The 219,678-nt window shown below is 42.5% G+C and overlaps 4 protein-coding genes and 1 long non-coding RNA gene across 15 annotated transcripts; 1 reads left to right on the top strand and 4 right to left on the bottom strand.

The window, feature by feature from the left end:
• Positions 1-1,145: 1,145 nt before the first annotated feature.
• Positions 1,146-51,130, bottom strand: PARP4 (poly(ADP-ribose) polymerase family member 4). Its single transcript, XM_083436037.1, has 38 exons — positions 50,382-51,130; positions 47,299-47,438; positions 46,697-46,925; positions 44,700-44,793; positions 44,047-44,119; positions 43,764-43,871; positions 42,714-42,863; positions 42,107-42,244; positions 41,409-41,579; positions 40,084-40,235; positions 39,163-39,300; positions 38,156-38,254; positions 36,900-37,092; positions 36,068-36,212; positions 35,318-35,442; positions 33,092-33,223; positions 32,881-32,967; positions 31,547-31,711; positions 31,252-31,298; positions 27,819-27,900; positions 26,511-26,648; positions 24,790-24,988; positions 24,043-24,113; positions 22,313-22,500; positions 20,675-20,774; positions 19,329-19,499; positions 17,870-17,950; positions 16,762-16,842; positions 15,726-15,821; positions 13,467-13,598; positions 13,231-13,296; positions 12,025-12,135; positions 10,375-10,584; positions 7,565-8,305; positions 7,143-7,247; positions 6,037-6,139; positions 4,432-4,561; positions 1,146-2,135 (listed from the first exon to the last, which is right to left on the bottom strand). The coding sequence occupies exons 2-38, from the start codon at positions 47,428-47,430 to the stop codon at positions 1,961-1,963; spliced, it is 5,358 nt and encodes a 1,785-aa protein (XP_083292163.1). The 5' UTR covers positions 47,431-47,438; positions 50,382-51,130; the 3' UTR covers positions 1,146-1,960.
• Positions 51,131-51,505: 375 nt separating this feature from the next.
• Positions 51,506-53,897, bottom strand: LOC310675447 (disintegrin and metalloproteinase domain-containing protein 20-like). The gene has a single exon (XM_083435927.1). The coding sequence runs from the start codon at positions 53,766-53,768 to the stop codon at positions 51,585-51,587; it is 2,184 nt and encodes a 727-aa protein (XP_083292053.1). The 5' UTR covers positions 53,769-53,897; the 3' UTR covers positions 51,506-51,584.
• Positions 53,898-58,001: 4,104 nt separating this feature from the next.
• On the top strand, positions 58,002-76,297 carry CPAP (centrosome assembly and centriole elongation protein). 3 transcript variants are annotated; one of them, XM_083436100.1, is made up of 17 exons: positions 58,002-59,496; positions 60,860-61,359; positions 61,852-61,975; positions 62,961-63,245; positions 65,180-65,318; positions 66,168-66,273; positions 66,492-68,067; positions 68,508-68,640; positions 70,302-70,467; positions 70,672-70,902; positions 71,914-72,013; positions 72,316-72,416; positions 73,061-73,165; positions 74,431-74,571; positions 74,656-74,740; positions 75,026-75,146; positions 75,988-76,297. In XM_083436100.1, the coding sequence occupies exons 2-17, from the start codon at positions 60,937-60,939 to the stop codon at positions 76,178-76,180; spliced, it is 4,029 nt and encodes a 1,342-aa protein (XP_083292226.1). In that variant the 5' UTR covers positions 58,002-59,496; positions 60,860-60,936; the 3' UTR covers positions 76,181-76,297. The 3 variants fall into 3 exon arrangements, with proteins under 3 accessions (XP_083292226.1, XP_083292227.1, XP_083292228.1); XM_083436101.1 differs by having other exon boundaries at positions 58,002-59,507; XM_083436102.1 differs by having other exon boundaries at positions 59,480-59,604.
• Positions 76,298-76,505: 208 nt separating this feature from the next.
• On the bottom strand, positions 76,506-123,811 carry RNF17 (ring finger protein 17). 4 transcript variants are annotated; one of them, XM_083436050.1, is made up of 36 exons: positions 123,698-123,811; positions 114,754-114,809; positions 114,270-114,325; positions 112,592-112,682; positions 111,634-111,714; positions 109,075-109,175; positions 107,674-107,845; positions 106,121-106,197; positions 105,048-105,122; positions 103,459-103,733; positions 102,857-103,012; positions 102,405-102,594; positions 101,076-101,247; positions 100,134-100,324; positions 98,526-98,664; positions 97,490-97,649; positions 96,571-96,686; positions 95,951-96,071; positions 95,090-95,210; positions 94,386-94,610; positions 92,412-92,562; positions 91,967-92,085; positions 91,208-91,298; positions 89,457-89,566; positions 88,492-88,796; positions 86,458-86,621; positions 85,188-85,307; positions 84,165-84,245; positions 82,598-82,726; positions 81,629-81,685; positions 80,987-81,103; positions 80,483-80,627; positions 79,076-79,211; positions 78,701-78,887; positions 78,146-78,244; positions 76,506-76,671 (listed from the first exon to the last, which is right to left on the bottom strand). In XM_083436050.1, the coding sequence occupies exons 4-35, from the start codon at positions 112,592-112,594 to the stop codon at positions 78,152-78,154; spliced, it is 4,380 nt and encodes a 1,459-aa protein (XP_083292176.1). In that variant the 5' UTR covers positions 112,595-112,682; positions 114,270-114,325; positions 114,754-114,809; positions 123,698-123,811; the 3' UTR covers positions 76,506-76,671; positions 78,146-78,151. The 4 variants fall into 4 exon arrangements, with proteins under 4 accessions (XP_083292176.1, XP_083292174.1, XP_083292177.1 ...); XM_083436048.1 differs by lacking the exon at positions 123,698-123,811 and adding an exon at positions 116,791-117,062; XM_083436051.1 differs by lacking the exon at positions 123,698-123,811 and adding an exon at positions 116,791-116,933 and having other exon boundaries at positions 111,634-112,257.
• Positions 123,812-167,467: 43,656 nt separating this feature from the next.
• LOC310675841 lies at positions 167,468-193,042 on the bottom strand. Of its 6 annotated transcripts, XR_014510221.1 has the most exons (7): positions 192,489-192,791; positions 191,821-191,898; positions 183,938-184,022; positions 182,894-183,066; positions 169,588-169,734; positions 168,705-168,763; positions 167,468-167,827 (listed from the first exon to the last, which is right to left on the bottom strand). It is a non-coding gene; the product is annotated as an uncharacterized lncRNA (long non-coding RNA). The 6 variants fall into 6 exon arrangements; XR_014510219.1 differs by lacking the exons at positions 167,468-167,827; positions 168,705-168,763; positions 169,588-169,734; positions 192,489-192,791 and adding exons at positions 177,264-177,468; positions 192,856-193,042; XR_014510220.1 differs by lacking the exons at positions 167,468-167,827; positions 168,705-168,763; positions 169,588-169,734 and adding an exon at positions 177,264-177,468 and having other exon boundaries at positions 192,730-192,796.
• Positions 193,043-219,678: the final 26,636 nt, after the last annotated feature.

Raw genomic sequence — 219,678 nt, 5'->3', positions numbered from 1 at the left:
TAAATGAATAAAATATTGTGGGGGCCCAGCTAAGCCCCGCCCCGTATAATCGATCGTATTATGCTGTGCTACACACACTATTTGAATGGGAATGCCCATCAACTTTGTGGGGGCCTGATCCCCTCAAATATTTTATTGTTGGGGGTACACGACACCTAGGTGGTGGCTCCTATGCGTCTGCATGTAATGTAGTTAAGTCGATACAGCGTGAGACCCTAAATCTCAGGGTTGTGGGTTCTAGACGCACGTAGGGCAAAAAAGGTTCCTGCATTGTAGGGGGCTGGACTAGATAACCCTCGGGGACTCTCTACAATTATATATATGAGGCTTTTGAATGAAACCAAACCCAAGTGGATGTCCCCCGAGGGAGCAGTGCTGTAGCAGAATGACATCCGGTGGGATGGAGGAATCAGTGTAGGAGTCTTAAGGTGGGAGTGAAGTTGAAAAACGAACCTCCAGAGAAACAGGGCGAACCCAGTGTTTGTTAAAACAATCTTGGTGCCTTATATGGCATTTATATTTGTTTTTGCTCTGGTTTAGTATTAGGCTCACCCCCCCTTCATTGTACTAATATGTGTTTGTGGAGAAGTAGTATTTATAAAGTAATTGGGACCAGTAGGGGAGGCTTTTAATACAATTAAACATGGCATCCAGCCATGTCTTAGTGGGATAGGCCTTGGAGGCAGTGGTATCACTATGAATTAAAAGCAGCAAGGAAAGGAGTCTAGTTCAAATGAAGGTTATCACCGATATTTCTTCATATATTTCCTAAAGAATGATGCAAACCTGACCACCAAACCATGTTAATTTGCAGCTAAGTGTTGAATCTAATGATGCCCATCCACAAACATCCTCTTCTGCCCGCATATTTATTTAATCTTTTATTCTTACACAAGAAGGTCTTCATTGGACTGTACTGCATTTTGCACAATTAACCTATAAAGAAAGTGTCTATACTTCATAGGGTCTTATTTATGGCTAACACACATGACCGTTTCTGAAGTGTGGGACTATAGGAACATATGCACTGGACCATTTCCCTTTTCCCCATTCCAGCGTTGCTTTTCCTAGCTGAATCTTCACAAAAACAAAGTAGCAAATAAATTCCCATGATTTTCAGGTAGAAAAGAAGGCTGGATAGTTACTGAGCAGCTTAGCGTAGTTTATTTTCATCAGGTGCAATTATATTTGAAAAATTATCAGAATGGTTATTCACACAGAAAAAATATTTGTAGCTGGGTAGATGTATTGATTTAGTTCAGAAAATAACAGTTGGACTAATGTGTCTATAAAGATTACTTATTAATTTTTAAAGAGACAGTGTTTACAAATCCAAACTAAATGCAAACTATCCCAATACATTCTTTCATCCACTCTGATAGCACTTTCTTTATCAGCTTATGGCTGGAGGAACCTTTTTCTGCTTTATACTTATCTACTATGTGGCATTCATTCTTTTGCCAGCATTAACTACCAGAGGCAATAAGATTCGGGAACATTTTCATTGAATCTGTTACACTGATGGAAACCTGTTTAAAAAAATAAATACTACGCAGTCAATCTCCAAACAGTTTCCATTCCCACAAACTTGTTTAAGCTTCTGCCCCACTAGTTGCTTGTCAATCTTTATATTTCACTTCCCCATAACTACCAGGTTCATCAGCTAAACATTTGACATGAATAGTACTGAGCCTCCTGGTCAGAATATCTCCTAAAACACAAAACAATCATTTTGTAAAACAAAATGAACCCCAACCCAAAATGAACACTGAGAAAACAGGTCATAATATTTACTGTATACTATTTTTTTGGTGTTTTATATTCTTGGTTACAATCTGGAGTATCAAAGTTCCATGATCAAATACATAGATAGAAAACCAAAAACTTAATCAGATAAAATCAACATATTATGATTAGAGACAAGCAAATAGATGATGATGCCATATTTCTGTTAGTCTGACTAGATATGAGGTGGGGAAACAACAGTGATGCCAATCGCAATCTCTTCAATATGCAGCAGCTTCTTCGTGGCAAAATCCCAGTCTTTCCCCAGATCAAGACGCTGGCAAATTGCTGGAAATTCTCGTTCAGTTCTCCTTGCCCACTCAACTGCTTTCTTTACAGGTTCAAATGCCCTGTGAACAGCGGAGAAAGGAATGAATGAAATGATCCTGTCGAAATGAAACAGCAACTTGACCATAGCGTCAAGAGGGAAAAGACTTGTTCTGCTGCCCATAGAGGACAGGACTCTATCTCATGGGCCCTGTGACTACAATTGCATAGATTCTGGCTCCACATTAGGAAAAACCTATTAAGAGACCAGTCTGAAAATGGAACCAATTGCCTAGTTGGCAGATTTTCCTTGGCAGAGGTTTTCAATTAGAGGTTGGATGCTCTAGCTCTGGATTCTTCACATCAAGGAGGGGGTTGAACTAGATGGCCTAGAAGACTCCCACCAACTTTACCAATTCTTCCTTCATTAAAACAAAGAGGGCATCTGAAATCAACATTGTACAGATTTGTACGCATGAAGGGCCATGGGCTCGGTGGTAGCAAAACACATGCCTTGCATGCAAAAGATCCCAGGTTTGATGCCTCACATCTCCAAATACAGCTGGAAAAGATTTCTGACAAACTCTGAAAAGCTCCTTCTCAATCAGCTTAGAAAATACTGAGCTAGATGGACCAATGATCTGATCTGTGTAAGGCAGCTACTGACATTCCTAAGCCTCTTTTATTCCAGTGAAACAAAAGAAAAAAAATCCTTCCAGTAGCACCTTAGAGACCAACTAAGTTTGTTATTGGTATGGGCTTTCGTGTGCACGCACACTTCTTCAGATACACACTACGCACGAAAGCTCATACCAATAACAAACTTAGTTGGTCTCTAAGGTGCTACTGGAAGGAATTTTTTCTTTTGTTTCGACTACGGCTACCTACCTGTAACTTATCCCAGTGAGATTTATGTGGATGTTTTCAATGGATTGCGAGTACCCTTACATATCTATACCACAAACTAATTACAACAAACTGTAATTCAGGAAAACCTAAGGAAAAAAAACTTGCTACAGCCCCCCCAACGATACAGGGGATGGGTATCTGTTGGGGGTTGGTGTCATTCATTCTCAGAAAGCAAGAACATTCTGTGTTGCTGTTATCTGTGAGAAGCTAGTTTCCAGAAGCTGCTAGCTTGGACAGCTACAAGGTCAAAGAAGAAGGTAATCTGGGCATGTGCAGCTTCTGGGGAGTGACGGTGAGAACTCTTTTAAGGAGTCTGATCTTAGCCATCAAACTGACTGGATGTAATGAGACCTCTGCCTGGAGAGGCAGAAGCAATGAACTCTTTGTAAATAGGGTTTGTAACGTTCATGCTTTTTATGATTGCCAGCAAAACTACTTTTCTGACTGAAGCTGGAAATCTGTGATTTATTTGCATCTTCTCTCTCTGAGCTCAGCCTGGGTATCCTTCACACTGGAAAGCTACGTTTCTCTGCTAATTGGGCCAGCTATGTGGGAAGCGCCGCTGGTCCCATTTTGAAGTTTTTACAATGGTGTCAACCCAGGTAGAAGGTTTATCTCTAAAGTTTGCATTTGAAATGGATTTAGTTACAGACTAGGTGGTTACAACCTCTTGATGAACTTAGGTAAAGGTAAAGGGGCCCCTGACCATTAGGTCCAGTCATGACCGACTCTGGGGTTGCGGCGCTCATCTCGCTCTATAGGCCAGCATGACTAAGCCGCTTCTGGCGAACCAGAGCAGCGCACGGAAACGCCGTTTACCTTCCCACCGGAGTGGTACCTATTTATCTACTTGCACTTTGACATGCTTTCGAACTGCTAGGTTGGCAGGAGCAGGGACCGAGCAACGGGAGCTCACCCTGCCGCGGGGATTCAAACCGCCCACCTTCTGATCGACAAGTCCTAGGCTCTGTGGTTTAACCACAGTGCCACCCGTGTCCCCTTGATGAACTTAGCCTTCTCCTAATGTTGGACATGGTAAGTCCTCTTTTCCAAAGCTTAAAGTTTCATATTAAACAATTTATTATTATTTGAAATTCAAGTTACTGTTTAAGCTGCACTCAGGTGTCACCCGCTTTGAGTCTCATATCCTGAAACATCCCCCTGAATATGTGTTTTACAACCAGAGGAGGGCAAATGGCAAATGGAGCACCAATCTGCCTGCCCTCAGCCAGTCGCCACCTTTCCTGCTTTACTTAAAGGCAGTCAGAGTCAATAGTACAGGATACATTTCTGGTCTCCCTGACTTCCACCTACAAGTCTCAATGGTCCCCAGCCCCCCGTGTTTACAACCTCAGTTTGCTTTGACTCAAGGAAGTCCTAGTACTACGGATTAATGCCTACAACTGATTTAAACGCTTTAGCTTTTAGAGAAGAGTTGCCTGAAATGTTAAGTCTGCTTACAAAACGTACCACGATGGGGGAGAGTCATTCAGTGTTGTTAAAGATCTGAAGACGAGGCCTTCCAGTTGCTTGAAACGTATAACCTGTAGCACCAGAAGTGTAGCAATCAACCGCAACAGCTTCTCTTTTCCTTTGGGGCCTGGATGAATAGAAACAAGCAGTAGCATTTAACTGTCTATGTTTCATATTGAAGGATTAATTCTTAAAAGTACTCCTAACTAAAGTGTCAGTGCTGTTGTCAAGCAGACTGGTGGTACCCTGAATATCTAAAACTTGAGTATCAAAAGATTTTCCCCCTAAGAATGCATGGATTCCCTCTGCCAGTTTGCATTTCTTAGTACAGAAAGTATTGATCTGATGTGTAGAGATATTTCCTATTCTAATTAATTCAAGAGGGTTCTGGAAGCTTCCCTGTATGAAAGAAACAAGCAGAAAATTCATGATATTTGGGTTATTCCTTCAGAGCAGCTGAGTACAGCTGGCGTAAACTGGTTCTGTTATCTCTTTCAGTCAAGGTCATGCTGACTATAATAACAAGGCCAGAAGGAGCCTGTGTTTCTCTCTCTATCTCTCTTCCTTCTGGTGTGGCGTTCTGTACATAATATGCTTAGTGTGGAGGTTTAGTCTTATTATAAGTCATTGTAAGTTTAAGTTAAGTCTGCTGCAACTGGATTTCTTATGGACAGTGCCAATCCTAATCCTGAATGTATTGGATTTGTGACCATTATGCTCATTTGCCTTCAGTAGCAGTAAAGTTCTGCTGGATGAAATATAATTGCCTCTGGTCTATTTTTGGGGAATCACGCAACAGGTTTAAGTTTTTACTCTGCAAACTATACATTGGGAGTTCTGCTCTGGATCATCTTGAGTAGAATTCCATGACACCCTCACTCCCAAATCCATTCCATTGAGCTTTTATTATACAGTGGTGCCCCGCAAGACGAATGCCTCGCAAGATGGAAAACCCGCAAGACGAAAGGGTTTTCTGTTTGCAGACGTGTTTCGCAGGACGAATTTCCCTATGGGTTTGCTTCGCAAGACGAAAAATGACGAAAAAATTTGAATTTTTTTTTTTGCTCCAAAACCCCTTATTTTGAATCGCTAAGCTGCTAAAAGCATTTTAGCAGCAAAACCGCTAATCCCCCACCCCTTAAAAAGCCGTTTTTAGCCCTTAAATCGCCAATAGCGCTAATAGCGCTACTCCGTCAATGGGCTTGCTTCGCTGTAAATAGTACTTGTGAAAACCAGAATATCTAATTATATTAAAAAATAATTTGATTCCCACTGGATCATTTACTGTTGTTGAGTGGCAGGCCCACAGTTTGCTCATCTTGCCCTGCTGCAGAAGCGGAACTAAGTCTGTATACAGCCATAAAGCAAACAACAGCAATAACCTTTTTCTTTTTTGTTCATGAGAACTTTTGTAGGACAGTTGTGAGTGTGCCAGCATGCCACAAAAACCGCTCTGGGTAGCTGTATAAATACTATGCCTAGGTTCCACTGAAAACAATAGGCTTTAAGTTAGTCATTACCGACTTTTCACAATGCTTTCAGTGGGAATAAGCATTTCAGAAGTTCGAGCACACTGTATAAAGGAAGTAAAATGGGATTTACCAAGTGAATTAATTCCCTTTTTTGCAAGTGAAACGTTGACAAAATAATCCACATCGAAATCCAGAAGAGTCCCAAGCTCAGGGATCAGCTGCCAAAAACCATCCTGGAAAACACATTCATAGAAAATAAAATGGGGGAAGAGGAGAATTGTTGTGTGAAAGCTATTCTTTTCTTTTTTTTAAGGAAAATAAACACATGTAATGAATGGCTCTATAAAAAAAAAGAAAGCAGGCAGCCTCTTCAACACAGGTGAGGCACAAATGGGCAAAAAAGGTAAGGTTTCTCATGTAACAGAAGTGGAAAATTTGTCTTCTGGATAGGGCTGCCTTTCCCTGGGGGTAATCTGTTTAAGGCTGCACGCCAAGAGTGGGCAGGGCCAGAACCAGAAATGGGGTGGGATGCCCCTTTTCTGTTTTTGCTTTCTCCCTGTTTTTGCCTTTCTTTCCATCTGCATGAAATTAGGCCAAATATTGTGTGCAGCCCTCAGGGTTTAGGTTGCCCACCTCAGTCATTAACATACAAAGAGACCCAAAGTTTCCTCCCTGGCTATACTTTGTGTTTTCTGTGAGATCTTACTCTGAATTTCTTTCTGTTATTCTATGCTATGTTTAATTTTCATTTTAATGTCTAATTTGCTTGACGCCCGAAGAACCTGTGTATTGAGGAATCTAGGATATGCAAATACATAAATAAAATTCTGCTTCATTTAGGAATTTCTATACCACCCCATCAATGGTATCCTCTCTGGGCAGCTCACAAATGTAAATCAATAAAATATAAAGATAATCATAAAGCTGCAACAACAAACTCTATTTGTCAAAATGTCCCTTCCCCACAGTATCAGAGGGATAGGCCCTCTGTTTCTGCAAAATAATGGTAGAGTCATGGGCGTAACCAGGATTTTTTGGGGGGGGCAGGACTTTTGTTAGGGGGGCAGAACCGACGTGATTGGTCAGTTAGTTAAGTACTTCTATTGTTTTACTTTATCTGGGGGGGCAACTGCCCCCTTTGCTCCTCCTGGCTACACCCAAGGGTAAGCTCCATTTGTCTGTTTCCCCCCCCCCTCTTTTCTTGCAACAGCTAGAGGAAAAAAAGAAGGTACATACCTGATTCTGGAGTTTAAAGAGTTGAGGCCAGGATACAACCCTTAGTGGCTTCTGTGCAGGAAATGATTGACCCTTTTTCATTTTGTGCATCTCCAGGAGAGTATCCTTTAAAGAGAGAGACAGACAACAGTGTAGAGTGAAAAATATCCCCCAGAGCTAGTCCTCAAGGGATGTGAAGAATCACAACCTAACCCAGCACATCTAAAAGCCCTGCTCTCTAAGGCTAGGTGCTCCATCAAAAATAGTAGTATAGGCTAGAGAAGCAATAAGAACAGATAAGCATACACACACACACACAATCACCCAACCTTCACCAGAATGTCCCAGGGTGGATTACAATTAACATACAGTTTTAAAAATAGTTAAAGACATCTTACCCCCTGCAAGCTATAGTGCATCTTGTGAGAAGCCTAAGAGGTTACCTTTGAGCGCTGCATTTCTGGCACTCTGCGAAGAGGGCTGACCGAATCCTGTGCACTTCCTTGCGCAAATGCTTTTCCATGTCCTAGAGAAAGCTTAAGAGGAGCAAACACTCTTTTAGGTGGAAGCGCTGGAAGTGGAAACGGATCCTTCTGTTGAAGCATATCAAATTTCCTCAAGCTAAAGCTTTGGGGGATTGCCTGTGAATCAAACGGACCAGTTGCGGGTGATCCAAAAGTAGAACCAAACGGACCAGTTGCAGGTGATCCAAAAATAGAACCAAACGGACCAGTTGCAGGTGATCCCGAAGCAAGCATGTTGAGGCTGCCTCTAGGCAGAGGAGGTGGTGGAGCAGCAGTGGTGCTTATCGGAGCTTGGGGAATTGCCTGTGAACCAAAACTGGGACAGGAAGTAGAACCAAACAGACCAGCTGCAGATGACCCAAAAGCCAACGTGTTGGGGATGCCTCCAGTCAGAGGCGGCAGTGGTGAAGCAGTGCTTATCGGAGCTTGGGGGACTGCTTGTGAACCAAACTGAGCAGCTGCAGGTAATCCAAAAGCAGGTGAGCCAAAAGCAGAACCATACAGACCAGTTGCAGGTGATCCAAACTTGTGGATGTCCCCATATCGAGGACTAGGAGGCGGTGGAGGAAGGGCGCTTATCGGAGCACTATTTTGGATTCCAAAACCGAAGCCTAAGGAGCTACCCTCAAGCTTGCTGCCAGCAACAGGAGGAGAAGGCACCTATGGGGTAAAAGTTGTTATTTTAGACTCAGATTTGGTTCACACACATTCTGCTTTTCCTACATTAACTTCCACAGCCTTGAAAAATCTGCTTCTGAAACCCTTCACACAAACTCTTGTAATGTTAAGGTATGCCTCCCACCAAGTTGTACAACTGATTAAAAAAAATCCCTGGAATGTCTGCCTTGGGAGAACTTCCTCAAAGGACCTTTTTGAATTGTTGAGAGATTGCTGTCTAATGGGATTGCATGGCAGTAGGGGTGTCTAACCAGTGGCTACGAGATATCAGTAGACTCCCACCACCCAGCATGGTAAACAGTCAAAAATGATGGGACTTGTAGCACAGCAACATCTGGAGGGCCATGTACAAGCCACCCTTGCCTTGGAGTATTCCCCGATCATAACTTGGGATTTAACAGAAGAATGTTAGCATTTCCTAGTGGTTCAGCATCTTTACAAGAGTGAATTGTGAGAAGATAGTTTCTTAATCCTTCTTGAATGTTTGGGGTGGGAAAAGCAACCATTGCTTGGAAAAGGGGCACACCCAACAGAGTATGTGTGTGTGTGTTTATGCATAACGGAAAGCTTTGCAAGGGGAAGAAGCAGAGTTAGCTGTGATCTGAAGGCAATTGGTGGTATCTCTCTCTGGGGACTGGATGTGAAGGGGTAGATCAGCTGCATGGCAGGACAGCATATACCAGTTGCCTCCACTTGTGCGCTCCACTTCTATATTTGTAAACAATCCAAATATTACAAAAATGCTGTAGGTATCCAAATAGCACGGCTGCCCCTGGAATTTCTCGCTGCTTGGGAAAGCGGTGTGCATTCCACATATGATCAGACTAGGAGGCTTTCAGAATTACCCACAAATCAGAGCTGGCATTGGGACGAGATACGTCAGCTAACGGCAATGCAGCTGCCGAACAGTGAGGGGAGAGAAATCGGGAGGCTCTGTTCGTTAAGTTTACTAGAGAAGAAATGTCATCTGCTAATTCAGACATGATGTCAGGTATGGAAGTATCACTCAACTATGAAGAAAAATCCATTCATTTAGACTCAAATATGGTTCACACACGTTATAAGGGATGCGGGTGGCACTCTGGTCTAAACCACTGAGCCTCTTGGGCTTGCTGATCAGAAGGTTGGCGGTTTGAATCTGCACAACGGGGTGAGCTCCTGTTGCTCTGTCCCAGCTCCTGCCTACCTAGCAGTTCGAAAGCGCGCGAGTGAGCATAGATAAATAGGTACCGCTGCAGCGGGAAGGTAAACGCCGTTTCCGTGCGCTCTAGCTTCCGTCATGGCACTCCATTCTGCCAGAAGCAGTTTAGTCATGCTGGCCACATGACCCAGAAAGCTGTCTGTGGACAAACGCTGACTCTCTCAGCCTGAAAGCGAGATTAGCACCGCAACCCCATAGTCGCCTTTGACTAGACTTAACTGTCCAGTGGTCCTTTAGCTTTAACTAATGACACATGTTATGTTTTCCCTAAATTATCATTCAAAACCCTTGAATATCTGTTTTTGAATCCCCTCAGTAGATGTGCCTCCCACTGAGTCATACAAGTGGTCAAAAAGTTCCTCAGAATTTTTGTCTGAAGAGAACTTCCTTAGAGAAATTTTAGAAACGCACACCAAATAATGTTAATATTTCTTGGAAGTTCAGCACAGCCAGTGGATGTGTCTTTTCTGAGAGCGCATTGTGAGGAAACAGTTTCTTGATCACCTTGGAATGTTTGAGATGGAGAAGCTATGAACGCCCAGAAACAACTTTGTGTGTGTGTGTGTGTGTGTGTGTGTGTGCGCGCGCGCGCATAAAGGAAAAAGGGAAGCAGTTTTTGGTATCTTTCTCTGGGGACTGGATGTGAAGGAGTGGATTGGCTGTGTGGCAGGCATACACATGCTGGCTGCCTCTGCTTTGGCTCTACTATATGTGTAAACAAACCAAGTATTACAAAAGTATTCTAAATGCCCAGTGCTCTCTTCCTCCAAAAAATGACACCTGTGTGTAGTAGTACTGACCCAGGGGAAGTGGTATGCTCTTAGAATATGCTAGGAGCTTTGGGGATTACCTTCAAGTCAGAACTGAAAAGACAACTGCTCATGCCACCTGTAAATTCCTCCAGCAGTGACATACTCAAATTCTCTGCCTCAGTAAGTGGAACTGCTTTCTTAGGTTGCTTCTTAAGAAATGACATCCGCAGTGGAGGAGCAGCTGACACATCTCTGCTCTCATCTTGAAATGCTTCAGGCACGTGGTCAGCCATGGAAAGCACAGACTTCTGCGGAGTAAAATTTATTCTTTTAGTCTCACAGCTGGGAAAACACACATTGTTTTTATATATCATTATTCACAATGCTTATAGAATCCCCCCCCCCCCAATTTTACGTTATAATGTATTCATGCATATGTTCTTCAGTGTAAATTACCGTATTTTTTGCTCTATAAGACTCACTTTTCCCCTCCTAAAAAGTAAGGGGAAATGTGCGTGCGTCTTATGGAGCAAATGCAGGCTGCACAGCTATCCCAGAAGCCAGAACAGCAAGAGGGATTGCTGCTTTCACTGCGCAGAGATCCCTCCTGTTCTGGCTTCTGAGATTCAGAATATTTTGTTTGTTTGTTTTCCTCCTCCAAAAACTAGGTGCGTCTTGTGGTCTGGTGCGTCTTATAGAGCGAAAAATACGGTACTTGCTGTTTGGTGACAAGCAACTAATAGGTTTAACAACAAGAACAGTAATCTATGATCTGTCGGAAAGAAACCTCCTTAAGAGGATTTATTCTGGAAATATAAACTATAGGCATCAAGCATTACAAATCATTTTTACTTAAAGGGGAAAAAAACTATACTAGATCTGTAGTCAACCTAAACTGTAAATAATATAATCTGGGACTAAGCACTGAGTACTTTTATTGCTTTAATGCTAGTGCCACAGGAAGTTACTGATTCGTTAATTGATCCCATTCAGCAAAGTTACTTCTAAGTAAACATGAATGGATCACAACAATGGAGGACGGCATTGTCGGATAATTAAGCTCTATACCAGAGCTTCCCAAACTTGGATCTCCAGCTGTTTTGGGACTACCTAGCAAGACTCAGTAGTCAGGGATTATGGGAACCGTAGTCTAAAAACAGCTGGAGACCTGAGTTTGAGAAACTCTGTTCTATACTGTGCTGTGTAGAGCTACCATTTTAATTCAAGCTGACTTAGTGAAAACCTTACTTCTGGGCTAGCATGGATAAAATCTGTGTCCCCCCCCAGAAATAACTACATCCTCACATGTATTTGTCTCCGCTGATACAGATAGGCTTCTTAGGAAACAGAGGCAGCTCCTATGTTCCAAATAGTTGTGTGTAGAACTTATGATTAACTGAAGCTTGCGAGTGTTTTCATGACACAGGTTTAACTGAAAAGTTTCATCTTGGAAAAAATGCTTTCTAGAAGTGAATCAATGAGGCCTTTGAGTTATGTTAGATTAGTTCTTAATCTTGTCTAATGAATACCAAGATTGTATCAATTATTACACTTATTAAAAGGGATTTTAATACTGAGTTCAATGGGACTCAAAGATCAGAATGTATAAGACTCCATCCTTAAATTTGTGCAATGAATTTAAAAAAAATCTCAAAGTGTGCAACAGCTCTAATTAAAATGGCTGACCAATAAACTGCTTCATGTTTTTTCTTGTATTTTTTGCACCAATGTACCTCAAGTTCCCTTACCATTTTTCTCCTTTTCTTTTTCATTTTCTTCACAAATTCTATTTCTTCCTTCTCAATAGCCACTTCTTCATAAACTCCAAGATCTTCTGCTAAATGAAAGTCAAGCATCGGCTATATATGGGTGGTGAGAGGTGGGGAGGTAGAATAGAAGAAAGCATAATTAGTAATGATTATTGTACTAGTAATAATAAGACATGTCAGGAGTATAGTTGGGATCAAGACTGTGATACACAGAGAAGGTTTTTTTTTAAAAAAAATACTCCCCCCCCCGCCCCGTACCATATCCCTGACGAAAAAAATGCCCTCAAATGTCAGTACAGTGGTACCTTGGTTCTCAAGCATAATCTATTCTGGGAGTCCATTCGACTCCCGAAACCGTTCAAAAACCACGGCATGGCTTCTGATTGGCTGCAGGAGTTTCCTGCAGTCAAGCGGAAGCCACGTCAGACATTTGGCTTCCGAAAAACGTTTGCAATCCGGAACACTTACTTCCGGGTTTGCAGGAGCCTATTTGTTCGGGAGCCAAGCCGTTTGACAACCAAGGTACCACTGTAAAAGTTTTCTTCCTCGAGCAAACAGCAATTTCTTGGGAGTGGGGCACAATTCCTCCCACAGTGTGTCCCCTTCCCCACCTTTGAAAAGGGTTGTGGGGGATGAAGAGCTCTTAGAATTTGAAATGCAGAACGGTGTCTTCAACCCAGCCAATGTAGTGCAACCTATATATTTTGGATCATAACTTTCCTCATCCCTGACCACTGGCCATGCTGACTGGGGCGGATGGGAGTTGAGAGTTCAAAACATCTGGAGGGCACCACATTGGCTACCACTGTTTTAATTTCACTAAATTACATTCCAATGTCTCAGTGTTCAAGACATTTGCAAAGGAAGATAAACAAAGGCAGAATAGGCAAATTAAACGGAATACTTCAGTTCGCTAAGTTAGTAAGCGGGAACTGACCCATCAGAAGCGCCTTCCCCACTGAAGTATAGCTCTTGTTTTCGTCTAATGAAATGTCAAGGTTGTATCGAAGTATAATTACACTTATTAATATGGATTTTAATACTGAGTTCAATGCAATTCACAGGTCAGGACATGTAAGAGTCCAACCTTAACCTCATACAATTAAGCAAAGGCAACAACCTTAATTAAAATGGCTGGCCAACATACAGTGCAGTTTCAAGTATTTTATCTTTTTGTCAACATACTTCACGGTCTATTACCTCCTCCTCAAAGCCTATTCCGTCCTCCTCAACGATGGAGGCTCTTGATGACTGGAACAAACACACACACACATATATATAGAGGTGGTGGGGAATGAGATAAAATAGGGAAGAAAGCAAGATTAGTAATAATGAAAAGTGCATTTTACCATGCCAAGGACCACAGACCACTTCATGAGATGCATAAAGTGGAATGCATGAAGGGAGAAGAGGATACATACAAAACTTAGGGACTTGCAAGGAGCCGTCTGTCCTTTTGACTGATATTCCATGTAGGGTAAGATGTCTACATCCATATTGGCTACAAGTTCCAAAACATCCAGAGTATCAGCAGTCTGGTCTTCATTTGTATCCTGAATATGGGAGTGGGGGGGGGGGGATGAATAAAAAGCACCACAAAACTAAGTATTAAAAAGCAAGGTTATAAATTACGTAAAATAATGTGCATGCTTCAAGATACAAAAATGAACACTGGAATTAATCTGAACTGGGATGGTGAAGTCCGAAGAAAAACATAGAAGCTTTAAGCCAGAGGTGGGGAACCTGTATACCTGAAGGAGCGTCTCCATTCCCATCGTTCAGCCTGGACATTGAGGTCCAACACTGAGGGCCTTCTGGCAGTTCCCTCACTGTGAGAAGTGAAGTTACAGGGAACCAGGCAGAGGGCCTTCTTGGTAGCGGTGCCTGCCCTGTGGAATGCCCTCCCACCAGATGTCAAGGAAATAAACAACTATCTGACTTTTAGAAGACATCTGAAGGCAGCCCTGTTTAGGGAAGTTTTAAATGTTTGATTCTATTTTAAATATTCTCTTGGTAGCTGTCCAGAGTGGCTGGGGAAACCCAGCCAGATGGGTGGGGTATAAATACGTTGTTGTTGTTGTTGAACTACCATACCTAACCATTGGCTATGCTGGATGAGCCTGGTGGAAGTTGGAGTCTAACAACATCTAGAGGGCCGCAGGTTAGCCACCCCTGCTTTAAGCAGATTCAGCATGTTCTCCATCATGTGCCGTTCTGCTTGGCTGTAGGAAGCCCCCTCAGGCAATGTTTTCTTCAGTTTGCATTGGTCCATGCGTAACCCAGAGTGGAGCTCCTTTCAGGTGAAGGATGCCTCCTCACCCCACAGATGATGCGACATGCAAGTTTGGTGTTTCACACTCAGGCATAAATGATGTGAGCAGTCCCTCTGTGCAATGGGATGGAGCAGCCAGTTTATTATGTTACATCATCATTTATTTATACCCTGCCCATCTGGCTGGGTTTCCCCAGCCACTCTGGGCGGTTCCCAACAGAATACTACAAACATGATAAAGCATCAAATATTAAAAACTTCCCTAAACAGGGCTGCCTTCAGGGCTGCCCACCACACCTTTGACGCACCATATGTTGCTGAACTATGGTCCCCATCAGCCACAGCAAGCATGGCCAATGGCAAGGGATTATGGGAGTTGTACTTTAACAATATCTGGAGGGCCTAAGGTTTCCCACACCTGTGTTACATCACCTGGCCTGCCCCAATTTTGCAATGTGTCCAAGCCATGAGATTAACAGTTATGCTACTTTGAACAATTGTTCAATGGCGAAATAATCATCTCAGTCAACAAGTAAAACTGGGTAACCAAGTACACTCCCCTGCTTGTTCTCCAGAATGGAGACCAGTTGAAAAGGCAATGCATTTTACAGCTGTTCTGAGGAAAACAATGCCAAGGGAGAGAGAGAAGGGTGAGCAGAGAAGCAGAAGGAAGAATAGAACAAAGATAAAGCTGTTTTGAAAAAAAGGGAAGAAAATAAGTGAAGGTGAAAAACAAGTGAAATAGCATCTTTAGATTCCAGGGAGAAAAATAGTATTTAGACTAGACACGAAGGTTTTCAAGAGATGAGATAAAAGAAAAGCACTGATTCTGGGGAAGGCTTGAAGGGGATCTGGGTGGAGTCTCCTGAGCAGGAGTATAAAAGGATTCATGGATTACATGACCCAAGTGGTAAAAGGATACAACCCATCTTTGGGTGCTTCTTCTTCCCAGCATCTTCTATACTTCTGGTGCTCGGTAATAATAAATTCAGTCATTAATATTAAGTCAATAAGAGAACTTGCCGATCAGAAGGTCGGCGGTTCAAATCCCTGTGACGGGGTGAGCTCCTGTTGCTTGGTCCCAGTTCCTGCCAACCTAGCAGTTCGAAAGCATGCCAGTGCAAGTAGATAAATAGGGACCGCTCTGGCGGGAAGGTAAATGGCATTTCCGTGCGCTGCTCTGGTTCGCCAGAAGTGGCTTAGTCATGCTGGCCACATGACCCAGAAGCCATACGCCAGCTCCCTCAGCCAATAAAGCGAGATGAGTGCTGCAACCCCAGAGTCGTCGGCGACTGGACCTAACAGTCAGGGTCCCTTTACCTTTAAGAGAACTGATGAAGTATGAACGGTGGGCCCAAGGATTAAGTGACAGCTCATGTGTACAAAGTACCTCAGTGAACACACGTACCCTTTTCTCAATTGCCACAAAACTTGTAAACTGGGTCACAATGGAGTTCTTCAGACTGAGCTCAATGATTTGGGACTTCAACAGCTGCTTCTTCATCTAAATAGGTAAGACACAGGCAGATTGTTATTTCAAAACAACACAGAGAGCTCTAATCAGCAGGTGAAGTATAGGGCTGAAAACAGTGAAGAGATGCTTCTTTAAATGGTGAACCAAATAAGCATTGGCAAACCACTCCCACAATAATAAGGTCAGTATGGCTATATTGTGGCTGTTGAAAAGAAAAGCTGACTACAAAAGCTGTGAGGTTTTATATTTGAGAGCATCTGTCTTGCTCCACATACAATGACCCCTAGTCCCCTCCCTGCCAGAAAGGGATTCCTTCCCTCCCCAAAGTGTAACTGAAAACAAAGCCGCATACTAATGCATTTATTCTTGCCCAGGGGCCGAAACAGGAACAGGGATTTCAGGTCCTGGGCAGAGCAATCCTATAACCACATGACACCGGGACCCCACATATCGTTGGAACTTCATATATGCCCATCTGAATCCATAGCACTGTACTGCTTTGACACATCATGGCTATGGATGTAAAAAGGCAGCAACTTCCATTCCAGCCAGTATCCACCACAATCAGTGCTGTTTCTGTTCCACTGCAGTTCCGTTTCCGTCAAATACTACGCTATTTGTCTTGCTATCCATTATTTAACGCAAGTTATGTAGGTTACAGAAAGCACGCAACTATTTTTATCAACTTGCACAATAATCTTTTCAAAGTAAATCTTATATTCTTTAGAACTGATATTTTTGTAATGTGCAGGTTTGTGTAGGTTTCATCAATTACAGTGCAATTCTATACACGCCTCTTCAGAAATAAGCCACGCTGCGTTCAATGGGATACGTATAATGTATATGATTGCGGCCCTAACCTCCTACAATTCATCAAAAGTCATATCTAAATGAGCAGCAGCTGTAACTAAAATGGCTGGCCAATAAATTGTTCCATGTTTTTCATGTTACTTTTTTTTTGGCAAGGTACCTCATGTTCTGTTTCATCTTCATCAAGAATCCCTTGTTCATAATCTCGAATGAAGGCTCTTGCAGCAAGTTTGTGCAGCATCTATACAGATTGGGCAGTGGGGAAGGAGGTGGGGCGGGGGGGGGGGAGAGAGAACCAAGAATTAGTAGCAGTAACAAAATACAGTATGTATATACAAAAAAACAAGTTTTTAAAATAATTATTACAATTTAAGCAACATTTAGGCTCCAATCCCATATGCACTTACCAGGTACTTAGACCCACTGACCTAAAAGGAAGTTATGAGTAGACATTTATAGGATTACTACGCCCAGTCAGGATCAATACCATGATACATTGGGAAGGGTTTTATTTTTTTAAGGAAAAAAACCCTTTTCCTCCTGTGCCAAAATTGCCCACAGGGGTCAATTGCAGTTTCCCTCCTAGAGCAAACGGCAGCTTTTGGGGGAGGGGCACAATTTATCCAACATTTCAGAGGGGAGACCTGATTCGATGACTTTGATTGGACAAACACACCTGTTTCTGCCACCTGCAATAATAATATTTATCTATCTAGATAGATAGGGACGCGGGTGGCGCTGTGGGTTAAACCACAGAGCCTAGGACTTGCCGATCAGAAGGTCGGCGGTTTGAATCCCCGGGGCGGGGTGCGCTCCCGTTGCTCAGTCCCTGCTCCTGCCAACCTAGCAGTTCGAAAGCACGTCAAAGTGCAAGTAGATAAATAGGTACCGCTCCGGCGGGAAGGTAAATGGCGTTTCCGTGCGCTGCTCTGGCTCGTCAGAAGCGGCTTAGTCATGCTGGCCACATGACCCGGAAGCTGTACGCCGGCTCCCTCAGCCAATAAAGCGAGATGAGCGTCGCAACCCCAGAGTCGGTCACGACTGGACCTAATGGTCAGGGGTCCCTTTACCTTTTTATCTATCTAGATGGCAGGATAGGGGTGTGTGAGAAGGAAGGCGGGTTGCACAACAGCAGCAGCCACGCATGGGAGTGAGGAGGGATAAACACTGAGAGGGGGAAAGTGGTGGTTTAAAACAACAGCTTCAAAATCCCTTATTCCGACTTATTTTAGACCCTGGTGTAGCTTATGAGAGAAGCATGAGCTCACCGTGCCCGTTGTCTTCTGCAGCTCAGTTGTGGACACCACAGTCTGCAGCTCTTTGTCGTCTATTAGCGCATTTAAAGTGGCCTGAAAGAAAGAAGAACAAGCAGAAATATTCCTTTTATTTTAATTAAATATGCTGAATATTCACTATTAAGGGTAACAGAATGTGCTGTGTTACTTTTGCATGCGAGTACGGTGACATAAATACAGCGTGCAGCATGATTGTTTAGTATCTCATAAAATGAATTACTGTTGTAGGTCTTAAGGACCACCTGACCCCTTATACCCTCCCCTATCACTGAGCCCCATGGCTCCAAAAGCCAGGCAGTCAGTGTTGCAGGTCCAAGACTATGCAACTCCCTCCTAGCCGAGATTAGACAGGCACCCTCAGGCACTAACACTTTCCTGTTTCCACAGGTGCTTTAAACTAATGTTTGGGTTTCTGCTTGGTTTTAGGATGGCCATTCATAGTTTTATTCTTCATACGGTTTCTTTTTAAGCACACCACCTAGAAATACTAATGATTCAGCGGCATATAGTGTGTGTTGGCATCCGCCTGCCTTGGGAGACAATGGAGGAGAAGTGCCTTTGGAGGTGGAGCCAAACTGTTGGAAGGTTACAGAGCCTGCTGTGGCTGTAGACACCGATAGGGGAGAGACATGTTTTGTTGCATCTGGGGAAGATGAAGGAGATGTTATTTCTGTCTGCAGTGATACAGAAAACATGTCTGCTCTCATCAGACTCCAGCAGACGACTCAACAAGCACTTCCTGTGCAGCTCATATTACACTCTGAGCTAATTCCGGTGCTGTCTGTTTCCCACAGACACTCCCAACATCACATGACTTTTCCAAGCAATCAGCTTGCAGCATCATTGCTTCAATATCGTAACAGGAGATGCCTTAAATAGCTAAATAATACATGCTGCATATAATATATAAATGGTGGTTGCTAAAATGGGCATATTTGTCCAGCTGTGAATTTAAGACTTAATCTTACAGGGGGGAAAGGGGAGTGTCCTTTTTAGATGATAACGTATCACTTGCATTAGCATGTGATGGATGGCCTTTGAGGTCTCTTCCAACTCTACAATTCCACTCTAAAATATGGCTGGGCCGCTCAGCTGTGTTTGAGGTGCCTCCTGTTCGTGCCAAGTGGACAACTGCCCCAAAGTTGTGCCTTACAGTGCAACTGCATTTGTCATGCTTACTACTGCTATAGTATTGTTTTGCCTGCTCCACAAATCTTAGCAAAGTCATTTTCACTTCAGCAGAAAGGGACTGTTCTGGATCTACCCTTCAGCTTGTTTGTCGTTCTTGCGTTTCTCCACTCTCACTTAAACTTTCCATGTGTGCCATTAGTTGGAAAAAAAATTCCAAAGCACTTGCATGGAGCTAAAAGCATTTACCAGTTGCTTGTACTACACAAGGTGGTGAGATTAGGTTGGCGACAAGCTTATTTACCTGAGTGCAGTGAGAGATGAATCCATAGATCAGAAGTCGGTCGTGATTGAAGAGAGACTGTATCTGAGCAGGTGCGTACATTAGCTCAGGTGCATCAAAATCAAACTGCTGCCATTTGATGGAAACGGCATTGCACCCCAAAGAAGACATTCTTGATGTTTGACTCTTCATCTGGATGCAGAGAAGGAAACAGAAAATTATTATTTGTTGCTTTCGTACAGGGTAAAAAAAAAGGACACAAGAATTATACAGCTACACAGTTTTTTTGTACGACACTTCATCAGGCAGACAGGGTGCAGGGATATGTTCACCTGAAATGCATGGCCTTTTGGCTTCCCTGTGCCCGAACCCCCCCCCCCCAACCTCCCCAAAATAAAAAAACCTATTCATGAAGCTGCCATCTGTGCATGTCCACTCATCTGCATATGTGCAATGGCTGCCTCAAATGTCCACACCATTCTTAAGTACAAAATGAACGCAGCTTTCGTTTTCCAGCCAGATTGAAGCTGGGTTGAGAAAGAATGCATTAAACAGCGGAATTTGTCAATAAACAACAGGCTTGTGGATTGTTTCTAATGTCATGTGAATGGGGGTCCAAAAATTAGCAGTGGGATGCGGAATAAGTAGCAATGTGAAGATACTTGTCACTGGAATACAGATGCACCCCATCCGGTTTCTCTGCGGGGGTAGAAATCTAAGCAAACTTTCCCTGTATAAATTGTCCTCTCAGAATAAAAAAGAAATGAGCACGGTATTTCTAGACTGGTTCACAGACAGCAGTGAATGTTGAAGCATTTGATATACTACAGACACAGGGACATTGGCCTCTTCTCTGAGCATGAAGAGCCTCAACAAGATTTCATATATTTTCCACATAAGCCACAGGTTCCCTCATCTCAACATCGCAGTAAAACAAAAAAATGAAAGCCTCCCCCAAATATTCCCACAGAGCATACGTGCCAGGTCCCAGAGGCCCTGGGTGCCATGGCTCCCACAACATTTTAAGTGAGGGGGCCGGGAACATGCAAAGTTTGGCGCAGCCGCATGCAAACACACCCCAGCGTGCGAGCTACATCATCACGCCGCTCCAGCGTGCACCCACTACATCACTGCACCCAGCTAGGGATGCGTGATGATGTAGTACACGTGTGGCAGGGGCGTGATGGTGTAGTGCACACACCACATGGCATGCATGCCCCCCCCCATAAGGGCACATGGCCCTGGGCACCCGAGGCAGAGGGGGGCAAGACAGCGCCACTGCCACAGAGGAAGCTTACGAAAGCAATCTCACAAAAGGAGCTGGCCCCTCTGTGACTACAGAAAAAAGGATATTAAAATGTACTTGCCTTTCTCTCCCAGTTATATTTGGATTTTGCATCAAAGTATTCAAAGGCTCCAGCTCCATACTGGGCTAAAGATCTCAGCATGTGACGATTTGCTGCGGGGCTAATGCAATTTGTAAAGGTTTAAGTTAATGGCCAGTTTGAATGAGATGTGGAATTTAAAAGGGTGGGGAAACTGCAGGAAAATATCAACCTGAACAAACAACACTGAATATTTTGCTTAGTATATCCTGGACATTCGAAGCAACTAACTCCCTGCTTGCACTGGGTTGCGTTCTGGGTCACTGCATGCATTGGCGGAGCAAGTGCAAACCTGCCCTGTACTGCCCCCTTCCAGGGCCAGAAACATTGTGCACATCAGCCATTGCACATGCCTTAGTCCCACTCAAAATGGTTGTTCCCTCTACTTCAATTGAACTACATACCTTAAATAATAAACCTTTGTCCTGCTTCTACCTGTAGCAGAAAGCTGGGCAAAGCTAGCCAAGAGATTTGGGAGGGCACATAGCTCAGCAGCTGAGGACATACTTTGCGTGTATAAGGAACAAGTATGAAGAGCACAGGTTCAGTCAAGCTAAGCTACCGTTGCTGCTCCTGGCTCGTAGTGCTTTGTCACTGCTAGCTGTGCTCCATGCCCCCACTCCCTGCCTTGCTCTGAGAAGAAGAGTTTGGATTTGATATCCCGCTTTATCACTACCTGAAGGAGTCTCAAAGTGGCTAACATTCTCCTGTCCCTTCCTCCCCCACAACAAACACTCTGTGAGGCTGAGAGACTTTAAAGAAGTGTGACTAGGCCAAGGTCACCCAGCAGCTGCATGTGGAGGAGTGGAGACGCAAACCCGGTTCACCAGATTATGAGTCTACAGCTCTTAACCACTACACCACATTGGCTCCCTCCAGAGAAACGGAGGGGTCCTTTCTCAGAAAGAGGCAAGTCTGGGAGGAGTGGCCCAGGAGGGAGCCTGTACCTCCATCACCCTTCCAGAGTAGTTGGACATGTTTTAAAATTATTAATGAAAATCCCTTTAAACCCAAGTTGTATTTAAAATACTCTAAGGCCTAAGATGCAAATTCACCACCCTCCAGCCCCTGCCAATAGCCTCATTTTGCCTAATGAGTAGGCCAGCTCTGTCTCCACTCAAAAGGATCTCAAGGAAAACGGATGGTCAGAATGAACAATACTGAGCTAGATAAACCAAGGCTTTGACTTAGGATATGAAAGCTTCATATTTTAGCTTCTAAGGGGGGTGGGTTTCCAAATAGTGCACTTGCACGCCCTCAGGTACAACCTGGTTTCTCCCCACAAGTTTACACTGCCAAGTGCTGCGGTGACAAACCATATTATCAATTTGCTTACATTATTGTCCCTTTATCTTAACATTGATACAAAATGCAATTATGACCCCAGATAATTATCCTTTACAAAAGAGAGCTCAAGGACACACATTTTAAAAAAATATGTGCAAACATTATAATAAAAAAAAATCAGATACCTGACTACTGGGCTGAGTGCTACTGATGCCCCAAGTCTGCCAACCAAAGCAAATGACTCACTCTACCATCCTAAAAGCCTGGCATATTAAATACACTTTGTAATTTTCCCAGAGCACAAAACAAAGCGTTCAGTCAATTTGGACCTACCCCACTCCGCATGTGAATATTCTAGTGTGGTGTGTATTTTTCTTCAAAATCTGCAAGGTCGTGCCTTCGTTCTGAATATGCCCATCAGATATAAGAAGAATGTTGCGCCTGCTTTTAGAAGGGTACAGCAAACTCAGGTAATGCAAAACCTTCCATATGTCGGAATTTCCCATTGAAGCTGTGGCAGACTAAGAAGGAGGAAGGTAACAAGAAAGGGCAATTTTAAAAAAGGTATTTATTTTCTAGTTGCGAAATTGTACACATATAAATCATAAAACATGACATGACTAACGAAAAGAATGGGGCACTAGGGGAGGGTCGCAACAACAACAAAAAATTCCTTCCAGTAGCACCTTAGAGACCAACTAAGTTTGTTATTGGTATGAGCTTTCGTGTGCATGCACACTTCTTCAGATACACTGGAACAGAAGTCACCAGACCCTTATATATAGTGAGAGGGTGGGGAGGGGTATTACTCAGAAAGGTGGTGGGAATGGGTGATTGGCTGATAGGTGTGGTAAACCTGTTGACGACTGTTAATGACTGCAAGGGGTGAGATGGCTAAAAACAGCTTTATGGTGTATAATGAGATAAGAATCCAATGTCTCTATTCAGACCAGGTCTCTCCATGGTTTTAAGTTTGGTAATAAGTTGCAATTCAGCAACTTCTCTTTCCAGTCTATTTCTGAAATTCTTTTGTAATACAGCTACTTTGAGATCTTGTATACAATGTCCTGGGAGATTGAAGGGTTCTCCTACTGGTTTCTCTGTCTTGTGATTCCTGATATCAGATTTATGTCCATTTATCCTTTGGGGAGGGTAAAACACTAAACATTTTATTATAAAGTACATAATAAGGAGATGGTTACAGTAAACCAGCAAAATGAGTTCACCAGTAAGTCAACTTGGAAAACACAAAGTGATATGCATGAGCTAATGAGTAGTGCCTGCTTATCTATGCCATATTGCAATATATGTTGTGGGTATTTCTTGTCCATGTTTTTGTATGTATATATACAGAAAGGGTCATTTTAGACCCTTGTTTTTAACCAACTAGTGATCAGGTGTTGACAAGGGCAGTCAATTGCTCCACTCAAGTTTTATCCATCCAATAGGTTAACATTCTGTACCAGATATTGTGTGTGGCTGCAGTATTAGTTCAAGGTTCCATTTCACTTGTGGGAAACCACGCTGTAATTTGGGTGCAAATAAATTTTCTCAGTGTTGAAAGACATGAGCACACTGTTATTCACTGAAGACACAATCAGATGAAGCTGCTTTGCACCATCATGCCACCTGTCTACTGAGACTTGTAGCAGCAGAGAAATAAGGGAACTTCATAACCCGGCTGAAGCCAAGCCTAGCTGGAATGGGTCAGTATTGGGGTGAGAAACTGCCTGGGAACCCGGTGGATTTTTAAAAGCTTCATGTGTGTATTTTTTTAATGTGCTTTTATTCAACATAATCCATAAAAGGGTGTTACTGAAATGTGGGGAATGAAGGAATATGAAACTAACGGATAAGAGCCAACAACGGAGATCTTGTTACATGAGGGAAAGCACTTTATTATTATATTTGGCAGACCACAAAAGACTTAAGTGCACAGATGGATGGATGGAAGGAAGGAAGGAAGGAATAATTTATACCCCACCCATCTGGCTGGGTTTCCCCAGCCACTCTGGGCAGCTCCTAACAAAATATTAAAAACATGCTAAAACATATGCACTTACTGTAATAAAGTTTTTCAGAGCTGCAAGATCCGCCGCGTGGGATTTAGGACTGAAAGGAAATTCTGCAAAACCTGTACAGGAAAACCAGAACAACACAGAACTTCATTAATAAAGGAAGTTCTGTATTTTTACAGTGGAACCCTATGCAAATCTATGCCAAAGTACATCTCACTGGGTTAAACGAAGCTTACTCCCAGGTTAAGCGGTGTATAGCAAAGAAATAGCATGCTGGCAGAGAAATCCAACATCAACATCCCTTTTTGTCAGGCTGTGGGGGTGTGCCCTGTGCAGAGGTGTCCTTCCACTAAGCTCTGCTGGCTGAGTTGGCTTCCTGCCAGGCACTGACCTTCTGCTAGCCAAAAATGCAAGGAGGCAGCTTGCTGGGCTATTTCTGCTGACGGGCCAGTGGAAAGCCCTGATATGAAAAATTATCAGGAAAGGAAGAAAAGAGGGATGAGCTGCCCCAGGATTCCTGTCATTGGATCTGATCTGGACCTCAGCAGAGAGTGGGATTGCACCCTTAAGGTGCTAAATAAAACAATAGGCCACTTAGGGATGCTGCCCGATGAAAGAAATAATATGCATTTTAGACAACAGCATCAATCCAAATTGCAAATGTCTGCATAAAGCCAACAGATCAGCCCTGAGCCTTAGGGTGTTCCAAAGATCACACACTGCATGGAGAGTGAAATATACAAAGAGAGAGAAAGAGAGAAACATGTCATAGTTCAAGAGCTCTTTTCTTACTTGTGCCGAATTTGATAACGCTTATATTTCTCGTAGTAAAAGTACACAACTCTAGAGCATAGAGGGCAATCTGCTTGGCTTGCTGGAATGTCGAACCTCCCATGGAATTGGAGCAATCGAGGCAGATCACGGTTTCCCCGCTGGTGCTTAGAGGGTCAAGTGCCGATTCGAACTCCGGTTGAAACACAAGCATGCAGGCCTAAAAGGACGAAGATGGGCAACAGCGACGAAGCCTTAGTTCACCAGGGGTGTCAGGCAAATGTCCACAATGCCAAAACAAGAGAGAAAGGAACAGCCAGAAGTTGGAAAGGCCAGCAAACCTGTGTATTTGCTGGAATCCAGAAACCGACAAAGGACCTGCCAGTCTTCTTTGAGTGCCACAAATACCATCATTTATATATATAAAAAAGTAAACTAGCCAGATGCATGCAAGATGCTTCTTTAGTGGACCCAAGAGGGAGTACTGCGCTGCTACAGGTTAAGCACACCTGGGGGAGAAAGCCATAACTGGCTGTTGCGCCAAGCAGAGGGCTTGAACCAATAGTGGCTGCAACGCCAGGTGGGACCCTATACGAGGATGGCAGCAGGGTCAGCCCCTGTGGGCTGGGCCGCAGCACGTGGGCCCCAACAGGGCTGTGGGTTTGAGCCCCATGCTGGGAAAAAGATTCCTGCATTGTAGGGGGGGTTGGACTAGATGACCCTCGTGGTCCCTTCCATCTCTACAATTCTATGATCTGCTTGGCTGTGCAGGGCCTGGTCTTTGTTTATAACATGCAGGGTTAGAAGCAGGCATGGAGAGGAAATCTAACTGTAGAGTGGGTTTTCTGGATCCCTGTGTATGACTAGAGGGATTCGTCCTGTCTTTTGTGTGTGTCTGTCTGTTCTCTTGCTGCATATCTCAGAGGCGCTGCGTAGGTGAAAAGCACTCACTTTGTGCCTTCTCTGTTCGACCCTGGTATGGTACCATGGTACGGAAAGTACCCTCTCTAAGCTGATGTCATGACCCTGTAATCTAACTATAAACTTCCCTTGTTTATTACCACAGACTAGAAGAATGTTAAGTGCACTCTTATAATCCCTGCGTAAGACATCCCTATCTATCAGAGATTGTCATGTTCTTGTGCTCTCTCTCTCTCTCTCTCTATCTATTGATGCGTATGTATGTATGTAACCCTACACACTGTATGTAATATGTGCGACGCTTAAACGTAGCCCACGTGTATCCAATCAGCACCGAGCATATATGGTGCAATAGAGACAATATACAATAAAAGGGACGCTCTTAGCCTCAAGCTTTTGAGACGCCTCCCACATGCACACCTTCGACTCGTCTGCCAGTTATTTCCAACCCAGCATCTAACCCTCCCTACCCCCCTTAAATCTATTGCGATCTTGAGAAAAAGCCCTTTTCTAAAGCTGGTCTTTATATTGAGAGAAAATTCCCAACTGGGCCCTGTTAATTATCAGCTCCCCTCTTTTGCTAATGCTGCTTGCTTTTAAAGGAAATCGGCACATTAAATGAAAACTTAACATCACGTCTAGTTTGTTCTATAAGAACAGATGCTGATTTCTTTCATGCTGCTCCAATGGTGTTTTTTTTAGTTATTATTTTCACAGCTGCTGCATTTTTATTGTTTTCTTTCAATGTACTATAAGTAAACTGCCCCTGGAAGATTCATTCAATAGAAAATATCTTAAAGAAAGAATAAAACGAGAATTACCTCAGTCTCATTGCCCGGGTGCTTTTCTACCCACATTCTGGGCAAATGAACATCACCGATAAGGATTTCCATTGCAAAGCCACTGGTGTCCAAGAAACTGTTGTCAACAGTCCGAACCACAGCTTTACAGTCAGTTTTCTGAAAGTGGGAAGGGAGAGGAGAGAGAAGGGGGGTGGGACTCTGTTGTTGCAAAAAGGCCTGAATAATTTGCATCATAATCTTTTGAGAGGTCCCCTCCCAATTTAGCTTCCCCACAAAAAATATGATGTACAGTGGTACCTTGGTTTACAACCATAATCTCTTCCAAATGTCCATTTGGAAACCAAAACAGGTTGTAACCCAAGGTGCACTGTGGCGACCACATCCCCGGACGTTTAACGGTCTATTGATCCCTGTGCCACCACTGTGATCACTTCCCGGCTGCCACCAACCAGTTACTCTCTGGTAAAACACTGAGTCCAGTCAATTGTTAAAAGTGAACCAAAAAAAAACAAGTTTATTTTACAAACATTAACAAGTTTATGGTTTTTCAGATAATATTCCTGTCAGTATCTTAACTTTAGTTTCTTTACCGGCCTATACCGTCCTAATACCTTCTGACTGATTATCTCAACTGTTTGACTGACTCCTCTTAACAAATTTTCTCACTCTCTCACACCAGACTAGCCCAACCCACAGACTTATCTTCCCTCTCTCGTCTAACTCCAGACTGTCTTCTCTAACTCTGTGCTTAAACTTTATACACAGTTAACTCTGCCCCTTGGGTTCCCATTGGTTAGTCATTTTACAATTAGTTAACCCTTTCCCTATGAACCCAGTATGATGTCACACACATAGGAGGGCAAACGCCACACGCACTTCCACCAATGGGGCCTCCAAATTTTTTTTGTTCGTAATCCAAAAAAAATTGGGTTGTAATCCAAAAAAAGGTTGCAAACCGGGACACGCACTTCCGGGTTTGACTTGTTTGTAATCCAAAACATGTGCAAACTAAGACGTATGCAAACCAAGGTACCACTGTACTTGTGATGCTTTGGAGTGTGGGGTGGGGGTTGGCAGGGGTTGTCTAATTCATGATTCCTTTGTAAAGCACCTTACAGCTGCACATCTAGAAAGGCACGGTATAATTATCTATCTGCCTCTCTCTATCTCTCTCTATCCACATTTCCACGTTGCAAGCTTGACTTCTGCACAAATATAGATTGTTCCTTTTAAAACAGGAGGTGCAATTCGGCTCACTTATTCCCCCCCCCCCAATTACGAACTGCCCTGTCTTGAGAAACAGATGTACCAGGGAGATCTGCTTACCTTTATTTCAAGCTGATGTGTCCAGCTGCTAATGTGTTTAATTTCAAAGGGCATTTCAACTGACATTTCCAAAGAGAACCCACTGAGATAGAGAAACCATATGTTATATAATAGGTTAGGATTGGTGTGTGATACACATACACACCCCATAAGGAACGACATAGCATGTTTTCTTTCATATTCACTAGATTTCACTGTAATCAAAGTGCTAATTAATCAAAGTCCCACCTAGCAGAAGAACAGCTTTGTAGATGATACATAAAATATGCTATTTCACTATGACTTGGATCCTAAGGTATATTAATGGAAGGTAAAGGATGTTTATGGAAGGTAAGATTCCTGTCCACTCCTCCTTGCTGCAAATCTCCAGGAAAACCATCTCTAGAGGGTCCGGGACCCTTCTGCACAGCAGGGGAAAGGGCAATGGAGGCAGCTGGGAGAGGAGGGGGAATAACACCAAATGAGGGTCCAAGCCTAAAATAAGCTCTGCCACAGTGGGGAGCAGAAACAGGCAGTCCATTTTGGACAGTCGCCCTTCAACTTGCAGAGGGAGGCAGGGTCAGAGGGCATAGCTAACATGTTGTTGTTGTTGTTTAGTCGTTCAGTCGTGTCCGACTCTTCGTGACCCCATGGACCAGAGCACGCCAGGCACTTCTGTCTTCCACTGCCACCCGCAGTTTGGTCAGATTCATGTTTGTAGCTTCGAGAACGCTGTCTAACCATCTCATCCTCTGTCGTCCCCTTCTCCTTGTGCCCTCCATCTTTCCCAACATCAGGGTCTTTTCCAGAGAGTCTTTTCTTCTCATGAGGTGGCCACAGTATTGGAGCCTCAGCTTCAGGATCTGTCCTTCCAGTGAGCACTCAGGGCTGATTTCCTTCAGAATGGATAGGTTTGATCTTCTTGCAGTCCATGGGACTCTCAAGAGTCTCCTCCAGCACCATAATTCAAAAGCGTCAATTCTTCGGCGATCAGCCTTCTTTATGGTCCAGCTCTCACTTCCATACATCACTACTGGGAAAACCATAGCTTTTACTATACGGACCTTTGTTGGCAAGGTGATGTCTCTACTTTTTAGAATGCTATCTAGGTTTGCCATTGCTTTCCTCCCAAGAAGCAGGCGTCTCTTAATTTCGTGGCTGCTGTCACCATCTGCAGTGATCATGGAACCCAAGAAAGTAAAATCTCTCACTGCTTCCATTTCCTCCCCTTCTATTTGCCAGGAGGTGATGGAACCAGTGGCCATGATCTTCGTTTTTTTGATGTTGAGCTTCAGACCATATTTTGCGCTCTCCTCTTTCACCCTCAATAAAAGGTTTTTTAATTCCTCCTCACTTTCTGCCATCAAGGTTGTGTCATCTGCATATCTGAGGTTGTTGATATTTCTTCCAGCAATCTTAATTCCGGCTAGGGATTCATCCAGCCCAGCCTTTCGCATGATGAATTCTGCATATAAGTTAAATAAGCAGGGAGACAAAATACAGCCTTGTCGTACTCCTTTCCCAATTTTGAACCAGTCAGTTGTTCCATATCCAGTTCTAACTGTAGCTTCTTGTCCCACATAGAGATTTCTCAGGAGACAGATGAGGTGATCAGGCACTCCCATTTCTTTAAGAACTTGCCATAGTTTGCTGTGATCGACACAGTCAAAGGCTTTTGCATAGTCAATGAAGCAGAAGTAGATGTCTTTCTGGAACTCTCTAGCTTTCTCCATAATCCAGCGCATGTTTGCAATTTGGTCTCTGGTTCCCCTGCCTCTTCTAAATCCAGCTTGCACTTCTGGGAGTTCTCGGTCCACATACTGCTTGAGCCTTCCTTGAAGAATTTTAAGCATAACCTTGATAGCGTGTGAAATGAGTGCAATTGTGCGGTAGTTGGAGCATTCTTTAGCACTGCCCTTCTTTGGGATTGGGATGTAGACTGACCTTCTCCAATCTTCTGGCCACTGCTGAGTTTTCCAAACTTGCTGGCATATTGAGTGTAGCACCTTAACAGCATCATCTTTTAAAATTTTTAATAGTTCAGCTGGAATGCCATCACTTCCACTGGCCTTGTTATTTGCAATGCTTTCTAAGGCCCATTTGACTTCACTCTCCAGGATGTCTGGCTCAAGGTCAGCAACCACACTACCTGGGGTGTACGAGACATCCATATCTTTCTGGTATAATTCCTCTGTGTATTCTTGCCAACATAGCTAACATACTTGTCCCCAAAGCTCCTCCTCACATGTTATATTCCCTGTCTGAAGAGGTCTTTTTACCCCATTTAAAGTATGGCTACCAGATGTCCCCGTTTCCTGGGGACAGTCCCCAGATTTACAAATCTGTTTCCGGACAAAATCTGTCCCTGGAGTGTCCCCAGATTTCATTTAATTCTCCCCGGATTTATATTTTAAGTGTTGTAGGTTTATTAGTAGGGAATGAATGTTGGTTCAACGGCACAAGACACACCATATGGGGACTTCCCGTGAGGCAAAATGGCAGGTGCCACAGCAGCCAGCAGCTCCTGAAGCCAGCCAGAGCCAACTGCGCTACCAGGCTGGCTCCGGGCTGCTGAGACTGCCACTGCTGCCACCAAGGGGGAACCAGGGACACCCGGCGTGTCAACCCAAATCAAGCTGGGAGTGAGAGTGCCTGGTCACTCAGCCGACTGCCCAGTGGCACTCTGAGGCAAGGAGAACCCCGGAGCCAATGCAGAGAGGAGGAGGAGAGGAGAAGAAGGAAGCAAGAGAAAGAGGAAGGAGAAAAAAGAGGGGAGCCCCAACCTTGCCATGCCGCTGCTGCTGAGGAGGAGAGGTAGGAGAGCATTGGGAGGGCAAGGACACATAGCCGAGCCCAGACCCAACCCAAGCCTACTCCACAGCAGCTAGCGCTCCAAGAGAGCAGGCCAGGGCCCAGAGGAAGGCCGTGCGACACAGGAGACCACAGAAGAGAAGATATTACTTCTTTTTAAAATAATAATAACTTTTTAAAATAACTTCTTTTTCTCTTTCAAAAAAAAAAGTGTCCCCGGATTCTTTGGAAAAAATCTGGTAACCTTAATTTAAAGATAAATTGATGAAATTGCTTAGAAAGCACAGAGCAGCTGTCTTTTCATGGCTATAAAAACCATAGAATTGTAGAGTTGGAAAAGACCTCAAGGGTCATCTAGTCCAACCCCCTGCAATGCACAAATCTCAACTAGAGCATCCGTGACAGATGGCCACCCAACCTCTGCTTAAAAACTTTCAAGGAAGGGGTGCCCCCAACCTCCCGAGGGAGGCCGTTCCACTGTTGAATAGCTCTTACTGTCAGAAAGTGATGAAGAATAAATGCAAGTGAGGAAAAATAAATGCTTCATTCTGCAATATTGTTTTTTAAAGGGAAAAAAACCCCATGCATTTATTTAAAATACAGACAACTTTTAAAGGACACATTACAATTTTAGTCTACTTACCCGGGTTTTGTTCCAACTTGCCTAATGGAAACTTTCCTTACTGAGTCCTAGTTAACAAACAAAAACAATGAGGTCTGTATGGGTGCAATCAGGGCTTTTTCTGGCTGAAACCCACCATTAGGTGGGTGCCATAGCCTTTATATAAGGGTGGCATTCATGGCAAGTTCCAGCACCTCTCTTTCCAGAAAAACAGCACTGGGTGCAATTAAATATGAAATGGTGGAGAACGGCAACAATTGCGTTTGCACCATTATAATGCAGGTATTCCTTCCTTCTGATGGAAAGAGGCCCTCACCTGTGTGTTCTCATTCAGCGCTTTGTCTTGTTGCCAAGGCGCCACAGCAGCCGGCAAGTGGAAGGCAAGGCATTCGTTCTCATAACTGAGCTCCGTGATGTAGGTGATTTTGATGAGGACTTTGGTTGAAGGAGGCAAGTTTCCCACAGAAACGGTGAAGATGTCCTACAGAAGGATATTTGAAATGTCCACAGAAGCAAATCGCCATTTACAAAACAACGACATGGCCTGCTTTCTTTTATAGCATACTGAAAACGTCCCAGAGGTGACTAGTCTGTAGCCCTGGAGGTGTTGCTGGGACCCCAGCAACTGGGGAGATAGAGTCTCCCTCATGTCACACAGGGCTAATGGAAGAGGGAAAGGTAGTGTGGTTGGCAATAACCACAAATAATTGCTGGCTAGAAGGGCTTGACCACACTTCTGCTTGTTCCATGCCTAGAAAGCATGGGACTGAGTGGTTTCCCCCTTGCTCTGCTCCTTTTCCAATCTGGAGAAAACCCAAATAGCTGTTTGCTCCTCAACTAGGCCTTTGGCTGATTGAGATCCAATCCCCTTTCACATGTGTTGTGAGAGGGGAGATCGTTGGTTCGTTTTTGTTCTCATTGTTATGATGTATTTTGTATTTTTTTATACATGCAGTGGTACCTGGGGTTAAGTACTTAATTCGTTCCGGAGGTTCATTCTTAACCTGAAGCACCACTTTAGCTAATGGGGCCTCCAGCTGCTGCCACACAATTTCTGTTCTCATCCTGAGGTAAAGTTCTTAACCCGAGGTACTATTTCTAGGTTAGTGGAGTCTAACCTGAAGCGTCTGTAACCTGAAGCGTCTGTAACCCGAGGTACCACTGTATTGTATTCTTATGTCATGAGCTGTCCTGCTATCTATGAATGAAGGGCGGTATACAAATTTTTAATAATAATAACAAGAAGAAGAAGAAGTAGTTTTCCCTGGGGGAAAGCAGCAGTGGAAGAGGAGGTGTGGCTAATAATAAATAATAATAAACTTTTATTTGTATCCCGTCCTCCCCGGCCAAAACCGGGCTCAGGAAGCCAACATCAAATATATAACATTGGTATAAAATCAAACAATAATTAAATTACATCCTAAAATCAAGCCAGGATCAAATAATAAACTAAGCCCTAAGTGGAGAAAAAAAACAGAGTTTGCTATGGTGGCCGTCTCCTCCACCTTCACCTGCTGATTGACATTTTTCATATGCAGGGTACAGCTTTCAAGCCAGAGCACTTTGCTTGGTTTCATCAGTAAAACAAATGAAGGCCAGTGTATGCTGATCTCTTATAAAGGCATAAGTAGTTTTTGTTACTACACCTACCGGTGCATCTTGATCCATCAAGTAAGCTCCATGTCCTTGACTGATGGCTTCTCTGTATTCTCTGTGTGCCTTCTCCTTTTCCTTAACCTGTTGAAATTATATAATAAATCATCCTGATTTTTTTAAAAATAGGTTCTTTCGAAAAGTCACATTTACTGCAGTCCCACCGCCGCATATTTTGTCTCTTCCTCCCGTCCCTGAATCATCTTACCTTTCCTATTATATGCTTCCCTTTAATGAAAGCCTCAAATCCACATACAGCGGCTGTGTCGTCCAAAGGAAATACATATTTTGCTTCAATGGGGCTGTCTGATTGATTTTCATAGACCTGGAACACCACAACCTGAAAGAAATACATGCATGTATTGCAGATAGATATGAGGTAAACACCAGGCCATGCATTCCAATAAAAACATTTTTTATGGAAGCACTTTCCTTCCCAAGATTAACATTTTAAATAACACCCTCTGGGAAACATTTCAGGTGCTGCTGCTGCTTCTTCTTCTTCTTCTTCTTCTTCTTCTTCTTCTTCTTCTTCTTCTTCTGCGATCACTCGTAGCTGAGTAAGATTGTCTTCCAAGAACACAGTTTTAACAGTGAGTCTCTAAGTAACTATGGAGGCCAATTCTGGATCCACACATCCTTCCACAGTGGGGACATAGGTTTCTGGGTGGGAGTTGATCATGGTGAGGGTTTGCCAAACATGCCTTCCTCTTAGCATGTTTCTCCCTTTCGGCCCGAGTTTGAGTGTTTTCAAAGTCCATGACACCTTTGGTAAAGACTGTTCTCCAATTGGAGTGCTCACAGACCAGTGTTTCCCAATTGTCGGTGTTTATATTACATTTTTAAAGATTTGCCTTGAGAGAATCTTTAAACCTCTTTTGTTGACCACCAGCATTACAGTTTCCATTTTTGAGTTCAGAATAGTTACTTTGGAGGATGATAATCAGACATCCAAACGACATGACCAGTCAAACGAAGTTGATGTTGAAGAAACATTGCTTTGATACTGGTGATCTTTGCTTCTTCCAGTACACTGGCATTAGTTCACCTGTCTTCCCAAGTGATATGTTAATTTTTTTGGAGACACCATTTGATGGAATCTTTCAAGGAGCTGGAGATGGCATTTATAAGTGGTCCACGTTTCACAAGCATACAGTAAGGTTGGGAGTACAATAGCTTTGTAAACAAGCGTTTTGGTTTCCCTGCAAATGTCCCTCAAACACTCTGTGCTTCAATCGGAAGAAAGCTGACTCGCAGAGCTCAGGCGATGCTGGATTTCAACATCAATGTCAGCCCTTGTGAAAAGATAACTGCCCAGGTAGGAGAAGTGATTGACACTTTCCACTTTTCTGAGTTCCAGGTATGCAGCACATACCCAGGTTTGGTTCCCTTTAGGAGGAGGCCATTGGGAGATATGTTTTACAATACAGTAAATGTATTTATTGATGTTTTACAATACAGTATTTGTATTTATTTACAAATATGCAAGTTGAGCACACATAGAGGCAACACTTAAAACACTCCAACAGTAAGCAATATCCACTGCTTCTGCATCAGAGAAATATTTAATACCCAAAGAGCTCAAACGTGGTTCTGCTGTCTTTCTCAGCCATTCTCCAAACTCAAAATGTTGTCTGCTTCCTTTGCAGATGTAAAAAGTGAAAAGGTAAAGGACCCATGGATGGTTAAGTCCAGTCAAATTTGACTATGGGGTATGGTACTCATCTCACTATTCAGGCCAAGGGAGCTGGTGTTTGTCCACAGACAGCTTTCTGGGTCATGTGGCCAACATGACTAAACTGCTTCTGGTGCAATAGAACTCCGTGATGGAAGCCAGAGTGCACGGAAACACCATTTAAATGTGCTATACCTTTAAAGCACATTCAACATACATTATTTCCAAAGAATTATGGGCACTGTAGCTCACCCCTCATAGAGTTACAGTTCCCAGCAACCCTTAATGAACTACACTACCCAGAATTCTTTGAGAGAAAGAATGTGTTTCAAATGTGCTTTAAAGGTATAGTGTGTACACAGCCTTAATGGCAGCATCCTAGTCAGTACTGGGGGTTTCATTATTTCTTTGCCATTCAGAAGGCCCACTACTTATTGATTCCCACCAGATTTTTAGTTGCTTCAGCACCTTAGGAAGGGTGTGTAGGAAGAGACACATAAACAAAGAAACAAATAAATGTATTTGTGTTGCCCCTACTGTCCCCTGAAAAAAAAATCAAAGTTTTAATTTAAAAATCGAGAGTCTGCTGATATAACACACCTAACTCACTGAATATTTAAAGGCAACGTTAATCAGGGCTAGGATTTGTCTACAGATCTGTTTTACACTTTGTAAAAATAAATAAATAAACATAAAATAAAAACCCACAAGGAAATATTTAACATCCCTAGAAAAGAAATATGAATGCCTTGGCATTACCTCTGCTACGAAGTCTACTATTCGTCCCTTGACATGAAGACCTTTGAGAGGAATTGGGTTTCCAGATCTGTCCAGAAGACCAGCAGTCACATTATCCAGCAGATTTTTACTTGGCATTTGATAATCTAAAGAAATATTAAGAGGCAGGGTGGGGTGGGGGAGAGAGATGATTTATTGAAGGCAAACCCCCTTTATTGTAAAGGTTCAGAGTAATTTTCAGCATTAAAAGTGTAAAAAAAATGAAAACAAAGAACTCTCTGTAAGCAACTATCTTGCCTGGCCTTGATGGCAAATGTTAGTTCTGCTACCTAAATGCAAGGAAAGAAGTAACACAGAAACTAAATATGTTCATAGACATCTATATTCATGTAATAAAAATGGAGAAAGAGTGAAAGAAAATAAAAGCATTAACAATTCCTGCTAGATCAGACCAAAAGCCCATAGGATAAGCAATCCTATGGCTTGGGTGTTTACACAAAAACTGGGGCACAACTTTTGTGTCCGGATTTTCACTTTTTTAAATATGGCACAGAGAAAAGAAAATTAGAGCATAGGTAGGATCTGTATGGGAATAAAAGATGCGATCTTATGAAGGGAACAGGAGTCACCTTGGCCTCCTCATTCTTTCATGGGTTTTCCTTGGCATAATCTTTATAGCTCCACACCAAGGAAATGGGTTCGGCTTCAATTTCAAACTCCAATTGCAGAATACACCAAAGAAACAGACAATTTTAGGTAGGAATTCCTCACCTTCGGGCTGTGGCTGATGCTCTAGGGAAGGCGGCACATCCTGAATTTCAGGATGGAACTCCTTCACTTTGTCACCGGCGAGGGAAAACTTAACCACATATTTTATTTTGACCTGACTAGCTCTGTACACCACAAATTCGTCATCCTTATGAAAACAAAAGAAAACAAGAAGTAAACGTTAAGAGCTTTACAAGAGCAACTGATGCATTAGTGAGCGAAGCCGATACGTCGCCTCCTCACTTAGGAAGCTTTTGAAAGCAGGCAGCGGCAAAAGGTCAATTTAGCTAAAGAAAGTTCCACAGCAGCCACTTACAAGTCACCGAGGAACATACAAAAAAGGCAACAGACTTAGGTGGTAAGATGGATCGTGTGCAAGACACAGAGCTGAGGCCTAGGGTTGTATCCAACTGCATTCTGCTCAAAATACACCCATCAAAATTAATGGCTCTCAGGTGGTTGTGTCCATTTATTTCAGTGGGTCTACTCTGAGTAGGGATTATATTGAATACAACCCCTTGGGCTGGAGGGTTTATGTCAGGGGTGTTTAGAAACTGGTGTGCCTTAGTTGTGATTTTGATTTTCCTCTTCCCTCCCAGTCCTTCTTCCCTTTTGTGTCGTGTTTTTTTTCCTCTTTTTCTTTTAGATAGTTGGTACACACTGTCTCGTTTTGATTGCATGTAAGCTGCTCAGGGAGCCTTTTTGGCTGAAGAGCAGGGTACAAGTGCTCTAAATCAATAAACAATCAACATTTTCAGAGGCCTAGCTTATCAAGGCGTATTATGCCTTTAAAAGACAACAGCGGGCAACACCACAACATAGCTCGAACCGGTACCTTGAAGTCTCTTCCCTTTCTCAGTTTCCCCTTTTTCCTGGCAAGTCCATGCACGCTGTCGTAGCCTGCCGGTGCTGCAGTTAACGAACTGTCCATGTGACCTGTTTCAAAACACTTTCCAAGGGCTACATCGCAAATCAGCAGTAACCGGGTTCCATCTGTTCTGTTTGGCCAAGAGTAATTGATGCATGCGCTGTTAAACAAAGAAGAAGAAGCTGGTTGGTTATACTCAGACAAATATTTTAAGTACCATATTTGCCATAGCTTGGGTTTAACGAACAGAAAAAGGGCATGTGGGGTTTGCGGCTCTTGCCACATCAGCCCAAAGCTGTATACACACCATCCATTTAAAGCACATAACTTTCACCAAAGAGTCCTGGGAACCTCACAGAGCTAGAATTCCCAGCACTTTCGACGAACTACAGTCCCCAGGATTCTTTGTGGAAGATGCATGCTTTAAATGGACTTTAAGTGTATGATGTGTATGTAGCCTATGTTTATTATGGTCCAGACCCTACAACAAACCCAAATGCCAACTCATCTGAAGGACTTTATAGTGCTAGTCACAACATCAAGGGTTCACTCATCAACACACCTTCCAGTGTGGTACATATGCCATTCTGCATTCCACATAAGGCAAAATAATGGATTTAATGTCACTGGTCTCACGCTGCCCCTCACAGAGCTGCAATTCCCAGCACCCTTAGCAAACTACAGTTCCCAGGAATCTCTAGGGGAAATCATGTGCTTTCAATGTTTGCTATGTATGCAGCCCAAGTCCGATACTCCACTCTGGTTCTCAAAACGGATTTCTCTGTGGGGAAAGCACGTGAAGCGGCACTTAAGTTTACTCAGAAGCAAAAGGTCCAGAGGGAGACATCGTGAGGACGGGCCTTTTCTGGGACGGCTCCCTATTTGTGGAATGGTCTCCTCAGGGAAATTCACCTGGCGCCTTCATTACATATCTTAAGAGAAATGAAAATGTTTCTCTTCAACAAGGGCCATTGGCTGATTAATATTCTATGCCCTTTTAAATGTGTTTGTTATTGGTTTGTGCTTGTTTTGTTATGTATTCTGTATCCTCATTTTGTATTTTTATGTTGTGAACTGCCCTGTGATCCTCGGGTGAAGGGCGGTATTCAAATTTAATTAATTAATAGTAACAACAACAACAACAGGAGCAGCACACATAACACTCCCCACCAGGCAAGGCATGATAAGATCTCAACTGTTATTACTGCCAAAGAACTGCAGACCTTATGGAGTCGCTGAAATAGATGCCGCTGCCCAAGTGCCCACAATCCGTTCTTTCTACGCCATGCTCTTCAACGACAATCTTTGGCAAGAGCAGTCCCCTAGAAAAGCATAAGATTTACACAATAAAGGTGGATAATCTTTCTTTTTCGCTCGAGGGACGCATTCCCTCATAGGCCGCAAGGCAGTGGCAGGAAGGCCGGAGGCAAAAGACGACAGAGCTCTTGTATGTATTAGAGCCATGCAAAAACCGGGAGGTTTCTAAGCACATACCCAAATTTCTCCATCCTCTGTCCGGGCAAGCAAGAGGCATTGCCACAGTGCAAGGACACAATCTGGCAAGGCAAAAGCAGGAGGGTGCAGAGAAGGGATGGTGAGGAGTTTGGCTCAGTGAGGAGGGATGCGGCCTGGAGAAAGTTCCAAGGGCTAGAGAGACAGAGAACTGGAAAGCTGCACTCAGCCCCTAGGCCTCAGGTTTCCCACCTCTGAGGTAAAGCACCTTGACATACTGACACACAGTTTTTCTATACTAATAATATGTGTATCAATATTGGGAAAGGGAAGGGGGAAGGGATAAACAGACACAAAGGAGCCCAGGTTGTGTGGAGTCTAGTTATCTCCCTCATTCTTCACCATCAATGGATGAGGACTGTAGAGAGATGAGCTGCCCCACTCCACCAAACTTTCCCACTTACAGCTTGCAGACACACATTGCCTGCACAGGGGTGTCAGTAAACCACACTTCCCTCTTTGGACATTAATGGGAAGCTTTTGGGTTTGCTTCACGGCCTGCAAAAACAGAAGAGGAAGCAGTAACAAGGGTGTGCGTGTGGGTGCATGCGATTTGTGCATATCCTGACGTTAAGGTAGAACTGGACTGTCCAAATGCGGCCATTGTTATTGAAAGATAACCGAGCCTTTGGCCGAATGACTCTGTTGCCTTCTCGCCTCTCATGCGCAGCAGAAAACCACCTGCAAAGCTGAGACAGACCATGACGCAAGTCGTTACCGGGAGAGGATTCCAACGAAGTTGTGAACAGCCGAAGCATGGTATAAAGACTGGACATTGCCAAGGTGGCTCTCGAAAGCTGCTACTTCCGTCATTCTGCCTACTCTATAGATCTCCAAAACTTCTACGGGATGTTCACTGCAAGAAAATTTAAAACAAATAGAATGTTCACAAAATGCATTCCCCCCCCCCCAGTTTATGCCCCCACATTTATTCTGGCCACAGAGTCACTAAATGAGATTGAGCATTTTGCCACATACATTGAATATGCCCGAGGTTCTCCTTAGAGGAACATGTGATTTATACATGTTACATTTTTCATGTCTCACAAGATTTCGTAGAGCAATAGTTCTCACCCAGAATGTTTGTGTGTTTCTGTCTGTATTTGTTTCCAGTAGTCCAATGATCTTCACAGTGGTCTGGTTCACACAAACAGTAATCCACGGTTTATTAGTCAAAGCTTGATTTGTTTGAATGCACTAATCCAGTTTGTTAATGGTTTAATGAATGATGGTTTGTTTTAACTATGGTTTGGCTGATTAACTATGTTTTAGGGGGGCACCAAGACATTTGTCACGCAACCAAGGCATAAGATACTAGCCATCGCTTGTTTGCATGTCTGTGAGATGACTCACAGTTTGTTGTAAACCATGTCTTAGAGTTCTATACAAATTTAGTGAAGTTTAGTGTGAACAGACCTTTTCTCTGACGTTAAACGCAGAGGCCTTTGAAGCCAGGCTCTTAGAGTAAGTGTGTTTTCCTATTAACATGGGTTTTTATAAATGTTTTGAATCTACCACCTATGTCAGTGTTTAAGAAAAGATTCTTTGAGGTCCTTCAAAATCATATTACGGCATTAAAAAATGATTACTGAATCTGGGTAGTACAACCCAGAAATTACACATCACAACTGAAACTCACCCAGTATACTGGTCCATCTTTTCTTCAATATCCTGAAACTCTTCTCCAAAGACAGGACATATCCTGCATCTCAGAGCTCGGTACTTGGAAAGGGACGGTGGGTTAGGAATTGACATGTTTGTTTCATGAACGTTCAGCATGTCCCTGATTAGCTATAAAAAAATAATATAGCAACATTCAGTGTTTGTTTTTCCAAAACAAAGCTTTTATTTGTTTATTATAATTTACATTCTGCTCATTGTCTGTAGGCCCAAGAGCAGCTTACCTCAGAGGAAATATATGCAACAAATAATATTTTTTAAATCTGTTAAGACCAGGGATTGGGCGCCTCTGACCCTCAGGGCTAATGAACTCAAGTCAAAACTTGGAGGCAACTTATAGACACCACCAATCAGCAATACCTGCAAAGCCCTTCCCCAAAGTGCTGAGCAAGACAACACTTTGAAAGGGGCTTCAGAAGATCCCTGTGGGCAAAAGAAGCCACCTGTCAAACTTATCCACTTCTGCATTTGGGGGTGGAAAAAAACAAATCATCAACTGAACAACCAAACACCCACAAAACAGTCAGCAAGCTTCATAGGACTCTTCTTCAACTGAGAAAATCCCCAGTGACAACACGGAGCAAATTTCAGAAATGTAAATTTCATAATTAAAATAGAAATTTTCATTTTGTGACACATAAAATTGAATATATGGGATGGGATCATGGAACTCATGTGGCAAGGTTTTTTTTGCTGCAAATTTGTACTAGGCTTCCCCCAAATGATGCTTGGGCACCAAATATAGTGCCAGAACTGTTTCTGTGTGATGTAAACACGTTTTCATAAGCTGCCCAGAGTGGCTGGGGAAATCCAGTCAGATGGGCAGGGTGTAAAAAAAAAAATTATTATTACAAGCCAACAGGACCCTCCAAGAAATGCTCAAAGGAGCACCAGACAAACACCATTATGATGACATAAATGTTTTCCCTCTTGGCAAATACTTTCAAATCTGTGTTCTGGACCAAAGCCCACAGGAATTCTGGAGCATAAGAACTCTCTATTGTTCAAAGAGGATAGAATCATATTTTCTGCTCATTTGAGGGGTGAAATTTATTCCATCAGGCTTTTAAAATAAATTTTATAGTTTTACCACATTTTTAATTTTGCTGAGTCATCCGTGCACCTCTTAGAGACAACTGTAATTAAGCAGTACATACATTTTTGAAATAATGCAATTAAACAAACCTCTGGAAGGCTACAGGTTCCCCACCTGAGCACAACACACTCAAACTCTGGTTATACATAGGATACACTGAAAGCAAAGGTCAGATTCAACAACGTTACCTGACAGAGACTGTGCTTGGTAGATAACAACTTTCTGGTTACGTCATAATCCACAATTTTGTGAGGTATGATTTTATAAAACTCTGACATTATCTCCATTTTCTCTTTCGGAGATTCCAATTCATCCAGTGCCTTCCTTGCTCGGAGCAAAATACCTTCTGCTCTGCTCACCTTTTAAGAAAATGTGGTATAAAAATGTGTTATTTTCTTTCTTGCCTCCTTTTTTTTTTAAAGACTCAGACAAATGTGAAGAGAGACAGACAAGGAGGGCTAAGGGTGCATATACATCCCATATATTTAAAGCACATTCCTGCCTGCCTCAAAGAATCCTGGGAATTGTAGTTTATTAAGGGTACTGAGAACTGTAGCTTGGTGGGGGTTACACTACAGTTTGCAGGATTGGGGGGGGGGGGGCACAGCTACAAGGGATTCCACCACAAGAGAATGACTTCCACATAGCAGGACATGCACTTACGGAGGCTGTAGCCAGAACAGAAAGGAAAGAGAGAGAGAGAGGTGCGTCCCTTGCCTTCATAGAAATAAACCATTAACACGTTTAATGACAAACCTATCACAGCAACACTGGCTGTCACAATCCAGAAACAGAAAGCGCATTTGCTTGGCATTGTATTTCTGTTGGCATTCAAGGGAATTAAAGGCTCTGAGTGAGCCAATGTCTGCAAGTGGGATTGCCTTACATCGTTGAGGCTGAGTTCGGTTACTGGTTTAGCCAGCAGCGGAGTCAGGTGTCCAAGTGCTTCAATCCAGATCAGTTCCACAAACTTGCTGACTGTTTCAGGCAAAGAGCTGGAATTCGTTGCTTCTGCTATAAGCACCTGCAAACATACCAATGCGATCAGGCCACCCAGAAGTGCTTAATGGTAAATAGCGGTTTAAAAACAGAGCTAACAGAGAACATGTCGTGAATTTCAGTAACTGACATTTCTCTTCAGAACGGCATTAATATTTTTAAAAATAGGAACAGAAGCAGCCAAGCCTATGATTCTATGAATTAATGTCCCAGTTCATATGCCACATTAAACCTTAACTATCAATAACTTTTGGTTTAAAATGAATGATTGCCATACTGATGCATGCTGCTCTTAAGGGCCTGTTTGGCTCCTTCCCCTCATGTGATTTTGCCACATCAGGGGGGGAAGCAAATCAGAATCTGACTTTGTGTTGTTGTTGTTCTTCTTCTTATATATTTATTTATACTCTGCCTTTTTCCATGATGGGACTCAAGGCGACTTACAGAACTGCTAAAAACACAGAAAACTGAATCCTGAAAAAAATTACACTAACCTCTTGCAGCTTTTCTGAAGCTAGATATTCCACTTCATGGGGAAAATCTTCTTTGAACTGGTAATTCTCATTTTTCAGTTTTGCAGTACAAATCTCATAGACTATTCTAGCCTCTTCAGAAGTCCTTGCTCGTATAAATCGTTTCTTGAACTGAGAACAAAAGAGTGTCCCAATTCAACTATTATTATTTTTTAAGGAGAGGGGGGAAGAGAATCACAAAAAGAGAGACATTTCTCATAAATTATCCTGGCACTGAGACAAACTTAAATTCTAGTTTTCCTTGTGCTGTGAGGCACCCAGCTGTGGGTTTGAGAAGACACACACCTGCTCCAAATGTGATTGCAAGCAGCAAACCCTGGGAATTGTTCTGCTACAGTTCTTAGGTCACAGAGTAGAAAAGGCGGCCCAATCGGCTGCTAGACAGGCTTATGCTTGTGACTGGAAAGGTCCCTCATGTGAAATCCTGGAGACCCATTGCCAGTCAGTGTGGGCAATACAGTGTTGGACAGGCCAATGATCTGACTTGGTGTAAGGTCACATTTCCTAGCACAATTCAAAGCGTTGGCACTGAATGACCTCGGCCCTATATACCTGAAGGAGCGCCTCCATCCTCATCATTCAACCAGGACACAGAGATCTGGCAGTTCCCTTCTAGCAGTTCTCTCACTGTGAGAAGTGAACCTACAGGGAATCAGTTCAGAGGGGGCCTTCTCAGTAGTAGCACCCACCCTGTGGAACACCCTCCCATCAGTTGTCAAGGAGATGAGTAACTATATAACCTTTAGAAGACATCTGAAGGCAGCCCTGTACAGGGAAGCTTTTTAATGTGCAATGTTTTATTAGTGCTTTTATATACTTTGGAAGCCACCCAGAGTAAAATAAAATTAACATTTATTATTATTATTACTTAAAACAAAAGAGGGGGGGGGGAGAAAATCCAGAAAATTAAGCAAGAGCATAACACAACGTACGAAACCTCTCTCCTTCAAGAGCATTCACAACATCAAAGAAACAAACTAATGCATGATCATAACAACCACCCCAACTTACCTCTTTCCCATCCAACTGACTGTAGCATGTGCTTATGCAGAAAGGATAATCACAGTGCTGCTGAGAGCACTGAAGTTCAACCACCACATACCTGCCAGGTGCCGTAACCTGGGGCGGGGAAAAAGGTGTTTAAGTGCATTTCTCTTTGGTAGGCATTATCAGACTCATTTATTCGATTCAGTTTTTAACCTGACTGAACTAACCAAAGCAGCATAGCTTCACAAAATAATTAAAAAGTCAAACAAAAGCCATTTAACACCATCAGCAATATTGAAGTTCTTACCTGTTCAAGGACATCATACTTTGCAACCACAAAGCCTTCAGGGAAATAAGGAACATTTTCATCATTATTTGATCTGGAACCAATAAAAAAAACAGCAACACCAGACTCTTTATTACTGAATGCAAATGAGGCTGCAGTCCATCCCACCAGGATTCCCTTCTGAGTAAACTGTAAGCCTACAATATTAAAGTCAGCCACCTAATGGAAACATATAAGACTTCTGAACTCTTTCAAAAGTCAGTGGTGAAGGCTTGCATAGGAACAAGAGTGTGATTGAGTTTTATTTTGCTTAAAAGTGCTAACAAACAAAGGCAGGTTTCTTTTTGCATTTTGCTTGCTTATTTAAATATGCCAAGGGTTCCATATGAAAAGTACGGTCTCTTAATACTGGGTAGTGTCATGGTTAAAGTGTTTAACTAGGACCAGGATTAAAATCCCAACTCAGCCATGAAGCTCAGGAGGTGATCTTGGGCCAGTCACAAACCTGTTTGATCCTGCCAATTCTAATAACAGAGCAGCTGTAGGGAACCTTGGATGTTCTCCCTCCAAAGCATTTGCTCTACCCCTGAGTGCTGAATCCCTCTCCAAAGGGAGAGAACGTCTGTTCTTCTTTAAGTGAGAAAAATAGAAGCCAGAGAAGCCAAGAAAATTACCTCAGTTCACCCACATTGCTGTTGTCATGGGCCTTGCTGCTGTTCCATTCATTCTTCCCAGGAGTCCTCTTTTCTAGGTGGTCATCTCCGTAAACTATTTATTAAGACAGTAGTTATTTCCCTTATCCCACCAGCTGCTTTTTCAATTAGCATTCATGTATATGAACCACAACTAATAAATCTCAAAAATCAAGAAAGATAGTAAGAATTTGAAAGGCAGTTTTCGGTGAGGGATGATTTTGCTTCGCTTCAGCCCACCAAACCACCCTGTAGACAGCAAGCTGCTTGGTTTGTTCCCAGGCACCAACCCACAGCTCGGATCCCATCTAATTTTAGGGTTTAACCAGATGTGGGCTGCCATTTTCCCTCAACCACTGTCAATACACATTATCTTCCTGCAACAGTAGACAGATCCTGCCATTTGCAGTAAACCTACTCTCTCCCTTCTGCCCTCCAACAAGACACAACAGCTGTCCATGCCACTTCACAAACAAAGGAAAAGATTAGACCACTTTCTTATTTCCTTGGCTTTTCATCTGTATTGTGTTTGAGCCTATTGTCACTAGAGATACAGTGGTGCCTTCGCAAGATGAAAAGAATCCATTCCGCGGGTCTTTTCGTCTTGCGGTTTTTTCGTCTTGCGAAGCAAGCCCATTGACGGAGTAGCGCTATTAGCGCTATTGGCTAAAAAAGGGCTAAAAACGGCTTTTTAACGTTTGGGAGATTAGCGGTTTTGCTGCTAAAATGCTTTTAGCAGCTTAGCGATTCAAAATAAGGGGTTTTGGAGCGGGAAAAAAATTCAAATTTTTTCGTCATTTTTCGTCTTGCGAAGCGCCTCTGCAAACGGAAAACCCTTTCGTCTTGCGGGTTTTCTGTCTTGCGAGGCATTCGTCTTGCGGGGCACCACTGTATTAAATATTTATTTTATTAAATTTCTATACTGTCCTTCATCCAGGAATGACAGGGCGGTTTAAAATACAAGCGGTGGCCATTTTGCGTGTGTCCAATTGATGTGTGGCTGCTGATGCCTGGGTCCTTTTGGACCCAGAAGATGGCAGAACAGGGGCAGAAGTGGGGTAGGGCAGAACAGGGGTCGGCCAGACTGGAGGTGGAAGAGGGCAGGGTGGAGCAGGCTTATGCGCACTCCACTGCGCATGGGGACCAGAAACAGAACCCTGCGCAAAATGGTCACCGCCTGTATAAAAACACAAAAATACATAATGTAATAACAAAGAGAAGCATTATCCACACACACACAGTTCAACAGGCCATATATTACAGAATTAGCTAAAGGCCTGGGAGGAGAGGAATGTTTCTGCCTGGTGCCTAGTTGTTATCAGGGTACTCTTAGGAACAAGGAAAACAGCCTGACATCAAGGTACTTCCCTATTCCATCAAGCTCAGTGTTGCTTATACTGAATGACTCTCTAGGATTACTATTATTATCTATTGAATATATATACTGCCCTATACCCGGAGGTCTCAGGGTGGTTCACGGAATAAAATCAAGATATAAAACCACAAAATACCCAATAAAAATAAAAACAACAACCCAATAGCCCCCCCCCAAAAAAACACATTTTGAAAGGGCATATGATTTAAATCAAATCTACTAAAGGCCTGGTTAAGAAGGAACATTTTTGCCTGGTGCCTAAAGGTGCATAATGAAGGTGCCAGGTGAACTTCCCTGGGGAGAGCATTCCACAGACAGGGAGCCACTGCAGAGAAGGCCCGTTCTCATGTTGCCACCCTCCAATCATTCTAGCCTTACCTGGAAATGCCAGTGATGGAACTTGAGACCTTTTACACATAAAACATGCACTCTTACACTGAGCTATGGCCCCTGCCCAGCTTCAGCTTTCTATTTACTAGTACAGAAATTCTGCAACCCAAAATCCTTTTTTTTTTTTTTTTTTTTTGCAATGTGAATAAGTTGAGCAAACAGAAACCAATTTACACAATCTTATTCTAGTTTAATAGACTTCAAAATGCTCTACCTCCAGAGGAGTGTTCCGACAGCAACTCGTCTTCTGAGGAGGACTCTAGTCCATGAGAATTTCCCCTCCATGACTGCTGGGCTTCGTAGTCATCAGCCTGTAAAAGTCTTCTTTCTTTAACTGAGTTCCATACGAAATCAGCACCTACAATGGGCAGCTGATATTTCTTGACGGCTTTCAGATGAATGGAGCTGAGTGCATTAGCGTCGTCAGTGACTATGTGAGTACACTAAAATGTAATGAGGGGTTCAGTTTAGAAAATGAACTGTTCATACTAAGGAACATATTGTGGGTCTACACACAAAAAGAATCTTGCGGCAACAGTCACTACACTATCTACCAAGGCCATTACTCGGTGTCATACCAAACCCAAGTAATAGAGACATCCTCAGAATCCCCTCCCTGGCCCCCCGTTGAGGCACATATCCTCCGAAGGCCACATATAAGCAAAATATATAAGATCCCATCAATAATGATCATCAATAATAGCATCAATAATGATCAATAAGATCCCTTCAATAACGCAGTAGCAGCCAGAGCATAAAGTGCTACATTGCTTTACACCTCTGTTTACAACAAAGAACTAACCATTTAAAACTTACCTCATGATTTAAAACAAATTTAATCTGCCCACCGTTTTCTTTAATGCAGCCATTCAGTCTGCTCTTTTCCAGAACGGATAATTTTTTCACTTTCACGAAGAATACGCAGTTTGCAAAAATTTTCACTGTCATCCTGCAAACTAATAATAAGAATTTATTATTTACACCCTGCCCATCTGACTGGGTTTCCCTAGCCACTCTGGGCGGCTCCCAACCAAATACTAAAAACACAGTACAGCGTTAAACATTAAAAACTTCCCTAAACAGGGCTGCCTTCAGATGTCTTTTAAAAGTAAGATAGTTGCTTATTGCCTTGACATCAGATGGGAGGGTATTCCACAGGGCAAGTGCCACTACCGAGAAGGCCCTCTGCCTGGTTCCCTGTAACCTCACCTCACGCAGTGAGGGAACTGCCAGAAGGTCCTCAGTGCTGGACTTCAGTGTCCCTTAATCTTTATTTAGGTAAAGGAGGTATGGTTTTCAAGTTACCGAACAACACCCACAACACCCATTCATGACGAACCTGTCATTTCCTCTTAATCTGTTTCTAGGTCCCTATCCTCCATGACATCTTTATCATAGAAATTCTATATGGGAAACATTCAAACCTGACATTAATTAAAGCTTTTTACTAGTCCACATTAGTCTCCTGCTCTCCAAAGCATAATCTGATAATGGCCTGGTTTGCACAGGGAAAAGTCAACCCTTCCCGGGGACCCTACTCAAAGGAAAGAAAAGAGGAGATACTCCTTTCCCCCACTCCGCTTTTCTCATAATGTAAAAATCTGAAGATTTGAGTTCAGACCCTACAACAAACCCAGCTGTCAACTCTGTGCCCTAATCACAGAACCTAAATGCGTCAGCCACAACATCAAGGTCTTGTTCACCTGCTGGCAGTGGCGTAGCGTGGGGGGTGCAGGGGGGGCCGGCCGCACCGGGCGCAACATCGGGGGGGGGGGCGCTCTCGCACTCGCAGCTCTCTGCCCCTACCTGGCTCACTCACTCTCTCTCGCTGCAGTGCTGGCTGTGCGAATCTGATCCGAGCTGCTGGGTCGCCGCCCACTGTGGAGGGGAGGGTGCCAGGCGTGCAGTGCGGAGAGAGAGCGAGGGACTATCTGGGGGAGGGACAGTGCAGCGGGGGGGGGGCGCAAATTACTTGCCTTGCCCCGGGTTAGGGGGCGCAAATTACTTGCCTTGCCCCGGGGGCTGACAACCCACGCTACGCCACCGGTTTACAGGCTATTTTATAATGGAGTATAAAGTGCAGCTTTTCCCCAAGTACCTAGGCAGACAATTGGGCTGTAAGTAAAGTCCAAAATGGCCTATAATGAGATTGTCCCTAGATAATCTATCCTCATGTAGCTCAAAGAAATACCTTGGATCTCAATGTGTGAGCACCAACCTTTATTTGTAGAAAAAGATTATTTATTTTCTATCCTGCCCTTCCTCCTAAAGCAGCAAACGAAACAGCAGAACAATACAAACATTAAATTTAGAACAAATTTCCTTGGCGCTAATTAGCTCCCAAAGTTTCTAGAAATAGCCCTGAACAAACTTATGCTGCAGTCTGCTCCCATAAGACTTAAACATTTCTGGTGTAAAACTGTCTATACGTCATTTACTGTACTTTAAATCAGGGATGGGAAACCTTTGGGCAGCTGAACTTCAGCTCCCATCAGCCCCAGCAAGCAGAGCTAATAACCAGGAATGACGGGGGTTGTAGTTTAGCAAGCCCACAGGCCAGCTACAACCGCATCACACCCACGTTTTTGAAATACATCTTACAAAGGAAGCAACATAAAGAGATGCATTTCTAAGCAGAAAGCAACACTCTGTCAATTTCTGAATTTTAATTTGTTTTGCACTATTCTATTGTGGTTTTCAGTTTTTGTATGTTTTAAATTATGGTTGCACTTTTTTGTGCTGATTTTATTCTTGTAAACTGCTTTGAGGGTGTTGGGATATTTATATATACACAGTATATGAAAATGTAAAGGGACCCCTGACCATAAGGTCCAGTCATGACCGACTCTGGGGTTGCGGCGCTCATCTCGCTTTATTGGCCGAGGGAGCCAGTGTATAGCTTCCGGGTCATGTGGCCAGCATGACTAAGCCGCTTCTGGCAAACCAGAGCAGCGCACGGAAATGCTGTTTACCTTCCCGCCGGAGCGATACCTATTTATCTACTTGCACTTTGACGTGCTTTCAAACTGCTAGGTTGGCAGGAGCAGGGGCCGAGCAACGGGAGCTCACCCCGTCGCGGGGATTCGAACCACCGACCTTCTGATTGGCAAGTCCTAGGCTCTGTGGTTTAACCCACAGCGCCACCTGCGTCTGTGTGTGTGTGTGTGTTGTTGTTGTTGTTGTTTAGTCGTTAAGTCGTTTCCGACTCTTCGTGACCCCATGGACCAGAGCACGCCAGGCACTCCTGTCTTCCACTGCCTCCCGCAGTTTGGTCAGTGTGTGTGTGTATATGCAGTATAATTTTTTTTAATGAAATACAGCTTACAGTAAAATTTTGGAGGAATAAGTTCTGCTGCAAAGTTAGGTATGGTGGGAGTTCTAGTTCAGCTACATGGTGAGCATGGGCGGGGGGGGGCAGCTGCCCCCACTAAAAGTAGAAATTGTAGAAAGATTTTGACAGGGTTTTCTGAGCACTCGGGAGTCAAAAGGAAGTGATTTAAAACAACTGCTGTTGAGTGAGACTTTGCTAGACAGAATCTGCTAGACAGAGCCAGAGAGAGGATGATGACAGATGGGTGCTCAGCCCCTCCTAACCATAAATCCTGGCTACGCCCACGATCGGGAAGTCGGCAGGTTCCCTATCGCTGTGCTACCGCCTGACCCAAAGAGAAACGAAACAGAAGAAAATGCAACCCCGAGAGGGAAAACAGGACCCGTTCACAAAGCTGCCAGCGCCCTTATCCCTGTGCCTTTAATACAACTGCGGGACAAGGAGCAAAATCTCCGTGGGTGGGGCTTTTTTTCCTTTCCCCTTCCCTGCCCCCCCCCGCCGGCCTGCAGCGAAAGCTCAATCGGTGCCTGATGCCATGCAACAACCAGTAAATAAAAGGCACAAGAACCTTGCCGGGCAGGAAAGTTGGCAACCCTTCCTCCTCTGTCAGACGGCACCGTTAACTGATCTGCTCCGCCTGGAAATCAGAAACGAGGACGAGGCAGGAAATCCGAAGAGCACCTTGCCTGCTAGCTGCCCGTCGCCCCAGCCCTGGCAGCAGCTCGCTTCCTGGTTCCGACAAGGCTCACGCCCCCGAGGTTGCGCCGGATACCAGGAGGGGCCGCTGCAACCTCGCTGCCGGAGGGGGAAAGCCGGCCTCCAATCAGGAGTCAGCACTGGACCGCATCAGCGAAGCAAAAGCAATGGAAGGGCCAGGATCTGAACTTGGATTAATGTTTTCATCGCTGCTGGGTCATCATGATAGCAGCAGCTGGAGCTTAAGGCTGTGTGGCGGGAGCCTCGGGCAGCTGACCAGGGCTGCACTGAAAGAGCTAATCACTTTGGGACAATCTGCTAAGGCAGAGATCAGAAGGCTCCCAACTGCCTCTTATTTAAGTGCTTAAGAAAAGCATGCAATTTTGCAAACTGGACATTATCAGCTTTATTGCCGGGCATTTGATTTACACCCGAATAAACAAGCCTTTAGGGCAGAATATCTGGACTTTTAAAGTTACGTGAGCGCTGTGTTTTTAGTATTTGCACAATCGGTGCTTAAACTCTGTTGTTTGTGATCGTTAAATATAATGGTAGGCTGCTTCATTTCAACATTAACATTTTGTGCTGTCACTGCTATCGCTTTCACTTTTGCAATGTTGTTTGCTGGACTAGTGTGAATTTACTATACAGTACAGTATATATCAGAGTCGTCCGCGACTGGACCTACCTTTACTAGCATAATAACTGTGAAAATTAGAGGATTTGGGTAAGATCCTATCCCTGTACAACTGAAGCATTTTAAAAAATACAATGGCTTAAATTGGTTTCTATAAGTATGGAGTCCTCCTGTTTAATTTGTGGATTTCATTCAGAGTGCATAGTCAATCATTTTACAGATTTTCTCCTGCCCCCACTCTAGGATAGAAAAAAAGAATTCTGTTAAAGCACAGAGACAGACCTAACATACAGCAAACGTTTTTTGTTTGTGGATGAATCAGTTATTTATGTATGATACAGACTGAATTAACAAGCAGGTTTTCTCAAAAAAGCAACACCTTTATTCAAAGCTTATGAATTCCACTATATGTTATATAACACTCTCAGATACAACACTCTACAAGCTTTTGTGATCTCTTGAGGTTTCTCCTCCAGCGCTGATTCTGGCACTTACTCTTCGAAGGTGGTTTCTCAGCACAACCCTGTAATACAAAGCCATACTAACACCAAGAGTTGCAACAGAAACAAATAATACGCTTCCTATAAAAGTTCCCATAACGATACCACTCCAGTCTTTCGAAGTTGGTCCACTTTCAATGCTGCCACCATAACCTTCCTTTAGGCAGTCAGGAGGGGCCCAGCCATAATTGCAATGGCAGTGCTTATGGTTGTTGCATATTCCCCTGTTATTGCACATTGAGACATTACAATCGTACTTCAAGAGGGACACGTTCTTGCATTCTGCATCAATACACATCATACCCATGCCACAAGGAGTCCCGTCTTGCACTGCTCCAATATCACCTCTACCCAGTCCTTTGTGGTAGTCTGTACTCCAGCACTTAGTATCACCAACAAATGTTTGAATTAGGGTGCTGTGTTCTGCCAAAGAAGGTAATCCATGAATATTATCACAATGGATTCGGCCACACAGAGTATTAGCAGCATTACATTTAATATATCTACGACGCCTAAAACCACAGTTTCCAAAGCGATCACCTTGAGCATTCAGTATTTTGTAACAACTCTCTTCAGCAACTGTTGCATCCTTGCCAAAGATGGCTTTGCACTGCGCATTGTGAGTAGTACAATGACCATGATAGCAATAGGCACCATCATTGCATGGGGCACCATCTTGCACATAAACATCCTCAGGACACTGCTCTGAATCCCCACTGCAGTACTCTGCAAGATCACAGACACTGATATTCCCTCTGCAAGTGTATCCGGCTGCACGGTACTGACACCTGACACAGCACTGTCCAGAAGCACAATTGGCACCTGGACGCAACATGCAATTAGGCTGGCAGCAGGGATCCGATTCACACTGAGTATTGGTACCACAATCACATTGCTCTCCTTTTTCCACTACTTTGTTCCCACAGATTTCAAACTTGTATATTTGATCAGGGTCTGGAGGAATTAACAAGCAACCCTTGTTCCTGTTTTCGTAATACTCTGCATAACTGCAATTGCTAAACTTATCAGTCTTTACCGCAGTCTCATGCATAATGCATCTACGCCTATCACACTTACAACCTCTTGTATCATGTGACAAACCAATAGAATGGCCTAATTCATGGGCAAATGTTACAGAGATTAAGTTCAAATCTGAAGACATTGATGTTTGGACAACTGATCCCCAACTAGAAGTACAAATAGTGTTTACATACGCCAATCCAACTTGATGTCCAAAATTCTTGTGCACAAGTAAGTGAGCAACATCATTCTTTAAACGTTTAAGTAACGTGTCCCGTCTCCATGTATTAAAAGCATAAAGTGTGCCCCCCATTTTGTCTCTAATTGTTATTTGGTCATTTTCTGACCATATCTCTAGCCCCACAAGAGAGATCCGAAGACCAAGTGGCTCGTAGAATTCATTTGCAGTATGGATGACGTAGAAAATAGTCAAAGCAGTTTCAGTTTTGTTATTATTAAACTTAGCATATTGATTATGTGACACCACAACTGCCACCTTTGCGTATCTGATGTGTGGCCACCAGCGTCCGGCCGGAGCACTTTGTACTACAACACGCTCTGCCTCCCGGATCATGGCCTCTTGATGACTTTGCTCTTTCTCCGTCAACCCGCACCTCATGCGCGTGACACTTTCGTCTACACTCAGCTGATACACCACATGTTGAAAGGTAGCAGATGCCTGAGCAGGGTGAATTTCAAACGTCTTGTTTTCTAATTGGAACACGCCTTTGAGTCCTCCTGAGCAAGTGGTGATGGTGGCTGAAGAGTTAGGATTGCCCTGTATGAAGCCACTGTAGAAACAATCGTCCCTGATGAAAGGATAGTCAACCTGGAGGTTCCCCTCATTGTACGTGAAGATGGGAAAGTGTTTAGGAACAATGCCCTTCTTCTGCCTGAGACGCACCACCTGGCTCTTCCCCTCAATCTGCAGCAGGTAGCTGACATCCTGGATTTCCTCTTGTCCATATCGGATGCTCAGTTGCCTTGGGATGGTCACCTCATAAGAGGCATACCTAAAGCCCTGTGGTGGTGTCTGGCCACTAGTCTCAGCCAGGAGATTATTTAAAAGCATCACAAGTAGCCATGCCATAGTACCAGTCATCTTCCCAGAAAGATGGAGCAGGAACCATGAAGCATCAAATCTGGCACCTCATCTCAGAAAGGGAAGCCCTTTGTCAGGTTAGCAGATAGATGGGAGGGAGCCTTTATGCCATTTAAAAGAGGCAGAGGATTCCGAACATAGCAACAGTAAATAGATTCCCCTGTGGAATGTGGGTGGGGCTTGGAATATAAAAATGGAATAGAATGGCATAGGAAGGAAAAGGCTTCTGGGAGGGGGCTGGCTGACAGGGCAGCAGGAAGAAAAGTTAGAAAGAGTCTAATAGCACCTTATAGACTTAACAGTTTTTGCTTTGCCATATGATTTTGAGGACTTAGAAAGACCACCAGATGGATGATGATTATGATCAGTTGTCAGGGTCATTTCAGTAATGCTCATATGCTACTGTGAAAAGGACACTTTGCATACATTTAAGCACTAATTGAATTATCACATACTAGCAATGGAATAGAAAAAAGTACATATGCCTTAAATTAAAGTACATACCTTAATTTTTTCATACTTTTCACCATGTGTACAAAATAGTGTTGAATACTATTGTCCTTGGGTCTGCTCAGCCCTGACTGCAAAGTCTGCTCTAAAATAAAGTCTTGAACCCTGCAGCACTCCTAAGGTACAACCTTCAGGAGTGATTTCCCCATTCTGGCTAGAGAGCTACTGGCCTACACCGTCATCTTGCTGCCAGTCAAGCTGCACACCTTTTCTGTGTAGCAGGGGCAACCTCTGACTCCTCTCTGTCTGACTCTCAGTCTCAGATCCTTCTCCTGATTCCCCCCTGATTGCTCAAATCCTCTGCCTCTAGTCTAGCACATTGCAGCTCATCGCTTCTGCAGACTGCTCTGCAGTGTCCTACACCACAATCCAGGATCTAATCCATGGTGGGCAGCTCCCACCACTCTTCCTCATCCAGTCCTTCCCTGACATTGTGCCATTTTGAACCAAGATGGCAGACCAAATTAACCCTAATTATTAAATAGTAGCTCCCCTCCCAAAAGAATTTATTTAGGGCTAGGTCAAATGCTCTTCAGGTCAAGCTGGAATACTGGGCTGGTATGGATGGATGCATGCATGCACAGCCAGCCCACAATTTCACAAATTGCACTATACATTATTTTCTTTTTTTGTCCATTGACTTCCCGGGCAATGCTGGGCACTCCCCGCTAGTACCTAATGTTTGCTAGAGCTTATTCTAAATTAAGTGCACACCTTACAAACATGCTAGGAACGGTTAGGACATTTTCCACTCATTTATTTACTTTGGCAATGAATGAAGAGAAACAGGATTCTGAGTGGGCAAAGGGTGAAGACTAGGGGACTGTTTCTAGGCACAATCTGGTTTGTTGCACTAGTAACCTCAGATATTATGATCCAGTATGTGGGGACCCCTATATAAAGGCACGGGGGGATGTTGTTGCCTTACCATCTCTCTGTGCCCTCCTGCTGTGGAAGCTTGTGCCATTAATCCAAATCTTTAAATGTGCCACAACACCCATTCTGTTTTTAGTTAATTCACATTCCTGAAGGTTGCCTAGAAAAATTATGATTGATGATCAAGCCTAGTTGCTAGTGCACACCCTCCTCTCAACAACTACAGCTTGGTGGAGATGTGGTCTCTATTTATTTAATAAGGGAGGGGTATTGAATAGCACAGTAGTGGGAACCAGCTGAAGGTGGGCATCTAGAAAAGATCCCAAACATTACACAATCACCACAGAATAAAACGGGGAAGGGGGGGGAAGGGTCGATGGAAATTTATTTTAAGGTTTCATGATAGCGTTACTACCACTGTCTCCGCTTGCTGGATACATCACCTTGTCGTGATGAGTGGGCTTGCATGTTCCTATGACCCCTATGAACGAAGCTGTCGGGAAATATGGTACTCACAGCTGGGTCACCCAAGGGGGTAAGGTCAAAGGGAAGGAGCTAGACAAAGAATGATCCAAGAAGTCCTCAACGGCAGAACAGGCAGATGATAACTAGTGGTATGTTACAACAGCTGTGAAGGCGGATGAAGGCTGCAGCAGATGGGAATCTACCAGTTTGTCGTGACTACTTTGTGCCATCGGAACAGAGCCCTACTGCGAAGATTGTGCTTTGCAGAAGCTTACGAAAAACTAGGTCTATCACTCAACATCCAAAAAAAGAAAGTGCTGCACCAACAAGTACAAAATAACCCCTCTGCAGCGCCACAACTCCAACTCAATGGTGTAACGTTGGAAAATGTTGATCACACAAGCAAATTAAAAAGAGAAAAGAACAGAATACAATTAACAAAATTATTGTGAATGGTGAAGAGACAGCCAGTCCGAAAGAAATTAGAAAAGGATTCTTGGACTTTTATAGGCAACTATATAGAAATAAGGGAAGGAATAATATGAAGAAAATAGAAAGATTCTTAAAAGACAAAAAGGTGCAGAAGATCCCGACAGAACAAAAAGACCAGCTGAATACCCCAATAGAAGTTGAAGAGATCGAAGAGGTTATAAAAGAACTGAAGAGGGGAAAGGCCCTGGGACCAGATGGATTTACATCAGGATATTACAAAGAAATGAGAAATGTTTTGATGATACCATTGAAAGAAGTTATGAATAATATCCTAAAAGCAAGAGACATCCCAGAAACGTGGAAAGAAGCATTTATTACATTGATTCCAAAACTGTTGGTTTGCAAGCCCCCTCCACAGAGGCTGGCCCCTCTCACTGTCCTCGGAGCTTGCTTACCGGTAACCTCCTCTGGCTGATATCTTGGACAGACCAGGGAGATTTTGATAGGCGACATTTTCCCAAGCGTGGGTAAAATGCACAACCCCTCCCTCCTGCTTCCGCAGGGGAAAGAAAAGTAGTCAGAAATCTATTTACATGATGTTTATTTCTGACATTACAGCACTAGAGAAAAACACGTCCTTTCAGTTCAGTTCTTCCAGCATGTCTGACAAACTTCCTGAACATGCGCAGTCGGAAGGTTTCAAATTACACTCTTCACAAAGACTTATCCAGCCTGTGAACGTCCGGGGAAATTCTTCTTTCCCACAGATAGGCGCATCATGTGATGTCCACAATCTGGGTGTCTGCAGCTGTGATGTTTCCATATACTGACAAAAACAAGACTCGGATCTAACTCAAGTTAAAAATTATAGGCCTATTTCATTGTTGAATACGGATTACAAAATATTTGCGGGGATTCTAGCGAAGAGAATGAAAAAGATATTGACAAGAATTATCCATAAAGACCAAGCAGGGTTCCTGCCAGGCAGACTAATGAAAGATAATGTAAGGAATATAATTAATATTTTGGAATATCTGACTGCCAGGAATGAGAAACAAGCGATATTAATGTTTGTGGATGCTGAAAAGGCCTTTGATAATATAGTATGGGATTTTATGCTGATAAATTTGGAGTATATGGAGGTGGGGAAAGAGTTTTTCAATGGAATCAAGGCAATATATACAGAGCAGAGAGCTAAACTGATAGTTAATAATGTAGTTACGGAAGATATAAAAATATCTAAAGGAACAAGACAGGGTTGTCCGCTCTTGCCATTGTTATTTATAACGGTCCTAGAGGTCTTTTTAAGTGCGATCAGACAAAATAGATCAATTAAAGGGGTGACAGTAGGTCAGAATGAATACATAGTTAAAGCCTTTGCCGATGATCTGGTTATAACGATGGAAGAACCATTGGAAAGTGTTAAAGAAGTATTGGAGGAGATTGAACAATTTGGAAATGTGGCCGGGTTTAGATTGAATAAAAAAAAAACTAAAATAATGGTCAAAAATATGGAGCATAATACGATAGAAATAATGCAACAACAGACAGAGATAGAGGTGGTGAAGAAAGTAAAAAAATTGGGAATTTGGCTAACTCCTAAAAACATTGACCTGTTCCAAAATAATTATGTACAGGTTTGGAAGGGAATAGGGAATGACCTGGAGGTGTGGGGTAGAATGAAACTGTCTTTTTGGGGCAGACTCTCTACGATAAAGATGAGCGTGCTTCCAAAGATGCTATTTCTATTTCAGACTATTCCCATTATTAAGGGGGTAGGGATTTTTAAGGACTGGCAAAGAGTGATTTCAAGATGTATTTGGCAGGGTAAGAAGCCAAGAATAAAATTTAAACTATTAACAGATGTGAAAGAAAGAGGAGGCTTCGCCCTGCCAGATATGAAATTATACTACGAAGCAGCATGCTTATGTTGGTTAAAGGAATGGAAAGTTTGTAGAATATCTGAAAAATGTATGTGATGTGCAAACAACGCTAGTGGGGTTTCAAGAAGCACTGTAAAAGTTTAAGATGTATTGTTAAAAAGAAATAGAAAGGGGAGGGAAGACAAATGGCAATACAAGGAAGGGAATGCGTATTAAAGAGTAATTACGGATGATTACCAGAGAAGCTGAAGAAAGTTCAAAAAGATTAATTTGTTAAAACTTGGATAAAATTGTATAATTGTGTTGGAAAATGAATAAAAATTTATATATATATAAAAAGGAAAATGTCGATCACTTCTCCGACCTAGGCAGTTATTTTTCCACAAGGGCCAACATTGATGCAGAAATCCAGCATTGCTGGAGCTCTGCGAGTGCTGATTTCTCCCCATTGAAGTGCAGAGTGTTTGAGGACTGGGACATTCGCAGGGAAACCAAGATGCTTGTTTACAAAGCTATTGTACTACTGCCAACCATATTGTATGCTTGTGAAACATGGACCACTTATAAACGCCATCTCCAACTCCTCGAAAGATTCCATCAACGGTGTCTCCGAAAAATTTTACACATCACTTGGGAAGACAGGCGAACTAATATCAGTGTACTGGAAGAAGCAAAGATCACAATGATTCTTCAACATCAACTTTGTTGGACTGGTCATGTTGTGTGGATGCCTGATGATCGTCTTCCAAAGCAACTACTCTATTCAGAACTTAAAAATGGAAAACGTAATGCTGGTGGTCAACAAAAGAGGTTTAAAGACGGTATTAAGGCAAATCTAAATAAATGTTGTATAAACACTGACAACTGGGAAACACTGGCTTACGAGTGCTCCAGTTGGAGAACAGCCTTTACCAAAGGTGTCATGGACTTTAAAGACACTCGAACTCAGGCCGCAAGGGAGAAGCATGCCAACAGGAAGCCATGCTTGGCAAATCCACACGTGATCAACTCCCGCCTGGAAACCAATGTCCCCACTGTGGAAGGACACGTGGATCCAGAATTGGCCTCCACAGTCACTTACGGACTCATTCTTAAAATCGTGTTTATGGAAGACAATCGGCTACGAGTTATCACCAAAGAAGAAGACTACCACTGTCATTAGCTTTACTATTTGGGGTTTTTAATGGATTGTGATCTTAACCCTTGGCGTATCTTAGTTTTGACATTTTATTTATCCTGATTATGTCTGTTTTTCTTCTTTAATAAATGCCTTTAGCTGGAACCGAGGGGGCCCCGACACCGATGCGCTACTCCTCGCCTCCTCAGAGACAGAGGCCCCACCCTTTAACTGCCGCCGGTTTGGAAAGACGAGCGCAGTATTTACTAACGACGCCTATTGTAACGTCCTTTTTTTTGCAATGCTTCATGGGAAATGCAGTCGATAGCGGGCCGACTTTTCCTCAAAAGCGAGGATTGCGGCCGCCAGGAACTGCAACTCCCAACAAGCCCCGCGGCCGGCATTGTCCAGCCTGTGGCGCTGGGAGCAGGGAGGATGGCGGCAGGTTTGTAAAAGGTCTGGCGGGTGTATTCGCTGCGGAGTAGCAGCCCGATAGGAGGGCGGGGAGGTTGGCACTCGTGGAAGTTTAGGTTTCTTCTTACGCCGCTGTGAGGTAATTTGGGGTCTCCCCAAATATCTGCGGAAATCGTCTTACTAGATTAGTCGGTCTCCAGAGGCCGCTTTCTTTTCTTAATTTTGTCTTCTGTGTATGTCTGTCCGTTGTGTTTTATTCTCCTCTTTCCCTACACTCTGTATTTATGGGTTGTTGCCTTTTAATATGAGAGAGCACAGGAAGTGTTGCCGTTTGTGACCCTGGCTGAGGCTCAGCCCAGTTGTGGCTTTTATATATATATAAAATACACTTCCCACACACCCCTCTTTGCGATAACGAAAGCTGAGGTGGCTTTCAATTAAAAATCACAAATGGCAATAAAATTAGAAGCAATACCAGCTATGAGTCCTGACCTGATTCTTAAAACTTTTTGTTTCCTGTTTAGTTTAATAATAATTTTATTATTTATCCCCTCCCCTCCCCCAAAAATCTGGCTAGGTTTCCCCAGCTGCTCTGAGTGGCTTCCGGCAGAATATAAAAACATAATAAAACGTTAAAAACATCAGATGTCTTCTAAAAGTTGTGCACTTCTTAATCTCCTTGACATCTGAAGAGAGGATGTTACTGCCGAGGCCTCTGCCTGGTGCCCTGTAACTTCGTTTCTCACATTGAGGGAAGCAGCAGACCTTCAGAGGAGGACCTCCGTGTCCTGGCTAATTGATGAGGGGTAGAGATGCTCCTTCAGGTATACTAGGCCGAGGCCATTTAGGGTTTTAAAGGTCAGCACCAACACTTTGAATTGTGCTTGGAAATGTACTGGGAGCCAGTGAAGAGCCTTTAGGTCCAGTGTTATATAGTTATCTATGTTATACAATTCTATTTTCTGTAATCCAATATCTGATGAGGGTTGATATTTCCAAAACCACTGAGATTGTTTCAGGAAACTTAGTTGAGAATTTCAAAGTCAAATTGAAAACTTCTTAATCTTTCTTAATGGTGGCTCTGAGTTTTTTATATGTTTTATGTGTTTAATATGTCTGGATTATAAATTTTTATGGATTTAATTGTTTAAATTATGCTGGGAAAGGCTGAATGAATGAGTAGTATTAGTCTGGTTTTTTGTTAAGTTTTATTTGCTGTTATAATCTGAAATAATGTTATACTATGAATTAATGATTGCCTAGCCTGCCCCATATTTCATGTAACCAAGACTGAAGGACCAAGCTGGTTCTGTCTGGGCTCTGAGTGAACACTGTCATGCAAAGAATGATGGATTCTGTGTATCCACTTGATAAATCTTTGTTTTATTGTACAGGTACTGAAGTTGGGTATCAAAGACCTTGGCCAGCGATATAGATTAGTTAAGGTTGGACTACAACAATTATTTCCCAGATGGCCACCTCTACAGATTTGAATTGGGAAGAAAACTTGATCGCACACTGGATGTCTAATGCTCCCCGTGCTGGAGTTATATTAAATCCTTCTTTCCATAGTTTGAAAACCACTAGAGCACTCAGTATTGACGATGCCTCACCAGGTGTTTCAAGTAATTCACTACACAGTTCCAGCAGCATTTCTCTAAGTGAAAACTCTCTACAGATACAGCAAGCTGTTGCATTGAGCAGTCCTTGTGGGGACAAGTTGGACATATCCAAAACACTTTCTCCAATTTCATTTGCTAAGGAGGAGCAAATGCTAATTGTTAAAGATGCACCAGGTCAGTGGGTAGCCCTGCAAAGTGATACTGAATGTGATCAGCTGGATGGTCTGGATGAAGAATGTTGCACTGATCTACTTCTTCAAAAGCTTGAGCAGGTAAAAAAAAAAAGCCTCTATTTACACCTATTATTTATTCTGTCTAGAAAAAAAGCAGTATTTTCGCAAGTCAATACTGCACAATTTGTGACCCAATAAGCTGAACTTGCATACTGAACCCCATGAAACTATGATGGTGGCAGTTGTGCTATTCACTACTATATTCTAGCTCTGTTAATGAGGCAGTTTAGCTTATCCCTTGGCAGGTATATTTATGAAACAGTGTTGTTTTGCTTGAGACTGGTAGGCTTTACTGATGAATTGAGGCTTGAATTTCAGTATGGTATTGCAATGCCTATTTGTCTATTTTGATTCTAGTTGTGTACTAATATGTAATTCTACAGTCCAAATGGCACTTGTTGGACTTGGGCCCTAGTGTAAATTGTGGTCGCTTTAGTGTATTCTGACGTGTCTGTGAACTATTTTCTTACAAATAAAGATTAGATTAATTGCTCTAATATGCGAGTTCTAATAATGTATTTGGCTTCTTAGCTCAAAGGACTGCAACAGCACAAGCAGGAACAGCTGAAAAGGCAACAAATGGAGCAAATTCAAAGGCTAATGGAAGAACAACAGAAACTACTTTCAATGGTCTCTGAGCAGCAAACACATACTGGTAAGGGGATATGCTGAAATTGTCTTTACAACTGTAGCATGGTTAAAACAGACAGAAATAGATAAGGTTTTTTATGCCTGGACACTGCTAAAATACATAAACATTGCTTAGTCAAATAGTTATTTGGTCAGGAATTCTTGTATCAAATCAGAATTGGTACCAGGGGCTGCTTTCCATATTACAGCTTCCCAATAATGATCTGTCCTTGAAAGTTCCTCTTGCATCTTTAAAATTAGTATTTATTGGGATGTTGCTCAAGCTCTGAGACAGACTCCATTTGGGTGCTGCTAATGTTTGCAGGTCATTTTCTTTTGCTTGTATAAACTGGCATGCCCAAGTTGCATTTTAAGGACAGAATGAACATTGTGGGATTTCACTGGTGCTGGGAAATCATATTGTTTAGAATAGTTTTCTTTAATCTTCAACCCACCATGTTGAGCACAGTCCATAAGCCATGTATTGTGGCCTGCCAGTGGTCTGACATCTCCTCTTGCCCCTTTTTGTGATTGCAAGCCCACATAGGCAGCAAAAACAGGAGGCTTACTGAGCCCTTAGTGGGCCACTGCATAGCTGGTGATTGTGCTTAGCTCAGTGGATCACAAGATCCACCAATCTGATCTAAAAAGAGATGCAATACTCATGATAACAATATTGACTATTGACTACCAAGAAATGGAAGGTTCTAGTTATTTTGACGAGCTTCTTGATCAAAGATGAAGTAAACAAATAGATGAATATACAGTGGATATTACAAAATCCTCAACCAGAAGTTTTGCAGTTGTTTCTTCTTATCCATCTTTTGCTACATGGATGGTTGGCAACTGCATGCCTAAAGCATTGCCAGGTTTCAGGCTTTCTTGATAATGGTTCTAAAAATCCTGTTACTGGCAGAATACATAAAGACAGGAAAACCACACCCCTTCTGCTATTTCTCCACATAAGTAATACAAATATCCTCTGCTATGGTTTTCTGTTTAACTGTAAGGCTTTCGTGTAATGGAAGATTGCTTGAGTCAAAGATGTGATCATCCATCTCACTCACCTCCTGTGCCGTCTCTTCCACCACATCGCAATGGAGACAGTGTTTATTGGAACAGTGGGCCTTGCATTCCTTCTCCTGTTGAACAAAAGGATTCTCTTCAAAAATCCAAGAATGGCCAAATATTGAAGGGAACCATCTCTGCAGATCCTTTTTGTGAGAGAGAGGCTTTAGATTTGTCTTTCAAAATGCAGAATGAATTGAAGGTTGAAGATCAAAATGACACTTCAGGTAAAACATTCGTCTAACTAAACTAATTATTAATATTGCCTGTATGAATACTAATATCAGAGGTTTTTGTAAAGGTTACTGAGAACATTTAAATATTGAGGTCCAGAAATGTGCTTGCTGCTGCTGAGCACGTTCTTTAATTCTGGAGAGATGCTGCTTTTTCTCCAGAGTTTGAAGCAGTGCAAAGGAATCTTCCAGACCTACCACTAAATATCAGTGGTAGATCATACAGTGGAACCTCGGGTTGCGAATGTGATCCGTGCGGGAGGCACGTTCGCAACCCACAGTGCTGCGTCTGCACACGCGTGTGACGCGATTTGGCGCTTCTGCGCATGTGTGAGTGCCAAAACCTGGAAGTAATCTGTTCTGGTACTTCCAGGATCGGCGCGTCCATAACCCGAAAACGCGCAACCCGCAGTGTTTGCAACCCTAGGTGTGACTGTATTTTGCTTCTTTCTGAGCCTTTTCAAGGCATATGGCATATTAAATTTCTCCCCACTCCTAACTCTATAGTGCTAAGAGCTGAGGAGGAGAGGGACTTTCCCCACAGTAGCACTGGGCCTCAGAGAAGCTCAGAGCACCTTTGATGCTCATAGTGGTAACACAGAATAAGACACTGCCTGTCCTCCTTGGAGGGGGGGGGGGAGTATCAGTCCATTAGCAAGCAATTATTTGGTTGGCTATTAAGGACAATCAAATTTTTAAGATCACTTTAATACTACTTTTCAGCCATCTTCTGTAATAGTAGTAGTAGTAAATGCATTGGGCACAATTCATTCATGCTATGGACACAGAAGGCCCAACAGGGCTCAGCAATAACCTCACCCCAGGTTATAGGCAGTAACATGGCCTGTAAAGGGAAGTGGAATTTTTTGTAGGATAGACGTATTCTAAGCAAATACATAAAATCATTGGTAAGCATGGAGACAGAGGATATGATTAAATGTTATAGGTGTAATCAGGAAACCTAACAGGGTGCAATATAAAGTGGTGCAGTTCTTATGTTCACATCATGACCTCGGAAATATTTTAAATAGCCCTGTGAAGTAAATATTGCACATGGGATGGGGGCTTGTTAGGCGAATTAATGGTATATTTCAGACCATCTATTGAGTTGTAGGGTGAGCTGAGCTGAGATTTAACTTTCTGGATCATAATTGTAGCTACTGAGCTACACCAAATACCTTCATTCAGTTAGAGATGAAACACATTGTTTTGCATAGGAGATCATATATATTGTCAAGAGCCAGCGGACCTTCCTATTTAAAGTGTGAAGAACTTTATTCATTAAAAGAGCTTCTGGATTTGCAGTTGTTGTAAAGATATGGCTGAAAGATAAATTGACTGGCTAGACAATGACAAAGGGACTGATTAAAATTCAGTTCCAAGTTCCTGCTGCAATTGTGACACAAGTGTATGTAGGCAGGTGTAACGTTTGGGACTGGTGCCTGAGTTTGCTTATTTTCCTCTTCATTCCCTGTGCTTTCATTTTGTTGTGTTTGAATTGTAAGCATGTGGGCAGGCACTGTTTTTCTTTTATTTCTGTGCCAATGCATCTTACATATATACAAAAGTAAAACTTTAAACTACAATATCCCTACAATACAATACAACATATATGTCTGTGTTGTTCTTATGTAAGCTACTCCAAGGTCTGCTCAACTTAGAAGTTGAGAAAAAAATCTTAAATATTAGTGAGCTAGTAAACTGGTACTTTGAGTAGAAATTGGCTAGCTGATCAGCTGCACTGCTTTTTTGCAGCTGATCAGCTGCACAGATAGCTCAAGAGGCCTTCTGTGTCTTGAATAAGGACTTGATCAAACAAAGAAAAGCAAGGTTTGTAACTTGAATGAAGGGCCGGCGGGCGGGGGGCTTATCTCCTCTGGCTTCATGCCAGCTGAGTGAAATGTCAAGTTTTTCTCTTTATTTTGCAGGAGAAAATAGTCAGATTCTGGAGCAAAATCTACTCGGACATGTAGATGGTGACATTAGTTGTAAAAGCACCAGGGATGCAGAGACCTCTGAAAGCCAGATTGGAGGGAAGTGCTTGGAAACACCCAATGCTGAGGAAAGGTGAGTTTGTATGCAAAATGGCCTTGATACCCAGTGAACAACCCCCCACTTCCCAAAAAAGAAACCCAGTTGTGAAGGTAGAAAACTAGCAGTGGCAACTACCCAGTGTATTGCACAGAGTGTCATATGTACAATGACCTGAAAGCTGGACAGAAGTTGTGGGTGTATGCTTGTTCTCTGAGAGTCAGAAGCACACTGCACAAGATTTCTATCCCCTTGAGACCAAGGTAGCTAACCTGGAGAAAATAAAAGAGGCCTTTGAGACATAGTTGAGGTGTCTTATTATCAGGGTCCTCTTCTGTTATGGGGAATGAGGGTCTATGGGGAAGGAGGTTGTCACTCTGAGAAAGAGGGACATGATTCCTTTTAATAATAATAGTAATAGTAATAATTTATTATTTGTACCCCACCCATCTGGCTGGGTTTCCTCAGCCACTCTGGACGGCTTCCAACAAAGATTAAAAATACATTAAAATGTCACACATTAAAAACTTCCCTGAACAGGGCTGCCTTCAGATGTCTTCTAAATGTGAGGTAGTTGTTTATCTCTTTGACATCTGATGGGAGGGCGTTCCACAGGTCGGGCGCCACTACCAAGAAGGCCCTCTGCCTGGTTCCCTGTAGCTTTGCTTCTCGCAGTGAGGGAACCGCCAGAAGGCCCTCGGCGCTGCACCTCAGTGTCTGGGCAGAACAATGGGGATGGAGACGCTCCTTCAGGTATACTGGGCCGAGGCCATTTAGGGCTTTAAAAGTCAACACCAACACTTTAAAGGGATCCATTCCTTTGTGATGAACCAATATCCTGTCTTTTATAAGATCTGACAATAAAATGTGAGTGTCTTGCAATAGACCTGTTGCTGCTAGTATTCAAGAAAGAAAACAGACATTTGAAGAGTTCCTAGAAGAACAGATACGACTAGAAGAACAACGGCTGAGCCAAAAAGGAAATAAAAAGGTTAGTAATTAGAAATGCTTCTTGCAGTTATATATAAAATGTATAACAACTGTGAGAATAAGTTCCTGCTTCAGTTATGTTGGTTTCACTCTTGTAGGTGCAACACATGAAATTCCAGACGTCCCAAAAAGTTTTATATTAGTACTTTGATAGAGCAAGCAAAACACATAAATAGAAATATAAGAAAATGAAAAGGTCTTTTTGTTTTTGATTTTTAGGATTCTGAAAGATCAACATTCCAGACACCAGTTGCAAAACGACCCTTTCTAAAACGAGGTGAAGGTTTAAGAAGGTTTGCTGGTGCAAAATGCAAAGCAGCTAATCAGAAAGAAAGCAAAGTAACTCCTCACCTTAATGCATCAGAAGTAAAAAACCCAGTTAAAGCAGACAAGCCACAGCTTCACCGGAAAACGGCCACTTCAAATAAAGAACAAAATTCTGACAATTTTGTGTCTAAAAATGGTAATCAGAATGGTAAAATGAAGAAAGCTCCAGCTCTTCCCGCTCGAAAAACAGCAGTGCTCAGAACTTGTGCTGGGAAAGCCATCCCTTCATCTACAAGACGAAATCCCAGTGAAAGGAAATCTGGACAACTGAGAGAGTTTGCCAGGTCAGAAATAAATGGTGAAAGAGAAAAGAATAAAGATAATATAATGGCACTTGCAAAGCTGGATGAAATTGGCTGTGAGTTACCCAAAGAAAAGTATGCGCAACCAGCACAAGTGACCAAACATCTTACAAATTCCTCTGAAAAAGACCTAGACCTCTCTTTTGAACTTTCTTTCCAGAAGAAATTGGAAAACTGGGATACTGAAAAGGAAAAAGAGGAAATTGAATTGGATGAATTTTTGTTTCTAGAGCAGGCTGCTGATGAAATCTCCTTTGCCAGCAATTCCTCACTTATTGTAAGGATCTTGGATCAAGGCCAGCAGATTTCTACAGGGCGCAGACTGTCTTCTACTCCCATTAAATCGAGGCAGCAACAACAGCAGATAAATGTGCAGGACGCTACAGCTGTGGAGAACAGAAATGGAGACGCATGTGTTTCCCAACCAGCAAACAATGAGAAGGACAGAGGGATGATCACTGAATCCCAGGCATCTGAAATGCTGAAGGATCATCAAAATAAAATTGACAGTAAAATGCTTCAGGCTTTCCCCACTGAGTTTCAAGGTTTTGGAGACACTGAGTGGGACGAAGATAAATCTGGTGAAAGTAGTGATGTGACTTTGGGGTCTGAGGAGGAATTTGAGACTACCATAAAGCCTGCTGAGAGAGCTAAAAAGTTTGATTTGAGTCATAGAGGTGACAGTCCTGAATTTTCAGAGTACAAAGAAGGCACAAATAGAGATGCCTCCCTTGGCTTACTAGAAAAAAATGTTGGTAGCATCCAGTGTAGCAAGATAAACAAGGGTTCTGAATTTCAAACTGTGTGTTGTGCAAATGGAAATCAAGTTGATTTTGATGACGAAACATCGTGGACGGACTTTGACGAGAATGGGAGTCGGTGTACCCAAGTACCAAATGATGACTTGGTTATTAAAGGACCGTTGTCCCCTGACTGTTCAGCTACGAATGAGGCATTTTTTCCAGATAAAAGGATAAAGAGGAAGATTGCCGTAGCAAAGAAAGGGGATGTTCTGGCCAGGCAAAGTGTGGCAGACAGTGAGGCAATTGCACCCCCCACAACAGATCTGATGCTGAAGCTCTTTCCTTCTCTGAGGCCCAAACAGAAGGTAGAGGCACAGCAAAGACATGATGCCAAACCCAATGTGTCTCAGGAAGAATCAGGAGGTAAGTAAGAGGGATAAATGAGTATTGAGCGTAATAATCAGTCCCATAAATCTCCTCAATAGCAGTAGTAATCTTCAAAGCCTATATCCCTCTGTCCTGCTTTTCAGCTTGCATTCTCAGGGTTTTAGATTCTTCAACAAATTGCCAAGCAATTTATTGGAGCCAATTTGCTTTTCAGACTGGTTTCTATTTTAATGGCTACAATTTTATGTGTTTTAAGCCCATTTATTTCATCCAGTCTTACAGCGACTCACTCATAGTTTCAGTCTGGATATGTATGCGTAAAAGCTGACCTGGAAGTCAGCGGAGTTGGCTTTAAAACTCCTATAAAGATGGCAAAGATCAGAGAGGGTGGGAAACTGGTAAAACGTTACCACACAACAGTATGGTGTATACATTGACATTTGTGCATCAAACATTGTGCACCTGTTCTTTGTCAGGAGACATGGCTCGTTCCCAGCTACTGAGAGAGAAACTTGTTGAATTGGAAGTTGAAATTGAACGGTTTAGGGAAGAAAATGCGTCCCTCACAAAACTTCGAGAAGAGCGTGAGAAGGCTTTGGAGAAGTTCAGGTAACTTAAAGAGCCTGTCTGATTTTTATCCTGTTGATGTGAAGTTGATTTAACCTAGAGCAGGCTTGCCACTTAGGACCCACCTGCCATCTATGACAACCCATTCATTTAACATAAATCCATCCTTTCCTGTTAAAAAGCTCAAGGTGGCTAACAATGTATAAACAATAAATGAAACCCACATTACTAGAAGCAGCAAGAAACAAAAAGAGAAAAGGCAGCTATTGAAAACAAGTGCATATTCTCAAGTGATAAAAACATTTCAGTGCAACTAATACAGTCTGGTGCAGAAGCTTAAAATGACCCCCCCCCCCCCAAAAACCCCTCTAATAAGCAGGAAGGAAGGTTTTGATGAAATGATGGGAAGAGTTTGCGAGGGTCTTTCACAACCTGGGTGGAGGCCACTGAAATGGTTATGAATAGTATACCTGGTTCTTCTAGGCCCCTCTTTTGGGTGCCAACTAAGTATAGTTCAGGGGAATGCACAAGAGAGCTTAAGATACAGTGGTGCCTCGCAAGACGAAAAGAATCCGTTCCGGGAGTCTTTTCGTCTTGTGGTTTTTTCGTCTTGCGAAGCAAGCCCATTGACGGGGTAGCGCTATTAGCGCTATTGGCTAAAAAAGGGCTAAAAACGGCTTTTTTAGGGGGGGGATTAGCGGTTTTGCTGCTAAAATGCTTTTAGCAGCTTAGCGATTCAGAATAAGGGGTTTTGGAGCAAAAAAAAATATTCGATTTTTTCCGTCATTTTTCGTCTTGCGAAGCAAGCCCATAGGGAAATTCGTCTTGCGAAGCGCCTCTGCAGACAGAAAACCCTTTCGTCTTGCGGGTTTTCCGTCTTGCGAGGCATTCGTCTTGCGGGGCACCACTGTATTAACAGACGAGTGGGTTCATACAGGACTAGGTTGCCCTTCAGTTATCCTGGTCCCAAACCACGAAGGGCTTTAAATTCTCCACTAGCAATTGGGGCACGATACAAGTTGGAAGCAAGGGCAGTTGTTTCAATAAGAGAGTCACATACTCTGATGAACCACTGAGCTGCCATGTTTTGTACCAGTTACAGGTTTCTGGACTTTATTAATAATGAGGCCCTATGCAGAAGACATAGTAGCCCAGCTGTACAACATGTGTTTAAAATGGCATGCAGGACAATGTGCAAGCCAGTGGGACCCACAGAACAGGGGCAGAATAGTACCTAGAAGTACCTTCCCTTAATATTAAATCTCAAAGCACTGACATCTAGATAACAGTTGATAACAATGCAATTGACTAATTTAGCTGCAGTAATAGATGCCAGAGACAATGCATCATACAGGGCTAATTAATTTAGTAGTTTGCAAACAATAAACTATGCAGCTATTTTACTGGGCAGTTGGAAATTACCTATTTTGCTAATCAAGAAATATTGTGGAGTTTCTGAAGATATGGCCTGTTGGTTTACTGGGATTTAAGTAGAGACCCAAGAAGGATGACCTAAGAAAGCGTGAGGTCTGTTACAGCAACAGTGTCTGGTGGTTGTGTTCTAGGAGAGCTTTTTAAAAATATACTATAAGGGGTGTCTTGGGGAGCTAACATTCCTAAGATACAATGTTATCAATAAAACATACAATTTTGCAAGGAGCAGCATTTTTTGCTGTTCTGAAATTATTACTGTCAATTTTCAGGAAAGAAGTTGCTGACTTTGAACAACAGAAAACCAAAGAGCTTGCTCGAATAGAAGAATTTAAAAAAGAAGAAACAAGAAAGCTGCAAAAAGAACGTAAAGTTTTTGAGAAGTATGCACAGGCAGCTAGAGCTATTCCAGATAAAAAGGAACGGGATGAAATTCAGGTATGAATGCAGGGGAAAGCCTATATGGTTACTTTGATTGGGATCAGATTTACTGGTTGTTGATTTAAGGTGGAGAATGTCCACTGAGTAATTTTATTACAGGTATTGCATTTATTACTGCAGTATAAAGTGATTTGTCTTTTTCTTCAGTTTGTGTATTTTAACATAGCAGAAAATGACCTGCTTGCATGTTGTTTTCTCAAGGCTTTGAAGCAGCAAATGGCAACCTTGCAGGAAGATTTAAAAAGAAGAGAGACAAAATGGTCAACAACCCACATTCGTCTTAGAGACCAGATAGAGGCCTTAACTAGGGAGAATGTGCAACTACGGGAAGAGATCAAAATTATGGAACGATTTCGTTTGGATGCTTGGAAGAGAAAAGAAGCGTCTATAAACAAGAAGAAAACTGGCTGTGATAAGAAAGCAGAGTCAGCAGTAAGGTTTCTTTCCCCCTTCTATCTCTTTTCAGGTGTAAAAGTGGTAGAGTAGTTAATGTGACACACTCAGACTGGGAGACCCGGGTTCAAATCTCCATTCAGTCATGAAGCTCCCACTTTCTCTGCCTAACCTATTTCCCAGGGTTGCTGTGACAATAAGAGTTGCGTGGAGGAAAAACACACCTGAAACTTGCCTGAAAAGGATGAATTAAGGAATCACAAACTGCCCAGGCACCTTAGGTTGCACAAATTTGATTTACATTTGTGTACTTGTCATTATTGAGTCTCAGGCTGATGCTTTTGAGCCATTAGTCCAGGCATAGGCAAACTCCGGCCCTCCAGATGTTTGGGACTACAGTTCCCATCATCCCTAGCTAACAGGACCAGTGGTCAGGGATGATGAAAATTGTAGTCCCAAACATCTGGAGGGCTGGAGTTTGCCTATGCCTGCATTAGTCTGTCTCTTTTGGTAGGAGAGTAGATAGAATCATTAATGTGGGACTGTTGGGACAGAACTTTTCAACTTTTTTTAATTTGACAAGCTGCCTTGTCAAAAGTGGCAAAAGTGTTTGAGTGAGTATCCGGAGTCATATGAGCACACCTTTCCTCCTCACTAGTGCTCCCCCAATCCAAATCTGCTCTGGAGGATTCCTCAACTGTTCAGGGCACATGTTGGCAGGTTGTGGGGAAGAGTGAGAAGTCCACCTGAGTAGGCGGCCACTGTTGGCTTTCACTCTATATTATATATTACTGAACAGCTTACAGGCACACAGTTCCAAGTATGATTAAGCAAAAGTGCATACATGTTGTAAACAGCTTCCTACCATATTGACTTTAGTTTTATATTGCAAATAGCTTTGTGAACTTAATTTTGAAAAGTGGTGTATAAATATGGTAAAATAATCACCTTTTACTTTTCGGGGAAAAGGTTTGTTTTCCTGAATATTATCATTGTAGCATTTTAAGAAAAAAAAATTCTCAATAGGCCCCTGCTTTACATCCCCCCCAGCATTCTCCAGCTATATTGCAAAAAACCCAGACTCTGCCTTCAATTCCTCAAGCAGAAAAGAGCAGCAAGATGAATGGCAAAAGTGATCTGTCATCAGAAGGTAACTATAATTAGGATACAGTACCATTTCTAGTAAGCAGCAATATGACATTTTATATGCAAGTCTGCATGTTACATACCTTGTCATTCTGACACTTCAGCTACCTCCACCCCCCCCCCCACTGGTATGTTTTACAGTAATTTACCCAAGAGGCAGTAATGCCACTGATAATATTTAGTGTGGGCCTCAAATTAAATAAAATATGAGGTAGCAGAAAATTAGAGAGGGATCTACCTACCTTCTCCCCATGTCCTAGGAAATATAAGATATTAGAATCATACTTTTATTCTTGTTTGAAATAGGAAGACCCTGTGCAAAATTTAAACTAGCAGCTGCACCTGAAGAGAGTTGCTTGAACAATGTGGCAGTGACTTTTGAAGATTCCTCCAAAGCATTTATGGCTGTAAGTAAAGTACGAGAATGTTGGCTCCTGGTTTCATAAGGCAGCCTAGTGCCTTGGATAGAAATGTTTAAGCTGTGTAATAGATAACCAAAACTGACCCAAGGATGATTGCAGCATCAAGGAAGTAAGAAAACGCTAGGGAGGTTGCTATGTTAAATCTTCTCTTGCTCTTCTTGACTGTTCATGCTGTTCCTTTGGTTGAGAAATAACCCAATTTTTATGGATTAAATTTATATTCAGTATAAATGTATGTAAGGTTATAGATATTAAATTCTAGGGAAGACAGTGTTACATTCTAATTTAAAGAATGTAGGATACTGTAGTTGTATAATAGATTTTTGTCCCGTTTTGCTATTGGCATCTTTTCTCTGCGGAATAGGAATAGAGCATGCCTTCAGGTGTAGTATTTTGTGGGATGAGCAGTCCAGGAAATTTAGGTTTGCACATTTAAACCATGGCAGACATGTCATTGTGGAAAGGGTCCTGTAATGGTAGTCTGAAGACCACTTCGGTAGAGTATTTCAGTTTACATGAAGGAAGCTTGTCTCGTGGAGAAGTTCCCAGTTTGTCACCATCCAGTGCCCACAGTAATATGATTTGCCTCTGAAGACAAATTTATAGTTTCCCCCACCTCCCCATTTCAGAATTTACCCGGTAATGGAACTGTTGAATCGTCACCATCGCTAAGTCCCGATTCATCAGACAGTGAAGACGAAATAGAGAGTGAAGCCAATCATCCTGATGGAAAGGTAGTAAGTTGTTGTTTTTTCTAGCAAATGGGTGGGGGAACCTGTGGCTCTCCAGATGCTGCTGGACTTCCTTTGGGGCCAGCCAACATGGTCAAGTTCAATGCGAATTGTCCTCAAAATCAGGAGGGCAGCAGGTTTCCCATCCCTGCTCTGAAGCGATTCCAGAAAGTAGTATCGGGAGAACATTGCTATGTAAAGGAAATGCTTGCTCTTTCTTGCCTCAGAAAGGATGACCAGTTCCATACCTGCACCACCTATGAAAGTGCAGTGCTGCTGCTGCTATGCTTGGGAGCCTTTTTGGATCTGAACTAGATGTTTATGCCATTCTGCCTAATTTTCAGAATGGAGCCCAAAGAACGCAGGGAAAAATAGGAGGTGGTAACTATTTATGTATTTTTCATATTTATATACCACTTAACTACTATCATATCTAAGCACTGTACAAGAAATAAAAAAATCAGAAAAGGTGAAAATTAGTTAAAACTATAAAACCAGACATAAAGTCTCCTGGAATAAAAGTCTGGAAGTTCAGGGAGCTTCACCAAATTGGGCCTGCAATACTAAATGCATGGCTTCCATCTTTGCCACAGTAGACCTACTAAAACTGACTCTGCCAAAGACCGCAGTGATTGGGCAGGGATTAGGCGGTCCTGTTAAGGTCCTTGTAAATAAAGACAGTCTTCTCAATACAGTTTTGCTATCTATAACAAGAGATTATCCATGTTCCTCTCAACTAAGCTTTCATGCTGAATTTAGGTCCAGGCCCTATTATGCAGAGGAAACCAAATTGCCTACTTTTATACAGTCTTGCAGCTGTTTCCCATGCATTTGCCTAATACTCAAGGTCAGTTCATGCTCAGCTACAGTTAATGGTTATACCCCACAGCAAATGTGGGAATGAACTTCAGGCTTGTATGATCTTTCTCAGTGCACAGAGAAACGCTTGTGCTTATGTGAAGGCCTAACCTGAGAGTGATCTGCCTACAAAAAGGGGGTGGGATTGTTCTTTTGAGTGATGTGGCCCACTCATGTAAGCCCGCAATTAAATAAATAAGAAAAACCCTACATCAATTTCTGGCCCTCTGGATTTGTGAATCTCTAAGGGCACCATATTTAGAATTGGGACGGATACTATCCCTTATCAAATAAGCTCTGTTTGGGTTTGTTTTTGGCCTCTTCCCCTTTCTTATTCTCTGCTCGGCTTAGCCTGTAGAAGTCCACAGTCAGAATTGTTACGATACATGCTTTTATTTATCTTATTTCAGGTTGAAAAGATTTTAAAAAATGGATCCCACCTGATTATTTTCCCCAATGGCACACGGAAAGAAGTGAGCTGTGATGGGAAGACTACAACTGTAACCTTCTTTAATGGGGATGTAAAGCAAGTTCTGGATGATCGGAGAGTGGTATGTATCCAGTAAGAAGTATGTGCCATTCAGATATCGACAGAAGGTTCTATTAATGCTAAATTTGTTAACTCTTCTCAACAGATATACTATTATGCAGATGCCAAGACTACGCACACCACCTACCCCACAGGCTTAGAGGTCCTACATTTCTCAAATGGACAAATAGGTAAACAGAGACCTGGCTGTCTTGCTTGTAGCCGTTTAGGGAAGTTTTTAATATTTAATGCTGTATTGTTTTTAACACTTGATTGGGAACCGCCCAGAGTGGCTGGGGAAACTCAGCCAGATGGGTGGGGTATAAATAATAAATTAATAATATTATTTTATTATTGTACTGCTCTATAAATTGCTGTGTATTTGTGTGTATTGATGGCACACCATTAAATTGCAAGAACTACTTACAAGGCGTATGAGTATTCTGACATGAGGTATGCTCATTCATTCCTTGCAGAAAAGCATTTTCCAGATGGAAGGAAAGAGATTGTATTCCCTGATCAAACCATTAAGAATGTGTACACGGATGGGCGAGAAATGACCATTTTCCCTGATGGCACCATTGTCCGCACACAGCAGTAAGATTTATTTTCAGAAAACTATTTTAAGTGTTAAGTTTGGACTGCATTTACTGCAGCCATATAGAAAAAGGAAAGGTACCCCTGACCATTAGGTCCAGTCGCAGACGACTCTGGGTTGCAGCGCTCATCTCGCTCTATAGGCTGAGGGAGCCGGCGTTTGTCCACAGCTTCTAGCTCATGTGGCCAGCAGGACTAAGCAGCTTCTGGAGAACCAGGGCAGCACACAGCAATGGCGGTTACCTTCCTGCTGGAGCGGTACCTATTTATCTACTTGCACTTGATGTGCTTTTGAACTGCTAGGTTGGCAGGAGCTGGGACCGAGCAACGGGAGCTCACCCTGTCGTGGGGATTCAAACCGCCGACCTGATCGGCAAGCCCTAGGCTCTGTGGTTTAGACCATACAGAAAAAGTAGTGACACACATTAAAAATGCCTTTTGAGGAAACAAGACTGTGGAGGAAGAGAAAGGCTGTCAAGAACAAAATCCTCAGTGTTAACTGTGCTATGACAGTCTTTATGGTACCCTTATCCACTCTGGCCAGCTTCAGGAATACAAGGTGGGTGCCAGAGAACATGAAGCTGCTGGGCAGATGTCAAGATGATAATCTCAGCAATTTAAGAATACTTCCTGTGTAGGCTAAGATTTGTTGTGCGGAAAGTACACATTGGGAAGAACCCAAATGATATGAGGCAGAGATGCTTCTTAAAGTTACGTTTTCAGTAGGCAGGCTGTAGTAGGTATGGCAGTTAGAACAATTAGCTGCATTCTTAATTGTACCTCCCAGCAGAATTTAGCTATAACATTACATTGGTTTTAAAGGTTGCCTTTCTACTTTAAGGGATGGAAGTAAGGTTATCGAGTTCAGTAATGGCCAGCAGGAAGTGCATACAGCCCATTTCAAGAGACGGGAGTATCCAGACGGTACCGTTAAGACAATGTATGCCGATGGACGCCAAGAAACACAGTATGCTTCGGGTCGAGTTAGAGTTAAAGATAAGGATGGTGAGATTATTGTGGACACCATCCTCTAAAAGTTCATATTTTGTTCAGGTCTTAATATTTATCCATGTTTTCTCTTCTCAGAAAATGTTTGTAAAGGTTGTACATAGTAAAAATGTTTTGTCAATAAACTTGTTTTTAAAGATTAAGGCTATTCCTACTCACACAAGTCCTAATATGTAAATAGCAATACATTTCAAATATGACACTTAAACTTTTGTTTCTTATTTTTGGATAACAACTTGTTGCCAAAGCAGGTTATAACCATTTTGAAGCAATCATACACACTTTGTTCCTTTTTACAGTAAGCCCACATCTTACACTTATTTAACCTAATAAACCAACACAAACAAGATGTTTTCTGCTTCAATAATTTTAATGAACATCCTTTAGTACTTGCACAAAGCAAGTATTTCAACTTGCAACAAAGAAAAAAGGTAACTGCACTTATCAGGGAACAAACAGTAACAAATCCAAATGAAATCTCTTTATTCTGGTATTGTTTTCATCTAATGATCTGCATCTGAAAAACAAACAAAAAAATGTCAAAGCCTGCAAGCCTTGCCTTGATGTTGTAGTATTAAAATGTTACATGCTCTCCCATAGCAAAAAGCCAAGGTGGGCAACTGGCATCACCACCTGCTGCATGCTTTGCTGCACTAATTCTGACAGGAGATGAGGCTGAGGGTCACATTTCTTTCGAGGTAACCTTTCCCTGGCTGCATTTTTAGACTTTCAAATCTCTTCCCTCCTATTCCTAGCAGGGGCCCAGACTCCAAGCTTTTATTTTAAGATGAGTGTCTACCCCTCTTAAGCAAAATATGAAGCAAAATCTGCAAGCACCTGTCTAAGCAATTTCCATGAAATGAGCAAGTCTTGCTGCTCGTCTGTTTTTCACCAGTAAGTTAAGTCAGAGCTGTGACTGATGAATTGCTTGAGTTCCTAAAGAGCTTGTTTTCTCAGCCCCTTTAATGCACTTTTCCTCCTTTTATTTTCTAAGCAGAAATTTAACACATTAACCCTTGTACAGAAATACAATTATAGGAAAAACTTCACCATGGCCAAACTCTCGTTTTGTTAAGCCATACACCCCATAGTAGCCACTGTGTGGCTGGCACCTTGAGCACTCTCAAAATTCAAAATGTGTCTTTCGCTCCAAAAACGTTGGCAACATCTGTTTATTAAAATGCTAGTTATACTTACTCTTTGTTCTATGACAAATTGGCATGCAAAAATTCTATTGGTTGAGTTACTAATGCAGGTATATAATTTTAAAATCTGGACATCTGTTGAAGTTGTCCGTTTTTCATTACAGTTTGCCTACTGCTTCTAAGCAGAATCTGTAACAATTTCCCAAATTATTTCAGAACGTATTTCCCTAAACGCCAGTTGCTGGTATTTGCAGGTGGGGGGAGAGCACACTTACATTCAGAATCTGGCTGTCCACAGTGAGAACCGAGTGCTGGACGAGAGGGTCCTGATCCAGTAGGGCCCTCTTGATACAATCTTTTTCATTTTTTAAAGCCTTTATTTTCTTATTGAGACTACAAAATGAACCATCTTAAAACTCATAAAATACAAATATGTCTATGCAATTCCTGTTTGGGATTGTGAGTGGCAGAATTTTCAATGTTTTAACTCAGTGGTGCCTTTACATGCCTACCCCGAGACCTTCTGGTGAAGGGTAGGAATTCAGATACTTCTCTAGATGTTGTTTTATTCATCTCTGGTTCTTCACATTTGACAACTAATAGTAGGCCATTCCACCAAGTTACATGGATTGTTTCCATCCCGGCCAGTGATTGTAAGAACTGCAACGTTACTAAAAGTGCCAGCCTTTCCCTTCCCTCATTACTTTTTCCTTTTTCCTTGCATCTTTTAGACCTTGAGGACACGGGTAGTCTTTGTGTTTCTACTGATCTGCAAGCTCCCTTGTGACCCTTTAAAGTCGAAGAGTAGGACAAAAAAGCTTTTAATAGATAAGACAGTGTGCTTACCAGTCACTAAATTAATTCAGCAAATCCCATTTCTACTAGTTTCATGTGAACTAGGTGCCCATCTTCATATACAAACACGGTATGCTCTGGTGAATGCGTCTGCAAGTAAGATATACGGCCAATGTCAACAGGCAACATTTGAGAATCAGTACGTATTAGAGTTTCCAAAACTATACAATGATGAGAGTTCTAAACTTCTGTTCTTGGTTATCCAAATCTTGTCTGCTTCCTAAGCAAAACTCCCATTATAGAGGGGTGGCACACAGCTGGAGTGAGTTTGATGAAACTATTCCAAGACAGAATTGTAGGCTTTCACTAAAGAGTGTTCTGAGAGAATACTGACACCCCCCACCTCACAAAAAGCCCCAAATATGGAAATGTTGTTTTACAGGCAACATTTATCACTCTTGCACAGACTATATTTCAGCCATCAGATGTCCGGGTGAACAGGAACCTTTTAAAATTCCACCTGAATACTGAAAGTGGGAAAGGGAAGTTACAGTTAGGTCTGTGGATGGGAAGAGTTGGCTGGGATAAAATAAGGGAAGACTTTACCAGTGAAGAAGCATAGAGATTTTTCCCTTGGAAGCAGTCTATCATGGTCCACAATGCTTCCATGCTCCATTCGGAACAATACGGAATTTTTGTGTGCGACTCACACAAAGCTGGTTTAAATCCAGCCAGCAGAACTTTGAACGCTTGAGCAGGATACTGCATGAACTCAGGAGGAAGCTGACGTAACCTGAGGCAAAATTAAAGTCAGTGAATAACACTATTCAAGATGACAGGCCACAAGCAATTTGTTAGCTGCTGCAAAGTGGTGGTAAAAGGATGTTAATATGTATATTCAGTACAGACCAATGTCCGATCATAGTTTCACTTGTCTTGAATAGCAATTTGCACTAATACATGAGGAATGTATAGATTTACCTGCTTGTGGGTACTGTTTCGCTGGATCCATAGTCAACAAATTCCACCATAATCAAAAGAGGATTGCATTCATGAATTGAGATGAGCTTTGCCCGATACCAGAAGCCATCACTGTACTTTGCAAGGCAAGGCATGTCTAACGAAGGGAGAAAAGCGGTTTAAATTTCAGCACCCAATGCTGCAACATGGGTGGTTAATCTGGATCTGGCTCCCAAGTTTTATGCACCCCCATTGCTTTTTTAAAATAAAGTTAATTTGCAGAGGTTTTTAAAATTGACTGCCCTCATAAGTTCTCTACTGTGATACCAAAAGGTTCTGTGCCCCCAAATGTGTACCAATTCTTTTTTTTAAAGGGTTTTTGACCATGCCCACTTTGATATGCAAAGGGTTGATCATGGGTGAGTGAAGTCCTCCAGCTGAAAAAAGGGTATCCTCTCCTATAACCATTTATATTGCATTGCGGATCACCTTTAGCTAAGCAAAACTGGGAAGGCATTAAATTAAACTATCCAAAGGAATAGATTTAGGCTTGCATTCTACGTCCTACTCATCTTCCAACATTCAGCTTCATTGGATGGCTCCCTAGCTCTACTATTATGAGATGTGATAAACTGTAGATAAAGGTTTTGCAGATGGCTACTGTGTGCCAGAAACACTCCATGGCTGTCACCCCCTTTCCCAGTTATCATGATCTGGTTTTTTTGATGTCCTGCAAGAAGTGGAGTGACAGCTAAACCCACTTGAGAGACTTCCAACACCCGAAGGAGAACAGAATAACACACATCAAAACACCCCACTATATTTTAATAAATACTTCCTATAGTTTAATGGAGCCCAGTATTTATCATGAGATACTTTCAAGATTAGTGATGCTTCAGCTAAATTATTGCAACCTCATGGTACTAGCATCACTAACTACACTATCTGAAGTTCAGCAGAAACTCAGAAAATTCATTGTATAATTTTTATAGCAACAAGCATAAATGAACAGCTTTCAGGAGTTTATATGCTGCGAACCACCCTGAGATCTATGGATACAGGGCGGTATACAAATTTAATAAATAAGTCTGTTTTCTCTTATTTGATTCTGAATGCAAGCAGACTGTAGGGAAATTTTGTTCTAAAGTAGTTAAGTAACTTTTCACCTTCAGTTGCAGAATGTATAAATGCAAATTACCAAGAAATAATAGAGTGGATGCTTGGGTTGTGAACGTGATCCATGCGGGATGCATGTCTGCAACCCGCAGCAGCGCGTCTGCGCATGCGTGGGTTGTGATTTGGCACTTCTGCACATGTGCGACCGCCGAAACCGGGAAGTAACTCGTTCCGGTACTTCCGGGTTTCGGTGGTCTGTAACCCGAAAAAACGCAACCTGAAGCATCTGTAACCCGAGGTATGACTGTATACCTTTCCGAAAATCAGTTAGGAAAGGGATGGACTCCAAGTTCTGATTACACCGTCTCAAGGCTTGGTCTAGAGTTTCAACGTCCCCACTGACTTCTGTATCATCTTCATGGTTGGGACTGTCTCGCTGATCAATGGTAATGTACACCTAGGGCACAGTAATTGGTGTCATATATCAAAAATATGTATCAAAGATCTTGAAGTGAGAGCATCGTCCAACATACAGGATGGACCAGTCTCCCAAGTTTTGTCTATCTGAATGGAATCAAAACTAGAAATACTAGCAATTGCCCATGGCAAGTGCCCATAAACCATAGACAGCTTCTTAGGCAGTCTTACCTCATGCTTCAAAAGCTATCGTTATACATCTCAAACAATGGATGTAACTATTTATGAAGGATCCTAATTCTCACAAGTTCAAGTTCTAAAACACAGGATGAGCTGCTGTGAAAGGATGCAATTACAACAGACTTGATAACAGCAAAAATATTTACTTCACCAGGATACCTCATTAGGTGACACAACATGTGTTACTTTAATTGGAAAAAGTTCTCCAAGAACAGGCAGCGATGGCGAGGTATAGGGTGGCAGTAGGGGAGTATCTACTTCAGACATCAGTAACTCCTAGAAAAAAGGAGGAAGCAGGAAATCTTTATGTGCCTAGAGATGCAAGCAGCAGTAATATGAGCTGTGCCCAGAGAATGACAAGGAATGCAACTTGGGTGCACATGAATAAAGTTGGTGCCAGTGATGTCATGGAGACTATTCTGTGCAAGACTCACTATTCAGATTGGTGTGCTAATGGGGGAGCAAGGAATAGAGTTTGTCTGTGCCGTTTTAAAATGCTGGGAAAATGCAGTATGATGCATTTCATTGAAGATGTCCGATTTGGGCTAATCACCAACCACTGCATACTTAATGTACACCCTTATCCCCAAACCCACTTTCAGGAAAGGCATTAGAACTGATCCAATGTCTCCCCCACCGCAAAAACCTTACAGACTTGATCCACTCAAAACAAACTATAATGGATGTTAGTAGCTGGCTGGAGTCACAAAAGCTGGGAGATACTAAACTGGCTTCAACACCTTATCAAGCTAATTATTAGCTTGAAAACCAAGAAATCCATTGACATATTTTAACATTTACCTCATGACTGATTTCACAGTTTTGCTCCAAATGATCTTCACTGCAATAGGTTATATCCTAGAACATATGAGAAGGGAAGAAGTTGTTTTAATTTCTAAAAGCATATTAACTGACTTGCAAGCTAATGCCTGCAGAAGTGGTTTGTCTCAAAACATTTTCAATCCCTTGGATTGCAATCTAGCACTCTGGAAAAAAATAAGGTAAAGGTAAAGGTACCCCTGCCCGTACGGGCCAGTCTTGACAGACTCTAGGGTTGTGCGCCCATCTCACTCAAGAGGCCGGGGGCCAGCGCTGTCCAAAGACACTTCCGGGTCACGTGGCCAGCGTGACATCGCTGCTCTGGCAAGCCAGAGCCGCACACGGAAACGCCGTTTACCTTCCCGCTAGTAAGCGGTCCCTATTTATCTACTTGCACCCGGGAGTGCTTTCGAACTGCTAGGTTGGCAGGCGCTGGGACCGAACAGCGGGAGCGCACCCCGCCGCGGGCATTCGAACCGCCGACCTTTCAATCGGCAAGCCCTAGGCACTGAGGCTTTAACCCACAGCGCCACCCGCGTCCCTCCTGGAAAAAAATAATTCATGCCAAAAAATCAGGGCTAATCAGGTGCACAATGCACTTGTGCAGCTACAATACAAACCCTTAAACGAAACCATTAACACCTTATTATAACTGCAGGGCGGGAACCAAATGTGGACAAACTACCCCCAGGAGCACGTGTCCCCCACCAGAGGTACTGCCCTTAATTTTGAGCTTATTACCTTTTTACATACATCTTGCATTTGGTAGCAAATTGCTTTTGGCTATAATAAGGAATTACACTGTTGGATTTGCCAGCCATTGCAACAGTATTAACTACCAACTGAAAACACTGGATATAACATGGAAGAACTGCAGGAAAAATAGCCACACTAAATAACATACCCATGTTAAGCTTTATATAAATCTTAAGAGCTGAAAGGAAAGATTACCAGTTTTGGCATGTGACCATCATCATCTTCACTAATGCAATGTTTATGGTACGCCATGAAAGATGAGAGCGACATTCCAGAGAAACAGAGTTTAACAGATACTTTATCCCATGGGTTGTCCGAGTGCTCCTGTTAAAGCCAGGCAAAAGATTACTGCATTATCATTTCTGCTACCGTTTTAACCTCAAAAAGTGGGCCTATGGCTGAACAGAACAAAGCTACTCACAGAACCCTGAAGAACACATACACCAAGAACAACCATCACAGGTTTGTGGTTCGTGATTCTATGTATCAGTGCTTGAGTGGAAGAATAGAAAACTGGCACAGTACAATTCCATTGCTAACTAAATGGCATATATCTTATTTCTGAGTATTTCCTCCTAATGTTTTTCATATTTGTTTCTAACATTTTATGGTTCTGTTATTTGTCTGATATCACTCTTGATAATAACACGGCTTGTTCTGTAGCTCTGTGTCTTACACCATCCCTAATTTTGTAATTAGTAACCCAGCAGTTTGATTCAAAGCCTATTAATATTCACATTTCAATACAGTAAGCTTGCATCTTATGCAAGGGTTCAGTTCCAAGGTAAGCCAGGAATCTTTGGACCCACCCCCAATGCTGCTTGTCCAGCTTTGGAAAGGCAGTGCAAGAGCTCCAGCAGGGTCCTAGAGTGCCCGCACCTCCATCCCAAAGCCTACTAAGTGCTTGTTCAGCTTTGGGAGGGAGGGCTCTGGATAAAAGGTAAAGGACCCCTGGACGGTTAAGTCCAGTCAAAGGAGACTATGGGGTGCAGCACTCATCTTGCTTTCAGGCTGAGGGAGCTGGCGTTTTTCCAGACAGCTTTCTGGGTCATGTGGCCAGCATGACTAAACCACTTCTGGCGCAACGGAACACCGTCTTGGAAGCCAGAGCGCAAGGAAACACAGTTTACCTTCCCGCCGCAGTGGTATCAATTTATCTACTTGCACTGGTGTGCTTTTGAATTGCTAGGTTGACAGGAGCTGAGACCCTGCCAGAGCCCTTCCCAAATCCAGGTAAGCCTGTGGACCACAGCTTTGTGCAGGTGTGGGGGAGGGGTAATAAATAAACAGGGAATTGGTTTCCTCCACTCTCCACGTGTAAGTAAAGTAAGTTACAGGTTTACTGTAAAAAGGAACGAAGAAAAAGGAACTGAACCTTCTCCCTTCACCATCTGTTACCACAGGATCTTAGTTTACTTCCAAAGACTCTGTTCTATTACCAGAAGTAAATTAAGAATACCTGAATCATGAAGTGTGAAGGTTGACTTCTCCTCCCCTACATGCCTCTTTTCATATTATGGTAAAGTCCTCCCCATCTCTCATTTTAGAAATGAACAGAACAAGGAAGAACAAACAGGAATGCACTTGCCACATCGTAACTGGTTTTGAAAGTGAAATAAATACAAAATATGTGCAGCTTGCTCTTGGAAGTCTAAGGGAATGATCCGACAAAATCCACTGGCAGAAACGATTTTTTTTTTGTTGGGGGTGGGGTACTGACTGCAAGAGAAGCAGGACTTACACAATTTGTTTTTATGCTTACCATAATATTTATTTCAACGAGCCTTTTCGTAAGTAGTTCTTGAAGGAGTTCAACTGCATCCTGCTGCCAAACAGTTCCAACCTGGATAACCAATGTAGAAAAATCACCAGCCCATCAGTAATTATGTAAAAGCACTCAGGGCTGGCCCTATCTTGGAGATTAGAATGGTTTCAGCATCAGAAGGAAAAAAATTAAGTTTGTTTTAACCAAACATCAGTTTCTGCTTCACATGCCAAAATGTCTTGTGCAAAGCATCTGCCATGTTCTATATGATCTAAGCCCTGAGGTTTATATACGAAGTCTATGGCAGACAAGACTTCAATTTCCTTTCTGCTAACAGGAATGGTATGTTGGGTTATTGCTCCACCTTCTGACCAAGGCAGGAAGAAACACTATGGAGATGAGTTGGGCTCCCATTATGCTCTTGTTGGTTTCCTGCCTTCCTCAAAGTTCAGTTATGTTCATAGTTGCTCCTGTTTATCTATTCTCCTCAGGCTAGTGTCTCCTCAGGCTAGAGAATGGCACTTCAGTTATTACAAGCCCAACTTTAATAGTAGTAATAGTAGTAGTAGTAGTAGTAGTAGTAGTAGTAGTAATAATAATAATAATAATGTTTTTTTTATTTATACCCTGCCCATCTGGCTGGGTTTCCCACTCTGGGAGGCTCCCAACTGAATATTAAAAACACAATACAGCACTAAGCATTAAAAACTTCCCTTTATGTTGAAACAGCCTGGGACATTGTCCAGTGGCTATTACATCCATGCTACAGCATGATGCCATGGTTTAGACTAAGCCAGGAAAGTGATACGTCAACTTTAATATATTGCTTTGTGGAATAGTCTGCCACCCTTTTAGCACAATCTTTTAAGAGTTTTCTCTTGAGCAGTTTTTCCATTTGCAGAAAATCCAGAAGCGTTCTGGAACTTATGAAGGCCCAAGCGTAGCATATGTAATTGTTTCTTTGCTCCCTGTTCACAAGACCAGGTGCTTAGTACATTTCAAAATGCAGCCTCCACTCACTGGTATAGTTTTATAGAGCTGACACGGTATGGAAAATGGCGGAATGTCTGCATACAAAACAGTTGGATAGAGATGACATTGAGGAATCTTCTCAATATAGCCATAGTCCAAGTACTGCACCTACACAAAAAGCAACAAAATCAATAGATTAATTCCCAAGCTTTCATGATGCGATTCTATTCTGTTTTTAAATGCATGCCAGCCAGGCACAACAGACCCATCCTTCACTTTTTTACCCTAGAGGTAGTTTTGGGAAGCAGGAATGACCTAACTGTTGGGGAAGAGTAGCTATTGAGTCTCTTTACCTACCTACCCACCCCAGCACCATGGACTTCTTGAAAACTACTGGGCTGCTTAATTATTTTTCTGCCTGTTGTAGCGATTGCAATGCACTATGCTGGATGAGTCTTAATTGCATTTTTCTTGCTTCTTTTATTATACTATATTTTACTGTATTACAATTTGAATTCTTCACAGACATACTGCAGCTCACACACAGTTTGGGAACCTCTGCTTTAAAGGAAGTAAGTACCTTGATTACAAAATCATGAATTGTAGTATAGTTTAGCGAAGCTATTTATTAACACACAAATTTATCAGGACACATGCAAGAATCACAGGCAAAACCTCCCCCATATTAACGTGCATCCAATGTATGTGCAACCGTGCCCATCTTGGAAGTGACCCAAAAGTCACAAAAAGGGGGCAGGGCGTTTGCAGGCTTTTTCAATGGCGTTTCAAATATAAACGTGCGCTGCCTTGGAACATAACCCCTGTGTAAATGGGGGCTTGCCTGTACTCAAGTGTTATCTCCTGGATTTCCCATTGTTAGTTTCCTTTGTTTCATCTATAGAATTTCTAAATCACTCATTAAACAACACTCAGAGCTTTACAGACAGAACGTTCTACCACGTTCTTTACTCCTACTGGGCTTAAGGAAAATAATGACCACCCCTACACTTGCCTGATACGTAATGTGGCAAGGTGGTAGCAAACATCCCTTACTTCTAATGAAAACTCATACTAAGAGGCCATGATAGGAACACATGAATATGCCTTATCCTAAACCAGACCACTGATCCATCTAGCTTAGTATTGTCAACACCAACTGACACCAGATTGCCAGGGCTTTGGGCAGGAGAGATTCCCAGAGCTACCTGGAGATGCTAGGAATGAGCTAGGGTCCTTCTGCATGCCAAGCAGGTGCTCGGCTGCTGAGCTCTGGTTCTTCCCCATCAAGGGAATGCAATTCTAGTCACACCAGTCTTACCTTGGTAATGCCACAGCCAACTTCCAAAACTTCCCCTCGATACCACAATGTATCTGCTGCTCTTACAACACAAGCTTCTCCCTTTTTCCAACTGTAGGGTTCCAAAAGACCTAGACATTTGAAGTTCTTCTGTATATCACTCATCAGCGTATTTAGCTGCTGCTCTGGAGGAAAATGCCAATAAGGGAGCTTTGTTAAAAGCCATTTATATGATCATTTTCAACCAAGTTCCATATATTCCATATATTCATATAGTGGAATATCAATATAATGGCTTCACAGAATAATTTAAGAGTTGCAACATCAAATGTATTTGAATAAAATGCTCAATTTCCTTGAGGTATGAGTGGCAGCATTATTTACACTTTAGGAGAGGCTGCTCTAGTTCAGAGAAAGTAGAAACAGTGAAGAAAGAGGCAATCCTTCTCCCAGGGGAGGATGTTTTTGAGGGACCTCTTTCTCCATTGTTTCTACTCTCCAAGGAACAGACCTACCTCTGCTACTGTAAAAATGCTACCTCTAAATATAAATTACTTCATGATATACTGGCATTGTGTTTTGTTTTGTTTTTTAATTTAAAAAGCAGGTATTCATTTGCATACTGCATGTATAGAGAAGTTTTTTATGTTTGATTTTTTATTGTGTTTTTAATATCCTGTTGGAAGCTGCCCAGAGTGGCTGGGGAGGGTTAACAGACAGTCCTATTTTGTAAATAGCAACAACAACATGTACAAAATAGGACTCTGTTAACTAACTGAACGTTTGTGCAAAGTACTATGATAGGCATCGTAACAGAAATTAGAAAAGCCAGTTTACAGCTAACACATGGCTAGCAATGGACTCCTGTGACATTCAATTATACAAATCCAAATTTGTCACAACTATTGCTGGAGCAGGTGCAGTTAAAGGCACCCTCTTTCATTTATGGAAGGCATAGGCCAGTTTCCCAAACTTGGGAAAAATCATTCCTAGCTAGCAGAACCAGTAGGTCAGGAATGATGGGAATTGTAGTCGAAAAACAGCTGGAGACCCAAGTTTGGGGAAAACTGGCCTAGGCAACGCTGCAGACTTCCTGGCACACGATTTTTGCTTCTGTTAGTTTCATTTTCCAGCAATTTGTAGTACTTGATCCTATTCCGCTGCTCTCTCTTTAGAATGAATAAAGGTAAAGGTAAAAGGTAAAGGTACCCCTGCCCGTACGGGCCAGTCTTGCCAGACTCTAGGGTTGTGCGCCCATCTCACTCTATAGGCTGGGAGCCAGCGCTGTCTGCAGACACTTCCGGGTCACGTGGCCAGGTTGACAAGCTGCATCTGGCGAGCCAGCACAGCACACGGAACGCCGTTTACCTTCCCGCTGGTAAGCAGTCCCTATTTATCTACTTGCACCCGGAGGTGCTTTCGAACTGCTAGGTTGGCAGGCGCTGGGACCGAACGACGGGAGCGCACCCCGCTGCGGGGATTCGAATCGCCGACCATACGATCGGCAAATCCTAGGCGCTGAGGTTTTACCCACAGCGCCACCCGCGTCCCTTAGAATGAATAGTGTCATATAAAAGATTTGATACTCAAATTCCTAGTGGCTGCCAGACTTGAAATCATGGCTTACTCGAGGATCTGAGTAGCTGCTTAATTAATAGTTTGCATGCTAGGGTCTGGCAACTGGCTCTGGCTGAAAAATTAACAATGTAGAAAAGCTAGGGGAGAAATACACACAGACAAGTTCTCAGCAACACGGTTCCAATTTGTTATATATGCAAGTACTGAGATAAAATGCTTTGGCGACCAGCGAACAATGTCTCCTTTTGGAGGGACTCTGGTTTCTGGTCTCAAAGTTTGTTTCCTTTCTCTGCATCCAACTCTGGCTGCTTTTCCTGCTATGCTGTTGAGCTGTGGCACACAGGTCAGTTTATGTTGTTCTGCAAGGTTTGTGTTGTATTTTAGTGATACGTATCAGTAACAATCAGGTGTCAAGAAAATCATGTACTAATGCTACAAGTGCATATCATCACTGCTGTACAACATTTCCCCTTTTACCTTGTGACTTTGGAATCACATAAATAGTTCCCGTGTCTGAAACACAGCTGACTACAGCGCTGAAGACAACTGAGGTAGGGACAGCTGGTGGTTTGTAGGCTTCAACTGTTACAGGGCAAGTCAAAGAGACCTTCAATTCTTCCTCTTTGTGATCTGTGATCGAAGGATCAACGTCTTTCTCTGGTTTGGAAGAGGTTGGTGTACATTCCGTGTCTGCAAGCAATTGGCTTACGTCTGCATTCTCTTGCTGGAAGGGCGTGTCAGGTAGCTTCTCAAGGGATGCTGTACTTTGTGCTCTAATGGAGCTTCAACAGAAAGTATGTGAGAAAGTAAAGGAATCAAATAAGATTCAAGCTTTAATTTTATTTCTAGCCCAAAGACTTATTCGGGCCAATTCTTTTCTTGAATTCTGCAGCTTAGGAAAGTTACTAGGGGACCTGACCCTGAACTTACCTACTCATGGGGCAACTTTAACAGGTGGGTAAGACCACCTGCCTATCATTTACCCAACATCATGAAGAAATTATCTCCATCTGGCTTTTCCAAAAGAGCTAGATGACACTTGGTGAAAAATACCCTCTAATACCTTTCTTAAAGAGTTCTAGTGCTAATTAGTTCTCAATACTATTGATAAACTAAACTGAGTCTGGTTGTCTGAGGTGCTAGCAGCTGTTGGCTTTGTTAGGAATTAATAACATTAAATTTGATTCAAGTAACAAATAATAATACTTCACATTTATATAGTTCATTTCAAATGTTCAAAGCTTTTTTATATAAAGCATCTCAGTTATTACAATGTTTCTCTGAACAAAGGAAGGAAATGAACTTAGGCTTCAATAGGAAGGAAGTGCTAAATACTTCCTTTGAAGTCACACGATTTCCTGCCTTCAAGCAATAGGGAGTGCTAAACTCACTTGGAGACATCCAGCACCCAAGAGAGCATAAATATTCTGAAAAATGCATACCTTCTTTTTCTAAATGCCAAACCTTCTTTAATCATGTATTCCGAAATGTCAGTATATAGCCCTCCATCTTTGCTAAAAACTTTCACAGGTAAAGGTGACGTGTTACTTTCCTGGGATAAAACATACTTCTTGTAAGAAAAGGCAGCTATTGTTGGTTTTGTATTACTACTATAAAGTGAAACAAAGTTCTTCAGTGTGCAGCGACTGGCCAAACCATCAAATTAATACACAGTGAACGGCTAGTTTACTGACATATGTCAGGAAATGCAACAAATCCTAGATATTTGTGCTGAGTTCACAACTTCTATATATTAGTAAATGAAATTGTAAACAGGCACAAGCTTCTGTGAGTGGAGTATGGCTAACTTTCCAAAAATATGTATTTATGATTGGACCGAAGTAGTACTGGATTACCAGGTTGAGGAATAAATGGGAAAGGAATTGAGTAGACTATTAGTATTATTAAATTAGTATACTGCCCTTCATCTGTAAATTGCAGGGTAGTTCACAGCATAAAAATATAAGATAAAAACACAAAACATGTAACAAAATAAGATCAAATTTTAGATCTTAAAAGGCCAATTGGGTGAAGATTAGTGAGAAATGTTTAGAACTGAGGCATCTTCTGTTTATTTAAAATGTGTTCCCTTCACCACCAGGCCTGATTTAAACCATCCTGAGCAAGTACAGTGACAGAATTTGGGAACCCTCCATATTCTAATCAATGGGATAGGCAACTAGAAAGCCAAGTACTGTCATCCAGATTTAAGACAATAATTTGTATTCCCAGATGTTTTTACAGCTAGGATATTAACATACATCATACAGAACAACTGAAGATAATGTTATTGACATGTCTGCACGGTACTCTTTGCTAAATATCGAACACTGGCCTAGATGTCACCCTGTTTGAAGATAAACCAGATATAATCATCAATAGCTATCTTGCATATTTGGACACAGCCATAACCTTTCTTGCAGGAGGGAGTGACCAACACCAAATGAAGGGTTCTGGGATGCAGAATATCAACTGCAACCTCCCAACAGTGTTACTTCACCCCCAAAGGCACACTCCTCCATTGCCTCTCGAAGCAGATGGATGCCAACCAAAGTATTTGCTTGTAGAGCAGGCTCATAACTTAGGTGCATTTTACTTGCACAATTTCAACTTTACACGCTTGGTGGCTGGCTGGTTGAAATCACAAATTAAACGCCGAAAATTCTATGCCAGGAAGGGCTTGCTGACAAGCCAACGTCTCCTTAAAATGATCTGCCCGCTCCCTCAACATAAGCTGGCAAGTTTTCACTAAACTCAATGGTTTCCAAAGGAGACTTTGATGTTGGCTGAAGTGTTCTTAGCCAACTACCTGATTCGCCGTCATTACTTAACCAACTGGATTCTATCACAGCAGCCAGATTGTGCTCTTTTCACTACAGGGAGAAGCTAGTAAAAATACTGGCCAATTTTAGTTCTAACAAAGCAGAACCACACATACATTTTGTCACTTCCTCCCTGCGGCGGAGAAGTGTTCAAGGTTGTGTGAGCTAAGGCATATTCCAAGTCTTCATCCAGACAGAATCCTGAGGGCCCAAAGTAATAGAGGGACACGTTCCAGTATCTTAGCCAGCTACATACTCCACATGTTTTAGTTGTACAAAGAGGCTGCAATTCTCCACGAAAGAAAACTTGCACAGGTAAATCAGACATTTACTACTACAAAGCTCTCTATTAAAGTTAGGCCTATACTAACCTGTATTATTAGGTTTACCACAGCTCCAGTTAAGTAACGTGCAAGAACATCGCAGGCGGTTCCTGTCCACTGCTCAGTCCCACCAGCTGGTCTAAAACAAGATGCATAGGGAGGAATGAAATAAAAATCAGTTCCTCTCAAATGATACCCTCTCCCCTATTGTTCATACAATTGCTGGAGAGGACACAGATCTTCCGGCAGGCAGAACATCTGTAACAGCATCAGTTCAATTAGGCATTTTATTTTTCAATTGCCCAGTGAGACTCATTCCTTATTTTAAAAATATAGAGAAATTACAAAGTCTTGTTGACAAATACAAATGTTGCCCAAGGAGCACTGGAAATGGCCACTCCTAATGTTTCTACACCTAGCAGTTCGAAAGCACCCCTAAGTGCAAGTAGATAAATAGGTAACGCTTTATAGCAGGAAGGTAAACGGTGCTTCTGTGTGTGGTGCTGGTGCTGGCTCACCAGTGCAGCCTCGTCACGCTGGCCACGTGACCCGGAAGTGTCTTCGGATGGCGCTGCCTCCCGGCCTCTTGAGTGAGATGAGCGCACAACCCTAGAGTCGGTCACGACTGGCCCGTACGGGCAGGGGTACCTTTACCTTTAATGTTTCTACATGGCATGTGAACACATGGTATAGCAGATACAGGTTTGGGCACCCTGCTTCAGGCCCAAGTTCAAATCCCAACACCGCTGCAACACTTGCAGAATGGGAGAAAGCATGTTTCAGAACCGAATGAAACGGACACTTTACCTGATGTCTGTTAGTGAGCACTCTATTGCAAGAGGATTGGGCATCTTCAGAGTCTGCTCAAGTTCTCTTAGGGAGACAATATCTATAGTTTTAGTTATGCCAAAGTCAATGAGGAACACCTGCAAAAGACGGGTGTAAGAAAAATAGTTCTTCAAATTAGACTTATCACAGACCTACAAAACTCCGGGCTGGCTTTGTTAGGAAACTTCTCTTAGCTGGCTACAGAGTACAAACCTCATTATGATACTGCAAAAATCTCTCATTCATTTTCAAAAGAAGTTAATACATCATTTAGCCTGTTTAACTGATTAATAAGTTAAGTTTTTATCTAGGATAAAGAATGCATTAAATTCCACATATTAAATCACTAAATGAGTGCTTCCTAGTCATAATGAACGCAGTGATACCTATCTACATAAAGTAGTGATTTTATAATGGCATTTACCTCAAGTTTACTTTCTGAAACAATCCTGCGGATCTGGCCTCTCTGCCACTGATTCAGTTCATGTACGTAAGCAGCACAATTCATATCAATTTTCCATTCAACTATTTCTCTTTCTGATTCCAGGTAAGTGGCTGCCATCTTTTCCTGTAAACTAATATTATAAGTAACCAAATAGACAATCAAATCTACATTGCCAGTATTGTTCTGAAAGAAACACACTTTTCTAAAGGCTAAAGATCTATACAGTAGGGCCAATAATTTATTTAACTGTTAAGATTACAACTGTACATTATTTTCCAGTCTTGAAAATAATGCACAATCTCTTCTGCTTTGTGCATTTAGAACCCACGCTTCACCATTTAGTTCCAAGGACTTTAACAAATATGACATTAACACAAAATAATTAGCAATATTTCTAAAGGGGAACTCATAAAACATGAAATCATAAAGCATCAATAAAACTGTACATGGGATGTCATTCCACCCCATGGACCTTAATCAGCAGCAGTAGCACAAGGGACTCATCTCAAAATGTTCTTTCAAATATTTAAACCCCAAGTTGACCAGGGCTTTCTTTATATGTCATCATAAGAACCTAAATTGGCAACCAATGCAATTCTTTTAGAATCTGTTATATGAAACCAGACAGTGGTGCCCATTAACCAACGGTGCATTTCGCAACATCTGAACCTTTTTCAAAGGCAGCACCATTTAACAACACATTGCAATCGTCCACTACAGCTAGTCTCTTCCTGTTTGGGAAAACCTATAGCTAATGAACCAGCTCAAGCAGAGAATAGGCATCCCTAGCTACAGAAGCCACCCAGGCTTCTAGTGACAATATAGCCTCTAGGAGCAACTCAAGCTACGCACCTACTCTTTCAAGAGGAGTCCAACCTCATCTAGAACAAGGTACCTCTTCAAATCCAGTATCCAAGAACCCAGAACAACTTTGTTTTGTATGGTTTCAACCGACCCACAACCAGCCCATAATGCCTCTTCCGAGTCAGATGGAAGAGGGGGAATTTTCATGCTGTCTGCATATTTGATGATACTTTACTCCAACTCATTTTTGTCTGCAGCTTCATACAGATGTTTAATACCATGGGAGTTGGGATCAAACCATGCAGAATCCTGAAGGTCAGTTTCCACGCGGCTGAGCAAAAAAAGCCCATTACTATTTTCAGAAACCACCCCCAGCAGGTAGAGTGGAATCCACTGCAAAACCATGCCTCCAGCCCTAAATCACCAGAGGTTCTCCAGGACACTGTGGTCAATGGTACAAAAAACCACCAAGTTCATAAACCATAACCAGGGCTGCATTCCTTGCATCCTTTCTTCCAGATAATTAATTTGCTCCTAGTATGCTTGTAGCTGAACTTCCACATCATCTTGAGCACGTTGTCCAAACAGAACACGGAGCACTTAGCTTGAATGTTCCCTTCGCAGAGTAGGCAGGAGCAGGCCAGAAAGAGTTGGTTGCTTTCTTTCACCGTTTATGTCAGGTAAAGGGATGAAAGGACCATAAAAATCTGGTCCATCCCAGTTCTGCATGAGGATAGGACCAAGTCTTTCCTGTCCCCATGCATGTATATGTCTATTCTATTTATTAATCCATCTATGTACAGTATTTTTCTGTCTTTAACTTTCAAGCATTGGCATGCCAGCCACCCACAATCGGAAGTGGCCAACATGCTGGGTGTCTTGCCACTGGTACACTTTAATCACAAATACAGCAAGTCCCTGGAATGACACAACATTCTGATGACTTTCTGTGGTCCTCAGGGGTTATTTTATGGAAAAAACATGGCACACTGGCAGCAAAGACTCCTTTCTTAGTTTAATGGCTATTTTCATCATCATCCTGCAGGAGATGTGGAATACGTAAAATTATGCAACAACAATTGTTAAAAATGAAAAGAACCAAAAAGCATGAAGTGCTCTGACCCAGGTCAAGTGGGAAAAAGAGCTTACCTTTTCAGAATCTGTTCTGATGACATCAAATGCACGTAGAACTTGCTTGGGGACACAACGTGACTAATTCGCACTTGCAGTTCTTTGCTGCAATCTAATTTTGTACCTTCAAACGGTATCGACTCTTCATTCCCAGGCTGTAAATTATCTCCATGAGCTTTGAATAGTTCTTCTGGAGTAGGATCCCAAACTTCATGATGTGATTCGGTAATCATTTTGGTGTCACTGTAGAATTTGGTTTTATTTAGTTTTTTGTTTCATCTGCCAGTATCAGACAAATAGAAGCAGAAATGCCCTCCACAAAACATGACCAGCAAGTTTTAAACAAAGACCTGGTTGGCATGTTAACATTAAGCCAAACCATGGCTAAGTGTAAACAAGCAAGAGTGATGGTTTACAGGGGGGGGGGGGGAGAATCACCACAATGTCACACTACCCTTGCTACGCACAAACTTGGGCTTGTGGTGTGATTTGTCTTGCTCCAAAATGAACCATGAGCTGTGAACCAAGGTTTGTTTCTTGGCTTAGTGTTCAGTTTGTTTGGAATGAGACAAAATCATGAGTCTAGGTTTGTACACATCTCAAAGCCGAGCCATTTAAGCACTACCTGAGATGACATTACATACACTTCACTGAGGCTGCTCGAATTCAGAAGTTGCAAAAAGATTATGAGCGTGTTGAAGTTAATGAAGCAGCACACTCACCTTAATATATAAGATGCCAGACCTTCTTTAACCAAGAGGCTGTTAACACTCCAAGATGCCTTTGGTGGCACACATACACTTTCATACAGCTCAACAGACAGGATATTGTCTTCAGATTTTTCTAGAGGCAGTTGAAAGAGGTTTAAGTTCAAAATATCAAAGGAAAAAAATTAGCTACGAGTGTTGGAGAAAGGAGGCGGAACGATGAAGGTCTTAGCTGCGAACCATTTTATTTTACTTCATTATGTTGGGATTTTATTGCTTTTACCTACTGTGATTTTTAATTGCTTTTGCATTCTGTAAGCTATCTTAAAAAGTTACGTAGAAAGGTGAGGAACAAAGAAAACCAATTACTTAATAAAATGTAGTGCCTGTGTATTTATGTGACAGATAATGTAAGTCTCTGCATTAAAAAACTGGATTTTTTTTTTTAAAAAGTGTTCTGAAAGCCTCCGAAATTTCCAAAGCTCCATATTCTTACAAATGATTTTATCTCATTTGTCACCAAAATGGTCATGTGATGTAGGTTAATCAAATACTGTGACTTAAGATTATAGGTAGGTAGCCGTGTTGGTCAAAACAAAACAAAACAAAATCCTTCCAGTAGCACCTTAGAGACCAACTAAGTCTGTTATTGGTATGAGCTTTTGTGTGCATTTTGAGTATGCATTTTGAGAAGTGTGCATGCACACGAAAACTCCCAAGGAGAAATTGAGACGTTCCCTGACAGGCTGGATAGGAGGCACTGTCCCTATCAAGTTGCTGTCCACTGAGTGATAATGGTTGATTTGGTTTTTGAGCCAGCAACTCTATTTGGCTCTCAATTACTGAATAAGTTACTCAAGACAGGCAAACACTTACCAATAATAAAGCAGAGCATACATTTATCTTGAATTAGTTCTTCAAATCTGTCCTTTGATTTACTACTCCATTCATTTGCTCCTTTATTTGGTGTAATATGGGCCAACTTGCACCTGATGGCCTAAATTATAAAACACAGCCTAATTTGTTTATTTAGTTTCAATGCCACTGTTCCTTTAATGAAATTTCAGTGTGCTTACACAGGGCTCCCAGCAATCTCTAATCTAGGCAACAATTAATTACGCATCTCCTGTAGTGCTTTCTTGCTATAGCACAAAGTATTCTCGCACCCACTGCTGAGACACAGGGTGCCTACCTTTCGCACAACAGCAACTTGGCCCTGCTCTTAAAACATGTCACTCGTGTGCAAATTTCTTTGGCTCTGCATGCGTTGGAGGGGAGAGAGATTCTTAGAGAAAAGCTTGACACACGGCTCACTTCTATCTATTACATTTATCATATTGTTAGAATTTAGTGGACACAGAATTACACTTTATAAGAGGAGATAATTCACAAGCATTAGGAACTGAACTCCAAGCTGCGTAGAAGGTGCTTTGTCAGGAATACACGGCATTCTGCATATTTAGATTTACCTCATGCGGGATGCAGTTCTAACTTACCTTTGCTGGGAGGGCTAAAAACTCATCTTTGATTTTACGCATGTCTTGCACATTTATTTTAGCAGTGTTCCCAAAGTCAACATATTTAACCTCAACTTCTTGGTGGCCTGGCAATCCTTTAGAAAACATTATGCGGTTAGGAATCAATGATACGTGGACATTATAAAATTATAGGAAACATTTGTGTACACCTACAACAGTAACAGTCTCAGTCCAGCCGTACCTCGGTGATTGAGGTGCAGCATTAAGGAGAGCGATGTTACTGCAGATATATGTAATGCCCTCTGAGCTCCACACACAAACTTTGAAATCAACATTACTTCCTACAAAACCACCCATCAAATACTGGATGCATGGCAATTTTTAATAATGGCAATATCAACACACAAGAGTCAGATGCTCTTTTACGTTATTAAACAAAGAGAATTCATTAGCCTCTTTTTCAATAAAAAATATCTATGGTTTTGTACGTTATATTAAAAAACTAAGAACGGTAGCATGTTAATGAACAAGTTACGGCACCCCATATCCGAAATGGCAAACCACGGTTTAACACTTGCCCCACAGATCAGAATTAAAACCTAAATTTTGAAGTGGGTTTCAGATTCTCATTTGGAGCTCAACTGTGAACCATCGTTTGCCTGTTTTTGCTGCAACTTCAACCTACCTATGGTTTAGCACAAACTAGAAAAGTCGAGCCATGTGGCTATTAAACCCTGATTCATTGTAGGAAAGATGGGTGTATTACTTGGACATAAGAAAAAGAAATCACAGTGGGAGAATGAAATGGGAAAAACCCGCATTCATTTAAAACAGAAAATGAATTAAATAGGTGTCTTGAAAATATAGAGGTGATTTGATTGGGGGTGGGGGAAGCGTCAAAACAAAAGTCCTCTAACTTAATACTACAGTTACGTACCAACAACCTGTGCCCTGTACCAAACTCCATCCTCTTCGAATTTTGCTATGCATGGTTGACCCTGGACCGGACAGAGAATTTCCAAGCCAACTCTGCTGTCATTTTTATATACTTCCTCAACTTTGCTCAGAAAAGCTGCAAATTCTGGACCGTCTTCTACCTAATGCAACAGAAACAGTATTAATCACTATGGATTGTAGTCAACACACTCTTACTAAATGTTACATCACACAGAAAGTCAAACTGACGCACTCTGTACCTAAAGAACTCGATTTTACATCTGCTGAAGAAATGGGGGAAAGTAGCACATGACACACTGAAGCCAGACTGATGTGTGAAGATGCATATCAGATAGCTGAGAAAAGGCAGCTGATAAGGGAGACTTGCTCAGTTGACATTGCAAATTAATCGCATGCAAGGTGGAGAGCTCTTAAGCTCTTTCCATGCCGAGTTTTTCTGGCACGGCAAGAGTTTTTAAGCTCTCTGCCTTGCTTACTGGGCTTTGGGAGGATCTCGCATGGGCTCATCAGCCCCATAACGTCTCACAAGAACCTCTCAGCGCCCAATAAAAGCAAGGCAGAGAGCTAAAAAAGTATCTGCCTTGCTTCAGGATGGTGGTGGTGAAGATTCCTTTAGTGTGCTGGCTCCGGAAAGGAAGATTACTCATGCAGGGGTAGTTCCTAAGGCAACTGTGGCTTCATGTCCCTGGAACATAATCCCCATTTAGGTTCTGAGTGATCTGTATGTAAAACAAGCACCAGAAAAAGATCTATTAATGTATTTTATACATCTGAAATGGTAACTTGAAAAACATACTACTCCCAATTTCCAGCAATAAACTTATCTTTTTATGTTCCAAAATAGAAAGTGTATAGCATTTCAGGAAGCATTTCTTTTCTTTTTGTAAAATAATTTTTATCAATTTTCCATTAATAATATTCCAATTAATAACAAATCAAATCATATCATACCAAATCTCAGGAAGCATTTTTCAATAATGTCAACACAAAAATTAAATTTACTGAATAATACTTACCAGCTGAATGTAGAAATCACCTGGGCTAGTAATATAACTAACAACAATGGTGACTTCTGTATTTTCCTCTGGTATCGCAGGTGCCCAGTACTGCAGGAATTCGATGTTTTCAGGTTGATCAGAAACTTCAGCACGAAACCTAGTAAAGTAAGAATCTAGAATGAACTGCTGAAGTCAGCCACAAGAGGAAGTTTTCTATGGCCCCCACCACTGTCTTTTTCTAGAAAAATAGGTGCCAGTACTCACGATGAAGTTGTTACAGTAAGTGCCACATTTTTTAACAAAAAGAAAAAAAAGAGGTGCCGATACTGTGTACCCTTGAAATCACCCCTTGAAAAAAAGCACTGGCTTCCACTGAATTCCACAGAACCAATTTAATGACCTGCATTTGAAACACATTTGAGAAGGCGCAAGACATATTGCATTTCCCCTTGTATACGACTGTATTTTTTCCTAAATTTTTGAACTTTAAAATAAGAGGTCGTCTTATACATGGATAGCGCATAGTGCATTTTCTTAATTTGGGGTTAAAAAATAGAGGTCGTCTTGTACATGTGGGCGTCTTATTGACGGAAAAATACGGTATTTGTGTGTAAGACTGCAGGCAAAGTATGACAATATAGGAACACGCACAGCCGACAGTTTCCTCTTTCCTGACTTTCTAGTGTTGCCCTTTTCTGCTTTGCCTTCGCCCAACTGCAGCTTCACAAGAACAAATCAACAAACAAAAACGAAATGCCCATGACCAGTAAGTAGGAACAAGGTCTGAAAGTTACTGGGCAAGCCCAAGCAGTTTATTTCATGAGATGGAAATGAAATGCCATTATTTGGCAGGTAGAGTAGGATATGCAGATACTGGGAAGGATCAGACTGAGTCTTCATTTACACAGAGACGCCTCCTTCAATTCCATGTCTCTGGTAGAGGCACTGATCAGTTTAAAGATATAAACTAACATGCTTATAAGCTAACATGCTTATATCCAGATTTCATATTACTGTATCTTAAGAAAAACATAGCATTTACATCTTAAAATAAAAAAATTGAATCATAAGACATTTATCCACTCTGGAAGGTGGGGAAATAAACTGAACAGATTAAGGGAAACAGGATGATGGAAAAATGGCGAAAACTGACTTTAGGTCCCTTTCCAGTACCACAATTCTATGATTCTCCATTCTCACCCTCACTACACCACATCTTTTTTTAAAAAAAATAGGTTAGTGGTATTTAACAGTTAGCGGGCTTTAGTCAATTTGTGGCCAATTCCTGCTCTCTGTTATAAAGGAATACAGTCTAACCTTGGCTCCCTAATGCCTTTAGTATTCAGACCGAATGTGAAAAGTAAAGTGGCTGAAAGCCCAACTGGAGAGAACCATCTAGAATTTTAGTAATTAAGCATTTGTAGCTAGTCATGCCAGGAGCAGAGAAAAATAAGATGTTATTTTAATCTAGACTTTATAGCAGACATAACCTACCCCAACACATAATCACACACGCCTAGTGTATTACGTGATTTCAAGAAGAATTAATTTTAATTAAGTACTGTACGTTTTAAAAAATAACCCTATTTTATCTCTTAACTCTGAAATGCTTTGTATTGCATATACCTTGCCAAGTCCATAAAAACTAAAGCATCTCTGAGAGATACAGGCATGTCACTACTTATTTTGTTTGCTGGCGGTTTCATCAGATCAACAATAAGCACACCATCCTCTTCTCTGAAGACTTTCATTAGAACAGCTTTGTTTTTTACCATTTTCAAAAATTCTGTCCTTGCTTTTCTGCTCCAACCTTCAGCCTATTGCAGGGGGAGAGAAAAGTTCAGAATCCTATCCACCTGCAGACTTTAAGATTTAAGTACAGTACCAAGAACTAATAAATACCCAATATGTAACAAAACTCAGGACTTAACCACACTGTTATGTACATTGCATGGCATCCAAACACATCAAGACTTTTAAAATAATAATTTACACACCATACCACACCAATTAATTTTTTCAAATTGAACTAGCAATGTTTACTCATAACTGTTCTTTGAATGGGTATTCTGTGCAATCACAAATAGGAATGATCTGTGTAGAAAAAAGGTTAAATCTTCTAAAACATGGGTAGGCAAACTAAGGCCCGGGGGCCGGATCTGGCCCAATCGCCTTCTAAATCCAGCCTGTGGACAGTCCGGGAATCAGCATGTTTTTACATGAGTAGAATGTGTCCTTTTATTTAAAATGCATCTTTGGGTTATTTGTGGGGCATAGGAATTCGTTCATTTTCCCCTCCCCAAAATATAGTCTGGCCCCCCCACAAGGTCTGAGGGACAGTGGACCGGCCCCCTGCTGAAAAGGTTTGCTGACCACTGTTCTAAAAAGTTAGGCACATTAGGTTATTATCTTTATTGAGTACAATACAAGAATTACATCATTACGAAGGAAGGGAAAGCCATCTCAATCAGGAAAAGTCAGAATATGAACATTCAATTGTTTCTTAAAAAAAAGATTATCTAACTTCTCTAAGAATGCAGAAGTCCAGACAATATAGTTCCTACTTACTGAATCTTTGGGAACAATGTCCTTCAGGGAGCACTGTAGTGCTAAATGATTTATACCACTAAGTTGTGCCTCTATATGTATGTCAGGTTTCTTCACAACCAAGCAAAAGTCTTCAGTCACTATATATTCTAGAGTGATATGTTCTGGATTAATGCCAATGTTATTTGGTACGCTTGATGGCAGAAAGAGAAGATAACAAATATTATTTCTCAATATAAGCTTGGAATAAAATGCTTCAACGTCAATAGGCAGATTTTTTAAGTCTAACAAGTTTTCTGTTTAATAGATGCTTTACTGGAAACAACTGAACTGTATTATTCAAAAGAGATGATAAAAAGCAAATCAGCAAAATATTTCCTATCTGCTCTAATTAAGATAGTTTTATAGTAAGTTGTTTTAGACCAGCTCCAACTATAATCTACTCTGACAACGGCTCTTCAGTTAAATGGATCAGATGATGGGACAGAGCTCTGTAATAACCCGCGAGATGTTCAGGAATTGAACCCGAGGTTTTCCATGTGCAAAATAATCAAGCTGTTGGGTGGCTCATACAACTGATAACCCCTAGGTTAAGACTACTGCAGTATGTTGTACATGAAGTTAAAAACAATTTGGAAACGTCAGAACCAAGGGAAGCCAATGAACTCATCCTGGAGTCATTGGAGTGGGGATCTGCAATTTCCTCTCATTACACACCAATGTAGTTCTGCATACATGTCCCCTAAACAAGCAGAAACCATGATATCATTTGTGCGTGGCAAACTGACAGGCATGGGACCACCCAATCTGGAATATGAACTGGGGCCTACATGAAGAAGGCAGGAAGGTCGATTTGTAAAATTCCCCTATACCTGGCTTTATGGTGGTCTGGCCCTAGTTAAAATATTTTAATCAATAATTGGGTGGGGGAGGAAGAACCGGATTCTATGCACAGACCCAGATTACATAATCCATCTACCATGAATGGATGTAGAAGAATCACATGTTCACGGAGGACCTACATGCAAAATTGACATCACCACATGCAGTTAACAGATAGCTAGCTTGTGATTTTTTTATATTTAATGCCTGAACACTATTTGAATCACATCAGCAATTAACTGAGCAAATTATGCACTCTTATTGTTGTTCATTCCTGCCTTATGAAGATTGTTTTTACAGCAGGTTGTCTTGAGATTCTCCTTCATAAGGCAATGAACAAATGAAATGGTAATGAGGCTTTAAATCCACTCTCCTTTTCATCACTAGAAACTGGTGCACCTTATACATTGCCACTAGAAAGCAATATGGCAAAACCACCGTACGGCAAATAAAGGCAAAAAAGCATACCTTGAAATAATCAAAGCTTCAATATGCCCAAAGTCCACAAGGAATATTTTCATCATTGCTATATCACAAATTTTGTACTTTGTTGGGCCGCGGGGCTTCAGCTCGTTTGTCTTCTGCAATGGCATCAGTTCAATGATTTTTCCACGACACCACATTCCATGTTCCTTGCTTTTAACATAGATTCTTGAACCTGAAATAAGTTTCAGTACACAATTTGTTGCAAAATATTCTCATTGAGAGGAACATTTGAGATTAGGCAGTCTATCACAGCAGCCAATTTGGGGTGGTATCCTCAAGAGACTGATTTCCAAATGACTGCAGACCTCTACTCTACAATATTAAAAAGTTACTTAGTAAAACCCACAATATATATCCCCCTCACTGGAATAAAAAAACAAAACTTTGAAATTATATAAACATTATTAGTCAAAAGATTTGAGAAGTGTTGTTACCTAGTTCCAAAATGTCACTAGGGTAGGACCTTTTATGATTGCAGAATTGCCTCAGAGTTTTTTCCAAACGAACAGCTGCTTTCTTCTGTGAAACTTTTCGAACATAGAAGTGGCAAGGATTTAGAACACTGCTGACAAAAACTAATTCTGGAGCATCTGTGTGGTACAGAGTGGGTAAGAAAGGTAATGTAACAGTGAAGGAAGATCATAGGGAACATTTATGAACACTACTGAAAAACAACATTTTGAGACAGTACAAATTAATAAGTTTGTATTGTTACAGAAAGGGTGACATGCACATTCTGAAATGATTTGGTGCTCATTTCTGAGAAATGATTTGAACACACCAATGAATGTGCAAGCATGCCTTTAAAATATGCTTCTTCACTTAATCAATCAGTACGTTATTAATGAAATCAATAATGTAATAACTGATTTCATTAATAAAGTATTGATTGATTGGTAGATCCCTTCCAGCTGCAGCCTTTGTAAGAAAAACAATGCACCAAGAGCAGGTTGCTATGTACTTGTAAGAATGTTGTTTTAAAAACAAAGGGAATTAGCCACACAACTCTGGCAACCGGTTGGAAAGTTCTACTCACTTTCTTGATCATCTTCAATGATTTCTTCAATTATGACATCTGGAGTGGATGCTGTCTGAGGTAAAGCAGAAATGCATTTCTGAGTGAATGGAAGTGTCATTTCTTGGAGGTGGGTATAATTTCCTTCAAGACATGCATCAGATTCTGGCAGAAGAGCAACTGTGCCAATGTCTTCAACAAGCGGTTCAAGGTTTACACTTATATGAGATGGAACATCAGTTCTGAATTCCTCCTCCATATTGCTCAGTTTTAGAAGGCTGCCTTCAAAACTGCACCTAGGTTGACAAAATTGTTCAGAAAACATATCTTAAACAGTAGCCATCACTAACATGGAAGAGCAAACACTCGTAGAAATAATAAAGTGCCTATAGGGTTTCAAGATGCACATGTAACACCCATTAATATTTCAGATCCTTTAGGTTTGGAGAGGAGTACAAGACAGGGCTGCCCTTTTTCTATATTGATGTTGGAACCATTGGCATGTGCAGTCAGATAGAAAAGGGATATTTACAGTTTTGTTCATGAACCAAAATAATTTAAACTAGTTTTGCATGTGTTGAGACCTGAAACTACATCATCATCACCACCACCACCTTAAATTAATAAAAATAATTAATAGTTTGGGTAGAATTTCAGGGTATACAATTACTGAATGAATCTGAATGAATGCTACTTCGTGTGCTGACTGCTCATTTTGTTGGTACTCAGAGGTTATTTGGATTCTGAGAGACATTTCTCATATGATTAAAATGAATTTAAATTGGATGAAAAAATGTGATTTCCAGTGATTTGTAAAGATAAGCATTGCTTATTAGTATTCAGTGTTAAGTTAAAACACCCAAGATGACTACTCTTCCACAGATATTAAAAATATTTCATTCCCAAAGTGTATTTTCAATATATTAATGGGACATTTTGGAACTTTTATGCGGGATAACTCACCACCCTGCTTGTCACATAAGATAATGCAGCTGCTAGGATCAGAAAGAGGTTTTAATTTTCCAGATATTAGGTTATATCTTAAGATCTACTTGTTGGCATGTGTAAGTTTCTATAGCCTGCTCCAGCTAGGATGTCTTCCCCACCATCACAGGGCTATCTACTACTAAATGACTAGTAAAAGGTATCATTTTGATTTGCTGTATATTATTACTTACTGTTTTTTGGTTTTTTTAATGCACTGATATTACTTGTACACAACCTTGGAAAATCAGCATCCTAAAACATGGCGTATTATTAGTAAGCCAGTCCTAGGCTTTTAATTATTATTTTTGCACTACATAGCAACTCAGCAATTTTATCACTCATGACTACAAAAGTCATAAGGTTTTCTGATTATATCCAAGCTATCAAAAATCCTATTCATGATCAGAACCTCAGAACTATTTGAGCACTACTCTCCAGTTCATTTCTGTATTGTTTCTAGGTAAACTGCTTAGCTTCTACCCCAGCACATTTGCAAATAAAAAATATCCCATATTACTGAAGTACCAGATGACGCACAATGATGAATGCCGAGAAAATTGATAAACCTGCAGGTGCCATTTTTATATATATAGGAAAGCTAACACCACAACAGAAGTACTTACATGTTAGGTGTATCAGGAAAAAAATTCCCCAGGTTTTCTAACATGGGGGCAATCTTTTCAGAGTCCATGTGAAACCTGTATTAGATATACAGGAGGTTCAATTGTTTGCAACCACAATAATTCATTCAGGACAACAGCAATTTTGTAACACCATAAATCTATTTACTACATTCATAGCACAATTTTATGTTAATGCCTCAAGATCACAATCAGGTTTAAACTGCAAAAACCCACGATCAGAATTACTCCCAAAAAACAAAAACACATGATAACCACCACCATGTATGCCACAAGTAAATACAGCAATAAAAAGCGTTAACAGTAAAAACCATTTAAGAAACTCCTGCTCTAAAATCCTTCCCGGTTGGCTTTTAAAAAATGTTTTAAAGCATCCAGTGAAATGCCAAAATTGGTAGTGTTGTGGTGACTGCCAAGCATATCTATTTTACAGATTAACTGATGCTACCGAGAATGACTTGCCCTGTGCATAAGTAGAACTTACTCCCTAAAAGGTGGAAAGCTGATGGGATCATCTCTCCAAGCTCCCAGAGTCCAGGATGGGGTATATAGGCGAAGGTTCTCTATAAGGCATGGTGGGTAACCTTTTTTTGGCTCAACCACCGACATTCACCTTTGGCCAAACCTCTGGGAGCTGCATGCCAGCAGTGGGTGTGGCCACCAGTGTATGTACATGTGCATGTGTGTGCATGCAGAGACACTCCCACTCAGTTAATCTACGCATGCCAACTAACATGGGAGGGGGACCACCCATTTTCCGGTTATCAAGCCATCAATTTAAGGGCTGAGGAGGGGGCGGTCCGCATGCTCACTGGGAGTTAATGAGACTTGCAGTCCAAAACATTTCTAATGCACCAGGCTGATAGATCCCCCATATAGCATGCTGAACTCCAGACCTCCTGCAAACGGTCAAGTGAAGTATATGCAACTCTTAATTTTATTTATCAGTTCTACAAAATCAGTATGGTTTTTTTTTAAAAAAGGTGCAGTATGGCAATATTTTTAAAGGTGCAGTAACTCTGCTATCCACACTAAGTAATTCTATGAATGTTTACCTTGGAAGTGCTCTTTTTTTCAGACGATCTAGTTTTAAGACTTCTTCCTCCAAAGTCATTTTTAAGTTGCAGAGAACCTAGAATAAGAACATCCTAATTTAATTTACAGTAAAATATAGAACCTAATGGGAGCTGAACGTGGTCTTGAATGCTGGAGAGCTACTGCTTGTGTGAAGTTAGTGATGTCCCATTTGATTTCAAAGGAAACAATTTCAAAGGAAACAACAAGTCCTGGCTGGTGCCCACATTGCTGCCCTAAAGATTTCAGAAAGGATGATTGTGGAAAGGCTGCAGAAGTAGCCGTTGCTCTGGTCAAGCATGACTTAGGAAAGGTGAAGGCAGATGCCAGGCCTAATACGCTGTAGAGAAATAAGTCTTGAACTGGCTAGGATGAACCTTTAAACTACAGTGGTACCTCGGTTTATGAACTTAATCTGTTCCTTTCGTCCGTTCTTAAACCAAATCCATTCTTAAACCAAGGCACGCTTTCCCTAATGAGGCCTCCTACCATCGGTGTGTTTGTAGACCAAGGTGAAGTTCACAAACCGGAACACTACTTCCGGCTTTGTGGAGTTCATAAACCAAATTGTTCGTAAACAGGGCTGTTCATAAATCGAGGTACCACTGTACTTCTTTGAGGACCTGGTGTAAAAGGGGGTGAATGCCTAAAATGTGTCTACAGTGGTACCTCGGGTTAAGAACTTAATTCATTCTGGAGGTCTGTTCATAATGACCGCACGATTTCTGTTCTCATCCTGAAGCAAAGTTCTTAACCCGAGGTACTATTTCTGGGTTAGTGGAGTCTGTAACCTGAAAAGTATGTAACCTGAAGCGTATGTAATCCGAGGTACCACTGTATATGTATTTTAAGTGCTCTGTGCACATCCAGCTTCTGCCATGCCTTCTCAGAGGGATGGAAAGGGTTGGGACAAAAATGGTAAGCTCTTAAGATCTATGAAAATGTGCAGTGGCTTTAGGTATAAAGGAACCGAAAGAACACTGAAAAACTAGCTGAGGCTACAGACCTAAATCAAATGATCCTACCTTGAATGCTTCTATCACACTAAACTACTGTGACTTTTCATCAAAAAGACAATGCTTTCCGTAAAAAAATAATTCAGTAAAAATTAAAACCAAGCCAAAGAGGAAGAATCTTCTCTTGACAGCTCTGACATGAGAAATTAAAGACTAATGGAGAAAGTTCATTATTAAAGACATGTTGTTTTTGTTTTCAGTCAGCTATATGAAGACTTCACTGGCTTGCAAGTTACCACAATAAGCAAATGAGTTCAATTCATCTGCTTAATTGATTAAAAAAAAAGCTAATGTAAAATGTTGGGCGACCAACAATGCTTGCAAACTCTGCAGTAGATGCACTGTTATCATCTGGTTGTTGAAAATTGTGGTTGTATTACTGAGAACTGCTTTGAAAAGATATGTTTCCTGAAAATAGGATATAAAACTTTCAAATAGATAAGTAAGTAAATAAATACATACATACATACATACCCAGAAGTAAAGTTAAGGAATCAAATGATTTAATAATAAGTTACCTGATTTAAATTATGGTAAGGCTTTAAGGAATGGGTTGCTTTAATCTCCCTCGCCATTTTTATGGCTCCATCCAAACTGTTTATTTTCTGCATAACCGATAACTGAACACTATGTATATCAGTTATATAGTAACTGGTGTTCATTATCAGTTCTGTCTCCAGTTTCCTTTTCCTAATTGAATACAAAGAAAGTCAGACCTCAGAAAAAGTTGATCACGTTGCAAATAACAACTCTGAATAGTAAACTATACAAAACAAACATACAGTACTCATGTTAAAAATAAGGTTTTGGTGATGATATTAAAATTACAAACTACAGAAAACGCCAGATTTATATTTACTGGGTGATAACCAACTAAGACAGGGACGCGGGTGGTGCTGTGAGTAAAGCCTCAGCGCCTAGGACTTGCCGATCGCATGGCCAGCGGTTCAAATCCCTGTGGCGGAGTGAGCTCCTGTCGTTCAGTCCCAGCTCCTGCCCACCTAGCAGTTTGAAAGCACCCTTAAGTGCAAGTAGATAAATAGGTACCGCTTTATAGCGGGAAGGTTAATGGCGTTTCCGTGTGCTGCTCTGGTGCCGGTTCGCCAGAGCAGCTTCGTCACGCTGGCCACATGACCCAGAAGTGTCTGCGGACAGTGCTGGCTCCCGGCCTCTAGAGTGAGATGAGCACACAACCCTAGAGTCTGTCAAGACTGGCCCGTATGGGCAGGGGTACTTTTACCTTTACCTTTAACCAACTAAGACATACTCAAGAGTAGATCCACTACAATGATTGCACTCAATGGACTTCTTGAGTATGATTAATGCTGGATAACTATCACCTATTGTCCTCCTAACAAGCAACTGACTGATACTGCATATACCACACAAAAATGCATCCTTAACAGCGAACTCTTCATGCTGAACACATTCTAAATGCTCAAGGGCACAAGACATGCAAGCTGCAAGCATCCATAGCACTCCAAACAACAACTTTAGTAGAAATGAAACTCTAAAAATCATATGGAAAAGAGAGAGAGAGAGAGGTGCAAGAGGAGGAAAATTAGAAGGTGGGTGTTTTGAAATATTCTTGTTTTGAATATGCAACTGCCTTTTAATTCATATGGGCATATAGCGAAGTATTGCACTAAAGGACAATTACAGCAAGGGCAAAAATCTACCCTGAAACTTGATGGTCAGGTCTTTGCCGATAGCAACTCCATGGTAGGGTAAACAATGGATCTGAGCTCACAGATTCCTTGTGTCCTTCCAGGAATTCCTGCTACATATTGTCCCTCCCACGTCACAGAAGCAGGCATTTTGCTAAACATTTTGCCACACAGAAATCTGCATTATTATAGTTCTGTAATACTTTTCAGATAAATTATTAACATCAAAGTAAAAGCTTTAAACCAGGTTACCTTGAATTTACGGAAGCAATAATATCTGAAAACGTGTCATTAATAACACCTGCAATCTTGCTTTCTTCTTCTTTTGCTTCGGTGATCAAATCCTCAAGCATCTTTTTCATTTGGGGGGGGGGGGAGGCACAAAACAACAACCTGTAATTCTGTATGTGCTCTATAGCCAGCAGAACTAGATTTACAAATAATAAAAGCAGCATATAACTTTCAGGAACAACCTTCCCCCTTTTCTCTCACATGGTGGCAGTAGTTGAGAAGTAGTGATGTACAAGAATACAAGGTTGAGGTTCATATTTTATAATGGCTACATGGATGATACGTAACATATAAGGTTGAGCAAATAATTATTAGTACCCAATTGTTTAAAGGTACTCCAGCAACTTTTAAGTATTCCTTCATCACTGGACAACACACAAAAACATCCGTTAATGGTGCACAATGCAGTAGAAATTATTAATGTTATGAAATGATTTCTATTCTGCCTTTGGATTCAAGAATCAGCAAGGCTGCTCACAGTTGCTCACAATACAACTGGTAAAAAATGATCAGGACTACAGTACAGTCACAGTTAATACAATGCTGAAGACAAAATCTCTTTTCAGAACAGCCCTATATTGGAAAAGCAAAGAAGCAAAACAAACTTCCTTAAGGAGGAAGGTCCAAAGTTTGGACTTTCTCAGAGGTAGCACCAATCCCCAAAATTTTTTATGGCTAGTGCATCCGGTGCTTAAAAGGAAGATGATGATGATATGCAGGTCTGTTCAAATGGGATGTTTTTGTTTTTGTTTTATATATTGTGATATTTCCTGTGAACCGCCCTAAGACCTGTGTATAGGGCAGTATATAAATAAAATAAAATAAAATAAAATAAAATAAAATAAGTATTGCAGACCCAGACAGTTTAAGGTAATGGTTGGGAAACTCAGGCCTGGGGGCTGAATATGGCCCCCATGCCCCTCTATTTGGCCCTTGGAACTATCCCATGAACCCTGATTCTGCCTGGCTGGAATGTGCCCTTGCTTGTCTGAATGGAGGCTAGAGAAGGGTGTGTGAACACTGTTGCGCAAAAGTAAAATTTAATTGTTTTGCCTACTTTTGTTTCTGGTCCTACCCATCGCTGGTATGGGGCCCTCAGTATGCTGCCCAGAAGGGAAACACAGCATAGGATGGTTTTAACCTTTAAAACCAGCACAAAACCCTCCAACACAGTGCAATTGTTAAAGCAGCCTTCCTTATTTAACACCCTGGCAAGTGGAACTGTGCACCATGTTTCCAGCTTCCATCTATACATTGGTGTTTAGAGCCCTAAAATGACTTAGGACCCAAATATCTTAAAGACCACCTCCATCCCTGCAGACTCTCTAGGTAGTTAGTTCCACCACCCACGGGAGTGCAGGAAATGAGGGCCATTTATCTATGGCAACCCATAAACTGGGAAACTTCCACCCCATAGAGGTGCATCAGACATCTTTGTTGCATAGCTATACTGAAGGCCCACCTCCCCCTGGCATTTGACAATTAAGGTGTTTATATTGCGGGGCCCAATCTCTTTTCCTGAATCTGTACTGTACTGATTGCAACCATTTTATTTGCATTAATAATTGTATACTATATATGTATACTATATTGTTGTAGCTGGCCCTGGAACCTTATGGTAAAGAGCAGGCATAAAATATTAATACATAATCGTAATTTAGAACTAATGTGGATGCTACTACGGTATAAATTATTGTGGCTGCAGTCTTCTCTAGAAAAACACAAAGCTGCTAAGCCCATCTAAAATGGTAAAATACACTCTTCACAACAGTCTCTACCTGAACATCAAGATGCAGCCTGAAGCCCAAGACTACAATACAGAGTCCTATGGGTATATGCAACTCTGTTCCAATATATGCTGTATCTCTATCCTGCTTCAGATTAATTCTCAACAGTACTTCCATCCTGTCTGCATTAAGGTTCAATTTTATTCACCCTCATCCAGTCATTTGCAAATGCTGTCCCAGAATTTTCAGCCTCCCAATGATAGAAGAGACATAGAACTATCATCAGCATACTGTTGACATCGCTTTCCAGATTTTTGGATGACCTCTGCAGTGGTTTCATACAGATATCTTAGGCTTGCCACTGCAAGCTCAAAACACCACCACCTGAGAGCTACCCTTCAAAAAGAACCAGGACCAAATGCTGTACAATGCCTCCCCTCCCAGCTAGGAGATCCAGGAGGATGCTATGATGGATGGGATCAAAAGCCAGGGAAAAGTCCAGGAGAGCCACAGGGACCCACTCTCATTGCTCATTTCAAAGCATTTTTAGTAATAATCCGAAGATCTCTGGGGGTTTCAGGGCAACCAATGAAGTTGTTTTAAAACCAGAAAGAAGCCAGGGTGAAGATCTAAAATAACTGGTATCCTCCAAAAACACCTGGAGCTGAGCTGACATTAAATTTTATAGCACCTTGCTGAAGTATTGCTAGAGAAAGAATTTCTGGGAACAGACATCAGTATAAACTAAAATCTGAAATACTTCAAAGCAAGACACAGAATTCTCTTGGCCTACCTCCTCCGCACTCTTTAACCACCCAAGATTGTTTTTAGCTACTTCCAAAGCTTTCTCTATCTCTTGCAGAATTTTGCTATTCTGGGGAAAATAAAAGGATAACAATAAAATTAGAAGAGAGAGCTGCTTTAAACAAAGGCCCTCATAGCATTGTAATTCAATTAATTTTGATTATTATCTTTTTTTTTTTAAATGCATGTGTATGTTGTTTTCAACAAGTAGCAGACAGGGTTTTTAAAAATAAAACTGGGGTATCTCAAAAGAGTAGAAATCAAGAACCCATACCCTCAGGCTAGATAATCATTTAATAATGTGGTAAAGTCACTACAGGGTTATCTCTTTAACAGTTCATATTTCATTCTTCTTTAAAAAAAACAACTAACACCCTATAAGCTTTCCACACAATTGTTTTTTTCATTCATGAATGCAGAGTTGTTAATCACTTCTTCCGAAAAATCCAGACATATTTCTGAAGAGATGCCAAGACTATGAAACTCTCTCATCTAATGCGGCTGTTTCATAGCCTTGGCATCTTTTGTTCTGGAGTATTTTTCTCCTTTAGCCATTTAATTCTTTGAAGGTTCTGCTCTCTTCTCCACTGTTGGGAGCTGACATCTCAGTTCACTGCAAGCAACCAACAATCACCAAACAACAAGTTAAAACAGGATACTGAGCTGCCCCAGTAGTGGTGAACATTAAATGGCCAAAATTGATGGAGAAAAATATCAGTATCCGGTCTCTTAATTCTCTAGCCCCCAGTGACTTCCAAAAAAAAGGCATCACTTTGTTGCTGTGCTTTTTACCAGCAGTCCAACAACACAGAAGTTTAGCAAATATTTCTTCAACTCACAAAATGTCATTGTCACTAGTTCAATTTAGTTACACTTAACTTGAAATTAAATAGTTGAACTCACACTTTACTAAGCAGACACAAAACCGAGTAAGATCGTTTACATACCATATCTGCTGTAGATGGTTCTGATCTTAGATAGTGAGCTGGAGTCCAGTCAGCAGAGTTAATCGGCTGATTGATGCTTTGAGTATTAAACCTAAAAATCAAATTGTTATATTACTTAACAAAAATACCTTCATTAACACATGCTCTTCCGACTTCCAGGGGAGGAACACAGTGGATTGCACGTCTTTTGTCAGCACGCTGCCGACAGATAAATTATGTGGCAATTGATGATAGCCAGACATAAATCTTGGCTACTGAATTCAGTCTGGAAAAAAGTGTTTACACGGGATTAACCTCTGGTGCTCTGAAAAAGCCGTTTTCTGCATCAAGAGAACAGGAAGCTGTCAGCTCCTGAGAACCCTGATGGGGTCAAGTGACTTTTACGCAGAGGAATCAGCATCTTGCCCAAAAGCCTTGTAAGAGCCCTGATGGGCATTGGATCTGCAAATGTTTCCCTAATCATTTCTAAGATTGTTATACAGTGGTACCTATGGTTACGTACTTAGTTTGTTCTGAAGGTCTGTTCTTAACCTGAAAGTGTTCTTAACCTGAAGCACCACTTTAGCTAATGGGGCCTCCTGCTGCTGCCGTGCTGCCGCCGCGCGATTTCTGTTCTCATCCTGAAGCAAAGTTCTTAACCTGAGGTAATATTTCTGGGTTAGCGGAATCTGTAATCTGAAGCATATGTAACCTGAAGCATATGTAACCCGAGGCACCACTGTAATTTATAACGGTCCTTTTTTCCTTTCTTTGCTTTTCGCTCCTTTTTTTCTTCTCTTTCTTTTGTGTCCGCTGGTCCAAGGATTACACAAACATGAGGGTGGTGGGTGGGTGGATGGATGGACTCTGAGTGAGAGGAAGGGAAGGGAAGGGAAGGGAAGGGAAGGGAAGGGAAGACCTCCCAGAGGGAGAGACTGGAGGAAAAAAGCTCCCAGGTGAGAGGTGGGCAGGTTCACTACTTTCTGTGTGAGACAAGGGTTAAGAGCTACCTTTGAGGACACTGTATTTTCTTTTCTCTTTCTGTTTTTGTTTATAATTAGACTGGTTTATTTTATCTTACTGTATCATGAAAAAGCTTTAATAAAATCTTATTGGGGAGAGGAAACATGCTCTTCTGAAATATTCTTTTTTGTTGCTAATTTTAATAATCTATAAATGTTTTTAATTGTTTTAAACTTTTCTTATAATTTTAAGGTTTCTTGTAAACTTAAGTTTTGCTGCAATGAAGTAAATAAATTTTGTAAAATAACTAATAACCTTTTATTGTCACCTCAAACTTTTTTCTTTTTAAACAAAACCAAGCTATTTACCCTCAATTTTTTAGAGATAGAACATACAACTACAATCCTGATGAAAGCCTAAAAAGGTAAAATGGGTTGATTGGAATTTTATAGGGAGTCAAGAAAAAACTTTGGCAGAATGAATAAGTTGCAGCAGCCTCAAATGTCATTTTCTTAGTTTCTTTGGCACACAGAATCCAGCAGCACTGAATATTAAATATTTCACCAACTGAACAAAATCTTAACAGATTTCCTTGTAAACAAGAGCATTTTAAGAGCCAAATGATGAAATAATAAATTGTTTACTAAAAAAGCTATTATTAAAATTTAGAATATGTTTCAGCCCCACATGCCAACTCCCCCTTCACTTCCAGTCATCAAAACACCATCAGATTTACCTTTTATATTTTTGAAGACTCCTAAGACGGACTTTTTGTTCAAAATCTAAGGTCACCTACAAGAAAGGAATGGAAAAGTTCATAGTTAAGAATTTCCAATACAGTGCGCAACACTATTGGATCCAATCTTTCTTAGATTGCTGCTTATATTTTTATTTCTGTTCCAGGTCAGCGACAGAACATAAAAGGAGACAGTAGAGACAACATGAGAACTGACAATGTCCTACCTATGTACTCTTAAGCTATTCTCCGACAAAATATTTGGCTGCAGGTTTAATTTTGTTAGTATCCCATCAGAGGCAGATTTAGGGCAGTGCAACCTAGGGGGCAGTGCAGGCGTCACAACTATGACATAGTAAGTTGAGCAGAATGGAAGACAAGAGGTGGGGTGCCAAATTTTGGCCTTGCACAGGCCACTGCCGAAATTTGAAAGTCTTACGTCTGCCCTGATCCCATATATCCCCAAAGAAAGCAAATCAATTACTTGTGAAGTATAGCTATCATATGCACCAGCCCTGTTGGAATTCTGAATCTGCAAGTCTAAAAAGAAGAAAATAAAGAATATGAATGCTCTTGTTATTTAAAACAAATTAACACATATTAGAGAAACACAACAAGCACTGAAGTTTGAAAACAGCAATTTCCATGATTCCATAGCAGGTCTTTGGCTGTTCAAGATGGAGGGAGGAATTGGGGGAGGCAGAATAGTTATGGCACTTCCAGAAAATGTACTTATTGAGCACTCATTCTACCTTATCTGTTCACAGGTAGATTAGATGATTTTGGAGACTCAATGAGCAGTCACACAAGATTTGTTTTAAGGGTTTTCCCACTTCCCAGTGCATTTTCTCATCACATTCCTTACTGCAATAAGTTTTCTCTCTTGGGGGAAGTAGGTTTGTTGAACTGCCAATCAACTAACTGCACAGCCTGAATTTGCCCAAATACCCCCCTCGTGCCAGATTTAGGTTTGATAAGGCCCTAAGCTACTGAAGGTAATGGGGCCCTTTATATGTCCAGCTGTCCTTTGTCAACAACAAATTGTCGCTTTTTTTGCACTGAATATATGCTATAGGGTAATTTATGAACCTAACAGGTTCATTTGCACATGTTGCCATGCAACCAGTCCATGCAGAATGTAGGCACTCTATATATAAATGAGCAAACCAGTGCTATTTTAGGAAGCAGGCTAGCGGGTGGGGTCCATTACTTACACCATAGGAGCCTACACAACACAAAACACTGTTGCTGTATGTAGGTTTTATTTTGTCTTTTATATTTTGGAAATGTACATCCAGCTTTTCCCCTATATTTTTTTGGGGGGGCCACCAGAGTGGGGCCCTAAGCTGTAGCCTGTTTAGCTTATACATAAATTTGGCACTGGCTCCCCTCCCCCCCAAAAAACAACAGCAACCTGGAAGTGTTGTTGAGTAAGAAATTACAGGTTTTGCCTTTGGTTGACTTCTCCCTCACATAAATCATCTGGGTTTGAATTCTACCAAAGTCAAAAGCTGCAATCCTGTGCTGCTTACATGAGCATCCCACTGAAAATAGACTTTCTTGTGAGTAAAAATGCATAGGATAGGGTTTGGAAGGCAGGAAATATGCCATATGCTTATAAATTAAAAGTCAGTGCCAACTTCCATTGTAGGTAAGGTTTTTCAGAAGTCTAAAGGAACACCTAGCATTATTTACAGATGGCCCTGAAAGTAATTGATAAGAAACACTCCCAACTCCAAAAAAACCCCAACCCCACAGCAAATTAACAGCCTGGGAGCTTTCTGTATTTTAAGAATCGCTGCGCTGGGACCCAAACCTAAAGCAACTGTGGGCGATGAGGGCCTAGCCTAACAGAAGAATATACTAATTTTCCGACTATAGATTAGTCTTTTTCATTATTTCGATCCCTACACAAATCCTGCTCCATCACAAACGAAGGGGCCAAGCAGAGCTCCGAGGTAATATATGGTTTTACATTTGCGTCAAGGCACCTAAAGAACTTCATAATTAAAAAGTCGGGTCTCGCCGCTGGAAAGATGGCGGCCGACAGACGGCGCAACCCCGTCGCTTCCGACGGTGGCCTCCCGCTCCTCGTCTGAACATGCCCGTCGCGTGTCAGGGAAAGGGGGGGGGAAAGAGGACCCAGATGGCTTGCTTTTCTTCCAGGGAAACGGGAGGAGGCGTAAAATGAGATGGTTTTTCAGCCAAATGCTGCTGCATCCCCGCCCAAGGAGTGTTTGGTGCAGTGACTCCCCAGGGAGGAAACGGACCGTAGTTTCGTGCTTGCTCGAACTAAGCAACAAAACGCCACTGCAAACCTCGCCGAACTCAACAGGTCCCGTTTGCGAGGGTCTAGGATTCGGGTGCGGGGTCCCGAGCCGCAGCCTCGCCTCCTCGGGAGCAAGCAAGCCGCCTGCCCCGGATTAAGCGGGGTGTTGTTGTGCTTTTTGCAACCCTTAGTTCTCTGCCCCGCTGCCCCTCTCCCCCTCCTCCGAAGGAGCGTCTTGTTCGCACACTCCACCTGAGCCGGCGTCTCTCAACACGCGTCGCGACGGGGCTCCGCGGCAGCCCTCGAAAGGGCTTTTCTGCTGGAACCTGCCTCGCCTCTTGGCGGAAGCGCCCGGGAAGGACGCCGCCGCCGCCATCTTCTCCGCCCTCTTTCCCTCCCTCCTTCCTTCTGCGCCTCGCGTTGCCCCGCGCGGCGCAAACCGGCCAAGATCCGAGTCACCGGCCAGCGCGAGCTCCAGCTCTTCTCCGTATTTGTTTGCGCCCACCTTCCCCGGCACGTGCGTTCCGACCAATGGAAACTCCTTAGCCTCCTTTCCGCAGCCAATCGCTGCATCTCGGGATGGAGCGGGGGCGGGAACCCTCAGTGTGTGCATGGCAATTTAAATACTGTAATAATAATAATTAATTGCTGTCTTATACGTGGGATGGGAATTCGCAGGAGGGCGCTACTATACAATTGATTGTAATCATTGATATGCCTTTAAGGCGGATTTCATATATGTATATAGTTTTATTTCTGTTAATATTTGCTTGTGTTTTAATGGATGGTTTTTTCCTATGCTTTTAGCGGTTCTTGTTTTTATCTGTAAGCTACCTTGAGTCCCGTCAGAGAAAAAGGCAGGATAATAATATTAATGATTATGATGATGATGATGGTTGGGTTGAAACTGGGTGTTTGCAAGTGCAAAGGTACCATCTGTTATAATGCATTAACTACAAATTAATATTAACGCATCTATAGACAAGATCTTTCCCGCAGAATCACTCAAAGCGCTCCCCCCCCCCCAGCAACATTTTCTTTGCTTTTGGACAGTGATGCTTTGCCCAATGGAGTTGAGCTTTATTATACTTGCATTTGCAGTAGTGGCTAGTCCTTTAGGTGAGAATTTACCACTATATGTACCACAAGCTTTGTTTCATTTTGATTTCCCCCCCAAACACCACCGCTGTGCAAGTTCACATACACACACTACTTCAAAACTAGGAAGCAAAGACTGCCAGGTTCCCCATCTTTGCTCTAACCACTGCATTACTGTAGTTGCTTTCTTTTTCCTCCTCTCACAGCTGCATCATATCTTGTTGCCTCAGTGCTGGGAAGCCCTCTCATTGTTTCAGGTATGTTTACCTCACAAAGCTAATAAGTACCTTATGTGGCATAAAGCCCCTAGGATATTGGGTTTTCTGTTTTTAATAAGAAAAATAAATTGCAGATTTCAGACGCAAGATGGCAGCAAGGTTTAGCTATAATTAGAATGGCTGAGGATAGCCATACCTAATAAGATGGAACTATATCCCCCATCATTTCCTTGGCTTTGTGTGTTTTACAGAAACTCTACAGTGTTCTCAGCCCAATGGTTCTCAGCACAAATTATATCTATGCTAAACGTTTCATTAGTCAAAGCAAGCACCAATATAACTTTCCAATAGCTGTTTGGAAGGAATCCTATCAGTGCACAGATGGGTAGGTATTTTATCAGATAGGTTAAATTTACTGGAAAAGGAGCACCTGAATCTAAATTACCCATGCTTTTTCTCATGCAGTCATCTAGGCAAATTCTGTGGATGACATGAAATGGAAAATATATGCAACTAAAGGAGACATTCCCAAAGGCTTCCCAGTGAAGTAAATGCTCTTAGTCCAAAGTACTATGTAGTCGTAGAATAACACTGAGGACACCCACTAATATATACAATGTGTAGCTTATGGTGCAATCTGAGTATGTCTACTCAGAAGTAGGCCTCACTGAGTTGAACTTTATCCCTCACACTGTCATGAATTGCAGGACCAAATTCACAGTTTACCAGATTAAATTTGAGTTCAGCAACAAACTGTTCAGTGGCACCTCCATGAATCTCTGAATGATTCAAAAAGGAATCTATTTAAAGCACCACATTCTTACAAGAAAAACCATATTCCCTCATATGAACCTGCCTGGGTTTTGAAACTTAATGGAAGGCCCTTCTCTCTGTCATGCCACCCTCATAGGCATACTTGGTGGGAACAAGGGAGAGGGCCTTCTTAGTGGCTGCTCCCAGACTTCGGGACATGCTTCCAGAGAAGTTTGATTAGCTCCTTCCTTGTAGTCCTCCTACTTATTCCACCACCTTGTTCCACCTTATTTGAATAACTAATTGCTTTTAACGAAAGGGCTGTGCCGTGCTGTTTTTACTGTAGTTATTTGCATGGTTTTAATAGATTTTTTAATGTATATATACAGTAAGGTAAAGGTAAAGGGACCCCGACCGTTTAGTCCAGTCGCGGATGACTCTGGGGTTGCGGCGCTCATCTCGCTTTATTGGCTGAGGGAGCCAGTGTTTGCCCACAGACAGCTTCTGGGTCATGTGGCCAGCATGACTAAGCCGCTTTTGGTGAACCAGAGCAGCACACGGAAACACAGTTTACTTTCCCGCCGGAACAGTACCTATTTATCTACTAGCACTTTGACGTGCTTTCGAACTGCTAGGTTGGCAGGAGCAGGGACCGAACAACGGGGACTCACCCCGTCACGGGGATTCGAACCGCCGACCTTCTGATCGGCAAGTCCTAGGCTCTGTGGCTGCCTTGAGTTCCTGTCAGGGAGAAAGGTGGTATATAAATCATAGAATTGTAGATTTGGAAGGTACCTCAAGGGTCATCTGGTCCGCCCCCATGCAACTTATAAATAAATAAATATTTTAAAAACCACTAAATTGTTCAAGGACTACTGGCATTATCAACTCCAGCTGCAGTCAAATACAGTGGTACCTCGGGTTAAGTTCTTAATTCGTTCCGGAGGTCCGTTCTGAACCTGAAACTGTTCTTAACCTGAAGCACCACTTTAGCTAATGGGGCCTCCTGCTGCAGCCGCGCCGCTGGAGCACGATTTCTGTTCTCATCCTGAAGCAAAGTTCTTAACCTGAAGCACTATTTCTCGGTTAGCAGAGTCTGTAACCTGAAGCGTATGTAACCCGAGGTACCACTGTCTAGTTGAAAAGCTTGCTCCCATCCAATTGTCAGCCAAGTTGCCTTGTAAAACTAGTGCAGGCAAGAGGCTGCATACTCTGAAGCTAATGTGTGTGTGCAAAAATGCACCAACAAACTCTCAACTCTGAAAAAGAAGAAAATAAATCCACACCAACTTCCGACACCATGTAACAGTTGGTTCTCAAAGGTTCTGTGGAATAAACTCAATAATGCACAAGCCTCCTATCTACAGAATTTATCTATTTTTTCCAAAGACAAGCAAGTAGAAACATACACATCAAAAGACAGAACCTCAGATCAAAAGCACTAGGCAGATAAATGTTTCTCACAAGCAGTTCATAGTCGTTCCCCAGAATCCTAAACATATCAACTCAGTGTTAAGTCACATTAAGATGCTGTCATTTATTCCTAGGAAATTATGCATAGGTTTGCAACTTGACAAATGCTTTATGCTTTACAGCCTTGATAATTAAGAAACATTTTGGAAATGCCAGGAGTCCTTCGTTTCCTCTGCCTCCTGATACCATCCTCATTGTCGCAACACATTTCTGGTTTTAATATAATTTATTGTGCTTGTATTTTTCACAGTGGCGGGGAAGTCACGCTTTTTAAGTGGAGCAAAACCAAATCCCCGTGGCACATTACACAATGATCCCTGTAAGTGTAATTGCTAACAGATTAATCCTGTACCATGGAAGCTGTTCTGAGTGTTTTACCAGAAGGAACGGGGTGTCTTTAGAGCTTTGTGTTAATAAACGTATGCAGCAATTTGACAAGTACTGAATGAGGCAATCAATTGTGAGATTAAAGGGATATCTGCATAGATGAAACTTCAAACTAAGCTTTTAAAAATGGATTGTTCTAAGCAGGTTAATTCAGAAGTAATCTTTCAGAAACCAAAAAGGCCACATCTATACATATGCACATATTAATAAAGGTAGTTACACACGTGTGTGTGTGTGTGTGTTTCTCAGAATCATTTCACAGGTTGAAAAGACTGTAGGGCTGTTTTATCAATATTGGAGGTAATCTCTATCTGTATCACCTCTATCTGTACAGTGGTGTCCCGCAAGACGAATGCCTCGCAAGACGGAAAACCCGCTAGACGAAAGGGTTTTCCGTTTTGGAGGTGCTTCGCAGGACGAATTTCTCTATGGGCTTGCTTCGCAAGACGAAAATGTCTTGCGATTCCTGGGTTTTTTCCCCGCTCCCCATCCCCTTTTTCTAAGGCACTAAGCTGCTAATAGCCTTTTAGCAGCTAATCCGCTAATCCCTTAAGCCTTTAATAGCCGCTAATAGCCGCTAAACTGCTAATCCGCTAATCCGCTAATGGGCTTGCTTTGCAAGACGAAAAAACCGCTAGACGAAGAGACTCACGGAACGGATTCTTTTCGTCTTGCGAGGCACCACTGTATATCAAATCGAGAGAGAGCAGGCAATCCTGAAGGCAGAATACTTTTGTCAATTATCGGCCTTTTTGAAGGTGGCTCCCAGATCTGGGTCAGATTGGTTTAGACCTGTACAGTGGTACCTTGGGTTAAGTACTTAATTCATTCCGGAGGTCCGTACTTAACCTGAAACTGTTCTTAACCTGAAGCACCATTTTGGCTAATGGGGCCTCCCGCTGCTGCCACACGATTTCTGTTCTCATCCTGAAGCAAAGTTCTTAACCTGAAGCACTATTTCTGGGTTAGCAGAGTCTGTAACCTGAAGCGTATGTAACCTGAAGCGTATGTTACCCGAGGTACAATTGTAAACTGAATATAATGGGATTTAAAGGCCTCCCCCCACCTTAAAAATGAGATGCTTTGTGTTTAGCAGTTTAAAATAAACATTTTTGTTAGGCCAAATTTTGTGCAACTTAATGCTGTAGCACAGCGAGTTTAATTGTACAGTGGTGCCCCGCAAGACGAAATTAATTCGTTCTGCGAGTTTTTTCGTTCTACGAGTTTTTTCGTCTTGCGAAACACCAATGCGTATTGACGGTTTCCCATAGGAATGCATTGGCGGTTTTTTAAAAAAAGGTGCAAGACGTTTCATCTTGCGAAGCAAGCCCATAGGGAAATCCGTCTTGCGAAGCACCTCAGAAAACGGAAAACTCTTTCGTCTTGCGATTTTTTCGTCTTCCGAGGCATTCGTCTTGCAGGGCACTACTGTATGTATATTAGCAGCAGCAACATTTACTGTAGCCAAACACTGGAGGACAGTGAACCTGGGTGGAATCTACACACATATAAAAACCTTTCTGAAAATGCTTTTTTTAAAAAAAACAAAAAAGCGTTTTTAAAACTACATTGAATTTTCCATAAGGCTCACTATCAGCATCTAGTATCATATTGTACATTGCACTTAAAACATTTCATTTGCAGCTGTATAGCCGAGTCCCTGATGCCAGCCTGGCAACAGCAACTCTACAACTTGACTTTGAGGGTAAAGTTAACCCATCAAGTTCAAGTGTGTCAAAATAAGCAAACAGACACTTTTGACACCACCCCTAATTTCTGCACGGGTCATAAATACGCAGTTGCAAAAGAACTTGCACTGCATAGGAATCTATGGCAGGACTCTTATAATGCAATGTGTATAAGTGATATAATTGACTTCCGGAACAATACAGGGCACTTATCCAGGTTGTTGATGTGTAATATCATAACTTGTGCTTGCTTACAACTTACCCTCCATGCATCCATACTTTCCCTTACTATTTTAGGACCTGATCCAGAGGGAGACAATGGAGGGCATGAGACCAGCAAAGATGCCCCACATTGTCCTATACTGTACAGTGGTACCTCGGGTTACAAACACTTCGAGTTACAAATGCTTCAGGTTACAGACTCCGCTAACCCGGAAGTAGTACCTTGAGTTAAAAACTTTACCTCAGGATGAGAACAGAAATTGCGTGGCGGCGGTGTGGCCATTAACTAAAGTGGTACCTCAGGTTAAGAACAGTTTCAGGTTAAGAACGGGCCTCCAGAACGAACTAAGTTCTTAACCAGAGGTACCACTGTATTGCATTATGCAATAACTGAGCCTTACTGTACTGCTAAAGGAATCCTTCTGTAAGTTGTTGACGCATGCCTGTTTGTTGGATGGAAGCATGAGTACCATTAACAAAATTATGTCGATGTCAGATTTTTGTGGCAAATTCAATAAAAGTCAGCTCAATAAATGAAGCTGTGATTTGTTTTATTGGTGGGTTGCCTTCTCCCCCCTTTCCCCTCCCTTTCCCTTGCTCGTTTTCTTTGATTTTTTTGGTGTAATTATACATCTGCAATCAACTGTCAAAAGCCTGCTGCAAACATAATAGACAAAAGCAGCTAGCAAAATTGGTTTGTGCTTCTTGATTGCAAATGAGTCTTCTGCTTCAGATAGTTCAAGTAGCGGTTTTCATAAACAGTTCAATTTCTGATCCTTTTAAGGCCTTGGTCTCTTGTCTATTAATATTTTTGGGTGTGTGGAGGGAAAGCATTATCATCAAGCCGGCAATCTACCAAAGATTTCAGAATGGCATGGAAATTAGTAATCACACATGATGAAAACATTTATGATATTACATTACATTCATTTTAGATCATTGGCAGACACATTTCAGGAAGGATAACAATATTATACAAATTCTAGTGCTCTAGTAAACAAAGGGATTTAAACACCCTTGGCTGAGGCTGCTGGTAATATCCTCAGCTAAACTACCAATCATCATGTTTTAAAATCAAATTAGGATTTTCTTTTCCTCTTTGAAACAATTCTGTGAGTAATAAGCAATAACTTAAGCTCCCTAGCTTTTTTTATATTGCCTCTCAGTGCATTTGTTCATAGGCATTTATTATAAACAATCTAATTCGCATATCATGTTATGCTGTCAAGAGAATGTAAAGATCTGATTTGGTATTTCCCCAGCAGGAGAAAACCTAGCTATAAGTGAGGGAAAGACTCAGCTGAGAGCTAGTTTTCTTACCTTCATTCCTGTCTTAGGAATCAGCCAGTAGCTTCAGATCTCCTGGAATATATTCCTCCTTGGCCCAAAACAAAAAATGCACCACAACTTAACTCTTTCACAGAGTGACAAATATATGTATATAGTCTGAAGGACTGAAGGAGTTGGTTTCTCTTTTCCTCCGCAAGGCCTAGGTTAGCCAGGGATGGGGAAACATCATACCCAAGGGCCAAATGCAACCCTCCAGACTTCTCTATCTGGCCCTTTGAACTCTTCTCAGGCTACATCCTTAACTTGCTTTGCATCTTCCTTGAGTCAAGGAACACGTTTTATGAAGTACAGAAGTCACCAGAATGTTCTGGTGCATTCTAAGATTTTAAAAGTTGAGACCACATAACTCCGGTCCTGAAAGAATTACATTGGCTCCCAGTATGTTTCCGAGCACAATTCAAAGTGTTGGTGCTGACCTTTAAAGCCCTAAATGGCCTTGGCCCAGGATACATGAAGGAGCGTCTCCACCCCCATCATTCTGCCCAGACACTGAGGTCCAGCTCCGAGGGCCTTCTGGCGGTTCCCTCCCTACAAAAAGTGAGGTTACAGGGAACCAGGCAGAGGGCCTTCTCGGTAGTGGCACCTGCTCTTTGGAACGTCCTCACATCAGATGTCAAGGAAATAAACAACTATCTGACTTTTAGAAGACATCTGAAGGCAGCCCTGTTTAGGGAAGTTTTTAATGTTTGATGCTTTACTGCAGGCATAGGCAAACTCAGCCCTCCAGATGTTTTGGAACTACAACTCCCATGATCCCTAGCTAACAGGACGAGTGGTCAGGGATGATGGGAGTTGTAGTCCCAAAACATCTGGAGTTTGCCTATGCCTGTTTTACTGTGTTTTTGAATATTCTGTTGGGAGCCGCCCATAGTGGCTGGGGAAACCCAGCCAGATGGGCGGGGTATAAATAATAAATTATTATTATTATTATTATATCTCAAGTCTTCTCCAAAGCAGAGAAAGTGCAGCTGCTGTTTACCAAGCTGTGCGCTATCTCTATACTTTGAGGTTGTTTCCTCCAGATAAAGCCTATATCTACTGTCCACTGGGGAGCTCTGTTATTCTCCCTCTCTTCTTTCTGACTGGACTGTTCTGACTTTCGCTTTTGTATTTATATTTATTTTGTGTGGTGTGATTTTTCTACTGCTGGAAACTGGATTTGCTCTACATGGGCTAAGTTTTGCCTTGCAAGGGAGCTAGCAACAAACTGTACGTTTTATACCTTAGTGGATCTTTTACCAAAGACAACTCCTGCTTTCTGTGTGTTTTTGGAATCCACGCATCCGTTAAATTACTGCTACTCTGCTGATCAAATGAGACCGGGAGGGTCTCTGGTCTTCAGCACAGTTTTCTCAGTTTTTTGCCTAGCTGGAATGCGTCCCTGAACACTGATAATGCCCCATTTTTGTCTGAACAGATAATAAAGAGGAGTATGAGTGCTTCACAAAGGCATACCCTCCAATATGTTCCCTCATGAGAGCCAAAAACAATGGACAAAAGCTGGGAGGCAAGCGGCGGCAGGGAGGGGGCAAGCGATGGAGTCGGTGGGATGGTGGGGGAGTGCCCCTAATTGCCCTCCCCAAATGTTGAGGGTATGGAATAATTGTTTAATGTACATTGAAATGGGAAATATATTTTGTGTTCATACTGTATACTGTGAAGCCCGTATGGAAATTTCCATGAAGTTAGAGAAAAGCCTACGTGGTGAATCATTAATGGAGCTGTATCATGGGGTTGTATCTCTGTGGCTTAGTCACAAGATCATCAACTCCAGCAGTCCCACGAAGCAGCTCCATGCAGTTTAGCCTATGCATATGTTAATTTGCAGGCATCCATGTTGGGTGCAGTGTATTTTTGTTCTAAACTACTTAAGAGAATGGATGTGCTTTTCTCTGTCTCCAGCTACGCATAAACTAAGTTATTATGCCTTATGCTGGGTGCTGTGCAAGAGCCATGCAACTAAGTGAATGTAACTTCATTTGTTTTTAAGTTGTTTGAAGTTAAATTCTGTGAATAAAGTTTTGGAACCATATTTTTCAACTGGATAATTTTTTTTTTCCAATACAAGAGTCAGTTTTGCTCATCCAGTGGCTTCCACATGTGTAAAATTAATAAGCTCAATAGAGATTGGGGGAAAGCCCCATTGGGACCAGTTACCGGTAGCTTAATAATAATAATAATAATAATAATAATAATAATAATTTATTTATACCCTGCCCATCTGGCTGGGTTTCCCCAGCCACTCTGGGCGACTTCCAACAAAGCACTAAAATACAATAACCTATTAAACATTAAAAGCTTCCCTAAACAGGGTCTCTTTCCTCCTGTTCTTCTCTCAAGTGGGCAGGTAGAAGAAAGAAGGTGCGACTCTGTACCCTTCTGCAGTCTACATTTCCATGCTGGTCGTAGAGGAAGCATTGTTCTGCTCAAACAAGCTATTTATCTTCTGTTTGGTATACCGAGTACACAGGCAAACATTTTAGGAAAGAGCTAAATGCTGTACAATCATAGTTGGTTTTTCTTCTTCTTAGCGATGTGCATGAATGCAGTATAATCCAGTTAGGACGTCTGTGCTTAATGGAGACAGCTGCATATGTGGTCAAAAGTTGATGATTATGGGAATGATTAAGGCTGCTCCCCAGGAATCTCTAACCCCTCCAATGGAAAAAGAGTTCATGGAACCCAGGAGAATGCAATTTATGTCCATCTACACCTGATTTAGGCTGTGAGGCCCATAATCTCAGTGTTTAAATGAAAAGGTTACACTCCGAAGGTTTAATTTTATCCTGGGAAAACATAGTGGAAAAATAAACAATTAATGTATTATTTTTAAGGTGTCCAGATTTTTCAGGGGGGGGAAGAGGGGGGGACAACACTTTTAAAAAATGAAACACGCAAGATCAAATTTGTTGTATCAAAACACCCCCTGTATTATTGTCTTATGTTATCTTACACAATTCATATGTAACTATTTAATTTGCGCTCCGAAAAAATCAACACTGCACTGAGCCAAAGAAAGAATAATAAATGGATAGTCAGTTGAAACCCTTGTTAATGGTACACGCGAAACATTAACTAATAGAATCAGCAGAAATAAATTAATTCCAAATGGAGCATCTTACATTTTGCAGGGGAAGGTGAAAAGTTTGCTAAACAACTAGGGCTTTCGGAGGTCAGTACTTCTGCTGCTCACAGGAGCTATCCATTCTTGCTCATGCTAGAAATGAGCCTTTCCCTAATCTGTGTCAGACAAATTGAAACACAGAGTCCTGGCTGCACCACTGGCATAAATGTGTTAGATACAAAAGGCTGGAGAAAAAATTTGCTGGCCTGGATCCTCAATTGCTCATTGAACAGGATAACTATTGGATTCTGGACCATCATTTCAGATTTCCATTATTTTAAGATTTCAGCAATGGGCCGAGTCCATCTCTGGGATTCTTTCAGGGTTAATAATGTGAAAAGTACTTAATTTGAGTACATTTGTTGCACGCACACACACATGAATTTGTCTAATCTTTAAAGCCAGCCATGCTGGGGGCCATCTCTGCCTCCCGTAGGAGTGGGTTCCTTAGTTATAGTGTCGAGAGAGAGGACGGAAAACTATTATTTATCCTCTCTCTCTCTAATATTTTTACTAAATTTTCTGTTTTGCAATTTAAAATATTCATTTAAACAACTTTAAAATGTCAATGACTTCCCTTCTTCTCTTTCCATGGTTCATTTTGCATAACATAAATCCCTGCATATTTTATATAAACTAAACCATTCAGTATACTTATTTACACTGTTGAATTTATCTTAATGCTGCCAACGTTTTCAAATGTATGCAATTCCCCCCCCCCCATATATTCAATAAACGTTTTCCAATCTTCTTTAAATGGATGTTCTTCTTGTTCTCTTATTCTATAAGTTAGGTCTGCAAGCTGCACATATTCCATCAGTTTAAATTGTCATTCTTCTATGGTTGGGACCTTGCTCATTTTCCATTTTTGGGCTAACAAAACATGGGCTGCAGTAGTAGCATAAATAAATAACTTTTTTTTGACACCTGGGATTTTCCGTCTGAATTATCCCCAATTGGATGCTTTTTTTGTTTGTGTGTGTGTGTGTGTGTGTGTGTGTGTGTGTTTTGAAAAGTGTTTTGAAACATTTCCCCCCCAATTCATTATAAACTATTTCCCTTTTACCCTTTTACAGGTCCACTACATATGAAAGAATGTACCCTCAACCTCATTGTATCTCCATTGTATCTGATTCAGGGTCATCAATACAATAAGGTACCAGAGACCACTGTGGGTTAAACCACAGAGCCTAGGACTTGCTGATCAGAAGGTCGGCGGTTCAAATCCCCGCAACAGGGTGAGCTCCTGTTGCTTGTTCCCTGCTCCTGCCAACCTAGCAATTATAAAGCACATCAAAGTGCAAGTAGATAAATAGGTACCGCTCTGGCGGGAAGCTAAACAACGTTTCCATGCGCTGCTCTGGTTCGCCAGAAGCGGCTTAGTCATGCTGGCTACATGACCCGGAAGCTGTACGCCGGCTCCCTCAGCCAATAAAGCAAGATGAGCGCCGCAACCCCAGAGTCGGTCACGACTAGACCTAATGGTCAGGGGTCCCTTTACCTTTACTTTTACCAGAGACCAGAAAAATAGCCATGTTTTCTTAAATTTTGAAATGTGCTCCAGAAACACGCACTGCTGTTTAAAAACATCACAGCGAAGTTGGGGTGATTTTCTGACAAATTTGTGGTACAGTAATAACCACTGGAAAGATTTTCACGCCTGTAGCAAAAATAATACACTTTCATCATCCTGGACCCATTTCTTTGGTTATGCTAGTTCAGTATCACTTTATTTCTGTGAAATGCAACAAGGTCACGCAGGCAAAAGACTGGTGTAAAGGGCAGCAGCATATCAGCCCCCCACAACCTGGTCCACTGGCCGTTTTGTTGTGATTGTTGTGACTGCGGTACTCTGTTCTGACATTTCATGATGTTAACGTAACTCTGAAAATGTCATGCTTATTATCAAGATCTAAATGTCAGCATCCTTGACTGCAAAGATCTGTAAAGATCAGGAACTATATAAAACAAAAAACCCTGTCCAATTCCTAGCCTTCATTCATCACTTAGCAACATTTCCCCCCCTTTTCCTAATGTGCATGAAAAAATCCCACCCGTGTTTTCTTTCTATATAAAGTCACAGGGATAAAACAAGTGATTAATATTACAGACATAGGCTTTCTATGAATATTAGGTAAGAGGCGGGATCTTTTAAAGACATACGGTATGTGGAATTGCACTGGGTTGCTTGCACACCTTTTCAAAATACAGCCAGCTTTTTTAAAACAACAACAACAACAATTTTTGAGAAGCACCTGAATTTAAAGGTGATCGTTGTCAGGTTCTCAGGCACACTTTGGAAATATCCTGACTTGCTTCAGATTACAGTGGTACCTCAGGTTAAGTACTTAATTTGTTTCGGAGGTCCGTACTTAACTTGAAACTGTTCTTAACCTGAAGCACCACTTTAGCTAATGGGGTCTCCTGCTGCCGCTGCGCCGCCGGAGCACAATTTCTGTTCTCATCCTGAAGCAAAGTTCTTAACCTGAAGCACTATTTCTGGGTTAGCGGAGTCTGTAACCTGAAGCGTATGTAACCTGAAGTGTACGTAACCTGAGGTACCACTGTACTTTATTGATGTGTATGGAGCAGCTGTAGAGATTCATAGTAGGACATATGATGCCTTAGGGTCAAAGAACAAATTGTCCTTGAGATCTATGACTGGGTTTCATGATGCTTTCGTTTTTACTTTAAAGCAGCAGCCAGGAACATAGGAAGCTATGCTATATTGAGTCAGATCATTGATCCACCGAGCTCAGTATTGTCTGCACTGACTGCCAGTGTCTCTCCAGGGTATCAGGCAGGAGTCCTGGCACTTTCTATATGCAAAGCAGATGCTCCACCCCTGAGCTGTGGTCCTTCCCATACAGTGTGTGTGTGTGTTTGTGTGTACTTGCATGTATGCACATTCATACAGTCCAATTTTTATCAGAGCAGCAGTGCTAGAAGACAAGTATTTCATCATTCCCCCTCCTGGTGTTTCCCAGTTGAAATCCCATCACTTCCAACACAAGTTCCATTTGAGAGCCAACGCGGTACAACAATAAGAGTTTTGGACTGGGGAGACTCAGTTCAAATCTCTGTGCATCCATCAAGCTCTCAGTGGGCATGTCACTACTTTTTACGGTTGCTCTGAGGATAAAATGGAGAGCAAAGAAGCACGGGGCATAAATGCAATGCAGGTGATTAATAACCCTGCAGCAAGAGTATTGTTAGCCCAGAAATGGAAACAAGAAGAAATTCCGACGAAAGAAGAATGGCAGACGAAATTAATAGACTATGCAGAATTGGACAAAATGACAGGAAGGATTCGAAACCTGCGGGATCAGAGATTTACAGAAGATTGGAAGAAGTATATGAATTATTTGAAGAGCAACTGTAATCAACAAATTACGCTAGTAGGACTACAAGACGTTTTGTAAGGAGAAATATATGAAGTGTTACAAAGTAGAAAAAGATAGAGATATTGATTATGAGTTTGAAATGTAATAGGGAAGATAAGAAATGCTTACCGAGAGATTAGATTGGAAAATTTTCAGACAGGATTGATGGAAGTCAAAAATTTGAATAAGAAGTAAAAGTATGTTTAATTGCTGTTGAAAATGATATGTTAAAAAAAAAAAAGTAAGAAAAAAATATATTTTTTTAAAAAGCAAGTGATTAATAACCCCATAAAACGACAAGTACAGCAAGGGGCAAAAGTTGTTGTTGTTGTTGTTGTTGTTGTTGTTGTTGTTGTTCTTCTTCTTCTTCTTCTTCTTCTTCTTCTTCTTCTTCTTCTTCTTCTTCTTCTTCTTCTATTTATACGCCACCCATCTGACTGGGTTGCCCCAGCCACTCTGGGCAGATCCCAACAAAATATTCAAAACACAGTAAAACATCAACCATTAAAAACTTCCCTATAGTGCACAGGGCTGCCTTCAGATGTCTTCTAAAAAGTCAATTGCGGTAGTTCTTTATTTCCTGGACATCTGATGGGAGGGTGTTCCATAGGGCGGGCGCTACTGCCGAGAAGGCCCTCTGCCTGGTTCCCTGTAACTGTCACAAGACATAACTACATTCCACCAAGTAAAGAATAACCAAACAACAAATAGAATGAGATAAATGAGTTTGTTCAGTAGTTCCACATTCCTGCTTGGCCACCCTAGCAGATGGAATGTTAGACAGCATAGGTCTTTGGTGCTCTCTTTTAATAGCATAAGAAGAGCTATTAAAGGCCCCGTCTACTCCAGAATCCCTCCTTCACAGTGGCCAGTTTGCTGTGGGGACCCACCAATCAGGATCTGACCCTTAGGACACTTTTTACGTTTGCACCTTTATCTTGCCCCTCCTCACCTTATGATTTCTTAATAAAGGAAACTGCAGTGACACTAACTTGTCTCTCTTCAGTCTTGTCTGACAAGCGCGGCCTCTTGATCAATACAAAATGCGTTAAACTGCAAATGCTAATATAGTCTGTGACCTTTGCATAAATGAGAATGCTCTCACCTTCAACACCTCACTAATGAATAGAGATCTGGTGGCGATGCCATCGCTCATACATTGTCAGTTCCCGACACTTTCTCGGACGCATAAATGCAGCACATATTGCAAGGACCATTGTGAGAACTGGTTTCCACGCATGCCCTTCCCTCGAATTCCTTCGTGTGTTCTTTCAACGTGTGGGTGTCTGAAGCCCTTGAAGTTATTGGTCCAGGGAAATTTACAGCTGGGCTGTTTCTGACCTGGAGATGTTGCAACTGACACATCAGCCTAAACTGGCGGGAAAGTGCTCTAGTCATTTGAATCTCCAGTGACAACACTGGATCTCATAGTACAGTGATACCTCGGGTTAAGAACTTAATTCGTTCTGGAGGTCTGTTCTTAACCTGAAACTGTTCTTAACCTGAAGCACCACTTTAGCTAATGGGGCCTCCTGCTGCCGCTGTGCCACCGCTGCACGATTTCTGTTCTCATCCTGAAGCAAAGTTCTTAACCCGAGGTAATATTTCTGGGTTAGCGGAGTCTGTAACCTGAAGCGTATGTAACCTGAAGCGTATGTAACCCGAGGTACCACTGTACTTATCGTATGACTCTCTCTTTCTGAACGAAAGGGAGGCAGAATTCTGGGCCATGCTGAGAATTGGATGTTTAGACTTTGGTGGCTCATCTGGATTGGATCTTCTGTAAGCAGAAGAGACAGGTCAAGGGGTGAAATCTTTGGCAGTTCCGCAGTTAGTGACACATGCCACACTGAAATGGATGGGTTGTGCGCAGCAGCACAACCACACTTCTGCACAAGTTGTGGTTCCCCTTACATATTTCTGCAGTAGCTGAAACTTTGTTCCATTTTATATGTGCAGGTGGCATTCCCAGTAGTTTATCATGCTAAGATTGCTCTAATATTAATATTAATTTAGCATTATCATAATTTATTCATTGTTGCAAATGATAAAAATATACTAGTACTACTGCTACTACTAGACATGATAAAGACCTGTACTTTCAAAAGTTCCCTTACACTTGTACTTTATCTAGTACTTTACTGTACACCTGTATGCAGACATTGGCTTATATGGAATATGGTTGGGCCATAGGTACAGGAGGATTACCTAAAATTATGTTTTTAATAATAAAAAACCCCTCTGTAATCCATTCTAATAACCTTTTGGTTTTGGATGGTATAGAGAGATTGTAAACAAACCAAAGCAAATAAAGTGATGCATTCATAGTGTATAGGTAAATGTTAAGTATCTAAATTGGGAACTGAAGCATTGCCTTGAGTGCTGGAGTTCAGACTACAGTGGTACCTCGGGTTACAGACGCTTCAGGTTACAGACGCTTCAGGTTACAGACGCTTCAGGTTACAGACTCCACTAACCCAGAAATAGTACCTCGGGTTAAGAACTTTGCTTCAGGATGAGAACAGAAATTGTGCAGCAGGAGGCCCCATTAGCTAAAGTGGTACCACAGGTTAAGGACAGTTTCAGGTTAAGAACAGACCTCCGGAATGAATTAAGTTCTTAACCCGAGGTACTACTGTACTTACCCTGGCATAACTATTCCACATTTAATCCTTTATTTGCATGGATTAAAGAAGTGGGGAGTGTGCCCTACAGCTGCGCATTCCAGGGAAGACTGGTAGTGGTCAAGACTGGGTGGGTGCGCTCAGTGGCGTAGCGTGGGGGGATGACGACACAGGGACGTTTGCCCCAGGTGCAAAATTGTTAGGGGCACAACATTTCAACAGTGCTGCCTCAATACAGTTGTACACTTCCGTTGCTGGGCTCCATTGAAAATGGCTTCTCCATGCAAAGCTGGAAGTGACCTCTCCAGACAACAGAATGACTCTTCTTTTCTTACCTTTGTGGCTGGAATTTCCTGAGTGACGTGGATGCCATTAGGCAGTTGAATATGCATGCCTGCTCCGTCCATTTCCCTCCCTCCCTCTCACCACTCCACTTGGCCCTGGGCACTAGCAACCCACTCTATACCACTGGATGTGCTCTCTTTCAAAGGCTATCCTGACCATTAGTTGATCCTTATCATCACCCCCCTGGTAAATTCTTGCAGCATCCCAGGGTTCACACACACAGTTTGAAAGCAAGAGTTTGAAAGCCTAAGTATGAAAGAGGCAGCTGCGTTCTAAGCCAAATGTCTTCCATTAATAAGTCTTCTTAGACCCTATATTTGGAAACAGGGAGCAGGTGTTCTCAGTAGAGAGCTCTCTATCCTGTTGTTGTTTTCATTCGCAAGACGCCCGGTTTCACAATTTACAGGACAAGGTTTTAATATTCCGCAATATTTGCCCAGATGTTTGATCGGAAAGGTCAGCTGTGAAGCAAAGTCACATTTCAAAGAGTTAATTGGGTTATTGGCTAGGGACGCTGCAGTGACATTCTGGAAATAGCAACTTCTATTTTAGGAAGTGGGTTGAGATGCTGCCAATTTCTTGCAAATATGCTAACGCGCATTGTGTTTTCCCCAAACACAAACGTTGCTGGAATTTGTGCCATTAAATGAGCGATAAGGTAGGTAGGTAAAAAATGTACCAGTCACAATTCAGCACAAACTGCTCCAGGGAAACCTGCTGCTGCAGTGTTGCTTAGGCAGAGTTCCATTTGTGCATTCCTTTTAAAATCATACACCAAGCATCACAAACTGGGGACCCTGTTGCTAAGATCCAGAGGCATTCCAGTCTATCATGGTGGCTTGCCAACTGAAGCAGCTACTGGTTTCCTTCTTAACTGCCACCATTGTGAAGAGAGAGAGAGAGAGAGAGGGAGAGAGAGAGAGAGGGAGAGAGGGAGAGAGAGGGAGATGGAGAGAGGAGGGATGGGAAAAAAATCATTATGGGGAAGAAATCATTTTTCTTTCTTTCTTGCATTTCAATGATAATCTACCTAATCCACACTTCTGGAACAAAACCCATACTTCTCTGAATTTTGTTACGCACTTCTCTAAACAATGTGTACAAAAAATATACACGTTAGGGGAAAGTGTGCATAAGAATGCATATACAGTGGTACCTCGGGTTAATAACTTACTTAACCTGAAGCTGTTCTTAACCTGAAGCACCACTTTAGCTAATGGGGCCTCCTGCTGCCGCTGCACCGCTGCAGCCCAATTTCTGTTCTCATCCTGAAGCAAAGTTCTTAACCTGAAGCACTATTTCTGGGTTAGCGGAGTGTGTAACCTGAAGCATATGTAACCTGAAGCGTATGTAATCTGAAGTACCACTGTATTCGTGAATATAGCATATGGAAATGAATCATATTAGCAAGAAATTGCTTGCAAAAATTGTGTATTAGTCAAAACTTCATACAAAATGTGTATGTTAAGAGCAATTTGCCTTAAAATGCTGTTGGTGATTTTTTAAAAAACAAACAAACTGCAAATTGCTGCAGAAATGTGGAGAACTGAATTTAACTTTGGAAAAATGAGAAAACACCCATCTCTGAAAGAGAGATTACATCATCGTTTTTGTTGTGTTAGCAGCACTGAAGTGATGACTCCAGGGTGCAAGAATGGGCGGTTTATATGGAGGTCCTGGGCTGCCCAGATGACAAGACTCAGCCTCATTGGTGTGGTCCAAAGGAAAGCAGAGCAATACATTTGGCACCAGCTTGGCTGCAGAAGTTGCCGGAAGGAGGTGTACAAGATGCCATCCATCTATCTTAGGGACTCCACTCCAGATTTGTGTAGGGTTTACTCCTTAGCCTTTTCTTTTCCTGAAGATGTTCAACAAGGCAGCGGGGTTTCATTTTTCCTTAGGGTTTACTCCCAAAGACTTTCTCATGAATGAGCATAGCCACAAGACAGTGGACATTTAGGATTAGAGTTTTCATTCTCCTTGATGGGCTTCCTTCTTAGGTTGACAAGTCCCATCTGCCCCTCACTTCCCTCTGCAGCATGCACAGAAACCATTGGCTCCCCTCACCTGGTTTAGCCAGCCAGTCAAAGCTGTTTTCCCCAGGTGTGGCCACAGGTGAAAGTTGAGTACAACAGAGGACAGAAGAAGAAGAAGAAGAAGAAGAGGAGGAGGAGTAGTTTGGATTTGATATCTCACTTTATCACTACTCTAAGGAGTTTCAAAGCGGTTAACATTCTCCTTTCCCCACAGCAAACACTCTGTGAGGTGAGTGGGGCTGAGAGACTTCAGAGAAGTGTGACTGGCCCAAGGTCACCCAGAAGCTGCATGTGGAGGAGCGGAGACACGAACCTGGTTCACCAGATTACAAGACTACTGCTCTTAACCACTACACCACCCTGGTGGACAAACTACTCCAGAAGGAGCATGGCGTGTCCTCCCACCAGAGGTATTAGCCTGCCACCTCCCCAATCCTTTTTCATGTTATGTCTTTTTAGACCATAATGAGAAGGATGTCTGGAGAGGCCCTGTCTCTGGTTTCTTAATAAGAACATAGGAAGAGCTTGGAGGAGCCTGGAGCATCTGGTTCTCAGTGTGCAACCAGATGTGTAAGGGAAACCCACAAGTAGGACATGAGCACAACAGCACTCTCCTCTTCTGCTGTTCCCTTGTATTCAAAAACATACTGCCTCCATGAAGACATTGTGGCCATTGATAGCCTTGTTCTCCATGAATCTATCTAACCCTCTTCTAAAGCCATTCAAATATAAGGAGTGCCATGAGTACATCCTTATTTTCTTCAATGAAAAGTTGGAAGTTATGGAACAGAGGGACAGATCTCTCCCTGCTCAGACAAAGTTGTTTCATTCGTATGTAGGTCACCGTCAGACTGCTCAGGGAAAATGAAAACATACCTGCGCTGTGTTATCTTTGAGACTCACACATTTATTTCCAACTTTGCGGTCGGTGAATTCAAATGTATTTGCACAGAATGAAAGCAGCCATGCTGGTGTTGATTCAGTCACAATGTTTAGACAGGAGCAATGGAGCCATGTTTGCCTGTATTAACATGGCCAACAGATAATCCAGGAAAGGGCTAGACTTCTGGCCCGCTGCTGTGTTTTGACACTTGAGTAGCTTCTTCCACAACTCCTTTACAGTTCAGGTGTCTTCATTTCAACATTAAACACCTTGCTAAACTTAACTTACAACCTGGGGAGGGGGTCTAGGCCAGCCTTTCACTACCTGTTGCTCTCCAGATGTTTTGAACGATGTCTCTCATCAGCCCCAGTCCGCATTTGCTCAGACTCATGGGAGCTGTAGTCTAGAACATCTGGAAGACACCAGGTTGAATAAGCCTGGTTTCGCCTATACTGATGGAAGGGCACAAGAGCTACAGTGTTTATTGTATATATTCACTGCTGCTCAATGAAGATCATTCACTCCATCGCCAACAATCCATTTACAAGCAAAACTGAATTATAATTATGAGCCAGAGATTAGGATGTCCTCATACAAAGTTAGCTGCAAATGCATACAATAGTTTTCTAAGAGGAGATCAGTAGCTGAGGACATGTTTTGTATGCAGAGGGTACCAGGCTCAAACCTTTTCATTCGCAGTTAAAAAAAGATCAGAAGCAGTAAGACATCTTCTGCCTGGACCCTGGAGAGCCATTGCAAGGCAAAGCAGACAGATGAGGCCAATTAGTCCCACTCAGCATAAAGCAGACTTGTACGCTAGAGAGAACTCATTAAAGAAGACAAAGTAGAGCCATGGTTGGCTATGGTGGTCAAAGTCATTTATTTTGTCTTGCACTATTTTTTTAAGCACTACAAAAACCTGAACAGGTCATGTATGGAGACAATCATAGCATTGGTATACACACTGTGAGCAACAATGCATTTGTTGCATAACTACAGATTCCTATGGGGAAATTATATCTCCAGTTTTAGCTGGAAAAAATGTGTCTCAAAGTGCTCCTCTAAGCAAAGGTGGTGGTGGTGATAGGAATGCCCTCAGCGCTCCAATCCTGTACCTTATTTCATAGGCGGCTTGGTAAGCCCCTTGTTCCTACTTAACTGCAGAATCCTAACCATGTCTTCTTATTCCTATTGATCTCCGGTCTTGGCTCAAACCACTAGATCCTTCAACACAGAAAAAGTTTCCAGCTGGTTTCCTTCATGGCTCCTGACAACTTTCCTCTGAAAACAGTAGTGCGAGAGAGGTAGCTAGCATCCCTGTTCCTCCATCCAAAAGGCCCCAGGTCCGGTCCCAGGCATTTCTAGGTGGGGCTGGAAAAGAATCCCTGGGTGAAACCCCTCAAAGCTTCTGCCAGTCAGTGCAGACATTGTTGAGCTAAATGGATCCATAGTCTTATTTGGTATTCCTTTAGTCCGTCTTGGCTGTGAGTCCTGGAAGACCTGCCCCCTGCCTTGCAGGCTTTCCCCCACCTGGCGTGGAACTGACTCCAGCTACAAAAGCTGGGGCTGCTGAACAGACTCTTGGGCTGGGCTATTGTTTAGCAGTTTTTGTAGCTGCTTTAAAAAATAATATTTATTTTGTATCATGATTTATGTGGAAATTGTTCAATTTGGTTGAGTACTTTTTGATGTCTTGTTTGTTGTTTTTTACTACTTCTGCAATGTTTTTAGTAATGCAATTTTTAATAAGTTGCAAGTTTTGCCTTCAGCATGGTTTGAACTGGGAAAGGTGGCATACAAATAAAATGATTGATTGATTGATTGAGTGCTCTCCCCCTGGCCATATTGTGCCCTTCCCCAAAACTGGCACGGGAAGCGAGAGTGCCCTGAGTAGCCATATGTCACCCAGTGTCACTTCCTGCCTGTCTGTGTTTACATCTGGTCAGGCTGGTTCCGGTGTGCGGAATCTGGCTGCAGCCACCGCTGGCCTCTCACATGCTTTACTCAACTATTTATTGCCATGTTATTTCATGTTGATGGATCATTATTCTGGTTTTACTGTATCCCACCCAGTCCCCTGGGATCACTTGGCAAGGCAGGAAGTACTAAAAGTATTCTTCAATGAACAGTTATAAATAAATGTAAAAATATATTGTCACATACCTATGAGAGCAACGAGCTACAGCAATATTATTGGCATACAGACCAGAAGCAGATACTTGGTGGTTGCCTAACAACTGAAGACAAATATTAGGGCCACACCCAATGCGAAAAAATGGAGCAAAAATGCCAAGCCAATGGATGCACCAATGTACTAAGCAAGTTCCCAGTCTATTTTGGCATTACTTTTGTTCGGGGCATAAATGCTACCTTCCTTTTATCCTTTGGACAAGAGGAACTTCACTTGGCGACACAGCTCCTCTTGCGAAATGGGAGGAAGCAATGATATGTCATATTCTTTGTCTCAATTAGTTTGATTGCAACTTGATGGTACCCTGGGAAGCTGTTGACATTTTTGCATAAATCAAATTAATAAAAAATGAACAGGCCTAAGTAAAGATTGCACAGGAGGATTCCCCATGCACTGGTAACTATGTTGTAATGTTGAGAACAATTTAAAATTACTTTGTGTGTGTGTGCATCTATTGACCTGTTTTGGGTTCATTTGTTGTCAAACAACTAACTCGTGAAGCCACCATCTCAAGTGCTTCCTGCTATTCTCCCTTGCAAATGGCAAGGTGGCTGCAGGACCGGCCCTATCATTAGGCCAGGTGAAGCAGCCACCTCAAGCAGCAAGTATTGAGGACAGCAGCAGCAACTCCCAGATTTTCCTCTGTTGCTGCATGATTTCTGCTTGCCTCCTTGTTTTGTCCTACTGCCTCAGATGCTGTGAAGGACGCTATCTCCTGGCTGGGATTGAAGTAAGAGCCAGTTGACTTTTGTAGGTATAATGGGGGCATCATCTTGTCTTTTGCCTCAGGCAGCAAAATGTGTTGGGCCAGCACTGGGTCACTTGGCTGGCTTGAGAACTTTGAGCCCAACTGGTTATGCTTTCCCAGGCACTTCCCCACACTTAGTAGCAAATATGTCTCATTATATGTCCTGGCTGATGGGAAAGCAGGTGGTGGGAGCATAGCTGGTGGAAACAGTTGTCCCTTGATGGCAAACACTGCCACTCTCTCCTCTCCTTGTACCACCTTCTTCCGCCGCCTCCTCCTCCTCCTCTTCTTCTTCTTCTTCTTCTTCTTCTTCTTCTTCTTCTATTCCCTCCTCCAATCACACAGACATGTTTTGTTCATCATCAGCAAACACAGGGTTGGGAATGTCCTGTTTGCTGCCAACCACATAATTCCAGTCTCAGTGGAGGTACCAAGAGGCATTCATGACTTGGGAAGCCATTTTTTTTTTTTTTAATGTCTCTCCCCCCCCCCCTTTACACTGTGTATCACAATAGGAAGACTTTAATTTATTTAATTGTGGACTGTTGAGATTAAAATCTTTCTTGTACACTTCCACCAAGGAATTCTGATTAGAAGCATACCATGTTTACCTTTTAAACACATTAATTTTCAATTATAGTGGCATTAGGAGTCCTGTTGGATGGAAGATTGAAATGCTGTCAAGGGCCGTGAGGCGCTGCTGGGAAACACATCGTTTACATTCGCTGTGCTTGCAATCCATTTGTACAAATTAAATAACAGTGTCTATAACACAATACAGTCACAGTGTTGGTCATTGGTGGAGGGAGCAAACCCCTCTGCAAATGTTCTCCAGCTCATTTTCTTCAAGAGCTTTCAGAAAAGATTTGAGAGAGCTAGAGCATAGCATGGTAACTAAGGTACTGAGCTGCAAAATAGGATACCCCTAGATCAAATATTGGCTTATATGATTCTTTAGGCGGCCTTTGACCAGCTACTTATCTTTTCAGTCTCATCCAACCCTGCCCCAGCTTTAATATAAGGACAATGTCACTGAGCCATTGAGCCATGAACATGGCGGGCCCTACCATTAGGCAGAGTGAGGCAACCACCTCAGGCAGCAGATTTTACAGGGTAGGGAACAGTAAGAAGATGGTAGAGGGTGGAGCAACTTGTGCCACATGACCTACCCTTCCCTGTCTAAGCTAGCCTGTGGTTTTTGGGTGCTCAAGTCTCTGTCCTATTGCCAGTAGGGATGTTGAAGAATTCCAACAAAAACAGAAAAAGGAAGCAGAAATTGCTGCTGCATGTTACTATCTGGTGTGTGAAAGGAGAAGGGAATTTGCAAAGATGGGGGCTCTCATATTTCAACAGTGACTGCATTCCACTGCACTAGGGTTACCCATGAAAAAGGCAGCTTCTGTGTTATCACATGCCAGCAGTCATTAATTAGGTTGTGACAACTTCCATTTGTTTAGACCCTCTTATTCCTCTCACAATTCCGTTCTCTTTTCTCTGCTACCTTAATTTCAATTTATGATGCCAGGCCCCTACGTGTGGTTTGAACATACACTGAGCAGAGTTTAAAGCCCTGTCCTTAACAGAAAAATGGAAAGCATATAGAAATAGGCTGTGAAGCTTTCTTTTAATCAAGTCCAGCTGTGAAGCAAGCTGGCTCCTCCTTTTCTTATCCCACTTAGCAAAGACAACAGACTGAGAAGTAAGTTTAAAGTATTATTTACTTACTTGTAGTCTTGCCTTCATTCTCCACAACAACAGCAGTAAAGTAAATGCAAGCAAAAGTTACATTTACAATATAAGCAGCCTCAGGCATGTGCCTAAGACTGGAGCAGTTGGATATACCTCTGCTCCCATCACTGGTCAAAGAGAAAGAGGGGCGGGGAAGGAACAGGAGCTGCTTCCTTGATTATTCCCGCTCAAGAGAGGAGGGGAAATGACATCACATAGAACCCTCTCTACCAATTATATTTCTATGATCTGAGTCTCTGCCTATCAGCAATAAAATGCTGTTGTCTTAACCCATGGGTAGGCAAACTATGGCCCGGGGGCCGGATCCGGCCCAATCGCGTTCTAAATCGAGCCCATGGACGGTCCAGGAATCAGTGTGTTTTTACATGAGTAGAATGTGTGCTTTTATTTAAAATGCATCTCTGGGTTATTTGTGGGGCATAGGGATTCATTCATTTCCCCTCCAAAAAATATAGCCCACCCCCCCACAAGGTCTGAGGGGCAGTGGACTGGCCCCCTGTTGAAAAAGTTTGCTGACCCCTGTTAACCCTTTAGATTTGGCTGCTAATTTCCCACACTACCATTCCTCAAAATCTATTTCCTGCACTTCCCTACAAATTGTTCCTTTACCAGCTTCCCAGTCAACAGGCAAGTGTTGAACAGAGGCTCTCAATCACTCCATTAAAGTTTGTCTCTACTTGATAGTAGTATAGGGAGCGGACTTAAAAGAGACAAATTAATTGCTGTTTATTCACCAAAGCAAATCCATGGGTCAACTGCGCATTGCATGCTCCACTAAGTTGCTTGATCTGCTCTGCATTGCAGGCCAAGTTCCTGTTTGGAAGCACAATTGGCCCCCACATGTTCTTGACACTAATGGTATCCACATCTGTGTTGTATCAGATGTGTTCCTGGCACTGGGTTGTCCTTTTGTCCATTGTTCCTTTTTAAACAGGTATACTGTGCAAAAGAGTAACTGTGCTGTAATCTAAACACACTTACATTGAACACAGTGGGCCTTACCAATGAATAAGCATGCATAGAATTGCACAGTTACTCTAGCAGCACTGCCAATGTAGCAGTAAGTGAATGCTGTAACATCATCATCATCATCATCATTATTATTATATTATCATCATTATTTTATTTTTTTATATATTGTGCCCCCTTCACCAGAAGTTCCCATTGCAGGTTGGATAAAAAATAATAATAATAATAGTAGTAATAATAATAATAATAATAATAATAATAATAATAATAATAATTTATTATTTATACCCTGCCCATCTTGCTGAGTTTCCCCAGCCACTCTGGGCGGCTTCCAATCAAGTGTTAAAAACAATACAGCATTAATATAAAATGCAGCCTTGAAAACAGTTTAAAACAAATTACAACCACAACTAGATTGCATCCCAAATATCTCTCTCTCAAGTTGTTGTTTTTTTGACTCAAAACACGTGCATGGTTAATTTAGAAACAACTTAACCCTTAACTGCTGCACAGATTTAAGACAAAATCACTATGGTGTCCTTCAGCTGGCTCCAGGTACGCCAGAAGCAACACTCCCATTCACTCTTAGAGGTAAAAACATAGGCTACATTGGCACTAACACTTTTTGAAATGAAGTTCTAACATCTGACATATATGAATTTCCATATTTTTCCGTGTATAAGACGAATCCAATTGTCTGGATTTTCATTTCAATTTTAGGGTTCTGGTGACTCTAAAATATTGTTTTCTTAATTTTGGATTCAAAAAAAAAATAGGGGTCATCTCTCTCTCAAGTGTTAAAAGCCAGAGTAAAGAGGTCCACCTTCAGCATATAATGAGAAGCTATATAGTGTAGGCACCAAATGCACCTCTCTGTGGAGGGAATTCCACAACTCAGGAGCTGCCACAGAGAGGGGGTCCCCCTTGGTCACCCCTGCAAATGTCTGTGGCCAAAGGAAGTACAAAGAGGGCCCCCACTGCTGGTTGCAACACCCAAGAGGGTTTGTAGGGAAGGAGGACAGGCTTTCAGATATTTGGAGCCTAAATCACTTATGGCTTTAAGCGCAAGCCTGAAAACCTTGAACTGGACTCAGAAATGAGCTGGCAAATGATGTGCCCAACACACACATACACACATCAAATAATGGAATTTCTCCTATATGTACAGGTACAGACAGACATAGAGAAAGAAAGGGAATCTAATAATGGGGTGTTTCTTGGGGCTGGTTCATATGTTATCCTGCCCTGATTGTACCAAATGGGGGCAAGAGATTAAACTAGGCAAATTCACATTAGAGCTATGTAGGCTAACTTGCGGAATGCGAACAATAAATACTTGAATTTATGAAGGATAGCGAGCGACTTTCTGGTTCATCTGAAGAGATTATTTGGCTTGATGCAGGAATTAGTGAGCAAAATTTTATGGCCTGCATTTTTCACAAATTCAGACCAGATGATTGCCATTTGGCTTTCTATGGTTTCAAAGTATGACAGCTCCATGTTTCTTTCCTAGCCTCTTATTTAGACAATATATCAGCTTTGCCTTTGTTCTGGAATTTCCACCCGTTGTTCACTCACATTTTGTGAAGCATTGGACGACGTTATTGTCAAATCACCACAGCCTAGCATTTTCTGTGCTGTTCTCCCATGTTTCTTCAGACCTGGTTTTTGTGGTGCTGTCAGAATAAAAGGCAATTTCAGCACCAGCCTGTCCAATATGGACAGGCAAAATGCTGCCTCTTTAAGAGTTTCTACTGCTCATCTTCCAGGCTGCTTGTGGTCTCTGCCTACACACATGATTTTCATCATTTGATGTGCCATCGTAAAACTCACAGCACATTGTCATATCCTGGGCTCTGACTCCCTATGTTTATGGACTCAAAGGATGGATCTGAGTTGGAGACGGAATTGCCTTCAGTGTGAGCCTCTGGCAACCCCCTCTTGCAAAAAGCCCCTCTCACCCCCCAGCCTAAGAAGGTTATACTACTGTCTCCCGCCAAACAGAGCAATGGTTTTCTGCAGGTGGCTTCTTTAATTGGAAGGGGCTAAGCACTCAAAATGGTGCTGGAGGAGACTCTTGAGAGTCCCATGGACTGCAAGAAGATCAAACGCATCCATTCTGAAGGAAATCAGCCCTGAGTGCTCACTGGAAGGACAGTTCCTGAAGCTGAGGCTCCAATAATTTGGCCACCTCATGAGAAGAGGAGACTCCCTGGAAAAGACCCTGATGTTGGGAAAGATTGAGGGCACAAGGAGAAGGGGATGACAGAGGACGAGATGGCTGGACAGTGTTCTCGATGCTACCAGCATGAGTTTGACCAAACTGCGGGAGGCAGTGGAAGACAGGAGTGCCTGGCGTGCTCTGGTCCATGGGGTCACGAAGAGTTGGACACAACTAAACGACTAAACAACAACAACAAGCACTCAAAATATGCTGAAGTCCTATGTACATCTAAGGGTTTATCCACTTTTACCTTTCCAGGGATAGTCTATGCTTTAAAGTTTTTTGCCCAAACGCACTCTCTCTCTCTTTACAGCTGAATTGGAGCAAATGGCAATCCACAGAAAATTTGTTGCACTGCAGCTTTAAAAAGCAGGTTTTAGTGGGAAAAGTTGGGGGGGGAGAGAGAGAGCACTAGGACATGGAACTTTAAAGCACAGACCTTTGCTTGGAAAGTGCAGGATAAGTCCTTAGTTTGGGATTGTTTGCTGCCGACGCAATGTTTGAGCCTGCTCGTATGAATCTCTATCTGGGGTCCATGTGGAGCTATCCAGGGTGCTTTGTGGAACCTGAACTTTGCCATGCCTTACTGGAAACTAATGGAGGCAGTGAGAGATTTTATGTTCTTGGGCTCCATGATCACTGCAGATGGTGACGGCAGTCACAAAATTAAAAGATGCCTGCTTCTTGGGAGGAAAGCAATGACAAACATAGACAGCATCTTAAAAAGCAGAGACATCACCTTGCCAGCAAAGGTCCGTATAGTTAAAGCTATGGTTTTCCCAGTAGGGATGTATGGAAGTGAGAGCTGGACCATAAAGAAGGCTGATCGCCGAAGAATTGATGCTTTTAAATGATGGTGCTGGAGGAGACTCTTGAGAGTCCCATGGACTGCAAGAAGATCAAACGCATCCATTCTGAAGGAAATCAGCCCTGAGTGCTCACTGGAAGGACAGATCGTGAAGCTGAGACTCCAATACTTTGGCAACCTCATGAGAAGAGAAGACTCCCTGGAGAAAACCCTGATGTTGGGAAAGATGGAGGGCACAAGGAGAAGGGGACGACAGAGGATGAGATGGTTGGACAGTGTTCTCGAAGCTACCAGCATGAGTTTGACCAAACTGCAGGAGGCAGTGGAAGACAGGAGTGCCTGGCATGCTCTGGTCCATGCAGTCACAAAGAGTCGGACACGACTAAACAACTAAACAACAACAACACTGGAAACTAAGCTTTGCCTTACTTTGTTTTGCCTTACTGGAAATAGCCAATTGCCTTGTTTTGCTTGCCTAACTTGTTTTGCTGTAACTTGCCAAGAAGCCCCCACTTTGACTGAGGACACCACCTGGGATGGAACATACAGACACAACTTCCATATCACCTAATAACATGCTTTTCAATTTACACATTCACCTGCAAGTTATCAGGCACTGAGAGATCAAGTAAAGGTACAAACACAAGAATTAACCCTACGCTTGCCGGGTCCATGAGCTGAGAGGAAACCTGAGGGCAGCGGCACCTGTTGCCCGCTTCAGAGTGATGTCACTGATAAAGCACAAAGGCAATTCCTATCACTAATTCAATAGCCAACTCCACTTATTAAATATATAAACAACCACGGCTGCAATTATCTAGAAAAATGTAGAAAGCATTACATTACTGTAATTCAAGCTAGGTTTCTTGCAATGAGACATAGTTAAGTTTACATCATTCAAACCAAATAAGAAATTCCTCGCAGCTGATGTCAGCAAGAGACTTAGCAGTAATTCTAGGAAACAGACATTCATGAGTTGTGCAAATATATCATTTATTAAGCTTATGATTAGGACTAAGATAAGGAGACAGTGACTTAAAGGAAGGATAACATTTCAGATATCTGGAATGCAATCCAAACGCTGATCTAAATAAACACATTTGATGAAAAACTTTCTCTGGTTGGAACACTTAATGCGTTTATAAAAATAGTGCTACAGTGACATTGCTGTTGCTGCCTCTGTTTTGAAGAATGTGGATAGTAGTGAAACAGGGACAAAGAGGGTTGTTTTTACACTTTGGCTTTGCCATCTCTTGAAACGGAAGGCCATCTTAGTTTGAGTGTTAGACTAGGACATAGACAGCCAGCGTCCACATCCCTACTCAGGCATTAAGCTCACTGTGTGACCTTGGGCCAGGCACAGTCTTTTAGCCAAACTTAACTCACAGGTTGTTGTGAAGGTAAAATGGTGAGGGGGGGGGGGAACCACCTAGAGCTCCTTGGAGGAAAGGTGGATAGTGCAGAAAGAAGAAACACCATGGTATACCTGTATCAGCACAACCGAACCCATTTATCTGCCCCAGCTGCAACAAAATATGCTTGGCAGGGGGTTGGACTCGATGGCCCTTGTGGTCTCTTCCAACTCTATGATTCTATGAAAACATGTCTCTCCCATATCGGTCGCTACAGCCACAGCAGGCACTGTAACCTTCCAACAGTTCAACTTTGCTCCAAAAGGTGCATTTCTCCATTGTCTCCCAAGGCAGACGGATTCCAACCAAATGAATGTTAATAAATTTAGAGACGAGTGAAGTCAGCATAAGTAATCTTGTTTATATATTTCTCCCTCCACCTTTCCACAACTAGTAAGTGAGGGCAGTGCCGCATGTTTCAGATGCTACAGGAAAGGTTACACCAGTGCTGTTTGCAGCAAATGGATAGTGCGTGGAAATAAATTAGGTGTACATGTGCACCTTTAAACAGCCATGCACATGTGTCTGGGTGCTTAAAGATATGTACATGCGCACACATTATACTTTCACACTGCACACTTTTGCTGCAGTGAAGCACCTGCATCTTCTGCAACAACTGCAATGTGGTCAGTCTCCCAATTGCAAGTCTCCCAGTTCCGTCTTTCTTCGTCATTCCAAACTAGAATCCCCAGTGCTTTTTTTCTCTGGGGGGCGGGGATGCATACCCCTAAACATTTTGGGAATCTAAGTTTAGCCTTATTGAGGAGCAGCATTTCAATATGAGTAGGAAAATGAGAGTACCCCTAAACTTTTTTTTTTTAAAGAAAAAAAGCACTGAGAATCCCACAAGAGTTGCTGTGATACCACAGTGGTGTGGGGCTCGCCTAAGCCATTTTGCAAAGGACCTCTTCTGGCACGTGAAACAGTCAAGTTCCATCTCAATCAAACATTAGCATCATGACTTAAGGTGAATGTCATAACCATGATAAACTGTTAATCAAAGCTGGGGCGGGGGGCTTTCTTTTTGTTGATAATGAACAATAATTCTCTGTCAGGAAGGAAACTGCGGATGAGTGATCACATTTATTTTATTTTATTTTTCATTTATTACATTGCAAATTGACCATTTGGCATTTCCAGCAGAGAGAGCTCATTCCTTATGCCAGAAAAAAATATCTCCAGAAACAGCCATTATATGCTTCATGCATCTACCAAAAGATGGTTAACTACAGTACTGAATAAAATAGGTCAGAACTTGATTTTGGCTGCTTCCACAGTGGGAATTTATTGTGGAATAGGGTTTAATCATTATTTTGGGGGTGTCTGCACCACATTCTGAACAAATTGCCCTCCATCTGTGTTTCCTCATGTATTTTCAGACCTCAGAAAATAAAGGGCTGATCCATACTCCCTGTTGTTCTGCTGCTTTCCTCCAGGGAAAACAGCTCTTTAGCACTCAGTTGGAGCAAACAGCAATTTGGCTTTTCTCCAGATTGAGGTTTGTTCCAATTTAGCACTAAAGAGCGGGTTTTCTCTGGGAAAGGAGTGCAAGGGGGAAACTCCTCAGACCCATGCTTTCTAGGTATGGGAGAAGCAGAAGTGTGGACAAACTCGAAATCAGCTTATTTACATTTAATAATAAAGACGGAACAATTGTTCAATCTCCCCAACAGTCCTGCAACTTCGCACAGAGTCTGGAGTGGATAGTTTTCTCTCTATAGGCCACTCCAGCAATTTCTCGTCTCTGTGTTCTCCCCGACCCATTTTAGGAATGAATCCTTCTCTTTCAACATGATATCACCTTGCCAGCTTCACGGCTCCTCACTCAGGACTGGGAGGGGGCTGGAGTCAATACCTGGCACCCCTGGGTACAAACTTGGGCCTCGGCACCCTGGCAGCCTGGCACTAATGCTTACTCTGCACTGCCCTTAAAAAACGTTCTGACCAAAGCACTCCAAGCTGGGCCAGCCAGCTAGGTTTTTAATTTCTCAAAATGTCCCTGACATACAATGACCCTGTAAGCCTATGAGGGTCACTGCAAAGGGAAAAAAAGATGGCTGCCTCCATAGGAACATTATAATTTCAGTTGTACCTCGGGTTAAATATGCTTCAGGTTACGCTCCACAGCTACCTGGAAGTAACAGAACACGTTACTTCCTGGTTTCGCTGCTTGCGCATGTGCAGACGCTCAAAATGACGTCACGCGCATGCGCAGAAGCAGCGAATCGCAACCCGCAGAAGTTTAAACGCGGGTTGTGTTCACTTCAGGATGCGAACAGGGCTCCGGAGCGGATCCCGTTCACATCCAGAGCTACCACTGTACTGCCACTTTCAACATGATGAAGCCAAAACAAGAAGTTATGTAAAGAGAAGGAACACTGTTGGCAGGTCCATGTTGTTCGTAAGCACCAGTAGTGCTATTTTTCTAGAAAAAGAGGTGCTGAACTCACGGTGTTCTTTTATAACGGCAAGGGCGCCCACCTGAGAGGTGCCAGAACTGAATTGTGGCAAGTTCTGGCTGGAAAAAAAGTCCTGAACCCCAGAAAAAGGGGCTTTAGCAGCACCCAGTAATTGCCAACTCCAAACTCAATAGCAACTCTGCTTGCATACATGTAGCCAGCTGGGTAATTCTTAGGGGATGTTATTTTTGTTGGGGGAGATACATACACACACACAATGTATATACAGTATATATACATATACAGTGGTACCTCAGGTTAAGTACTTAATTCGTTCCGGAGGTCCATTCTTAACCTGAAACTGTTCTTAACCTGAAGCACCACTTTAGCTAATGGGGTTTCCTGCTGCCGCTGTGCCGTTGGAGCCTGATTTCTGTTCTTATCCTGAACCAAAGTTCTTAACCTGAAGCACTATTTCTGGGTTAGCGGGGTGTGTAACCTGAAGCATATGTAACACAGAGTTACCACTGTGTGTGTATGTGTGTATATATATATATATATATATATATGCACAAACCATGCTCAGAAAGGATTGTATCCATGCACAATCCAAGCACGATCTGTAGGATGTTGACTGGTGAGGTTCATCCCAAATTGTGGCTCAGAATGAAATCGTCCCCCATTCCTACGCCTACCCTCTTTTATGCCAAAAGGTTTAGCTTCTTCAGTTTCCTGAAGGTGTTCCTTGAAACAGGCCTCTGATTTGATCTGATGAGAGTCTGTTGGTTCCACTCCCGGTCTCCTAAATCAAACAAGACTTTTTTCCCCACCTTTCCTCCCTAGTTCAGACGAAGCCAACTGTCTGTTGGAACAATAGAACAAGGGGAGTTTGTGTAATGACTGAGGAAAAGAGTTAACCTCTGCCAGAAACCATCTTTCTCTCAAGATACTTAGTACTGGCAAAAAGGATGGACTCCACCCAAACAGCGTTCCTTAGACGAGCTGTTGGACGTTGTTCAAGACAGCATATACTATTTCACTTGGAAAGAAAAGGAATTGAGATCAATCCATCAACATCCATCATTTATAGATTTTCAGCCAGGAAGATCAGTTAGATAAGTAAAATAAAACTATTAAACCAAGGGACATGGCTTAAAAAAAAAATTAAAATGAAAACATGCCAAGGAAGATAATCACACAGAGGAACCTCGTGTTTTCCTTGTTTATGAATGCAAACAAAAGGCCTGCTTCAAATTAAGAAATGAAGCCTCCTCTTATATCGCCAAATTAGAATTGATGAGGCTAGGCCTCTATGTGGAGGGCAAAGCTGCTTTTGAACATATTTTTCAACTCACTAAGGCCACAGGATATGAAATATGTTGCCTTTTTTTTTGTTATTCACCTTTTCCCACTAACTGGAAACATACCCAGACAGACCCTGTATTTTGATAACATTGCAAGTCTCAGTGCTTTCAAAAATTGCCCATGCTTAGCATCAACAATGACAACTCCTTGTGAAAAACTTAGTAAGCAAGTAGGTAATGATGAACCATAGGCAACTTCCAGCGTAAAAGTACATTTTGCTAACAGCAAAAAACCTTCCAGGCTATTTTCTTTTATTTCCCTTTCAGGAAAAAAGCAGCTGCTGAGGGCTGTGATTGGGGGGCATGGCATGTCGGAGTTAACTCTTTTGTCTCCGTGCTGGTTTCCATCTAAAACTCCTCCCTGGCTGCTATTTGCCTCTGCCACTTCCCATTCTTCGGGAAGAGCTGTAGCTCAATGGCAGAACATCTGTTCTGCATGCAGAAAGTCTCAGATTCAATTCTCAGCATCTTTAGGCGAGCCTGGGAGAGAACCTTGTCTGAAATCATGGAGATGCCCTGACAGTATAGCCAGCATGTAGCAGGAATCCACTTCTCCTCTCAGAAGTTTTCTGGCCCATGTAGGACCAGTCTGGAAAGTTAGCCTTGGTGAAGACTTGACATTTTCATCCTCAAAAAGTTTTTAATTTGAGTTTCCATTGAAATGAGGCTGTATTTTAATGTTTTAATGTTGTATTATAATCTTGTTTTTAAGTTGTATTTCGAGCAATTTGTTTTTATATTGGGTGTTAGCTGCCCTGAGCCCAGTCTTGGCTGGGGAGGGTGGGGTATAAATAAAATTTATTCTTATTCTTACAAATGTGGGGTCCTAAATGGCATGGTGGGCCTTCCACAACCACAGCTAGCTTCCCACTTGAGAAGCAATGCCAGGTTTTGGGTGGTGTGGGCAGATCCCCCCCACAGGGTGCCAAACCAAGGGGCTGCAAAATTGAGAAGATCCATAATGGAGAAGATCTATTTGGGGGTGCCAAATGTTGGCCTTGCACAGGGCGCCATATTACACAAGCCCACTCCTGCCAGAAGTTCAGACCAAACATGGGCTGCATCTAGACACATCAAAGAAGCATTTCAGTTAAAAGTGTTGCAAACTTTGCATGAGAAATTGCTTTGGCAAAAACGGAACTCCACAGCGCCATCTGGTGCCACAGTGTCATAATGCATAAAGAATGCATATACAACGTTTTTTCTTTGCCAATGTAGCTGAGTCCAGAGTGGGGGATGGTCATTGGAAACACAATGGAGGGGGCAGGGCTTTAGCGTAGGCTCAAATGCCTGAGAAAGGGGATCCATTTTAGCTTCACCAACGAGATATCCAACCGTAGCCCCTTTTTCAGTGTTTAAATAATCTCCTTAGGCGCTTAAACCATTTGAAACATAATGATAGCTGGCGCTGTCTCTGATGTTATATTAAAATTTGCATTGTTAACGTAGCAATCTGTTTAATTAAAAGCACTAACGGAGACGAAGAAGAAATCCCACAGGAGATAATGCCTCCAGGAAATTAAAACTGCACTCTGTAACACTGCTTCTTCTTTGTCCGCCTCCATCCGGGCGTAGGAATAGGAAACAAGCAAAATGCAAAGTACACCAGTAAGCTTGACCTAATAAGCAGATTGTGCATTAAGAAGAGAAAACTGACAACATGATGGAAAGAGAACTTCGTTAGGAAGCTGCCATGCTTCCATAGACCAATATAAAACATATCTTTCAAATACAACCCGAACCTCCTCCTCCTCAGCCATCCATGGAGTGCATTAGAATGTTCTGTGATCCTGATTCATTTTTATATATAAAACCTATTTTAGAATGTCAAGCGGCAGCTCAATGTACTGTGGAATGCATGCGATTGTGTGCATTTTTCAGAGAAGATGCTCCACAGCTTTCATCAGATTCTCAAAGGGGTCTGTCACCCTTTTGCATACTGTCAGGGAACTGCCATCGGAGCAGGAGGAGGTGAGAGGGCTCTCGGACGATGGTGGAGAGGGTCCCATTAGGAGGAGGGATAGCCCATACGCTGGGGAAGGAAATCAACGTAACACCAGTGGAGAAGGGGAGGAGTTGGCTCCAGGACTCTTCGCAGGAGACAAGCGGAGAGGGGACAAGTGCTCCGTTGCCCACACCCACAGCGTGCAAAAAGCTTTCGCGCAGGCAACGGGGGAGGAGACTGGGCGTCAAGCAGCTTTTATGTTGGAAGCGGTTTAAGAAACGCCCATTGACGGATTCTGCCAGCGACTGAGGCAGCCACGAGATAGAGGCTGCTCTGTCAGAAAGGGTTCAATCATACAAGACAGCCACGAGTAAAGGCAATTTACGCACAAGCAATCCCTAGAACCACAACACATACCCTCCAACATTTCTCTGATGAAAATAGGGACATCCCGTTCCATAAAGATAATTTTACTAGTTATACCCCACACATCTTACTGGGTTGCCCCAGCCACTCTGGGCAGCTTCCAACATATATAAAAACACAATAAAACATTAAACATGCCCTATACAAGATTGCCTTCAGACAGCTCAGGGGTCAGATAACTCCATACCCTTCAACATTTCTCCAATAAAAATAGGGACATCCTAAGGAAAAGTGGGACATTCTGGGATCAGATCAGAAACCGGGACGGCTTCTCTAAATCAGTGAAGTCCCTGGAAAATAGGGAGACTTGGAGGGTCTGCTTTTGTTCTGTTCTAGTCAATGGAGTTTCAAGTTGTAAGGACTTTTTTTGTGTGTGGAGGGAAGCTCCTGATATTTCCTGAAGGAGCGTCTCCACCCCCATCGTTCAGCCTGGACACTGAGGTCCAGCTCTGAGGGCCTTCTGGTGGTTCCCTCACGGTGAAAAAAGAGGTTACAGGGAACCAGGCAGAGGGCCTACTTGGTAGTGGAACACACTCTCATTAGATGTCAAGGAAATAAACAATGATCTGACTTTGAGAAGACATCTGAAGGCAGCCCTGTATAGGGAAGCGGCAACCCAGTCAGACGGATGGCATAACAACAACAACAACAACAACAACAACAACAACAACAACAGCATTTTCCAGGGAGGAACCTGGTGGCAGAAGTGTTACCTTGAGGTTCAGGGGACAAGTTTCTGGCTCTGTTTTTTCTTTCTCCCTTCTTTAAATTTTAAGATTTCATTCAATTATAAAAGAAAAAGAAGGTAACCAATACAGCTAAAGAGCAGCTAGGGGATATACATCAAAGAGTAATTGCTTTTCATTGTCACATTACAGACACACTCATCTGGTATTAGCAGTTGAGCGAGATCAACAGAGGACCTCAATTTTCATAAATCACAGTCATGAGGTGCAAATTTCACGCACCGGTGCAGCGAAAGATCATCTGCAGTAACGTAAGTGATAAATCCCCCACCAAACGGTTCCACGACTTTGGATCCTTTCGAGACTTTTAAACCATGTGTCCCTTCCTCAGATGTTGCCAAATTCCAGATATTATCGCACCACAAAGACCGTTGTAAATCATGCAACATCTTCCATTTTTGAGCAACGGAAATTCAAGCAGCTGCCAAGACGCAGGCTCTGGGGCCTGTTGACCGGCATGTGGAGGACTCATCTTCACCTCAGGAGAACCGTTGTAGGACTTTCTAAATCTGTGGGTTCCTAATATGGGGCCATGCCAGGAACCAACACCACTGCCTGCCAGCCTGACTGCCTTTTTTATCTTGCTGCTGCTGCTGCCTAAGAGGTAAGAGGAATGAAGTACAGCAGCTACTGCCTCTGTATTGGGAAGGGAGCTTCACCAGCAGCAATTCAATGGCCTCTATCCTCCAAGGTGTGGAGTGCGCTCCACATGCTCTACAGTTCAGAGAGTGACTTGAGGGGGCGGACTGCTGGATTGGTGTTGAAGGCAGGTGTAGCGAAACACACAAACAAACGTTAGCACGTCAGAAGAGCTCTGTTGGATCAGACGGAGAGTCCTTCTAGCCTAGGCTCCTACACAACACAACAACCAGCCAGATCCTTCTGGGGAAACGGTTATGTACTGAAGTTCTCACCCTGGGCCAGCAGGGGGATACTGTAGATAGTTATGCAAATGAAGGATCGAAAGTGACGTTCAGTGATTGGATAGTTTTAGAAAGTTGCTACAGTAACGTTGTACTGGAGCTCTATATAAGCAGGCTGACTGAGCCCTTCAGTTCAGTTCTGTTCTGGCCTCTGAATAAACAAGAGCTGTTTGAAGAATCACTGTGTCGTCTGATATGTTCACCCACAACTTAACAGAAACCACAGACAATGTTAGGAGTCCAGGTTCCCGGCTTGATAACACAGTAAGCGTACGTAATTAAAAAGGGGGATTTATTGCAAAAAACAAGCACTTATCTCCATACGACTCTAGCAGGACTCCGGCCCCCATCACTCAGTTGACCCTTCTGAGGAGTTCTTCCTGTGTTGAAAGAAGAGATTGAACCTTCGACCTTTACGTTTCTTATTTTGCTTCCTGTCTAGCAGCCTTCCTATATGCCTATGCCTCAGACTTATTTGGTCAGCTGCAGCCCCTTCCTGGTCCGAAAAGCTGTCTCTGTGGCTTTCTGTGCCTGTTTGGGCTTCCGGGGAGCTTTGGCTGTTCCCAGTCTGCTCTCCGTTCTTCCCTTATCAGCCGTCCGTCCAAGGTCAGTGGGAGTTGACGCTGGCAGCTGCGGGCTCTCCTGTTGCGGCGTGAAAGCCCAGCCTCCCTGTTCCTGACTGCATTCTGCAGCTGGCTGTGAGATTACACTTGGAGCTGGTGTGTTCATGACAAGCAACAACTTCTCTTCCACTGCTTTCCCCCAGCAGCTGGTATTCAGCAGCATATTATTACTATCTCCATCACCCTCATAATTGTGGTTGTTTTGCGGGGGGCAGGGGAGCCATGGCTATTTAAAGTGGGGTAAAATGTATGGTGATGTCTCTGCAGAGACATCACCTTGCCAACAAAGGTCCGTATAGTTAAAGCTGTGGTTTTCCCAGTAGTGCTGTATGGAAGTGGGAGCTGGACCATAAAGAAGGCTGATTGCCGAAGAATTGATGCTTTTGAATTATGGTGCTGGAGGAGACTCTTGAGAGTCCCATGAACTGCAAGAAGATCAAACCTATCCATTCTTAAGGAAATCAGCCCTGAGTGCTCACTGGAAGGACAGATCCTGAAGCTGAGGCTCCAATACTTTGGCCACCTCATGAGAAGAGAAGACTCCCTGGAAAAGACCCTGATGTTGGGAAAGATGGAGGGCACAAGGAGAAGGGGACGACAGAGGACGAGATGGTTGGATAGTGTTCTCGAAGCTACCAGCATGAGTTTGACCAAAGTGCGGGAGGCAGTGGAAGACAGGAGTGCCTGGTGTGCTCTGGTCCATGGGGTCACGAAGAGTCAGACACGACTAAACGACTAAACAACAAAAATGTATGGTGCAGGTGGGCCACACTATCTTGTTCTGGTAGTAAAACTGTGTATGGGCTGCATCACTTTAGAGACTATAGCTGGGGGTTCCTTCTCTAAAGATATTCCTTTGTACACAGAAAAATAAATGTTTGGAAAATTGTTTGTAAAAGTGCATGTTCAGTCACATGATCCTGCACCCAAGGTCTGAAATCATACAGCCCTGATACAGGTGAAAATTAGGCCAGAGAGGGATATTTCTGGTACCTGATGATGCACATTAACAAGCACATCTATTCTAAATACAGTAGCCCATTTTATTCCAGTCATATTCTGGAAGTGCTTAGTGTTAAGCCACCAATTTGTACTAAGTTTTTGGCTATTTGTGGCATTTGACAGGTTATATTTTTTTAGTGCCAGTATTGCATACATTTGAGTACCCCAGAAAAGAAACACACTTGTTAAAAATATGACCTGGAGTGATAGTAAAATATATTATATCCAGGCACTGCCTCAAGATATGATCAAATATTTTTCTAGTTTCCCGCCTCCCTTCTGGATGTGTCAGGCTTCTGGAGTCACCCCTACCCATACTGAAAAGAGAAGTGGGTTTCCTTGTCTTTTAAGATATTTATTTTTTTAAAGGAAAACAGCAACAACAATGATCTCACAGTTGCCCTGTAACTAAGCACCTGATAAAATGACTCAGTCAATACTAGGAAGCAATGTTCTATGCGGCGCAACTTTCAGGTTCCTCAAATAGAAACAATATGTTCCAGCACATGCTGCTGTTTGCAATGTATGTACTGTGAACTAAGAAACACACCCCTCCTTTCGCACGTGTGTCTGTCTGAACTGCTCTCTAGGGATTAGCTTTTATGCTGGGCTCATCACTGTTGCTTCTGAACACATATCCAATTTCTCCCCGCTCTATAAGTGCACAGATTGTATTTCTTCTTACTCTTCAAAACACTCGTCTCTTTATCTTCATCCCTCCCCACCCCCGGCTCATTTTCGACTGTTTGTCATCCTATAGTAGCTATGATGGCAGTGGAAGACAGAAGTGACAGAAGTGCCTGGCGTGCTCTGGTCCATGGGGTCACGAAGAGTCGGATGCGACTAAATGACTAAACAACAACAACAGTAGCTATGATATTACGCCAATGGCTTTTAATTGCTGGAAGTGTAATGCTGTCACTGCCGGATTGGATTGGGGCCTTGGGCAAGCGGACGAACCCTTTCTCCCCATAGAAGTCCCCTTGACCCAATTCCTCCCCCACTGGACAAAACTCACAAGTACCGTACAGAGCTTCTACTTTCATGTGTCCTTCATGGGGAAAAGAATATTTTCCATCTTAGCTGTTAGCCAGCTTTTGGAGTCTCTAGCCTATAGCACCTGGGGTGTGAAGTAGGGTCACTGAGTGGGTGTGGATGGAGTTAGGGGGGCAGATTGAGAGGTTCCCCACTCCTGGCTTATGGGAAGCCAACAACCCAGGTGCAGCAGGAAAGAAAAGGGTGGAGGAGAACTTTCCTTCCATCTTGGGATCCAAGTCAGTATTATCAAAATATTGATGACACTTTTGATTAATTATTACAACTGAGGAAAGAAGCAATGTTGCTGCTGCTGCTGTTTAGTCGTTTAGTTGTGTCCGACTCTTCGTGACCCCATGGACCAGAGCACGCCAGGCCCTCCTGTCTTCCACTGCCTCCCGCACTTTGGTCAAACTCATGCTGGTAGCTTCGAGAACACTATCCAACCATCTCGTCTTCTGTCGTCCCCTTCTCCTTGTGCCTTCCATCTTTCCCAGCATCAGGGTCTTTTCCAGGGAGTCTTCTCTTCTCATGAGGTGGCCAAAGTATTGGAGCCTCAGCTTCAGGATCTGTCCTTCCAGTGAGCACTCAGGGCTGATTTCCTTAAGAATGGAAAGGTCTGATCTTCTTGCAGTCCATGGGACTCTCAAAGAAGCAAGAGAACCCCTTAACTTGGATTCCAAGTTTATTCACTCCATGAATGGAGGGAGAGTTGCACTCATGGAAGAACCGCTTCTGTGATTCCTCATTTCCTTCTGTGAAGCTCCATTCCTTCACAAAGTGAAAACTTTCAGATCCAAGCCATTCAAAACAGCAACAGAACCAGCTCCTTGATCTCTATATGTTAGTCAATTCATTCTGATATCTTTGACGCAAAGCTTACTCTAAACAGTATTCGTCCTCTTTAGACCCCCCCCCCTTTTTTGCTTACCACTTCAGACCTTTATTCAGCCAAAATATACTGTGAACACAATCCCCAAGCTCTCCCCCACTTCAGTGGTTGTTTTTAAAGGATCTTTTGCGTTCTTAATCTTAGTTGCATGGTTCCTTTTAATTTGCACTCTAATTCTTCAGAGTATTCTACTAAAAAAAACGGTTTCATAACTGGAGGAAAGTACTCAGAGTATAACTTTTAGGGCTTCTTATATTTGCTGTTATCGCATAATAAAATGGCTTATAAATTCTTTTACAGCACTCCACGAAGCCGTCTTTAAAATGAAAAGGCTCAGTGGCACTTTGTTTGTTAGCACTGCACACTTTCCTTTTATGGTACTCGGTGATGTAGGTGGATTCTTTACATTTGTGAAAGCTTTTGATTTTGCTGAGCAACACTATGGACAAAAGCAGGCTCAGTATCCAGCAGCTGAGATAAATAAACTCACACAGATGGTCCTATTCAGCTAGCCAATAAAGACCGCAAATGTGTGGATTGATTTATTGTGAATCCCCCCCCCCCCCCAACTATGGAAATACTTATTTCATAGTGTGGTTCTATCTCACAATTCTCTTTTGAATTGAACATTGAATCTGAAAAATTAACGGAGCCACGTATTTTAAATTTACACTGGATAATGTGTTCATGCTTAATGGCGGGGAGCTGGGGGAGGGGGGATCATAAGGAAGAAAGTGTCTTGAGTTCTGAAGAAGAAGAAGAAGTAGTAGAAGAAGAAGAGTTTGGATTTGATATCCCGCTTTATCACTACCCGAAGGAGTCTCAAAGTGGCTAACATTCTCCTTTCCCTTCCTCCCCCACAACAAACACTCTGTGAGAAGTGTGACTAGACCAAGGTCACCCAGCAGCTGCAGGTGGAGGAGTGGAGACGCGAACCCAGTTCCCTAGATTACGAGCCTACCGCTCTTAACCACTACACCACACTGGCTCTTGAACCCCTGCCTTTCACCTACGGGAGAAAAGAACCTTACAGCCAGACTCTTCACCCTTTTATCCTGTTAAAATGCAGGAATCCTGTCCACAGCTGGGTCATCTAGTCCAACCCCCTGCAATGCAGGAATCTCAGCTAAAGCACCCATAACAGATGGCTATCCAACCTCTGCTTAAAAACATCCCAGGAAGGAGAGTCCACAACCTCCCGAGGGAGTCCATTCCACTGTTGAACATCTGTTACTGTCAGGAAATTCTTCCTGATGTTTAGTCGGAATCTCCTATCTTGTAACTTGAAGCCATTCGTTCGAGTACTACCCTCCAGAGCAGAAGAAAACAAGCTTGCTCCATCTTCCATGTGACAGCCCTTGAGATATTTGAAGATGGCTAGCATATCTCCTCTCAGTCTCCTCTTTTCCAGGCTAAACATACCCAGCTCCTTCAACTGTTCCTCATAAGGCTTGGTTTCCAGACCCTTGATCATCTTGGTTGCCCTCCACTGTACATGTTCCAGCTTGTCAACTTCCTTCTTAAATTGTGGTACCCAGGATTGAACACAGTATTCCAGGTGTGGTCTGACCAAGGCAGAATAGAGTGGTACTATTACTTGCTCTGGACACAATACTTCTGTTGATGCAGCCTAGAATAGCATTAACTTTTTTTTTGCTGCTGTGTCACATGGTTGGACTCATGTTCAGCTTATGCTCTGCTAAGACCCCTAGATCCTTTTCACATGTACTGTCAGGTGTCCTCCATTTTATATTTGAGAAAGACTCAAAGGCTTCAAAATGGTGATTTACAACTGAATCACCGTCTCACATGATCTAAAGTTAAACACCATGTGAGAGAGAAGAGGACCTGAACAGTGAATTATCAACCCATTTAGGTGCTCAGAGAGCTCTACCTTGCCCAATGAATTTTTACAGTGTTAAACCTGCAGCAATACACATTCAAACACATACAGAGTTATTTTCCATTTCAATGTCAATTTAACAATTATACTAAACAAAGACTCTGAGCTACAAACCTGGAAAGCCACTGTCAATCACGGTCAAAAGTACTTGGCTAAATGGACCAATGTTTTCGACCCACTATAAGGCAGCTTATTATGTTCAACTCAATTCATCCTTCCATTTATTTTACAATATGAGATAAGTGCCCAGTTTGCTATTTTACTATATTTCAATAGTTTAAACAAGCTGCCAACAATCTCTCTCTCTCTCTGGAGTCTGGCTATTAGACCTACCTAAATGGGTAACCTAAGGGAGAGTCATTTCCAGTTGAGCTGCTAGCATATGACTTAGCAATTAAAAAAAGAGAATCACGTTCAAGTGTGAAGCATCCATTATGAGGATAAAGTCCCCAGCACTGTCCCTGATGTGGATATGTTTTGACTTGAGATAAAGGGATTATATCGTCATGTAATGAAACGAAGGATTAGGAAAGGATACAGTATTTCTGGACAAACATGCAGACTGAACCACCAACTTGAATAATACTGTGTTGTAAAAAAACAAAATTAAAAATGCTATATATATAAAATTCCAGTTTGCTAATTTACTTTGGGAAGTGCGGCTGCAATCCTATACACACTGACCTGGGGGTAAGCCTACCTGAATTAAATAGAGTTTACTTCTGGGTAGACATTGACAGGATCACACTGTTAGTCAACATACGTAGTGTTGAATCCAGTGAATATTTAGTCACAGTGATATAAAGGCTGAATTTGTACTTAACTCAGTTTCTGATAGCAAATTTTTATCTGCGATGGTCTTGTATGCTTGGGGAGACCAGATTTAGACTGATTACAATAAACCCCCAAGTCCCCTTTTAATTACTGAAAAGCCAAAACTGCCAACTGAGATCAAATGCATTGAAAGCACGCTATTTACATTTCATTAAATGAGACCAAACCTCTGTTGTTTGGGAGTGTATTCCAAACATCTGCTTCTACAAGGTATTGTGTAGTATTATGCCTATAGATCTAAGAACAGGCTGACAGATGCAATGCAAACTGACATGAACACAACGACCTTGTTTCATTACCTGAAAGCCAAATAATATACCCACAGTTTGTTTGGGAATTAAGATGAACAGGGAGGAAAAACACATTTGAACTGAGAATCTGAACATGAATCTTGTTAGTTCTATGCAGGGGTGCCAAGTTGAATAAAATATTGTGGGGAGCCCAGGAAGCCCTGCCCCACATAATTAATCAAATGGTGCGGTGCACGAACACCATTTGAATGGCAATATAGGAGACTCTTGAGAGTCCCATGGACTGCAAGAAGATCAAACGTATCCATTCTGAAGGAAATCAGCCCTGAGTGCTCACTGGAAGGACAGATCCTGAAGCTGAGGCTCCAATACTTTGGCCACCTCATGAGAAGAGAAGACTCCCTGGAAAAGACCCTGATGTTGGGAAAGATGGAGGCCACAAGGAGAAGGGGACGACAGAGGATGAGATGGTTGGACAGTGTTCTCGAAGCTACCAGCATGAGTTTGACCAAAGTGCGGGAGGCAGTGGAAGACAGGAGTGCCTGGCGTGCTCTGGTCCATGGGGTCACGAAGAGTCGGACACGACTAAACGACCAAACGACAACATCCATCAACTTGGAGGGGCAGCCCCCTCAAATCTTTTATTGGAGGGGCCAAATTCCCCTCGGCCCCTAGGAGTTAGCTCCTATGGTTCCATGATGCATTGAGATGTTTTAATTTATTTCCACTCCTCATCATACAGATACCAGGGCAGTTTATGACAGAATACTGAACATCGACCAGAAAATGATGTAAACTTGAAAAAGAGTCAATTAAAACAATTCAAAGTATTATATTCAACACTAATACAACAGCCTGCATGAAAATATATACCAGGCATAGGCAAACTCGGCCCTCCAGATGTTTTTGGCCTACAACTCCCATGATCCCTAGCTAACAGGACCAGTGGTCAGGGATGATGGGAACTGTAGTCCCCAAACATCTGGAGGGCCAAGTTTGCCTATGCCTGCAATACACAGCATTAATGCTTTCTGGATAAAAAAGAGATGTTTTCAAGTAGTGCCGAAACAGAAGGAAGGTCACTGGCAGAAGCATTTCCACGGGGAGCTCATTCCAGAGGTGCTACCATGTACTTCCCCTGATGGCTGGAACCACAAGAACAGACTCCCATACCATAATAATGCATGGGTAGGTTGGTTGAGAGAAATATTTGGGCTTTGGAAGAGAGGGCATTTGTGGAGTTACGCAGCCCAACTTCTAAAAGTCAGCTAATGGCTGTTGGACCTCACTGAAACACATGTCAAGGTATTAGAGAGAATGGAATCCAACCCGAGTCAAAACTTATAAACTATGATTGATGCCACCAATATTCCAGACAACTGGCATTATGTGTGCATGTGGTTCCTGATGTACAACTGGCAAGGACATGAAAGCATGTAAATGGATGTTGAGAAAGAGAGACGTGTACAGATTGCATTCCTGCTAAGCTGTGCAATGCATCTGTTTGTTATATTAAAAATGGGAAAATTAAAACCCAACTCATTGCCCTTGAAAAAAACAGGGCTCAGTCTAGAAGGCTGTGGCAGAAGCACAGAGTTGGTGGCTCAGGAGGAATGGTGGTAGAGCCTGGCCACACGACTCCTGTGGCTTTAGAGTCAACTCTGATTCTTTGGGTAAGGGAAAATTGAGTCCTTGTACTCTATGTACAACTACAGGGCATTCTCAGTGGCTATTTCCTGGAAGCTGATGCTGGAAAGACATCTACACCATGACAGAGATGCATAGCAGTCAAGTGTGAAGAATAAAAAGAAAGACTGAATCTTTAATTTTAATCAATTGGTCTGGTTGTAAGTGAGACAGGCAGGTGGGGTTGACTAAGGAGAAAGACCTACTGCTTCCTTATACATGCATGAATGCAGCAGGAGCATGCTCTATGCCAGGGTTTCCCAAACTTGGGTCTCCAGCTATTTTTGGATTACAATTCCCATCTTCCCTGACCACTGATCCTGCAAGCTAGGGATGATGGGAGTTGTAGTCCAATAGCTTTATGCCAAGGGCGAGGAACCTGTGGCCTTCCAAATCTTGTTAGACTCCACTCCCATCAGCCCCAGCCAGTGATCAGGGATTGCCAGTGGTCAGGGATGATGGGAACTGTGGTCCAACAACACTCTGGAGGGCAATATGTTCACCATCTCTGCTGTATGTGCATCCTGAGGAAGGATATGTACATGTGCGTCTATGGTGCTGGGTTGACTGGGTGTGGCAGAAGCTAGAATTATAGTAATAGTAATAATAATAATAATTTATTATTTGTACCCCACCCATCTGGCTGGGTTTCCCCAGCCACTCTGGGCGGCTTCCACAAAGACCAAAAATACACTAAGATGTCACACATTAAAAACTTCCCTGAACAGGGCTGCCTTAAGATGTCTTCTGAATGTCAGGTAGTTGTTTATCTCTTTGACATCTGATGGGAGGGCGTTCCACAGGGCGGGTGCCACTACCGAGAAGGCCCTCTGCCTGGTTCTCTGTAGCATTGCTTCTCGCAATTAGGGAACCACCAGAAGACCCTCGGTGCTGGACCTCAGTGTCTGGGCAGAACGATGGGGGTGGAGACGCTCCTTCAGGTATACTGGACCGAGGCCGTTTAGGGCTTTAAAGGTCAGCACCAACACTTTGAATTGTGCTTGGAAACGTACTGGGAGCCAGTGTAGGTCTTTCAAGACCTGTGTTATGTGGTCTCGGCTGCCACTCCCAGTCACCAGTCTAGCTGCCGCATTCTGGATTAGTTGTAGTTTCCAGGTCACCTTCAAAGGTAGCCCCATGTAGAGCGCATTGCAGTAGTCCAAACGGGAGATGACTAGAGCATGCACCACTCTGGCAATTAAGGTAAAAATGCTTGAGTGACACCGCTGCAAGGAGTCCTGGTTCATTTTATTCTGTTACAAGTTTTCTTGCCATTCCGATACCTGTCAGCTTAACTAAAAGAAGCTTGACAACGTTCCCTGAAGCATCAGCCTTAGAGAGCACATACGGCAGCTCTTGAAAATGCAAGGAGAGAACAGAGGGTGACTAGGGCTTTGAGATACAAAATGAACGTTTAGCGCTAGAAGAGCACATCACCCTTGAATTTCTCCTTGAAGAAGGCTGGATTTTAAGCTGTGCTGCCAGTGTGTCATTCAGCACAATTCATCTGTAAAGCATCTCAGGCGATACAAAACCAAACTCAATTTATTCAGCCTTTTCCATCTTAAACACTCAGAGTTATTTGATCACAAGGCCACAGTGAGTACCTTGGGAAGCCATGTAACGTCACATAATTTTGGTTTTTTTCTATTGGGCGATTGTTGTTTGCCATCTGGACATATTGATACTGAGGGCTTTATGCAAAAGTGAGGAGAACAGATTCATTCCTATATCACTAAAGCTCCTTTTCAGCTGCTAATGTGCTGAGTGAGTTTCATTTGTAGACATCCATCCAGCTTCACATATGGCCTCTAGCTCACAAAGAAAAATACTTTCCAGCCGCTGAATTATTTTCATGCATTGTAATTACATGTCCAACTGATTTGAATATGGTGCTCACAAATCATATGGATCAAAATCTTCTGTGGCTGCAGGGATCTTTATTTTAAAAACAAACACAAAAAACAAACCAGAATTGTTTTCTTAAAAAAATTTTTTTTTTGCTTGCCCAGTGGTAAAGGGAGTCTATAGTACAAGGCATCAAACTTCCATCCTTATTTGAAGATTGAATCTGCTCAGCCAATACCAGTAGGCTATTCAACTCATACCAGCTTACAGCGAAAGTGGAAGGCACAGAACAAACATACTTTGATATATTTCGATCTGAAGACTGTTCTCTGGGAAACAGAATGCATAATATCTTACAGCTGAATCTCAATGTCATACATAACTTCCCTTGACATGTGTTTCCTCCTAAGCCTATAGCTGGTGTTCTAAGACTGTGTAAGGCTTGCTTGTGTCACCACCAGGTGCCACTATAGCACGGGAGCCAGGCTCAGCGTTTGAACTTTAGCCATCATGGAAGAACAGCCCTTGAAAGGCAGGGACAAATTATTCCAGTGGTGGCAGATCCCCAATATCTGACACAAACGCGGACTCAGAAGATGGCAGAAAGGAAGATAGAAATGAGAACTTTCAGAGAGAAAATAAGTATTTCAAGCTGTGATAAACTGGTCTAATCTAATCCATGTAGGCCTTTAATTGTGTGTACGCCATTAGGTGATGGTTCCTACTCAGGCGTTCCAAGTCCCTCACTTGAGGACAGAGATGGTGAGTGTGCCACCTCTATGACAACCACCCCAGCCCCGTGGCCCTCCATGAATAGATAAGAGGATCCACGAATCAACCTGCATATGGCAGCATGACATAAGTGAGACAAGAAATGCAAGGGAGACAAAGGAACTGCAGAGTTGGAAAAGCTCCAGAAAAAAATCCAGATGTTGTTATGACTGCATAACAATATCTCCCACCATTCCTGGGACCACCCCTGCTCCCACCATCCCTGACCATCCCTAGTGCTGTCTAGGCCTGATGAGAGGTGTAGTCTGGTAACATCTGGAGGTCTACAGGTTCCCTACCACCTGATGAGAAACTTTTCAGTGGAAAATGAGCTAGCAGGTAAAGGGTTAAATATTCTCTCCCTGCTGCTTCTGTGGTTTGAAGTGTCCCCTTACATCCAGTAGGTGCTCTGCAAGAGAGAATGAATTGGTGGGACTGTAATGTAATGTGTAGTTTGCCCTGAGCCTAAAAAAAACCCTAGTACATAGCTGTGAAAGGTGCACAGAGCAGTGTGAGCCAAAATAGATAGTTACGGGGCATCTTCTATATAATACATCATGGTAAGGCTGTCTTCATATACTGTGCATGAGTCAACTAGCATCTACTGATGCACTGTGAGTCATCAGACACCTTACTACCAAGTTGTAGGCATGCGGATTTGCACCAAAGGAGATTCCTCATAGGTCCATAGAGTTAAAGCTAAGGGTTCCCAGTAGTGATGTATGGAAGTGAGAGCTGGGCCATAAAGAAGGCTGATTGCCGAAGAATTGATGCCTTTGAATTATGGTCTGGAGGAGACTCTTGAGAGTCCCATGGACTGCAAGAAGATCAAACCTATCCATTCTTAAGGAAATCAGCCCTGAGTGCTCACTGGAAGGACAGATCCTGAAGCTGAGGCTCCAATACTTTGGCCACCTCATGAGAAGAGAAGACTCCCTGGAAAAGACCCTGATGTTGGGAAAGATGGAGGGCACAAGGAGAAGGGGACGACAGAGGACGAGATGGTTGGACAGTGTTCTTGAAGCTACCAGTATGAGTTTGCCCAAAGTGCGGGAGGCAGTGGAAGACAGGAGTGCCTGGCGTGCTCTGGTCCATCGGGTCACGAAGAGTCGGACACGACTAAACAACAAAGATTCCTCATTGGTGGCTAAAAAGTCCTACGTTGCTGACCCATTGCTGTGCATCACATAGCAAATGTAGCATCATGCCACAATACCTGACTAGGTAATGTTGGCAGATACTACTGTTTGCAGTGATTTTCCTGGGTCTGATACCAGACTGATACCATGCTGGTGCAGTTGTCAGCTGGCCTCCATCTTGAGTAGTTTATTTGCTGCCCAATCCCAAAGGATCAGTTTGTCACTCACCTTTACTGAAAGGTGCCTTTATGGCATCTCTTAGCATTTATTTATTTTTTTGACATTAAAGTGAACTGAGGCATCGGGAGAGTAATTTTCCTTGGAACAATGGATTTTTCTGAAATTCCTGCTTGCGCATGATTTGAGTGAATAAGTGCACTGCAGCTGAGAGAGCAATTACTTTTGACACACTGCTGTGTGAATAACGCACCCATTGGAATATGTATATCGTCTCTTTCTGGAAACATGCCCAAAGCGGTACCCGTTAAAATGAAAGTTCCGTTCACGTGAAGGTTAATGTTTAGTGAAATAGTACTTTTCGTAGAGAAACAGACAGCAAGATTTAAAAGCAGATGATCCCCAAACTGTGGTCAAATCTTCAGAAACACATATCGGAAGCCCCGAAGAACTCAGGATTTGTTCAGTGGAGGGGGAGGGGAGCCCTTGGGAATATAAAATGGCAGCTATTGGAAGATGGCATCTGTTAAAATGGCGTCCTGGATTTGGGCTTCAAAGTGTTGGAGAGTATGCCATATGCACAATTACTGGGCTGCTCTCTCTAACTGCAATTACCTGAAGAAGCATCTCCACCCCCATCATTCTGCCCAGACACTGAGGTCCAGCTCTGAGGGCCTTCTAGAGGTTCCCTCACTGCACGAAGTGAGGTTACAGGGAACCAGGCAGAGGGCCTTCTCTGCTCTGTGGAAAGCCCTCCCATCAGTTGTCAAGGAAATAAACATCTGTGTTTTAGAAGACATCTGAAGGCAGCCATGTTTAATGAAGCTTTTAATGTTTAATGTTTTATTGTGTTTTTAATATTCTGTTGGGAGCTGCCCAGAGTGGCTAGAGAGGCCCAGCCAGATGGGCGGGGTATAAATAAATAAATAAATTTATTATTATTATTATTATTATTATTATTATTATTATTATTATTATACAACAACTGCATAATGCTGGCATTTCCATGGTACAGCAACTGCTTGTGCACAGGGCTAGCAGTTGCCGGCAGATCTAGCAGTTCCCTGCAACTACTAAATTCTTGTCTAGCTTTTAGTGACTTTGTGGTCTTGCATAAAGTTTCAAATTAACAAATAGAATTGATAAGGTGTAACCTTCGGTATAAATTTGCAATTTGCTGAAACCCACACCGTACGAAAACCGTTTTAGGTTGTGGCTGTCACAAACATGGCATATTCTGACTTATCAAATTTATAAGCTAATTAAAGCAAATATTCAAATTGTGTTTATGCCTCCAGGTAAATATTTAATACTCGGCTCTGCTGTGAAACGGCATTCGTTTATGTTGATTTGCTATAGATGAGTGGAATGGCTTCCCCGTTAATCTTGATTTCCTGGCATTGCAGGCGTCATGTGGCATGCTGAGATCTCAATAACGCACTTTGGTGTCTTAATGCTATAGAGGGATTTATGGGCATAATTCTCTCTGATGCTGATGGGAGATAATATTCAAGTATTAAATCCTGCCTGCATCCAGATGGGGCATGTCTGCTGACAGACACCCATTTTAACAATTGTGAAGAGGCACATCAAACGAGGGTCCTGCAGGTTTAGATCCCTAAAGCAGAGGACAGAAAGTGCTCAGTTCAGCACTGCAAAAGTGTGGAAGAAAAAGGCATATTGAGAACAACAAGAACATGCAAAACCAGGAATAAGTATTGAACTCCATATCCTGCTGTCTCAACATCCCAGAGCTGGTAAATCTCATGTCTGTATACGATTTGTTACATGTATAGACTTTCTCCAAGAATCTCAAGGCAGTATACATGGGTTTGTCTCATCTCACTCCCCCCAAAATACTCATGATCACCCAGCTTTCTGACTGAGTGTGGCTGAGCAAACTGAAGCCTCCCCAACACAACACAGTAACAACCATAGCACATTGGCTGAACATTGCTTCTCCTATAACTTGAATTACAGTGGTACCTCGGGTTACGAACTTAATTCGTTCTGGAGGTCTGTTCTTAACCTGAAACTGTTCTTAACCTGAAGCACCACTTTAGCTAATGGGGCCTCCTGCTGCCGCCACGCCGCCGGAGCATGATTTCTGTTCTTATCCTGAAGCAAAGTTCTTAACCCAAGGTAATATTTCTGGGATAGCAGAGTCTGTAACCTGAAGCGTATGTAACCTGAAGCGTGTGTAACCCGAGGTACCACTGTATGGGGTTTTGTGCCATTTGCTTGGGAAGGTTTGCATCCTAGTGACTACGGTGGTACCTTGGGTTACATACACTTCAAGTTACATATGCTTCAGGTTACACACTCTGCTAACCCAGAAAGAGTGCTTCAGGTTAAGAACTTTGCTTCAGGATAAGAACAGAAATCGGGCTTCGGCGGTGCGGCGACAGCAGGAGGCCCCATTAGCTAAAGTGGTGCTTCAGGTTAAGAACAGTTTCAGGTTAAGAACAGACCTCCGGAACGAATTAAGTACTTAAACCGAGGTACCACTGTATTGACTAAATTTCATATCTGTCTATTTGTTGTCATTTATTTCCCTCATGATGGAACCTTCAAATCTCCTGTCAAGGAAGGACAGCACAGGATTTTACCAGATGTTTGCTACATTTCCAGTTCCAAAGCCAATAAAAGCAAACAGTAAAAACAAGTTGGCACATTAAAAAAAAGCAATTTAAAAATAAATATATATAATAAAATCACATGTTAACATTGCCTTTGCTTTAAAGGTGTTTGGAGCCCTTAACCCTGCAGCTTCCTGGCTGTGGTCTTAGTCCAGGCTCTCTATTTCCTGATAGCTTTCTCAGAATGGTAAGGCCTATAAAGGTGCAAGTCTGTGACTGGCTTCACACTGGATGCCTCGCCATATTGTCGACTGGGTACGTTGGAGGTGTAGCGAAGAGTAATTGAGCAAGTTAATCCACAGTGCAGCAGACCATGACTGCTGGCAAAGGCCACCTGAAACAGATGAGTTCTGTGACCCCTGTGGAATGACGGCAGGGACACATTATTTCCGAACTCAATTTCTGAGGTACAAACTGTATCTCAGTCATTCCCCACGTTTCCTGTCTTCCCATCTTCAGAGCTGCCACCTCCTGATGGTAGCGAGTCAGCATCAAGAAACCACATGAGAGAATCATGACTGATGTTTCCTCATTTTTCCTGGCTGTGCACAAACACCCGAAGGTTTTGCTCCCTTACCTGACTAGTATGACTATTTTAAAAGTCGCTGCTTGAGTGTCAGGCTATTACCCCAATCCAGTAAGGAAAATTCCTATGTGGAAGCCCACCTTCACATCTGCAGCCAACAAGCATCTGCTACACCCACAAATTGCAAAATTTAAGCAGAGTACAGTTGAAGTGGCATCTTTTCAGACTCATTTACCTTTTTTCTTGTCTGAATGTAGTGTTGAGAGTTGGGCTGGGGCTAGGCTGTATGCCTGAGTATCTCCAAATTCCTAGATCCACCAAGAATTCAATTGCTGGAACAGCCAGGACAACTTCTTGGTAATGGCCTAAGTATGGTTCATGCCTGGTACTGTAGTTTGAAGGACAAAAGCCAGAGTTTTGTGTGTCTTTGTGAGCTGGGCTAAAAGCAGGCTGCAGGCAGAAGCCAGAAAGAGAAAGCTGGCCTAGAAGCAGGTGGAAGCCAGAGTGAGCGGGCGCCATGCTTGATTTCTGCTTTAATCCAAGGCAGTGGCTATGGGAGAAGCAAGACCTACTTGGGGTGTTAATGCTGTGCGCTGCTCCATCGTAGGCTCAGATTCTATATATGTGTAAATAAACCATATATCATAAGGACAGCACAGTCTCTGCTTGTACCTCATTCTGAGGAAACCAAACCCTAGGTAAGTGCCTGGAATCCCTGGAATCTTGAACCTCTTGGAGACTGGGGTGGCATGCAACAGTATTCAGGATGAGACAGCAGCCCATTTGCATTGCACTGACGGAAATATTCCACTCAAAAATTAATAAATGCAAGTTTATGATGTTCCTACCTGATGGGGGTAGAAGCCAAGCAAGAAAAATTACCGCTGCAGGTTGTGAATGTGTGTGTGTGTTTGTGTGTGTGTGTGTGTGTACACATACATACACATATACAGTCACTTCCAGATGGCCTTTAATATTTAAAACAAAAAACAGAGCCAAACACTCTTCGTTGACAACTGATATGGCTAAAAATGCAGCCATAAAGATGTGACCTGAAGACATTAAGACCTATGTTTATAAGACATTTGCCAAATAATAATTTATTAGACAGGCCCATTGGTCAAATACGCCTGATAATGTTTTGTTTATACCATTCAGCATTCCCTTACTTACTGTAGTGATATATCACTGATCTCCCCTCCTAAGCCATTCCTGTTCTAGCAAATAAGAAGGCCATATTAAGTACTTGTGGGATCTTGGACCCACAAAACACTAAAAATACTTGGAATGCTTTCTCTTTCAACCCATGAAATAAATCATGATCTAATCAGATGCTTTATCCAGATTCAATACATGTTGTGGAATTCATTTGTTCAGAGCATATTCCTTATTCGACCATCTTCCCTTCGTTTTTTTTGGTAGGCTCCTCTAAATGTAGAAGCACGGCTGTGGATTAATCGCAACAATTATTTCCAAAATGAAGTAACAAGTATTGCTCGTCTATTATTAAAATAAACACGCATCTCCAAACACGTATTTTATTACTTGCTGAAACCTCCAATGGGCATAGCTATTTAAATAAGATATATTAATATGTATCTTAAAAAGCCAGAACTATTGGTTGCACATCTGGAAAACTGATTATTCTCTGGCTAGTGATCTCATCACAATGTTTAAGAGCCAAGGAGTAAAATCATAATTAATATTGGGTCCTTCTTAGTAAGGCTTGTAGTTGGTTTCTCCTCCTCCTCCCTGTTTAAAGTTAGCAGGCATATTTTCAGAAGGAAAAACAATGAAATCCCTTTATGGAGTTTTGCTGTTCTGAGGTTGGACAACGCATTCCAAAGATTCCTTTCATCCCTCCCCTCACTGAGATATCATGACAGACCACACCAGTGACATCAGCTTCTTGATAGGCAGGACTGTGTGTGTGTTGTGCAAGGTGCAATAGTTGGTGATCAGATATGGGGATAACAAGGACTGGAATTCAAGCATTCAGCTGTTGACATCTATAGGATGCCATGTTCTCTGTGGAAGGATAAAGCACCAACTGAGGATTGGAATGGAATCCACCATTGAGGATCATCATTCTTTGGTGGGGGGAAACAGGAAGTGCATGTTACAGCATCACTGTGTGCATACAGCATTCTTTATATTCTTTATACATCAAGTTTGAATCAATAAATGTTCTCTGTAGTGGTGAAAGGGGCAGATAACACAAATAAGACATTTAGATCCTAGTGGCATAGCTGTCAAGCATCCCTTATTTGGCGGGACAGTCCCTTATTCCAGCGCGATGTCCCGCTGCAGTCCCCTATTGATGATGTCCCTTAAATAAGCTACTGAAGGTAATGGGGCCCTTTCTATGTCCAGCTGTCCTTTGTCAACAACAAATTGTTGCCGTTTTTTTGTGTTGAATATATGCTATATGGTAATTTATGAACCTAATAAGTATCTAAAGCCATTTACACCCAACAAAATATGTATTTCATCAAAGTAATTGTCGATCCCTTATTTTGGCTGCTAATCCCTTATTTTCGAGGCTGCTGGTCCCTTATTTTCAAATCTGTAAATTGACAGCTATGCCTAGTGGGCAGATGATAGGAACACAGTGGTTGGAGTGCTGTGTGCTTCATACAGTTAATTCATATCCCTAGATCTGATTTTGAACCTCTCATTTTGTTTTCCTGAATATTTAGGATAAATACAGTTCCACTCTTGTGCCTTAGAGTATTAATGTATTGTTTACAGATGTCTGAAGAAAAAAATCTCTCAAGCTATGCACATTGCAGAACTCGGCTGATGACATTGGATATGGATGTTCATTTTTTAAAGCTTCCTTCTAAGGAATTGCATATTGGACATTACCACAGGCAGAGCTACCAATAGAAGTGATCCATTCTGGCAAGCCTGATTCATGGCTAAAGGGAAGGTGAAAAACTACATTTCTGTCTCGTCCCCCGGCGCCCCTATTTTCTTCTTGGTAGCATTTTTCCATTTATGAATCACTTCCTATAAGACATCTCCAAGTGATTTTACAGTAAAAGATCAGACATATATGAAACAATTTAATAAAGACGATTCTAAAAATCCGTAATACAAACTATTTCAAATCAAATACAGTGGTACCTCAGGTTAAGTACTTAATTCGTTCCGGAGGTCCGTTCTTAACCTGAAACTGTTCTTAACCTGAAGCAACCTGGGGCCTCCTGCTGCTGCCGCGCTGCCGGAGCACAATTTCTGTTCTCATCCTGAAGCAAAGTTCTTAACATGAGGTAATATTTCTGGGTTAGCGGAGGCTGTAACCTGAAGTGTATGTAACCTGAAGCGTATGTAACCCAAGGTACCACTGTACAGATACATACGGTGGTTAAAAAAACAACCTATCCACTTAAAAGGTTGGCTGAAAAAGGAAGCTGAAATGGCAACAGAGAAGGCGCTTTCCAGAAATGTAATGGAACAAAGATATGAAGGGTAGGTACGGGGGTAGAGGAAGGGGTGTGTGGTGGGGGTGGCCTGCCTCGGGTATCTTTGCTGGGGGGGTGACATTTGGCAGTCGCAGGTGGTCAGCGCGCCAAATGTCCACCATTGATGGCTCACTCTGCCCCCATGGGCAGCTTGCTCCATCCCGGCTGAAGAGCACGCCGCTCCATGCACCCAAGCGGCTATTCCGTGCTTGGGAAGGCACCCTCCGTACCCCGCACCCCTTGTGAGCCAGCCCACCCTGGGCAGCACTGGCATATGCTCCGCCGCTGGGTAGGTGCTGATCTTTAAAGCCCTAAATGGCCTTGGCCCAGAATACCTGAAGGAGCATCTCCACCCCCATCATTCAGCCCGGACACTGAGGTACAGTGCCAAGGGCATTCTGCCGGTTCCCTCACTGCGAGAAGTGAAGTAACAGGGAATCACACAGAATGCCTTCTTGGTAGTGGCACCCGCCTTGTGGAACGCCCTCCCATCAGTTGTCAAGGAAATAAACAACTATCTGACTTTTAGAAGACATCTGAAGGCAGCCCTGTTTATGGAAGTTTTTAATGTCTGAAGTTTTATTCTGTTTTTAGTTTTCTGTTGGGGGCTGCCCAGAGTGGCTGGGGAAACCCAGCCAGATAGGGGGGTATAAATAATAAAATTATTATTATTACTATATTATACAGAAAGGAGCTCCTGACGAGATGGTATCTCCAGCAATGCAGAGTGCATTGCTCAGTTGGGTTTATAATTGATGAGACAATATATAGGCATCCTGGTTCTAAGCTGTATAGGACATTATTTTTATTAATTACCCGTCGTTCATTCTAAGGTACCGGGGGCAGATTATAGCATTAAAACACAATATTAAAAACTTTTAAAAACACCTTGCAATCACAAAATAAGGTGGGTCCTAAAAATATACACCCCAAGTGTCAAAAGCCACAGTAAAGAGGTGCGTCTTCAGAATTCACCGGGAGCTGTATAATAATGATGAGCCCATGCCTAAAACAGAAAAGGGCAGGAGAGGAGTGACTTGGGGAGGAACAACAACAATAACAAAATCTCTCAGGAAGGATACATGCAGTCAAACTTAGTCCACTGGTATGGATAACAAGTGGCAGAACAGCAATTAATATCCATGCTGAGAAAACAGGATTGTGTAGAAGTTAACATGCCAGGCACGCGCACCAAAAATATCAGATCTGAATGACATATTTGCAGCATATAGTCTGGAATCGTTCAATCAAAAATGTAAGTACTTCAATATTACTCTGACCACACAAAGTAATTACAGGTACCAATACCTTGAACTTAGTCTCGTAGCTAATTGGCAGCTAGTTCCATTATTTCAGCAGCCGCGTTACATGATGGTGATAGTCTGCCCCAGTGAACAGTGGAAGCCAGGGCATTTTGTACTGCAGCTTCTAGGCCAAGCTATGGGGCAGCCCCATGTAGACTAAATCGCAGTAGTCCAACCTGGAAGTAACCTGGTCCAGAATGGCAGAAGCTGTATTGCCAGCCAAAGTTGGTAAAAGACACTCAGAGACACTGAGATCACATGGTCCTCTTGTGACAGAGATGGAACCAGGAGCACTCCTAGACCATGGCTGTACCAGCTATGCAGGGATTGCCCCTTTTCATTAGAAAATATCCTGCCAATTTTCTTCATATGCAAAAACTACACATTCAATGCCATTGGGACATATCGCATGAACGGAAAACAGCAAATGTCACAACAGTGAATTAGGAATTCCTTACACCATGTTAAAATGTGAATTGTTCAAGTAATATGCATTGCTGAACACATAACGCTTAAGACTTGAATCTAATTGAAAAGGTGGGAAAACAATGGCCATTAGTAAAATGTCTCCTTATTATAATAACACATGATAAAAACCGTGTAAAATAACCCATCAAACCAAACTGTATCCAAATTAACGCACGCAAGATCCAACCTAAGATGACAGCTACAGATCAAAACATTTTCCCCCTTCAGATAAACATCCTGCCATGAAGTCTGATCACCATCTCATGGAAGAAACACTATATTCCCTCGGAAGGGATTTTGAGGCAGACATCAGCAGAAAAGATGTGATGTTGAAAGCCAACAATAAGAAAACAATTAGAAACAGACCATCTCTGCCTTCTCAAGGACTCCACCAAGATTGGGAAGGAGTTTTATTAGCAAAGAGGTCCAAGAATAACACAAAAAGGGGATAATGCTTTTTTTTTTAGTGCTAGAAAAAATGTGCCAGAGTGGCTCTTCTGACATTTTCCACCCAAATGGTTAATGGAGACAGCGATGCAGTTAAGTGTCGTTTTGAAAACTTGCACTTAATGGGAGCTGTAATGTTAGACATCTGTTTGGGTTATAAAGAAAGGGAGATGTGGCGTGAGCATAGAATTTTGATCCTTCACAGTACTTAGTAGGTTGTTGGAGTACCTAATAAAAGGAAGGCCTTTCAAATTGGGGGTTATGCTCTGATACCTGCTTAAGACAGTGGTGGTGTGTGTGTCCTCTTTGACATGAAAATAATTGTTCTCTAATAAATACATAGATTTATGCAAGGGCTTTTTTTGTGACAGTACTCACTGGTACAGAGTATCATCCAGGGCCGGCCCACCCACATGGCAAGGGAAGGCAACTGCAACTGCCTTGGGCGGCAAGATCCGCAGTGGCAGTAGATCCAGCCTCCAAGGAATTGTTGCCTGCTGCTGCTGTAGCAGCAATGGCTGCAGCATGGATCTGATGCCTCCTAAGCACCCCCCCATGCAGCCTCTACAGCAGCCTTTTGGCAAACAGGGTCTCCTTCCACCCAGGGCCATCTAGGGGTGCACGGCACCCAGGCGCCGGGCTCTCAGGGGTGCCAGGCTCAGAGTCCGGGGCCAAGCGTTGGAGTCCAGGGAAGAGCACCGAGTGGAGCGGAGTCCTCTGTAGCGCCAGAGGCTCTTCTGCTATGGGCAGCTCTTCCCTGGACTCCAGTGTTTGCCCCTGGACTTGCGCCGAGCTGCCTGCAGCAGAAGAGCCTGTAGCACTCCAACGGGCTCCGCTCCGCTCGGCTGTCAGCTCTTGCCCCAGCTGCATGGGGCTAACTGTTTCAGCACTGCACCCAGAGCCCCGTGTAACGTCCTGTTGCATGCTCCGAGCTGCGGATTCCTTTGCTGGCTTTTCTGCTGTTGGCACACGCTCTCAGCGCTGCCCAACGTGGGGTGCCAGCGCAGAACGACGGGGAATGCAAGCAGCAGCAGAGGAAACATCTCCGGACAGGATCCACCGCGCACCGACAGCTGGTAGCAGGCGGACAGCACGGCGACTGTGCCACCCAACATTTTGCCCCCCCCCCAGCATGGAACCTGCACCCACATTTGTATGCCGCTGTGAGTCCCTGCATCCCCCAACTGTTCTAAAGGTAAACTGTTTCCTTAAAAAAAGGTCAACAACTTTGGGGGTTCTCTCCCTAAAAAAGGTTGACAACTCTGGGCAATCTAGGGCGCTGGTCGGATCTTTGCACCCTGGTGCCACATATGCTTAAGATGGCCTTGCTCCCACCCCTAGGAGGAAATGGGGAGGGCTGACCTCTGTGGTCTCCTGGGCCCTGCACCTGCCCGGCATGGTTCTGTGAGCCCCTCCCTACCCACTACCTTTGATTCACACTTCAATCATTCAGTAAGGTTGATTTGGCCAACCCCTTCCCCACATTGTTCCCAAAGCAAATCTTTCCTCATCCGTTTTCCTATGGTGCGGGGGAGTCATTTTGTGGTTCACCTCTGGTGCCAAAATGCCTTGGGTGCTAGCACCTCTTTTTTGCTGCTTGTGGCACCCATTTTGTGTTGGCACCCACACCACATTTATCAAGATTTGAGTACCAGCACTTCATTTTATATAGGAAGGAAGGAAGGAAGGAAGGAAGGAAGGAAGGAAAAGAGATTGAGTGGAAGGAAGATGCAAAAGAAGAGACTGGAAAGAGGTGACCTTGTAGCGTGCTGCTACCTGTCTATTTTTGACTCTGGCCCTGTTTTGTCTTCCGCCATTCATGTAGGAACTCACTTCAAACTGAGTTAATGATATGAAAAACTTTATTCTTGATGAGGCCTTGGAGCCTGCACAGAGTAACTAACCAAATTAGTGCAAGTTTCATGGTTTAACTATGTGCTGCGTTGAGAAGTAATTTATTTTACCTGTCCCGAATCTTCCAACTTTCAGCTTCACTGGTTCTAGTGTTGGGGCGGGCGGGTTCTCGATCCACACAATGCATAATTTTACAAATTTCTATCATGTCACATCTTACTTGCCTTTCCTCTAAACTAAAAACTCCTCCCACCTTTTCCTCACAGGGGAGTTGCTATGAAGGAGTTATGGAATCAAATACCTTTGCACACAGTCAGTTTTTCCTGGTTCATTCGCTGAAATTTCTAGCAATGCATAAGAATCAAAACCAATTTTGTGACTAGGTTTATTAAAAACAAACAATGATTAATGTTTCGAAGAACGTGCTCTGAATTGTGATGATTTCCAGACCTGGAGCTGAGCAGCAACTGGTTGACAAGGACCTTTCTAGGAACTGTGTATGGTAAAATAACCCTAGAGATTATCTGCAGATTTAGAGCTGTTAGCATTAATTCATCCTGGCTGGTCTCTCTGGGGCTGCAAGATAAATAGGGCCTTGAATAATGGAGAAAGAGATTACATTTAATGATGACAGTGTTTGTGCGGAGTTTATATGGTGTCAAGAGGGCCATGAGGTGAACAACAAATTGAAACATGAGCTGGAGAAAACATGCACTTTAGAAAGCTCACTAAAATCAATTGGACAGAATGACTGGGCCAGACATCCTCATGGGTTTTGTGCTGTAACTGAAGGATTTAGAAACTTTACCAATATATTCAAAAGGGTGACCTTTAGGAGTTTTGAGACCTGAAACTGTCCTAAGTGTTCATTTTCTCTCTCTTTCTAATTGCAAAAAGGAATGAGCACTTAGCCAATATCTGAGCTGGAGATGCTGCAAAATTCTGCCAAGCCAGACTCAGATATGAACACTGAAGACTCATAAAGCCTGCCTCAAAACAAGAGGTAAGTTTTATGAGCCCCCAAAGTTCTCTTCTGGTTTGGATTTCAGTCTGAGCCAGAGAAGGATTTGCAGCTCCCCTCCCACATCCCCAACCCCCCAAATATCAACCCCTTCAAATACACTCGCTCGTCACTCTCTTTCCTTTCCAACAAATAGGTGGTAGCAGGAGCAGTCGAAAGGCATGTTGGGAGAACACTGGTTAACAGTGTGCCATGGTGCAGAGGACTACGGGAGATGTGGTTCTAGCAAGAGCTTTAGGTAGAAAATCATGGTGGAAGTCATGGTTGTGGTACTAGGTGCATATCAACTGGGAGGGACTGTAACTCGAGGTACGGTTAAAAGGTCTGTAGGTGAGAGGAAAGACTTTTGTCTCAGACCCTAGAGAGTTGTTACCAGTAAGAGAGCCAGTATGGTACAATGATTAGGACCAGGGAGTAAAAGGTAAAGGTAAAGGGACCCCTGACCATTAGGTCCAGTTGTGACCGACTCTGGGGTTGCGGCGCTCATCTCGCTTTATTGGCCGAGGGAGCCGGCGTACAGCTTCCGGGTCATGTGGCCAGCATGACTAAGCCGCTTTTGGTGAACCCAAGCAGTGCACGGAAATGCTATTTACCTTCCCGCCAGAGCGGTACCTATTTATCTACTTGCACTTTGACGTGCTTTCAAACTGCTTGGTTGGCAGGAGCAAGGACTGAGCAATGGGAGCTCACCCCATTGCGGGGATTTGAACCACCGACCTTCTGATCGGCAAGTCCTAGACTCTGTGGTTTAACCCACAGCGCCATCCACGTCCCTAGGACCAGGGAGACCAGGGCTCAAATACCAACTTGGCCCCATTGGGTGTCCTTGGGCCAGTCACTGCCTCTCAGCTTAACCTACTTCACAGGGTTGTTGTGAGGATTAAATGGGGGGGGGGCATGTATACCACCTTGAGCTCCTTAGATGAAAAGGTGTGATATAAATGCAATAAATAAATAAGAAGACAGCACTGGGTGAGTGCAAGGCAGCTTTATATTACCACACACATGATTAGCGCTAATTAACATAATAAAAGTCATGTAGCAATTGATCGATGCCAATAAAACCTGAGGCAACTCAAGGAAATGAAGATGCAAAATTCTGGATTGGAGATAGAAAACTTATTTTCCCTCCAAGGGGAATCTAATAAGTTGGCTCATCCTTATAGATGCTATTTTTATAATTTTCACTGTTAGTTTTTTTTATTAAAAAAATCAGGCCCAGTAATCACACTGCAGCCTGAGGTGAGGACAGCGTCCATAACATTCAGTTAGAAAAGTTAATTCACAGCTTGTAAATTTGTCCGCCACTTCCCCCATCACGGAAAAAAAGCAATTCTAGTTGTAGATGACTCAGACCGTATTTTGCCAAATGGCTCTGAAGAGCGGAGAATTGCAAAGTTCACTCCTGAGTGATACCTAGTTCTTTCCTTGCAGTGCACTTTAGTTCCTTATGAGCTTTCAATTTTAGTTAAAGAGATGGGGAAATTAAACTCCCACTACCAAGGAATGATGTGTGTGATATTTACCACTGCAAAGTGTAATTGTATATCAGATTATGAGCAGATGACTTGTACCGAGTGAGGCAAAAACAGAGTTTCATAAAGTGAAAAAAGGATAATTATTTACTGGTGCTTACATGCATCAGTGAATCATTATTTCTCTCTTGTTTTTCATATGGAGTTAGTCTGTCTACTGGTCACCACATAATTTGAGACCTCAAAATCCAGTTTGCATCGCCTGTGGCAGAATGGTCTAAGAATGGTCCTGGTCACTCAGAGATCCAATACTTGTATCAGAACATTCAAATTCCTCAGTCAATTCTAACACTCTCTGCAAAGCATCACTCCTCCAGTCTTCAGGTAGTCTTGGAGCAGTTCAAAGAGATCCAGTCATTTATTATTGGGGGGAGATTCAGGGTGTGGGGAGGAAAGGGTACCCCATCTCTAGTATCCATTGCTGTTGTGATTCTGGTTTTCCCCTATGCTCTAGCAGCCTGGAGAGAATCAGCACCTGATCAGCCCAAAAGGCTCAGTCTGGTTACAGCCTCTCTAGGAGCAAGTTGATTACTCAGAGCCATAGTCCTGCAATTTCAGCCCTGCCTTGGACTCTAGTATGGTGGCTAGAGGGCAGTGGTGTTAACCCTTTGCCACTTGTTGTGATCCTAATTCAATGACCTTCCCTCCTGTGGGGTGGGGGGAACAGCCACCTTGGACCACCAGTGTCAGGTGTGTGTACAGGAGCCAGGCCCTGTGACCAATAGGACTTTAGAGGACTGGGGCCTTCCTAAGATTGGTAACTCACAGCACCAGTGTGGTGTAGTGGTTAAGAGCAGTAGACTCGTAATCTGGTGAACCGGGTTCGCGTCTCCGCTCCTCCACATGCAGCTGCCGGGTGACCTTTGAAGTCTCTCAGCCCCACTCACCTCACAGAGTGTTTGTTGTGGGGGAGGAAGGGAAAGGAGAATGTTAGCCGCTTTGAGACTCCTTAAAGGGAGTGAAAGGCGGGATATCAAATCCAAACTCTTCTTCTTCTTCACCTGGTGGCAAGAGCTGGGAAGGGATATAAGGTCAGCATTTCCCTTCAACTCTTTGCCACAGCAACACGCTTCCTGCCTTGCTGCGTTTGGCTTCTTGCTTCCTGATCCTTGAACCTCGGCTTTGTGACTCCCTGCTTCTCGATCCTTGGCCCCTTGACTTCGTGACTCCTTGCTTCTCGATCCTCGGCCCCTTGACTTCGTGACTCCTTGCTTCTTGATCCTCGGACCCCTAACTTCGTGACTCCTTGCTTCCTGACCCTCGGACCCTCAGACTCTTGGCTTCCTGGCTTCTGGACCCCCATTCCTGCTCCCACCCCGCCATCTTGCCCCCCCGTCCTGACGTCCCCTGCCGAGACTTCGATCGCCCGTGAACCAGACCATGACAACCAGGATGTGTGAGTAACAGGTTAAAGCCTACTACCCCCAATTGTCAGGCCCCTCACACTGACAAAAAACCAAAAAACCACCCCTGACTCAAAGGCAGAACTAAACAGTTAACAACACATATTTTGGTTGTTAGATGGAGAACTGGCTTTTTGGTTCTGGGCAATTCACAACTCTGCTACCATGCAGATATAAAGCTTAGCTGTCCAAATGGGATCCCCAAAAGTAATAAACTACATGCTAAACCTATAAAGAACCAGTAAATCACAATTTGAACACTTCGAGTTTCCCAGCAGCTGGTTTTAAAAGAAGAACTCTGGGGGTTGTAGAAACGTTTGTTGAACCTTCTGTGAAGATACGAAACATGTCTGCCACTCACAGACAGTTGCAAAGTGGGAGATGCACCAACAGCACAGAAGTCCATTAACACAAGCTACTATGTCCTAAGTGTGAAGGCTATTTATTGTGACAAAGCACTGCACATTTGAAAAGCGATTCAAAATGTATATATATATATTTCATGTGAAAAAATAACAATTAGCTAATTCATCTCATGCTATTTATTTCAGAGAAAACGCCAAATAATAGAGGCTGGCAGTTTCATCTTGAAGAACAAAAATGATATAAGCAGCAAGCATAATTAGAACTAATTTCCATTCCCTTTCTCTCTCTAAGAGTGAGTGACTGGAGGCATAATTAAACCATACATCAAATAAGAAGAGCCTTGTGGATGAATAAAATAGGATGTTTACATTAAAGGTGGGGTGTTCAGGCGGGGTGGAAAAGGAAAGACATTTCTTACAACAGGCCTTAATTAAAAGACAAAGATTGGTTTTAAAATGCAAAGCAGTGGCCTTGTAGCTGCCAATCATTTGATTCCAAAAGGTTTTGCAGAATGAAGGATGAGCATATTAGGAGAAGGGGGGGGGGGGTTAAAAGCTTTTTTTTTTAAAAAAAGTGTTTGCTTATCCATTGTCTTCTGCCTAAATGGGAACTTTGGAAGAAATACCTAATCAAGTACCTAGTCCTTATCAGTGATTTAAGCAAATGCTTTTAGAAGCAGGAGAAGCAGGTGTGTAAGAAAGGCAATGGAAAGCCCTCGGGAAAGAATGACTGGAGGAAGTAGAGAGCCAGTGGCCCATGGACCAAATCCAGCCTAAGGTTAAAGAAAGAGAATCTTTCCAAGCCCTTTCCATGCCTGAGATATTTTGAACTGGAAATCATCACCATCATTTATTTGTATGCTGCTTTTCCAAGCTCAAGGGACACGGGTGGCGCTGTGGGTTAAACCACAGAGCCTAGGACTTGCCGATTGGAAGGTCGGCGGTTCGAATCCCTGTGATGGGGTGAGCTCCCGTTGCCTGGTTCCTGCTCCTGCCAACCTAGCAGTTCGAAAGCACGTCAAAGTGCAAGTAGATAAATAGGTACCACTCCAGTGGGAAGGTAAATGGCATTTCCATGTGCTGCTCTGGTTCGCCAGAAGCGGCTTAGTCATGCTGGCCACATGACCCGGAAGCTGTATGCCGGCTCCCTTGGCCAATAAAGCAAGATGAGCGCCGCAACCCCAGAGTCGATCACGACTGAACCTAATAGTCAGGGGTCCCTTTACCTTTACCTTTCCAAGCTCAAACCATGTTCAAAGTGGATCACAACAACAAAATATTTATGGATTACAACTCCCTATGAACTACAAACCTTAACAAAATTTAAATAGTCATATAAACAATTCCCTAAAAGAATGTCTCACATTCATGGGACCTGAGGGTGAAGGGTGGGTAATTAATAGTAGTAGCAGTGGTAGTAGCAGCAGTGTTTTTCCCCTAGAAAAATAGGTGCCAGTATTCACCATGAAGTTGTTACAGTAAGTGCCACACTTTTTAACAAAAAAAGGTGCCCTTGAGTACCCCGTGAAAAAAAGCCCCGAATATTAGTGATACAATAATACCATAAAATTAAATAACCCACTGATTATAGTAAATCCTAATAATGAAAACCCAAGAATATAGTCCAGCTAGCAGCAAAAATAATCATCTCCAAACCAAATCTCTCTGGCCTCTCACCTTGAGCCGCAGAAGCAACCTTTGCAGCTGGAGTCAGTCAGGGTGCCACCCTCCAAGGCTGTGTGGGAAGGAGCCAAACAGAGGGCAGGGGCCAAATCGTTCAGGATCCATAGCAAGATGGTTTCTGGCATCTTCAGCAGCAGCCTTCATAACTGGAGTCAGTCATGGCCTCACTGGGGATACAAAAAACCAGTAGCAATTGTCTCTCTACCCTCCATCCAAACAAGCAAAAGTCATTACCAGAGTTCAAGGACATATTTCAGCCAGGCAAGGAAAATGCAAAGCAGGGCTGGTAGGGGGTGTGGCTAAGGATGGGGTGTGGCCTGGGTAGAGTCCAAGCAATCACATTTGGCCCATGGGCTGGAAACAACTTTGGTGAATAGGTGGAATAAAATTCCTGACACCCGCAACATGCTTTTTTAAAGAAAACCCACCAAAACTGTGATTTTAAGCTTCTTGAGCTATTTCCACTGCTTTTCCCATCGCGTAGCCATCCATCCGGACGCCATTTTTACACCCACAAACTAGGTCATGTCCGGATTTTTTCTGACGTATGGCAAGCATAGTAAAAGGAAAATAATGAGATGGGTGGGCGTTGATTAGAAACACTGCAACTACATTATTTGGAAGCACAACATGCACCTGAAGCTAAATTATATGGTTATTATATCTTATTTGAAGGAAATGCCTAAATATCTCACTGCTGTATATCACGGTTCTGTTTTTAGATTTTTCTGGTTGTCAGGTATCCATTTCTTAAAAACGAATGTACTAAATTTAATCCAACTATTTCCAGTACATAGTGCTGTTTTTGCCCAAAATATTTTTGATCACAATCTTAAGAATTCTCCCCTGCCCCCCGCCCGGTCCCAGATTATTTATTTTATGTATTTGAAAACTCTCACCCATAGGAAAATCTTTAGCTACTTATTTGTAAGCATCTCTCAAACTGTCACTAAATAAAGACATTGTTGGAATATTCTAAGAGGAACGAGACAAGTGGGTGAGCGTGTTGTTTACACTTCACCTGTTTCCATTACGCACTTTGGGAGGAATCTGCAGAGGCTTCCCAGGAGCTGTGTTTGTTTTTTGAAAAATCCTCTACTGGCACAAAGCAGAAGTGAAGACCCTGTGTTGCAAAAAGAAAAAAGAAAAAAGAAAAGAAAAAAAAGAAAGAAAGAAAGAAAAGAAAAGAAAAGAAAAAAAGAAAAAGAAAGGACAGAGCAAAAATAGATTTAAACACAGCCAAACCCAATACATTATTGGAACATGAGCCAGGTACCGACCCAAATTTGGAAAAACTGAAATATGCACTGCATAGGATAGTGTTCTTGTTTTAAGATAAACAAAGGCTGTCATCCTATGCATTCCTATTACTTGGGGCTAAGTAAGACATTCCTCCAAGTATACATGCATATAATTAGGGTGAACATCTTTTATTTTGAAAAAATCTCTTTCTGTAGTTAGCGGTGCTAGGTGGAAAAGGTTTCAGATAGCTACTATATGGCAAAGCAGAGAGCTTTGCAGTAATCATATACTGGAAAATAGATGTTTCCTTCTCCCATCTGAAGAAGTCTATCATCTCAGCAGCAGCTAGGGATACTGGAGAATTTTGTTGAAAGGGTACTGGAAACTGTGTCAGTCAGATGCCTGTCCATCTGGCAGACAGATCCTGCAAAAGGATGGCAAACTGAGTAGCACTGCCCCTAGATTATTTTTTTCTGCCTAGGGGATTAGGGAATGTCTAACAACATGTGCACATGAAACCCTACAGATCAGGCTGCTATCTTTCTTTCCCCCTTTGCAATTACACTTGAGCTTGAGAGTCTGTACAGCTTGAATTTGTAGAGAACAGTCACAGACAGAACCTCATGTTAAGCCATGAAGGCACCTGAACACCCTTAGCTCCTGGCAGGCTAGGATTTCCACAGATCTTAAAAGGAGCCAAGGAAATACTCATTAAAACCCACAAAGTCTCTCACAGGAATGCCTTGTCCTCCCCAACCAATGTCCCTGAGTGTGAGCAGCCAAAAGTGCCCACCCTTTAGGATTTGGGGGATTGAGTGTGAAAACCCAGTGTTTTCATTATTGTTACATATCTGTCTCATTATAGAAGGATTTGGAAAGGTTCAGAAAAGGCTTTCTGCAGAGCGCAAAACAAAACAGAGCGTTTCATATCTTTCCTTTTTAATGTTCTGCATATCTTCTCTGTGCAATGAGTTCATTTTCCCTGTTGCCCATGCAACACGTGGCGAATTAATGCTGCTGTGAGCCTTGTCTGAGCTCATTTCCTTTCCTACCTTCAAGAATCCGAGCAAACATTTGATGAACTCATAGCAAAATTAAAGAGAGAGGGGATACCTAAGGTTAGAAAAATTCCAGGGAATGTAAAGTGAAATTGAAGATTCAGCATCTTTGGATGCTCAATTGTTTTGTGAATGATGAGGCATTCAGTAATAACAGATGGTTCTGACAACGGCTGCCCGTCTATGGACCCTTTCCAAAGGCATGCTGTGATCTAGTTTGGATACCGCAAACTTTAGATTTATATCCACATCACGCACAGGAATTTCCTTTCTACTTCTAAGTGGTATTATTTCAGAAATACCTTTGTTCCTGCACCCTGTTTCTCTGCTATTCAGTTGCCTTTCCCAAATTGTTTCCTGGACTTCAGCACCCTCAGACATTGCCCTGCAGTCTAGACAAGAATGTCGCTAGGAGGCCCCAGTGAATTGTCAGGGACCAAATCCTGTCCTGTCATGGTTGACATTAATCAGCCGCTAGATGGGAGATCTATTTAAGAGTAGGATATGAATGGAATCTTACCCATACAAAGGCTGTGCATTGGGGTAGTGCTTATTATTTATATGTAAGGCTGAAATCTTGGAGTAAGTCCTGCTGAATTCAGTCAGACTTACTTCTGATTTGACATTCTCAGGGTTCACAGCAACTCCTGTAATGACCAGTGTGGTGGGGGAGAAGCATGGAGCTGACCTGCTGTCCAGAGGTGGAGTCAGGCAAAGGTCAGAAGTAAAATACCTTATGTTAGTGTCGTCAACTCATTACTCAAGGAAACAAAACAGCTCAGTCCTAGTGGTCACGGCAGCAGGTCTTGCCCCAATGAAGCAGTCGCAAGGACTGAAGGTCCCTGTTTTCCCACCACAGAAAGCATTTCAAAAATAAACCAGAGCATTTGTGGTTTGGAAATTTACAGGATTTCAGCAGAGTGCTATAGGGCAGGGGTAGGCAAACTAAGGCCCAGGGGCCAGATGAGGCCCAATCGCCTTCTCAGTCTGGCCCGCGGACAGTCCGGGAATCAGTGTGTTTTTACATGAATAGAATGTGTCCTTTTATTTAAAATGCATCTCTGGGTTATTTGTGGGGCATAGGAATTTGTTCATTTCCCCCCCCCAAAATATAGTCCGGCCTACCACATGGGCTGAGGGACAGTGGACCGGCCCATAGCTGAAAAAGGTTGCTGACCCCTGCTATGGGATATGCACTGATTGGAAATGAAGCAATTTGACCCCAAAACATTTGAAGGCACAAACTGTATTGAAAACTGGGTCACATGTGACCACTCCGAAAGCATCATGAGAACAAATCATCGCAAATGTGCAATAAAAATGGTGCCTGGGGGTGCCTATGCCGCTATTAGGCCTTTCCTCATGTTTTCACACATTGCTTTATGGACTCCACGAAATAAGGAACGGGAAAACCGTGGCTCTCCAAACGATGCTGAACTCCAGCTCCCATCTTCCCTGATCTTTGGACAGGCTGCCCTGGGCCTGATGGGAGCAGGAGACCAACAATATCCAACAGTGGTCATTTCTATCCTACGCTAAGAACCATCGCTAGGTTTCATTTGCTCCATTCTCATAAACCACAGTGTAATGCAGAGCCCGAAAGAAATCTGCAGACGCTGCTGAGTTGCCTCCCTATAGGCTACTCAGAATGGACTGCATACATGCATTATTTAAAAGCCTCCAAGAAAGGAATCTCCCTCCGCCCTGCTCCCGGTCCCTGGAGAGCCCTGTTGGCCAGCCATGCACTTTACATTTCTTTTGCCCCACCAGCTTGAATATTTATGAGGTGGCATATGATTTGATGGTGTCTGGTTCCATGTGTAATGCTGATGTCATCTGTTTTAAATTTGAAATGCCAGTTCTGTTTTGTAGTGCATAGTAATTTGTTTCTTCTGCAGACTATATATATATATATATATCACACCGAAACTTGGCATTTCTAGCAAGGAAACTATGGTGATATGGAGAGCTCTCTCTCTCTCTCTCTCTCTCTCTCTCTCTCTGTGTGTGTGTGTGTGTGTGTGTGTGTGTGTGTAAGCAAGCAAGCAAGCAAGCAAGTAAGTAAGAGGGAGACATGGGGGAGACTCTCTCCAAATAAATTATATTACATAATTGAAGGGCTACAACTTCTCACAACAGTTTGGACAATTGTTCAAGCCAAACATTCCTCCCTTGCCCCTCCTACCACACACTTGCTTTGGTGTAAAGATCCTGGCCTTGCAAGGGGTTGGATATGGCTGGTGCCAACCTCTATACAGAGGTGGTGCCATCTCAGAACAACAGAGAATCCTTCACTTCTTTCTATTTTTAGTCAAAAATTCTTTCCCTGGCAGCAGAATTACTCTGCAGCGGAAAAGGAAGCTTGGGCTATGAATCTGGACATCCGTGCCCTGCAGTGCTCTTCATAGCATTCACTTTTATTTCAGATCACGCAGATTTGCTAGGTGGCTGTGAACAATGGGCTGGCTTGATGCTAAGAGTACACTGTTGGGAGATTTACCTTCAACCTTTTACTGCACTGCATCAAGCACAGCATCCTCACTAAAATGCAGACTTTTTGTCCTGTCGGGTGGCAGGAGAATTGGAAATGTCGGAGGGTGGTAGATTTTTTTGATAATTCTGAAATGCATTATTAAGAAGATTCTCTCTTGTGAATTGGAGCAAAAGAAGTGAAAACTATTCCTAACTCTGAAAGTCTTGTGCAATGGTTTTTAAACTGACCCCCGCACCCCCCCACACACCTTGTACCCGTAACTACCACCTACAGTTTACACCAGCATCCCATGTTTCACTGTGATCTGACCGGTGGGATGCTTTTACTGTATTTCTCTTTCCTCTTGCTTTCAATGTATTTACGTGGGGTTTGTTGTCTGTTTGTTGGGTTGCAAGTTGCTTTGTGTTGCCCTAAGCAAGGTAAAGTGACTGACAAATTTAATGAACTAACTAACTAACTAACTAACTAACTGACGTAGCCACCAACATTTCTGATTTAAAATAGACATACTTGTTTTGTGTTGTGCAAGAAAGCAGCTAGTTGGCATATCAAACATGTGAGCAATCAATGTGAGTGAGGCACTGAGGGTAGGGAGCAACTCATATGCATAAAGGAATTTGGAAATAGTTACTTACAAAAAGTCCTGTTTCCTCGGAAACATGATTTTAAATGTGGGATTCTATCAAGGTTTCTGCATTTCAGCGTGCTGTATGAATCTAGCTACCTTATCGTGTGAGTTTAATAATTTCAAAACTTATTATGCTAAATAAATGGAAAGGAAAGAAGCTGGAAAACTGCCAGCCAAAGAAATACATTTTGGGGGACAAAATCTGGTATATTATTTAGCTAAAACAAATATGGTATACATCACCAACACAAAAACATACAGAGTAAACGGACATTGAAATGGCTAAAGCCCGAGTGTTTTATTAGGCTAATAGGCTAAACACTACATTTTCATAGTCTCAGGGCATATCTTAAGCTGGCTTGATATTATTGCTCCTCCACATGGAATCTTGGGAACTGCAGGTCTGTGAGGAGGGGGATAATGATCTCTAATAGACCCAGCACCTTCACCAAACTAAGATAAAGGGACCCCTGACCATTAGGTCCAGTCGTGGCCGACTCTGGGGTTGCGGCGCTCATCTTGCTTTACTGGCTGAGGGAGCCGGCATACAAGCTTCCGGGTCATGTGGCCAGCATGACTAAGCCGCTTCTGGCGAACCAGAACAGCACACGGAAACGCCATTTACCTTCCCGCCGGAGCGGTACCTATTTATCTACTTGCACTTTGACGTGCTTTCGAACTGCTAGGTTGGCAGGAGCTGGGACTGAGCAACGGGAGCTCACCCCGTAGCTGCCGACCTTCTGATCGGCAAGCCCTAGGCTCTGTGGTTTAACCCACAGCACCACCCCCCGCGTCCCTTTCACCAAACTACAATAGCCCAATTTCTTTGTGGGAGAGAAATAAAGGCCACAGCAATCAAACTGAAGTACTACCAGTATAGTGTAGTGTAGTGTAGTGTAGTGTAGTGTAGTGTAGTGTAGATATGGCATTAGAGTCATTCACTCTCCACATGCAGGCACTGCAGTCAAATGGTGCTGCGCAAGATAAAGTTGCCACTTGAGGTCACCTAAAATTGTCTTCATAGGGATGTCTTACATGTATTGGCTTGGTGTACAAATTCGATAGGAATGCACAGTTTCTTTCTATGCTACTATCGCAAGCCAACACATCAGGGCAAGCTGGCTATGAAAGGATAGATCATGCCGTGCTGGCAAAGGAGGTATTTTTTCCTACCCAGTACAGCAGCCTTCTGCATACTTTCAAAAGGACAGGCCAACAGACCTGTAGACCTCGGTGACAGAACATTTGTTTTGTACTCAGTCTCTGGTTCAATCCCTGGTGTTTCCAGGTTGAGCAGGAGAAAGCTCCTGCTATTGCGTGAAAATTTATTCTGAAGTCAATGTGAAAGAGAAAGAGGGGGAGCGAAACAAGTTTTCATAGCAGTTAGTAAGGAACAAGTTGTGTGGGAAGCAAAGCTGAACTTTGAGGAAGAGCAGTAAATTAAACTGGGAGAGCAAAATAGTATTTCAGAGAGCTGAAGAGAGTATGTTCATTGTTAGCGATGTATCCATTAATTTACTTTGCCCCAGCTATCATATCTGATCAAACAGGTTAGGTAGGCTTTTGTAATGCTTCTTAAACCTGCAAAAGCTATTTGACCAGCAGCCATGATGGGGCAAAAGAAATGAACGTGAACACCACAGGCAATGATGGGTTTGTTGTACTGTTTCCCATACCCGTATCTGTTTTAAGATGAACCGTACTAGTTTGCTCTAGTTTATTATTGCTGTTGCTGAATATTCATGAAACAATTGCATGACTATTCATAAGTCATGAGTTTGGCCTACATAAGCAATGAACACGATGACCCCTCTAATGAGGTCCAATGCTAAAGTGGCCTTGCTTCATTTTGCAAAGTATTCTACGTTTAACCATAGCTTGCCTTCTTGGCCTTATTTGTTTGAAACCTGTAGACAAGTAAAAAAACGAACAGCTGTTAATAGTTTACACAGTGGGGGTTTCTAACCCCTTGCCCTGTTAGTATATCATAAAATCCAAGTTAAAATGGAGTGTAATATCTCATCTCATCAAAGAAAATAAATTTGTTATAAAAGGGAAAAAAATTATCCATCAAGATCTTTCATACAACAACTGGGAAACACTGTTGATATATTTATGGATCAGTTCCTTCATGCAATAAATGCAGCAAACTTGTAACCCTATCTCCATCTAGGTACTTTTGAATCATACAGTCAAAGAACTAAATATGTTATCATAAATGTTGAAGCTACATGTACATTAAAAAAAAAATTTATTATAGGGCTATTCCGCACTGCCACATGGCAAATAACAGCAGGTAGCAGTAGCTTGAAACAACTTGAGTGTATACAGTGCTTGAAAACATGTAAACATGAGATAGCTCTGCTTCACTCATCCTCAATGAAAACTCAAGGGGCACCATAGGTTTGGGTTTTCTCTACTTTTCTCTTTGTTCTCTTCAGTCGGTTCTTAAGTACAAGAGACACATCAAGCCAAGGAAAGATGGGCGGAGGTGGGAGGGAGAGATCAAGACACTATTCACCACCCCTTGTTTTCGGAAGACCTATGTCAGAACACCAGCCACAGTGGGCTAGCATTGACATTCCTGATTATCCTAAGAGTACAGAGTAATGTACTGGTGGGCTGAGAATGCTTTTAGAAGTAGCATCACATTCATAATGTCTAGGGGCATACGATTTAATTTGCATCTCAAACTATTTAGAAGACCCACATAAGCACTAAATTGGTTTGCTACCTTTACCTCTGACTTCCATATGTTCAGACTCACGTTTCTGTACACAATAGGCTGAACTCTCACACGTTTAACTATGCCAAATGAGAGCTAGGTGCCCATTCTATGCACATGCAGATCAAAAGATCAGGAGTTCCCAAGATCTTCAAGAAAGTCTCTGAAGATCAGGAGACCACCAGTGAACCACAAGTTTCATTCAGGTGGTCTGCAGCATGCCTGAATATTCATGTTGATATTTTTATTTTATTTTATTGCATCTTTTCTTTCTTAAATCATATTCTATTGTGTTACAATATGAAATCTATGAGGTGCAAATTATAATACAATAAAACACAATGTAAGAAATAAAATAAGCCAAAAAAAGGACAACTACAAATCAAACAGCATGCAGCACAGGCAGAATAATCATTAGATAGTCTGCATAGCCCATTAGCAATTTTCAAGTGATCCATGCAAGTGGGTAGGTTTTTGGGAACCACTGACTTAGATATTCATTTAGGCTGCCTCCAGACTGTTGGCATTTTGCAGAAGAAATTTAAGCACATACTAGAAATATAGGTTTGCATGATTAAAGTGCTATGTTGCAACAAATCCGCTTTAAAAAATAGACTTTTTGCAGTTCGGGAATACATTGAAAAGAGTGGGAAGATCAAATGATTAAGGGGGAAGGCATATAAAATTGCTGTAAGCAAATCAGGATGAATCCTCAGCGTTTTATAACCTCACTGCAAACAAATGACAACAAATAAAGACCGGACATTGTCTAACCTTCTCATAAACTTTGGAGCAAGCAAATCAGGGTGAATAAACAGGTCACCTGGTGCAGAACTTTGACACTTATACGTCCTGGTCAGAGAGAGAGAGAGGGAAAGGGAGAGATTTATGGTGTTCTTGTACATTATAATGGTGTTTATGCGCAGAAATAATGAATTGCTAACTTCCAGTGAGAGTGTGCAGGCATCCATGACTTGTATTGTACATTTACCTAGCAACGATCATACATACAAGCAGACATATTCTTAGTGCCATTCAGTTTTCACTACTTATTATTAAGGAGGAGGGGAATGTTGTTGGCTACCCTGAGGTTGCATTTTAAAAGGAACCAAGTTCAAGGTCACTAGGGGTTCAGAGGCAGGAGTGGTTTCTGTCATTTTGCCACAAGCTCTGGGCTGGAAGCTGCCAGCCCAGGACGATTTAAAGCCTCACAACATGAGAGTGAACTGCATGGGTTTCCAGCTGTAACTTCAGCCAGCCCAAGACATTTTGCTGCCTGAGGCACAGGTGGCAGCCTCCTCCGTTCAATATACAAAAGCTCACTGGACCAGCAGTTCAATTTACTTCAACACTGCTGACAGGACAGCAGCCTTCACTGCATCAAACAGCAGCAAGCTAGCTTGGGGGTGCAGGGGGGGTGCACAGTTTTCCACCTCCATCACCTCACGCTGCCTAATGGTAGGGCCGGCACCGTAGGACAAGCCATTCACCTCTTTCAAAACCTCACACCCATTTAAATGGGTTTGAGGTTATTAGGACTTGCAAGTGTTTTCTTTCCCGTATCACTGATGAACCAAATTTTACCCACACATACAGAATGAAGTGGACCCTGTCTTTATGAGGTGGTGAGGTTTAGTACAAGCTGGAAAGTGTAAGCTGGAAAATCAAGCGGTTAAATCTCACCAGCAAATTTGCTTGGTGGCTCGAAACACCCCATTATTCTTTTAGCCTCAGCCTTCTACCTGCAATGGTCCTCATGAACCTGTTGTGAGGATTTCAGATATAATTATGTGAAGCTTTATTTTTTACCACTTGAATTATGTTTTTTAAGCATGAAGGACCAGGCCTGGCACAGGCACACAGCATCCTTGGTGTGTCAGTCAGGTGTGCTGTGGGGAAAACAAAATGGCAGTCGTCAGGTTGCTGCCTCTCAGGGGTTTTGCTGCTTTTTATTTGTGTGTGTGTGAGAGAGAGACTGCTTCTCAGCTGTCCAAGAATCTCAAATGCATATGTAAAGGGTTAGTTGCAAGAGCTGTAAAACTCTAAGATGCCGTTCACTCTGTGGCAGTTGTGGCAGTTGGTTCAACAGTTTTAACAGTTAGAGCAGCAGGTATAAATTGTTGTGCTGCTGCCTGCCTCAGAGTCAAAGAGTTAAGTTTGTCTGTAAAAGTTTAATTTGTTTGAGCGACTTTAGTATCGCCTACCCACATTGTATATTTTAATGTGCAAGTGTGCTAAGTAAAAGTTATATGTTATTTAAACTTTAAAAGAGAGTGCCTTGCTTAGTTTTTCTAGGAGGGAAAAAGAGAACTAATTAAAGGGTCAAAGGACCCAGGGCTGTCTTCTCTGCAAACAGAAATTGGAGCTAAATTCCCACAGAAGGAAGGGTACAGTAGTACCTCAGGTTACAGACGCTTCAGGTTACAGACACATCAGATTATAGTACCTTGGGTTAAGAACTTTGCTTCAGGATGAGAACAGAAATCGTGCGGTGGTGGTGTGGCGGCAGCGGGAGGCCCCATTAGCTAAAGTGGTACCTCAGGTTAAGAACAGACCTCCAGAACGAATTCAGTTCTACTCCGAGGTACCACTGTATTCTGCTGAGCGCCTCCACAAACCTGGAGTCAGTTCTGTTTTTTAAAAAAAGACTGAAAAGTTCCAAGTCTTCCACAGTTGAGGTGCATCGACAGGTATCCCCCATCGGAAATCCTGCAGAGCTGGTACAATTCAAAGTCAACAGTTCTGAAGTAGATGGGTCAACTGCATCAACTCCAGCTGAAGACCACCAAAAATAAGGTTACCAGATTTCCCCCCAATGAATCTGGGGACACTTTTCAACTTCCTACTAAATAGATGGATTTTGCCAGGGGACTGATTTGTAAATCTGGGGACTGTCCCCAGGAAATGGGGATGTCTGGTAACCTTACCCAAAAAACCTCCATTAGAAGGCAAACTGGGGCTGCCTACACACCATAGATTTAAAGCCTCACCCAGAGCCTGGGAACTGTAGTTTTCCCCTCACACAGCTGCAATTCTCAGCACACTTGGCAAACTACAGGTCCCATGATTCTTTTGGGTGGGTGTGATTTAAATGTATGGTGCATATACAGACTGAGAAAGCGGCAAATGGGACTCCCAAACCCCAGGAGAGAAGGCTTTAGTAAGTGTTTCAATAATTTACCTCAGAACCATTCCAAACCGGTAGCATAAGCACCATAGGACAAAAGAGGAAGAAAAACCACTCTCAGAAAAAACAAACAACATCCCAGCCTTAAGACTGACATAAATAATTCATAAATAATGATGAAAGTCTTTTCTGGTTTCTCCACAATGTAGGACAAGCAAACTGCTGTGGTAATTGTGAAGTTTGGCCAATAATGCATTTTGTCTGGTACACAATGCTTGCTCTATAGGGATGGGGGGGGGGAAGGGTGGAGACAGCAAAAACTATCTGCAATCGGCCACGACGAGAAAACATTGCTGGTATTGAGCGAGGGGAACTGGGCAGCCGCAGCAACGGACGTGATTGGAATCCATGAGGATCAAGACAACTGCCAAGACAATGTAGTAAATTTGTCTTATTTATAGCATTTCTATTCCACCCTTTCTCCAAGGAGCTTAGGAGAGCATTCAGAAAGTCTAGCACCACCCCACTTCTAGCCTCATAAATGTTAAGTTAGGTTAGGTTGAGAGAAAGTGGGCATTAGTATCCAACTAATGTGTTCTGTCAGCGCAAGAGTTTCCGCTTGTGCAATGGAACTTCCATCTTCCTCCCTGCAGGCATGCTGTGCCCTCACATAAGAGATTTGAACCCGCTCCTTTTGGCCCAAGTCCAGCTATCAGTCCACATTGCCTTACAGGCTTCAGATCTCAGTCTACTCTATACCATTTTGTGAGAATAAATCAGGTCCTCTTAAGCCTGTTGAAGAGTTTTTGGATTTCTTTTAAATGTCAGTCTAATATACAATCCCTGCAAGGTATTAATATACCAGGCATGCTGAGTTTTTGTTGTTGTTTTTTTAAAAAAGGTTGCAGTAAGCATATTATTGTATTGGATGTTTAGCAATATATTTACCTCTAATTTTAGCAATATGGCTTAGCTCTAATTTTGATTAATCCTTTTTGGTCATGTTCTGCACCAGGCTCTCAGTTGTCTGGCTTTCTGTAACACATTTGTCATGAGGGTACGATTAAAACCTGCCATTTTTACACACATAAAGGAAAAATAAAGTTGGCAAACAACATACAAGAATGTGTTTCATTTAGCCATCGCTAAAAAAATGCTGGTTTACATCAGACTCTAAGGTGCCGACTGATGAGCAAAAAGCATGCTTGACTTTGTTTGCAAGGATTGTGGGCAAGAGATTTCAAAATGCGTTGGGGAACATAGCAGCAGCAGCAGGCACAGCAAAAATGGCAGCTCAGAGCAAATCAGCTCAGCAGGGATCTCTCATGGGAATCTCTTTAGGAGATTTCAATGGGAGAACCAAGAACTCAATTTTCTGATGAATTAAATGGGTCTAAGCTTCATGTGCTTTGAAAAGAATTGACATACTGGTGCAATTGAAGTCCCTTACATTTCATTAAATGTTCACGTTTCCTTTTTCCGGAAGGCATTTTATAAACTATAAAATATTTTACAGTAGGCTCATCTCCGAAGGAGGTCTAGGGATGTGCCATCTTCAAAAGCAGTTCCATGTGGTGAGCATTTCAGTAATCTAACCTGGAGCTAGCTATGGCAGACCTAACTTCAAACTGTTGTGATGATGATGATGATGATGATGATTATTATTATTATTATTATTATTAAAAACAAAACACCTGCCCTATAGTGAACTAAGGATAACAGAAGCTGACGAATATTACAATTCCATCCCTATGCCAGTTTATCCTTAGGCACAACAAAGCAAGCCAAACATCAAGGTCATTCACTGCTTCTGACACTGGCAATTGGTGAAGGGAATTGCACAACAGAATATTAGCCATGCGGAGAACATGTATTGTATACATTCTTCCTAGTTGCTCAGAAAATCAGCTCACCATGTACATTCAATCTGGTGCCGGCGTTACTTAATTCAGGCCCTGTCGACCGGAGTGCCAACTAGGCCCCAGGACTGTGGGTGCCTGGGGTCATGGGTGCCATACAGCATGCCTGGCCCTGGCACTGAAATTTGTGGGTGCCTGGCCCCTTCATGGGGAATTTTGTGGGTGCTTGGGCACCCAGGGAGTTTGCATCTATGCCTGATGATTATTACGATCTTCAGAGCTGGGGGTGCATTACAGTGGTACCTCGGGTTAAGAACTTAATTCGTTCTGGAGGTCCGTTCTTAACCTGAAATTGTTCTTAACCTGAGGTACCATTTTAGCTAATGGGGCCTCCCGCTGCTGCCACGCCACCGCAGCACAATTTCTGTTCTCATCCTGAAGCAAAGTTCTTAACCCGAGGTACTATTTCTGGGTTGGCAGAGTCTGTAACCTGAAGCGTCTGTAACCTGAGGTACCACTGTATTACAATTTGGGGAAGGGGAGGCTGAGGGGGGTTTGCTCTTTTTCTCCCTCCCTCCCTCTCTCTCCTTAAAATTAAAACAAACACCATTTTACTGTTATTTCTTCACAGCCTAGTAGCATTCCTCTCAAAATGGTACATGATGGCCTTGTTCCCCGGGCATTGCTGAGGAAAATAAGAAGGCTGCCCAGGTGGCTAATAAGGGCATCCCTCTACCTTCCCTGTGTGTAGATTGCACAAATCCATCTATGGATTGCGTCAATCTGCTAGAAACTGGAACATGTGCCTGAATGAAGCAGTGTCATGGGCTGAATGGGCTGTGTCATGACAGCGACCCTGACACCAAGTCAGAGACTTTAGAATCACCAACTAAGGAGCCAGATCAGTCCCCGTATTCTGAGGCTGGTGGCCAGGAGGCTACTAAGCCAAAGGCTAGTGAACAGAGCCTGTTGGACCAGATCTCATAGCATGAGGGCTCATGGAACCAGAACCCACATGAGCAATTTTTCCTAGTGCACAGAAGAAATACCCACGTACAGGCCAGAGAGTTGGCTCCTCAAAGATTGCTGTTCTCTCAAAGGGGGTAGGGCCTAGGAGAGGTAAGGCTCAAAGGGCAAGTTGGAGCAAGTGGTTCACTCAGTGGTGCTGCAACACCTGATCTGCAGATACCTTTGTAAGACCAGAACTGGAACTGCAATGGAGTGCTGTTCCCATTTGTGGCATTTCCAATGTAAAAAAGGAATGCTGCTCATGCAGCTGTGAAGCTGCTTCGAGCGGCAGCAAAGCTGGCTTTTTAAGGGTGGACAAAGAGAACTTCTTACCCGTAGGAATGGTAACAATTCATTCCCTGAAAGTTGCCAAATTACCCCTTTTGTGGTAGACAAATAGTATTGCAAAAGTACTGTTCCAGCTTTAATTTAGCCTCGAGCTACCAAAAAGTGTTTTGAAAATATAGGGTTGAAATTTGGGGCTTGCCTCTTCCAACATGTTGCCTAAGCTATGGTGCCCAGAATAGTGAAAAACAGAATCCAGGACTACACATGCTTCATGCATCCACCTACTCCTCTTCAGCCATCTGGAGAGGATGAGTAACATCCATTTTTTCAGAGATGGATAATCAGCAAATGAAGAAAACAAAGCCGCCCTGATCTTGCAGTGAGGATCTGAGAGAATTCTGTGCAGGTATCGTTCTTTGGGTTGGGAATCACACCCACAAACTTAAGATCATAAGGTCATGGCTCTTCCTTTGCATGCCAAAGGTCCCAGATTCAATTCCTGGCATCTTCATCTAAGGCTGGGAAAGGCCTGTGTCTGAAATCTTGGAGAGCTACTGTCAGCTAAATAGACCAATGGCGTGACTCTGTATAAGGCAATTTCCTATGTTCTTCCTGGATCAGACCAAAGCCTATATAGTCCAGTAGGCTGTTTTCACAGTGGCTGACCAGATGCCTATTCAAAGTCCATTTGTGATTCCCAGCAGCTTGTGTTGGATTGGTGGGCTGAACCCTTTCATCCAGTACATAGAGCTTTATGGATTGGGATCAGGTGGTCAGTTCTGCGAACCACGATACCTCTATTCATCAGCAACTGTTAGTCTAAGTCTAAGAGCACAATTTTTAGTGGCACAAGCAACAGAACTGAGTTGTGTGCCTCTTGCCTAATTTGTACCATTTCAAATTGCATCTCTGAATGCTCCTCCGAACAAGAAACTCACTGCACATAGAAAACTAGCTAGCAAGGCTAGCCCGCTCTCCCTGTTTCATATGTGCAGGAATCTTTATATATAGAGTAATCCAGAGCCGTCCTTCCCATAGGGCTTAGTGGTGCATCGCACCAGTGTGCTGGCCTCTCAGGGGCACCCCAGCAAGTGGGGGAGTCACGCGGCTTTGCTGGCGGCCTCCCCTTTCCCTGCACACCTGCCAGCTGCACATTGCCAACCATAAGGCTGTCGAGCATGCAGCTTCCCTCCCAAACCTCCTCGGGAGGAGAGCGATCCCAGCAGAGGCTTAGGATGGAAGTTGCGCCCTGCCAACTATATGGCTGGTGGGCACGCAGCTTCCCTCCCAAGTCTCCCAAGCCTTTGCAGGGATCACTCTCCTCCCGAGGAGGCTTGGGAGGGAAGCTGTGCTCTCTTCCCGTGGAGGCTTAGGAGGGGTGCAACTTCACTCTCAAGCCTCTGTGGGGATCGCTCTCCCGCAGCAGCATGGAGGAGAGTTGCGCCCCCCCGGATGGCTGGCAGTGTGCAGCTACGGCCACCCCAACACTATCCATGGTAATTTGGGGGCACTGGGCAGATATTTGCACCCTGGCGCAGCGTCTGTTAAAGACGGCCCTGGGGGAATCATTCAAGGAGGTTAAGCCAAAATGAATAGTCAGCCTGGGCTTCTGCCTTCTCAAACCACCCTGACCAGGTGGCTTTGTGTGCCATGAGATTGATGGAAACCAATCATGAAACTGCTGCAGGGAGACTGATGCTCATTTCTGGATAGCCGCTAACAGGAAGAGAAGGGATCTAAGGTTTGTGCAATGGCTGGAGAATGTCGCTTTTTTAAGGTGCCTAAATTACCATGCACACAAGGCCTCTGGGTTTAGAAGGCGGCATAATGATAAAATGAGGCACATAGAGGTTTTTGATCTCTTAAGTTTCCATTCTAATGTAAACAATTCTAATGACTCTTTATTTTTGCACAATTTGCCAGAGTATGCACTTAGGGTGTCATGTACATCTTTCCTCTCAAGGAGTTGCTTTGCGGTCCCCGTTTTGTCTAATAATCCTTATATGTGTTTTGCTTTCATGTAGTGCAGACAGTTTTGATAAGTGTCTTTAAAAGGGAGGGGGGAGGACTGAACTTCACACACGGCAGAATTTTTATAAGTCGTGCCAGAAATAATAAAGTGTAGCTTACATATAGTACATTATCTTGTGTTCAAACAGTTCAATCAGCTCTACACTGGAGTATGCTAAAATCTCCTTTGCTGTAAGTTACCCAGCCCCCTTTAGACAACTATGTTGATGAAGGATGGGGGGAAAAATATCTGAACAATGAAACCAAATACTAAGGAAGAATCCTAGAACTGCTCCCCCCACCTCATCTGCACACCTAGAAGGAGTTAGAACTATTGACGTTATTAAAATTGAGCACATGGAAGCAAACTGTGTGGGGGAAAAATTACTCTTATTTGAAACAAAAATTATCCAGTCCAAAAATTTGGTTCAAAAGCTTCACTATATTATTATAGTATTATTATATTAACATTCACATAGTTGCTTAATATCTTATACTGATCCCAGCATTGGTAAAATATCTTGGATGATGTTGAGTTAAAAATCAAAGCTCTGTGTCTTCTCCATTCCAACCTCCATTAGCCTGAGGCTGTTTTGATGGAGATAGGTTACCATGTCCATTCTTTCCAGTAGCTTGAGAACAAAGACTACTCCATCCAAGATGAAAACTTGCAGATTAGCATATGCATAGACCTATATCACTATATCTTGCATGTGATTTAAACACCCCATGACTGAGCCACAAAGATACAGTCCCATGATAGAGCCCCACTAATGATTAACTTGTGCCAGGGTTTGCCAGCTTGGCTCTCCAGCTGTTTTTGGAGTACAATTCCCATCATCCCCAACCACTGGTCCAGCTAGCTAGGGATGATGGGAGTTGTAGTCCAAAAACAGCTGGATACCCAGGCTCTCTTCTCAGCTCTTCTTTCGCTTCAGTGGAAAGTTGCATGCCATGCTTCACAGTACTCTATGCAGGCATGTTACAGAGTTGTCTTTCATTTCAATGTACATTTAACAATTATACAGTGGTGCCTCGCAAGACGAAATTAATTCGTTCTGCGAGTTTTTTCGTCTTGTGAATTTTTCGTCTTGCGAAGCATGGTTTCCCATAGGAAATGCATTGACGGTTTCCCATAGGAATGCATTGACGGTTTTAAGAAAAAGGCGCAAGACGTTTTCGTCTTGCGAAGCAAGCCCATAGGGAAATTCGTCTTGCGAAGCAACTCAAAAAACAAAAAACTCTTTCGTCTTGTAAGTTTTTTGTCTTGTGAGGCATTCGTCTTGCGAGGTACCACTGTACTTAACAAGGACTGGTAAGAGGTGTCCCTCAATCTGGCTGTGCTGGGTTCCACTGCTGGAGTGTGTGCACTCTGTCATGACAGAAGCCACTATGCCTTCTTGATGGTTGGGCTACTATTGGTCTCGTCTGCTCAATCCTCTGGAGCCTGTCTTTGCATGCAGGGGAAGTCCCTAACTCACTGAGGATTTGAGACCCTTTGGCAGCCTTCACCAGGTTTAGATTACCGGTCAAGGTTGTTCCACTCTATCCAGTATTAGGCGAAGGCTGGGAGACATAAAGTCTCCAAAGCTGAAGAGTAGATTAGGGAGGTAGAGAAAAATAAAGACACCTAGTTGGAGATAGCTGGTTCACAGCTCACAGGATACAACAAGTAACTGTGAGAATTTCAACTCCAGGGTCCAAATTATAAAATTTATACATTGCATGATTGGGGGGGGGGGGAGAAACACCTCAAAGCAGTTTATAAAAATAATAAAACAATAAAATTATCAGTGAAGACAGTTAAAAGCCAGTGTTTAAAACATTTTTAAAAAGCCATGATAAACTAAAAACATTCATCAACATTTTCCATATCTGGGTACGCTTCTCAAAAATGATAGTGTTTTTTGTTAAGCACCTACCATTTGAATCTGCCTCATGTGGAGCCAGTGTGGTGTAGTGGTTAAGATCGGCGGACTCGTAATCTGGTGACCCGGGTTCGCATCTCCGCTCCTCCACATGCAGCTGCTGGGTGACCTTGCGCTAGTCACACTTCTCTGAAGTCTCTCAGCCTCACTCACCTCACAGAGTGTTTGTTGTGGGGGAGGAAGGGAAAGGAGAATGTTAGCCGCTTTGAGACTCCTTAGGGTAGTGATAAAGCAGGATAGCAAATCCAAACTCTTCTTCTTCTTCTTCCTGTTCTGTTTTTAAATTAGTTTTATCAAGGATTTTCCGTAAACAATTAACAAGAAAATGAACAATTAAAAATGTGAAACTACAACGTCTCTGCAGGCATTCATTAGCACAATACAACCTAACATTAGAGTTTATCCTAGCAATGAAGTTGACAAAAAGTCCCTCCCTCCTTTTAAAATATCAGGCAGGCCCTTTCTCTGTTATTTTTCTCTGTGCTTATTACAGACCTTACTTTCCCAACAAGCCTTTTAAGTGCACTTTTTTTATCCTTGTCTGCATCTGTATTAGACTTGAAATTACTTTTACATATGTTTTTGTTTATTATGTTTCAGGATGCTTTTATGGGAAGCAGTTCATAAATGAAATAAGCTACTAATCGTAATGCATTTTATTTTGTTTATAATTGTATTCTCCTTTTTGCGTTATGTTGTGAAGCCTTCAGTATACCCGAAAATAACTGAAGTTTGAGCTGGAATGGGGTTTTAAATTAATTAACTAAAGCTCAGGTTTTCGGATTGTAAGAAGGAATCAGTGGGTGGTTGTTCTTTCCCCTAAAGCTCCATCAGGGACGCGGGTGGCACTGTTGTTTAAACCACAGAGCCTGGGACTTGCTGATCAGAAGGTCGGCGGTTCGAATCCCCACGAGGGGGTGAGCTCCCGTTTCTCGGTCCCTGCTCCTGCCAACCTAGCAGTTCAAAAGCACATCAAACTGCAAGTAGATAAATAGGTACCGCTCCAGTGGGAAGGTAAACGGCGTTTCCGTGTGCTGCTCTGGTTTGACAGAAACGGCTTAGTCATGCTGGCCACATGACCCGGAAAGACTGTCTGTGGACAAACACTGGCTCCCTCGGCCTGTAAAGCAAGATGAGCGCCGCAACCCCAGAGTCGTCTGCGACTGGACTTAAATGTCAGGGGTCCCTTTACCTTTACCTTTTAAAGCTCCAACAAGGCACTCAGGAATCTTGTGCAACTACTTCCCAACCTCATGTCGCTTATCTCTAAATCTTCTTTCCCCTCCTGAGTTATTAATCACTTTCGAGAACAGGCCTGGTGTGATGCCAGCCGACAATTTTTTAAAAACACAAGAGCACAAAATTACCAAACAGGTGCATACTACAATCTGAAGAATGCAGAAGACCATTTCCACAAGTGAAGCCAGACAGTATTCTTGCTCTGAACACAGGACAAGCCCATGCAGCCAAGTACTAGGCTTTATTACTCTTTGGCAGCAAGTCATACCTGTGATGCATCACCCTTTGAAACAGTGAACTCTGACAATTATGTAATTATATGAGACCCTTGCATGCTGGCCTTGAGTCAAGAGAGACCAAAGAAAGTGCTTCTTTCCACAATGCATAATTGACTTGGAGGAATTTGCTGCCTGAAAATATGATGGTGGTCACTGGCTCAAACTAGGAATGGGCAACCTGTGCCCCCCCAGATGTTGCTGGGCTCCATCTTGCAGGACCTGGCATTGGATGTCCCATACCCCAACCCAAATAATAAGAGACCAAAGAGACTGGTTTTGGGTCGAAACAGGCTGCAACTTTATTGAATACAGATGAAAGAGGTTAGGCTTGAGCATGGGGCAATCTAAAAACTTCCAGCCCGTCTGCCAGAAATGACGCATGGTCAATCCAGGTGGGGGTTCCTAAGACTTACATCCAATAGGGTGAACCCCACAAAGGCTGATGCCTGGGGGAGTGCCTTCGGCCCTGGCCCCACCTGGGCACACGGCCACTCCCCCTAGATCCCTTTAACGGGACACTTCAGCGTTTGGAGGTGCAGGCAGGGACTACAACCTCCTCTCCGTCAAAACAAGGGATTGCCCCAATGCCCAACCAGTTGTGACAAATTGCTATGAGGTAGGCAAAACCACTGGGCCAGCACCAGTGACGATGGGCAAATTCCTACCCAGACCCTTAAAGAAGCATCAGTCCCAGCTAGCATGGTCAGTGATAAGGGCAAAGGTTCCCCATATCTGCTTTAAAATATGTCTTGATAGGGGAATTGGACTCATTAGATTCATGGAAGATAGGTCCATCAGAAGCACTAGACACAATAGTGAAATGGATCCTAACACACTATTTTAAATGTTGTAGGTAGCAATGTCAGAGAGTTTCGGCAAGAAATGGAAATTGCCAAAATTCATCCCATGGAAATCAGTGAATATGACTGGTGTTTACTGTTGTTGCTTTCAGTTCACCAAAAAATACGTAATTGATTATGGTCCGTCCCCCCTCATATTTCCTTTGCGTTGAATTTGCATAATTTACAGAATTAAATTGGCAAGTTATGTCATTTTGCCACAGCAGACAATGAGACAAATAATTTGAAGGATGGAACAGAAAATGGCATCTTCTTATAACTCTGGTTTTAAGCTACTCTGGCAATGTGAATGCATTGGGATGCGGGGAACAAATCTTTCAGATTAAACAAGCAAACAAATATCTGGACAAACGAAGTGCTTAATTGGCAGGCCACACCCTGTAGTCAGAGGCACTGTATCTGACTATAGTGGATGGTGGATGGTTGACTTGCTGTTGCTGTTGTATTGTGTCTTCTCTGTGCTTCTGTCATTTTGATTATTTTATATTTTATGTTGTATATCTGATTCTTTGCAATATTAAATGAGTGCCCTCTGGTCCAGGTAGCAGTACAAACATGCAAGAAAATAAAGCACAATTTTCATACTGTGAAGTGAAACGCATTCCTATATATGTACCATTAAGCTTTGAACCTTTGGGTTAGCTACAATGTTCACCCAAGATTGGACGTATAGTTTTTGACATGGAGGCTGTATTCACACTGTACATTTAAAGCACATTTCCCCCCAGAGAATCCTGGGAACTGTAGTTTATACCCCAAAGGGTTGCAATTCCCCACACCCTTAAACTACAGTTCCCAGGATTCTTTTTTTTGGGGGGGGGGGGTTCTTTAAATGTATGGTGTCTTAATGCATGCAGTCATAATATTTGTGTGTACGTGCAGTATAATAGCAAGTGTTTCTTTGTTTCCCCTCCCACATTTCTTTTTCGTCTGACTCTTCTTAGACTCTGAACCTCTTAGCTGTTTAGGAAACATAACACTGAGGTTGCTTGGGTAACCAGAATGTGACCACCAACAGTTAGCTGTCAATGAGATGCAAAATTGTAGGACATGGAACAGGAATCTGGGCTGATACAACTACGGAATTGCTGCTGCAAACCTCACTATTATACAAAACAGACAAAAAGCAATACTCAAAGATTGCCTGTGAGACCATGCAGGGACAAAATGAGGCGCTTTTATTGCTTTATCATTTGCTGTTTGCCGCTCTGGACTTCTTTGGGAGGGAGAGTGGAATATACATTTAATAAATAAATGAATAATATCAACATTACTGATGCCAACTGAGATGGAACTAAGAGACAACTTTGGCGCTGTTTTAAAATAGTAATGAACAAGAGTCACTTGCCATGCTGCTCAGTTTATCTCCAAGTTCTGACCAAGGTTTTTGTACTAAAATTACTCCAGATGTCTCTTATCTAAGGGTGCTTCTGCACAGGAAAGAGCAAGCTGGACAGACAAGACTAACCTGGTACAAAATAATATTGTTTAATGAAATTTCATGTTCATTTTAGTATGGCATTGCATTAACTACATGTATACAGCCACAACATAACATGGGCTGACTGGCTGACTGATAAAACAAATGCAACACTTATAAAACAATAAAAACCAAAAACACAATTAGAACGCAGATTTCAAAACTAAACTAAAAGGCCCAGACTGTCATCATCTAAAATGAACAAGGAGATCTTCATCTGGCAGTGAAAAGATCACAAAGATGTCACTAGGCAGAATTTTTAGGAAGACTGTACCATAACAGTGCCCCTAGTGGATAGGTCCTCTCCCTGCGAGTTTGGTGCTTCAGTTTACTTGGCAACAACACCTAGGCTAAGGTAAGCACGTATGGGTTAAGGTGATCTTCCAGGTAACTTCGTCCCAAGCCACCTGTGGCTTTAAAGTTCAAAAACAGTACTTTAAATTGAGTTGAGAAGCAGACTGGGGGAGACACAGCAACTGAGAAAGCACAATGCAAGATCGGGGATTGTGCAATTATTTACCACCAACCGTGTGTTCAGAACAAGTCAATTTACAGTGTTTGATAGAGCACTATGCATGAGATATGTTTGTTGGAAGAAATGGGGGATATAAGCCACACCTAGGTCAGTGTGACTCCTGTCTACAGGCCGTGTAAAGCAGGAACAGAAATCCAGACCACAAAGTGGGAATGGGGGGAGCACAATTCAATTTTACTTAAGCACGAGGCAAAGCAAATTGCCACCAGGCTACAATCATAATTCAAAACAGTTCTCACCAAGCTGCAACCACAACAGGGGATAGAATTACCAATCAAAGGTGACTCACTGCAAGCTAAAGCTTCAGCAAACAGCGGGTAGCTGGCCCTCTGCTTTTCAGGTAGATCTGAGATTTGCACCTTTTTCAGTTAATCCAAGGCAAGGCTTCATCAGGGCAGCAGGTAGGTTGTCCTGCAGCCTGTTAACTGGCAGTGACGTAGCGTGGGTTGTCAGCACCCGGAGCAAGGCAAGTAATTTGCGCCCCCTAACCCGCGCCCCCCCCGATGTTGCGCCCGGTGCGGCCGGCCCCCCCTGCGCCCCCCACGCTACGCCACTGTTAACTGGACAGATCTTCCAAGCCTCCTTCACAAGCAACACAACTTGAGCTCATGGTGGCCTCACTTGTTTACCATCACCATTTCTTTCCTTGTGTTAGGATGCTACCAGCCTCCTACCTTGTGCTTGCAAAAATTCGCTAATGGCCTCATGGTATTCTTGTGTTCTTTCTTTACTTCATGTTCTTATGTGGTGTGATTCCTGCATGAAATCACAGAGTCATACAATTACAGAATCATAGAGTTGGACGAGGGACCACGAGGGTCACCTAGTCAAACGTACTTTTTTATGAAACAAAATTTATATACTGCTTGATTGTGAGAAAACCTCTAAGTGGTTTGCAAAAATACAAAATAAAAGATTGAAAATTATCCATTGAAAACAGGTAAAATATTCAAAAGATAATGAAAATCAAGAATAGTGAAAAAGGAAGGAAACACGTTAACATGTCTCAATAGGTGAATGCACCTGTCAGCCATCAATAGGCAGGGAATTCCAAGTGTAGGTGCTGCCGCACTAAATGTGGAACAGGTATTATGTGACACTGTAACAGTGCCAGTTTCTGATATCAAAGCAATGAAGTGGGCTTCTATGGGGTAAGGTGACCTTGCAAGTAAACCTGGTGAAAGAGGAAGTCTCCCCAATGAGTCAATGATCTTTACCCTACTTTCCTAATATCTACTGACTATACAGAAGCTCAACATCAAAAAACCGAAGATCATGGCCACTGGTCCCATCACCTCCTGGCAAATAGAAGGGGAAGAAATGGAGGCAGTGAGATATTTTACTTTCTTGGGCTCCATGATCACTGCAGATGGTGACAGATGTTGTGAAATTAAAAGACACCTGCTTCTTGGGAGGAAAGCAATGACAAACATAGACAGCATCTTAAAAAGCAGAGACATCACCTTGCCAAAAAAGGCCCGTATAGTTAAAGCTATGGTTTTCCCAGTAGGGATGTATGGAAGTGAGAGCTGGATAATAAAGAAGGCTGATCGCCGATGAATTGATGCTTTTGGATTATGGTGCTGGAGGAGACTCTTGAGAGTCCCATGGACTGCAAGAAGATCAAACGTATCCATTCTGAAGCAAATCAGCCCTGAGTGCTCACTGGAAGGACAGATCGTGAAGCTGAGGCTCCAATACTTTGGCCACCTCATGAGAAGACTCCCCGGAAAAGACCCTGATGTTGGGAAAGATGGAGGGCACAAGGAGAAGGGGACGACAGAGGACGAGATGGTTGGACAGTGTTCTCGAAGCTACCAGCATGAGTTTGACCAAACTGTGGGAAGCAGTGGAAGACAGGAGTGCCTGGCGTGCTCTGGTCCATGGGGTCACGAAGAGTCGGACATGACTAAACGACTAAACAACAACAACAAATACAGCTTTAACAACAACTTCCACACCTCACCCCCTGTTCTCTTGATGTCTCCGCTACCCACTTCTCCTTTTACTCTTTTCAGATTCACTGCTGAATCTTGTTATGCACTTTCAATAAAACCTGCCCAGGAAAATGCTCTTGATGAATGGTGCCCATCCAGTATCAATAATATATATGTGCATAAACAGAAGATGGCTCTCCTTTATACTGCATACCAGTATTTACCCCATACCCTGCAAAGTGATTTGCCTAGATGTCAATGCATATTTTTTATATATAAAAAAAAACTGAGCAAAAAACAAGGCCTGGGGCAATCACTCTAGAAGCCCTGGAGGGGTTCGGGAGAACAACAGCCTGTTCTGTAACTGTGTTACTGGCAATCTAGCCATGGTCTGGCAGTCTAGTAATGGAGTTGGCACTCTAGCTGTGTTTGTGTCACGATGCAGTTTGCCTGTCACATTTTGGCACCTCATGCTGCATGAATCTTTGGCGAGTGACTGCGGAACATATTTCACAAGAGAGCACCCAACAGAATTATAAATAAAGTGAATGCATAAGGCTTCGCCTAGATAAAGCCATTATTTTCAACCATCTAATTTATGTACTCTAGGTATCCATCTGGACCACAAACCACCTGGAGTAGATCTGCATATATCCTTTAGCTATTGAAGTGCATACCATAAAGTTCAGAGCTACGCAGAGAACATGCACAGAGATACTGACCACCAAGTTCTGCACAATGAATGAGAAGGGCTGGTTTGAATGAAAAGAGTTCTACTGCACTGTCCTGACCATTTGTTACTATCTCCCTAATCTCACTCTGTGCAGTTAAAAAAATTGGCACGGTGAAATATATATATTTTTACCCTTTTTTGCATATGGCATAGCACATTGCAAGCTTTAGCTCCTTGCAAAAGATAGAAGAACCTTTCAGAAAGAACTGGTGACAGATGCTTTATCTATAATTGCAGATTAAAGGTGCGGGAGATTTTACCTCTATAATGTATTTACCTGGTTGTTGTTGTTTTTCCAACCAATTCATTTTTGAGGCCAATGGATAATTAAATGAAAGTTATTTGTAATACGACGAAGGCAGGAATAGAAATCTGATGGGCAAATATGCAAATCGTTTCAGGGACTGCAATTCAGTTTCCATGCTCACATGTTTCAAAATAGAAATGCTTTCAAATGATTCATTGACCATATGCTTATCTGAAGATTGCAATCCTGATTCTGATAAAATATGGCCTTTTAAAAAAATGAATACATTCAGATAAATACATTCAGATAAGGTATATTATAATTGATCCAATGTGTTTTACAATGCCTTAGAATATACAGTTTTATTGTAAAAGGATTAAATTGCACTGATCATAATGCTAAGGAAGGACCTAATTAGGAAATTGTGTAAGAATGAGCTAAGATGGGCAGAGTATAGCTCGGGATCGGGGAAAAGTTCAGTTTACATTAAAAGCTGAACCTACTAAATTTGCACTTTTTGGAACAATATGTAAAATGAAAATTTATTTTCTTTAATGTGTGGGAGTCAAGTTCCTCTAGCTTATTACCAGTGGTCAATTTCATTTCCCAGATGTTAGAAGAAGCCACAAGGGGATCATCTATCTTGGACCTGGACCTCACCAAAAGGGAGGAACTGATCAATGAATGGGAAGTACTGGGAAACCTGGGAGGAAGTGTCACATCCTCTTGGGTTTCATTGTAGAGAGGCAAGGGAAAGCTGAGTGTAGTCAGACATGCACTCTGGCCTTTAAGAATGGCAATTTCAAAAAGCCTAAGGAACTACTGGGTGAGATCTCATGGTCAGAAATACTCAACAAGAAGGGAGTTGAGGATGGGTGGGAGTTTCTTAGAGGTGAAATACTGAAGGCACAAACGCAGACAATTCCAACAAGAAAGGAAAGCGGGAGGCATCTAAAGAAACCAGTCTGGCTGCATAAGGATCTTACAGATGAGCTGAGATTAAAGAAGGGCATGCATAAGAAATGGAAGAGGGGGCAAATCACAAAGGAGAAGTCGTCAACAGTTGGAGGGATTTCACAGCCCTCACCTCCATCCTCAAGATGCAGTTCTAGAGGACTGCAGAAGGAGCCCTGACTGGAAAGGAAACAGGTACCAGTATGTCTTACATGCAGAAGATCTCACATTTGAATCAGATATAGCCCACACTAGGAAATGTGCAGACAGGAGATCACTCAGGCCTGCCTGGGCCAATCAGGACACCACCAACTCAAGCTTCTGAGAGCGGTGGAACAACCAAGGGGGACCTCTTTGCCAATCTTAGCACCCAAGAGGGAAGAAGGGGTCTGAGTCATCAAAGCATTGTATGCAATCATTGTATCACCCATGTTAGTAGGAGAGGAAACCATTATCTCTATTTAGACTCGAAACAAATTGAATCAACCTTTGCCATTGATTTCAGTTTAGCTATTTCATGTTGGGATCTCGCTTTGAAACGCCTCTCTTGGAGAACGGCAACCTTCAGGTCAGCAGCGGAGTGTTCAGGGAGAGTGAAATGTTCACCTATATGCTTCTTAATGTCAGATTTGTGTCCATTTATTCTTCTGCACCACCAGGACCAAGCCCAACTCTGGCATAAGTGATCCTTGCTGGCTTAAGCATAGGTGAGGGAAATATTTGGTCCAATACTTTTAATGCTCCCAGTCATGTTGACAAGCGGTTTTAAGGCTCCCAGAAGATGCCATTAGTGCAGCCTGGATGTTAATTGCACATAAAATTGCAAAACAGACTCTTGTGGCCATTATTCACTCTTCACTGATTGTCTGACTGACCCAATTCACCAGTTTTTAAAAATAGGCTCCGTGCGAACCTAGTCAATGCTTTCCTTTTCTCACCCGATTAATTTGTTTCTCCCTCATGATATTGACAGTGAGTTTCTAGGGACTATACCACAAAACTAAAAATTGCTCCCGCAAATAAATTTCCCTCAGTTTTCTTTTCTGCAAATGGTGATGCCTGATATTCTCTGGATAAGCAAACATTTGATCACTGTCTGACAATATTTCATTACAATATTTGACAATTAATATTTGGCATATATTGGAACTCAGGTCCAATATTTGGCATATAGGGAACTCTATACCTTTAAAGCAACAATACACAACTTTAAACAGCCATGGCTTTCCCCAAAGGATTCTGGGAACTGTAGTTTGTTAAGAGTTATTAGGAGACTCATCACAGACCTTCAGTTTATGGTGCTTGCTTTCACAATGAATGTTTGTTAGGAACTGCAGGAATTGCAAAATTGTACCAAACTAAGGTTTAAATTAAACAGACATACTACTACTACTACTAATTATTATTATTATTATTATTATTATTATTATTATTATTATTATTTATACCCCGCCCATCTGGCTGGGTTTCCCCAGCCACTCTGGGCGGCTTCCAAAAAAATATTAAAATACTGTGATACATCAAACATTAAAAGCTTCCCTAAAAAGGGCTGCCTTCAGATGTCTTCTAAAAGTCTGGTAGTTGTTGTTCTCTTTGACATCTGGTGGGAGTGCGTTCCACAGGGAGGGCGCCACTACCGAGAAGGCCCTCTGCCTGGTTCCCTGTAACTTGGCTTCTTGCAGTGAGGGAACCGCCAGAAGGCCCTCTGTGCTGGACCTCAGTGTCACATTTTTATTGCAGGTAACATTTGTCCTTTTGATGGATGTTGTGTGTTAAACACAACCAGTAAAACACAGTTGTTTGGTGCAACAGAAAAAAATATTCGCAAGTATGCAAAATGTCACACTCATATTTGCAATTCAAATGTAAGCCCTTCAGACTTGCTGGTGTTTCTTGATTTGATTGGCAGACATTTCATAATCTTCCTCTCCTGGGTTCAGCTATTATTCCCATCTTGGACAACAAACTGAACAAATTTACTTCTCCTTGAGTGTTTTCCTACAAAATATTAACCTGTAGAAATAGCTATGATTACAGTTCCATTGAACAGTAACAGTTAAACTGCTGTTAAACTGTGATGATATAGCTATCTATTTTGCTATCATTTAAGGAAAAGGTGTGAGAGAAAGGTAGCAGCATTGTAGCCGCTATCGCCAGGGAAAGGTAAGTCCCTCACCTTCTGAATGAATGCCAAATGTGTATGAATGTGATAATGAACTCATTCATATCTATTCGTTACTCAAAGTATTCATTTAGGTTCAGTTTTTCATCCTTGACAAATGTCCACCTCCAAAATGTTGTAGGTGGCTACCATCTTGGATGAGCAACTGCGGATAAGTCAAATTCATGGCGGATATAGGTATCAATGATTACTAGTTATGGTATCTATGGCTTTAGGTCCATCTGAAAATATGTGAGAAGGAAACCCAGGGCTTGGAACTGGCTGCCAGCTTCTGTCTCCCCTGTCTTAGTGTTGCCCTTGTAGAACTCAGCAGGGAGGAAAAGGATGGGGAGAAAGGTAGAATTAGTTGCCTCTGTCTGTCATTGGCTATGTCTGTGCGTCTGTTTGTTGGCCTCCCTCTCTACCGTCCCCAGCCACTAACTGTACATCTACATTAATTCCCCGCTGCAACAGCACTGGTTCACTCAACTGCTGCACCATTATAGCCTGCCCAACTTACGGCTCTTCCCAACAACTTGTTTCATCCTGATTTGCTTGCACAAATTTGCAAGGAGGTTAAACAAGGTTGCTGCTTATTGAGCATTCATTTTGATCTGCTTGCATGGAGTTGATGATGTAAGTCACCATTATCCCACACTTGCCAGAGCATTTCCCCCCATCCCTGTTCTTACCACAAAATTAAGCTGTTTGGGTTTTAGGGTTTTGTTTTGTTTTGTTTGGAAGCAGGCATGTTGTGCAAGAACACCCAATCCACTCTGATTTCACAACCTAAATCTGCTGGTATACAATGGAATTGTACCCACAAAAAAGTGTTGACAGTTTGGAAGTTGCCTTAGTTAATTGAGAGAAGGAGGCCATAGCTTAGTGACAAAGAATGTGCTTTGTAAATAATAAGAATAAGAATAAGGATTCAGGTTTGTTTGCTTGTTTAAATTATTTTGAACCCACTCTTCATTCTGCACTACACATTTAAAGCAGTATCATAACGCTTTAAACAGCCATGGCTTTCCCCAGAGAAACTTTGTTTGTTAGAGGTGCTGAGAGTTGTTAAAGACCCCAATTCCCCTCACAGAACTGCAGTGCTCAGAATGCTTTAACAATAAATCCCTCTTCCTAGGGGACTTTGCAGGAAATTTAAGCGTGGGGCTGATCCCCAGCTACTGCTCCTTACAACCGTCACCATGAAAAGGCAGCAACATATTTGCTTTGATGGTCAAGCCAGGCATCATGCCAGGATTGTACCCAGCGAGCACAAGAGTACCCTTCGAGAAAGAAGCTCTTACACGCGCCTTTCAAAGTCAAATGTAATGGACCGGCAAACACGAAAGGTCAAAACAATCAATAAAGTACTCTGTAGAGCTAGGGGAGGGAGATAACGTTCCCATGACCCACACTGATTGATTTCCATTTAAAATGGAAACATTGCCGAATGCATATTCCACGCATCCCCATCCATATGCATATCTAGCTCTAAAATGTCACAAACTGACAAGTGCTCTGCTTTTGCATTGCTTCCACTGCTCTGACCTTTATTTCCTTGTAGGCCTGCAGGGTGGTAGAGAGTTTACTATGGCAAAGCGCAGCAGCTTAATGGTTCCATATCCTTTTGCTACTCAAAAAGATGTAAGGTGAATTTGCTCCCAACTGACACCCTTAAATGCTCCAGCTGACTTGGGTCTGGGTGCCTTCCTAGTGCGTGGATATCACTGCGACATTTTCCACAGAGTTCATGGGAGGAGGGTTCTGGGTCTCCCAGAGAGAATCAAGGTGATCAAAGTAGCAATTTCCTTTTTAGAAAGTGCACAGTACACAACAGGCAAGTGACAATGTTAGAGCAAAGCTGATCAATTACAGCAGTGACATTTAAATGAAAATCACTGGATGCCTTGTTCTGATACTTGTATAAAAACAGTCAGGTGTGTACATTCCAAAATTTTGACTGGTTCCAATATAAATAAAGAGCCTGCAGCCAATGAGTTGCTCCCCTCATCTCCACTCTCCTTTTCTGCAAACTTTACCCACTTTCCCCCTCGTATTACTCTTTCTCTGCCCATTTCCTACTCTGCATCCTTCCTTCAACCATCTTCCCAACTTATCTCCTACTTCAGGGACTACTTCCCAGTCCTCAGCCTTTCTCACAAAGGTACTTGTGCCATTTATCCAGCCCGTGTAACATTTTAATCCCAGACAAATTAACAGCTACCTCTTTCTTCACAGAAACTGGACGGCAGATATTCTGACATGTTTGTAACTGGAGCACTTGAAATGTTTGTGAGCAATCTCAGGAATCTTCAGGAGCCCTATTTAATAATAATAATAATAATAATAATAATAATAATAATAATAATTTATTATTTATACCCCACCCATCTGGCTGGGTATCCCCAGCCACTCTGGGCAGCTTCCAACAAAACACTAAAATACAATAACCTTTTAAACATTAAAAGCTTCCCTAAACATTGCTTACGCTGCTCTGACCTTTATTTCCTTGTATTAAAAGTATTTGCCAATGTTTTCAAGGATTCCTTGCCTCTGTGGTGATCTTGTGTTAAAGTGCTTAACCCCTCATTAACTCCCCCAACACACATTGCTGCTGCCACTGCCAGGTATGTTTGGGGGAAAGAGGAGAAGCTCGGGACTCAGCGACTCAAGAGGGAGCCAGCCCTACCATGAGGTAGAGTGAAGCAGCTTGCTCAGACAGCTTCTTAATTCTGAGTCCTAGAATTACTGTCAGTCTCATAGTGGATAAGAAAGCACTGAGGTTTTCTTTGTTAAATGTGATGAGAACTAATCTTTCTCCCCCTCTCTCTGCTCCACACACAAAGGTTTTGTTTGACTGCCATGTGCATTTTTAAAGATGGGTGTTTCTGGTGTGATTTCATAGCCTCTGAGGGCAGGGACTAACAACTAGTTCTGAAATCTGAAGAGCCAGCTGCAAATTAGCCTTTCTGTACGCCAGGGGTGGTGAGATGTTACTGGCCTACAATTCCTAGCATCCCAGTGGCCATGCTGACTGGGGCTGCTGGGAGGTGAGAAAGGCTGAACATACAACAACCTGACTTGCCCAAATGAGGTGAGAGAAGCCTTTCCTATTTCTTTATTTCTGCCCATCATGCTACCGACACAGGAAGTGAACTGAGGGTGAGAATGTGGCACCCATTACAGTGGTACCTCAGGTTAAGAACTTAATTCGTTCTGGAGGTCTGTTCTTAACCTGAAACTGTTCTTAACCTGAGGTGCCACTTTAGGTAATGGGGCCTCCCGCTGCTGCCACGCCGCTGCTGTGCAGTTTCTGTCCTCATCCTGAAGTAAAGTTCTTAACCCGAGGTACTATTTCTGGGTTAGCGGAGTCTGTAACCTGAAGCGTATGTAACCTGAAGCGTCTGTAACCCGAGCTACCACTGTAATATGTTACACACACAGCAGAGACTGGGTTATACTTGAAAAAGTAGTCAGCCTTAACTGCCTGGTACTTTAAGGGTGCTTAAATGTGCACTGTTAATACTCTGGTTGAATAGGTTTTCCTCCCCTTCCCCATATAATAATGTGTTGTATATAAATTAGTGCAGAGTGATTCAAAGGCAAAAGAACACACTGTTTTTCTTCTTTGTAAGTACCAGCATGGAATTGTGCAGTTAGGCGCAGCAGGTGGAAATGGCCTGCAAATATTCAAAGAACAGCTCACGCTGGCAACCGTGCCACAGACATTTTTTAAAGCCCTGGGAGAATCAGAGCATCTCATTCATCCACACAAACCTATCAAGAGCTAAGAGCGGGAAATGTCAGTGTTGAAAAGCAAGTGCCTCATGTGCCTTGCTGTCGGATCGTGTGCATAGAGAGACGAGCAGAAGACATTGCAAGAGCTAAATGCAAGGTTGCAATCCTATCCGTTGAGTTCAGTGGGACTCACTTCCAAGTACAGTGGTACCTCGGGTGAAGAACTTAATTCATTCTGGAGGTCTGTTCTTAACCTGAAACTGTTCTTAACCCGAAGCACCACTTTAGCTAATGGAGCCTCCTGCTGCCACTGCGCCGCCACTGCACAACTTCTGTTCTCATCCTGAGGCAAAGTTCTTAGTAACTTTCTGGGTTAGTGGAGTCTGTAACCTGAAGCATATGTAAGCTGAAGCGTATGTAACCCGAGATACCACTGAAAATAGGGCTGAGTCAATAATGTACAAGCAGAGATAAGTAAACCCCAGAGGGCGAATGACAGCCACTTGTTAACTATGTTTGCACAGCACTGATCCATTCCTCCACAATCCTCCACAGTCATATGATGCCTGATGATAAAGTTGTGGGCCTCCTGCTTCTTGGTCTCTACTCATTAGATACAGTCCTTGTGGGTAAAAACCCTGATTGATTGGGTCACAAAACCATGGACTCAGGGCACAGGTATAGAAACACAGAATCATAGAATTGTAGAGTTGGATGGGACCATGAGGATCACCTGCTCTAAACCCCTTGCAATGCAGGAATCTTTTGCCCCACGTGGGGCTTGAACCTGTGACCTTGAGATTAAGAGTCTCATGCTCTACCGACTGAGCACAATACCCACCAGAGAGTTGAGACGGCAACTCCCATCAGCACCATGCAGCATGGCCAATGCTCAGGGATGATGGGGGGTTATTGTCCAAAACACCTGAGGGCATCACATTAGTCACCTTTGCTCTGCAGAATGGAAGCCAACACTGGAAGCCAATGTTGGTAGCTTCCATCATTCCACCTTGGGGATGCATGTATAGGCAAGAGCAGGCCTAGGGAATCTGCCACTCTCCGGGTGCAGATGGGCTATCATTTTCAGCATTCCTGACCATTGGTTATGGTTGCTGGGGCTGCTGGGAGTCCCCATCGTCTGAAGCTTATCCCTACTTTTAAGTGGTGCAGAGCCTCACACTTCCTGCTCTCGTTCAGTTGCTCTACTATCCAATAATGCCCATGAAAAATGCACTTGGAAGATTAGCTTCACCTGGGGAATAGCACTCAACTGAAGAAGCACTCTGGTTCACTTTTAATAAGGGGTGTGTGTGTGTGCTTTCTTCACTTTTTATTTATTGAATTAATTTCTTTAGGAGAGTTTACAATCAAAGAATCCCTAAGCAGTGATTCCCTAAGGTGTACATTTATCCCTCAGTAACTCAGCAGTATTCCTGCTTGGAAGAGTTATTTCGTTCATTTCTCCCACGCTGGGTTTGTCTCATTTTCAGGGGGAAGCTGAAGAGCTCTTCGAATCAGGAAACAAACTACTTTCCATACACTCTCCCCCCCCCCCCATATATCAAATTGGCCAGATAAAGTGTGTCACCTACTTTGTTTACAACAGGGACAGGGAACATGTGGCTGCCTTTATGCCACGGAGCACAATTCACTGTTTTAGTATACACATCTGAGGCCCTAAACACTTGGGATAAGACGCAGGACCAGTGAGCGCTATGGCCTAGAGGCAAGTCCAATGGCCAAATAAAGAGATCTGGAGAGCTACATTCAGGACTTTCCCACTCCAGCACTGAACAACTTTGCACCTAATTATATGAAGGTATTGCTTTTGAATTATGCTGCTGGAGGAGACTCTTGAGAGTCGCATGGATTGCAAGAAGATCAAACCTATCCATTCTTAAGGAAATCAGCCTGAGTGCTCACTGGAAGGACAGACCCTGAAGCTGAGGCTCCAATACTTTGGCCACCTCATGAGAAGAGAAGACTCCCTGGAAAAGACCCTGATGTTGGGAAAGATTGAGGGCACAAGGAGAACGGGCCGACAGAGGACGAGATGGTTGGACAGTGTTCTCGAAGCTACCAGCATGAGTTTGACCAAACTGCGGGAGGCAGTGGAAGATAGGAGTGCCTGGTGTGCCCTGGTCCATGGGGTCACGAAGAGTTGGACACGACTAAATGACTAAATAATAACAATATGTTTATAATATTTTTTATTGCGTTTCTTTCCAAATTTTGTGCATTGCAAACATACCTACAAATTTACAAGAAACCATTTTTTTTTTTTTTTTTTTTTGTATAGCAAAACAATATAAATCAAACCTAAAAAAGAGTCCTAACTTGGACTTCCCCACCCCTTCCGATTCTGCATTCTTTGTATTAACAATGTCAGCAATTTGTTACCTTATATCATACCTTATTGTAACTTTCACATGTTATGTATCCAAATTCAATATATTATGTCACCATTTTTATACCTTTAAAAATAAACGTAACATGTTCAATTCATATTATCTCCTTTTCTCTTTTCTCACTTAATTTACTGTTCACTTAATCATAGTTGCTAAAGCATATCATTTCCAAATCATGCATAATCTTAAGATTCATACAGCTTATAATACTTTTGCAGATAATCTTTAAATTTTTTCCAGTCCGCCTCAATTGTTTCTACATCCACATCTCGGATTCTGCCGGTCAATTCAGCTATCTCCATGTAATCCATCAACTGCGTCTGCCATTCCTCCAGCGTGGGTAGATCTTGTGTCTTCCAGTTCTTAGCGATGAGTATTCTTGCTGCTGTACTAGCATACATAAACAAAATTCTGTCCTTCTTTAACACTCTCTGGTCCACCATGCCCAACAGGAAGGCCTCTGGTTTCTTGGGAAAGGTATACCTAAATACCTTTTTCAACTCATTATAAATCATTTCCCAAAAGGCCTTAACCCTTGGGCAAGTCCACCAGAGGTGAAAGAATGTCCCCTCTGCTTCTTTGCACTTCCAACATTTGTTGTCAGACAGGTGATGTATCTTAGCTAACTTGACTGGGGTCATGTACCACCGGTATATCATTTTCATGATGTTTTCCTTCAAGGCAGTACTTGCCGTGAATTTCATTCCGGTGTTCCATAACCTTTCCCAGTCTTCAAACATGATGTTGTGTCCAACATCCTGTGCCCATTTAATCATAGCAGATTTAACTATCTCATCCTGTGTATTCCACATAAGCAGCAAGTTATACATTCTAGATAACAGCTTTGTCTTTGGTTCTAACAATTCTGTCTCTAGTTTCGACTTTTCCACCTGGAATCCAACTTTTTTATCCATTTTGAAAACCTCTTGAATTTGAGCATAATGTAACCAATCTCGCACCTTGTTTTTTAATTTCTCCTGGCTCTGCAGCTTCCAATTGTCTCCAATTTTTTCAATTAGTTCCCAATATTTCGGCCAATAGGCCTCCATATTGGGTCTTTTTCGGGCCTTGGCCTCCACTGGTGATAACCACCTCGGAGTTTTACTCTCTAGTAGGTCTTTATATTTCATCCAGACTGCAAAAATTGCTTTTCTGACAATGTGGCTTTTAAACAATTTATGTACTTTAACCTTGTCGTACCATAGGTATGCGTGCCAACCAAAAGCATTATTAAATCCTTCCAGATCTAGGACATCAGTGTTTTCCAACAAAAACCAATCTTTCAGCCAGCAGAAGGCTGCAGCCTCATAGTACAACCTCAAGTCCGGCAGGGCAAACCCCCCTCTTTCTTTTAAATCTGTTAGTATTTTAAACTTTATTCGGGGCTTTTTGCCCTGCCAGATAAATCTAGATATGTCCTTCTGCCATTTTCCAAAACAATCCACTCTGTCCACGATCTGCAAGGTTTGAAACAAAAATAACATTTTCGGCAACACATTCATTTTTATAGCTGCGATTCTTCCCAACAAGGAAAGTTTCAATCTTGACCAAATTTCTAAATCCTTTTTAACTTCCAACCAACATTTCTCATAATTATCCTTAAATAAATTCAAATTTTTGGAGGACAAATAGATCCCTAGGTATTTCACTTTTTTTACCACATTCAATTCTGTTTCTCTCTGAAACCCCTCTGTTTCTGTAATTGTCAAATTCTTGGTCAACACCTTAGTTTTTTGTTTATTTAACTTAAATCCCGCCACCCGACCAAATTCAGATATAAGTTCAAGAACTCTTTTTGTACTGGGTTCTGGCTCCTGCAGTGTCAAAACTAGGTCATCTGCA

The sequence above is a fragment of the Podarcis tiliguerta genome (assembly GCF_965153285.1).
Source record: "Podarcis tiliguerta genome assembly, chromosome: 4".
Lineage (NCBI taxonomy): Eukaryota > Metazoa > Chordata > Lepidosauria > Squamata > Lacertidae > Podarcis > Podarcis tiliguerta.
The sequence above is the reverse complement of the archived record's forward strand: the minus strand, read 5'-3'. Positions and strand labels throughout refer to the sequence as shown.

Coding starts and splice junctions, on each gene's coding strand:
- PARP4 (XM_083436037.1), bottom strand. CDS start 47,430: ATGACAGTGAAAATTTTTGCAAACTGCGTATTCTTCGTGAAAGTGAAA. Junction 12,136..13,230: donor AGGAGGTAATAGACCGTGAA/GTATGTTGACAA, acceptor ACCCATATATAG/CCGATGCTTGACTTTCATTT. Junction 8,306..10,374: donor TTTTCAGTTCTGACTTGAAG/GTAATCCCCAAA, acceptor TTTACCCCATAG/GTGCCTTCTCCTCCTGTTGC.
- LOC310675447 (XM_083435927.1), bottom strand. CDS start 53,768: ATGACTGGTACTATGGCATGGCTACTTGTGATGCTTTTAAATAATCTC.
- CPAP (XM_083436100.1), top strand. CDS start 60,937: ATGGCCACCTCTACAGATTTGAATTGGGAAGAAAACTTGATCGCACAC. Junction 61,976..62,960: donor TGAGCAGCAAACACATACTG/GTAAGGGGATAT, acceptor TTTAACTGTAAG/GCTTTCGTGTAATGGAAGAT. Junction 72,417..73,060: donor CCTCCAAAGCATTTATGGCT/GTAAGTAAAGTA, acceptor TCCCCATTTCAG/AATTTACCCGGTAATGGAAC.
- RNF17 (XM_083436048.1), bottom strand. CDS start 116,914: ATGGCGGCGGCGGCGTCCTTCCCGGGCGCTTCCGCCAAGAGGCGAGGC. Junction 109,176..111,633: donor GGTTAAAGAGTGCGGAGGAG/GTAGGCCAAGAG, acceptor CAAATGAAAAAG/ATGCTTGAGGATTTGATCAC. Junction 98,665..100,133: donor GTTTTTATGGACTTGGCAAG/GTATATGCAATA, acceptor TTACTTTACTAG/GTTTCGTGCTGAAGTTTCTG.